This window comes from Falco cherrug, chromosome 6 (genome assembly GCF_023634085.1).
Source record: "Falco cherrug isolate bFalChe1 chromosome 6, bFalChe1.pri, whole genome shotgun sequence".
Lineage (NCBI taxonomy): Eukaryota > Metazoa > Chordata > Aves > Falconiformes > Falconidae > Falco > Falco cherrug.
The window spans coordinates 44,742,187-45,030,544 of NC_073702.1; the positions used below are offsets into that span (position 1 = coordinate 44,742,187).

General features: G+C 41.8%; 2 protein-coding genes across 16 annotated transcripts in view; both read left to right on the forward strand.

The window, feature by feature from the left end:
* Positions 1 to 17,698, forward strand: part of LOC102047883 (SAM and SH3 domain-containing protein 1) — a 570,321-nt gene extending 552,623 nt beyond the window's left edge. For all 15 annotated transcript variants that reach the window (XM_055713587.1, XM_055713585.1, XM_055713586.1 and 12 more), the window contains 6 exons: positions 1,021 to 1,230; positions 1,958 to 2,108; positions 4,794 to 4,907; positions 11,192 to 12,330; positions 12,913 to 13,044; positions 13,866 to 17,698. In XM_055713587.1, the coding sequence (XP_055569562.1) occupies positions 1,021 to 1,230; positions 1,958 to 2,108; positions 4,794 to 4,907; positions 11,192 to 12,330; positions 12,913 to 13,044; positions 13,866 to 14,126 (2,007 nt within the window). In that variant the 3' untranslated portion in view covers positions 14,127 to 17,698. The remainder of the gene's footprint in view (positions 1 to 1,020; positions 1,231 to 1,957; positions 2,109 to 4,793; positions 4,908 to 11,191; positions 12,331 to 12,912; positions 13,045 to 13,865) is intronic.
* A 42,830-nt stretch (positions 17,699 to 60,528) lies between these two features.
* On the forward strand, positions 60,529 to 226,930 carry UST (uronyl 2-sulfotransferase). Its single transcript, XM_055714566.1, has 8 exons — positions 60,529 to 61,178; positions 122,126 to 122,169; positions 139,854 to 140,009; positions 148,284 to 148,363; positions 165,019 to 165,172; positions 192,262 to 192,359; positions 194,585 to 194,742; positions 222,864 to 226,930. Exons 1-8 carry the CDS (start codon positions 60,905 to 60,907, stop codon positions 223,145 to 223,147), a joined length of 1,248 nt encoding a protein of 415 aa, XP_055570541.1. The 5' UTR covers positions 60,529 to 60,904; the 3' UTR covers positions 223,148 to 226,930.
* The last annotated feature ends 61,428 nt before the right edge of the window (positions 226,931 to 288,358 follow it).

Genomic DNA, 288,358 nt, shown 5'->3' on the forward strand with positions numbered 1-288,358 from the left:
CTTTTAATGAGTTTACATTTGTTTTTTGAAGCCCTTTAACCTATCTTATTCTGGCACATTTAAGATTTGCTTGAATTATAGCAAAATATTGTAGAACATAAGTAAGTATTAGTATTTCTCCACATCCAAGGAAAGATGCTTGCGTCTTTTGTTTCTGGAAAAATAAAAATGGGCCACAAATTCCTTTCCATTTTGCAAGGATTTTGTTTTAAAGATTGGAAAAATACTTTGTCTGCCACAGTGAATTAGTCCATCAATGGAAAAATTTTCAAAATCCTTGGAAGAAATGTGGATGTGCCTGCACATAGTGTCTCTTAAAGCCATTTCAGTTAATACAACTTGTTTTGAGCTAATACTGAATTGCTTTGCTAACTGTGCGTTGTCACCCCCCTTTAATCTTTCTGGGTATCAGCGTTTATTATTTTTAGTTGTGCTGTATTTGATTCGAACTATCCGTCTCCTTAGATTCATTACTTGAAATTCTGACAGCAGCTAATTCCTATTAAAGCAAATGTACATGAGGTAATCTCTTCGAGGATACAAAAACAGGTGTGCATCCGTTTCTTAGTTGTAGTTGGGAGCACATTAGGAAGAGCAATAGTGCTGCGCAGTTTCTTCTGCATATGACTCCTTTCCTCAGGAGATGTGATGTGAGATTGTGCCCATATATAGTGGGTATGTTCTTACTTGCCCCAGTTTCAGATAGCTGCATAGCTTAGAGACGTCTGTACAAAACAGCAGTGCTGCACTGCTGGGGTGTAAGCAGGTTTGTGAATCTGGGCAGTTGGGGTCCATTTCAGGTTCTTTTGTTGACTTGCTCTGTGGTCTTAGGCATGTCACTTAATTTCCTTTTCTTCCATTTGTAAAACAAGTACCATCAGACGTTTTTGCAAGAGCTGTAGTTAACCTTTTGAAAACTAAAGAGTGTTGTCCATTCTGTGTATATGAAAATCAAAGGGACTGCTTGAGTATCCATCAGAAATCATGCCTAAATAGCTTTGTTGTTTCTTTGGTCTGCAGAAAGGTGACATCATTGATATAATCAGCAAACCCCCCATGGGCACTTGGATGGGCCTGTTGAACAACAAAGTTGGCACTTTCAAATTTATCTATGTGGATGTGTTAAATGAAGAGGAAGAGAAGCCGAAGCGGCCTACCAGGAGACGCCGGAAAAGCAGACCACCCCAGCCCAAGTCAGTTGAGGATCTCTTGGATCGCATCAACTTAAAGGTCCAGATTCTCTCTTTCTCTTTACACTTCAGTTTTGCTTGTGAGAAGGGGGCCACACCTTTGGAGTTGTTTGTTTTTAAAGCTGCACACCAGATCCGTAATCCTAAGGATCATGACATCACTTAGCAGAATCAGGTCTTAGCTGCAGAGGGAAAATAGCTGAGGCCAGGGAGAAGTGCCTGTCAGGTTTGATGAAGAGCTGTGGGCTGCAAGTTTGTATGCACTCTGAGACTGTAAATCGTTGTATAGTATGGCTGCTAGCTAGCACACTGCAAAAGCAAGGAAAAAGTGTAAAATAACAACAGTTACCTTGTCTTAAAAGATGAAGGCTTTTTCCATATTTCTGTTCAGAAGAGCTAGGGGTAAACTGGTGAGGCTGTCATTCACCCTTTGTACTTCTGGCTTCATGCAGAGCCATGCCATATTGTGTATCCGGGTAGCATGCTACCCAGACCATTTAATACAGTGCATTCCAAACACAGCAATGTGTGCAGCATTCTAGCTCTGGCACAGCTACCTCCCTGAACTCTGAGCAGTCTTTATGCAAGCTATAATCCTATAATTTTGCTGGTTTACACTGGTTTGTATTTGTGAAACTACTGCTTTTTTTTGAAGATTGTGAAAATCTCTTCTAGTATCTTTATTGACAAAAGAAGTTGAATAAATATTTTGTCTTATAGCTTTTTTTTTTTTTCTTCTTCTTCCTTTTTTCTCCCCTTTTATGCAGGAGCACATGCCCACTTTTCTGTTCAATGGTTATGAAGATCTGGATACCTTTAAGCTTCTAGAAGAAGAAGATTTAGATGAACTGAACATCCGAGATCCTGAACACAGAGCAGTTCTCCTCACAGCAGTGGAACTTCTACAGGAGTATGACAGTATGTGGGATTTTTGAGGTTTTCAGTTTTAACTAGAGCTCTGCCAAGAATGTTGTGAACCCCTTAAATCAGAAAAATGGTTCCAGGATTTTGATCTTTTTTTTTTCCTAATCTAGTTATTTCCAGGGTAATCCTGTGTAACAAAATGTAGATTTTTGAGGAGTGACTTAAGACTTGCATTTGTTCTGCCAGAATTCTTTTGTTCATGTAAGCCCTGCTACCCAACTTACTCAAGCAATGTCAAATGTACAACACGCACTCTTTAGAATAGTGATATCTGGGAATAAATCCTAAGATAACCTACTCAAAATAAGAAGTTGAGTCATGGAGAATAGGATAGAAGAAACTTCTGGACTACAGGGAAGAGACTGAGGTTATCAAAGATAAGAAAAAGATCAAAGCCCAGAGGGCTGTGGAGAAGGGTAATGTGAATTAATTTTTTCTCTTATTGTACCTGCACGTGTGTATGATTCTTGGACTGTGAATTGCAGGATTGTACTAGTAGCTTCAGGTTGTACAAATGACAACACAGTGATTTGTAAAGGGAGAAGATATGTCAGTCAAGCGCAAAGAGTGAAAGGCAGTGACTGAATAAGGTGCAGCAGTGCAATTCTGCCCATCGTACAGATGGTCCTAGGCAAGGGGTTGCAAAGATGAGGGAAAGCAGAGCAAGCCATGGCAGTCAAATTCGATGGTGTCTTTGCCACACAGGAGGAAGCGGGACTGCACCATCTGCACGGTAGTCATGGTAGAGCCATGGCAGAGTAGAATCATTTGAATAGCAAATGTCGCTTGAGACAGGAATTTAGATGTGCTCAATACCTAGCTGCAGCAGCCTAAGACAGTACTGAATTTCCCTCTCATCCCTAAGTGTCAGCAGAAGTTTAGTGTCCCACTGAGCAGAATCAGCGGAATGGATTGTGTGAGGGCTTTCTCAGCTGCTTCTCTGCAAAATGTTTTAGCTTACACTGCCATAGCAGCAATTTGAGCAGCTGCTTATTAAGTGGGCAATGCTTAGTTCTGTTACGGGGAGATGTGTGGTTAGTATCTGTAGACAGTACTGTGTGGCCTGAGTTTTCACTGACACATAGCTTTCTTGTTCGTTGCATTTCCCAAAAGGGCATCCACACTTTCTCCACCCTCCTCTACCCCCCAGTAAAACTGCAGTTGCACTTACATCAGAGTAGCTTTTCATCACCTAATATGAGCTTCTCTTCATTAGTTGCAGACCTATTTAGAATGCTCGTTTCCCTGAAGTAACAATTGTTTTTTTAGGGCCCTTCAATTTTAGTTTGAAGACTTGAAGAACTCTGTGATGTGGTGGTTGGAAAGTATAAATTCCATCTCCAAGTCAGGGTGATGAGGAGAAAGAGAAGTGGGGATCAGACAGCTGGAACCTGGGAGGGGCAACAGCAGTTAGTTCCACCCCATAATTACCTTTCATGTGCTGAGAATAGGAATAGCTGTTTCTGACATTTTATTGCAGGGGGAAAAAAAACCCTCAACATAAACTGTATCCTTACATCATGAAGTTAGTTTTCTGTATCTTCAGCTCTAGATTTAGTTTCTTTACAAAATAAGATTTCTGACCAAACATTCTGGCTAAATTCCTGGAATCCAGCCTATATTGCCTGGGTGGACCACACTTGAGCATTGGCTCTTTGCACAGACCAAGGAAGGAAGGAATTTTTACCACTGGTCTCTCCCTTGTTGCTTCCCCTTTCTTAGGGGACAGTATCTAACTTTGCCAGACCCACTCCTGATCCTTCCTCTTGGTCCCTTCTGGAAAGTAGGTCAGGGTTAGGATTTTATTCTGATTCACTTGATTTGGTTCTTTTCAGTGCTTTTTGTTTGGGGTGTTGGGTTTTTTTTTCAGTCTTAGAAAGAACTTTGACACCATCATTTTAAATACATTTCCATGGCTGTAAGTTGCAGGACTTGGCCCCAAGGCAGCTAAGGCGCACATGCAGTCCATTCTGCTTTCATTATGTACCACACTGCTCCCTCACACTCGTGCTGAAGCTGTTGCTTAATCCTTTACCAAACAGGATGAATTTTTCCAAAATTTGTGATGGCTGTTCCTAATGCTCACTCTTTTCTAAAACAGTGATCTGTACAATTAATGCAACAGAAAAGATCACAGAATCATAAAATTGTTTAGGTCAGAAAAGACCTTTAAGATTATCAAGTCCAACCGTCAACCTAGCACTGCCAAGTCCACCACTAAACCATGTCCCTAAGTGACACATCTGCAGGTCTTTTAAATGCCTCCAGGGATGGTGACTCAACCACTTCCCTGGGCAGCCTGTTCCAATGCTTGACCAGCCTTTCAGTGAAGACATTTTTCCTAGCATCCAATCTAAACCTCCCCTGGTGCAATTGGAGGCCATTTCCTCTTGTCCCATCACTTGTTACTAGGGAGAAGAGACTGTTGTCCTGCTGTGCTACAACCTACTTTCAGGTGGTTGTAGAGACTGATAAGGTCCCCCCCTGAGCCTCCTTTTCTTGAGGCTAAACACCCCGAGTTCCCTCAGCCGCTCCCCATCAGACTTGTGCTCCAGACCCTTCCCCAGCTCCGTTGCCCGTCTCTGGACACACAAGATAGTGGTGTTGGAAATGCAAGGTTGAGAAGTTGAGCCAGATTTTCTGTTTGCCTGTTTTTCACTGTGTTCTCGCATCCTCTAGGTAACAGCGACCAGTCAGGATCTCAGGAGAAACTTCTCATTGAAGGCCAAGGCCTAACCGGATGCTCTCCTCGGGATTCTGGCTGCTACGAAAGCAGTGAAAACCTGGAGAATGGTAATGGTGACAGCAATGACCCCTATAATCCCTGCAGCCTTTTTTCAGTAGATGGCTTCATTTACTTCCTGCTCCTATTGCTAGCTAACACAAGCTACTTCACACTTGATTTTCTCCTTTGCTCTGAATGCCTCTTTCCCTCTTGGCTTGAGCCATTGGTTTTCATTGCTACTGTTACTATTTATTTATTTGCATTGCTAGGAAACTGATCACATTTCACAAATCATCTTTCTTTTGTTATCCTAAGGCAGCAGGCGCCCTCACTGCCGTTGCCTGCCTTCTCTGCTCCCTATCATATTCTCATGCAACTGTGCCTCATGAGGTTTGCACGACTTACATTCTGACAGCCAGTGTCTAAGGGACCATTGGCAATAGAGAAGTTGCTGAACTCCGTTGAGATTAGGAGGATTTCTTCTAAATCCATTAAAAAAACTGTTTAGAAAAAATGTTCTCTGTTTTAGGCCATATTTTAGTGTTTGTTTAGGTTGCATGTTGCATTCTGCTCTGATCAGACGCCAGCTGCAGAGAATTAGGACATTTTAGTGTATGAACACTAGCAAGTTAAATTAATGGAGAAGTTGGCAAGGAAATAAACTATGAAAAAAAAGTTTAAGATACCAATTCCGTTACCTTGTCTTGAATCAGTGAAAGGTGATACACGGAAAAATTACCAAGGCAGATGAACAGAGATTGCTCACTCTGTTCTGAAGAAATCAAGTGGTTGTGCTGAGCATGCTTTACTTGAGGATTGGTGTAAACTTGTCATTAGGGATGAAATAATAAAACAGATGAAACTGGTTTGAGTTTGGTATTATCACTCCAAGCATTTGATCCGTGGCTTAGCCTCAGACTACCCGGTTTCATCACATCCAGCATAAACAGGGAGAAAAACAAGAACAGAATAAATAGAGATACTGTATGCCCCTTTGTAGTGGCTGTTTTTCCAATTTAAAATATAAGCTAAAGATTATTCTCTTAGTATATGCATTTTCTGTCAGTCTGCCACTCAGAAGTAACCATTTATTGAAGAAAATTGCAATTTGCTTTGAAGCTGAATGCCTGAAATCAGCAATAGACTAGTTTCCTGAAAGTGGAGAGAATCTTTTTCTTGAATATGATGAATCCCTATACAGTAGGCATACTGGAATATAATCATAGCTAAATATATGGCATATGTGACGATATAGTAACTTTCTTTCCTTTTTATCTCTATGTGCCATCATAATGATAGCTGTAACACTGAGGTTAAATTGCTGCCTGTACATTTTCCTTATTTTAACAATATAATGAAATCTTTAGAAAGCAATTGTCATTGCCTATCTGCTTAGATACTTACTATTACATTTAAACCAATATTTCTGAGTTTTGCAGAATGTGAAGTACCAGTGATGATTTTTATATTGCTTTTTATGTATGCCTTGCTGCATTTTGCATCATTTTTGCTCACAAAGGCATTTAGTGCTTGTTTTGAAAACCATTATAAAAAGAACATTTGGTATGGGATTCATTCAGAGATTTTTTCAAGGCTGGTTAATCTGAAATGTGCTTCACCTTCTTTGCAAAGTTCATGGACCATAGTTGTTTATATGCATATTGTTTTAAAAATACATTGGTTTCTTATCTGTTAAAATAAGGAAAATAATTTGTGTAGTATAAACATCTTAATGTGCAGATCAACAATAATAAACTGCATTTCGTAAAGGGGAAATGCATTCTGAGAAGATCTTGGTCTTCAGATTTTATGGGGAATGGTTATACATAATATTTTGATGACTAGTGTAGTGTCCTGTTTTGGGCTATTGTTGGACCTTTTGGCATCAGTTCAAGATTTCAGAGCCGCTCTTACATTTTGGCTAGAACATGGTTTGCTATGTACTATGGCAGTGGTACAGACGTGTCTTTTATAGGTACTTCTTAAGGTGCCACTGCAGAAATATTTGGGTGTTCTCATAGGTATCCACAATGTACTTACAGCAGCATTGTGATTTTATTCTAATTTACAGAGGGCAAGGACCATACAAGTTTGTGACCTATTCAGTGTTAGACAGGAAGAATGTTAAGAGCAGAAAGCCACTATCCATGGTCAGACCATTAGGCCATATAGTCCAGTCCTCTCGGTCTGAAACAAGGCAGAGGAGGGCAAGCTCTCCTTCAGACTTCTGACAATGGTACAGTTATTGGCCTTGTTTTGTGTGCAAGCATTGCCTGTCTGAGACACATTTGGAAACCGTATTGGAAATCTAGTTCTCACAGGACTGGCAAAAGCACGTAGCTAGAGAACAGTATAGGAACCGAGCAAGCATGTTTGGTGCTTCCCAGGGTACTATGGGGAATGAATCATTGAAGGACTTCAAAAACTGAGTACTGTTTCCTGTCATTCATCCATTTGCCTGAAAGTGTTTCTCTTTATGAACATCCCTGGTCTTCCTTAGAACCTCCATACCTAATGGTGTGTATAGATCTCTGTCATACTCCTTCCCAAGTCATCTCTTTTCTAGTCTGAGAAGGCCCATTCCTTATAGGTCATTTGTGCCCCTAATCATGCCTGGCTTCTTTGAACCTTTTCTTGTTGTGCTGTGTAGCTTTTTTGAGGAGAAGGGGGTGCACATTGCACATGCAAGGCACAGAGCACTGAAGAAGCAGACAAACCATGGCTTTATCAGGTGGGATAAGGATGTGATCTGATCTGTTCAGAAACTGGAGCCCAGATTTCCTTAGTGCCAAGTATGCATCCTAAGCACATAAAAGGAAGCAACAGAACAGGTGGCCACATTGCCAAATGTATTATGCACTTCTACTAGTTTGTGATCAGTAAAAAGAGCAATAACGCTACAATTGTCTACCACGCCATCATCTTTGTTGTGTCAGCAGAGCTGTTTGAAATGCACACAAAATATAGCCACAGAAAGCAGTGCCAAAATGGAGTTAATACAACCTGGGATCTGGACAGGCCACCGAATGTGTTCTGCGTCTGATTTTGAGTAATTAAATTTCTGAAGATGATCTTCCATACAGAGAAAAGTACCAAGAGAAACACTGAAAATTTGTTGTTGTAGCACAGGTGCCTCTGGAAATATTCCCCCAGATAATGCCTTTCTTCTGAGCCAAATGATGACAGGGAAGCAAGAAGTTCCTTCTCTGTATTCTAATAACAAGACATATCATGAGAGGTGAGCAGCGCTTTGTTTAACAAAAACTGCACCGTAACATTAAACAAAGCAGTTGAAGTATGCCTGTAGCTTGACCCGAACCTGGAAACAATAAAAACTTTCCATTTGTTTTGAGTAAGGACCACCTTTGTTATCTTAGTTTTCACACAGACACCTGTGTCCTTCTGTACACATTTAAAGCAGATGCCACTGCAGTTGACGGCACTATGAAAGGCATTAGACTGCTTAACTGTACCAGAGATTCATAAGAATGAATTATTATCAAAAATGTTAACATTAAAAATGTGTTTTAAACTTTACTAACTCTACACTTTTACCCTTGTAGGTTTTTTCTCTTTTTTTTTTCTTTTTTTTTTTCTCTGAGATAGGGAGGGAATGTTACAGTTGTGGACATTGTTTATATAGCTCTCCACTTCATCAAAACAACATAAAATGTATTTAAAAGTCTGTTTTCAGGAAATACTACCTTCCTTTCTTAATGTCTCAGAAGCATAATCAAGTTACATGTGGCAGTCAAGAGAAGGGAAGGAATAGCTAGAAAAAGAGAAAACACAGCTGCCCTGCTGGTATTGATCTTGAATTAAATCTGTGTAAGAGAAATGACATTCTGAACCCATCCTTTACACAAAACAATGGCATTGAACTCAGCACTTTTTAAAAAGCATTTTGAAGCAGACCAAGATTGCGTGTTCAGTTATATATTTTATAAACTAAATGTTTTGAACTTCCATTCTCTCCACATTTGTATTTTGATGCAAAACAGGGCTGGAATGAACTGAAGATTTGATTGTACTTCCCCAAAACTTTTCTCTTCTTCCTTCTGCTAGTCCCCATTTCTTCTTCTTTCCAGTCCCAGACTACTGGCTTTACATAGGCCTATCCCATTTCTGAAGAAATGAAGTGTTGTTTACTAGATACTGAAGCCATGAGGGTAAGAGCTTATGTTGCACAGCAGTGGCATTTCTCACAGCTTCTCTTTCAGTGCTGAGGTTCCTGAATGTGCTTCCTAAAACCAGTATATCCCCTGATCAATATTTCAGATGGAAAAGAAGGTACATGGATTTTGTTATGTGAGCTGTGACAGCAAGCCCCAGACAATGTGGGTGAATTATTGCACAAGTCAGAGATGTACTAGCAAAAAATATGAATAATGAAAAGAGAACGCTCCTTTCCATACTTATTGCATATTAACATTAGTGCCTGAAGGCACTAAAGAAATGAATGTAACATTTCTTACACGTGTCTTTTTAATGTGGTTTTAAGTTATTTTCAGAAGGCAGTGGCCTAGCTCCATGGAAAGGTGCAGACAGAGAAGTCTTTCTGCTACTTCTCTGAGCTACCTGCGCTCAGGGTTGTAGCAAGGGGGCCAACTTAATGCGTGATGTGTCTTTATTAGTGTTTTGGAGAAACGGTAATATTTAGCTTGAGTTGAACTGTGAACCATACAGCTTCTGAGAAAGGAGTTCCTGTGTGCTTGTGTTCATCCTTGTAGGCACACCTTGATTTTAGATAGAATAACCTTGGCTGGCATATCAGAAAATGCAACCAGTTTGTTGAGGTGCATGTTTTCCTTATTTCTCTTTAAATGTAACCTTCATTTTCTTTGCTAGATTTCTGAATACTTAGGCAAGAGAAAGAGAGAAAGCAAGCTATTTCTTTTTTAGGTCAAACAGATTCTTTCATTCATTCTCAAAGCAAGCAGTGTATATTATTTAAAAGCCGAGTATTGAGCGTCTTTCAGGATAAAGCTTTGAAGGCAAGCTGTATGAGACGAAAGCACCTATAGCTTAAAAGTACACCAGATTAATTTAGTTGCAAGGAAGTTAGCAAAACTTCTCAGATCTCTGAAAGGTACTGGTCCTTTAATTGGCAGCTATTGATAGCTGGTTATTACAGACTTTGATACCATTTAGCCGGATCTGTTGGTTTGGGATTTTTGGTTTTTGGGTTTTTTTCGCCATTGGAAAAATAAAATTTCAGGCTTTATCCATCTATCCTGATTTTAGAAAGCCTACTGTACATAGGGGAAAGTATCCCTGTCACCCTGAAAAGAATAACTGTTCAGGATGTGCTGTCATTCTGGGAGGTCATCTGCTTGAGACAAATTTACTTCTGTCTTGTTAAAAAGATAATTTAAAAAAAATCTATGCAGTATTTGAGAAATGACCTTGTATTTCATACTAATGAATAGTCTAATGAGCTCAGTCCCTTTGATCAGGATTTGTCAAGCAAATTTGGTGGACTTCACTGTTTAAAATCAGTGGTGCATATCATAAAAATACAAAGTAAAGCTTGCAAAGACCATGTAGTTCATATTGATTCATATCATCTCGTCTTAAGTGATTATAATAAAATACCACATCTGTAAGACCTTACAGTTTGATAGAACACCATGACATGAGAGTAACACTCCGATTAGTCACACTTGAAAAGGCCTTTTGAAACACTTCTCCATCTCATAGTATAAGGCTTTCTCCACAAAACTCTGCTGTCCCCAAGAGTAACTACAAAAGGACTGGTGCAAAACCATCTTACAACACTTCTTTGCACTCTGGTTTGCCATTACAAATAGTTTGCTGTCATTTAAGAGATTAAATAAGACTATCGGCACGCTTTGTAATGAAAATTAATAAACAGGATCTTTTTTTAAAAAAAAAAACAACTTTCCTGAGCAATCTTGTAAACTTCATTAGAAGGTGAACATAGTTATTGATATACTAAAAAAATTAGAAGAGTAGAAAAAACAGTAGATCTTTTGAGTTATTTCTGTCAAACAAGTTCTTACAATGTGTATAGGTTATCAGTTCTAACTGTAGGGTATTTCTACATTGAAAAGGGTTTACATGAGCTAAACCCCAAATCTCTGCAAATCACAGAGTAGGAAGGATATTAAGTATATGAAATGTATTTTCCTTACGTGGTCACATCTACTAGTTCTTCATGAAGCTCACAAATTCATATGCTTAAAATGGCACTGAGCTGTACATTTAGCATTAACAAGACAAGAGTAAATCATTTTATTTCAAAGGCATTTATAAGTGATCCATTATGTACACTGCACATTGATTGATCGATCGATTTTTTTATGGTGGATTGTGACTTATTTGCTTCTAGGTAAAACTCGAAGGACCTGTCTTCTGCCCTCAAAATCGGCCAGTGAGCATAGCTTTAAGGACTTCAGCAGAAACCAGCTATCAAATTATCCTACACTTCCACTGACCAAGCCAATAGAAACTCTACAGCAAGGGGAAAAAGAAAGCCGGTTCAGCTGCACGCATCGTGCTCTGAAGAGCTCTGTCCAGCCTCCAGCTGTTACGGGTCTGAAGAAGAACCGTAGAAGTTTACCGGTTGCTGTCTGTCGGAGCTATGAAACTCTGGATGGCCCCCAGGGTGTAGATACCTGGCCAAGATCTCACTCGCTGGATGATCTCCAGGGAGAATCCAATACTAACCTACAGGATGTTAGCAAGGAAGTGGGTTCTTTTCCTCAGGATTCACTGGATATAGCGAAAAAGGCACCCGGCTCTGCACTGCTGCCCCAGTCTCATGGAAGCAGCTGTACGGTAGATGACTTGATGGCTAAACAGGGTAAAGGAGCTGCTACTTCTCAGAAGGGAAGAGCAAAGGAATTGGACTGCTCTGTAAGGGAGACTGCAGGTGGAAAGCCTGCTCCGTTCCCCCCGAAATACTGTGAAGCTCAGCCTGCCTTAGTGACACATCCTGCAACAAGGACGCCTCTGGAAATACAGAGTAAAGGTTTTCATGACCTTGCACGGGCTGATTATGCTCCAGTCCTCAAGGGAGGTCTAGAAGCTGAGCAAAAAGGCACAAATGAGGCAAGAATGCAACCAAAAAATCCTTCTCAGCCACCACCTGTCCCTGCCAAAAAATGCCGAGAACGCCTTTCTAATGGGTTATATCATCCTCCCACGACCACAAGTGGGAACTACTCAAGCCTAGAAGCACCATGTTTGCCAGTAAAAAAGGCCACTTCATCCACTCCCATTGATTGTCACGCAGTACCTGCCCATAGGACATCTTCTGAACAGGAGCCCAGTACGCCTCCTAGCCCACTGCCGCCCTGGCTGTCAGAGCTCCCAGAGACTGCTAGTGTTCAGCAGCATGTGATAAAGCTAGGTCCTGCTTCGGCAAGAAAAGTCTCTTGTAGCAGAGGAATGGATCTGGAAATGGTAATAGAAAACAAGTTGCAGTCTGAAGACATTGATCTTACTGAAGAACCATACTCTGACAAGGTAAGTGGAGGACATTGTTTAAGCATTTTTATTCTACTAGCATTCCAAGGGATAGTGTTTCATTTACTGTATCTGTTCTATTTTTGTGATTGACCACCTAGATAAACAATAAATCATTGGGACATTAGACATCCTATAACTATGTTTGTCTTTACTATCACACCTTACACCTAATGTAACTCAGGGCGGGGTGGGGGGAACAGATGGACGGACTGAGAAATCTCAGACTTACTCTGAACTTTCATCTTTTCAGGCCGCTGCTACCTTGGTGGCACTGGGCATGGAAATGTCTCTTTCTCTGCTGGTGTGGGGAATTATTGCTGAAAAAGGAAGTCAGGATTAGATTTTGTGCTTCCAAGGAAGTCTGAATTGGTAGCATAGTAATTAGGAAATCTTTTTGGGAAGGAAGGAGTCCTAAGGTCCAGTCCTTCCTTTAGGGACTGCTTTTTCAGTTTTCGTGGAATCTTGAGGAAAGCTCCTTATTACTCCCATCCTGCATCTCTCTCTGTTTGCACGGATCGGTCTGTATTGATACACTTCTTTCATCTGTTCTCTCTCCTTTTTGTCTGGCTGTGAACACAGCATGGTCGCTGTGGCATTCCTGAGGCTTTGGTACAGAGGTACTCTGAAGACTTGGACCAGCCTGAAAAGGATGTTGCCACAAACATGGACCAAATCCGGGTAAAGCAACTGAGGAAGCAGCATCGCATGGCAGTGAGTATTTTCATAAAGCAAATTTTCTTATTTATGAGCAGACTTTTAAAAAGACTGACTACTGGTGAAGGGAGATACCTGCGAAGTCCTGGGACAAATGTGCTCCCTGTGTTCACCCAGCAGGTACAACATATGTGGGGGTACTACAGGAGCAGGAGGTACATTCCCTTGTCCCAAAGGAGGACAGTTATTAGTTGAACAGAGAGCAGATAACCCTCCCTCTTGACTGAATAATAGCCTTAAAAGTCTAAGCAGACTGCAAGCAGTGGTAACAGAGACTTGCTCGCTAAGGGTGGCATGTATTGAAATCTGAAAGGTTTTACAGTCCTTTTTCATTTCTTAAACTATACTGTTGTCCACTCCTCCTTAGGAAATGCAGGAGGGGGAAACAGTCAAAGCTTTTATGTTTTTTTATAAGAGAACTTGGTCTGTCTGAGGAGGTAATAGGCAAAATTAGCGTGTTCTTGCCTTTCTGAGAAATAAAACGGAACACCCTGGACAGTCTTGTCACTGGGTATTTTTTACTGATCTCAGACTAACTCAGAATGGCCTGTGATGGTTGCCCAAGCAGCTGAATATTGCCCACTGCATCCGCATTGCCAAAATTGTTGCTGTTGCTCCTATGCCAAGTGATCTTAGCCTTACAACCCACACTGCTTTCATACTGACAAATGTGACATGAGAGAAGTTGAAACATCTGCTATGAAATTCTGCCAGTTAGGAAGAAAAAATGAAATAAGACTTATAAGGCTTGCTGTAAAACAAGCAGTTACATTTAACATTAAGGGTTCTTTTTTTTTTTTTTCTTCTTTACTGTACAGATTCCAAGTGGAGGGCTCACTGAAATTTGCCGAAAACCTGTATCCCCAGGACTTATCACCTCTGTATCTGACTGGCTGATTTCCATTGGTCTACCTATGTATTCCAGCCTGCTCACAGAAGCAGGATTCAACACACTGAGCAAAGTGCCTTCTCTGTCACAAACTTGCCTTCAAGAAGCTGGCATCACAGAGGAAAGGCACATAAGCAAGCTCCTGGCAGCGGCAAGACTCTTCAAACCTCTTGATCCAGAGGCAATTTAATGTGCTCCATAATGTAGCATTGCCTGATCGAGAATCCATTGCTTCTTCCTGCACCAATATTGGTCTAATTACTTCACATAGCTAAAGGGATCAAGGAAGTGGCTCCCAAGGACAGGCAGGTATCTTCTTCAAAGGATATGAAATGTTTCTATTGCTGTCTTTGGCAACTGAAGAAGAGAAGCAACCACCAGGTAACACAGATGTGGTACTTCCCTCCCCCTTCACTCCCATAGAATATTCTTATTTCATAAAGTGCATGGGGTTGGCCTGAGAATCAGACAGCTTCACAGAATTAAGGGACCCTTGCACATTTTCCTCAAGTTTGTGAAAGTAATACTACTAATAAGCCCTGTTTCTATGGAGAACTCTTTAGGTCAGGGGTTTTATGTACATCTAAGTTCCAGGTACCTGGAGACAGTCCTAAAGACCAGGCACAAGCCAAGGTGCAAATTCCAGTAGAAGCTGTTTGGCAAATGCCTTTAGTTTACTTTAGCAGTCTAGACCTAAACACAACCCCCTTCCCAGTCATCTTCGCTGTTGCCTCGTATAGGTTCCAATATGCCACAAAGCCTTTAGCTAGGCCAAAGTTAATGGACTGGAATTAGTTTTCAGTATGGTCCATCTCTGTCACTCCAATGCAACTAACCCACGGAGAGTTAGAGAGCTTCTTTTTATTTGTACAGAGCTGAGGTCATTTTTATAACTGCTTCCTAGCAATCAGCTTTTTATTTGCCTTAAAATAAGCTTTTAAACAGTTACCTAGTGTTCACTTATCTGTATTCATGTTTCCCAAATCTTCTTTCAACTTGTCACCCTCAAGCTGCACTTAGGGTGATTTCCGGTTGAAGTAGCTTCTATAAAATGCCTCATTATAACACCTTCTGTGTTGTATAGATGCTTTTACAGATGCAGGGTTATGCTAGGTTTTGGTTGTCAGGCTAACTTTTGTTCACTACAGTCTGCATTTACTGTTGTCACTAAACTGTTCCAAGATATACTGCCTTGTATATATGTAACTGCTTTTCATTTTAATCATATTCTGTGTACTGTGTTATATTGTCAATCATTATGCTGCAGCTTTGACTTGGTATCCTGACCATATCAATTCCAAACAGTGGGTTTCTGCAAATGAAAACTCACTTGTGGGAGATAAAATGCATCAAAAAAGCAAGTTGTGTCCCATAGAAATCATCAGATCCTGTAATTCCATTGCACAGAGGAAAAAAATCCTAGTACTTCATGAATTACACTGTGATTTTACAACAGTTGATATCACTCATGACTGTCTTAATGTTACCTCTCACGGGGAGAGAGCATCGTTCTGGCATATGTGGTGAACCATTTTTCCATGATGTAGTATTTTCCTGCCTAAATCCATGTCAAACGTTCCATTCGCATATGTGGCTAATGACAGATCTTATTTTTCTATATGGGTACACGTTTTATATACCAAATACAGATTATGATGAGTAGCACATAACTAGCTTCTGCTTTGGGGTCAATATATGGTGTGTCCTTCAGCTTCTTGTAGAGCAAACGCCCCGTGGAAGACAAAGCAAGCTTCCTCTGGCAGGTAAAGGGAGAGAGTAAAGAAATCTGGGCACAGGCCAGGATGTGTGGCTGTTTCCAGTATCAGTTCTGACATCAACTAACTGTAAAAAAAACAGACAAGGCACTCACTGTGTGGTGCCTCAGTTATCACAGCCTCATATTGAGATAATGACACTTTTCCTGATAAAATGGTCTCACATTGATGAATGAAAAATTGTGGCTATTCCAGGATTCCTGACTACATATGGTCCTTTCATGATCATGTTTTAAGTCAGATGAACTATGCATTTTACTGCAGATGATAATTAATTTGGCTCCTGGTAGAACTGATAGGTGTTAGGTTTACTTTCCTCATTTCATATTTCACCACTGTCTACTGCACACCATCATGTGAAGGCAACTAATTCACTGGTGTAACTTGAAATTGTTCTCAAAGCTCTTCTGGATCTGTTTCTGTAACGTTCTCCTGGGTATGTGGATAATCAGCACGTTCTTATGTGGCAGCATCAGGAAATATACAGCATAGGTGTTTTGCACAGCTGGTAAAAATCTAAAAAAAAAAAAGTGTACAAAAAATCATGTCTTTTTAATAATGATGATTTGTCTGTTCTTGTTTGTAAGCCTCTCTGAGGCTTACGTGGTGACTATCAGTAAGCAGGAGACGGAAAGAGTATTGAGACTTCCTGGGATTGCTGGCGGAGGCTAGAACTGAGTAGAAGTAAGTAGACAGCAGCTATATTTGAGCAAGGGAAAAGTCCAAGCTGACTATATGCAACAAAAAAGGAAACAAATTTCCTCATGTGGCAGGGAAGGCAAGTCACATAACAAAGTTCTCCCATATTAATTACTTTCCCCTCTCTTAATAACAGAAGGAGAATTATGGGAATAAACTGTACCTGTGTGCCAAACACTCTTTGTAAGGCTGTAATTTTTAAACGATTCTGTAGCCCAGGGAAGCCAAATCACACCCATCAGGACTAGAGTGAGCAGTTTGAGATTGGTGTGTTTTAATCGTTGCTTTGTTGTTCATTTCAGGACTGTACTCTGTGGTCTTACTTGAGTTACAATTTTAGTTTATATTTTAATCTAAAAAAGCCTTAAGCTTCTCTCAGTGTTTGAGCTTCCCAGCTGCAGTTTCCCTAGCAGGTGAGCATTGCAGTATGGGAGCCATAACCTCTTACATCTTCTTGCAACCATTCAGTGCTCTAAACAAAAGTTTGCTCATTAACTCTTGGGAAGCACAGAAGAAACCTGCTGCTGGAATCCTAACCTGCTCTGCTCAGGCTAACAATGTTAAGTATCTATCCATTGTACCATTGTAATTCAAACAGCTATTTAAGAATAGAAGCAGCAAGCCCAAAATATTACTGAATGCCATCATAATCATAAGCTTCGATCAATAACCCGCTGTTACCACCCAGATGGCAAGGTTGCTCGTAGTTGCCTGTGCTCTCTTACGAGCCTGGCTTTCAATGCAAACTGGGAGCATGATCAGAAGCATTAAACATTGCGTTATTCAAACAGGTCATCATCTCTAAGAGCAGCAACAGTGGTCGATTCACCAAGTCACAGCTGTGCAGTTGTACTGTATTATTTTTAGAATAAATAATACTTTTGGTCCAAGATACTTTTATCTTTAATTGACACCCTCTGGGGAATCAAAACTGTCAAGCAAGTTATGTAACAACTAACAAAGGTGCACTTTCTGTATATGAAATCAATATTTAAATAACTTATTTTTCTCCATTTGCTGTTCTTAAATGATGTAAGTAGCTGTAATATACCAGTACTCAATTTGTCCTGCAGTTTGCTTCAACCCAAGAAAGCTGTGTATTGTAAAGAAAAAAAAAAAGAAAAAACAAAATATGAATGTGTAAAGATTATTGTGCTGTTTCATTTAGCAAAAAAAAAAAAAAAAAAAAGGTTGACAAAAGGGTTTTCCTGTGTATCAAAACCTGTCTATAATTATATGTCATACTGTTCATAGATAAAAAGTAAATAAATTTCCTTGGTCTCTCTTTTTTTGGTTGTTTTTAATTCAGCTAACATCTTCTCTTTACTGGTAGCAGCATCCAGCTATTTAATCCCAGGCCCTCTCCCTCCAGTTTACCAAACCTGTAGTTCCTCACCTCGTAAGCACTCTCAACACATCTGCAGCAGGAGAAAAAAAGATTAAAATAAAATTTAAAAAAAATAATTAGAAGCCCTGAAAATCCAGGACTAGAAGGAGCCTTCAAAATGTGATTGCCTGGGATGTGAATCATCACTGTCTAAACATTTGTCTCTTATATCCCATGAATGTCCAGCTGCTGGGCTCAGGGAGATGTGTATGAGAGGTCTCCCTGTCGGGAGCTTTTCCATTTTGGAATGAAACAATTTAAAAATGGTGGAACCAGAGAAAGTATATATAACAACTCTGGAGTTGTAGTTAAAGCTCCTGCCTGCAAGATGGCATTTCAAACCTGGCTTTCAAGCGCAGCTCCTGCTTCACTGGGTTGGCAAGGGGCCTTGTTCTGGAGAGGGCGGGGTGACTCCCGAGCAGTCAGGTAATCTCTGCAGGCTGTAATGAGATGCCAATGTCCAGGTTTTAGGGCAAAGGAACCTTAGGACATATCTCTTGGCATTCCTTCTAGCTCGCTTGAGCGACATCTTGCATAGTGTGTTCCATTTGTTGGTCTAGTTAAGTTTGCTGCATAATTAATGGGTGTGCTTAGCTACCTCACAGAGTGCTGGCACATCCACGCGGCAACAGTGCACCGTAGCTGGAAGTTAATCCTTTGTGGATTTAGCCCTAAGTAACAAGGGTGGACTGTGCCTGCATTAGTTGTCATTAACCAGAAGCTTAACTCTGGAAATGGCATAAAGAGAAAGCAAACAAAAAAAATCTGTCCTTTGGGCTGGATCCAGACAGCTGACTTTTCGGTTCCTCTCAGGCAACACTTGCATCAGAACTGTACAACGTGGCAGAAAGTTCGTGGGAATGAGGTAGCGTGTCAGATGTGAACTTCTAATTTTTCTCCTCTATTAATCTCTCTCGGTTCAGCTGAGGACCAGGCCACCGCTGTGCTCCTGCACCAGAGGGCACTGCTCTGCTGGCGAGGGGGAGGCCAGCCCCTGGGAACTGCCGCCGGCTCAGATGCAGGCTGTTTCCAAGAGTCTCTCAAGTAACAAAACAGAAATAAAAACAAAACAAACACTGTGGAACATGAAAAGCCAGAGCGCTTGCCTTTTCTGCAGCTGGAAGGCGTATTGCTTCCCTTCCAAGACTGCTGTGGTCCAGGATTGCTTTGGGAGCAGCTGAAACACAAAGCCCCTATCCATTGCTCTCAGCATTTTGCTCGTCTGATCCAAATGTGTGCTAACCACCCCGGCCACTGCCAAAAGCAAAAGCACCGCTCCTCGGCACATCCATACCTATCCTCATTCTAGAAGTTCTCCCTCCCCAATGAAGTGTTTGCACAGAAAGAGACATGGAAGAAACATGTTAAAATTCTTACTAATAATACTTACAAAAAAAGAAACTTTTATGTCTGAGCAGGAGGTTCACACGTAAGCCCACGGAGACTAAAAAGCTATGAATGTAATGTTACATATACCACCATATACCTCGTGAGACTACTTAAAGGTTAATCATTTAACATGCAGGAAGTAATATAAATCAAAAGTCTTATTAGCTCTTAAGCTTGCCCTTTTGCAGGTACTACAGTCTTTCATTACATGAACAGACATCATTATTTTTTTCCCTTCAATTCTGCAACGCAGTTTGTTTATGCTGGACTTACCCCTGCATGACTGTACTTAGAGATGTAAGTGTACTGGCGATGTTCAAGCTCTGACCCCAGAACTCTGATACTACTGGGATTCTATGATTTCCAGTGGGTTTGGGCCTGGCTCCATGCAGGAAAAGAATCTTTACACACAAATAAAATATTCTACGCACACACACAAAAAAAAAAAACAAACCAACAACCGGCCACCCAAAAACTTATTTCTTAAAAACTTTTCAGGACATTTATGGAAATAGTACACTGTCAAAAAGAGTGAGACTATAACAAAGCCATAGGTCTTATTTCCAGTGAACCTTGTTGCTTAGGCTGCTGTGGCTGGAGTTCATAAAAACTCTAGATGCCTGAGGTCAAACATTGGGATTAATTGCTTCCAAGACTAGACAGGTTTGAGTAGGAGGGAAAAGTGAGTTGGGATTACAATTTTGCACTTCAAACAGCTTTTTTGTTTATTGAAACTGTCTTTTTAACTTCACCACCTCAGAGACAAGTACTGCCGCATAGGCTTGGAGGTTCTAGACTTGACTCTTCCAAGGCAGATCGTATCCCAGGTAGGCAGGGCGCTTTGTGTCCCTGACAATTTCTACATTCATTACATTGGCATGTGCTACTCTGAACGTCCCACAACTTGTATTTCTCCATGTAGCCACAAAGTGCATATACAGCTGTGCAAGTTTATGAAAACAAGTCTGTATTTACATCCACAAATCCTACCTTAAGGGACATACTTGAGAATTAAACTATCAATCTGCTACTATTTATTTTGCTTTTTGGCTCCACCGACTCCTGTGATACTGAATATATACTCACCAGGTACTAAAACTCTAAGTTAATTTTTTATGTTTTACTGAAGCACAGGTAAGCTGTTACCTAATACTAGCATTCACTTTTAAAGTTCTGATTTAAGTGGCTTGCATTCAGTTAGCCAAACAACCCCCCCTCCACGAGTTCTCTGCCTCGAAGGGTGAAACTGAATTGCCTCTCATGAGTTCTATGTTAATTAAAATACACAATGCATTGCCACCTCAACCATACAACGAGCCATTCGTGTACACTACTAGCAGTGTTACAACAACCCGTCTTTCCCTCTGATGGCCATATGCCGGAGTCCCCACTGGAACTAGCTTGGTACCGAGACCTGAGGTGAGTTCAGCTTCCAGATCTACTCAGGTCTTAGCAGTTCTACAAAGCCAAAAAAAAAGAAAAGAATTGGCAATATTGTGGATCACCTACTACACTCTGAGGTGTGACCAATTTTATATGTTACAGTGGCTATCTGAAATCAAGATCTGTGATGCTGCCGAGTACATTGAAACTATAAGCAAACACTATATATCTTTTTGGGTTTTTTTAGCAGCACTGAATTACCTGCCATGCACAGGAGCTGCTGCATGAGAAGGACCATATTTGCTGATGGTGACAAGCAGGGCTGCTCTCCTCCTGTTTCAGGTCTACTGCTGTTACACAGCGGCACAGGCTGCACTTGCTTATGAGCATCCTAGAAGGTGCTTTGGATTTGCAGCAGTGCAGTTTCTGAAGAGCAGAAGAATGGCTTAGATTAATGCAATTACACAAATAACTCCTTATGTGCTTAATAAAGTCATCTAATGAAAGGAGATGAGAGATGAGAGGCTGTCTCAATTCATTAAGCCTCTTCCCTTTGAGAGAGACTTCTTTTTAGCCCCTGAGGGCTGGATTTAGAATATGCCTTGGGACCAATTGCTGCCTTCTCAGTTTTCTACTCTGCAACCTGATGACAACGAGGGAGAGGGTTTCAGGCTGCTTTCTAATATATGTAAGAGTGCGAGTCAAAAATTTGCCTCTTGGCACATAGCAAAACCTCTGGAAGGTGCTCAAAAACTTACCTTTTTTTTTTTTTCCTTTTGTGTGTATTTTAGCAATTTGGTCAGTTGTGTCTTGCTTCAGGAATATGGGAGGCTTCTACTTGAGTCTGTGAGGATTCATGCGAGTTAACATTAAAGGCAATGGCCCACACTCCCACGCAATACCTGTCAGTGTGTAGAACTGCCTCCCCAGAACAGACAAGTGTCTACAACACAGGGTGATTAACCTTGCAGGCAAAGCTTCCCAGCCATAGGTGTTTCATGCCCAGGAACACATAATACAAACACATTTGTCTGTGCTTGTCTGCATGGATAGCAGGGCAAGATTCAGCCTCACTCCTTGCATCTTTGCAAGTTGCACCCTCCTGCATCCTGCTGTCGTGTTAGTTGTTCAGCCTATGGAAATACCAAAGCTAAGGTTTTGTCAAGTTCTGGTCCCCAGCTCATTATTTGGTGCTCATCTAGGTGTGTGCACAAACAAAAATGGCTCTGTGGTCCCTTGTGCAAGCAGCATCAGAGGTGTAAAGTGTCACAAGGAAAATGCAGCTAATGCAACACTCGTCAGGGCCTCACAAAAATCCCACATTCAAATGGGAAACAGAGGTGAGAACAAAAAACAGCCAGCTGGAGGTCCTCCAAGCTGCTATTTCTGCTCTTTTTTCCAGGTGTATCTACTTTGCTGAGCACTTGTGTAAAGTTCTGTGAAGTTGAGATGCTATTTGGTGAAGAGAAATGCAGTTCAGTCAGGTAACTGAGAGAAGCATCCAGGCCAGATGCACTTTTTAATTCTGAGTAATGTTGTTTCTACTGGGAGCATTGGGTCCTGAGGCACAAGCAATGGGAGGTCCAGGAGAGCAAGGCGGTACAGTGGCTAACAGCAAGATCCCACAGACACTATCTTCTTGATATAAGTGAAGTAAATCTAGATAAATCCGATTTAAAGCAAACTGCAAAGATCTGTCAGGTTGCACCCTGAGGCTTGTACAAGGTTTGCACAGTGCCAGAGTAGGAAACATTTGTTTTCTGTTATTTCCAATATCACCCCTAATGGTGTTCCTTACCTCTGCATTGAGTCCCATGTGTGCTGTGGGAATAACATGTAAGGGCTGTGCCTCTCTTCTTCCTTCATGCCCTCTCAAGGTATGCCTGAGCCACCCGAGCACGACAGCCCTTCTGAGCAGCCCGAGTGAAAAACTGGCTCCAGAGTATTCCTGGCATATCTTTGCTTGGGCTGCATTAGGGCACAGGAGGGAGGAAAACTGATCAACCAACTCATGGAACAGCTGCGACGGTAAGGAGGATAACTGGGAGAGAGAGGAGGGAAAGAAGGAAGGACTGGATGAAAAAACTAGTGGAAAGCTGACGAATGTCATAAAAACAAGAGCAGCATCTCTACCTTCTGGGAACACAGAGGTCTCACATTCTCAGATGTATATTTGGTGTCTATTAGACAAGGTTGTGCCGTGCATTTAATTAATTAGTTTAAGATGATGTTTTTCAAAGAGGAACTACCTAGAAATATATTGAGAAATTTCTCAATTTTCTTCAATTCTCTTTTATTTCTGAACACTTGTGGGAACTACATACTCTTATCCCCTGGAACAGGTGTCTACTGGACAAGGCAAGACGTCAGGCTCTCACTGTGGGCCACTGTTCTCTGTTTCTGTGTTATTCTGAGCAGGCTGTCACTAACTCCGAATCACAACAGTGTCTGATTCATCCTTTCTTACACAGCAGTGGAAACACAAAATAGTTTTCCCAGGCATATAATTTCTGCTCACTGGCTTCACTTAGAAGACAGCAGCTACAAGTTTGTCATCAGTAATGCATTAACTACCTCTAAAACCAAAGGGCTTTTTAAAAACCAACCAAACAAAATCCAAATGATAAAAGTACACAAAATCACAAACCCCACACTTGTTGCTACTGAGCCCATTAGCCAAAAAACAGATGAGCATCTCTGAACCACATTCACATAGAAACTCTGCCACTTGGTGCCATTATCTGCACCCCATGCAAACCGACAATTTGGTCCCAGCTCCCCTTCATTCCAAAGCAGAATCAAACAGTAATTGATGTTGGTACAGGGCTCTGAAAATGTAAACTGTTCTGCAAGTGTTGCTGCTTTCACCTCTGTAATGGAAAGGTCAAATATTTGACAAAAGGCCATTTTTGCCTATACCAATCCATACTTCTAGAAATCGCAGAGCTTCAAAACAAATGTATAAATGAAACTATGAAGAAAACTTATAAGGACTTAGAGATATGAGCAACATACAGTTAAACTTGTATTGATTCACTGCCTTCACTTTGTCGCTTACTGACTTGTCACCCTTTTTCACAGAAGGACATGTCCTACGTCTCTTTAGGTAACCTAGCTGGACTATGGCTCTCCCTGCCTGCAGCCCTGAGGCAGGACACAGCTGTGAGATGAGGAGCACTTCAGCCATCACTGCATCAGGCCACTCACAGCTGGTGCCAACCCCCCTGTTGGCACCATTCTGGTGCCCCTAAATCCATACCTCAGCCAGCTCCCTGCTCTGGAGGGTAATACCCAAACTCTGCTGAAGGTTCTGGTGACCTGTGGAATAGATGAATAGCTAGGCTATCAGCTGAGGCAAGGTCCACACCAAACCTGACATATTCTGCGGGTTTGAATTTACAGTGACAATCCCAGAAATGGCCCTGGAGCAATGTAAACAAGCCAAAGAGGCACAGATGTGTAGGACACACAGCCACAGTCTGGAGAGAAGGTCAAACAGAAGGGAGATAATTTGGGGACTTCTGTGCAATTTTTTCCTTAAACACAAGAAATGGATTTGCACCGCTCCAAGAGCAAGTAAAATTCCAAATGAGTAGACACCAAAATTTACGTTTTTACCTCCCAAGTCTTCTAAAAGCATCAGTGTAAGAAACTGTCATCACTAAAACAACCAGCAGCCTTTAAAGACAGGCACTGCCATTTCCACACACTTTTCAAATCTTATTTGTTCTGGCATTGTCTCATGCTGGCCAGCAGTATAATAAAACACCAGTCAAATGATTCACTTGGATAACATTCACCGTCCGAAGTTGCACTTGGGATATGTAACTAAAGCCCCCATATACGCAACTAAAGACAGAGACATCTCTTCACATTGGCCAAGTACTGCATTGCCATCTACTGGAGAATAAAGAAATAAAATCCAATAAACGGCTGCTGCACAGTAAGGGAACTTCTTCGCCTGCGCATTTTCTGCTTTAACTTTCCCTGCTTCTACACAATTAATACAAGTCTGTGATGGCCTATAAAATTGTTTCTCTGTTACAGTAAACAACTTCTAGTCTTCACTATCTTCAAAGTTAGACCACATATACATAACTTTGAGAGTGAGGCACTTCAAAAAAATTTTTTTAATGTTTCTTCAAAATGAGCGCATAAGGTCCATTTAAAGCTGGAAGTACTAGATAAGCAGCCAGAAAAAAAATGTTGCCAAGGATAAAAGCTTTCTTAGTCCTGAACTTCTGTATATGTGTGACCCTCGTGGTCTACCAGTTTGTAAGAATGGCTACTGGATAGCTAAATAGTATTATTACTGAGAGATAAAATTACTGCTAGTAGAATTTATACCAAAGGCAAATTAAAATGAAATATCTAAAACCTTCTCCCTCTATCTCATTTTGCCTGTATAATGAATCTGTGTATTTAGGCCTGCTAATACACAGTAATCTCTTGCTGCCTTCCAATTATTTTTTTTTTTAAGGCCATGAAGTCAAATTTTCTTAGAAGATAGAGGGAAGAATTAAAATTCATGGTACAGCCTTAGCTCACCCTACCTAGTGCTCTACAACTGCCTCTGATGAACTGATTATGTTTCCTACAGGATGCTCCTCCCAATTGCTGCCAAACCTGACTCCGCACTAAGAGACTGTCCAGGTGGCAGATTTAAAAGAGGAAAAAATGAAAAATCTATAGGACTGTAGACTGCATAACTGAGGAATTTTGGGGCAGATATCAAATAAAGTAGATATGTACAGCAACAGAAAGAATGGGTTTGTGGCTGTGTTAGGTGAGGCTGGTTTGAGTCATGCCTGTGACATAGAAAATACGAAAAAAAACATATACCTTGTTTAAAAAGACAGATTAAGATTATTGAAAGGTCGACTGTGTTTCAAGAAGAACACACTCCAGACAGCACAGCTCTTCGGAATCCTTCTGCCCATTTGCACCTCTGCCTCTTCCCCATCTTTCTTTACATCTGTCCTGTGCCCGTCCTGTATTTTCATTCCTCCTCCTCCCCTCACCACCTCTTCTTGCTTACCTCGTCATTAGATCACCTGTTAAGGTGCTTGTCCAGCCTGTTCCTCTCTGCTGAATACCACAGCTATGAGCATTTCAATCAAGACAACTTAAGTCATTCGTTGCTGCCAAGGCTCGGCTGGTGCAGCAGGAGAAAGGCATTTTGGGGAACATCCCATTCAGATCCTGCAGCCTTACGGCAAATCTGCTGAACAGATTTGCGTGGTGCACAGTGGCTGCAGCCAGCATTAAGACTCACTTTAAACTGGACCATTTTCAGCACAAAATAAAAAAATTCTTCACATCATTTAACTTAGTTCAGGTTAAATTTTAGCAAGTAAATAAAAATCACAGCAGTGATGAGACCCAGAGTTTGCCAATAGCCATGATCCTAAAGCAATGAGGCAGCAAGTGCTCAATGACAAAAGAGGAATAAGTATAGCTGAGGGCTTATTGTTGTTATTACATATTTTTCCTTAAATTTCTTTCTTAAATGGTTGAATTATTTTTCTTAGGGGAGAAAACAGGTCAGTCAGCAGAATAACCAGCGGAGCCCAGCCTCCCAGGGGTGAACACCAATGCTTATTAGAACAGTGGTTTTCACTCTAATTTGAGGGTTTCTTTTTCAGGAGAAAGTACATTTCTGCTAATCTTCTTTCCTTGAAAATAAAGCACGTTGTTGGTTTTATTGTCTGCCTCTCATACAGGGTATGCTGTATCTCTCTAAAGATCACCACACCATCTGACTGATCGTATTCCACTTTGTAGCAACCCTTAAGACAGAGGCAAATCTCAGTGCTAATCACTGTATGACTGGGAGGGGGGGAAAAAATGTATCACTTTGCTATTGGTACAGTTATCCTCCAGGCTCCAAGTCAGGAGATCAGTCTATTGGTTGAATTTTCTGTGCCGCAGTTTGGATATTTTTCCATCTTGATGGGACTGTATTTCTTGAAAACAAAGAGAAAAAGCCAAATAGGGTGGGGAGCTGGGGAATTTTCCAAGCAGAGCTCTGAGAGACAGTGTGCAAGAGAAAGCTCAGAAGTAATAGTGTAAGCCTTTTGTCCAATAAATTTTCTGAGTAGTATCAAAAGAGAAAAGCTCTGCAAATCGCTGTCATTCAATAACATTTCAGGTAGCTCTATGCCATGCCCTTTTACTTGCCTCTTGTAGCTCCTACAAGAACCAATACCACACGTTAGCCAGCCACGCACCTCCCCAGTCCCACCAACTCTGCCATCCGGGTGCCACCACAACCCCCTCCCAGCCAGGTGTCCAGGCGAGGGGTGTGCCACAGCCGGCACCTCTTCCCCTGCCCACTGGTGGTGGCTCAGAGCCCTGTCAGCTGCCTGATGCAAAACTGGGGAAAGTCCGGTGTCTGCTTGAACACTTCCCTGTCTAGAAATCTAGACATTGGATCTAGAAATCTGGACTTAACAGCAAATTATCACCATCTTGCTGCCAGTGGCTACTTTGTATTTGTCTGAAAATGAGCATCCATGTTCCCATCGCCTCATCCCGAGTCAGCTCATACCCCCGCTGTGGTACAGATAGCCAAGCAATTAGCCTGGATAGCCAGCTATGTCTTGTAGAAACCAAAGCCTTTTGCAGAGGGAGTGGGAGAACGAGAAGCCTGTGAACTGTTTTTTGCAAAATCCTTTAATCTTATTCAGACACTACAGGCAAGCTTACACGTTATTTCTTTTAAGTTTTGTTACTTTCCCTTTACAACAACAAAACATAGTGATACTCCGCAATACACTTCCCTGGGCAGCCCTGAACTAAGGCACTTCTGCCCATCTTGATTCATCAAAATGATAAACCAACCTATTGCTGGCCCTGGTGCCATAATGAAGTCTAGCATACAGCTTGATATAATCACCCAAGCGTGGCTCTGTGTATACACTTATTTATTCCGTACAACCTTTGGCTTTAGCGGTGTGTCTTGAGGACAAAAAAGGCAGACTTTTCCAACCCAAACACAGGACTTCCCTGTACGCTGTCCTCTTCTAATTCTTCCAGGAGAGCTCCAATGACCCTAGCGATTTTCTTTCATGCTACTGTTATTACCCTCTCCCTCAGTACTTTCCCTTCACGGGATCAATCCTATTTCAGCCTCCACTCTTCCCACCCCAATGATTGCCCCTCTTCTTCCCCCTTCCGTAGCACTAGTCCTACCAAGCAGTCCAACCACGTGCTGTTGAAGAGGCACCTCTTTAGCGTGGCACATGTTTTGGGCAAACCTCACTCTGTCCTAGGGCAAGTCTCGGAGTGCCTTGGCACAATTGGAAGTGTCCAAGAGGACACTTCTGGACTTGCTGTAAGGCAGACGTGGGTCCCAGCAAAGCAGGGGGGACTGTTCTTTCAGTGCAGTTATCAGAGACAGTAATATTTGATTGAATAACTTTCCTCCTAAATTCATAGCTCTGGAGTTTATGTGTTTACCTGCATCTTGCCTACCAGATGTCATTAAGGTCACTACTGTCTCAGAAAACCGCATTGGAATTATACGCAGTACAGCATGAGGACAGGGATGTTCAGTGCAGCACAGCTTTCAGACGAAGAGAGACTAAATAACTCTGAGGTCTGAAGGGAGAGACTGAGGCAGGATAGTATGAAAGGCAGTGAAATGGTGATGGTGAGGGAAAATGTGAATGGAGAACAGTTTGCTCAGGGTCTTCACAACACAGTGAACCACTGATACTAAATCAGCAAAAGGAAATAATTGTTCATGACCACATAGTTATATTGTGGCATTTCTTATAGCAAGCTGCTTCAGAGACCACAAGAATTAAGGAATTGGAGAAATTGTGGAATATAGCTTCATTTATGGCTGCTAAAGGGATTATGGTGTGAATGTCGGCTTTACATCGGGACACACTTAAACCACGGACAGCTGGGAGAGTGTAAAGGGGAAAAGGTCTCATACTCTTCCCACAAACATAATTCAGGATGCTTCTGAGGGAAAGATTCCGAGTTGAATAGACCCTTAGTCTGACCTAACACAGCTTTCCTATGTTAACGCATTTGGGAGGCTTACTGGTAGACTGGAAGGTGCAGCTTGTGCTTTCCTCCTTGTATCTCATTTTTTCCATAGTCCAGGCTAGCGGTAACAACATGGATTTAGCTACAGTTGTCAAATATGAGATTGCTTTTCTTTTGGCTAAGAACAATCTGCAGTACCTCAGACCCCACTTTAATTGTCCAGAAGCCTGTGAGAAGTGAAATGAGAGTAAAGGACATTTCCATTAAAAACAGCGCAGCTCACTACTGTGTTACTCCATAGGACTTCTCAAACTTCAACTGATGCCAACAGCAGCAGCTGAGGAATGATCTCTCCTGGCTGACACTCCATTTTCATATACAATTTATGAAGCTTAGTGTTAATAAATGACCTTAAACAGATGCTGCTTTTCTCCTTCCATGTGATAATGAAGTTTGTGACAAAGCTAGAAGTACCTGATGAGAAGGAAAGGTAGCAGAAGTGTTTTCATTGCAAGGGTGGCCACGGGAATGCTTTGGTGAATTAAGCAGCTGTGCAGCAGGTGACACAAATGTGACTCAGACCTTTTGCTCTCCTGTCCTTCCCTTCCAGCTTTCTACTAACACCTCGTGAAGCAGCAAGCAGAGAAACTATCCATCCCATTCAGTGCAGACAAATTGCAGACATCTACTTTCTCACTGTTATTCCAATTACTAATTTTTCAGGGCCAAGGTGACTGCACAAATCAGAGAAGCAACTGCGGCAGCCACCACCAGACCTCCAGCACCTATCTCTGGGAGAGGCTGGGGCTGCCATGGCTGCAGTGGGGGTGCCTGGCAGAGTTTTTTTGTTTACTTAACCTAAGTTGTCACACACTTGCTAAACAGAATGCACAGTTCTATTGCTTACAATGCCCAAAATAAATGTAAATGAGTTTGGCATTAGCACCTGAGCTTTACAAACCCATTTATATCACTAAATACACCATGATGAAAATTATTTATTTTGGCAACAGATGTTCCAGTGTATACTGTGAACTTCAGTGACAAAAAGTGTAAAGACATAACAAGAAGCAATAAAGCATGCATGGGAGGTGGAGCTTAGATAAGTCACCTGGGTCATTAATGGAAAATTATCCAAAGTGCCAAGCTACATGTTAGAATGCATACAGTATGTATGTATTCTATATTGGACTAAGCAATGTCCTTTCTAACTAAAAAAGCTGCTAATTACAAAAGCGTGCTAGACCCCTATGCTGGCTTTTTATTTGCATATGTCATTGATTTTTATGTGTTTTTTAATGTCTGTCTCAATTTTTAAATGGCAATGGGAGAAACATTCAGCCACAATAAACCAGAAAGATTATTTTCAGAAAAGATCTAAACATAAACCAGCCAACAGGCAGCAATCACATCAATTCTATTTCTCATCTTACTCCATAGATTTTCTTGAATTGTTTTCCTTAAAGCTAGCACACTGCTACTTATCCTGAACCCTTATCTGCTTTTCCTCTGGGAGAAAAACAAATTCAACAATTAACATTTGTGTTGATTTTACTGAAAGTTTCCTGAAGCTGGCTTTGAATATGGCTTTACTCCTGTACAAAGTACAAAACTCCACAACCTCAGTGGTATTCACCTTAGTTTGACCCAAATGAAATATATTCTGCAGATGTTTTGCCTTTTTACCAGGGCGTGTTTAATCAAAAATATATCTGAGTAGGTTTATTTTCAAATATTAGACATGGTGATCTGGATTTGCATTGCAATATTGCTCCATAATCTCTCTTTATCTAGATACAGCAGTACTGGGGATGAAGGACTTCTTCCTAGGGGACCAGAATATGTGTCTTTCCCTGAGCTGGGAGTCTGTTTCTGCATCTCTTTCAGAGTGTATAAAGCATTTACTCAGGTAAAGGGAAGAGAGGACTGGCCTTCAGCAAATGCTGGATCATGCGGGAGCCCCAAGTGAATTTTTGCAGCATTTACAATGTAGAACTGGTGGCCAAGAAAAGTAAAGATGTACACTTGCAAACATCGATCTGAAAATATCGTGATCGGTGGTTTAGTCTCTATATTTAGGCTCAGGTACACCACATGATAAAGATGGGGACTAAATCTCTTGTTCAGTTTGCTATACTATATGGTATCTTGCGTATGTCATTAACTTGTGAATATGGTTCCCAAAACCCTATTATATACAGCACACAAATACAAGCATTACAGAAACGATGCATTAGATGCACAAATTGAGTAACGTGCAGAGATTTCATAGCTGAGTTCTACCCTCTGAAATCTGGGCAACAGGTCATGACAACACCATTTTATATATATATATATATATATACACACACACGTTGATCTATATATTCAAAAATCATAAATTTCCAGAAGGATTGAGTATGGTATCAAGACGAAAAGTCAGTATGATCATAACAGACAGTTCCTTACTTCTAGAAGAGTATGTCAACACTCTAGAGACCAAATTCCTGTGGTTTTACATATTTAAGTTACAGATGGCATCATTTCCTGCAACTGTCCCACTAACACTGCACTGCTCAGCTTTGGAGATGCCCTTGGCAAGAGTCCTGGGCAAAAAGGTTACCAGCACAACACAGAGACTTGGGAACCTGACACAAAGGCAACCCAGTAGCTCAGGTCAGGACTCAGCTAGGAGCCGAGTCTACTACACCCAGCGAGGAGCCACACCAGAGCCAAAAAGCTTGCCCGGTGCTCTGGAACAGCACAGCACAGAGCAACGTGAGCAGCTCTGCACCCCAGCCACGGGGCCAGGCTAAGCACCAGCTGCCCACTCGTGGGGCTCATCACCTGCAGTTCAGTGCCAGCCATTCTCCTAACAAAGCCTCCTGGATATCTGCCTGTGCAAAATGCTTTCACTATTATCCATGCTTTTGCATCATGCCAGTCTCTCCTACTCTGGGTGGGGCAGAGGAGGCTGTGTACTATGTAGGCATAGTACATATAATGTAAATATGTACTATGTATGTAATAATATATACATAGTATTTCATATTTGACCACTGTAGCTAAATCTGTGTTGTTACCACTCGTCTGGACTATGGAAAAAATGAGTACAAAATAATGTAAATGTGCACAAACACAGCATCTTGCATTCTTCCGTCAGGTCCTAGTGGAAGAAGAGGACCATCAAGCACACCAGAAAACACCTAATTATTCAAATGGCTACGGACTAACTCCTAGATGTTACAGGAGTCTGTCCTCCTTGGTGGTTTTGTTTGTTTAAGTTCAATTTAGTAACAAACAAAAAAAACAACCCCAAACCACCACCAAGCATGAGTCCTATGGTAAGGTTCAATAAATTCCAAGCAAAACCACGTACATTTCATATTTTAGTACTAGAAGAACATTGTACGTCTTCTGTATTCTTGTGAAAGCATTTTTTCACAATACAGAAAATTAATAAAATATTATTTCATAGAAGTAACTAAATGAAAGCTGTTGTGTTTTGGCATGTTTTCTGTGTATGTGCTTGTCTGAAATCTTCAGTGAGTGATATAGAAAATTCACTAGTTCTGTTCCACATTCCATAAAAAGAGGTGCTTGAAATGTCATCAGCTTCATGAAACATGATGATAAGTGACAGATGAATGATTTCGTGGGTTGCCAGTAGAAGATTACACTTTCCTGAAGTGGGAAAGAAACCTTGGATACTTTTGGCTTTTTTGACCAGATTAAATTCTGAACAAATCTCTTAGAGTGGAAAGCAAGGGGAGAAGAGAACATTGTTTTTACAGTTATTTACTCAACATGTCCATATGGGAGAAGAGACTTAAAAAAAACAAAACAGACCAAAAAAAAAAACCCAAACACCCTACACACCACGAAACAAGAAAATCTGCTTTCCTTTCTATTTTTAAAGAACTATCTTCTTAAAACATGTTGAATAGGTTCCCAGCACTAAGGCTGTTGAGCATGTCCTGAAGAGTGCTGGCAGGCAGGATGGGGTGCATGGTACTTACTGTAAGAGAGGGGGAGTATCACTAGAGCAGCAGAAGTGCTGTCTATCCAGGTATTTGGCAGCACTTGTTGGTGGGGGTAGCATCTGTGAGTGCTGGCAGAAGTTGAAGTTGAAGTTGGATGGAGGTTCCTCACCAGGGGACTGTACCCATCTCCAGAGAGCATTCTGGCTCTACCAGCCTGTTCCTTTGATATTCTAGACCAGGTCTCGTCAAACAGCATATTCTGGTTTTAAGCAGACCTTGATAGATGCTTTTGTGAAAAGGTAAACAGATGGCATTGGAGGAGTGTATTTGATGGAGAGCTTTGGAGATCCAGTGTTGCAGAGGGGAACAGAGAGAACATGCAGCACTGATACTTCATCTTCTGCATATCATCACTGATACTGATACTTCTGCATAGGAGAGCGCTACACTTCCCCTCCTTTTCATTCCTTTCTTATGTCCCAGAGCCTCTTGTTTCAGCAAAAGTGGTGTTCAAGCACATCACTGAACGGGCAATACAAACAGCATGTTTACTGTACTAGCCCCAAAGCCACCCCACCAAAAATCAAGCTGTTGCAGGGCAGGAAAAGCAGGATGAAGATTAGTCTCTCTAGTCCCTTTGCTCTCACAGGATTCATGCAGCCACCTGCTACCAGGTAGATATTACCCTCCAACACACGTAGGAGCAATAATTCCCACAGGTAACTCATCATCATCTGCTTACAAGTGCTGTCACTTCTAGGCAGTGACTTAGAGAAATGATGCTCTGGTAAATCTTCCTAAGATAAGGGATGGTAGAATTGACAGCCACCAATAGCTCAGGCTAGGCTGAAGTCAATGGTCTCATGCTCCCTGGAGCTACAACAGCCATAAAACAAAACCAAAGAGTAGTGTAGCCCTCACCCATGTTGTGACACAAGTCTCCTCCTCCCCTTTGAAAGCACCCTCCCTCCAATTACACAACACAGAGAGAAATAACTGCTGGCAGTCGATGGGAACTAAACCTCTTCTCCCCTTGTGCTGTTGGCAAGGGTAAGCAAGAGGCTAGTCCCCCACATCTCACAGCTGCATGCCTTTTCCTAATTAGAAGGCATTACGTTTTATTCAGTGGTGTGAACTATCCTAGTCTCCTTTGCCTTATGCCATAGCTGCAAAAATTATTATTTTTATTGTAAGCACAACCCTGTTTACTGGCATTTAAGTGAACCGGAAACAATATATGTATGTTCCTTAGACCTGTGATAAAGCTTCAGTTGCTTCTTAACCTCCAAATAAAAATGAAATGACTTCCTACAGGTTCAGCATGGTGCAAAAAGTGTTCTTGCATCACCACAGATCATCTTGAACTCTTACACCTTGAAGCTGTAGTGATTGATAAATGACACCTTCCTTCCTAAGGGAGGAGGGAATGGTTTGGTTTATAGCTTAAAGATGATAATGTGGTCATTAATCACACAGTAATTCTTCACATTGGCTTTGCCCCTTATAAACAATTTGTGACAACACTCTGATGGCTTGTACTAGGCAGATTTCACCCACTCCAATAAAAGACCTCACCCCTTTAAAAGCATAACTGCACTGACATTGATTTAATAAATGAAACATCTGCCAACTTTTTTCCTCTTTAAAGTTGACTGCCTGAAAATAGATGGGCACTTACTCAGCAGAATAGTTTCTTACTACTCTGCTGAGTGAAAGCACAGATCAAACCGGTTCAGAACAAGAACATTTATGCGTGTTTGTAATGCAGGGAAAATCACCTTGTGTTGCAAAGCACTGAAACCTACTGTTAGTATATGCAGAGTCACACATACACATATGAGAGAGAAAAACTCCCACCAAAGGGAAAAAACAGATCTAGAAGATAGAAACTTAGTAGGAGAGAGCACAGACAAGAGGAGGAGGTCATTTAAGGAATTACACAAGTGAAATAAAACAGGTTGCAAAGGGAGAGAAAAACTTGCTGAGCTCTCTACCACTTCTTGGACAACCGGAAAGAGTTAAATTGCAATGAAGTCTTTTAGCTTTAGCTGAGTGATAATCCACTAGCTTAAGGAGTCAGAGGACAGGGTGGGAAAGAAACATATAAAAATAAAAAAGGGAGAAAAAGGGAATAATCCATCTGGAGACCCAAGCTGAAAACTCCCCCACAGGGAGGAAGGCCAGCAATCTGTTGCCCCTTGCAGCACATTTTGCATCAAGCACATCAAGACAATAATGACCCATGCACTCCCTCAGCTCCTAACAAAACTTTGCTTCCCAACAAAACACAATTTCATTTTTTCAAGGGCAAAATACAGAAGTTTCCCCAAGAAATACAACTGAACACGGAAAACCATCACTCCTGAAGCCACAGCAGTTGATGAACACCCAGGGAACATTTGGTTTGGGAAAGAAGGTTTAGCATGACCCAGTTAGAGTCACGCCATGCTTACTGGCCCCCCTCAGGGTACTCACGCTGCCTCGAGCAGAGACCCCCGTCCTGCACTGGGTGAGGCTGTGGGTTTGAATACTCATGAAAGATCTTACCTTTGCAAAAGCAGCTCAGAGACCCCTCCCTACTTCAGACAGAGCCTCTGAATTCCCTGCAAGGAAGAGCTAATCAGCACTTATCAGACGAGCCACTCTCCTCCCCCCACCTTTTTTTTTTTTTTTTTTTTTTAATTCTCTTTGGTTTTTTTTTTTACCCGAACCCAGCCTAGCTACAGGTGTGGCTACACTTGTGCCCCTCTGCTTGGCTCCTGGGGCTTGCTCCAGTCTTCACCCTTTCTGCTCCATGCTCCCACACCCAGCACGGCCCTGGCGTTCCCCAGAGATGTTTCAGCGCCTCCCCAGCCCAGGCGTTTCCTGCAGATAGGCCCCAGCAGCTCTCCCCAGGAGCCCGCCGCCTCGCAGGCCCAGGGGCTCTGGAAAGCTGTGAGGAATTTGTCTTCTGAGATGACCTCCAATTATAAGTTTATGAAACCACATTGAAAAAAAAAAAAAGAGTCCCTTAATTTACCCACGCAAGCCATTTCTCCCCTCCTGTAGGACTTTGCAGTTCATGTCACATAACTGCACTGTCCCTCCCGAGAAGCATGTTGGCGAGACAGCCAAGAGCGTTGGGAGGAAGCAAGCCTGCCTCGTCACAGGAGGAACAGCAACCTCTTCCATTAACTACTGATAAGCATGCACAGCCTCTCCCCACAGCTTTCAGGGTATTCAGCACAACCTCAGGTGATTTCTGGAATGTTTCAGCTGACCAGCAGGTTGAATAATTTCAGCTCGTAAGTCAAAAAAGATGTTTTGTAAGGCTGCCAGCCCCACACGCCCTCTCTGGGCTGTGAAAGACAAGCTGTGTTCTTCCTGGCACCGATGGCCTCGTCCATAATCCCGGCCCAGCGCGATGCCTTGCAGGCGCAGTTAAGGTGCAGCTGAAGTCTATGAGGGATGATTTGTGAGCCAGGTGCAGTTTAAGCACTGGCAGCTAGAAAAAACATCTTTTTTTTTTTTCATTTTTAAATGAGCAGATCTGAGGTTTGAGTGACTGAGAACCAATAAATATGGATGTGTGTGGCTTTTTTTACAGAGTATCTTTTCAGAGTAGAGCTGGAGTTGGAGCTCTTAACCTCAAAAGCTGGGATGGAGCCATACCATATATGTTTATGTGGCAGCACAGGAAGAAAGGTTATCATGTTTTAGTTAGCTAAAAGAAGTTTAGTCTGAAACGTTAACTTTCTGCTAAAACTAAGCTTCCACTCCCTTCCCTCCCCTTTGGTTGTAAAGCACTTTCACACCATAAAATTGAATTTTGCAAACACAGCTGCTTGCCCTGACTCCATGGCCAGAGTAAAACTGAGCAAAGATGAATCTGGAGAAATTTAAATTTTGCCTTTCTTCCTATTGAAAATTTTGCTGGATAATCTACCAGCATCCTAACTGACCCACAGAGCCAGGGTCTGCCTGTGGCCATCTGCTTGTTCTGCTCACTCTCTGCGTTACCACAGGCATCATTTTCACATTCATCTCCCTTGGCTCATGGGGATCACTGGCAATGCTGCTCTGGGAACTGCATGTCTCTGACAGCAAATCCACGAATGTCTTTTATCTGTACACAAATGTCTTCCTCCCTAGCTATTTACAGAATCCCAAGAAGCATTAATCAGGAAGTTTCAAATAGTAAAGTATTTCCAGCTAAAAGCAGCCTTCCCCTCAGGGGTAACTATTCTGACTTTGAGAGCATCAACCTGCAAGCTCAGGGTTGGAGTGAGCACAAATAACCCGCTAGCACATTTAGATCATCTTTGTCATCCTTAAAACTCAGTGGCACAGGATCTTTTCAGAATACATTGTAAAATTTTACCCAGATCTTGTGAGCTAAAGATTATTAAAAAAGAGATCTGATTCTTGTGGTAGTTCATACTTGTTACAGTTCAGCTGTTTCGGGCTATCAAGTTTCTGGTTTTTTCTGGATGTCTTTCAAACTCCATAGGGTATGAATTTCCATAATATCAGGTATCATATAATCAATTTGATGTATTCCATCCTTATTTCTGACTTGTCTGTTACAGTTTTACAGATTATTTGGTGCAAAATTCCTTCTAGCTTTTCTCTTCTTTCTGAATCCGCCATGCAGGAGTAATCCAGCTGATGAGAGGAGTCGAAGGCAAGTTGTGTTATGGTTCCTTATGTGCAAATTCTTGCATCAGCTCAGCTTCAACAAGTGATGTCCTGAAAGCTGAAGAGTGCAGGACTCCAAGACATAAATATGTTGTTCAGACAGCAATGAGCGAGTTATCACTGCTACGGAACAAAGTTTGTCTGGCTTCTGTCCTGACACTGGCAATTTGAGCAATAATTTCCTCCCCAGATGCTGTGCAGTTTGAAAGAGTTTGGCTCAAGAGGTTAAAAAAATAATGGTCTGGCAGTAAACAGCTTTATAGAAGTATTATTTGGAGACTTACTTTAACTTGTGCAATGCTTTGTCTACAGTAATAGGAATTGCAGCAAGTAACGGTATTAGATACACAATATGTACTTTAAAATGATCTACCTGAAAGAGAGAGCCCTGGTGGACTTTAAAAACTTTCTCTTAGGACACAACTTCTTCAGCTTCTTCTTTTTTTTTATCCTGCTTGAATCAGTGGGTAACATGAGTTGAACACCCACAAGACTTTGGGAAAACTTGAATCTGGGTCTAAATGTCAGGTTTTGGTTCTGTTCTACAGATCTGTGAATTTATCTGCCTATAAAGAAATCTCACAGCTAATAAATAAAAGAAAGAAATGTTTAATGATCCTCAAAGCAATAAATAGCAACCAGTTCCACTTCCTTCTTTCCCATCAAATCCAGCCACTATATAAAAACTGGTTTCTTTAAAGTCAATCAGTAAGAGGCAGACTTTTCCCCCGTGAAGATGAACTCAGCCTGTGCATCATGATATTTAGCCTAACACTTGGCCCTAGCCGCTCTGTGTTTCAGAGGCGACAGTGGGGGGATGAAGCATTCTTCAGCTCCTCGAGGGGTCCAGATCACCGAAAAGGTCAAACAAACAAAGTTAAAATAACCACGAGACTTGCTGCCCAGCCAGCACTTTGGGTCCAAGATCAGTGGTACTGCTGCTTGGTGACTAATGCAATTAAATCAGCTCTCGGTCCTGTACCGCAGAAACAAATCTTATAGCGTTGTGTACAGCTGCCAGATGGATTGCTCAAGCTTGGAAAGCTCCCTCATGCACACATACTTAATCACGACAGGCCCTATTCGTGGAAAAACATGGCACTGAGGGAGGGATTTTTAGCCACTTTCCTGTAGAAAACAATGGCAGGGAGCGGACTCCAGCGCACAGGCTGCGGGTAGTGAACGTGGGCTTTGTGGGTCACAGAGGGCTGTCTGTTTGTTGGGAACAGCAGTAAAGCAGAGCCCAGAGGAGCATGGGCTGGGAGGACTTGCTGGAGAATGGGCCAGCAGGCTCTGTGGGGTGGCCACTGGTGCCGTGGCCTTTTGCATTCTTTTCTATTAAACCTTCTATGTAGGAAGGAGGCAGCCTGCAGAGAAAGTGTTGGAAACTTATTTCAAAGGCAAGTTATAGATTATTAAGGAAAGACCCAGTAAAATCTGGGATGAATGATCTGTCCCAAAGCCAAAAGAATTTGAAGGGAAAAGCTTAACCACTTGGAAGAAAATGACAGATGATTTTGTCAGCTTGAATCAAGCAGAAGAGTGAAACCCAATTTCCTGGGAATTCATGAAAAGAGGTATTTCAAAAAAAGAAATAAAGTAAGGATGCTGTATCCAGATGGTCAAAATCACACAGTGGAAAACTGTCTTCAGCAGGTGGAGATTGCCAGCCTTTTTAAGTGGTGATGTCAAGTCTCATCAGCTAAAGAACTGCAGATGCGAGCAGTAGCTGGGCAGGAGGCACCAGAAAAAGGTGTAATCACTGTGTTTCTCCCAGTAACTCACTGGATGTCATTTTGCTCTCAGGATAGAGCACATGCTCTGCCTCAGTGCTGAAAGGTGCTGTTTTGAGTGAAATGGTAAAACCGAGTTGCTAACCTCCACAGCAATTCAAGAGAGATCACTGCTATTTTTGCATGACTAAGAGTGATGATTTCCAGCTGGCTTCTCTTTTTTTGGTTGTTTCCTTGCCTTTTTTTTTTTAACTTACATTTCCAGGAAGACAGAGCATCTTGGAAGTTTTGAAAACAATAATATAGATGTAAATGTTGGCACTGAAACTCTGAACTGAAGAGGACAACAGAACTCGCTCAGAAAATCCTGGCTAGAGCTCCTTCAGGTTCTGGATGACCTCTGCAGAAAACTGCATGTGATGCTGCAACTCTTGTGGGATGAAGCGTTAGGAGCCTGGCAGTCAAGGAAGAGGGACTACTGGCCACAAAAGCATGATTGCTGCTGGTTTAAAATTTCAGGTTGAAACTGTTTACTTCTGCACTCTCTCCTTCATCTCCCATCTGGTCCTCTCTTGTATTAATGTTTTTTCGCGTAAATCATAAACATTTACCTAGCATTCTACATTCGTAATTCTGGGTCAACAACAACAACAAAATTTTATGCTTGCATTTGTCTGCCTAGATTGTTGATGTGAAGACTGAAGTACTCTGGATGCAAGTTTTGGTTTGGTGGCCTTTTCTGCTCTTTTCATGGTCAAAGTCTGCTTCCTCTCTACTGTGCATGCCACCATAATTTGGGAAGGAGAAGCCCAACCGAGCCATGGGGGAGCAATGGGTTAGGAGCTATTTTGACTGATATTGACTGTATTGAAAACCATGGACACGCTGATTCACACAAAGTACTGAATAAATAATAATTCACCTTTAAAAAAAAATCTTTCATTTTGGGATAGGTGAATTAATTTTCAGCTCCTGACTCTAGATTTTCTTTTTCTAGGTGGCCTTGAAAAACTGTTGAGCTCATCACAAATATACAGAAAAGAATAATTTATGAACATATTTTTGTGAGATTTACTTCTGTTCAAAAATACGAAGTACAGTTTGATTGTACAATCAAGCTGATTCAGTGGAACATAAACATATTCTTGTCTTTAAGTATATTTTCTGTATTAGCTAACTTTCTACTAAAATGATCAGCAGTAAAACAGTTAATGTTTCAGTTAACAAGATTTCGGAGTCAGTACTGTATTGGGATGAACAGGTCATACCAATTGAAAATTATTCTTTGGATTATCTTTGGTCTTTTGAAGATAAGTCTGCATCAGTTCTGTTTGATTCATGTCTTCAAGGATTTCTTCACAGCCGTGACTCTGAGGAATGTAATTTTATTTTAAATGGGATGTGAGACTTCAGAGTACCAGCTTGATAACAAATTTAATAATGACAAAGTCGTGTGAATGCCACACAAGAAATTTCAGAAGCACAGGAATTTCAATGGAACATGCCCTTCTTCCCTCCATCTTCTAGCTGTCTCCCTGTCATACTTAAGTTCAGGTTTGTATTTGTCTACATAGGAGGCAGTAAGCTAATGTCAGCTATCATCTCTCAACTCCTCCTGCCTGTTTATTTCCACCTCTGCAAAATATTTATTGCTGTTTCTTATATTCTTATGTCCTGAGGGATACAGCTTTTGTTTACATTTTAACGGAATTAAATAGCAGGATGTGTTTGCACAAGCCTTACAGGCATGCTCCTGCTTGGTCTGCTCAGGTATTAATTAAAGCTGCTTGTGAGGGACTTGAAAACCAAAGTTTTGTAAGCAAAGGTTTATGTTTCTGGTAGAACAGAAAGTGTTTTACGTCACATAATGAGAGAAAATATAAAATTTTGGGACCATTCACCCAGCTGAGTTATTTCCCTGCAGTAATAAATGTATTTTGCATCTCTCTACTCTTGATGTGATTCAGAATTCTGTGTGTTTAACTACAACAAGGCATTGATACAACCTAATCATTTGGCAGAAGGTTTGCCAGTTTAAAGTCTGTTCACCTGTCCCTAAATCTACTGCCAAGCAATTAATTTCTCATTTGTAGTTAGATTTATGAAACGATGTAGTGGTCTTAGCACTGCAACACTCGTTTTACAGATGAGCATGTCCCATCCATGCAAGGTGCAGGAGACAAGTGTTGAGTCCTCCTCTTGTCTCAAACAATTTAAACTTAGATCTGCCACTTTTCTGCAAAGCTCTCTCCTTCAGAGGCTGCTGGTCTCTGTTCCTGGGCCCAGGGTTCTTCAAGTATCTATGTAAAGTGGAGCACCTTTAAAGAGGGCCAGCATGGGACTGCCTGCCCCAGCCCAGTAGGTCCCTGGGTAAGACACTCACCCATGGGTGAGTGGCAGCTAGGTCCTCATGTCCCATCTTCTCTGTGCGCTGAACAGGCTGATAGAAATTGTCAGTGAAAACAAAACATCTTTGCATGTCTATCTGGCATCTGAGAGCTCCAAGGAATTTATTGTCATTTGACTTCCGCGGTGAGAAATTGGGTACTTATTACAATCCAGTTTAAAGTGCACCCACAAACTGTGCATACTGTGACATACTTTTCCCCTAGAAGTACTGAGAGGATCACATGTGTGAAATTGTATTTACAATTAAATAACTCTTCTTAGCTGCTTCTGTATGTCTGTACTGCTAAATAAACTGTGGCAGGAAGCAATACATGGCCAAGTGGTGCAAGATGCATCCTGTTCGTCCTCCTGGTGCCTGGCTCCAGGCTCCAGGCTCCAGGCTCCATACATCCTGCACGGTCCTCTGCCCTGCACCTCCCTGGGGCCTCATCTGCTGCCCTGAGACCTTAGGAGGTGACAGTTACATTTTTGGGAGTTTTGGATTTGAGCTTTTTTTCCATTTCAGAGCATCTGGAGCAATCTGGGCTGCATTACAGCCCATAGTATTGATGGTTTTACAGCATGAAACTGAGGTTATCATCACATGTCATGGTGGTGTGTCGGAAACACTGTCGTACAAAATCTGCTGGAATAATGTCAGAAAACTGTGCAGGTCGAGGAAGCCAAACATGAGGCAGCTGTGTCCATGTTGCCCTTTGGGAACAATCTGTGGAGTGAAAAATTTCCCGAACTGCACCCACACACCTCCTGAAGAAGGTTATCAGGTGTAGCCCACAACAGGGAGCTCGCTAGCAACTGAGCAATATACCTCATCCGAGCTGCGGTGCTAATGCTCGCTGCACGGCCATTTATTTTTTAATTTAGCTGTAGGGGTGTGCTCAATGAATCTCAGTGGGGGCCAGGAGCTACAATTTCTGTCCTTAGAGAGGTAGACTATAATAAGGGAAAACAGACTGCAGGAGGTTTTTCTTCCCAGCTTATGTAAAGGCTGTCTCTTTGAACCATAGGATGCTATTGGCTTGGGAAAAGAGAAACAGAGGTGACTTGCAACTTTTTTAAAATATGTACATTTAATATGGCTTTAATGGTCAACAGGAATAAAATATATCTGGGGAACATCTGTCTCTGAAAAAAAATAAAACCAAAGCAAATTGAGACTAGGGCAGGACATGTAAAGAAGGATTAGGAGGAAAACATACATTAAAATATGTAAACATACATCAAACATAATGTAACCATACATTAAAAATAAACCTTTTATTTCAGCTCTTACATTGTCATTTAGGTCTGGGCCATATTTTCAAAAGCATTTCAAAAAACTAATCTAATAACCTTTCATAGATAATTAAGCTCCTAAATCACTCAGATATTGCAGAAAGTAACACTCCCCTCCCATTCTCTAATTAACTAAATAACTTCCTTAGAAAAGAACAGCTTAAGTTAAAGGCTTGCATAGTCTGTCATTTGTTGTAGGGAATAAGAAAGATTCCCCAAGGAGACAGAACTATGATTAATAACCCTGTATCTATAAGAGAAAGAATCTATACTTCTTTTGTTTCATTTCAGGGAAAATGCTATTGGAAGATTATTGGTTGGTGTCTTACTTGATTTCAAAGGTAACTCTCATAATTAGGACTCTCACTTCATTGCTTTGCCATTCCCATCATCTGTGACAATGAGAAGTCTGGGTCCCAGAGAGCAGGCTTCAATGGCGAAAGGTAGAACTGCTTGTCTTGGTAAGAGGTCATCAAACCACAGCGCTGCCCCTGCTTTTCAGCACTGCACATAAGAAAGGTACCTATGAAAAGGGTATTAAACACTGAAAAGTCAGGGGCAGCAACAGCAGTGAGGAAATTTTAGCTTGGGGAAAAGGTGATTTAGAAGTATGGTAATGACAATCCTCAGAAATGCTACAGGCCACCAGAAAAAAAAAACAAACCCAAAACTGTTTTCCTTGGCCTCTGTGAATAGGACAAAAAGTAATGACTTCAAACACATCATGTGAGATGTAGCTGAGACATCACTGATCAGAACAGCAAAGGACTGGAATTGTGTGTCCTGTGACATGGTGGGCTCTTTGTTGTCAGAGGTTTTAAGAACCTCTCTTTGGATGTCTAAGTACAAACGTCTGTTGAGGTAGTCTAGGCAAAGCTGGCATAGCCAGTTCTACCTTGGGAAAGCTGAATGTGCTAAATGACCTACCAAGGTCCCTTGTGGACCGACTTCCATCAGTCTACTACTCTTGAAACAAAACCAAACCCATCACTCTTTAGCTACTATATAGTATTACACTTGTAAAAAAAAAATAAATCTTTTTTTCATTTTCTAATGCTGTTTTCGGCATCACAGAAGGTGTAAGGATCCTCCTGCTGTAAGGCTTCTGAGCAATGGTTTAGCCAAATGTTGTCTGGATGCATAATTTCTACCCCTTCCCACCCTCTACATAGTCCTAGAAAATTGCTTTGCATTTGAGGGGAGGGAAAAAAATGATGCTACATCTTCACCACAGTGGTTTGAAGAGAGAGGTGTTTTACATGAGGAAAAACATGCCTTCCTTTTTGGAAAGTGTTTTTCATGTCTATGATCTTGGCTGCAAAAGCAGAAAGTGAATGATATATAGCTGTACCCATTGCATACAGGGTTTTTTTCACTGAAGGTAATGGCAGAAACCACAACTGCACAGCCTTTTTCTGCTATGTCCTTCAGATTCCATAATTGGATGGGATTGTTCCTGGAGTCAGTCCACACCACTTTTAAGCTTATTCAAAGGGGTGAAAACTTTTCCTACCTCTGTAATTAAAGCCTCTTGGCCTTTCATGTTAAAGTCTATAGCAGAGAAGTTTTTAAAGTAATGAGATAGGTATCTGTTCAGTAAGAACATGTGCATGTGTTTTTTGCAATCTATTTAGTTCTTGATACCTGAAGACACTCAGGAATGAGCCTTGCTGAATCACAACCACAATGCTGTTAGACTTTGCTGGTTTATAATTATGGTGCTGAGAAGTGTAATGCTGCCTGGCAAAATTTGAATACCTCCCAAGTGTAGACAACAATATGAAAATGCACAGTACAGAGAACAGGAGCTTTATTTCCTTCTAATCTACTTATATACCTCCAGTCTGCACTCTTTTCTCTTTCTGGTCCTGCTATGCTTACTGCAGGCTGCCTGGTCCAGCTAACTCAGTCACTATTAATCACTGGTGACTTTCAACTCATCATTCAGCACATCTCCCCTGCAATACTGTGCCTTCTTAATTTCAGTGTCCTTTATTGTCCTCTTTGATTCTTTCTCATTTCAGACCATTTTATATTAAGATCAAAGCTTTTAAATGTCCTCTCTATCTATCTTAGTCCATACCATATTGTATGTCAATTGCATGAGGTTCAACAAGCTGAGTACCGGGTCCTGCACCTGGGTCACACCAGCCCCACACAGCGCTACAGGCTGGGGCAGAGCGGCTGGAAAGGGCCTGGTGGGAAAGGGCCTGGGGGTGCTGGGTGACAGCCAGCTGAGGATGAGCCAGCAGTGTGCCCAGGTGGCCAAGGGGGCCAACAGCGTCCTGGCTGGTGTCAGAAGCAGTGTGGCCAGCAGGACGAGGGCAGTGATCACCCCCCTGTACCCGGCACCGGTGAGGCCGCACCTGGAACCCTGTGTTCAGGTTGGGGCCCCTCACTGCAAGGCAGACACTGAGGTGCTGGAGCGTGTCCAGAGACGGGCAACGGAGCTGGGGAAGGGTCTGGAGCACAAGTCTGATGGGGAGCAGCTGAGGGAACTGAGGGTGTTTAAGTCTGGACAAGAGGAGGCTCATGGGCACCTTGTTACTCTCTACATCTACCTGAAAGGAGGCTGTAGCATGGCAGGGGTCAGTCTCTACTCCCGAGTAACAAGTTAACAGGACAAGAGGAAACAGCCTCAACTTGTGCCAGGGGATGTATAGATTGGACATTAGGAAAAACTTCTTCACTGGAAGGGTGGTCAAGCATTGGAACAGGCTGCCCAGGGAGATGGTGGAATCACCATCCCTGGAGGTATTTAAAAAACACAGATGTGGTGCTTAGCAACATGGTTTAGTGATGGATTTGGCAGTCCTGGGTTAATGGTTGGACTTGATCTCAAAGGTCTTTTCCAACCTAAGTGATTCTATGGTTCTATGATTCTATATCCACAGCTTGCTTCTGTCCCTTGTAATGTCTATTCCTTAGTATGTGCACATACAGACACCCTTTTTACTTTTGTTATTGTTGCTCGTTTTCAATTACACCTTTTCTTGATCAAGTTATTTGCTAATACATATCATATTGAGTCACTTCCTCACAGTTATACTCTCCAGAGGTTTAAATTTCAGGCTTCAGCAGGATCAGAAACTCCACAATGAAGGCAAAAGGACACTTCAAAAAGGACCAACCCAGATTTTGGTCACAGAAAGGCATATATCTCCCAAACAGTATGCTTGGAAGGTGTGACCAGGAAAGATGAACAGCATCATGCACAAGAGCAATGACCAGAGTTAGAACTAGCAATGAAGCTTGTGAGATGACCAAACCGTACTCCACCTGAGCATTTCATTAGGACTGCTGAGCACCTATGGGACCCTGGGTCTTCACGTGGAGCTCTGGCCCACCCAAAGGGAAGTCTCTTGGGGCACAGTCCTGCTTGCCCTATGACTAGAATTAAAAGTTAAAAAAATAGTATTTTGTTTCAACGATTTCATTTTTTTGCCTCCTTTCAAAAAGTTATTTCTTTCCTTATCTCCCACTAGCTTGTATTTCCAAAGGGACAAAAACGGTCTTAACTCCATAGTTAATGCCTCCTTCTGTGTTCATTTTAAGCTGTGATCAGAGAAGGACAGAGAAATAAATATTAACAAAACTGAGATGCAAAATGAGTGCCAGGAGCAGTTTAAGCTGAATGAATGGGTAGGCAGAGTAGGTTACCGTGAATTAGTAATGTTTACATATAGCCTGGTTTGTAGTACGAGGGAGAGGTTCAACTCAGAGGTAACACCCAGATGTCAGGGCTGAGAGACTGTCAGAATGGCTAAATACACAAAGAAGAAAATAGAAAAAGAACACGTAGAGGAAGGTTGAACTAAAGATCCATGAAGTGCAAGGGAGATGGGCTGCAACATTAGTTTGGACAGGAGATGGATCTGAAGTGAATCTGCAAGACAACAAACTGACGATAACTGCATTTCTGCTCTTAGCTCATATCGCCTAGAAATAAGGTGTGGAGGGAAAAGAGAATGATAGTGCCCACAGAAAGCTGGGGAAGACAGCAAGGCTTCTCTGAAGGAGTGGGCAGGAGGGAGAGGAAGGAATCAAAGTCAGTTGTGAGAGCTGGGGAGGACCTGGCTTCAGGCAGTCAGCAGTGCCCACAGCACCTGCCTGATGGCTGGGGAAGAAGTTCTGCACCCAGCTTTGTATTAAGGAGATGGGCATCTGAAACCTTGACCACAGCAGCCTGCTTGTTGTGTAAGAACCTAGGTTTTCTAAACTTTTAACAGAACATTTATTGTTTCCAAATTACTTCTAAAACCCACAGTAAAAGTGCTATGTCAGCTAAGTATTAAATTTTAATCTGCATCCCTGACTAATGTACAAGTTTTGCTTACCATCTATCAATTTATTCATTCTTCCTACGTTCAGAAACCTTTTACATAATAGGTATATCTGTAACATCAAAACAGCAAAGGAATTGTACTCCTGTAATTTGATATATCTTTAATCAGCTAGATTATATTCAACTAAGTATGCATTATCTGAAAGGGAGAATTTATACACTAAAAGGGGATAAACAAGCAACCTTTTTGCACTGGAGATGGAAGTAGAATGAAATGCATAATATTTATATGTCCATCATGTATAAAATCGCTCTGCTTCCAAAACACTAACTCTGCAACTTGAGTTAGAAAAATCCATCCATTCAACTACATGAATATTATTATACACTGAACAGATGACATAAAACGCTATTGTCTTTTTCTGTTACTTTTTTGCTTCTACTATTAAGAATAGTAAGTAAGAAAAACTTGTTATGCAAGATAAGTTATTCAACAAGCTAGTTATAATTCATATGGAAAGAGAATATTGATTTCTTTTGGAAAGGCTGAAATGAAAAGATATAAAGCATCCTTTTGTCTGACAGGTTTCAGGGGCTAACTACTTCAACCACATTCTGAAATGGAAACTGCTCTTCTGAAAAGAGAAATATCTTGATAACCAGACTGCAAGACCATGACACATTTATCTAAGTAATAAAATTCCTCTCATGGAAATGACAATGGATAGAATATGGGAACATTTATAATGGGCAGAATGATCCATTGGAAGAAAATAATAGATGCAAGTTTCAGTCTAACTTCTTTTTTTTCCCATGGAAAAATCAATGACCTATGGTGTATAGTAAATTAGTTAATTATGTAAGATGTCAAACCCTGCAAATGATGTAAGATTTGATTTTACAAATCAGTTCTGCCTGTGAGAAGTTTTGCAATAGTAAGTACTAGTGATGAAAATGTCAGCATGAGGGACTGCTGCAGATTCTACCACTGTAATAGAATGTAATAACTACATGCTTGGAAAGTCCACAAAATAACAAATACAAAGTTCAAATTATTTTAAAGAGTGGTTTCGACAGAAAATTAAAAAGCAATAAGGCACAGCAAGGTGGTCTCCATATGTGGCCCTTTTTTAATCAGAACATACCTTACAGCTGCCTTTGCAGCACATTTACCACCCTGCCAGCCAGAGGACCCATGTTTGGGGACAGTATCAGATTGTCTGTGTCTGGCTTTTGCAAAAATTGCACATATTCTGGACATGATGCATTTGCAATTTCTTAAAATACTCTCCTATGCTCACTTATTTGCATTCTTCATTTCCCAGCCAGCCAAATCCCAACAGGACTTGACAGTTTCAATGACAGCAGTTTCTTCTCACTTTCTAGCTCATAACATTAAGAAAACACAACAGAGTTCCTATAGGCTTTACCTTACTTCTTAATATACCACTTGCTTTCAATATAAGATCCAGTCCTTCGTTTCTGACAAGTCTAGTGCTACTGTTTTTAAGTGCAAAACGAACGTGTTGCATCTCTCTGTAGGCACAGCTCAACACTGAACCCTGCAGTGGCAGTTTAGTTTTATTTGCTAAGCAACATCTTCTTTAAAAGATAAAGTGACATTATGTGTGTATTTCACATTTACCAAAATGTGGATTATTGAAAAATAGTAGCAATGGAAATTTTGGGGGGGGGGGGGGGAATCTGAATTTGGAATTTTCTCTATCGTGTATTTTTTTTCATTCTCTTCCTATTTAGCATCTCCTTCCTATAGTCTGCTTTCATTCAACTGGAACTGCATCTGCTTGCAAGAATACAGCTTATCCTGTTCTGTTGTTTTTACAGGTGTGTTCTGCACCCTTCAAGACTTCTGGTATTTTTTGCATTTTAACTTTCTCAGAAACTTCTTTGAAGCGTTGCTGTCCCTGAAGCAACTTCTTTAACAATTCCTTCTAGCTGGATGCACTGCCAAAGCAGGTATATGATTATTCCTTGCAGAGACTATGTTACAAAGCATGCTCAAAGTGCAAAGATCTGGTAGCTTCTCCAAAGCAAAGAACTGAGTTGTACACAGTATTTTCAGGTTCCCATCTCAGCTTCTCACCACAGACATCCCCAAAGCATTAACATGTTTTCATATACGCTTAGTAAAGGACAGCTAGAGTTTAAATCAGGAGACACTGGACAAACTTTGGCAATTCTCACCTTGCTATCATCAGCTAATCCTTGCCTCTCTGTAAGTTAGCATGCAGTGCCGCAGGAGGGAGTAGATTTCTACTCACAGTAGAAATCACACTATGAGTAATTTCCCTTGAAAAACATAAGACAATGATGTAAATGTTATAAAATGTTTCACAGTCTCTCTGCCAAACTTCTTTGGGATCTTCCAGCCATGCTTTAATTTACCAAAGTCTCAAGCTATGCAGAAAAACAACACGTGGGGTACTCATGTGCCTTCACCAATTCCCATTTAATAAGTCCCACCATTAAGCAATGTTATATCCAACCTCTTCTGAAATTGTATTGATTTGTTTGCTTCTCAGAGTTTTCCCAGCTGTAAAACTCCTCTAAAGTGACTACCATCACCCCCGCCTAGTTTTGGTTGCCTAGTTATAGGTTTGCTGTAGCAAACGTATTCCATCTAATGGATGGAAAAGACCTTTAAAGCAGAGCCAGGGGATGAGAAGTAGAGGCATCCTAGGGGTTGCAAGCAGTGTGGGGAATGATTTGGATTTTCATTTTGCCACCTTTCAGTTATCAAACAAAACCTATTGGAAGGAACATCCGTCTGGTTGGGATATAGGAAATATGTGGGACTGTCTTCAGGTGAGTTGTGACTCTGCCCCAACAGCAAACGGGTTCCCTGAGGAAAGGGAAAGACTTGGGAAAGCAGCCTATAAAGCTCATAAGCCAGGTTTCTATAGACTTGTAGGAAGGGCATATCCTTTCAAATATTTGCAAATAAAGCAAAGATCTGGAGGCTTACACTATGCAGGCATTTGGTAGCTCATTTCTGCAGAGGCTGGAAAGAAATTTACATAAGAAGATTAATTAATCAATTGTGCCACCCAAGATTTTGGCTTTCTGTATACCATCAGACAGGTATGGCTATTAGGAGAGGAAAGTATGTTGTCTTTTTACAACCTGAGGGCAACAGGAGTCCTGACTTTCAGTATGCTGGGCAATAAAACACAGTTTCAGAAGGCAAAACGTACAGGAGCAGAGAGGGAGACTGTAAGCTGGAAATATTGCAGAAAGGACTTTTAAAGAGCATGGAGACCACCAGACCAAGTCTCTCATTTAACTGACGCATGCTGTAGATGGCACACTAAACTCATGCACTGATTCCTCAGTATTCCTGCTTTTAGGTATAGAAGAAGTGATACATAAATAATACAACTTACAGCTTGCCGTGTCAACACTATGGGAAATATTTGGGCTTGTAGTTCTTGTGTATCCAAACCACACGGAAAACGGATTTAGACTTTTGTGTCCACGAGCACAGAGAAGTTGTAATGTCTCAGCTATAATATGAGTTGCAATTAGAAGAACCTCAGCTGCCTATGAGTATTAGAAAATTCAATTGGTAATTAATAGGCAATAAAACTCTCTTACTCATCTTATATTCCCTTAGGAATTCAAAGAACACAAGTGAAAAGCCTTTTTCAAAAGAAAAATTAGAGTGAGATGCAAAAGGGATATAGAAGAGAATGTATCCTCTGTAATAAGAGATTAATGTTTGTTATTAGTTTAATGAAGGGGCCCCAGAAACCTGCTGCAGCCCCCCATTAGTCTAACAATTAGTCCATTGTACACACATATATAATACAGTGTCACTTGTCCTTGTGGGAGATCATGCCTGGGATAAGTCTAAAGGCTAAAAATGAAGCAAATTCCTAACTTCTGAAGCTTAGATTTGAAGTATCAGGAATTTACAAAAGAAAAACAACTTTTGATGTCCCTATTTTTCTAAAATAATATCACTACAGCAAACTTTCTCCTTTGGTTTTGGCTGAGGACTTGGTCTAATCATGATTTATTTCCATCTAATATTTACGTTACTGGTTAAAAGGAGAAGAATTTTCAAAACACTGGTGTTCAGTTTTGCACATACCTCCCCTGGCTTCAGCAAACATACTATATTTGTGAAGACAGAGACATTTTAGCCATTTGTGTGAGCAATACATGCAGTAATGAAGAGTGGGAAAATTTTAGCCTTCTATCTTGAGAAGAGTTAGAGGTGCAAGTCTGTCATTTGGAAGGGAAGCTTGAATGAAGATAAAAAGTGCAGTTTATCCTGTAGCTGTTATGATCCATAACCATATAGATGTTGGTGGTGCAGCACTCAATAACAAATAAAGTAATTATTAAAATATCCTTTTGGGGTGAAATTCAGCTCTTGCAGAGACCAACAAGCCAACCAAATTTCTGAATTCAGCAGGAGAATCACACTTTCGACCATGTATCATAATTTCTTCCACAGCACTTGCATTTCATACATTTGCAGCAGAGTGCTGTAGTTTTTTCCTGACCTGGGATCAGACACAGATGATTGCAGGAGGAATAATTCTTCATCACGCTGTGCTTGGCACAAGGAACATAGGCTGAGGTCCAGAAGAGTGTAGATGCAACTGGTGCAGTGTGCAGATTTTGGAGCAATAGCTTTGTCCTGCCACCCTTCTCTTGTTATCTGTCCTAAAGGAAAGAGGGATTTACACACCACAACACCTCTGTATGTATTTGGGGGTTTCCATTATGCAATTCAGGGTGAGATTTCCTACCCAGCTGCACATCTGTCTTCTCCCATCCTTCGACCAACATAAGAATCCACAAATGTAAGAGGTCTGTAACTCATCTGAGGGTGTAAGCAGGGACTGTCATACACAGTCCTTGCAACAGTCTTCTGTCCATGGATAAATGTGGTTGTGAAATAAAAGGGCAAGGCTGGGGAGAAAGCAATATGACCTTTCTTTTACGGTAAATTACAAACATTTTTCATAAAGTTGCAAACATCTAGCCTTTCCTTTGTATGCTGTCTGAATATGAAAAGGCAACAACATATTAAGCAGATCTTCAAAAGACACAGTGTACTGTTTTCTTAAATGCAAATGTCATATGGTTAGGCCTGCTTGTGTTACTTTGAGATAAATGAAAGGGGGGAAAAGGATCTTTTGATCCTTGAAAAGGGGGGATCTTTTGAAAGAGCCTTCCACAAGGGCAATAGGAGCTGCCTTTACAAGGTGTGATGCTAAAGTCTGGCTTAGCTCAATCAGCAGTGCACACACACGGTCCCACTGAAACAGCTAAGGTTGCTGCAGCAAGGGGCAGGGAAGTAAAATATAACAGAGACAAAATAATATCAGCAGCAACAATAGAGTCAATTTTTATTTCACCAAGCAACAGAAATCAGACCAGTTGATCATAATTGTTGCTCTAGTTTTTAAACTCCAGTCTCTAAATCAGGAGATTACTCAGTTGAAGGCACAGTATAATGAGAATATATGCTTTCTTTTTCCACAAGAATTGGAAATAGTATGATCTAAGACTGACAATCCCAGCATCTGGGAGTGCTTAAAGTAATTCATAGTTTTGCTCCAGTCACATGGCTCTGGACAAAGACTGCAGAAAAATCAAATTGGTCCAGAGGATGCCTTGATGTTGAGAAAAACTCAATAAATTGAGCAAGGAGCCTTTGATTTATTTGCCTTAATTCATTATAAAAGAATGATATTCTTTCTCCTCTTGCAAATGCTTGGCTTGGCTAACGTAGCATTCATGACTACGTTAATTGCATTGCATCTTTTAATGTTCATTTTATAGATTTTATTGCTTTACTTTAGAGGTCCTAAATAATTGATTTATTAGTCTACTTTTTCAGTAGGCATTTTTGTAGGCATTATCTTCCAGACGTATTTTGTATAGGTTTAAAAGAAATGCTTACTGCATTCCAGAAATACTGTTGCCAAAGAATCTAATTTAAAACTGGGGGAAATAATTTATGATATGCAGATCTACTCACTGCTTTGTATATTTCACATTTTAACAAGAACATGAAACTGCAAGAGTAACAAGAATGAGCTATTTACATGAGAGATATTCTTAATGAATTTAAAAAATTAAAAGTTCCATATTTCCCACAGTTATTCTGCAAGCTGACACTGAATAAAACTCCCCATCTGATTGCACAGAATCAAAATGAATTTTTACATACAACTTAAAAACTTTCAGGTTTGAATGTGCATGTGGCAGGGAAAGTATAGGAAGCCAAGGTTATATATGGAACTGTCTGGGAAATGAGTCAAAGCTAAGTTAGAAAAAGAACTCTCTGAGCTGTTGCAATAAGCTGCCTGAACTAGTGTAAGTCAGCATTTTACACCTATAGCTACTTCATATATGTGTGTGTGAATAATTGTATACAGGACAGTGTCTTCACCTTTGGTGCACCACTCTCTTCCAGTCCTGGCAGAATTATCAGGTATTATTCCAGAAGTCTGCGTATTACTCCGTTGGTTTGAGGTTTTTAGATTTTGACCTTCCATTTCAGTTCTCAGTGATATATCACCACTCTACAGTTAAACATTTGCTGATAAAACTCAGTACCTGAAAGGCCAAGTTACCTATTTAGCAAAGGCAAACAGTTCTGAAGGACATTCCCTCCACTGTAGCTCACAAGTAAAGTTTGTATCATCTGAAATACGATGTATTTCTGCTTTGGGGTTGGAAGCGGCAGGGCATTGCTAGCTGAAGGAAGAGCAAAGGCAGCTTCATGCAGCACGTGCTGTGCGGCCACCACTCATGTAGGAGGTTAGAAGATGAGGTGACCTCATTTACAAACATTACAATAAACTTAATCTTATGAGTCGGTCCCTTCTTTGTACATTGCATTTTCCAAAACTTAATCTAACATACGTAATGACATACCTGTGGCAGACTATGCAAAAGCAGCCAATGCATAACTCTGGTTTTGGTGAATACCACTTTACCAAGTGAAGGATCCATGCTAAAGAGCTTGACATTTGCTGGCTTTTTGATATGTGAACAAACAGTTTTTCTGAAATACTTTGATTACATGCAATCTGTCTATGAATAATTCAGTAAAGCAACTTTCAGCTTGGGAATCGTTTCATATATAAAGTCTGAGATAAACTGAAAAAACACAGGGCAAAATTTACTAAGGGATTTAGACCACCAGTTGTTCAGAGAGCTGCCTTCGAAAATCCCACCCAGAATCTGAGATTAAGCATTAAATGCATCATATCAGGTGCTGTTTTCCCCACCCCACTAGGGAAGAATTTCTTTCTTCTCCCCTGTAAAAGTACAAGTCACCTCTCCATCTTGCATGTCACACTAGGTGTAGGATCTTTTCTGTTTCCATCTTTGGTGCACTGTAGAGGAATGCAGGCAGTGGGTTGATTAGCATTGATAATACGCAGCTGTGGCCTTGCCTCAGAGGCAGTGGGTTGATTGACATGGATGCTGTGCAGCTGTAGCTCGTTCCACTAAGTGGTTAAATAGCCCTGAGGATTGGGCAAAGGCAGTTTGATGGAGGAGGAGCAGTGTGATCTGATCTCTGGAGGAAGGAGATACAGCACAGACAGTAGAATCTGACCTATGGTAAAAGCCTCGTTGCAGCCTGCTGGTTTGTTTGTGCTGCAACAGTGCACCACTCTTTCAGGCCCTCATATGAACCTGTTTCCCATTTCTTTCTTTAACTTCTTTTCACTTTGACCTTTCACCTTCCTTCTCCCTTACCTTCCCCAACCCCTTGCCTCCAAACCACTAAAACCAAATGCCAAACCAGTCGGAAAGCCTTCTCACACTGGTTGGAGCCCTCACCTGTGGGAAAGAGAGACCTCATTTGTATGTCTGCCTTATTTTGCAAAACAGCAGTGATGGTGTTACTATTAGGAGCTAGAATATTAATTTCAGGAGTAGTTTCAGCAATGTGGATTGTGGTTTCATATAGACTAGATGGCTGTTTTATCCTCCCACAGTGCTTCCACCTGCGACACCAACGCACCTCAGTGCGTTAGCTTATTTCTCTCCGAAGTTCTCCCCTGTGCTACCAAATGTGGCGTACTATGAAGAGCTGTAAAATGTCTCTGAGGTGGGCTGAGGCAAACCAGTGCCGGGATGGCTCCCTGCCCACCCTGGCTAATCCTGCTGACAGCTCTGTGCTAACCTGGCTCTGCTGCTCCCAGGTATTATAATGGTGTAGTTCTACGTGGGGTCACATGCAAGGCACCAGCTATGTTGGAGGTAACTGCGTGTTTCTAACATATTTTTGCATTTCCTGGATTTAGATATAAGTGCCTAACTATCTACTTTAATTAGTGCCTAATTAGCACCAGTATTGTATTTTCCCCATGTGACTGTCTGCATCTTTACATGTCTAAATCTGTTCAGTACATTGTATGGTGTTACTCTGTTAACTGTCTAAACAAATGTAGCTTTTAATGGGTCTGTTGTGTGAAAATTCCTGTTTACACATTGAAACTTCTGCCCTTCTATTAGTGGTTTCTGCAGGCAAATGCAGGAATTAGACTGTTATTGGAAAATCAATACAAGAAGAACAGAAAGTAAAAGGAAACTCAGTTGGGGAGTTCTGAGTGGATATTTATGAGAGGAAAGGATTGATCATCAAGACTATACATTATACAACATTCTCTTGTACCTCTAGCTTCAACTGCCTCTCCAGAATGATACACATACTGATTAAAAAGGAAAGCATCCTGGGTGAATTCTCATTTCCCATTTTCTGTGAAAATTAAGCAAACAAAAACAGTGGTATCGGGAGTTTGGATAGGCCTGTGAGTAGCCCTTCGCTGGAGATAGCCAGCAATGCCAAGGTATTAATATAAATTCCTTTAGATAAATCCATCACACTCCAAGTGAAGTCAACAGAACATACTCATGTAATTCCAGTACTATTTCAATTACAAATTACAAATACCTCTTCTGAAGTGAACTTGCTCCATCAGAGTGTCGCTAAGTTGTATCCATCTGGTACACAAGCTCATTTCCTTGTTTTCAGATATTCGCTGTCATATTTTTCCCAGAACCTGCCACAAAGGACAGAAATTAATATAACCAGCCAGCACAGGGCTGCAATTCCAGTTCAGTCAAGGCAGATGAAACTTGCAAGCATTCTATAAGCATGAAATTAAAGGGTATGGTGCACCCTTATTGCATCCCCATCAAATTATCAACTATTGCTGAATAAAGGAAAATAAAGCCTGCACAGTTGCCATCAATTACTCTGTTATGCTCTGAACCCTTTCTGAATCACAGAGAGTGCTGGTGGAATCTAAAGCTGTAATCTTTCATGGGTGCTTCTCAGGTGACATTATATTGTTATTCTTTTATACCAGTGAACCTTTACTCAGTGAAACTTTGCATCTAAATTTCCTCTGTCCTTACTGTCTTACGAAAATTAGGTCCCAGGCTGTATCTTATCCCTTTCTAGTTATTTATACCTTTGCAAACTGCCTATTCTGAAATATCCCAGCTGGGGAATTTTGCTTAATGAGAATTTATTTAGATAATTTATTTTAAAAATTTCAACAAAAAATGTTCAGATGTTTCTAAGAATAAGGGACAGATGTTTTGCCTATGTTTCAAAGAAAATCCTACCACTGCAAAAATGGGAAATCATAGTACATCTGTTCCTTGGAGCATTGGTCTTTGGTTTTTAGGCGTATGGTTTTTGCTGTTCCCATGGAAGACTAGAGACCTCTCTGTAGCCTCAGATAATGTGCGCTCAGTAACAGAGAGCTGCAGCACCCCAGTAGCCTGGTGCAGCCATTCACAAGATACTAGTGATGTAGGCTCGTAATCATGAGGGCACAGTCCATTTGGCAAGACGCTATGTTACGTCCAGGCTGGCTGAGTAGCAGAACTGACTAGCCAGTGGGTAACCCATGCTGATGTGTCCAAATGAGCCTCCCTGTTGAGTACTGCCAGCCACACAGCCTCCACATAGGCTCTTTATCTCTCTCATTGAACTTGTTTCTGAATCCATGAATTTGGAGTGACAAATCAGCTCAGGAATCTCTAGCACAGCACCAGTGTGGACCCACTTGGAAATTTTTGGCAGCTATCTTCTCCACTCCTTTGATTGTATGGAGCGTCCTCTTCCAGGAGTGGGGAAATGCCTCTGTGTTTGCGATATCCTTCTTGCTGGAACCGTTGCAGCTGGGAAGGGGGTTCAGTCTGAGCAAAAGCTGGACCTGGACTGGATGAGGTCACGGAAGGAAACAAGATTTGTACAAAGATCCTGGAGCTGAGACTAGATCTAGGAAAGGAGGAAAAAGAAGAGTGGGACAAGGTCAAGGCAGGCAGAGGATAAGGACTGCTGCAGTGAATATTGCTTTGAAAATGATTGATTCTGTGTCTGCTAGCACCAGAGCACTCCTATATGATGTCAGGCGGATTACTTGAACTACAGGTGGCCACTCAGTGCTCTTATTATGCTTGGTGTTGAGTTTGAGAGCCTGGGGTCTGATTTGCAGGAGTAGTTAGCATTCACAGCTGTGTCTGAAGTCAAAGGGAGCTATGCTTCGAACATACAAAGTGCTGCATAATGCTAACTATTTCACCAAGGCAAACCCCTGTCATCTCAAGGCTGGCAACCAAAATTAATAGACACATTTAACCTTAATCTCTCTGTGTCTCATTTCCCAATCAGTAAAATGGTGATATGAGCTACATCTTATGAAAGTAATTCATAAGCATTCATCATGTGCTCAAAGTACTGTAACAATGAATGCTGTAGAAAAGCCTGCTATAACATTAATAATTCCACATTACAAGTAGGATTTAAATAGCTTTAAACAAAGCCTGAGGACATATGTTGAACAAGGAGATTAAAAATAAATTCACACATTCAGTGAACAGTGTCTGTCCTATACACGGTACAAGGCAATGGTCCTCTGAGCAAAACAGTATCATCACACAACAAAAGTCTAAGTTGTAAGTCATATGCTCCACAGGTCAAAACAAGTTTCTCTGAAAAATCTTACCTTTGGATTATCCCAAAGTGTCGACACTTGGCTTTTCAACTGTAATATTCCTTTAATGTGGGGTTTGTGTTTTGGATTCTTAGGGTATTTTTGTGTGAGTGGGAATGTACGAAGTTAAGGGTGTAAGTATGTTTTAATTGCTTTATGCTATGCATGAAAATCATACTGTTTTCATTATATGAGTAACAGGGAAATTAAAAATAGGGAAACAATTGCACTGTATCAAGCCATAGCACAAAGTAAACAGTGTTTATGTTCCTGCTCGTTACTCTTATTTGATTTAGGCATTCTAAATGATAGTATAACATAGGTGTGATAGTTCATGTAAGTGAAAGTAACTAATTTTACAGCTAACTTATCCATTTAAGTATATATTCCAGCAACAAAGATTTCCATGTCTTCTTCCTCCCAAGATAATTTTTTATCTGTTGGTGCTTAGAAACATGGCAAGAACTGTCTCAACAGTACAGTCTTCCCACTTAAATTTTACTCGATTGGTCTGTTTTCCCATTTTATTTTTTTTTAAATCTCTTCCTAGAGATCAAAGACATTCTTTGCAACCAGAAAAATAAAGATTTATTGATTCATCTTACAGGTGGTGTCTGTCTTCTCATCAAAGGCTCCATTTTTCTCAAACATTCAGTGTAAGTCCTTACTTGCTTCTCATCTGCAACAGCAACTAGTACTGCTAAACAAATCTGCAGTCTGGTCATTCAAACAAGCCATTAGATATGGAAGTATTCAAAAGAATATAAAACAATTTTAAATGTCCATGGAAGCAGCACACGTTAAGTAAGCCCCCAATACTCCATAAGTGTTTCAAAGCAGCATTCATGAGAGTTAAGAAGTAGTAGTTTAACTGTGCAACTAGAGTTATGACTTTTATCTGGTGAAAATAGTTGGATATTTATGTTTAAAGTGAACTGCAGTCCTAAAGATTTACCTTTTTCTCTTTCTTTTTTCCTTCCCCCCCCTTTTTTTTTCCCCTGAACACTAGCGCAAAGAGGACTCACTTTTTGCATCGTATTACTTTTCTCTTTTTCAAAAATCAAGTGTCATTCCTAACTTTGTCTTTGCTACAGGTTTTGTGTAAGATTGGGAAGGTTCTGTGCAGTGATGCCATGGAACTGTGTAACTAAAACTGGTAGATTCCTCACCAAACTATCTAAGGTGGTCTGCCGTCTTAGCCAGTATGAGGATATTTTTTATCAGGGAATGCAATGGAATTGATTATTTATTGTCAGATTCTGGGTTCATGCTCTTGTCCATACCAGCAAGATTAATTTCCATATTTCAGCAGATGCCCTTTGCTGCTGGATGCAAGCAACAAAACAAAGCCAGTACTGTAGGTAAGATTCAGGCATTTACCCAAGCATAAGTGGCAAAACCATCTGAATGCAGTCTCCTGAGCAAAATTTCCAGCTGCAAGTGCGCAAAGATTATGAGTCAGGCCCCCTACATCAGGATTTATTTTTTAAGCCTAAAAAGGAAAAGGGTGATTGCCTTTTAATTTCTGACCTGGCGAGTTGCACTTGGGTCATGATTTCCTACTTTTCTCCCAAACCACAGTGGACAGAACTTGCTGTTGCTTAGAAATGAAGAGTCTCGTGTGATCCTGTGAGCAGGATCCTGGGGAAGCCGTCCTGCTGCTTCCAGCCAGGTCCATCACACGGAACGATGAAGTGGCAGCAGCACCCCAAGCCCTCCTCCCTCCACTGCTGTGCTGGCAATGCAGCTGCATGAGGGAATGAAATGTATTTCTACATCAGACAATGCCCAAGGACAAGAATAGCTCCAAATAAGCCATCAGGACATATTGGGGACATATGTTTTATAAAGAGGATGAAGCTATTAAGAGCTCAGTGCTGAGCGAGCGCAGCTCACCCTATGCATGGTGGGAAGTGGTTCTCTAGGAAAAATAGCATTATCAAGTAATTAGAGGCTGTATCATACACCATATGTACAAGGGGGTCAAACTAAGGTTGCATGAGCAATTTTAATTTTGTAATTTCTGTGCTTGCCTAAAGCCATATCCCCAGCAGACAACTACCCCGCTTCAACCGTCCCGGCAAAGCTACAATGAGAAGAGCAGTCCCCCTCTGCCCCCACGGACGATGCTGCACGACTATAAAGGTGCCGGACCTTAATGCCGTGTTACTTGCCCAAGCCACCATAGCTACCACCCCTGCAAGGCCAGCTCGGTGGCCCTCATGTGGGCGAGTGGCCTGGCGAGACCCCGGGCCCGCCCGAGCGGGAGCGGCGCGGCAGGGGGCCGGGGCGCAGTGCAGGGCCCGCCCGCTGCTCCCCGCCGGCCCGGCTGCGAGGGTAGGGCCCTGCGGCCGGGGATAGCGAGGCGCCCCGCGGCAGGACAGCGGGGCGGCAGGACAGCGGGGCGGCGGGGGCGGGCCGGGGCAGGTGGGTCGGGGCGGCCGGGGCGGGCCGGGCCCCGCCGCAGTCAGGCCGGTGGGGCGGCGGCGGCGCCCGCAGGGGTCGCTCGCGCGGAGGCAACGGGCGCGTCGCGGGGAGCGGAGGCCGAGGCGGGCCGGGCCGGGGCCGGGGCCGGGGCGGGCTGGGGTGGGCGGCGCGGCCGGGGGCGGCGGGGCCGGGCGGCACGCACAAGTCGGCCGCGAGTCGCAGGCGGCCGGCGGCGGAGCGCTGGCTGTAACTTGACACCGGAGCGAGAGGCCGAGTGGAGAGAGGGAGCGAGAGCGGCGGCGGAGGAGGAGAGGAGCCCCAGGGAGCGGGATGGTGACCACCTCCTTCCCCTCCCCTTAGCGGCGCTCCGCAGCAGCGACCGCCGCCGCCGCAGCGCCGGGGACTCTCGCCTGCCGCGGGCAGCCGGCGATGGGGACGGGACGGGTCCCCTGAGCTGCCGGGAACTTTCCCCGCCGCGGGCAGCCGGAGCCGAACAGGCGGATGGAGGATGCGCTTTCCCCGGCGGGCTGCGTGACCCGGAGGCGGCGAAGGGGAGGATGAAGAAGAAGCAGCAGCACGGTGGCGGGGACTGCCCGGCGCCCCGGCCCCCCGCGGTGGCGGCGGCGGTGGCGGTGGCGGCGGGAGGGGGCCCGGGCCCGGGCCAGGGCGGGGGCTGGAAGAGGCGGCGGCCCCTCTCGCTGCTGCCCTTCCTCTCGCTGCGCGACTACGGCTTCTGCATGGCCGCCCTGCTGCTCTTCTGCCTGGGCTCCCTCTTCTACCAGCTCAACGGGGGGCCCCCGCACTTTCTGCTGGACCTGCGGCACTATCTGGGTAAGGGCGGCTGGCGGCGGCGGGGACTTGTTGCGGCTCCTCCTCGCCCCCCGCGGCTGCTGGGCTGGGGCCTCCCTCCGGCGGCGGGGGAGGGTGGTCGGCCGCGGAGCCCTCCGGCTTCCCGGGCGGCGGGAGCGGGATGGGGGGCGGCGGGAGGGACGGTGAGGGCTGACCCCGGGGTGGGAAGGGCCGGCGGCGCCCTGGGAGCGGGGTGCGCCCTCTCAGAAGTTAATTTAGGGGAGGGGTAGAGCCCCCTTGAGACCCGTCCTCGGAGCCAAGGAACCTGTGGCCGGGGGGGCTCTTTGTCTGCCCGGTGGCCGTCGCGGAGCGCGGCAGCCCGCCGGCTGCCTCTGCCGTCAGGTCGGCGTGAGGCGCGGCGGAGGCAGCGCTCGCTGCCCGCGGGTCGCGCCGGGGCTCGGGCGTTGCAGCCCGGCCAGCGCCTCCCCGCCCCGCTCAGGTGCGGGCCGGGCCCCGGAGGGGAGGAGCGGCGTTACGGGTGGCTCGGCAGAAGATCCTGCTGGAAAAACAACCAACAGCCAACCCCAAAACCCCAGACGCATGTGCTGTGTGAGCCAAGCATCACCCGTGTGCGGCCGACGCGCTCCTGGAGAGACCGGCGTGCTGGCAGCGCCGGGGCAGCAGCGCTCCGGGCGGGCTCCGGTGCTTTGCCGCAGGAGGTGTCCCGGTGCCGCGGTGCGAGCCCCGCGCTGCGGTCTGCAGGCGACATCCTCATGCTGACCGCGAGTTTGCACGTGGGTTTTGCGTTGTGCCCCGTTTCCACGTCGCTTCCCTGCAGAACTGAGAAGTTGCAAAAACCAGAGTGTGTGGTGCGGTGGTGTAAGTACCACAGGCTGGCAGGGCTAGTTCAAATAGGGAACAAAACCTGAGGGTATCTCTGTGCAGGAGGATTACTGCGGAGTAATTCCCAGTGTGAGTTTTTACCACATTAGCTGATCTGTGTTACTTGTCTGTGAAGGTGAGCCTTTGGCGGTACAGGCTGTAGAAGGGCAAGCCGTAAGAGATGGTGTTAGGTTGCAAACAAAAATACAGTACTTGTATTTCAGAAAAATAAGCTGAAAATCCTTACCTGTGTGTACATATTTTATGAACATCTTGGGAATACAAGTGTGCCTGTGTTGCTTTTCTTTAAGGGAAAACTATCCCGTGTCTTAACTGATGAGGGGGTATGGAGAGGACACAGACAAGCTCTTCTGGGAGGTGGATGGCAGTAGGACAAGGGGCAACAGGCAATAAGTTGCAACAAGGGAAATACCAGTGAGATATTAGGGAAAAGAATTCCAGTGTGAGAGTGGTCAGATGTTGGAACAGGCTACCTAGAGAGGTTGAGATGTCCTTGCAGATATTCAGAACAGAGCTGGACAAGGCCCCAAGCAACCCAAGTCAATTTGTCCCTGTTTTGTTAGAGTAGCACCAGGTGAACAGAAGTCACTTACAGTTCATATTATGCTGTGATTCCACTGTAACTGGAGAAAAAAAAAATCAGTGAAAATTCATGTGAAAGCAGGAGAAGAAACACTTTGAGTATTACTTACCAAACACAACAGAGTGTTGCCTTTTTGGCTTGAGTTTTAATGACTTTTTTTCTTTTCTTCCTTTAATGTGGCAATTAGGAAGAAATTCCTTCACTGGAGAGGAAACAGACAGATTTTCCACCAAGGCAGAAGCAGATTTTGCTTAAAATTGACTTTTTAATGGGATCAAACACCGATCTCTAGTTTTCAGAGGGAAGCTGATAACTAATTTTCTGAATTTTTATCTTCATCAAGGATGACTGTTGTTTGGCTTGTGTGGGAACAGACTGCGAGAGAGACAGGATTACACAGCTTCTCACTTAGTGGCCTCCTGACTGTTTCTGAGGGATCCAGGAAATAAAACTAGGATCTACTACCCTAACCACGCTAGCCAGTAGTTGTGTGGCTGCTGGAAAATCTTCTGAGACTTGAAGATGAAAGGCTTGGAAACCACTGCATTTTGGTGAATGGGTCATGATAATTTTTGTGAGGTGCTCGGCAAGTGCAGAAAAGCCTTTATTGTGAATGTCGGAATGTGAGGAGTCTTTGGGGAAGGAGTGCAGTCTTATTTGAAAATGGTTTGGGGTTTCTTTGAAGTGTCGGATTCTCTCAGGAGAAGGTAGACATCTGTTAATATCTACCTGTTAATGAACTTCTGCACTCATTAGATCAATTAGTATAGGAATATCCTCTCTGTGCCTGGGTGTCCTGGTTTTGTCTGGGATAGTTATATTTTTTTCTTAGTGGCTGGTGAAGTACTGTGTTCTGGACTTTGTCTGAGAGCAATGTTGATGGAACACTGATATTTTTAGTTGTTGCTGGGTAATGCTTATACTAAGTCAAGGACTTTTTCTGTTTCTTGGGCCCTCCAGTGAGAGGGCTGGAGGGGCACAAGAAGCTGGGAGGGGACACAGCCAGGACCGCTAACCCAAACTAGCCAGAGGGATATTCCATACCATGGGATGTCATGCTCGGTATATAAACTGGGGGTGGTGGTGGTGGCTGGGACTGGCTGATCCCTGCTCAGGGACTGGCTGGGCATTGCTGAGTGGGTGGTGGGAAATTGTATTTTGCATCGCTTGTTTTCTTTTCTCCCTTCCCTTGGGATTTCATTCCTCTTCCCTTCTCCCTCCTTTTCATTCTAACTTAGTGGTTTTTGATTTTATTTCAATTATTAAATTGATCTTATCTCAACCCTTGAGTTCTACATTCCTTTCCGATTCTTTTCCCCATCCCTTGGGGGGGTGGGGGAGTGAGCGAGCAGCTGTGTGATACTTAGTTACTGGCTGGGTAAAAGCACAGCACTGGGTCACCTGGGATGCTGGGGAGACAAGGACTTAATCTAACATCCTGCAGCAGACCAGTGGTTGAGAGGGAAGCAGAGACCTTGTGGTTGGAGTCCTAGTACGCACTAAGCAAACTGTGCTGCTGCCTCCACAGAGAAGCGGAACGTACTTTGGATGCTAAGGTGCCTGTTTGCATGCTACTACTTAAAGTAATTTTACATTTCCTTGGTATACAGTTTTACTTGGGTTTTCAAAGTTGATCCGTGTGGATGACATTGCTAAAGATTTTAATTTATTTTCTTTTTGTACTGAGTGTAGATTTTGCAAGAGTGGTGCATACTCCTTGAGCTATCCAGCTGGTAAGGTCTGCAGATTATGAACAGTTTTTTTGTAACCCGTAGTCTCATTGTCTTCCAGGGAACTAACAGAACTGCTTGGAGATGAATAGGTCTTAGACATCCAGTCCTGCTAACTAGCAAAGCCCTACATATGTTTGTTTTATACAACAGTTGGGCTAGTCAAGTCTCATGCCGTTAAAAAAAAATTATCAAACTTTCCCCCTGAAGCCACAGATCCAGTGTACAAGCAACTCTTACCTTCCAGTCCTTCCAACCCACAATTTATGGTGTTAAAATTTAAATCGCCCCCCCAAAAACAACCATGTTTCAGTAAGTAAATTTTGCAGTCACCCTTATTGCATTTTAATCTACAAGAACCAAGAAGGGCTAGCCTAAAAGAAGTGATTTCTCTGTTTAACCGCTTTGTAGCCTCCGCAGTGCGGAGAGGGGTCATCTCGACGGACTTTGGGTTTTTTATTTACGTTGGAGGTTTCAGTGTGTTGCTTGTGGTTAGTTATGTTACTCTGGAGGGCATGCTTGGATTTTTTTTACCTCAGGACTTGAAAAGATGTTCCTAAGTAACAACAGAAAACTTCAGTAGCGATCAGAATAGAAGTCACACCTGCATCAGGCAGGTGTGTGCATAAAAGATCAAGGCAGCATGAAAACACTGGGGTTGGAGAACTCATTTTATTCTTAAGGCCTGCATCATACCCTGTAGAGGAGGAGGAGGTGGTGTAGGTTTCTTTTCAGAGGAATTAAGTGTAAAAATTTGCTAGTTCTATGAAGTTTTATTTGATGGAGATGGGGGATGAGTATATTTTCAGAATATTCAGAGTATTAGTAAATTCTTTTTCTTCCAGAGCAGCTTCTCTGATGTCTTGTCTGCATGCATCTTGCTTTTTGTATATGATAGCTATACTGATCAGGGAGAATCTCGGAAAAAACATCATGGTAGTTTGTATGGGAGAAGGTATTCAGTATTTCCACTTTGCATTGCCATCTCTTCTCATTTATAAGACTTTACCAGAGTCATATGGAGCAAATGAGAGCAGAGTAGTAGATAGGAGACTGTGCTTCATTATTTATCCCATTCTGACTTCAAGCTTATAATAGTTCAGAGGACATAAAGGTCTGCAGAAAGCTCATGGTTTCTGCTGTCTATTCTGGCTCTGGTTTATGATAACACAGCACAAGTTTCACACTGTAGTTATCCCAGCAGGATGGATCTAGAGCCCTGGTTTTCGTCATGTAATCGGTGGGGGCATGGACGTTAGTGGGTTTTTTCTGAAGGATCTGTGGAAGATACTTAAAAGCACATCTGTTGGCAGTAGGCTTAAATTTGCTGTATGGGGGTACACACCAGTCCTGAGCCATCTACGAGCTCCAAAATCCAAGAAAGTATAAAAACTGCCAGGCTTTCCAGTAATAAACTGGAGTATTGGGATTTGCACAAATGAGGTCTTGTTTGTTGATTCTGCCAAGGTAATCCTGGCTCACTAATCAAAAACCAACTCCAGCAGTGGGAGGAAGTGAGAAGAGTCTTCCCTTAGATGAGTAAGACAGAAATCGTAAATCTTGAACAGCTCAGTGGCTTTTGGGGAATGCACTGGGGACTATATTCCCCTGCAACTGTGATGGTTTTGCATTACTTTATTCTTCCCTGCTTTGGCTTGTAACATACACATGCTTCAAAATACAGAAATGAGTATTTCCAAGGGCTGGTATCAACCCTCTAATGGCCAATAAAAAAAAAAAAAAACAAAACGCAAAAACTTTCGATCTTCAGTATTTGCAGTGCAAACTTGTTGTTTCTTTAATTGACATGAACATTTTCCCTGTTGAACTCCCCAGGAGCCAGCCAACAAGTGCACTGATTTGATTGCATGTGGAAGTTGCCTCTGCAGTGGCTTCCTATGCAAGACAAAAGACTTAAGTGGCCAGTTGTGCTCCTCAAACAATCTCTAAATTGCTCCCTACTCTTACTCTTTCTGCCACTGGAAGCTCTCGGGTATTTTGTCCAGATGTGCTCTGTAGGCTTAAAGTTGGCACAACAGTTATGTTTATTTTGGACACCTGGGGGAATATAACCATAATTTTGTCAAACAGAAGAAGCAGAAAGAAATCTGAGTGGGGGCGTTTGTAACAAAAAATCTTCAAAATACATAAAACTAAACACAAAGCAAAACTTTTCTTAATTGAGGTAGTATGAATTTGCTTTATTTTGGTAGGATGTTTTGGGATTGTGTGTGTGTGGGTTTATGTTTTGTGTTTGTTTTTTGTATTTTGTTTTTTTTTTCTGAAGTGTCTGGCTTTTTCCTGTTAATATGTTAAGAGAGGGACAAAAAAGAAAAACTGACTTTTTTCATCTTTTGATCCAAAGCAAACAATAAAAGTGACTGAGAGTGTTACGCATACGAATTTTATTCCTAAACTGTAGAAAGAGGGGACAGACAACAGCTGCGTGTTTTTTTTGGGGTGTGTGTGTGATTTGGCATTTTTATTCTGGTAATACTGCATTGATATTTAAAATGATGGAAAGCACAGAATTCTTCAGGACAAGCTTTTCTAAACAATAAAAGCACCTAGCATGCTGCTTTTTTATGGCCAAAAAGGATTGTCTCATCCAGTTTTGTTTTGCACATGGATCATGAATTGTTTACAGTTTTGAAGGCCCTTCAGGTGTGTGAGTAGGAGAAACACCTAAGGAAAGACAGTCAGGTCTATGAATGAGGTTTACTGAACGGTGACACAATGCCTGCTCCTGAAATGAATATGCTTTTAACAAGGCCCTTATTACGTACTTATTGATAGTTCTTTTCTTACTGTTTTCACGAATGCATAGTGTTTTTAAAAGAGCTTCCATACTTCAAAGCATTTTGATTTTTCTCTGGCTTTTTGGTGGATTGTTTGATTCTGTTGCTCTTGGAATTCATTACATTTTTAAAGTCATTAACATTGTAAGGAACTGAAAGGTCACCTTAGAAGCTGCTTCCTAAAGCCTTGAAAAGATAGTCTGAACCTAAATGACAAGTCTGTAGTGATATATCTTTTCTGCGCTCTTTGGGCTTCCACATTTTGCTGTTTTGAATGTGTTACATATCTTTTAGATTTAGTATGTTTGGACTTCCACTTATGTTGCTAAGGTTTCAAGTTATAAGTGAGTTTTTTTGGAAGGCAAAAGATGTGTCTCATCTCCAAGTAGCTTTTGTTAAAAGGCGGCATGACTTGCTCATCACTCCCAGCTTGTCTGGTGGTAAGTTTAACAAAGCTCTACCTAATGCATGATGCTGTCAAGGAATACTGTGCGGAGAACCAGAATATACCTTGTTTTATTACTGCCTCAAGCCTTTTCCTTTCAAAAAGATGAAGTGGTCACTGGGCTGCGTTAACCTGACTGGTCATAAAACACTGTGTACAGTCATAGCAAAAAATGTTTAAGACTGTGTGAATGTGTTGTGATGATATTCTAAGTATATTTGGAAAATTGGACAGTATTTATTTTTTCTGCTTTCAATATCTGACTCTGGGAATCAGGTATTGCATATATGCAGCATTTATGTGTACTTTTTCTGTTTCATATTGTCAGCTTTGACAAGGGATTTAAAGGATTAATCCAGTTCCTGATGAGAGGGAATATTACTACAGCTTTTTCAAAAATGTGATTGGTTTTGGTTTACTTTCAAGTTATATGACAGTGTGGTATATACACCTGTGAGAGAGCAAGTCTGCTGATTAAATGGAGTGCTCCACTTGGGCTTGGGGGAGATGAGGGAGGCTTCAGTTGCTTGCCCTGACAGACTTAATGTGACATTGAACAAGTTGTGTTTTAATTCTGTCTGCATTTAGTCCCCTTTTGTCCAAAGGACATTTTGAAGCTAAATGTCTAACAGGATGTGATATTCTCGGATATGATAGTGATCATAGCCATAGAAATACTTAAACAAAAAAGACACTTGTGATAAATCCTTTCATGGAGGGATTTTGGCCACATCAAAGAGATGAGGCAAATAGTGTTGGAGGGAAGAGCTCCTGTGGAGGCTGAGGCAAAGTCCAGCTACTACCAGCAAAGTGGTCCAGCTACTTTTCTTTCAAGGGTATTGCCACTGTTCATTAACACAGTCTCTGTGTAGTTCTACTTCAGGAGTTATTGCTTGGTTTCCAGCGTCTCTCCAATTATAATTGGTTTCCAGAGTCTCACCAAAGGGTTTATATGTGTCCTGATACGGAAGACTTAATTTCCAGGAGAATGTAACTGTGTTACTTATCTCTTGTTTCCAGTGGTTCTGCTCAGACTTGGTTTGCAAAAATGGAAGTAAAAATACAGTTTCTTGAAGCTTTGTTCACCTGAAATGAATGGCAAGCACTTTGTGCTCTATCAGAGAATACTTGGCCAAAATGAATCATGGCTGTCATGGGAGGAAAAAAGTGGTTGGTGCAGTGGTTCTCATATTTTCATATGAAATTGGGGAGGAGGAAGATGGCTTTTGCTTAGGGTTTGACAAAGAACAATAAGTATTGAAGGCTGCCAGAAAGGGAGACTTTAGCAAAAGTAACTTGTCCAAACGCTTCAACGCTTAATGCTCTGTGGGGAAAATAAAAAATGACTGGGTTTTTTTTTTCCCCTCTTTAACTCTAGTAAAGGATCTGAGGTTACTATCTGTGCTAGCTCTACTGCACAAATTGCTGGTAAAACTATTTTGAAATCAATAACTCATGTTGAAATCAGCAGTGACGGTAAGTGGAAGTTTTTCACTTGTTATTTAAGTATAGCTCTATATTGTCAAAATCTGTAGAACATGGGATGAAGGTATAACAGAGGGACTTGATTTTGATGTGATTTTTGGTGGGAACACTGTGAAATGGTTGAACAAGTCGAATATGATCCTAGGACTGTTCTGACACAAAAGCTTGAAACAGTAAATATGATGGGATAAGAAGAATCTCATATTTTTCTGGTATCCTTTTCTATTCCCTGTGTCCAGCTGGTAATTGATTCTTACGCCACCCCCCCCACCCCCCCATCCTCTTCTTCTGATCCCATCGTTTAAATCAATGTATTAATAACAAGAGAGTATCTGATGTTTCTTGTGTCTAGCAAGAAACTGCAATTACTGAAATTGTTTGATTGTGTTTTGTATTATAATCACCCCTTTTTTTGGAGATAGAAGCTTGCCCAAAATTTTTCTGGGTTGTTTTAGTCTCATGTGAAAGTACTTGCACATCGTTAGCTTCTAGCTTCTGTAACCCACTCAAAAAGAGCACTGCTTGTTATTTTGGTCTCGTAGCTGTGCTTCTGTGCAAATAAAAGTTTGCAGGTGAGATCTAAGAGTTTGTTTTCATGTTGGGCTGGACAAAAAGGTCTGTTTATAGGTTGGGTTTTTTTGGAAGTGGTGACTTTGCACCTGCTGCTGACCCCCTGCGAGCAGTGTTTTAAATCGCAGCGCTGTGAAAGGAAGCCTTGTGTGCTTCCGCTGGTGCGAGTACAGCCAAGGGGGTGAATAGCCAGTCTGTCTGCTCATGTGAGTGTGTATGAACACACTTACCCAAATAAACTACTGCATTGTTACTCAGGGCAGTTTTTTTTTTAAGGATGTGTTTACAGCCCTTTCTAACAGGATTGTCTTTCCTGAATAACTGGGTGGGTGGAAGAGGTCTCCCTACTCCCCTTCTGTGCTGTTGTGCTTTTGGAGCAGTAAATTTTGGATCCAGTCTTGCAAGAGTTTAGGGGCTGCTCATTCTTACCATGGGAGCAAGAAAAAGACAAGAATCCTTTTGAAATTGGTGAGAATCAGGTTCCTCTTTGGTTCTCGCTGTAAAGATTTATATCACTCTTAGCTATTTATCTGGATTTCTTGTCTTAGAATTGAGGGGAGAGAGCCCCTTCCAGGTCATTACAGTTCATGACAGACATATGATGCAAGTAGGATCAGCCCTTTTCAGAGATGTCAGTTGTCTGTAGCCTGTTGCCATTAAGTTGGAAGGGAACACCAGGCTTGAGCACACTGCTGCTGCCTTTCCCTGAGCAGTAGGGGTGCTTGCCTGTAAGACCTAATCTGACCGGTACAGCAGTGGGTCAAAAACATAAGCTAAAACCTCGTGGTTGGGGTTTTTTTATTGTTATTATTACTTTTTCAGCTTTCAAGTGAAAGCTGTGGAAAATGATGACACACGACTTTTCACCAAGGAAAGTTTCCCCATAGTTATTGGTGAGCAGGCAAGTAGATTTTCAAACATAACTTATGTTTATATAATGAGGCATTTGTTTTTCTTTGTTTTAGAATCTGGGTTAGAGGATGTTTGGAGAGTGGAGGGGTGGATAGGAAGTGGAGAGCAAGTATTTGACTGCAATTTATTTTACTCTCTTGCTCTTTAGAGCTGCAGTGAAGAAAGCAGACCCTCTTGTGTGGAAAATAGATGTTTGGCTTTGTTTGTAAGCTTGGAAGCACAATGATTAGGTTTGTATTACAGTTTCTGAGTACTAATGCTTTAGAAACAGACACTTGGATGCTTGCCAAAGCTTGCTTCTTATCACACTTAATGATTCAGGGTAGAAATCATCAGGAGACTAGGATGGAGATCATGGAGCCCATGGCAGTATGAATAAAGAAGCAGTGCGTCTTTGCCTTATGTAAATAGTATGTTTTAGCACCCTTGAGAATGTTTATTGTAAAAACCTTTACTGGTCAAGGGGATGGTTGGTTCAGTTTAATACATCTGCCCCAGAGAGAGGATGCCAACATAACATTGTACTCATATAAGGTCACCAAACTGCTGGCAAGTGACAAATCTGTCATGAGATGAGCTACCAGTGGCTGGATTAAAAGCATCTAGTCAAGGGGATTTGACTTACTATTTCCCTCTTTTATTTTTTCAGTTTGGAAAGTCCTGGACATTTACAGAGGAGGAGGTGCTCCTTACAACCATCCTTGTAGTTAAACAATAAGTATTTCTAAATTCCTTACAACAAATCTGTAGAAAATAGGTGAATGTTTCATAGCTTTTGCCTCATTACTACTAGGGGCTATTCTCTGTTGTTGCTTGGCTTTTGATCAGAATGACAGGAGGAAACTGATCATCCCAAAGATTTTTACATCATGTTTCAGCCCAGAATTCAAAGCTTGCTCTTGAAATCTAAATTCTGTTGATGTGTCTTTTTACCTTGTAAGGTCTCCTAAACTTTGGGAAGTCTTGTGCAGATTAGAACTTGCATTGTTTTTCTGAATAGATTTTGTGTTTTGTTTTTTTGTTTTTTTAATTGTCTGTTTGGTATATGAAGTTGTACACTTTTGCTCCATGGCAGTGACTTGTGTTGAAATGGACACAAGACCTGAAGGGGTTGGGGCAGATGGGGAGATGAGGGGAAACCAAGCCTTATGGTGTTGTTTCAGAAAGTGTTTGAGAATTATCTCACACATACCAGTTTTGGCTTCAATTTCAGATCACACAGTAATTTTGTGAATGCCTACAGTAATTGATTGGTGGTGTTATGACTTTATCTCATAGCAATTGGCAGGAGATAGCATTAAGTATGGCCATTTTTTTTGTTTGTTTGTACCAGAAAGGAGTTAAATGTGGTGCCAATGTATTCTATTTCTTTGGTCTCATTTTCTCTGTTTTACTGCCTTCCAAGATATGAGCACGTCCTTTTCCTTCCACTCCTCTTGTACTTACAGGTAGTTGCCTGGTCCTCTTGTTGATCTGTTCCTGTACAACACCAGGCCATGTTTAGCAGCTGGTGGTTTCCAAACCATGTCTTGCTGGTGGTCCTGTTTCCTTCAGCCAGGTTCTATTTTCTCAGTGGCTTGCATTATAAAGCAAATACTCCTGCCTCTTTTGTCTCACATGCATCTAGAGAGGAGTAGTCTGAATCTGTGCATTGAAAATCAGAAGTAACTGGGGTCCTAGAAGAAGTGTTCCACGAGTAGCCCATGTCTTTGCATTCTTAAAAGGTAAGGAAAAATGCTGATGAGGTACTTTGAAATACACAGCAAGAACTTGGAGCTGGGATGTTGATGGAGATGTTGATAGACCTCTCTCTGCTGTACAAGTTTGTAGAAAATGCATTCAGATTGGGAAGTACCATGCCAAGAAGATACTTTTTAAAGTGGGAGCTAGTGGAGGGAAGAGGGGGGAAAAACAGGTGTCTAGATGATTTGAGAAAGTTACACAAGATTTAGACTGTGTATGGCTTGTCTGTAAGGCCCTGACTCCTTCCTTCAGGGGTTCCCTGTGGAGTCAGCAGGGAGAGGCAGAGGTTTCTTGAAAGAGCAACTCAGGCTACCTGTGCCTTTATAACAGCAGAGCACCTGACTCATGCACAGAGAAATGCTTGATGTTTGGTGGGAAGAACCTGGGTGGTCATGGTATTTATTCTTAGAAACATTGGTTGATGACCAGTGGAAGGCTTCCAAAGAGGAGGAGGTGGGAGAGGAGCCTGGAAGTTATGCTAGCAAGATTTTTAAATTAATAGGTCACTTCATGTCGGTGGGTCATGGAAACCTGAGTGCTTAGGATGCCTAAAAATAAAGATTCCATAAAGCACTGGAAAAATAGCACTGCAGGGAATATCTATCCCTGCCTGATGGGTGGATTTGATGCCATGTTTATTTCTCCCTAAGTCTTACAGTTCCATGAAAAGGGTATGCAATAGCAGCTTTGATATAATCTGAAATGTTGCAGCAGATATTGTAAGGCAAAATCTGTGAAACTGCTGACTTGTTAGTTCCTTTCATGTCTGCAGCTGATTGTTCTTTCCTAGCAGAACCCCCCATACAAATGTACAGATTTCTTCTGTGTTGCCTGTTGGGAGATATCACAGTAAGTAAATTACAATGAATAACAAAATAGTGTGGCCTAAGCACTACCACCTGTCGTTGGTTGAGGGGTTTTTTGTTCCTTTTTTTCTTTTGGTGGTGTGTGTGGGCTGGTGGTTTTGTTTTTTTTTCCAGTTGTGTCATTTTAGTCATCACTGCATCTGTGCAACAGGCAAATAGACGTAGCTGTATATGTAAGTGAACAATAGCAAACATTTGCTACCATTAGGAACAGGCATGGAGGCAGGAGAAACTGAGAGTTAGCTGCAGTCTGAGGATGTGTGCCGCTTACTGGCTGAGGAAATGTTGAAACTAGGCAATTTGGGAGGGAAGAGAAATCTGATGTTGCATGAAAATCGAGGAGTAGCTGCTATAGATACTCATGCTCTGATTGTTGAGTATTTCCCAACCAATTTGATTTTCTGACAGAACTAACTGATTTTCAGGCACACTCACAGAATGGTTCAGCTTGGCAGGGACCTCTGGAGGTCATCTGGTCCCAACCCCTTGTGCTCAAGCAGGGCCACCTAGGGCTTGTTGCCCAGGACCATGTCCAGGTGGCTTTTGAATATCTCCAAGGGCAGAGACTCCACAAATTCCATGGGCAACCTGTGCCAGCACTTGGTCACCCTCACAGTAAAAAAGTGTTTCCTGATGTTCTCGGGGAACCTCCTGTGTTTCAGTTTGTGCTCGTTGTTTCTGGACCTGTCACTAGGCACCACTGAGAAGAGCTTGGCTCTGGTACCTTCTCCCTTCAGGTATTAGTATCCACTGATAGGATTCCTCTGAGCCTTCTCTTCAGGCTGAACAGTCCCAGCTCTCTCAGCCTTTCCGCATATGTGAGGTGGAGGTGCTCCAGTCCCTGTATCGTCTTTGTTACCCTTCACTGGAGTGTCTTTAGTGTGTCCATGTCTCTTGTACTGAGGAGCCCAGAACTGGACACAGAGTACCCCAGGTGTGGCCTCACCTTCTGGACAAGGGAGCACGATTTGAGAATGTATGAGGGAAGCCCTTTGCAAAGTAGGGGCTTCATAGGGGATCTTTTTCAACACATGTAAGTGGGAAAGAGGAATCTGGGTAGATGCCACGTACTTGCATATTGTCTTTTTATTGCACATTTGTTTCTTAAATAGCTTTTGAGCTGGTGGAAGTTGGTGTTATGAACTGTATAATATTACCACTCTCTTGCATGTGAAGTAGCTGTTATCAGAAGTGTGATTAAATGAAAGCTGAAGTAATAACTGCTTCTTTCTCTAACAGCAAGCTCTCTACATTGCCTCAGTAATAGCGAGCAAAACCAATCACTTAATTTCATCCATTCAATAATATTTTTCTGGGGAGTAGTCAGATTCAGTGAATTATTTAATCTTCTGATAAACAGCCTGACTCTTAATAAGCCTGTTGCATTTTCCTTACTCTAGTTTTGAATCTGATACTTGTCTCATCTAATCAATGAGGCAAAGTTTGGCAAAGCTCTGGGATTCTTTATAGCTCAGTGGTCATCTGTTTTTTGCACTCTGCTACATGGAAACAGCTGACAGTGTCAAGTTTTGTGGGTTTTTTTTTTTTTTTTTCCCCTGGAACATTTTGGTTATGAATGTTAGGAGCTGAAAGATTTTTAAATAGCATGTAGTGTCTTTTGCCTTCTGACTCCAGCTCAAATACAGCTGAGGTCGACAGTAACTGGATTTTTTTGCTGTGCTGAGGTGTTCAGTGAGCTGTGTGCAGCGAGTTCCTTACCTAAATCCTTGTGATAACCATTGCTGGCACTGCCACTCTCCTCTTCCCTCTGCTGGCTCAAGGATATGGCACGTCAGGCCACCGTGGGAGCGTATAGCAGCGGTGGAGGATCCAATGGGTTTTATCGGGTGGAGATCCCAATGGGCTGGTGCGCTTTCCTCCCCCTTTCGTGCTGTGGTTCTGGGCTTGATGCTGTGATAAGTGCTGCCCTTGCTTAGTGCAACAGGGAAGTGAGATCTGGAAAGATGTGACTGAGGGTTGTAAAGCTTGTGGGGAGTACGGACCCAACTGTCCCCAAGGTAAGAGCTGTGCCGGTGTAGTGGATTTCTTTGTACTGTCCTGCTCCACAGTTAGAGATGCTTGCTTGGAGCTATTGTATCAACGATAAATTTATTCCTTACAAAAAAAGAGGCAAGCCTGGAATTTACTGCTTAGGTGTCATAGACCAAGAAATCTTTCCATCTTATGCAAAAGAAGCTGTTAAGCGTCTTACTCGCTTTTCTCTTCTCTCTCTGTCACTACTGGCCGGAGAGTACAACTTTGGTTTTTTAACCTCATACAGCGGTTTCCATCTAGCATGTCAGAGAGGAAGGTAATCGTTAACACTTTTAATCTATTTATTTATTTATTTGAAGGGCACAGAGAGCCATGTACCTTGCTTGGTGTCATCTGGCTGATCAATAGCGGTGTCAAGAATAGGGCCGTGATTCCCTGTACTCTTAGGAGGTTAGAGGTTTGCACGGAAATTCTGATGGGGCTTCTGGAGCACAGGATGGTTCAGGGAGGTGTGAAACCAGGTCTGTTGAACTGTGGGCCATCTTTTACCCAGCAGAGCCTCCATCCAGCACAGGTATGCAAACTCACATTTTCTTGTCTGCAAGCAGGAACTTTTTAGTTTTTCCTTGCCCTGTTCCCATCGGCAGGGAAGCCTGCTACTGCAGAGCTGTACGTTGGGCTCGGGACTCTCAAAATGACAGGAAAGCATGTAGGAGAGAGTGATAGGAGAGGAAAAAAGTGGGGTGAGTGAAGGACAGGTTGCTGGGTAGAACTTTCCCGATTTAAGCTAGAACAGCATACCTTTTAATGTATTCTGCTTAAAATGAACCTGCGAGAGACAGGAATAGTACTAGGGGAGCAGATAAGTGATAAAAGGCATGTTAAGGAGCCTGTTCCCACTGAAAAGTATTTCTTGCTGCTTTCTGCAGCTGTCTTCAACGCCCCTGTGGAATTTGCTCGCCAAAACCTCCACTGTGGGTGTAAAAAGTTGTGTTTGTGGCACAGGTAGATGTTAAAACAGCTGCTTTATGTAGCCAGCACAGCTTAAAAGCTGCATAATCAGCTTCAGAAATGTTTCCATAACTTATTTATTCTGAAGACAGAAATATTTTTAATACAAAGGCCCTCATAATTTGAGGGAGTGGATGAGAGGCTCATGCAAATTTTATCCATCTGTTGGACCCTCTGGCTATTTTTGGCTAAAACTTTACACCCACAGATTACCTTAATTCTGAGATAACAATTGCATTGTATAATGAAAAATGACCACAGAACTTGTTTTCTCATTCTAACAGAACCATTATCATGTCACAAACACAAAAAATTATGAAACTTTAAGGTAGATCAGTTGAATGGTTTATGCTCTAGCTCTTGGCTCTTGCAGCATGATTGTGTTTTGGCTCACAAAGTATGAAAATTTTCTGTTTTCCAGCAGAGTACTCTGGATCCTCATTCAAGCTTGTAATTTTATTTCTGTAAGAAATAAATGTGGTAGTCTTAGACTATTCCTTTGTGAATATGGTCAGCATCAAAGAAAGTAAGAAGCCCACAGTGATTCAATATATAGTTAAGTCCGAGTTAAAAATGACAGGTTTAGCTATTCAGTCATAATATGGCCCTGGTTAAAAATATTTCCTTACTCATACTCCATAAATAACATCATAAGTATGGTTTACACTTTTTTCTCTGAACACCCATGCTTCACTTCTGTTCTAGACTGTTTGTGCTCCTGATCTCTGACTACACCGAGTCCTGCTTAATAGCCAGGCTTCTCTCATATTTTCAGTAAATCTTTTTTATTTGCTTTAGTGGCATACTGGTGCAGGGAATAGTTCATGGATTGCAGAACCAAGGACTTAGTTCCTGATGCCACATGACTAACATTCTTAGTACAAACCCGTATATAGCATTTGGTCGTACTGCATAGAGGCTTCTAATACTGTGCCAGTTACACCTATGGTTTGGCAAATGCTGCTGCTCAACTGGAAAGAAAGTTGGAGGAAGGAACAAGGAAGAGGAAAATTGTAAGCATTCTTTCTTTCCTTCCTTCACTATGTTTTTGGACACTTACAACAAAGTGATGTTAGCACTAATGTGAGACTTAATGTGTTCCTGCAGCTGTACCTCTTTGTGAACCACAAAGAACAGTTTATAGAAAGTATAAACTTGCGAAACGTTCTTTTGTGTGCTTTTGAATGCATTGCCATTTCTTTGACCAAAAAATAAAATAATAAAGAAATTGCTTTGCCAGCCTAAAAAGACTAGAAACAAAAGGAGTTTAGAATTTGGGAAGTTTGTATTAGGCAACTAAAAAGTCAGAGTTTGCGTTAATGGTTCTTATGTGAGTCTTACCAGGTTCAGTCTGTCTGTGACACAAAAGTTAGGTTCCTGCTGAGAATTACAGTTCAGTAGGGCCTGATATTTATTTTCTTTAACTAGAAATAACATAGAGTGTGTGACCAAAGTAGGTTTATTATACTGGCATATATTGAAATGTCTTAGAATTTACGTTTCATTATTTAATATTATTTTATTTATGCAACTCTATCTTCAGTTTGTTTTATTTGGAGTTCGTTCTGTAGTGCCATATTTTCTTTTTTGGGAGAAAGGTCTGCTAGATTTGTTTCTTCAGTAGTAATTTTTTTCCTGCATGCTTTTGAGCATAGAGGTGGTGCAAAGCTTAGATGCTGGGTTATATGACTCTTTCCAGAATAGAAATGAGATATAATCTGCTTCTGGAAAAAAACAAGATCAATAATACATGTGTGTGAGTATATGTATGAAAATAGAAATTGTATTCTTGATTACACACAGTTTAATTGACGCGAAAAGGATGCTGCTGCTCATGCACAACATAAAGCTGAAGCATGTATAATAATATATTGTTTAAACCAGCGCTTTCTGCTTTGCCTTGCTACTTGCCAGTATTTGTGTCCATCCTCTGAGGCAGAAACAAATAAGGAATGAATATAAAGAATTTAAACACTTAACTGTTGGATGTCCTTTATCCATGAGGTCCAGGTGACAAATGTTTGATGTTGTTTCTCCTACATCTCTGGTAATAGATAGCTGTTATTAAGCAAGAATTGAAGTAGTGAGTTTTGTGTATAAGGAGGGTTAAATAATAGAGTAGATTGATCCCAAATATTCTCTGTATTTGTCTGTTTCATACAAATTCTTCTCAAGATGAAAATGGCCAGGGTGTCTGTGAACGTAGATACCGATGTGCCTGCGAAGAAATTGTTCTGAGGTGAAGTAACTTTGGATGCTCCCCTGCTGGAATTCGGGAGGTTAGCAACGAGTGTGTCTTGCCTCTGTAAAAAGTTGCCTTATACTTCAAACTTCTTAAGTATTTTCAGAAGTTACTGCACATGAACTCACTGATGACCTTCTGATAAGATCTATAATGAATTCTTCCTAGGAGGAGTATGAGAAACTGTTTGAGCATGCAGGGATGGAGTTAGGAAAGCCAAGACGCACCTGCAGTTGAATCTAGTGAAGGACATGAAGGGGAACAAGAAGGGCTCCTACGGGCATATCAGCAGCAAAAAGAAGAGCAGGGAAAATGAGGGCCTGCTGCTGAATGGGGACAGAAAAGACTGAAGTACTTGAAGCCGTCTTCACCTTAGCCTTTACTGGTGAGATTTGCCTTCAGGAATCCCAGTCAAGGAAGACTTGCTCTTGGATGTGGAAGACCCGGTTAGGGAGCACTGAACTAAACTGGACATACATGAGTCTGTGGGCCTGTGGGGCATGATGGGATGTACTCATGAGTGAGGAGCGAGCTGGCCAGTGTTGCTGCGAGGCTGCTCCCAGTTGTGTTTTGAAAGGTTGTGGTGACTGGGGGAGGTTCCTGAGGGCTGGGAGAAGCAAAAGTAAATCCTACCTCTAATACAAGTAAGAAGAGTCAGTCAGCCTCACCTTGATCTGTGTGGTGGAGCAAATATTCCTGCAAACCATTTCCAAACATATAAAGGACAAGAAGGTGATTTGGAATAGTCACCTTTTATTTATGAAGGGGAAATCATGCCTGACCAACCTGATGGCTTTCTGGAGAGAGATGAGCCTGTCAGTGGATGAGGGGAGAGCAGTGAACGCTGCTTGTCTCACCGATGGCAAGGCTCTTGACTCTTGTCTCCCCTGGCATCCTGACAGACAAACTGATGAAGTGTGGACAGCAAGACTGACTGGTGGTGATCACCAGCATGAAGTCCAAATAGAGACATTCACTAGCGGTGTATCCTCAGATCACCAGCGGGGACAGCAACATATTCATTAATGACCTGGATGGTGGGAAAAGGGTGCACCTTCAGCGCGTGCAAGTGAGGTCTGGGCTTAGTGGAGTGAGTCCAGTGGAGGGCTGCTGAGAGATCTTGGGACTGGAACATGTGTCACGTGAGGAGGGGCTGAGAGAGCTGGGACTGTTCAGCCTGGAGAAGAACTTAAAATGTGTACAAATACCTTACAGGAGAAGTAGATTGAGCCAGGCTGTTCCCAGTAATACCCAGTGACAAGACAAGAGGCAGTGGCCACAGACTGAAATACAGGAAATTCCATTTAAACATCAGGAAACGCTTTCTTAATGTGAGGGTGATTGAACACTGGCACAGGTTGCCTCGAGATACTTGAAACCCATCCCTGAGCACTCTGCTACAGCTGCCCCACTCTGAGTAGAGGTCCAGAGTGCGTGAGAGGTTCTGCCGAGGTGCCTCCCTGCCCCACTGTGCCATGGGACTGTGCTCCTGGAGTCTAGCGGTATCCTGACTGTCCTTCCAGAAACTTGGTCAGGAGTAGGAGTGACGAGTCAGCTCTAGCTCAGCTTCAGAGGAAGCGGAGAAGATGCTTCCTCTCTGGTGCTAGAAAATGAGAGGATGTAGAAAAAGCATTCATCATACTGCTCTGTATGTCTTGCTGTAGGTGAGACTTTGTAAAACTAAGACTGAACACTGTGAGAAGAGTTCATGTAGCCGATGTTCACTGTTGGTATCGCTGTACTTTTTGTCGAGCTGTTTAGACTGTAACGTATGCATGCATTAAGGAAGATGGACACATGATAGACATGTTGCTGACTAGTGACAGGTTTAGAAACAGAGCTTGGATCCTAGCATTAGCCTTAGCCTAAAGGAGGCTGGTATGTCAAAATTGCATGTCACGTTCAGGAATCACTTTTAAGACTTGAAAATTTTTTTCAGGACTCTGGAAAAATATTTTCTAGGAATTGATTGATTCAACATGGAAGAATGTAATTTTTGTGTTGCAAAGGGGAGGATGGACCACTGCTAAGTACTTTAGACGCTGAATCTTTCTTACTCTTTTGAGCTGGAAGGTGGATATGCTGCTGCAAACTTTTTGATCATGATGTTCCTTGCATAGGTTTCTTCTAGTAGCTGTATGAAATGTGTCATCTTGCATCATGTCATTCTCAAAGAAGGGTATAGCGAGTGATTAAAGAGAGAAGTAGTGACTTGGTAATAAACTTGGGTTTTACACACAGTTAAATATCCAGTTGGACTTCAGCCTAGGAATTGAAATACCGTAATTTAGACCAACAATCTACTGTAGCAGGAAACATTTAGACGTACTGTTTGATTAGCTTCTGTATATACTCTACAAAATCAAGTTTTTCAAAAAAAGTTAGATAATGTGTGTCTGAGTGAGGGAGAAAGAGAATTGATAAGAAATCCAAGAGAGGATGTATATGATCATGTCGGGAAGGGAATGCTCCCTAGTGATTTCAGTTATCGTTTACTACTTTTAGTGCAATCAATTTTTTCTGCTTCTTACTTTGTATGTTTTTCCCCTTGGGTCAGTAGGAGAGCAGTTTCTTAGAACGGGGAAGTAGTACAATAAATCCATTGTGCCTCTAGGATGTATTAACTTCAAAAGATACGATGCTTCAGTTGCCTAGCTCAAGTCAGACAGAATGTAGCCTGCTTGTTTTTGTTTCTCTGACTCCAGTGTGATTCTATCTCTCAAAGGCATGGTCTAATTCTTTCAAGTGAAAAATATTGAAGCAGATTTGTTTCAATGAAATTGATACATCTGGCAAGTTGGATCGAATTCAGATGTCTGTGCCAAGGATGGGAGTCTTGACATTTAAAGGAGACAAAAGAAAACAAAGAATTTTTTCCATTATAGTGTAATTTTAAAGAAGTTATAGCAAGCTTAGGTTAAAATTACATGTGAATTGAGAGCAGAATTGCTATTATGTTAATTAATTTATTGAGATGAGCAGTAATATTCTGAGATTTTCCTTCATACATGTGACATTCATATTTGGCACTGGTAAGCATTCCTATCTGAAGGAATTTTTCTTGGTTTTTTGCATACTTTTTCTGTTTCCTGGAGTGAAGGGAGAGCAATTTGAGTACTGTTGCATCTCTTTTCCTACAGTCCCCCTGTAATTGCTTGTGTTAACTAGATGTAGTAAACTGATGAAGCGATTCTGAGGAAATTTTAGAGGAAACCTTTAAAGTGTCAAGACTTAAAGGAGTGGTGCTGTTTCATCAGGGCAAGCACTGATATCTTTGCAGAGATTCAACAGATGCAGTGATATTGCAAGCTGATGAATTCATTTGAATAATTAAAATGATGGAGTTCAGCTGTATAATTGCATTTAGTTGGCTTGGTTTTTTTTTTTGCCCACTTCTTTTTCCCTCATTTGTCTTAATAGATGTAGGTGTCTTTCTTGCGATGTTATCCATTTAAACAGATAACAAGTACTTTCGTCTTTTAAAAGGCTTTGCTTTCTCTTTTTAGTCTCTGCAGCTCTGCCCAGTGGGTTGCCTACCGATTGCCTAAAACACTCAACATCTGAATGAGAGTAGCAGGAAAAGGACAAACCAGCTAACGGTGACTTCTCAACCTTTGAACGTGGAGTCTGCTAGTGAATCACCATTGGGTGAGAGATGAAGGACACTTCTGAAAAAAACTAACACCTCAAAACTAGGAAACAAAGGAAAATAGAAAGGATTAAATACCTAAAAGATGACTTGTGACCTTCGTGGAAAGGTCCCTCTCCGTTAAAATTTTAATTACTCGAGTACAAGAGAGCAGCGGTTCTCAGATTCTCAGGCCTGTGTAATTGTCCCTTAAAATCTGCAAACGCTTTGTTGCTCTGGAAGTGGGATCGTGTCCTGTTAGTTGCAGGCTGTGCAAAAGATCAGTGTGGTGGTTGGCTCGTTCAAGAAAGAAATGAAGAGCTGTTCTGCTGTGTCGCTATCCCTTCAGCTGACTCTGATGTAGACTGGACTCAGTGATGTTGTTGGACACTAGCACCCAGGCTGCAAGCACAAGCCAGGCGAGAGGGAGGGGGGACTGTGGTACTGCACCACTGCCCAGTAGTCATTTAAAGCTGATCATTCTCAGCTCTGAGAAATGAACAGTGACAATCAAGAGAGTTGGGAATATGGATAAGCATTGATACTGTCAAATGAATATTCAATCCTTCTGTATTATGGTAGACTCGTATGACGTTTCTACAAAGCTACACTTTGTTGCTCTGTGGAACTGTACATGGTGTTGCAAGGAATAGGGGATTTCCTTGAAGTAATCTTTGGGTAACAGTGGTTTTGCAGCCCTTTGTGAGATGGCAGCTTTATGATATGCTGGCAGTGAGCATTCTCCCATCCACTGTGTTTGCACTTCCAGCCTACCTTTTCTTGGAAGGGCAGGAGTGTAAGGAATAGTGCAAAGAATCTTCTTAAGTTACACTGGAAATTAAAATTTGTCACCTTAAAATACATACAGTACCTTACACTGTGACTTAGTTTTACTGTCTGGAAAAATGATTATATAATTTCTTGTCCTTACATGTAGGAGATTCTTATTTTTTAAATTTTTTCTAAAATTTTTTTTTGTAAAGTTGTGTCCCAGTTGGATTGTAATTTCCTTACAGACTGAAGGGAGAAGTTTTGAAGTTAAAAATCTAAAGAATCAGGGCAAGGTTGTAGAAACAGTGCCTATCAGAAACAAACACTGGAAAACTCAGCACAGATATCTTAAAAAGAATGTTTGAGAACAGAAAGAGGAAACTGTCTAGGAGGTAAATGTTCATTATTATTAAATACAAAGTAAACATCATAAAATGCAAACAGTTTTAGATAAGAATTTACAAAAGAAGGAACCTTTTATAGCTATAGGGAGGAATTAGAATCACTTGTGTTTTAAGCTTATTTCTGTCAGTGTGCTATTCTCTGCACCACATGAACAAGTGTCTTGAAACAACCAGGAATCGGGTGGTATTCCAGAAAGTTAACAGTAGTTTAAGCTTCAAGAAAGAATATTTAAGATTGCAGGGATTTCTGAATATCACTTTTGCTGTTCTCTTGAAGAAAGAATTTGGATCTTCATTTGTATCTGGCTTTCTGAAAGTGAATATGGTATATGGTGTATACATATATGATCTTTACATTTTAAAATACATTGTCATCACATAGCTGACGCTTACTATTAACAGTTAAGAAACCCCCATGATCTAAAGAGAACAAATAACCACTGCTTACTGTTGGACTTGCATCAAAATCCTCTCTTTCTCAGAAAAACGCAGCCGGCTGTATCTGCCAGCTAACGTACAAACAGAACCGATAGAAGGAACAGCTGCACTCTGAAAAATAGCATAGCTCAAAGGCAGCAGCGCCCGCCTTGGCTCCTCTGGTGTTTCAGGCTAGAATTATATGTTTTGGGGTAGTTTTACATATGTAAGTAAGCTTTTCTAGGTGATCTGTAGGGTTAAAGATTTCTCAACTGATTAAAAAAAAAAGTAATGATATGTTGGTTTCAAGAGTAACTTTATGCTGTTTTTTCTTACCTCTGTGCTTCTAGTGTTTCTTACACATTTCTGTGACAGTCAGTGTTTCTGGGATACGGATCTAGGTCCAGTACTCTGCAATCAGCATCTCTGAAGCTACTTGGTGAGTTTGTGTGGGCCAAAAAAGCCTTATGCCTGGTTCACCTGGATTATGAGAAATATCATCTAGAAATAGATGGCAGTGGCCTAATAAAATACTTCTGCTTGGTGGGCTTCTGCATTGCGGGAAGTGTGACCTCTTTGTTAAGGAGCAAATGGTGTGTGTCATGTTTCGGTTAAGACTGCAGCTGAATCTGCATGTGGCAGACACAAAATAACAGAGGAAGTTGTGACTAAAATTAGGGAAATTATCAGAAAAAAATTAAGTGGTGAGTATGAAGAGCGAAGTGTGAAGGTGTGCATTCACCCAACTTTTTGTGCATCGTCAAGTGCCAAATATCACTCTATCTCACTGAAGGGTACTTAGAGCTTGTTGTATGGAAGCTTTTTACAAACAAGAAGCTCTTGACTAACCATCTTCTAGCGAATATAAATTCAATATTGGTGTGAGGTTGTGGCTTCCAATGACTACTTTAAGTGACTCGCAAGTTTTTATATTAGTATTATGTCCATCAGTTATTACTGAGAACGGACAGCTTTTTGTCTCCATTGCTGTTGTGTGTTTTGTTCCAGATGCCACAGGATATGGTATCTTATTTTTGAACTCCACAAAAGTAAGCGTAATGCTTTATTTTCTCCAAGCCAAAAGCGCATTTACTTCCTGTTTATTATGTTTTAGCCAGTGTGCTGTATTTTAGAAAGAGTGTAACACTGGCATTTTCTAGGTAGCATGAACATAATTTGTCATGCAGGAAAAAAGTCATGCAGGTTGTCTTAATTTCCGAAGATGTAACTTGTTTCTGGGTTCATGGTACAAAGTTCTGGCTTAGTGAAGGAGTGGGGTTTACTCCTCCCAGCAGCATATGGTGGTTTTGTTTTGCATAAAACCTGGCAATTTTCAAGGGCAAGACAATTGCAACTTGTTTGCTGTTTTTAGAAATTCGGGAGCTGCTGTTGCCAAGCATACAAAGTAATGCTTTACATTGGTTTGCAACAGGGACACTAACATGCAGCCAGGAGCTCTGTGCTCCTTCACTGATGCCTTGCTCCTGGAAAGCTTGTCCTCACTGGGAAGATGGCAGGCAGAATCTGTCCCATGCCCTGCTGCCCGTCACTTTACCTGGCCCTGGGGCAACCTCTGGTCAGAATAGTGGCCCTTATCACCGGGTGTAGTTTTGAACACAGTTTGTCTGATGTACTAACATAAATGTTCCCTAATAGGTGGAGAAATGGTGCTAACGTGACCCTTGGTAACAAATCTTTTAAAGGACATGGCAAAACAGGCATCAGAGTTTAGTAATGGCTTCTGTGAACATTATGACACATTAATATACTTAATTGAAAGTGTATTTCAATTAATAGTGTCCTATGTGGGTTTTGTGGGGTCACATTAGGTAGTTTGGGACAAAATGAATCCTCAGAGTAAACTTAGTTAACGCCATCTTTGGTGGTTGCAATAACATTGGTTTTGCAGCATCTTGGTTTAGGAAGACGGGGAAGAAGACAATTATGGAAGGCAAACTATTTGTTTTTAGTTTTATAGCTTATGAGATTTATTCCATAAATGCAGAAGATATGTTTCTCTGAAGAAGAAAGGTAGAGTCACTCCTTGCTTTTTTGTGGTGTTGTTTTTTGTTGGTTGTTGGTTCTGGTGGTTTTTTTTTTTATTTTAGTCGCTGGGAGTGGGTGGGTGGAAGAGCCTGACACTTAGTGGCCACTTCAGTTTTCTGTGAAAAGCATTTAAAAATATTGTAATGGAAAATGTGGTGGTGTCAGCAGCACACCAGCAAGGTTGAAGAGAAGAGAAAGAGAACATTGGTAGTAGCAAAATAAAACCTTGAAGGTTTTTCAGGAATTGTAGTATTTTAGCTTTATCCATATTTCAGTTTACAGGTGTTTTTTTTTCCTGTTGCTTCAGAGTTCTGGACCCATAGTAATTTGTGCTTTTTTTCTGTACTTGGGTTTTAGCATGCACTCAGTCGGTTTCTTTTGACATTCTGGAAGTCTGATGGGTCCAGGGATAGGCACATCTTTGACAAATTAGAAAGCTCTTTAGTTTTGTGAAATTATATCAAGAATGTAATACAGATTTTTTGTATTAAAGCTTCTAGTAATACTGAACAGCTGGAAAAAATTACCAATGTTTAGAAACCAAAATAAACAGAGCAGATACAGGGGAATATTTTTCTGGACATGCTGTAGCCATGTCTTCTGTAATTTGCAGGCTATGTCCTGGTCATGTTGGCTGGTGAATGTCTCCTGTAGAGCTGGAAGTGGAGTGACAGGCACAAAGGAAAGCCAGCTTCCCTTGCGGGGTACACCAGGGGGTGCATGCTGGGCTGAGAAGGTTGCCCTGCCAGAGCTGTGACTTTCTGCTAGTGCCAATGACTTGGGAACAGTATAGTCAGTATTAGCTGTTAAAATACTGAATTACGTTAGCTGAGTAATACTAGTTGGATGCTGAATCGTCTGTGCTGGCCATTGCAGAATGACAGGAGATGCCTTTCTAGGCTGTGTGTAGCTCTTAGGCTGTTGAATACTGCCATTCAGCTCTGAAACCAGCTTGAAGGTTGCGGGACTCAACACACAAAGGCTTTGTGGCTTACTGACCAGAATGTGTTCACGTAGTCTTAGCAACAGGGGATGTAAACTACGTGGAGAATCCTTGCCTTCCTCCCAAAAGCATGAACCCCACCTCTGCAAGGTTCCCAGTCTGCTGTGGGCTCTGACTGCGAGGCTAGATGGCCAGCCGTTACCTCTCACCATGGCGCTGACTGCATTTGGACCAGTACTCCATAGCTCTCAGTTAGCTTTTTGGGTGTGTGTGTGTTAGAATAAGTTGTCATGTATTGCAGTGAACCTAGAAGCTGTGGACAAAGCTGGGTCGGGGCGAGGTGTGGAGGCTGAAGAGGGTGCCCTTCTTTGCAACACCTGGACGCCTGCACTGGTCCTGAAACACACCCGTAGGTGTGTGTCCTCTCTTCCCATCCAGAGTCATGGAGTTACCAGTGGTGAACTGATAAACCGAACAAATTCAGTGGTTTACTTTGTGAGATAAGGAGATAAACTGTGTATTGACTAAATTAAGAATATGTAAACTATATTTACTCACGTTCATCCTTAACTTTGTCTTTTGATTTAGATGTGAATGTTGGGAGGCTGCGTTTGCAAATTTTCTAAACAGTTAATCTCCTGCCTGTCAAAAGGGACACTCTCTGGCCTTGATTATGATACCAGATCCCATCTGTCCTAGCTGGTTTCATCATGTTGATTCAAATTGTGTTAACACTTGAATGGGAAAGCAAATGTTTGATAGTTTGTTTTGTGTGATGATAATAAAACTGGGAATTTGAAATTCAAGAGATTAGTTATATTAAATGACTGAGGCCATTCTGCAGATCTTGGAGAATGACATTTACAAAATCTGGAGATGATTAACTGAATTAGATTTTGGAGATGCTTTTTAGATCTGTTGAAAACTTCTTGATTTGAACACTGCCAAGTTCCCTGCGAGTGCTGTCTTTGTCTTTTGAACTTCACAGATGTCAGACATTTCTTTAGTGCATTATATGGAAGCATTGAAAATAATTCTCATCAAGTGGTAGTTTTATGGAGGTGTTTGTAGCATAAAGCTAAGAGTGATAACACTGTTCTGTCGTGTGCATCTTCTCCAGATGCCAAGAACCTTTGCAGTACTGTGGTTAAGATGTTTTGGTTCAATCTTTGCCTGTACGTTAGAGCTGTTGATGTTTTGGGAATTTTTGTGGCAACAGTTCAGCAGAGGGAAGCATTATTAGAGGCTTGAGATGGGGGAGGGAACCTACATTCTATATATGCCTCTTCTACTGGATATATTTGGTACGTTGTTTAAAATAGCTTACCTTTATTTTCCCTTTTGATAAGCATATGGGCTAAGCTGTTTGTTTTTGAATAGTAAGCCACACTGGTGGTTCTGGATGTGTAATTACTGGAAAGACTCTGAACATAATCAAACCTACTCTTTTGGCGTTGTCTGAGTTGGACTGAAAAAAGGCAGCTTTTAATAGCACATATCAGCAAACCTGCCTGTTTAGAAGTTGTTGACTTTGTCTCTTAGACTTGAATTTTAAAATTTAACTGAAACTTCAAGACGATGTGGCATAATTTGCTGAAAACATGAGGGTAGTGGGTTTTTTCCTGTCTGTTAGCTCTTCTTGTGTTGTCAAGGGTGGAAAGTTGCAAATAAGCCCCCCCAAAAAAATCCGATGCTGAGCCACTTCGAAATTTGATTTGCATGTTCAGCAGCATAAATGAAGTGCTGTGTTTGAAGACACATTCCACTCCCCTTGTGAGGATGCTGACCATCAGCAACAGAGTGCAGAAGCCACCTTTTACCAGAAGTCTGCAGTGAAGAAATTCAGTTCCCTTATGAGTGTTTGTGGATTAAGCCTGATTGTTAGAAATGGTCTAGTCTGTAATGTGTTCTTATTACAAGTGATTTTTTTTTTTTAATGCAGATCACCATACAAAGTTTTCTACAGATTGAAAAGAATAAAGAGGAAGTGCAAGTTAAAAGAGAGAAAAAATTGGTGGTAAATGTTTTGGAAGTATCTGAAGTAGGTTTTGTTGAAATGGTTAGTGTCTCTAGCTCTTAGATAGCTGTGGCTCCACAGTGCATATTGTACCAGCTGATGCCCCTGTGTGTTGAATGAGCTGTAAGGTGAAGCACTGGTACTGTGAGGGATGACCTTGTGCTGAATCCCTGATCTTGTGCTGAATCCATGCTCTGTCTGTTCAGACATATTGCTGGAGCAGTAATCTGTGAACACAAGTGGCAACAGCAATAGTATTGAAACTTTTGGGTGCAGGTCAGACTCCTACAGTCAGCAGAGGTAACGGCTCCCCCCTCTGTAGCAAATATTTTTTTTCAAACATGGATCACTAATTTTTTAGGTGTCTGAGCTTGCAGATAGGTTTGAAACTGCAAGGGATGTTTTTAAGATAACGTACTGAGGCATCCTTAAAGATCCAGCTCTAGGAACGTGAGCTAAGGGCTGAGCACCATTCTTGGGTATCCTGCTTCGGTGCACTTTCTCCTCCATGTTCTCTCTGCCTCCAGGATAGCTTTGAAAGCCTACCTCCTTAAACTTTGGAGAGTTCCTGATCCCAGTTTGCATACTCTAGTGACAGCATGAGATTATGGAGGGTGTTGCAGGGTGTGGGTGTTGCCCAGTAGCTGAAATCCCTGCCCTTGGATTTTCTTCTAAGAATATGCATGAATCCATAAACAAATAAAGATTACAGGTTTGTTCATAAATGCTGCATTCAAGGACGTTTTTATGAACGCCAGTTTACTGGGGAAAAAATAACCAATAGTATTAGTTGGGTTGTCAGGCTGCCAGACTTCAAGGAGAAAATTGCAAAATGCTACCTGAAGGAATCTTGTGCTCTTTCCTTCCTCTTGAGCAGAGCTAGAGAGTTGTGAGCTATGTAATACAGAAATCAAAGCTAGGAATATGGGAGGGAAGGACCCTACAATCCAATCCCCTGCTAACATAACAACTACCTCCTATAATCCATTTAAAAAACATTTTAAAACTAGTTAAGTTTGTTTACTTATCCATTCCTTTTGTGAAAGCTTGTAACCAAACAGCACTGCTCTGATGTTTAGAGTATTCCTCTCGTTTCCAGCTGAAACTTTTCACTCTGGCATCTTAATTAATCTCTGTTCTTGTGCCACAGTCTTTCTGTGGCTTAAATAGCTCTAGTTCTTCTGAGCTTGTAAAAGCTAATGTAGCAATTCCACGTAAAGAAAACCAACACTTTTGAGTGTCTGGCAGGACTCCCTTCTTCCCTTTGATGGTGCTAGTAACACTTCTTGCACCTGTTACAGGATGAGTTACTCTTTCTGGAACAAAATGGACAAGAATGGTACATGGTATTTTATTTACAGTTTCATGCAAGACTTTGTTCAGTGGTGTTACTACTTCCCTTCCTCCACTGGGCATAAATTTCCTGATGTGAACTATGCTCCTGTTTGGCTTTCTTAGCGTTCATTATAATCTTTTTATAGATATGAACACGTTAATCAATATGCATTGTTTCCATGTGAAAAGCTCCTGTCCTATTAGGGAAGGTTCCTCAGGGTGTCATCTTGTACTATTTAGTTTCACCTAATTTCTGTTTTCTAATCCTCAGCATCACCACAGTTCTCCATAGACCAAGCTGTAATTCTCCTCTGCTGACAGTTCCTTCCAGTTTTGTATTGCCAGGAAGCTTCATTATAGCTGTCCTAACCTTTGTCCCCAAGCAATTACCAAAATTATGCCATTCAGATTATAGACTGCAGCATGTCCAAAGTAAGGTTTATGCAACTTTTGGTTCTTATTATACAGTTCAAAAACGTCTTTTCTGTCTTTCTCAGGCAGAAATGATTTAAGTTCAGAGCAGAGGGCTGGATTCTGTTGTGTTTTGGTTTGGTGTTGATTTGGAGTCATTATGTGAAACTGTAACAATTCTGCATTTCTTCAAGTATTAGACTGAGATCAAACAAGCCCTTCCCTCTGAATTTGATATTTCAGTTCCTTGTAACTTCAAATGTGTTTGTAAACTGTGAACGCGCAATTGGAAATTACGGAAGTCTGAGAGGATGGTAGCAGGGAGCACTGAAGAACTGTTACTTTCCCCCTTTATTTCGTGTATGTTCTGCCCTGTACCTGAAGATACTCTGTGGCAGCTTAGGTGTAAGCCCAGTGCATTCCTCCCACAACCAGAGCAGAGCTTGCCAGAGACCAAATTCAAGATAAAAGGGGGAGGTTCCTGCATGGGTGACTGCTCTGACTGGATCTTAAAAAGACTTGTCAACTTATTAGTTACTTACTTCTTGGGTAGTAGCATGAAATACTTGGAAGTTCCCAACATTGTTATTTTGTACTGGAAAAATCTAATAAATCACTGAATTACCGGTATTTTTTTTTCTAATTTGATTTTTAAAAATATTAAAGTTATATATTTGACAAATCTCTGTTGAAGAGACCTTAGTTTTATAGTCCACGATCGTAAGATCATGATAACAAATAAGATGGCTGGACTAACTTAATATAATTAATACTTTTCTGTCATGGCAGTTTCTATGTATGTAGTTTGGGTTTAGAGATGGGGTTGAAAGGTTTTGTACCACAGTGTGCTGAAAAGTTGTCATGGCAGTGTGGAGTCATTTCAACAGTTGCTATAAGACCTGTGAATGTATTGATTTATTTTATGAATAAATACCACAAGTGAAATCTTAGTGTGTTAGGTGTAAGCTGCTTACCTTTTCCTTTCCATGTGTCAGATATAATGCATCAGACTCTGGATATTGTTGGCTGCCTTCAGAAGACTTTCTTTTCAGGAAAACGTAGAGAGTCATTTATGAGAGATAGCAAAATATCTTTCTTTCCATGATTTAAAAATGAGGCGTACTTCCAACTGTTGACCTCTGTCTCTTCCTATATTTTTGTATGTCTGCTAAAGCAAATGAAACATCTGTCCTCATCGTGACGGTTCTACCTTGTAAAACCTGTAAGAGCTGAGCTATTAAGCAAAAGGACTGCATATCTGCAAGAGAAATTTTGTGTTAGAGCTTTAACTTGTGGGTGGTCTGTTTTCCCTCTTGGAGTTTTCCAAGGTTGCCAAAGTACCCTGAGTGTTTTATTGCAAAGGAAAGCTTTCTGATGTTTTCTTGTGTGGGAAATAGGCAGTGTTTCCCCCTGAATTTAGAGGTAGGGGGAGAACTAGGGTGAGTTTTGTGCTGGGGCAAGAAAGACTTGCAAACAGGTCCTGTGCAAGATTGGCCTAAATCACCCTAATCGAGGTGTAGCCTGGAGTGGCTGTATCAGCTTTTGTTCCTCCTGTTGAATTAAGCAATTGATAACATTGCAATGGGCTTGGAAATGTTACTTGTAAAGTAACATCTACTGTTTGAAAACCTTCTAAAATACCTGAAGTATATTGGTTTTGCTTTCCTGCAGCAATTGTTTCTCTTAAAAGACAAAAAGGTGGTCTAGGTGCTGAGGAGTGAGCAAAGTGTTTTGAAATACCTAAGCAATCTGCTCAGTGCTGCTGAAACTGAGCTGTGGGTTTGTCCGGTCAGTGTCATAGTCCTGAACAGGCGGTTAGAGCAGCCGGTGACTTTGTTAGGAAGTCAGGGTTTTTGTTGGGAAGCCATTTTGAAAGTAGTAGTAGCTTACGTGAACGATTGGTATTTCTAATGTGATCATGGATACATAGGAAAACAAATGTCACACAAATGTGTTTTGGAAGGTACAGAATTCTTTGTGAGAACCTAATTGCAATGGGACCTGTACATACATCCGGTGTGATGGATAGCACTTGGTGTATTTAGCCTCTGGAAATCCAGTCCTCATTTGCCAGGAGTTCCAGTGAGTGGGTTCCCACTTCAGTTTTGTACTTTCCTCCTCCCTCATGAGGGCTGGAGTGGATTTGGGTTTTGTTTTAGTCTGATGCCTTGGGTTTTGATTATTTTTGCCTTCATGTTCTGCTGCTGCAGTGCAGTGGAGCCCCATGCCAGGACTCCCTCTAAGAGGCTGAGGCAGAGTAAAGCCGGTCCACACAGCAGAGAGAGCATAGTGTGTATTATTACCATGGGCACCTTATTCTTACTGGTTGTCGTCTTAACTGTTGCTGTGCACGGATGGCCATCGAGCACCTGCTTCAAACAGAATGGGTGGCGGATTGAGATTCAAAGTGGAATAGAAATCAGAGGCACAATTCTGCCATGCGGTGAGCTTCCTTAGTGCTGGTGAGTTTTGATGACACTCCTGGGCAAATGTATTTCTGTGAAAACTGGCTTAATATGTATAATATGTAGTTGCCCTTGTTAAGCAATGCAGGAGAGGCCAGCCATCTTCTATCTGAAATTCTTAATTTTATTCTAGCCTGAAACTGATAGAGCTAAACAAGCTGTGAAAAATGACAGTGTCATTTTGAAGTTGCGTTGAAGTAGAATTCCACTAACTTTCACGATACTTCTCTAAGTTCAGAGCTGAGGGGAGTAAAGGTGCTACAGTTCCTCCCTAAGTAACCCCACTGACACTCTTCTCACTTGGTACAGCACTGAACGACAAGGGAGCTTCTTGCCTCTTCCCCTAACCTTATGAAAAATATCATTTATTTCCAAATAATGTGTCTTTGCTTTATAATACAGTAGGAAATTTGGTTAATGCTTTAGACGTTAACAGTTCATCCTTTTTGATAGGCCTGAAATTGGCCTGTTAATAATTAAGATGCAGTAGGATATCAAGAAATTGAACAGTGGCAGTCCTTTCTCAGGGAGTGTCATGAGGAAGCATTGCTCAAAATGTGTGGTATGGTTCACGGAAAACAGTAACTGGCAAAATACTTAGTCTAGAGACTTTTTCCTCTGCTAAGTCAGTAGAAACAATGAAGAGCCCTATATTTTTCCCTTGGTTTTGCTTAGAGGGTTTAATGGGGAGTGATATCAACTGATTGTGTTACGTATCAGAACTTCAGGAATACAAGACAGGAGATGGCTCCACAACCTAAACCCTAAGAACCAGGGAGAGTCACTGTTCTACTAATTAACCAATTGGTAGGGCAGACAGAGGAAAACGGTGGGGTTTTTTGATTGCATTTAGTTTCATATCCCAACGCACAAGTTAGAAGGCCAAACTGAAGAAGGTTGCAGAGCAAACAACTCCATCTATATGCATCTTTCAGGGTGCATCTGAATCAAAACCTGTTGCTATCTTTAATGTTTAAGGTTAACAAAAATGACTGAAATAGTAGGAAATTCAGGATAAGATCTGCTGGTTTTTAGATTTTGTGTTGTCATGTGTATGCCATATAACTCTGATGATTGGATACATCTCAAACCCAACACGTATGGGTTTTGAGGAATTGCCAAGATAGACTTCCTTATGGCGTGGTGACTGACTGTGCAGTTTTAGCTCACTAGTTCGGTGAGATCAGGATTTCTTATAAGTTCTGCATGTGTACTCAGTATTTGTCTTCTCCAGGATCTCAGACATCTTGTTTTATTTGCTCTGCAGCTTGTCTGTAACCCCATTATTTAGCCCACAGGGTCATTAGGGTGCTATACTGAATGGTATTTCCTGGCTTGCTCTCATGAAGCACGTGCACGCCTCAGTAAGACTTAAGCCGTCTACCACTGGTAGCTCTTTATGATGAGGTAAACAAGTACTTTATCTCTCAGGTAGTCATTAATTGCTATTACTTGTGTATTTGTTAAGAGAAGACTTGCTTTTTGCATATGTCAGGTGTTACTTCCTGAAAGCCTGCAGCACAGCACAAAGGTTTGATGTGAGAAATGCCGGTCAAAATGGCCAAAGCTCTTTTAGTTTCCAAGCAACTGGAAATGGGACCTTGCAACAGGAGGTGAGTGCTGCCGTTGGTAGCAGGCATAGCTATCACATCTGTCCCCAGCTGCCATTGCTGCAGGGCTGAGAGAGACCAACCAAAGGGCACGTGCCAGCCTCCTCCGCTCAGACACAAGTGGTGGTAGGAGGCCACCACACCTGTAGGTACGTGGAGATAGATGTCAGTGCCTGGTGACAGCAGGCATTCCCTGCATATCAGACCAGGGCAGCAGGAGCGTGTTGCCGGACAAGGCCATCATGTGGCAGTGGAGCATGCCCCGGTACGCTCTGGCTCTGTAGTATTTGAGCCCAGGTTTCTGGCCCACCATCAGGCTCTTTCTGTTTCCAGGCAAGGTTTGCTATCTGCACCACCCACTGTGGGTCACAGAAGTATCCACAGTTCCATGCTTTTGTGTTGTCATCGGTGCATATTTTGTCAAAATCTAGAAATTAGTATGTTTAAGTATTTTCTTGCTTTCCGCAAGCTTTATGGCTAGTTCTGATGATGTTCATCATTTATTACAAGAGGAATTTGTCAACATGAGGGTGGTTCAGCAGATGCATGAAAAAAATGCTGTTTTGAAGAAAGAACTTCTAATGGAAATGGAATGTGAAAAAGAACTACCGGAGACCTCTGGAAAAAACGTTGTTCTTGTTTCTGGTACTAGCAGAGCTTCAGGATTTAAAGGTCTGCCAGCAGATCAGTGAGGAAATGGTGCTTGCAGGGGCATGTACTAACGTTTGGAGAGGTTTGGATGTGAAATTGCTAGTTCAGATTCACTTAATCAGTATTTAAGAATAATATGAAAGATAAAATCTATGATACTTAAATACAAAGGGGGAACTGAAAGACCTAAAAGCCTTCTAAAAACTATCTTTGTTTTTTATGTGTTGAAAGGGCAAATGCTAAGTATTTGTATTTCTTGCATGATTTTGAAAGCTAAGCCCAGGCAAGGGCAGGAGGCACCTCTGCACTTCTGTGTACATCTGTGTAAATCACCATGATAGTGTTGGAAATTGCCTCTACTTACAGAGAGAAAAAAAAGAGGGGGTGTGTGTGTGTAATTAAATACAAAAAATAAGGTTCATTGGGGTTTAGGATGCTAGCCTTTTTGGCTATGTCCAGTCAAATGTTTCCTTCATAAGAAAGACAGACTCTTCAAAACCTGTGAAGATAAATTCTGCAGTTAGATATAGATATATATATGAGGGGAAAGCATATCCAATCCTCCTGTAAGACAGTGTTTTCATACAAAATATGCCCGTATGATGACCAAAGATTATAACAGATTTTGTAAGAAATCACACTTTAACTTCTGCTGCTGTAGACTTTTTTTTTTTAAATAGATGTGCTATTTCATCTCAGAAATACTTAATGACTGTGACTGACATGAGGTATAGTTCAATAGCTATTGACAAAATAGCAGTTTTAAACTATAGCTAATATTAACTTGCTACACAGATAACATTGCTGGTGTCTAGTTAGAATCAGTCGGTACCCGTTGTCTTTTTGACTAAAATATTTAATGTTAAGGACTGTGTCTGTGACCAAATGGAAATTAGTCCCAACCCATGGGTCAAAGGCAAAATTTTTGAAGACTAGTCCTGAAAACGAGTTGGACAAGTAATGCTTGTAAACTCTATTTAATGAAGTGTTGTCCTGTTTAGCTTTTCTTGGCTATTACTGTTGCCAGTATCAAGTATAGTCATTTAAGGAATAAAATTTGTTTTGGTTGTTAAAATCTGAAAAATCTGCTCAAGCTTGAAGAGGTAGACTGGTGTGTTATATGCGTAAATATCTTAATTTTGGCCTAAACAGCAGTCATTACATTGCTAGTATAATGTTTGTGCCATCCAGATTTAGGATCTTTGCAAATACTTAAATACATAAAATTACTCAATTGCATAGGTCAGTATTCGAATTTAAGCTTATGTTCTATATAATTTCCTTTTTCTATGTATCAACATGACCTTTAGACTGATGCTGTGGTAAAAAAGGAACGATTTGCTCCTGGTAACATGAGCAGGAGAACAGTGAGATGACATTTATCTCTGTGCATAGTATAGTTTTGAGCAGCCACATTTTTTAGAGGGAAAAAACAAATTGGAGAGTACTGGGGAGAAAAAAACACAAAAATTGAGGGCTGTAAAAAATACCTTACAATGTAAAAGTTAATATGGGTTTAGCATGAAGAAAACTGGGCCATAATTTGATCACAGTGGTCAAGTACCTTTACAGAGAGAAAATACCAAGGAAATGACAGTACATGAGAAAGTCATAACAGGAAGCAATAGCTGGAAGCTGCAGTCAGATAAATTTGAGTTGGAAACGGCAGTGGTAATGCGATAATGTGGAGAACTGGGGACAACCATAAGACATGTGAAGAGAAAAATCTGTTGTGAAGAATCTGGCTGTAACAAGGTCAGTATCAGTAGCAAGTTCTTCATTGAAATTTGTATTCTGAGAAATATTTTGGCTTTCCTATACTGTTTTTGTAGTCGATATGGAAAAACCCCACATTTTTTAATTAAGGGAGGAGAAAAATGTTCTGGGAGGTAATAAAAAATGTAGGACAAACATTTCTTGTGGCAAGGACTCAGATGTCTTTTCTAAAAAAAAAAAAAATTCTGCTAATTTCTTTGGCGAATGCTAGAGTTGTAATACTCAGCACTCCAAAAATAAGTCAGTATTTTACAACCTCATCATGGTGCTTTCATTTTGAAATAAGTGGCTGTTACAGTCTTTTTTTGGACTTGAGCTGTTTTGAGCAGTATCAACTGTTTCTGTCTTCAAAAATGGCAGCTCTGAAAGCAAGTGGACACTGTAAATACTTTGTAAATAGTCTCCAGGTGGGAGAACTGGGCAGTAATTAAGGGATAAAATTTTCTAACCTGTTGTACAGGACTGTGGTGCAAGAATAACCTCTTCTGGGCTTTGGGAGGGGAGAGAAGGAAGATGCTTTCTGATTTCAGGGAAGAATAGAAACTTTATGCAGCATTTTTGGCCATGTTTGTTCACTCTGTGTACTTTGCCCAGGGGTTAATCTCTGTGCTTGAGCTGAATACTTGTCCCTTTACAAACTATGGGTGCTGTGAGGCTTGGTGTCATGAACACCTGTGGGTAATAGCTTACTCATGACACAGCTTTGAACAAGTAACTTTTGTGGGAGCCAGGGAGAGAATTGCTTCTGGTCTCTAACAGGCTTTGTCTCCAGCAGACCTGCAAAGTTGTCATGGAAAGGAGTTCCCTGTGAGCTCCGGGAACAAGCTGTGTGAATTTTCACTGAGCAAGTTTTTCAACAAGAATGGTTTCCTAGCTGGTGTTTGTCCCACACGATCCCCCTTCAAGATCATGATCCCTTTTGACTGCAAAGGAGGAGGAAAGGTTGCGAGTGTAACATGACAGGAGATACAGAGGCAAGGGAGGATACTTCACTGAGCCCAAACCTGATGGAGCCGGGCTGCGTTTTGCAGATACAGGCAGAGAGAGGAATCCGTCTTGGGGAGGAGGCAGTGAGAGGCAGGGATGCTGGCAGAGGTGCTGTGGAGCACGTCCAGCAAGTGAGGGCTGCTTTTGGCCATGCCAGCCAGCCAGGTCTTGGAGCTGACAGTGGCAGTGAAGTGGGACTGTCCCAGGAGCGGAGCCAAGTGACCAGCGAAATAATCATAGCTATTCCTGGGAAACTTTTGTACATGCCAGGAGAAAGCTTTCCTTGTGCTTTTCTTGGATCTCTGTCTTGAGCTTTTTGTAGAAAACAGCAAGAGGGTTAGCATCAGATTAAATTTGGAGTTTGACCTCCTGAAAAAGTGAAGTTGGAAATCAAAAAGCAAAGCATCTGAGTTCTTGTGGTTTAAGAGCAGATGCCCACTTTAATATTAATGTACATCCCCAAAACACTACCTATTTCCAAACAATTCTAAACCAGTGCCCCATACCAACATCACTGTTGCTGCCCTGTTTCTGTATTGACCTTGCAATACTTGGGCTCTCTTCAAATGGATGGCAATATGTTTTGAACAACAGGACTGAAAATGCTGAGTGATTTTTTGTTTGTCTTATATTCCTTAGTGTAGTATAGCAGAAAAAGTAAATGTAGGAGACTAGCCCTCTGTCCTAACTGAATAATCCCAGCTGCTGCTCTTCAGTATTATGGTTAGTCCTACGCTTTCACGTGTCAGGAGTAACCTGCATTGCTCAGCATTACCAGTGTTAGCTGTGAGCTGGTAATCTGCATGAGGACTAGAAGAGTGCTTTTGCTTGGGTTCACCACCAGAATGTCACTAAACCAGCCAATTTTATATCTAGAATGGTTATAGAAAAACAAACATACTTGTTCTTATCAATGTGTTAAGTCAGATGTGATAGGTAACAATTTGGAAAGGAATGTTTTGTCATTTGAAACTGTGTGACCTGAGGCAAAGAAATTATTTTTCTGAACTTAGAGATGACAGTTGCTTCTCACACAAACACCCCAAAAGAAATGATCTAGTGTCTCTTTGCGGCTTTACATGGGAGAGCTAATGGTGTTCTGTTGTAGTATTTGATCATCTCATTCGAACGCACATGCTTTGGTTACAGAGAACATGGACTAGTTTCTCAAATTTTGCATCTATTTTGAAACTGACATTTGCTGCTTTGGAGAAAAAGTAATTCCTTAAAATTGGAGTTGGATTTACCATGCCTGATAGGTATTGTGATATTGTTGTGTGGTTTTCATATTTTTAATGTGGAATTTGTGACGTATTTACAATTTCACAGAGGACTCGCAGGTCACAAGATGCACATCCCCACCCTTCTAATAACCCAGCCTTTTATTCCCATAAAGCTAGAGATCTAACAGGATGACCAGTTTATTAATCCATGGAAACTTGCCATGTTAAAGCTGGAGGAAAGATAGGCATAAATGCCTGCTTTTAAATAGTGGGACACTACAAAGGAGGCTGGATTTCGTTATTTTTATTGGTCGGTATAGAGACAACAAAAGAAGCTAATGGGCTCAAGCTGTGCTAAGAAAAGTATTCATGTGGACAGTGCTGGAAGGCTCCTTGCTCTCACCCTCTGCTTGCTGAGATCTGTACTTCTGTCTCAACTCTTAGTTTTGAACAAAGACTTCTGGAAAAGTAGGTGGATCTGGTATAAACAAACCTTTTGGTATATTTTTGTCAGATATTAGAAAGGAGAATGGTGATACTTTTTATAAGAAAAGAATAGTCATGGCTCCTGTGCAAGGCACAGCGGCCTGAGACACCTCTGTACATACAGCCTCTGGAAGAGGAAGGATCTCATGATGCAGCATATTATATAGCACGTCAGACAGGGTAGCACCCCTATAAGAGGCTGGGAGAAGAGTCTATTGTGATCTGTTAACAAACTAATCAGTGTCTGAAGATGCCTGAAACTGATGTTTTATGTATATTGAATGGCTTGACTATATCAGCAGCTAAAATCCACATCCCCTCCCCAAACTGCTTCTCTCTTTCATTGGTAGTAGCAGCCTGCCTCCATTTGAATATATTTTAGCAAGACTACTGCGTCTTCCTCCCGTGGTCTGTGCCTAATACTGCTGTGTGTGTGTGTGTTGGTGTGCAGGATTTCATGATTTCCAGTGCATGTTCTTGCAGACCTAATAGACCACTCTGCTCCTCGGTGTCTGGTAACAGTGGCACTCTGTCCCGGGCAGGATTTGGATCATGGCAGGTTTTGAGGGGGCAGTTGTATAAGTTTGGGTGGTCATTCACACCCCTTAAAGGAAAGCAATGGAAGTTTCCTGTAGGTCAAGTCCAGCCTATAGGTTGCCTATGAGACATACTTCGAATAAAAGTTGGAAGGCTGACACCAGGGCTTTGCTTCCAGAGAAACCTAAATTGTCATGAGTGACAGAAAGAAGTTACTATTTCTGTGTTATTGCATCGGAACTTTCTGTGTATCAATCTCTGCATATCAGGTGCAAAACAGTATCTGGAAATATTATGCAAAAGAAGAACTTTTAATTACATGCATTTTTCAAGTTTACTGATTTGTTTGAGTGGCCTTTATATTACCAGGAACGAAAAGAACCTTAATCTGTCTTCTGAAGTCATTAAAATAAGACAGTTGGGAACAAATTAGCACATCATCTATATGCTCAAAACTTTGAAGATAAACAGCTACTGAATTTCAGAATATATGAATTATTAATGGCATGACTGTTGCACATCTCACTGCAGTATTTCAATGTGATCACATTCCATGTTTATTTTGCAGCTTTTCCTAAGGAGCTATTCAAAACTTGGGTTATGCTTTTATTGTCCCGTGATCCTGACATTGAGCAATAATTAGTTCACATAGTTAAATTTTCGGTACTTAAAAATAACAGAACAAAACCACTAAAAAAAAAATAATGCAACCCCCCAAACAAAACTTCTGTTAATTGAATTCAGATGTCTTGTCTGGAGAACATTCAATTAAACACAAAAATAGGATACTGTTCGGTTCAGCAGAAAGGGTTGGGGTTTTTTTGCTTTAATTTCTTTGTTTCTAGTTGTATAATTGTGTTTCTTATGTGTATTGAAAACTGCCTGGATAGTGCAGTATCAAGCTTTTGTCTGAATCTATTGTCTTGCTTTCCTTTTTTCTGCTCAGTAAAAAACAAGTTGTGTTTCCAGCTGTGATTTCTAAGTCTACCTTGAGAGTCTGTTTTGAAAAAGATATTCACTGTTTTTACAGTCTTTATAAGTTGTAAGACTTTAGAAGCAAAGTGCTCAAAATAAAAATTCACTTTAACCTTGTTTCTAACGTGACGATGCAGAAATGATCACATGAAAATAATGGCTTGGCCAGGGGAAGAAGGTGGGTGAAAGTGGGTGTGTTTAGTTGTAATAGTGCTGTGTGTAGCTGCAGATGTCTGATAGTTAAAATATCGGTGGTGTTTCCCTCATTTTCATGAAAATTAGTCACTTTCTTAATTAGTTGTTCTGTTGTCAACCTGGGAGGGTAACGAGAGCAGGAGATCTCCTGTGCCCACCCAGGCAGTCACTGGGCAGGCAGTGTTCTGTGCCATCAGGACCACTGCCAAGGACCAGGGAAGGAAAACCAGGAGACGGCGTATATTGAAAGTGTCAGTGATAGATGCCAACGAGCCAAGAAGAGAAACTGAAGAGTAGGTGCAGCACTCTGTTGCATCAGAGATGCAGAGAGGCAGGCTGCCCTTGTCTTCATCAGGTGCCAGTGTCAGACTGGTCCCAAATGAGGCAGAAGGTGGCAGGGTGGGAGAGGAAGGCCTCCCGCCAGCAGCACCAGTGCCTGCTGTGGACCAGCATTCATTCTTGCCTGTACAGCAGGCGCTCCGGTGGGCAGCTCAGGTCAATGTGCTTGCAGGTGAGATTTGCAAACTGAGCGTTCCTAGTCTTCTGGACACTGAAAGGAAAATGTTTCGGTCAGCTTTCTGGAAGCTTTATAGTGCGCAAATGACACCAGCTGTGGTTCGGGCAGGATGCTTGTCTGCCCTGTGCATGGGGAGACTGTTTTATGGGCTGCTCTGTAACTCCAGCAGCCACATGTGGGTATGTGTGTTGTATGCTTGCTAACGCTCTTCTGTGGCATGTGTACCTTGGCCTGTCCCACTAGCAAGAGGGCTTGTTGCCCTGAAGAGCCTTCCTCAAGATTAATTACTGCTGTGGCTGCCTATGTGGCCACAGCAAACTTACCATGGCCGCAGTTCTGGGATTTGCTGTAGGGCTGCATTGCCTCCGTGTGAGGCAGGGATTGCTGCCGTCTGCCCACAGGCGTGGGGAGCTTTAGGGTTTTCATGGTGGCCTTGCACAAGAGTTCCTTGTGGCCAGGCTTGCAAAATGCTGCTGTGGGGCTGCCAGCCGGGGCCCTGCGGGGTTCAGCTCGTGCAGGAGCCTGCAGGGAAGCTCTAACAGCCCCTTGGGAGAAGAGCGTGGTGGCTCAGCCCAGCCGGGGATTTCAGCCTCTGTGTGGAGCAGAGTAGCAGCTGAAGTGCCGACGGGACCGTAGGGCTGAATCGGTGCCCACCTGGCCCAAGTGGTACACTTGCCATGACCTGCGGCAAGAGGCTGTCAGGAGGTTTAGTTTGGTTTGTATTGCAAGTGCTTGAGCGAAAGCTGTCATCATTAAATATTGCGTGGTTGTGATTGTGGTTCAGGGTGCTTTTTTTGTTGTTATTGCATTAAAATGGCATTCCTAACACTTTAAGAAGGTACAGGATTGTCATGGTTAAAGTGTTCGTAGGAAATGTAAACATATGATGGAGTATACTTGAAGAGCAATTTAGCTGGCCTTCTGTTCAATTTGGCAAAATCTCAAATAGCATTGAGTGGTCGGGGGTTATTCATCTGTCACTTGGAATGTTTTCTCTGTCTGTACTCTTTTCCCCTGTTGTTGCTGATCAGGTGGGTGACCAAACCGGGAGGAGTTTAGGAAGAAGCGGATCAGCAGCAGTAGCATAGTTGTCCTGCTGTTTGGTACTAGATGTTCTCACCATACCAGAAGTAGTATTTTATTTTTTTAAAGTATTTTACAGAATGGGGATTTCTGCTAAAGTAAAAGCAAGAGATGAAATGGAAATGTGAATGTACTTCAGTTTTTCTAAAAGCAGTGGTAGGAAGAGAAAGCAAACAGTTTCAGTTTCCATAGAAACAAAGAGAAAAAATAATTTCTCAAAACATCTTGTAATTCCTGTTTCTCCTTTCTTGCTTTAATACTTAATCAGAAGTCTCCAAAGTAATCAGCTTATCAGAGGGTCCTAATTCCAAAATGCATGGTTTCAATTCAGAGCTACTAGAAATGAAAATACAGTAAAGAATTGTATCTCTGTGAATGATTTCATACATGCCACATTAGTTTTGGAGCATGCAAAGATGCATTTGCTGATTTGGTCATAAATTAATTCAAGCTGAAAAACACCATCGTATTTAGTGTCACAAAGTTTGCTATCACCCATAAAAACATTACTGTTCAAGTGCTTTACACAGGGCATGGAGAAGCCAGAGGGCAACTGCTGCACACTGGCTGCACACTGGGAGCAACACTCTTGCTGCAGTGGTTCAGTGCTCAGAGGTTGTGCTGAAAGCCACTCATGGAGTGGGTGGTGCAACACTTCCCAGTCCTGCTCAGAAGCAAAAGTGGCACTGCTGAGGTACAGCTTGGGTCCAGCTGCTGCAGCTGGGTGAGGTGGAGGGAGGCTGCTGCCAGCGCATCAGCCTGGGCGCTGCAGGGTGACACAGCAGCTCGATGATGCAGGTGCCACATTTGTGCCCAGTTACAGCTCAGGGCAGGTTTGCAGAAGGCAGAGATGACCATGTGTCGGTTGTTGTGATGCTGTCTTGCTGTGGTGAGGATGCTGCTGGTTTGGAATAGGGTCTGGTCGCTGGATGCGATCTTGTGTCATTTAGGGTGTGCTAGAGTGCAACACTGCAATTACAATCAGAAACCTGATGATGTTGTATGGAAGCAAATTTTCTTTGCTTCATTTAACCTGCACTTTCCATTAGCACATATTCTTTATTGATAAGAATAGTAGTAATTAGTATAAAATTTTCCCATATAAAATGGTGCTAAGCTGTAATGGCATATGTACACATTCAGGAAGGTGTCTCAAGGATCAGTACTCTGGTTTCGTGCAATGTCTGCTTTAATGCTTAGAAAGTGGAGAGTGTAGTTTTGATTATATTTGCAGATGATTCTGAAGTAAAGATACTGTAAAAACCAGTAAAGGCAGAGATATATTTCAGAACAATCTAAAAAATTAAGTTGACAGTAAATAATAGATCAGTCATGGGAAAATATGGAACTGACATAATTGCAGAAAAATAGTTAAAATGTCAAAATTGCATAATGTTCTGAAGTACTAAATAGCATACTAACAACGGAAGTCAAGTCAAAAACAGGTTGTGTGCCAGATTGCAAAGAAATAAAAAAGACTATAATTTCAGCTGTGTGAAAACTGTTATGTTAGACGTGAAGATATTCTTCCATTTGTAATGGCAGATATTTTCTAATCACTGAAGACATCATAACTGAGTTTCTGACATTTCTGTGCTGCCTTTTATGAGTTTCCTGAAAAGTTGAGCTGCATTCACTTCTGTACTGAAAACAAATTTTGAAACTAAAGTGCCGGTTTCTCTGTGATAGTTTTAACAGAAACCATAGCTTGGCCAGGATATTGGTCAGCAGCTGGGAGGAGTAAAACTGCTTTCCCTTTTGTGATCTTTGAGTGACTCAATTATTCCTAGATCTTGGTTATACTATGAAATCACATTTCCCAATCTACCCTAACTACTTCTGACATATGTTACTGTCCTATCCTGTCTGGGCAAAGCCATTGCTGACTAGATAGAGTAACATAAACGCGTTAAAGTTCTTGAAGCTTCAGAGTCACTTTTTATTGGGGTGTTGTGCACTTATGGGTGGATGCACGCACGCTTTGGAAAGGGTGCCTTGCCTGTCTGGTATTTTTGTATTAATATTGTCGGAATATTGCACAGAAAGTGAAGAATCAGAAACGGCCACTGTATAACAGCTCGGGTCTGTGCAGAAAATCGCTCTTTCCTTTAGAGGAGAAACTATTCTGCATAACCAAAACTTAAGTTGCTGGAAGTTTCCACTATTTCAGCACTGGCTTCCAGCAGAAATTATTTTAGAAGTTCATTTGGGTTCTCATGACCCAAGTATCTGTTCTATAGAACAGTTGAGAAATTAATATCAAGAACCCTTAGGTAAATGGTGGTTTTGTTTTGTTTTGTCTTTTTGTTAGTGGCTTTTTTCTGTTTTTCTTCTGGTTTGTGGCTAGAACACCATTATCTAATGTGATGATATAACCTATTTGCTTCTTGTGCATCATCTGCCTTAGCTCCAGCAATGGTGCTAATGTCATTCAATGTATTAGATTGGCTCTGTTGAATCCACAAGTTGGAGAAACAACTACAGAAGTCCAAAAATGCTTTCACAACTGTTCAGCTTATTACTATTTGTTTTCCTTTTTGCTTTTGGTAAAAGAGGAGAGGTATCCACCTGATGCTGTAATGTTTTGCTCCACATTCCTTGGGACTCATCTGCACTGCCCTTTTTCTGTGTTAGCTCCCACAGTAACTTTGAAAGTGTTTACATTCAAACATGTCCAAATTAAATGTCCAGAGAAGAACAACAAAACTGGTGAAGGCTCTAGAGCACAAGTCTTACAAGGAGCAGCTGAGGGAACTGGAATGTTTAGCCTGGAGAAAAGGAGGCTCAGGGGTGACCTTGTCGCTCTCTACAACTACCTGGAAGGAGGTTGTAGTGAGGTGGTTGTCAGTCTTTTCTCCCAAGCAACAGGTGATAGGATGAGAGGAAACAGCCTCAAGTTGTGCCAGGGGAGGTTTAGGTTGGATATTAGGAAAAATTTCTTCACCAAGAGTGTTCTCAATCATTGCAGCAGGCTGCCCAAGGAAGCAGTTGAGTCAGCGTCCCTGGAGATATTTAAAAGATGTGTAGACATGACATTTAGGGACATGGTTTAGTGGTGGACTTGGCAGCGTTAGGTTAACGGTTGGACTTGATGATCTTAAAGGTCTTTTCCAGTGTAAATGATTCTATGATTCTGTAGTCTAAGCCAAGGCTTGCAATTCCCAGGAGCAGTGGATGTTGGCAATTGTGAACAGTGTCCGTCAGACTCTGTAGATGTTTAACTTAAAAGAAGTGGTTCCACTGTTGCTGGTAGCACTCCCAGATTCAGCGGAGATGGTGGAAGAGGCTGGGGATGTGGCCCAGCCCCCTGAAGCAAGGCTGGCATTTTGCAAGGGATCTGGGCTTTTCCCTGGGTCCGTGTACCTGTAGCAGCCCAGCTGCCAGAGTGGCCCAGGAGGCTGCAGCGTAGGGCTGAGACTTCGCAATGTCAGTGATGAGGTGCTGATATTCGTGTTTCTGTTTGTTTGGTTTTTCTTCTCCTGGGGAATTCATAAGGAATGACTTCTGTTAGTTAATAGCTTTCAGTCGTGGTACTTAAAATTTGACTAAACATTCAGCAAGTGCCATGAGAATACATGGTGAAAATGTATCCTGTCATTCAGCTGTGTTATAAAAAGGGAGAATATGATCAAAGCTATGGGTTGTTGAGTGCTAGAAAGAAGGCGGCCCTGAAATCTTGCCCTCTTCGCCACCTTCAGTCAAGGATATGCTGAGCCTGCTGGCATCCTTCCCAGTCCAAGCAGAAATATAGTGGCTTAATAGGACATGATAAATCAAGTGCAGAGTGGCTTTTCTTGCCATGGAGATTGTATGTAGAATAATCTATAATTCCATTAGAATATAGACACACTTCTAAAATAGCGGATGAGGGGGAAGGAGAGAAGCAATGAATACATCAAAACAAAAAAGGATGTATGAGGGCAAAGCTGTCCTTCCCAGTTCTGATGCCGAGCTTTAGGCTTTTTGGTTTTATTCTGGGATGTGTGTGTGTGTGTGTGCGCGCGCGCACTGTTTTCCTGCTGCGATTCATGTGCCAGGCCATTTGCTTTAAAAAGAAAACAAAAGCAACCTAACTACCCTGGTTTCCACTCAGGGTGGTATGTGGGAGTTTCTGTCTTGCTGTGAAGTTGTGTAGTTCTATATAAGCCTTGTATGCTGCCTGGGCAAAATCCTGTTCGTGCTCAGTCACTGCATGTTCCAGCTGATGGTACCATAATTATGCCTCTTCCTTTATGTCTCCATGAACTAAAATGGCAGCATATTTCAGGGTTTCTTAGGAGCTAAATGCAATGCTTGTTTACGTCCCAAAGAAAGAATAAAAATTGTAAGAGTATGTTAAGTCCTGGACTTAATGAATAATAAACTCTTTGGGGTAATGGAAACTTGATGTGTTTTATTTGTCAGGTTAGTGAGTGCTGGGCCCTACATGAGCATGTCAGAAGGCTGTGTCTTATTTCCAAAGAGGTGCTAATCTGACAGCTCAATCCTGCAAGCGTTACTGGCATAAAATTTACTCCATCAGCTGCTCTCATGGCTTTCCAATAACAAGCATGCTAAAGGAACCTTTTGCAGGGCTTTTAGATCCGTTTACTTCTGTCAATGATTTGGATTTTATGATGACTCTGAAGAAGAATTGCTGTTAAGAGATGCTTGAGGTGACAGTTTTGCCTTACTTTAGGGAAGGATTGCGAAGAAGGGAGGAAAAATGCCTGGCATGGGAGTAGGAGCTCTGGGCCCAGTTGAGTCATTTGAAGCACTTTATTGCTTGTTCCTTGGCTGTGAACTCACATTTCAGCCTAAGTAAATACACTGGTGTCTTCTGAAATACGAATGTTGGCAATCCCAGTGCCACAGCATTTTGTCAAGGTTTCTATCCCAGTTTTACCTCCTTAGGGTCCCAGTTTTAGCTTCCTAATTTTCAGCAGTTTGGGCTGGTATATTTTCAGTGCCAGAAGTCTGTCTCAAGCCGATGTTTTGGGTTTTTTTTTTCCCTTAACTATTTCTTTTAATTTGAGTAAAAAATAATGTACTATTTTTAAGACAGCAGCTAGGGGAATTACATTGTTTCTTAGTGTTTGACAAAAATAAATTCTGGAAGGTTCTTGGTTGGTAAATAATGTAATACGGTGGAAGCTGCTGTGGGAAACGAGAAGAAAACAGTGGAGACCTCTTAAACAGCTTGTGTAAAGTCGCAGTGGCAGCAGAGAGGAGGTATTTTCACAGCTGTATTTTGTTTGGAGTTTGGGGAGCTGAGTAGCTTAGGCTCTGGCTGACCATAGCATGAGAGGTGCTGATAGTGGATCCATAAGGATGTCAAGACCTGGAACAAAACGACTTGTGGTAGGAAGTCTGAGATGGATTTTTGAGGGCTAGAGAGGAAAGTAATGCCATGTCCTGACACGTGTCCCAAAGTCCAGAGTGTTGTCAGGCCAATGATGCTGAAGCCCTGAGCAATGTGCTACAACCGTTGCCGGTTACATTCGTAACAGGGTAGCAAATAGAGTGTGTCTGCTGCTGTGGCAGTGTGGTTCAGTCGCATGCACTTCTTTAAAGCATGAAGGCTGCATTCAGATTGAGACAAATTTGGTGTTGGCGTTATACTGATTTTTGGGGGTGTTTGAAATAGAATCCCTTTCCTTCAGGAGCTCATTGGAGGAAGAATTCAATATTCATCAGACAGTACCCTCTATCTTTGGATCAGAGGTCAAGACAATTCACAGGAGTGTTAAATTCTCCGTAACTATAGTCAGTGATGCAGGCACCATTCACGTAGTTGTCTGTCTGTCCTGATGATTTTTACACTGCAGACCATTGTTTCTGTGTTTGGAGACACTAGGCTTCTTAATTTTTAGGTACCTGGCTTCAGAAAAATCTGAGCACTTACCTCTGAAAATGGCCTCTTTCAAGATGCAAGTTATCCAGTCTGTTAGACGGCTTCAAAATATAAACTTTCAAAAAAATAAAAAATAAACCAACACAAAACCAAAACCCATGAGCAGCAAATGCTTCAATATGGGGAATGGGATTTGGTTTTGTTTCCATGGTGGTTGTGTGAACACATGTCCATTATACATCTCCTGGGTAAAGACTGCCAGTCATGCTTAATGGGGCTCACTTAGAAGAAGTGAGTTTTGCAGTATGTTGCTGGTTGGGGAACTCAATAATTTAACTTCAGAATTACTGTACTTAGAGAACCTCTGTTGTAAAGGGACAGAAATCCCATGGGAAGAAAGACAAAGCCATAAGAAAATGAATGAGTGAGATCCGGATGATCTTGTTAAGAATGTTTTTACTTAAGGAGACATACAGTGCATAAGAGTAAACTGAGCAATAATTGTAAGTTAGTTAGTATTTAAGCTTCTAATACCCAAAACCCCAGAACTCTATAAACTTCATAATAGGGAAGAAGATGGTACTTACGTCTTACATTTGTATAAGATGGTGGGGGTTTTTGTTCTTGCTTTCTTGGGTAGAAGAAAATGAGAAGAACCCATGTTTAGCAGTTAATGATGAACTTCTCGTAAAATCTTGTTAACAAGTGCTGTTGTTGGCAGTTAGATAACATTAAACAGTGGGCTGATTTAGCTCTAGAGGGTCCTCAGGCTTTCTTTTATGTAAAACAATAGGTAGTTCTCTTGATTAGATTTCTCTAGGTAAATTTCCCTATCGTTATTGGTGACCAATTGTCATCTTTCTGAGAAACGTAGAATCTAATACAGAATAAAGAATGAAGAATTGCATTTTTTCATGTATCTGATTGTTAATTTTCAGTATGCTGTAATTTCTTTACTCTGTATCTCAGCCAAGCTCAATGGAAACTTGTAGAAATGAAATACTGTCGCTGAAATGACCCTGTGAAATGTTTAGAATTGCACCACTCTGCCTGCTGTATGAGTAGAACAAAAAGCCTATTCTCACCTTTCAGCAAAAGTTTAGAAGTATTGCCATAAAGCTCTGGCATTAAAAAAAGCATTATTACTCCTACAAAAAAAGACTGACAGGCATGTCTGAAAACAAACCTAGTAATGTAATGCAATAACACATTTAAGTTATACTGTCCCATAGTATAAGCTGATACAAATACCTTTTGTTTTAACTTTTTTGAACAATTTTTATTGGCTATAACTGTGTATTTATGTGTAGATAGAATTCTCTTAATGCATGTGTACACTGAGAAGCTGAATTTAGATAATGGCTACTATATTGCAATAGTCTACATGGCACAGATGTTTTTGATATATTTTAAGATGTCTCTTGTAAGAAGCATGGTCTACAGGAGGGCTGGTGAGTGGCAATTAGAGATCTATTGAACTACCACATCGTAGTGGTGACATCCTGATGTGGTTCGCCAAGCTAAATAAAACACAGGAAAATGATATAAAAAGAAAGAGCACGCCTAGGTAATTGTTACCAGTAGTGAATGTTTGCATCTCAGAGTTCATAAGCACGGTCAAAGCACCCAAGAGCAGTCCTAAATAAGTGAGTCAAAATGCATTTCAGACCTTCTTAGTACTTTCATTGAGTTGAACTCCTCACCAGTTAAGTTAGTAGTATATATAGAATGTGTAAATCTTTCTGGGGCAGGTGGAGAGCATGAGAGAAATAATGCCAATTTGAAGACTTCTGCTGAGGTTGATGAAATTTTGGATGGCTTGTGTGCTTGTATGACAGTGCATACAGTGTCGTTGCCTTTTTGACATAAGAGTATTAATGCAGAACTCGTTATTGCTGACATCTTTTGCGATGCTGTCTTAGTCATTGGAAAGCTTAAGGCTGGCAGAATTAATAAATAAGTCTGAAAACTCTTCAAGTGTCTGCTGTCTTTCAAATGTTTTCACTCGGACTTCTGAAAATTGAAAGCATACTAAATGCTTGACAATTGATGACCAGATCTTTTCTGTTTACAATCTGGGAAAACCCCTCAGTATATATTTGTATTTACTGCTGGATGTGTGTGTCTCAAACCTGTAAGCCTTGTGTATTCGTTGTGGGTCTTGAGCTTCATTAAAAAAGACAGCATTAGATTTTGAAGAACAAAAGTTATAAAAATACATTCAATTATTTTTTCATAGGGCTTCCTACAGAATGTTTATGAATCAATCTAAGAAATCAAGCACTTGTACAAAAATGGGTACGAATCTTGTTTAAGGTCATGAGAAATGAGGCAGAAGGCAGGGAAAGTAGTCTTTCTAGAAATCACAATGCTTGTGCTGGCCACTTGCGGTGCATTGCAGAAGAAGAAAATTCCTTCAGAAGTATTGAGTTCTGTTATCCATTCAGTGTACTAAAATTACTTATTTTTCAGTGAAAGCTGAAATCTGAGGTAGAGGATATGTATTGCAAGTGGGTAGAAGGACAGGAATGGGGTTAATCCCATCCTTTTACAGTTGCAGGAGACAAGAGGGTGCTGAAACGGAAAGGCAGGTTTAAGCCCAGACCAATGCTCTATGGTTGCTAAACCTTGCCTCCTGTCTTTAAATATGCAATTTCTATGTAGGAGTTCCTAAAATACAAAACCTTTGCACTGAGAAATATTTCCATCACTCAGATGCATCTGTGTGAGACGGGGATAGAAAGAAGTTAAATTGTCTTCATGAACAGGAGCCAGTAGCTGGATAGTGTGAAAATTGAGCAGTTTGGCCAAAGTATTTATAGTAAGGGAAAATATTTCTATTAAATCATATTGAAGTCTAGAAAGCCATCTGAAGCTTTAGTATTTTTTGTAATAGAGATTAATAAAACTTTATGCTAATGTGTCATAAAGAAGAAATAGCTCATTTAGGCACAGTATGTTCCTTATCTGACCTACTTACATATTCTGTTCTGCAGTTACAGGCTTCTAACAGACCTTGGCAAGAAATGCTGCTTCCAGTTTTCTGCCTGTTAAGCCTTTTGAGGATTAGAAGCTAGTAGTGGTTAAACAGTTTGTAATTATTTTTTTTAACTTTATCTTCAGAGAAGAAAGCAATAGAAGGATAGCCACTTCTTAGATGGCATGCTCTTGCTTTTCAAGATGGATGTAAGTATAGAGAAGATTTTTACATGATTTTGTCATGGCACACCAAAAAGAAAAGGTAGGAGGAAAAGGAGACAGACTTGTAAAAAGGCTCTTTTATTATTATCAGACGTACTTTTTGAAATCAGATGGAAAGATAATGTGAACTGTGAAGAAAGTGGAAAACCATACAGACATACAGCTCAGTCCTGCAGGCTACCTCATATGGGAGTCCATTATCCTAAATGCAGCAGCCTCTGTAAAGAAGTGTGACAAAATCATAGCAACTGTATGACTTGACAGATGCTGTGAAAAACATGTGCAAGCAAAACTCATTTGGTTTTATCATGATAAAAATATGACTAATTCTTTAGCACTGTATGTGACCAATTGTCTGTGAAGCGTGTGCGTTTCTTCTCCACTCAAAAGGTTGCCTCTGAGGTCAGACCACAGACCTAGGCAGCTTCTGGGAAATGTGCCTCCAGGGACAGGAACTTCAAACCAAACGCCCAACAAACAACACATTCTGGATAGCATTTGCAGCATAGTACTTAATAATACTAATAGTAGTAATAAAAGTCTTCCTTGAATAACTGGTGACTTGCCAGCTGGATGTTTTCCAAAATGTGCTCGCTGACTTGCTGTTTTCCAAGATTTCCTGTGCAGGAGGAAAAAAGAGAGGTGTATCTGAAAATATCTACGTGAAAGCAGTGGACAAGAATAAAGCTTGCAAGTTGGGTTAAGTTTAAATAATAAAATCCTTGTCTCTGGAAAACTGTCATGCAAAAGACAGAGCTGATGTCTGGTATTGATGTAATGGGAAACTCATGAGACTGGTATCATCTGAGAAGGTGTCTGGTCAGACACACATTCCCTGCAGTTTGCAGCCTGAATGGTAGAGCAAAGTGAGCCTAAGGGACCTCGCACGCGGCAGGGTCTTCATTGAAGCTTCAGCACTATGTCCTCTGTCCAGCCCTCAACCTCACCTTTAAATGACCATCACTTTGCTGGGGAGAGCTTTGTGGAGAGAAGGTTTGTCTATGGAATTACACATGCGAAGCACAGGACTGCAGAGGGAGGTGCAGTGGAAAGCATGTGCGTTGAAAGGGGAAGTGTCCTGGCCCTGCTGCCATCTTTTGTCCCACAGCGTTTCTTCCTACGTGCCTTGTGTTCTGTAGGATAGAGGTAAAAACGTTTTCTCTGATGAAGGTAAATGGCCTGCAAATATTCTCGCACCTATCTAGCACTCAGGAGGAAAAGGGGGAAACAGTAACCCTAAGCCTTCTGAAGTGTCTTCATGTGACAGTCATTTAAAACAGACTTCTTGCCAAGCTAGTGAAACTCTCGCTGAACATTCAGCTGGAGTAGAAAGATCTTCCTGAAAAGTTTTCACAGAGCGCTCAAAGAGGTCCAAAGGCAAGAAGTGGTATTCACCTCCCATCATCTCTCCCTATGCTCTTTTCCTGCAATTTCCCCTTTGTTTCAGTTCTGCTCTTCTGATGATGTCGCCTGTATCGGAGTTAAAAATTTTATGCCTTTTTTTACTGAATTGCATCTTGTGTTTTCAGACTATTTCTTTAACTTGTAAGTATCTTTATCTGTTTGCCCTGGAGTTTCAGCAGATGTCAAATCCCTTTGTTTGGTATTGTTACCAATTTTAATACTAGTGCTCTTTAATGCGTTTTTTCAAGTCGTGAATGAGACTATTGAGTGACAGGACTCAGAACACCCAGGGGAAGTTTACTTGACTAAAAAAATAAAAAAAATTGTTAAAAAGAAATAGGTCTGGAATAGGAGCTAGTTTAATTTGCCTGTTGGTTCTAAAGCAGCATGGCAACACCTGGGTTGTTCTTGGCAGATGCCTGCCTAATCTGCCCTTGGAGATCTCCAGTAGCGGCCAGTCCTCATACCCCTGACGTACTGCAACATTTTTCTGTTTCCAGTTTAAGAGTGTTGGGTTTTGTTATCTACTTTCAGAGTACTCTGATCCTTTTTGTGTTCAGCCATAGTAATTTGACAGTTTCCACTATTCTTTTTATGTTAACCAGTTAGGAAATCAAGTAGGAGACCAGTCTTTATGGTTTCAGTGAGTGGCAGTTTATCTGTCAAACTGTGAGCTCTTCCCAAATTGCCCCTTAAATTTTGAACAGCTTAGTTTGTAGTTGCCTAGGTTTAAGTATTGCTTGATCACACATTTTGGGAGAATATTTCCCAGGAATACCCCAAAAGGCACCAAGAAACATAGTAGTGTGTATTTATAGAACTGACTGCATTTTTGTTAAGGTAAATCTTGCTAAGGAAATTAAGAAAAGAATACAAGTCATTACAAAATATCTGGCACCTTTGTGACAGAAATTAGTAACAAAAATCTTTGGTGAGGGAAGAAGACCCCGTATTTAATCAGTGTCCACTTGCTATGTGATACCAGAAAGCAGAATTTGAGAACCAGCTGAAAAGTTGAGTGAAGGTGAATAACAGCTTAATGGGGCTTTGAAGTGCATTTAGTAAAGAGTTACCTGGCCGCAGAGGTAGATTGCAGTCTGTGTGCTCATAGTGAAAAAACAAAATAGTTTGGCTTAATAGCACTTTTTGTGGGGAGGAGGGGGGAGGGTCATCGGGTATTTTCTGTGCTGTCTTGTTAGAGAACTGCATATCTGCTTTTCCTTTGAGTGCAGGAAAATACCTGTTGGGGCTGGTTTTATTACTTGATTCACTTCCTGACCCTCCCCCCACCCCCAGTAGTAATAAAGCAGTTTATTGACAAAAAAAACCCAAAAAACAAATGATAAAATGAAACACCTGTCTGTACATTTGAAATGCTTGTTACTTTTCTGTATAAGGTGTGTTGAAATAAGGCTTAACCACACAATTTGCAGAGGATCTCTGATTTTGGAGTAGCTTTGCCTTCTGGAATCTCCTGTCTTTGCAGAAGGATAGCCATGCCTAACCCGCACCTTCCCTGTCCTGCCCGCACCGCTCTGCCGCACGTGCTGAAACCAGGAGGGCAGCAAGCAGCGTCTCGCCGGGGTAACTGGGCAGGCGGTGTGCTGCTGTCAGGAGCAGCAAGGATGGCTGAACCTGCAAAGAGCTGACAAGGGCAAGGAGGAAGGATCTCAGAGGAGTGGAAGGGGGCTGAGAACTAGCAATGCAGAGGATAAGGCTGCTGTTTGTAGGTAGGTTGGGCTGGGGCCAGTATATACTAGGCAGTGAAGACTTCTGGGTGCTAAAGGCCAGTACAAGAAAAAAAATTGGTGTCAGCTGGTCTTGGAAGACTTCCGAAGTAAGGATAAGATGCAGGTGTCTGGTAATGAGGGGTTAGGAAAAGTCTCCCAGCATGGAGCAAGAGTCACAGAGCAAAATATTCAACTGCTTGATATGTATGTATATAGGACAAACACACAATGTGGGTGCTTGTAGTAGGAAGATTATGAACTTTCTGATGTCAGACCATCTAGGTATCTCTTTGTGAGTTTGTAAAAAGGAAGATTTTTCTCCTTATTTGGGAGTGGTTTTAGCCAAGTTTTCATTATCAAATGTTCAGATTCGATTTCATCTAACCAAAGTTTCTGAACATTCACTAAAATGGATCTTTCATCTCTTACTTGTGGAGTTATAGGCTGGAAACTCTGTCATTAGAGGGTAGAAGCAAAAGCAGAAAGCACCAGGAGTGTTGCCAATAAACCCAATGTCTGCAATATTTTCATTTTATTGCTTGCTGTAGATCACATAATTTGGAGAGGTGGGTCATATCAGAACCTTGATTTTTTTTATTTTTTTTTTTTATTTGGACTAAACCACTGAAAGTTTTTAACTTTTTGTTTATGAATTACAATGATAAATTTCAGTATGCTTGAATGTAACCAATAATGTGGACGTTTCTCCTAAGAAACTGGTTTATGGAACAAGTTAACACTCTAGTCTTCAGTGTATTAAAATGCAAGTGTATAAATATATGAACACTAATAGATTTGGACAAACTGATAAGTATACAGAAAGTCAGTATTCTTAAATATTTGTTTTCATAGAAGTATTTTTCTTCATTTAGAATCTTTCTGTAACGTATATTCTGTACTGGTTTAGAACCTACTGTTATACAAATCCTCCGTATCTGTATTTCAGTACTACTTTTATATGTATTACATATGCAGGATTGCCAGTAAGTTTTCAAAAACTGTACTTGTGTGCCAGTTTTTCTCCTAATTGTGTTAGAAGTATGAAACTGGTAGATAAACAAATCTGAGTTGTATCTTCCTGAAGTTTCCAGGGTTCAGTTCAGTGGGTAATAAAGCCAAATAGGTATTTTTATCATGTTACAGTTTCTTTGCTTCATTGCGTGCAGTGATGTAGAGTGAATTAAATGTATAGGTTTGGTGTTGGGGTTTTTGGTATTTATGATTTAAACAATGAGGAATAACCAAAATGTTTTGAAAGGCAAGAAAGGAAGCAGAAAAATCCATTTTGGAATATTTTTTTAAAAAACAATGCTTGCTTCATGTTTTTTTTCATGGTCAAATTGAAATTTTGACAGGATGTTAGTTTTGCACAGAGGAAACCAGTTGTAGGTACAGAGCCTTTTACATATGAGGGAAGAAATTGCAGTAAATCACTTTTTATTCCAGTACAGACTGGTTAGTGGGGTTTTGCTGTGTTTTGCTATGTTTAATCTTCTCTGCACACGTCTGAAAAAGTTCCCTCTGTTAAAGCTGGTGTGGCCATGCTGACCTGAGCAGTAGCAGGGGTTTTCTTTTAGGTTGGGTTTGAGCTGGGCAACATCATTCTGCTAAGCTGCTGGTTTTCACATTGTAGTTCCTAGCCCCCTTCCTGTCTTTGGACCACAAAGGGCTCCATGACATGATGACTAAGAACATAGTATTTCAGATGTGCAAAAATCTGTGAAATGTCTAAGGATGTCCGCTCCTCCGCTGGGAGGAAAAAACCATAAAGGTGAAAAAAAAATAGGAAGAGAGACACCTATAAAATGCAGGAGGCTGAGAATAAACTGCAGAAACCACCCCCAATCTATTGTTTCTGACAGTCCTGTCTGGCCTGGGTATGTGCTACCAGCTGTGGGCATCTTATTTGAGTTAAAGGTTCTAGTGGTGGAGCCTCCCCGGTGTTTTCTGTAGTGGGAAATTTTTCATGGTGGAAAGAAGAGAGCGAGGAGATTGCATAGAGCAAAATAACTGGCACTGGGAAGCTATGAACTGATTTTTATTGTAGATGGCTTTCCGGTTTCTTGCTTAAATAATTTCTTGTCTGGAAGCCGAGCAAAACTGATCCTCTTCTGATGACTCACTGGCACTTTTGTTCATTTGAAAGCACAGTTCTTAATGATTAGGGGTGCTTGGTGCGGGAGTCATTCTTCAAAGCCCTGATGTCCAGACCAGAAGACTCATCAGACAACTATTAAAACTGTTGATTTCCTTTAGATGTCAGATGATCTACAGGATGGTGTGCCAGTAGAGGTTGTATCGGCACCTGGAAGTTTGAGACTGTGACCAAATGAAGAGAACAAAGCAGGATTTTCACAAGACACATTAAATTTGGCAGTAGCTGGATCTCAGCTCCCTTAAACTGCTGCTTGTGATTCCCACCAAGGGAAAACCCTGCTCCAGGAAAATAGTCAAAACTCCACATTTTCCATGTTGACTTCCTCCCTTCATGTCTACTCAGTTCTTTCCACGTGATACCTGAATTGTTTAAATGGAGTGACCCCGTTTTCATTGCTATCAAAGGATCTTCAGTTTATACACAAGCCCATTTACCACCTCTTCCCGTACTCCCTGGTCATTTTTTTGGAAAGGCATTTTCCACGATGGCAGTTATTCTTGTTTTCTGTGGTTCTGAAACCGGACACAGTAATATTTGTCGTTAATCCTGGTGACTGACCATCTTTCTCTGTGTAAGCTTGGCTGGCTTCAAGCAAAACCCCCACACTTCAGTGATTCCAAGAAAAAAGGAACATATCCACAAGGTTTCCCCAAAGATTTTGCATACAGCTGATTCATTTAACCTCAAAGACAAAAAATTATGGACAAATTTGGACTGTTTCCACATATTCACCATTTTCTGTAATAAAGCTGAATTATTTTCTTTTTCTTCTTTTTCCAACAGAGGCTGGAGGAAACTGTTCAGTCAGCTCAAGTGCGCTGTTGAGCATGTTTGTGTAATGCATAATACCGTTGTTTTGAGACTTGATTATTCTGTTTGACTTGTTTCTAATGCCTTACACTTTCATGCCCTTACTGTAAGGCAGAATATACTACAAGGGAGAAAATTTCATGCTTAAAGAATAAATACTTCTCTCTAGGAAGAAAATATCTGGAAGTGTCTTGTCAGGCGACAACAATGTCTTTAGTAAAGTTTTTAAAAATTACTTCAGAGAATTTATTTAATAATATTTTAAGAATAATAATTTTTAAAAGTTAAAAATAATTTAATGACATAGGTTGCTCTGGGGCAGTGGGCTAGATTTTTAATGAGGGGAGAAGACCTAATCTATAGCTTTATCATATCCACCAAAGAAAGACTCTTCTCTTCCTTGTGGCACTTAATGATGTCAAACACATGCTGTCTGTGCTAGAGCATATAAAAGCTGTTTAGTAATGTTCTCCATCTTAGATAAGCTTGTTGTGTTGATGCAGTTACAGTAAACACTTGAGCTTATGAACAGTGGTTTCAGTGTTCGTGGTATTTGCTCCTAAGCCCCTGATTTTTACTGTGCAACTCTTCTTTTTGTACTACTTTGTCGCCTGTTAGGGGACAATAGTTCATAGATTGGCTTTACCTTGGTATTTCTCTGTTGTTGCAATATTTATAATGCTGGATTTTTCTTTTGTTTTTAAACCAGCCTAGTTGGATATGTGTTCTCTGGAAAGTGGCCTTATGTGTGAAAGAGGCGCCCTGTCTTAAGTTCATAAAATTTGTAAATACCCAACTTGGGAGTCATGCTTAATAAGTTTCTCATAGCTCTTATTGTGTTAGAAAGTCATCATCTTCCCTGCATGTTTTCTGCAGAAATATTCTGACCTAAAGTGCGCATTTTTCAGGATACTTCTGAATGCATTAAGGCTCCTGTAGTGTGGCCCCTGTTTTGCAAGCACAATGAAAGCCTGATTCTATGACATGATGATCAGTGAGAGCATGTGCAGGGCTTCATGAGATTAAGGAACTGGCTGGTGTACCCCAGAGCTGCCCACTCTACTCCATCGCAGCTGGATTTGTTGAGTTATTTTAGTGCCTTTTACTTAGGGTATGGTACGAATCATACAATAGAAGGTTTCACTTTTATTCTTGAAAAAAAAATACTCGTTTTAAACTTGAACCCAGAAGTATTCAGACTATTGGATTGATGTGGCATGCTGTGGATGCCGAGATCGACTCTGGTTCATATGCCTGAGGAGCAGAAGTAAGAGGCGATCTGGCAGGAGAAGGGAGCTAGCTCAGCACATGGCATGTGGGGCAGTGTAAGGGGATGGGGAATGTCTGCAGCTTTCCTTCCTCTGCTGTTGGTTTGTAAGTTATTCTGACTAGGTTTCAGGTCGCTACTCTTAATTTCCTTGATCACTTTTGTCTGTCTAGCAATTAGTTTGTATCCCTCCTAGTTGCTTCTGGGTTTGAGCAAGTAACTGCTGTGAAGACCTTTATAAAACAGGCTAAAATTGCACTATTGTCTTTCAAGTGGGTACAGTAGTAACTAGACTGTGCTGTAAAAAACGAACATTTTAAGAACAGAAATAAAACCTAGAGGATGCATTTTCAAAGCCAGGAATATTTTGATGTTAATCATTAAAAAATTACAAAGGAATGAAAATGCAGTATGCATGCTAAGTACATAGATTACTTGTACAGAGAGGTGAAATTTGTTATTGGCTTCTAATTTTAAAGAAAATCTCAAAAAGGTTTCTGTAATACAACTCAGACACTTTTGACACTGCTTTATAAGGTACTCTAAACTATGACTAATGATCATTTCTCAAGAGAATGTGGTAATTCAAATCCTCTACAGCAAAACGGTTTGTGATAGGTGATTGCTAAATATATAGCTAGTATATGTGTAGTTTATATTCCTTTTTATTTAGGTAAGCGTAAACTGCCTATGTTTTGCGGAGATGAGAAAAAATACATGACTATTAACGTATCCTTCTTAATACCAATTATAAAATTCAAAGTTTTATTATTCTTTTTAACAAACCAGTAGTTTTTATATAATGTTTATGGCATTTCTGATGTGTTAACTTGTTTAGACAACAAAAATGCTTTTTTAGCAAACATCACTTAAGCATGCTAAAGCATGGAACAAAATGAAACAATTTTCCTGACACAATGAGAAGACCATAAGAGCTATTTTTATCAATGACAGTGTTGGTCTTTCAGCTTGCGTGATTACGAAGAGCAGAAAGTTGCTATGAACTGTGTAGCAACAGCCTGATCCTACAGGAAAGTTAAATCCCAAATGAGTGTGAAAGGAGAGGCACTAACAGAGCTTTCCTTGCTCCTCTCCCAGGTGTAACTCTGGGATTTCCTGAAATGCTTGTTTTTAAGTCCATCTCACTCTGTATGGCGTAGCTACTTTATTGGAAAGCCATATATAACTCTGTTAGCAGTCTAGGAACTGAATTTGAATTACTTCCCTGGCAATTAGAATTGTATCAGAGGAATGGATAAATAGAAATTATCCTGAATATGGAGAATCAGCTGTATTATCCATGGCATTAAATTAATCAACTGGGTTGTTCAGAGGATGGGTATTTGTGTCAAATGTATAGAAAGATGAGTTTCTGGCATGGTTCAGAAGGTGACCGATGATTTCAGATGACCATCGAAAAGTTACCGTTCTGGCTTTAGTAGTTGTGCAAAATTGCAAGATCAGGGTGGGTACATCTGTAAAAGAATGAATTTGAGGTATTGGAACTTAACTTTAGATGAGTTGGAAGACGTGACACAAGTTGCCATAGCTTCATAACCTATGCTAGAAAAGCAGAGAAAAAAACAGAAAGCAAAATACTTCTGCAAACAAATCCTGACTTTTTATTGTACATGGAAATTTATCACACTCACTCACACACAAAATTCTCCTTACTGCCTCCTGGATCCAGAAATCTATGGGGTTTGTGGCACTCCGAAAAACAACGTGACCCAGTGTCCTTTTGGCCAGGTTGGCAAGAGAAGAGCTCTTTGGTGCCAAATGGTTTTATTCCCACTAGCCTGTGTTGCCCTGGAGGCAGTATCTGCTGCCCATGCAACATCCCAGGAACAGAGATGGTCATGAGTGGGTCATGCTTTTTACAGTCTTTCTCCATGTGACTTATGGATATATAGTAGGCACTTGTAAAAATGATTTTCGTACTCTGTACTGATGTAAGATTAGAGCAGAGGTGGCTTTGCTGTCTTTGGTAGGAGGATGACTGAGAGGAGAGGCATCTGTGGCCCGAAGGAAACTTTCAGACTTGCTGCAAGGTTTCATCTTCTGCTGGGACATGTTGGGAAAGCTCCTGATTAATCCTTCAGAAGAAGGGTTCAGGAAGGACAGCTACAGGGAAGACAGCCTATGGGTGTATGTGGGAGGGTGTATTTTATGTGTGTGTTTGTATTGCAAAAAAAAAGTCTGAAATTGTTGCCTTTTTTATTGTAGCTAACTAAGAAGGGAGGATTTAGAAGCTTTTTTTTTCGTTTTTGAACCTTTTCATCTGAATTAATGAAGCGTCTTGAAAGAGCAGGTGTAATTACATCAGAATACAACTCCCATTCAATCAATACGGTTTGGGAACAAAAAAAGTAGCTTGGAGGTTGAGGAAAATCCATCTTAGAAGAGGGATATGTGAATACTTGTCAACTCCATCAGACCAAAATCTAATTAAGGGCTTTGATACTTTATTATTTAAGGAATCTTTTCAAGGTTAACTGTGCTTAAAATGTGCAAGGATGCAACCAACAGTTTTTGTCATGCAAATAATTGAAGGCTGTGATTACTTAATTAAAGCTGCCTTGGCCCATTTAGGTTTTTGCTAAAGAGACAATGTGCATCTAATCTTTTATCACAAATGTAGCCAAAACAAATTAGTTTTGTTTTTCTCTTGTTAATCAAAAATTAAAGCAGAGGATATTTATTTTCCTTGAATTATTTAAAACCACAGAACCAGTGGGATAGAGATACACTGGTTCCACGAATTGGCAAGTTTTGAAGTTGCATTGGATGACTTTTGTTTTATCTTCATCCTTCTTCTTTTTGTAGGAAATTCCACTTACTTGGATGACCACGGACCACCCCCTCAAAAGGTGAGCTGCTGTTATTTTGCGTTTGCTTTCTTCTTGCTTTTTTTTGGTTTCAATTTTTAATTAATAGTATGTTTACTTATGTGCAGAGCAACTCTGATGAGTTTACATCAACAGCACTTTGCCTTTCCAACTCTTGTTCCCCACAGCATTTTCAGGCATTTTTAAGTAACTTGGGTTAAATCTCTGGGTGATTAAACTAATGGAATTTTTGTCATTGAGTCAAGGGGAGCCAGGATTTTAGTGATGTTTTGTCTGTCAGTGTATTCATGCAAAAGCAAGACACTGCCTTTGGAGCTAATAAGGCAAGTGAAGATGGCCCTTTTGCTGGCAGCAGTTCCTAGAACATGGACTCTGCTGCAGGTGCAACACTTTCAAGCAGAGCAATAAGATATATTTAATGAATGTGTGTAATGAGTCCTTTTATAGGGATGGGATACACTGTTCTCATCATGTGTGACTGTGCAGCATCAACCTTTCCCTCACTATCATCATGGTACCTCATGATGTTTTCAGTGAGGACCAGCATTGTGATGGTTTCTTCAAGAGGAAGAAGTGGAAGCAGGCATTTAGGGTCTGTTTGTTGTTTTGGGGTTGGTTTTTTTGGTTTTTTTGTTGTTGTTGTTTTTTTTTACTGTGTGTTGGTTTATTCTCTAAAACACAGTTTGGTACTGTCTTGTGTCTGTCTTCCCAGACAAGAAGGCTGTTTTATAGTAGCCATTTAAAAAGAAAAAAAAAAGAAAAGAAAAAAGAGGCAGACAACAGTTCTCTTGTGACTGTCTTAATTTCTCCAGACTCAATTCATTTCTGTAGGTACAGTGTAGTATCTTACTAAGGTATTTGGGTAGAACTAACTGCAGTTTTGAAGTCTTTGTGCTGTGCAGTTGCAACACTTGAAGGTGCAGCTTTTCTGAAAGTTTCCTTTCCAACTCATGCAGAATTCTCACTGTCACTTGTAAAACACCAAAGCAGAAAGGGAGGCAGAGATATTGTGGTTATGTATATAATAATAATTAGCCATAGACTAATTTATATAATATAGCCTATGGCTTTCTTTAATAAAAAACTTTTCAAGTAGTATTGTTTTAATGAAGCTTAGATGCCTGAACGCTTTTGAAGGCCCTGTTGTTATTAAAGTAGAAATTTTACCTGTTTCAAGAAATTCCTAAGAAAGGGCCAAGATTCCGTGGTCGCTTCTAGCCAAAAAGTGGAGCCTGCTGATGAAAAGGTCCCTTTTTCCTCAGTAGTGCAAGATTGCCACCAGGCTGATATAGGTGAGCTAGAGCAGTTGCCTGAAAATGGGTCTGTATTCTAATCTAGTTTCCAGACATATTGTTTCACTGATGTGGCCCACGGTGAATGCTAGTGCAGCAAGTGGGAGTGGGTAGTTAGAAATGGGGTGGAGGTGAAGAGCCACTATGTGTGATGGTCCTCACTCATCTCTGTTCAAACTGACCATAAAATCACATCCTGAGCCACCAGTCCTCGCATTTAAATGTTCTGTCACATGTGTGTATCAGTGTGTTGAAACAGTTGGCTTTTGATCAGCAGAAGGAGGGTAATGTGGAAAGCAATTCAGTTTAGCTTAGTTACCAGTAAGAGCAAGCTACAGTAATCTGGGTTTCCTCACCTTTTTGCTGCAAAGTCTGTGTGCACAAGACCTGTAATTTTTACTTGACGTGGATATTTGTTATGCTCCTAAAGTTCAGACAACTCACTTAAAGGAATGATGTACGTCTGATTTTCATCCCCTCAACACAAATTACTCACTTTTTCTGAATGCATAGTTACAAAAACAAATTGATGTAGACAAGTGGCAGAATCAACCTAAGTTCATCATTACTAACTGTGGTGGGACAGGGGGAAATCTAAGGCTAAACAAGTGTTTCACACCTAAAATTTCTTCAATACCCTCTTCTGCTCTTAAAAGATTTTTTTTTTTTCCTTTGGGTACTCTGTGCTTCTCCTGCCCAGAAGTATTAACAGCTTGCATGGAGTAAAGCATTATGTTTGTCAGGTCTTCATAGTGAACACTCAGCTCAGAAGACTAAAGCAATGCTTGTGTTGGACCTGTATTTTTCATGCTTGTGTTGGCATTAGCTAGGAATGCCTAGCTGTGCCAATAGGGAAAAGGCTGTAATCTAGATAAGAGTTTTTAACCTTGAAAACTTTCTTCAGATTTTGGTCCTTTTACTTCAGGAATTTTGTGTTACCATTAAATGGTGCTGTGGATGGGAACTATACTCCAGTGGGCAATAGCAGCTGGACAGGTTTACCCAACCCAGACACTTTCCTGTTTACATTATGAAAATTTCTTTTTCCTATCTAAATACTTTATTTTGAGGTGTGTTCACAGCTTCATCCAGCTGCATCTCAGCTGTCTGTAAAAAGGCCAGCTGATTAGATACCTGATTGGTTGTGATTAGCTACTTAGTAAAGTTTTGGGGCTTCCTCTATAATCATCCTCACTTCTGAAAGCTTGGTGAGTAGCTCAGTGCAATGACAGGTGTAACTTCTGTAAGTTACAGGTATTATGCTTTTTGAAGTACACGCCTGTGTTTACAAACATTGATAAAAGATGAATGCACACGTTTTGATCATCCCTTGCACAACATATGGGCAAGCCATCTTGTTCTTGAGTGGATTTTTTTGTTTTGTTTTTCATTCTTCTAATCAAAACACGAGCAGAGATTTGTAAATGAGCAGATAATTCTTAGTATTTCCTTAGGGTCATGTATTGCACAAAGATGCTCTTGCTTCGTAAATCTAATGCATTGCATTAATAGTTATGTGCAGTTTTTTACCTTCCTGCAGCCTCAGCTCTGAACTGTGAACTCTGCCTGTTTGAGTGAAAATAAATTCACTGTAATTGTCATTGTCTTTCAGGTAGCCTCTCTTCATGTGACTAGATAGATAACTTTACATTTAAACTAATAGATGGTTAAGGTCAATAATTGGTTTTATTTGGCATATAAAACGATGCCAGAAGGAATTAATCCTGAATCCAACGCTTAAAATATTTCATTAAAAATAGTATTTTCAGTTGTGATCCTCACAAAGTACAGATGATACGATGCACCTTTCTTCAGTAGCATGTTGCTTCAGTCTTTACTACCAAGGCCAGCCATCAGGAATCCCAGACCCTGGCGGCAAGAGGAGAAGGAGGTCTCCTTGGTCAAGGAGGATCGAGTTAGAGATCACTTAGGTCAGGGGGCCTCAAACTTTTTAGACAGGGGGCCGGCGCACAGATGAAGTGGCAGGAGGTCATCTGCGGCTGCTTGGTTCCAACCCCCCCAACCCCCAGCCGGGGGTTTCTATAAATACCAGGGGCCGGATTGAGAACCCTGGGGGGCTGTATCTGGCCCATGGGCCGTAGTTTGAGGACCCCTGACTTAGGCAAACCTGATACCCTGAAATCCATGGGGCTTGATGGGATGCACCGCATAGTGCTGAGGGAGCTGGCAGATGTTATTGCGAAGCCACTCTCCATCATCTTTGAAAGGTCATGGAGGACAGGAGAGGTGCCTGAGGACTGCACAAAAGCCAATGTCACTCCATCTTCAAAAAGGACAAGAAGAAGGAGGACCCAGGAAACTACAGGCCAGTCAGCCTCCTCTCCAGCCCTGGAAAGGTGATGGAACAGCTCATCCTGGAGGTCATCTCAAAGCATGTGGAGGAAAAGAAGGTTATCAGGAGTAATCAACATGGATTCACCAAGGGGAAATCGTGCCTGACCAACCTAATAGCCTACTATGATGCAGCGACTGGCTGGGTAGGTGAGGAGAGAGCGGAGGATGTTGTGTGCCTTGACCTCAGCAAGGCTTTTGGCACTGTCTGCCATAACATCCTCAGAGGGAAGCCCAGGCAGTGTGGGTTGGATGAGTGGACAGCGAGGTGGGTTGAGAACTGGCCGAACGGCAGAGCTCAGGGGGCTGTGACCAGCGGCGCAGTCAGGCTGGAGGCCTGTGGCCAGCGGTGTGCCCCAGGGGTCAGTGCTGGGTCCAGTCCTGTCCAGCTTATCCACCAGTGCCCTGGGTGCAGGGACAGAGCGCACCCTCCGCAAGGCTGCTGGTGGGACAGACCTGGCAGGAGCGGCTGATACAGCAGAGGCTGCGCGGCCCTTCAGCGAGACCTGGGCAGGCTGGAGAGCTGGGCAGAGAGGAGCCTAATGCAGTTCAACAAGGGCGAGCGTGGGGTCCTGCAGCTGGGGAGGAACAGCCCCCTGCACCAGTACAGGCTGGGGCTGACCTGCTGGAAGGCAGCTCTGTGCAGAAGGACCTGGGAGCCCTGGTGGACAGCAAGTTGCCCACGAGCCAGCACTGTGCCCTGGTGGCCAAGGCCAGTGGGATCCTGGGGGGCGTGAGGAGGAGCATGGCCAGCAGGCCGAGGGAGGTGATCCTCCCCCTCTGCTCTGCCCCGGTGAGGCCCCATCTGGAGTGCTGTGTCCCCTGCTGGGCTGCCCAGTTCAAGAGAGACAGGGAGCTACTGGAGAGGGTCCAGCAGAGGGTCCAGAGGCGGTGAGGGGGCTGGAGCATCTCCCTTGTGAGGAAAGGCTGAGAGAGCTGGGCCTGTTCAGCCTGGAGAAGAGAAGGCTGAGAGGGATCTTATCAATGCGTACAGATCTCTGAAGGACAAGGTGTCAAGAGGATGGGCCAGGCTCTTTTCTGTGGTGCCCAGAAACAGGACAAAGGGCAATGAGCACAAACTGGAACACAGGAATTTCCATCTGAATCTGCAGAAAAACTTCATTCCTTTGAGGTTGAGAGATCACTGGCACAGGCTGCCCAGAGAGGCTGTGGAGTCTCCTTATGTGGAGACATTCCACACCCACCTGAGCATGATCCTGTGCAACCTGCTGTAGGAGAACATGCTTTAGCAGGGGGTTGGACTACATGATCTTTAGAGGTCCCTTCCAACCTGGACCATTCTGTGATTCTGTGTAATGCACAGACGAAAAAGTCCTCCATTTTTTTTCTTTCAGTCCTGGCAGTCACTTACCCTGGAAAGCATACTTGTGCCCTGCTGTATTCAGCTGCAGTCAGTCCTGCGTGGCACTGATATGTGAAGCTCTTCCAGCATTTTCCTAATGCCTGCTGTATTGATCAGAGGGAATTACAGCATGCCCTGAATGAAATGAAAGCACGAGAGGGTAATTTGGTAGATTTGGGAAGTAAGTTTTAGAGCCAAATGGAGTGTAATTAATGCGTCTCCTTAAAAACACTTAAAAAGTAGGAACTGAGATAATGAACAACAATCCCTTGCACAGGGTTGAAATGACTGATAGCTAATATCGATGCTATGGAGTTAGGTGTAATGGAAGGCCACCAACAGGTGATACACATTGGACTGTAGCTGTTTTGCAGAGTACATTCCAGTGTTTTTTTGGAAATTGTATCAGTTTTGGCTTTTCATCATGGCTTGGTGCCAGAACTTTGGGTTTTTTAAATACTATGTGGGTTTTTTCCCCACTGGAAGGACTGAAAATAGCACTTGTTCTCTGAACAAGGAATAGCATCATGACGTTTCAGGAGATCAGGGTACTGGGCTGCTTTTTTTCAAATAAAGGTGGCAGTAGCAATTTTCTCAGTGCAAGTAGAGAAGGAAAGCTTTGCCCACTGCTGTACATGAACGTTGCTGTGTGGTTCTGGTTCTCTCTTGAAGGCCAGCTGAGCAAGCTTTTCAAGTCTTCCCCCAATAAAGGTTTACTTGACTGTTAAAAGATTAGCGTTTGTTGCCCCTGCCAGTGATATAGAGGTTACCATGCCAGTGTTATGAAGGTAGTGTGTCTGCCATAGGCCCTTCTTCTTTGGTCCTTAGGCACCAAGGACAAGGACTTGAGTGAAGATTGACTAATCCTAGATTTTCATGAGTTCTAAGACACAGATCTGTGCATGCTTCTCTGCAGATAGATGAAACCTCCAGTAACCATAGCACACCTCTGGTCTTGCTGGTGTGACAGATAAAAAAGGTGTATAGTTTATCCAAACTGAACCTCCTGTCTGTCATAAAAAATGACTCTTCAAGTTAAAGCACTTGAATTTCCTAGTTCAAATCTGTATCTCACCACCTCCTGCGGGTTTTTCTTATACACGTCTGAAAATATCAATTTTAAAGTTTTTGCAAAGGTGATTTCTTTATTCTTTCTCTGTACATTGAAGTTTAACTGATGGCTGTAGATGCTGCTAGCCTGTTTTTAAAAAACACATGTGAAATTGATGTTCATTAGTGACTGATGGTGTTCGGTTGATATATTTAATGTCTGAGCATCTCAGCAAATAAAAACAGATGTATTTTGTACCAGTATTTGGGCAAGCTATTTCCTTAGCAAAAATTCCTGAGGTTTTTACCTCCATCCAAGATGGTGAAGCTGACCTGTGAGAACAAATGATGAGATCTTTATCAAACCTACTGTTGTTACTGATTGAAAGCTTTTCCCCTGAGAACTTGGCATGAGAATCAGGATACGTCTTTCTTGTGGTGCAGCTGATATATACGTGTAAAGTAGCTGTGCACATCAATGACAGATAAATTACATTCAAGTGGTCTGTTCTTTTCTTGATGTTTTTCCCATGGGATGTCTGTCATGGACCCAGTGTCTTTTGGCAGCTGCTTAGATGTCAGCACAGCCCTATGCTTAGCACATGTGTGACAGTGCTTCAAAGCTTTACATGAATACGAAAATGGATGTGGATCAGGATAAGGTCAAAATGAAAAGAAATGAAATGCATACACACAATAAGTTTGATCTGATTTTATTGTTTTGAAGCCAGAAAGTAAATAAATACCCTTTTCACCATTCTTGCAGTTCTCACCTAGTACTTACATGATAATTGTTCATGTCCTCCCTTGTGGGTTAAGACTATGGGAAAAGATGGCAGAATCCTTGAGTGGGCTTTGGTACATATGTAGTGTATCCAGTCCTTGTCCCCCGAGTTGTCAAGCAGTTAGGATTTTTTATACTTTATTATATTTGAATTTAAATCTTATTAAAAGTTGATGTTAGCATTGCCCCCATTATGTCGTGTTTTTATGTTAATCAAGTTTTTGTCAGCTTTATTTTTTTCTAGTTCTTTTGATAACAGTACTAAGATCACAGCCAAGAACGGTGCATTTTTCTTTTGGTTTTGATTTAGTTTTTTTTTTAAGTGGATACTTCCTTTTTCATTTTAACTTGTGTTTTAGTTCTAGTCATCTTTTTTGAGAACATGATTTTAGCCCTTCAGCGCTCTGCAGTCTAAAGTGGTTGATTTGTTAGGGATGAAGTGCTAGACTTCAGAAAAACACAACCAAAAACCAAGCAGGATTTCTTTCCTTTTAGGTACATACTTACTAGGGATTTTAAGAGCATGAATAGTAGTGTGTGTGTGTTTGAGGGAGTTGAAATTCTCTGTTTAGCTGTTCTAAAACAAATGGTGGATAATCTTTGAAGCAATCCATCCAGGGCAGGGTGGGAGGAGAATTCAATGATTAAAAAAGCCCTATCCAGTGTGAAATGAAGAGTTGTTAATGAGACGGTCATGCAGAGTGAAAGTTTTCAGCTAGCAAAAATTGTCAGAATTTAGAAACACTAAAGTAGAGTAACTTCCTGTGGTTATTAGACTAAATACCTGGCTGATAAAATCAAAATATTAGAAGAATTCAGTAAGTGCCATAACCACAAAGAACCCCTTCATAGTGTGAAGTATTGTTTTACTGTATAACTGAGTTTTTGAGCATACTACAGTCAATAAAATACTGTGATTTTAAAAAGCATAAAATATTTCTCCACTTCCCTCAGTTTATTAAAGGGTGGTGTAAAATAATGGTAGAAATATTGGAATATTTTTTTATGCTCTTTTAAAATTGTGTTCTTCCTTATAAATGACAGTATCTCTAGGGAAGAAAAATATTATTTTTCCAGAATATTTCCCTCTTATCTATTATTTGTAATCAGTTGGAATCCTGCTGAAGCTACAGATGGTGATACAGCACGCTAATATTAGAGATATTGCCAAAAGCTAGAATTGAATCTGTACTATTAAGTGTGAATTGGGTCATAAAAATATTCGAATAGTACTGGAGTACTAATTCCTGTTTGTTTTGTTCATATTAATTTATTGATCAAGAATCTTCAGGACAAGAAATCATTTTACTCTATGATTTACCAAAATAGAGAAGATGATTACTTATTTTTTAATACTTCTGCAGTTTATAGCATATCAGAAAGGTGTTGATACAGGGAGGCTGACTGATGGTTAATGGGCAATACAAAGAGACTTGGGAAATTAAAGCCAGATTGCCTGTCACAAGAAGATAAATCCATGAGGGGATACTGTGCATGCTGGCATCCTGCAAAAGTTTATACAACAGTGAACTGGCTTTTTACTAAGCCTGACATTTTCAGGCTTCTCTATTTTGAAAGACTTTGAGAGACAACAGGGATGTGGGCTTTGTGCATGACAGTAGTCTGTAGTTCTTGTCTGTCGTTCAAGTATTTAATTTTTTTGATTTGTGCTTTAATTGTCAGGCTGTGTGCATAGTTAAAGGTGAATTTTGCTTGCCTCTGGCATTAACACAGAAGCCTACCCACTGCACTGTTACACAAAATACCAAAGTTCTGATGTCACCAATTTTGCAACCTGTAGGTTTGGTTCTAAATCACATATCGTAGCTAAAAAAGTACCCAAGGCATTAGCATCCCCACTTTTGAAGCTAGTAGAGCTCTGTGTTTTCACTGAAATTTAGGACATAATCCATTCTGATTTGGTTTTTGTTTACCTGCAAAGCATCCATGAAGATTATTTCACAGCATGTGAATAGCTCTTACAGGTAACAGTTTTAATTTCCAGCTGTTCAATAGATTCCACTCTTCTTCCCCTTCCTTCCATGAATGGAAGGTATTAATAAATTAACATAGCATAAGAGAAGGTCATAGGTCATACCCACTCAATTGTGGCCGCCTTCATTAACTTTTTATTAGGAAGTGCTGTATTATAATACTGAAATCCAATTACAGCTGGGTCTGGATAATCAAAACCTTCAGTGGAAAACAAAAAATCTGCAATTCTGGATAGGGGGAGCATGTCAGAGTGTCTTGTGTAAGTGATAAACTGATTTGGTTGGTGTTATACAAATGACTCACAAGGCTTAGCAACGCAACTTTACCATGAGTCTCTTACCACGAGTTGATGCTGTTCTTAAATCCTGAACTGTTACCATTGAACAGTTCTGGAAGAATCTCAGTTGACCTGGGGAAAAAAAAAAAAAAAAGCAGCTTGAAGAAAAAACTTGAAAACCCAGAACTTGGGATGCTGTGAAGGCTTGCAAAACTGGGGGAAAAGAAAAAAAAAATAAAAAAAATTGGTATTACTTTGAAAGCCTCATGATTTTGAAGACAAGCTATTGGGTCCTGGCCGTCCTCTACTCAGGCTTTACAAAACTAGGAAGTATGATTTGGAAACAGTGAATAGTGGTGAAGTGCTCTAATAAGGGCTGTGAGCTTTAATCAAAACCAAGATTGTGAACTTGCTTATTAAGTGGTCAACAGTAGAGTCAAAACATCAAGATGTCTTGACTGGGCTTAAGGGGTCTGTGTGAGAGTGGGGGTACTACGGTAATTCAGGGTCTGTGTGAGAGTGGGGGTACCATGGTAATTCAGGGTGAAGGAGGAGTTTGGGCGAGGAACATAAGGATGGGCAGAGCAGCACCGAATAGGTATTTCTCAGGACAGCACCCCTGGCACCACCATGCCCTGGAGAAGCGTGGAGGCCTTTGCTGCTGGCACTGTTAGGGATTGTGAGTAGATGCAGGGAGAAGCTCCCTCCGTTGAAATGGAAAGGAATCCTGCCTTGGTCAGCAGGAATGAGGTTTGGTTTGCCTGAGCCAGCCAGATTGCAGAAGGGTGAAATGGGAGCACTTGATGCTGGGCTTTGTCCGCTGTTGCCCCCACCATGTGACAGGATCCGCCTGTGACTCAGACGTGGACTCTAGTAGAGTCAGGGAAGGTATTTTGGGCCTTTGAGTAATTTTAGATTTAGATACTGGGATTTCTGAACTGGGTTGTTCTGGCTCTGCTGGAAGAGTTGGCCAGCAGCACGTTGTCCTTCCTCTAGGTCCTTCTTGGTGTTACTCCTTCCAGGTGGTGACATACTGTCATAAACTGGATTTGGATCTGTTACGTGCAGAACCTGTAACGGAAATTCAATCCCTTTGAGCTGCTCTGAGCATATGGAGTGAGAGCACCTTGGAGCCAGCTCATCAGTAATGAGTGTGTGGATTGCAATCCAGCAGAACTGGCCTGTTTTACAAATTAAAATCCAGTTATGGCTATACACAACCTTTATTTCATACTGCAATTGACTTATAAAGTGCAGTGCAAAAGACAAGCACGCTGGAGACATTAAAATAAAATATGAAACTACTGAAGGGAGCCCAAAGTAAAGGGCAGGAGGGCAAAGTGAAACATCGTATGACAGATCCTTGGCAATGGTGAAACTATGAGTTGTTGAACTACCTGCAGCCTAATAGATAGTCAACCACAATAGGTACAAAAGGGTTAAGCCTCAATGTGAAGAAAGACAAGTGCATACAGGGGAATAAATTATTTAGTCTACCACTCACCACTCTCAAATCCAATATTATTGGCTCCCAGAGTGAATTCGTGAATATTGCATTGGAAGGATAGAAACTACTGTAAGGTTGTTAGGTTACTTAAGGGAACACCAGTGGTGTGATGTATTATAAAAAGTTTTAAAACCTGGCTTAGCTACTTAATATCTCTCATTTTTTAAGTATCCAACATAAACATGTGGGTTGGATGTGATAGGATTTACCACTTAGAGAGAGAATAACTGTGCCAGTGTGTTCTGAGCACATCACAGAGTACAAAACCCTGGGCTCAGGAGGAAAAGCAGCAGGTTTAAACTTCACAGTTCCAAGATACATATACATATAGTACGAAGCTGCTCTGGAGTTAAAATCTGGCTTGCACAAGTTCTGCTGCTTAAGGGTTTTTTTGATATTACATGGAAAACCTTCCAGTGGAATACTGGGTAATGAAAGTCACACCAAAATTCTTAACCTACCCGAATTCATGCTAGTTCCCTCAATGAATACCAGTGTCAGTGAACTATGACCTTATATCATTTGTGTCCTCTCTCTTGCCTATCTTGATAGGTGCATACCAGTAAGAAGACTTTGACAATGTGATCAACTTTACAAGTAAGAGATGAAAATACTGCTTTTCACAGGAAAACTAATGAAGGTCTTCCTGTTCTTTTTCTATTGTAATCTGCATACACTTACGTAGGGTAAAGAAGAAAAAGAGTGATGGCTTTATGTTCTGCACCCCTCTCTATGACAGTAACAGTCCCAAATGCTTTGATTTTCTAAATGCCGTTCTTAGATGTATTTAAAAGGGGTGTCTGCAAGATGTGAAGGTTAACTGTTCCATTCTCTGACATTAAGGTGATAAGATACAGCACTATATGTAATTTTGGTCCCAGAAGCGGTGAACAAGTCGCAAACTGCAGAAGAAAGCAAGAAGAATGAAGAGGAGGTTGAAAAGCAATCTATGTGAAGAAAGGGTGAAAGGAAAAGATTTGGTTATCTAGCAGGTGTTGGTTGTACTCTCTCCCCAAGCAATCATCTGTTTGATAAGGTGATTCCCTCACACCTGCTTTATCCCTGAGAGGAGTCAGAGCTGCCATTACTTGCACCAGTGAGTGTTGCTGAGTGATGAGAGCCAAGAGTCCTGCTCGCACCTTCAGAGGCTGCCTAACATCAGTGGCCATCTGAAGCTGCTGAGTGAGGACAGCATCTGCTCTTTATCAACCTGTTTGACTCTTTGTATACGTGTGCTGGATTTGAATATTGCTTAACTTCACATACTTGAAATAAACCTAGTTCTGTGCTCTCTTTGGTGGGGAATCTTTTGCAGCAGATCACAGAATTAGAGGTTTTGCTCAGCTGTGAGCTGCTGTTGTAGGAAAGTAAATCAGGTGTAAGGTATAAAAAAAGAATGAAATGTGTTGACAAGGGTGCAGCTAAAACTTTGGAAACCTGATCTTAGACCTATTCTTTGTAATTTTCCTAGGATTCTATTGATATTATCATAGTTTCAATTTGCTGTATCTATAGCCATAGTCTCTTGTAATAGGATGTGATCTGAGACTTAATGGGGAGAGAATTCACTATGATTTGGACAGAACTCTTTTGATGTGTAAGGGTGTAGTACTTCACAGAAAAATTATTGGAAGTTTTGATATTGGCTATACAAATCTGTTTTGTGGGACACATCGTTAGCTTTGGCAGACAGGTCATAGAAGTTTTTTTCTTCAGTCTTAATAGGTTGGAGGACTATGTCTACAACCAGTCTTCTTTTGCTGCTTGTGCTCCATGTGTATGTTTTCAATTTATTTTGGTACTTAGGGATGTTGAATCATTAGAGAACACATTTTAACTTTTTCTTCCAAACAGGTCAGCAGCCAAACAGATGAAATGCATTGTTTGGGGCAGGGCGGGGGGGGGGGGGGGGGGGGGGAAGTCATTCTTTTTTAATTAAATCAGTTGTTTAATGAAAATGCACGAGAAGAATCTTGTCTCTTCTTCTGCCTTATTTTCAGTGTTCCGCTGCAGCTATATGGCTTTCAAACTTTGAAAACAAACAAACTTCACCCTTAACTTTTTTGTGGTTTCTACTGTATTTTCAGTGACCCACAGAGGAGCTCATGCTGTCTGGTGTGCTTTAGAGTTGGTTAATTCCAAAAGTTTGTCTCTGTCCAGTGTCACTATTCTCTACAGGTGGATCTTGACATAACTGGATTGTGTAGTTTAGCTGGGGAAGAAGGAAGCTAACTAGTAATTTATTTTGTTTTCTCTCTTTTTCATCTTTCAGTCGTGTTTTCTGTTGACATCTCTTTGTGTTGGCAGTTCTTCATTGTAACGCTTTAAAAGTGGGTAAGAATAAGTTGATATTTGTTTGGAATAAGATTTTGTGCAGCAATTCTTGAAGTTAGGTTTGGAATATGTTATCTCTTAGTGACTTTAAATCTAGAGTTTGTCTTTAAATGGGCCATGGCAGGCTTGTGGCAAACCTCAGTTAAAGAGAGGCATCCATTGGATCTAAGATGATCTCAAAGCTGGTGACTGAATTATCTGATCTGTCTTCATGGAACCCACAATGTGAGAACAGGTATTCTCTGGAAATCATAGATCAGCTAAAAATGAAATGCATGGTGAGTCACAAAATTCTGGAATTTGTTGGTATAGCAGGTTGTGTAAGAAATTCTTCAGGTAACAGGCAAGGATGTGCCTTCTAACATCCTATGTGCAATCTTTGGGGGCATTGGAGGATGAGAAGACACACTGGAGAGGAGCGGACTGCTGACAGCAGTCAGGTTTGCAGATACCTAACAAGCATCCTCCATCACTCATGAGCCAAATGGGGTATTGCTTTGACCCAGTAAGCCATTTTTTAAGTTCTTATAATTCTGTCTTAGTTGAACAGGAAAAAAAATTGAGAGGTTGTACTGAGAAGGTGTGATGCTATATAGAGATGTGTGATGTCAGCAAATGTTACATTGCTTTCATGATCTTAACCAGTTTTGTCTGTGTTGGCTTCATTCACTTGATAAACATGGAGCACTGTCTGACCACAGGTTAGTGTCTGTTCAGGAAGGAGAAGCCTGTTCTGACACCTACTTCTGGCCCCTCTCATGAGTGAGGGCAGGGCAGGAGTCACTTACATGCAGAAGTTGTGAAGGTAATGGATTGCTTTCTGGGAACATGTAAGGAGTTTTTTATCTGGGAAAATCGTACCTGGGCTGGGAAATTTTTGGTGAGTGAGCAAAAATATATACTGGATCTGGCTCAGTAAAAGTAGAATGATTTAGGCCTTTGGGTGGATCCCTAAATTGTTGAACTGCAAGTAATTATCCAGCCTCATTTTGTTTTTTTAAATGGTGCAAAAGTTTACCTGGAGACAAAGCCACCAATGAAGATGGAAGCTGGGCTTTTGTCAAGGTATCTGAGAAATGGCTCCTCTCCTGAGACTGGCAGACCTACCCTGCAGAGCTGCTTGACAGTCGTCATCTGTAATGGAAATTCATTTTGGGTTAAACTTGCTTTTTCTTCTCCTTGATTTCATTCACAGTGGTTCTTGACATCATCTTTAACTGTGAAACAAAAACCAAAAAAACTCAGTTTGAACTGACAAGTAAATTGTTACATAACTTTCCAAACCCCTGGAGAGAGCTGTTGTAATTACACTGTGGGTTTTACTTTTTTATAGCTGTAAGTACTAATTTATGTAACTACAAAGTGAATTATATGTTTGAATTGTTTATATTATCTCTAGGCTTTGGTGCAGTGCTCAATAAAGTCACTCTAGTTTTAAGTTGTGTATATTACATGACTGTCAGGTTGCCAGAGCATCACCTCAGCAGTTAGTCAGTCTACATCACACATACCCTCATTGTAAAACAAAATGTAATCCAATTAGCATTTTGTAAACCTCCAGCTGCTGTTTTCCATCTTGTTTCTGCTAATACAATAGAAGCCTTCTTTTGAACTGCCTCCTCTGCCACCATCTCTTACATTGTCTGAATCTGTTGCGAGTATTGTGAGGGGGAAAAGAAAGAAGTTCCTCTCTGAAAAAGTTTTAAATTTTTTGCATTTCCAGATCTGCCTGATACAAACTCAGGTTTCTGGAAGAAGTATTTCTTCTTCTAAGAAATTACTTAGCATTTTCTAAACCACAGAAAGCAGATTTGCAGCGTCTGAAGGGAACTGGTCACATTAAACAAATGCTTGCTTACATAAAAAAGCCTGTGTACTGCATGGCTTTGTGTACCAGGCTCACCCTCTGGTGCATTTAGGTGTCCTAAGTAGAATGGTGACGTAAACAGGTGAAACATGAGCAGAACTTCAGCAGTGCACCCCTAAAGCTAGCACATTCAGCAGTGCTACAACTGAAGTTTTGATTACCTTTAATGACTGTGGTGTTCTGAAGTGAGCTTTGAGCTTTAGCATTTATCTTGAATCTTGTCCGATTTTACCAAAGTGTATTCAGATGTTTGCTGAATCAAGGCATTGATATATTGGCCTCCTTCAAGTTAAACAGTTGTCTGAAAATAATAGCCCTTTATTTCAGTTTTCTTTATCTGCAGTGAGTACTTGCTTATGGTTTTTTTGGTGGTTGCCATGGTTATCATCTGTGCACAGAACAGAATTGTGCTACGTAGGAAGGTGAGTTTCAGAAACAAAGGTGAGAACTGGCCAAACTTGGTAGCAGCTGTCATTTTTGTAGCTGGTAAAGTTGTTCGCACTTTACAAAGGCCTGCTTTAATTTTATTACATTTTTAAAGAATGCTATTAATAAGATTCACTCAAAGTTGCTGGCTAATCAAGTGAGGGATTTAATTAGAACTTCATTGTAATCTGGGTGCAGCAAAATTCCCCTTGAAATGAATGAAGTACCAATAAAGAAAAAATTTTCCTCCCTGTATTGCTAAATGCAGCTCTGCTGTGAAAATCAAAACACTTAATTCTGAAGCATTTTAAAATGTTTCTGTAGCCCTTCAAACTCTCAGCATTTATCGCATTTCCAGGATGCTAGGCAAATATATGCTGTATGGGCTCTTGCTCTTTCACTAGCACTTGTCAGCATCTCCTTAGCATTTCTGTTGAAGACTTTCACATATTTGCACAGCAAAGTATGCCAAAAGTGTATGCCTGAGCAGAGAAGAAACTTCCATTCCACAAGTTACGTTGTTGTTGTGTGGGTAGTGCTGCAGGGCTGTGGCAAATATTGGTGCAGGCTTCTGTTATGCAAAGAAATGAAATAAAAAGAGGGCAATCCAGAATATAAGCTGTAGCATAGAGATGTTAAATTCATCACCTTTGGAGTTCTCTAATCATTGAGGCTGGGTTTTAGCATTTCGGAGGAAGCAAGGCTTCTGAAGGAAAGACTGATAAGGAGTAAGGGGGCAAGGTTTCTCATAGGAAACTCTATAAATGAGAATTGGTGTTACGTGGGTTTTGGATGAGCCTTAGGAGGCCCATATTTACTTGCAGAATCAGGAGATGTGTTGTCCTGGAACTGGGAAAGCTTAACCAAGGCCGTGATCAGCAAATACCTATCCCTTCCCCATGTAACTTGGAGAATGACAGCATCCATGTTTATGTTGCAGTGAAGGATTTCTTAAACATTGCAGGCATTACAATAGTAGTATTCTTTTGGTTGTGATAGCAAAATGCTAGTATGTTCCCATTATATGCAAGGGAATCCAGATTTTTCCTTTTTTTTTTTTTTTTTTTTTTTTTTTATTTTATTCTAGTTTGCAGTCCTCTGAAAGTATTCTGACGGGTTGCTTGAGGAATCATTTTGCTTCTCTGATGAAGGTCTGTTAGCTGTTCAATTACCATGAGAAGTGCCAGAAGCCCATATGCCTCATCTGACTGCTTTTATGTTAGAAATCCTTCTGCTGGGAGAACATGATTGCATCAACAGCAGAAGTAACTATACGTTGAGACACACCATTGCTTTGGCACGTGAGCCCTTCCTTGCACTGAACACATTGCATGGAATTTGGATGCAGGCCCAGCATCGGGAAATATTTTGTGCCGTCATGTTATTAGAAAAATGAGCTTTCTGTGAGTGCCATATATGCACCACTGTGGATGAGACTGTGAGCTCCTGACTGTTAGCCAGTTCAAAAGGCTTGACAGCAGATGCCTCTACCTATGTTATCAGATGCTGCTGCTGTATGCTATGCACCAAATGCTTGTCTAATGCAATAGTGTGACTTCAGAATGCCTTTTACTGAAAGAATAACCCATGGGCATCATCCAGGAACAAAACAAGGCTGCATCCAGTATGCTTCAAGACAGTAAACTACTACTCATTTGTTCCGGTTCCCTGGAGAGGAGAGCATGGCGCAAGTGTTAGCGTGGGCTGGAGACCTTCTGAATCGGCACATTGGCTGTGGCTGTCCTGTTTTGAGGTTTAATGAACGTTATCTGTATGAAGATGGAGGTGATCGTTCTGTGCCGGTTAGCCTCCAGGCCACCTGTGGCCCTGGCGTTGTTTGTTCCACACGTAGATACCTAGCTAGTGGTGTGACCTGTTCTCTGAGTCTCTTTGGAAGATTCATGTTTATATTTGAAACTGAAAAAGTTGCTTAATTTTTAGCTCTGTATAGCTGGTGGTTGTTTTGTGTTTTTGGTTTTTTCTTGTTATGCTGAACTTTTGCAGTTCAAGCATTCCTCTTGCATTATGTCAACTTCACTTTGAGTTGCCAAACTCTAGTGCAAATTCACTCCTCTTCATACTTTGTATGGGAGGTGATCGACTAAAGCTGATTGTTTGCATTGAGGTTACAAGTAGCAAGCTTAAGCCCATCATCATCTTCACTAGAAGACATCAGCAGTGGCTTAGTGTTTCTGCAGTAGCTATCAATCTGTGCTGTTACTTTAAACCAGACCATGAGGGCGGTATCTCAGCTTGGCACCTCCTGAGCCAAGTGTTTGTATTCCAAAGAGCATCTAGCTTGCTGGTGGAAGTGAATGCTTCTGACCTGGGCAGGGGCCTAGTAATTCTCCTGTATGTATCTGTCAGTGTATGGTCAAAACATGCTGTGATTCAGAGGTACACAGAAACAAAAATACCTATATACTGACTCCATTTTTTTTTTTCAATCTGTATTTAGGTACTTCCTTTCCCCAGCCAGGTGGTCTACAACAGAGTTGGAAAGTGTGGGAGTCGAACTGTGGTCTTGCTTTTGAGAATTTTATCAGAGAAACATGGATTCAACCTGGTTACATCTGACATCCATAACAAAACAAGACTGACCAAAAATGAACAGGTAAGTTACTCCTTCTCATCTTGGATCCTGTTTTCTTATTATGTTTGTGAAACTGAGAAACAAAGGCATATGCTAGCAGAAATAATACTGAAAAGGTGTACTGCTACTTTGACCTGAGTAATCAGCCAGAATTCTTCATCCTCTAAGTGGCTTCAGTTAATAGGAGAAATGGATGGTGGAGCCAAGAGCAACATGAGGTGGAAGCTAACCAGAAAAACTAACTTCTAGTGAGGCAGTTCTTGAATTTAGTCAGCATAGCAATTAGTCCGGCAGTGAGGCAAGAAGGGTTAGTACGAGTGAGGTTAGGTGCTAACAGCTTCTGGAACCTGTATTAATGTATCTGCAGGGCACTGCCATTTATCATGTAAGCAGGCCAGTTTATTTGGACCTAGCTTGGGTCTCCTTAAGCAAAGCAGTAGTAAATAATAGCCAGCAGGGTGGGGTTTTTTGCTGTCTTAATTCACTTCTAGTAATCGCTTGCTTCAAAATGTTGTTTCCCAGGGCCATGCTAACCTGTGTTGCTATAATTTGACATGTCCTTGATTCTATCTCTGCTTCTTAGTCAACTGCCTTTTTCATGTTATAGCACAGCCCTCACTAAGGCAAATGAAAATGCCACATGAAACCTCTTTACCCAGACACCCCTTTTCATGTTCCCTTGAAGTTGCAGAGGGCAGTATTTTTGCAGCTTCGATTCCACAAAAGATCCAGTTGTTTAAATTCCCTCGGTTTTAGGGTAACTGTACGCCTTCCGTGAGTATCACTGCTGTTAGTTACTGATGCAAAAAGACTTCAAAGAGTATGGATATAGTTGGAAGCCACACACATTGACTAGAGCAGCTATTTTGATCTGCTGATCAGGTAAAGGCTGCAATACCTGCCTGCATCACTCCTAGGAATAGCAACCTGTAAATCACAAAAGGATGTGTGTGATGATCAAAATACAGACATGGGCCTGCCAGTGGCATCATGCTGTGGTTAATGGAGATGATTAATTTGTAACCTGTTTATGAGCATAGGCTTGTTACTTTAGGTATAGCAGTTTATTCCAAATGGAAATTTGGGAGCAGATCTTGTTCCTGCAGGTCCCACATTCCTCCCTTCCAAGGTGGCCATTTAGCTCCCACTGGCAGCTGGCTCATCTGACCCCACACAGCACTCAAGTTCAGCCTGAGGTGGGGACCAGGCGGCCAGGGCTGCCACACCAGCCCGAAGGCTTCTGTGCACAGCTGGGTGCAGCACTGCAGTAAAAGGCTGTGTGGGAGGACAGTGTCCCCCCACCGCCCCTGCTTGTGGCTAAGGAAAGCCCTGGGCTTCTGCAGCATCCCTCTGTGTATCCTACTAGCAGCGTCATGGCGCCTGGGGAGTTCGCAACATGGTCCCATCTCATTGTGGTCAAACTATCGTGTGCTACAGAGCCTGCCTGATTAGTTTTTCTGCTTAACTGTAGGATATAGGATAAGGGATTTCTGTGGTATGACAGCCTTTGCATTTCATGTTGTTTAGGTTTTGTTTCAACTGAAACTCAATGAAAAACATTGTTGATTGGGATATGTATCATGAAACCTAAAAATCTTTCAGGTATTAATAATCATCAGCTTTCACTCTCATCAGCAATTTTGCTTCAGTTCTGTTCTGCCTTTCTCTGGTAGGTGGATTGTCCTTTGTTAAACGTGACACAAGATCACATCTCAACAGTCTTCTGTGCTTTAGTCCAGTATGTGGAGATTCCAGAGAGGCCCAGACTTATTTTTGATGCAGCCAATACACAGAGGATAAATATCTGCATTACCTTTTGCACTCCAGAAGTTGTTTATCCAGTTACTAGACACTGGAGCACAGATGGTGCTGTATGTATCGCTACAGAGCTGATGATTTATTCTGTGTGTGTATATATATATATATGTACATACACACACATACTACTATAACTTAGACCATCATAGAATCATTTAAGTTGGAAAAGGCATGTAAGATCAAGTCCAGTTAACCTAACACTGCCAAGTCCACTACTAAACCATGTCCCGAAGTACCACATCTGCATGTCTTTTAAATGCCTCCAGGGATGGTGACTCAACCACTTCTTGGGCAGCCTGTTCCAATGATTGACAACCATTTCAGTGAAGAAATTTTTTCTAATATCCAATCTAAATGTCCTCTGGCACAACTCGAGGCCGTCTCCTCTTGTCCTGTCACTTGTTACTTGGGAGAAGAGACCCAACACCCACCTCACTACAACTTCTTTTCAGGCAGTAGTAGAGAATGATAAGGTCTCCTTGTTTTAATTTATGGCTTATTTATATGGTTACAATAGGTTGATAATGAGTACTTTTGCTGAAAAGTGCCTATGCTTGCCAGGAAGCATGCCCGGAGACAGTAACTGTTGTGTTATTCAGGGTATTTATAGTTGTCTTCTCATTTCTTATGAGCAGAATATGAAAAAATAAATTATTTCTCCCACCTTTGATGTGGTGTACGCAAGAGGAAGTTAAGAGAATGGATGGTCTCAGGCTCCAGGCATTGGAATGACAGAAAAGAGAGCTGGGTTGGGCTGTAGGCTCCCAGTGTGAGCATGGACTTCTCGCACAAGATATGTCTCTCTCCCTTCAGTCATTTGTCCTGTGTTTAGTTAAAGCCCTGATCCATCCAAGGCTTTTCTGTAAATATTTAGCTTATGCAGTCTGCTGCTGTTAAATAAAGGTAAGGACCTAGGTGTTCTTAATGACTGCGGGGATTGCACATAATAGAATCCATATTCTCATTGCATTTTCCAAGCTCCTTCCTGCTAAGAAATTTTTCCAAATTATGTGTGCCTGTCAGCAATTAGAAGTGCAACCTTTGAACATCTATGGGCATAAGGGAGTGAGTTCTGGGAATAGATGAGTTAATTTTGCCTTAGATTTACTATAATATTTTCAGTTAATTTAAATACAGAAAATAATACGTAATATCCATGTATACAAAGCCAGTCTAATTGATATGGCTTTAAAATGACACACAAACTGTTGCAAAACTAATTCTTCCCCTTCCCTGACCTCCTTCCCCACCCCCATTTTTTTTTTTGCATTCAGAGAAGTAAAAATGAGTATGTTTATAGATACACAAATACCAGTCACATATGGGACTAATTGATAGTTTATCCTCATTTGGTTTCATTCTAGCACCCGTCCTTGTGGCCGTGCAGCCAGCTTTAATACACTAAAAATCCATCACTATTTTTTCTTAAACGCTTATAAAGACAGAAAATTGATCATAGCAGCTTGGGGAGCTGAAGAAGTTCTTGAAACCGTTCCAAGTTTTTGAGAGCTGAAAATGAAGATGTAGTCTCATTCCTGTGAGTTGTTTATAGAAATGAATACCAAGATGAAAGTGATATACCAAATACCTGTAGATACTTGTGCCTCCTGGACCCTACATGTCTTCAGTAGAGACTGAAAACAGTAGAAGAAAGTAAAGAACTCAGAAGATAGACAGACACAGAGATACTTATGTTTTTTCCTATTTGTATCAGTGTTAGTGTAGACCATAGTGTGATCCAGCTGACCTCACTTAAAGAATCCCAGTTGCCTCATTGTTTTTATACGTTTTGACCTCGGATTCTTCCAGTGAAATAAAGCAGCTTTGGCTGATGATACACACAATTTTGGCTGATGTCTGGGTGGGCGTTATTATCCGATTACTAATTTTTGTTCCCAGTAGAATTTACCTATTGCAAATCCTGAACCAAATGGGGCTGCTCTGAGTAGTCAGTGTGGGAGGCTGGCCATTTCCAAAAGAGGGAAAGAAGGTGTCCTCTCTCTGGCAAGCCTGAGTTGAGTTTTTGTGCAGGAACAATGCTGTGGCTGGAGCAAAGCCATCCACGTTTCTCCCCTTTCGGGGAGGGGCCCCATCCAGTCTCTCTCGGAGTCATTTCGCTGTGCCATCTGCTGGATTGTTATTTACAATGCAGCAGCAGCAGAGTACAAATACACGGATGATGCTGAGCCATTAGGGTTTGATTTCTTCAGCATGGCCAGCTGAAGAGATCCTACAGTGGTAGTGTAGGACAGTAGACTAAGGAAACCTCTTTCCCCTTGAGGGTATTGCCTCATGGTGTTCTTGCTCAGGACGGCTTGAAGATTCGGAAGTAGCTTGTGATTTATGGGATTGCCTCTGTTTGCAGAACTGGTTTTCTTTAAATGTCCTGTTCAAAAGCTAATGTAGAAAATGGGTTTTGGAGAAAAAATGAGAGTAAAAACTTAAGCAAGGAATCACTGTGGCAGAAAGATGTTATGCTAGGGAGCAAATCAGCATTTAGGCTAAAGACTGTTCCTTACAAGCAGCGGGTGTTTGAGGGGGAGAGGTGGAATGACAGCAAATGTGTGTTGACCACAGCACAGAGACCTTTGCAACTGCTTGCTGTGTTTCAGCATCTCTGCAGACTCCCCCCTTCCCTCAGGGAGCATAGTGCACCCAGTACTTTTGGTTCGCTTTTGCCCAGCAGTCAAGCTGACGTGGCTGGGCTGTGACATGGGCTCCACTGCTGGATGCGAGCACATGGGTGCAGGGTGTCACTGCCTGTCCCTCCCTGCACACTCTTTATGTCCTGGCATTTCCCTCTCCCTGGATCCTTGTTTAGCAGCATTAACTCTCTAGTGGAATTACTCACTTCAAAAGCAAATTACTATCTTTCTCAGCACTGTTTCACTGAAACAGCCTAACTCCCACAGGAGAGCTCGGGGCAGCAGTGAGAAAGAGGAATGGCTCTTTATGGACCGTTATCCTAGTGGGCATGTGCTCCTTTCAGGATTCCTCAGAATATTCTACAGCTTATCCCACCAAACATGGATGTGATCTGGTTCGTCTCTCTCCTTATGGTGTTTGCCAGGGTAGTTCTTCTGCTGCTTGTGCCTTTTCTTCTCTTCTCCAACTTATGTTGGTTCAAGACTATCTCCTAGATCACCTGTGCTTGTATGTACCTCTCTCTCTCCTTCGTCACTCATCCCATCCAAAGGTTCTTCCTTTCCTTAGCTCTCATCTTCTGCTCGCTGTTACTCTCTGTGGGTCCTCTACGCTGACCATCTTGTTAAAAAATAAAAAATAATAAGCCTCAACAAAACAAACTAACAAAAAAGAAACAAACAAAAAAACCCACTAGAGATCTTACTCTTCTGGGAAACGTTGGAAGATTTTCTTTTTTGTTTTTTTTCCCCCCTTTTAACAACATCTTAAGAGGGTCAGATCCCTAGGTATTCCTGAGCAATACGTTTGGCTTGTTAGACTGAAATTAGTTCAGCATAGTGGGATCAGAGGGAGGCCTCTGGGAAATACGGCCACAATTTCATGTGGCCGTGAGCCATTACAGTTATTTATTTTTCCCTCCTGACATCTGTGTGTTGTTTCTGTTGAGTCTTACTTACCCTTTTGGCAGGATTTTTAAAGAATGTTTTTTGCTTGTTTGTTCATATGCATGTTGTAGCTTTATCCACATCTGCTTACAAGTCCAGTTGATCATTAAGTGTCTAAATATGAAGGTACTTTAAGTTGAAACAAAATTCTGTGTCTGCTTTGGAGTTAGCTATTATCATAGCTCAAGAGATTGGGTTTGATAGCAAGAGATTAAAAAAAGGCAAGAGCCAGATGCTGTCCTGCTCTCTTTGCTCCCGAGGCAGAAGTGCCTGTGCTAGTCTAACAGCAGTTTGACACAAGCCTGACACTGACATCAGGCGCAGTGCAGTGGGAAATGTAGTGGTGGTGTAATGTGAATGTGCCTGGCATTAGCAAATTGGTACCAGCCCCAGGGAGAGCTGAGGGGCCAGGGAGGCATGTGGTACTCTGTAACACTCACATGTACCCATACACACAGGTTTATCTAGCGGTATTACATTAAAGCTGCCTGTCTTTTTAAACTCAGCGGGATTACTTTGAATGGGTATACTAACTTTATGTCTCCATATTTATATTCTAATGATGTTTTCTCATTTATTCCAAAATGGGATTAGAGTGGTGACTGTAGCGGCATGAATAAGAGTTTTTATCCCATATCAATGACTTCCTTCTGCCATCTTCCTCCCTTCCTTCCTTCCTTCCTGCAGATAGAATAACGCAGGTAAAATGCCAATAAAGCTTCATACAGTTCTACATATTTTGCTTCTCCTGTAACTTGTCTGGGTTAAAAAAAAAAAAAAAAGACGACAATTGAGACATCTGATACCCAGCCTCTAGAGTCTCCCCTTGTTTCATTCGCAAGATGAATGAATATAATTTTTTGGCAGAGTTACTAGTCCTAAAGAAATGTCAGCTTGTTTGGTTTGCTAGGAAAACCTTTATCTCTTCAGATCATTAAAAAAAAACCGCTCGATTACTTTGTGCCAATTACTGCAAAGTTTCCTGGACTTTCTAATTCCGGTCTGGGCAAGTTCTGCTCTTCAGGTTTATGAATTTCGTGCTCATAGCATTTATATTGTACTGAAGGAACTGTATAAAGTCCTGTTTGTACTTGAATCTAACAGTCCAGGGTCCATATATGACTAAATCAGGGGGGCCATTTCCTTCCTGTCTCTTTTTTTTTTTTTTTTTAAATCACACATCTCTCTGTTTTCTCTTGGGGATTTTTTTCCTTTCATGTTGCTTTCTTTTGGCAGTCTCCTCTTCTTTATTTTCCATTCCATTGGGTTTACAGCCTTTCTCAGACCTAATAGACCTTAATATACAAGGTCTATACCTAATATGCCTTGATGCACTCCAACTAGTTTGACAGGAGAGGATCCATCCTGAGAAGATGGACAAACTGAACTGTTTGCTTCAGTGGTCATCATACATGTATGTGTATAAAATTATTGAAGGCAGAGGAAAAGTAGAGAAAAGCCCATTAGTATGTGTACTTTTTTATTCGGTCCTAGAATTTAAATGGCAATAGCTTGTGTTGTCTGAAAGAAGGCGGCAGGTTATGTGTCCTATGAAAAAAACCAGAATGAAAGATGGATGAGAAGCAGTAAAATGTGACACACGGTATAAAAAAATGGCAAAATATCAGTATATTGAAACCAGAAAATAGAAGGGGAGGGAAAAAAGACAATTGCTGTCCCTTAAATGTAGTTTATTATTTGTTATGGCACGGACATAATTTTCTACCATGCTCTTCAGGCTTTTAACTTATCACATGCCAGTCCATGACCACATGACAGGCTGGACCCCATGTTTTCCCTTATTTTGTCTACATCAGCTGTAGCATTCAAGTTTTAAGAAATAGATATTTTTTTTAATTAATGTCTCCTTGATTATATTTAAATTTAGTACATGAATTGATATGACTCAAACCAGAATATTTGGTTCACTTTCTCTTATCTCTTTTTTTCCCCCAAGTTTATGAATTTCTGTTACTTTCTGTATTACTTCCTACTACCCAGTTTGTAAAATCAATAAACCTATCATTTCAGTGTCTACAATATAGCCCACAATTGAGCACAGAACAGAAAATCTGAAAGTAAATCTTAGGAAATTAATATTAAGGAAGCAAAATTAACCAGGACACATTGACTCTTTAGTGTGATGTTCCATCAGACACTCCATTAGACTAATTTCTTCTAGCTCATAGCTAAAGCTCGGCTTATGCAACATAGATTTTCATATCCATGCTGCACAGTCTTCAATATATGCTGTTTACATTATTCCATTATAATGGCCTGCAAATTTAAATATTTTTTTTATTTTTTAAAATTAAAATTATGTGAATGCGCCTGAACTAGAACTTAACAACATCTTTTTAAAAATGCCCATTTAATTTGTACTCTTAATTTGCTGTAGTAGTAAAAGGAATGGCAAGTGCTGATCTCTGTATTTAAACAGGCAAATCAATCAGTGTTTTGGCAATTTTTGTTGTTACATGAAACTGGTCATGGACTCAGCTCCCACTTTCTGTCATAGTTTCAGACATTTTACATTTTGACATTCTGGTGAATCAACCAGTGTCATTTGCAAAGCTCTGGTGCAGATTTAGGCAGGGTTTAGATTTTCCCTTTAGTTTATGCCTTTCCTCAAACTGATAGCCACTTCTGAAAGTACATAAGCTCCATGATAGCAGGAGCATGTCTGCAGCTTAACCTTTCATGCTTCAACACGAAATAGTAGTCGTGCCATGTTATTGACAGTGTTTGGGAGGGATAGTGGGGAAGGACTTTCTGAGTAATTCAGACTTGAAAATTATATCATCGTGTGTTGTTTGAGAGTTGTGGTTGTGTCAAAATGTGCATTGATGTAACATGGAAAATAAAATGATTTCTTAATTCTTTTTAGATGGAATTGATTAAAAACATAAGCACTGCTGAGCAGCCCTATTTATTCACCAGACATGTACATTTCCTCAACTTCTCAAGGTAAGGCATTTTTTGAATCAAAAGTATTTTTCATTGTTTTCTAATACTATGTACTTTCCTTCCCCCTTTCTGGCACTGGAAGTCATGTTCAGAAGTTGGAGGTTTTTTTCCCGTGCTCTGTTTGCTATAGGACAGTTATGTACAGCACGTTTGTGAAAAGCCAGGATGCTGTTGCATGCCTTTGCCTCCAAGATGATCTTGGTTTACAACTTTTCCAGCCAACGTCCATGAGATGGTAATTTGGGTCTTTAAACTGTGCACTTGTGTTTTAAAAGTGGCGGCACACTTGTGAATGTTTTATCTCTGTATAGCCAGATACTAATACAAGACTGAAAACTCTACTGAGTTCATTAATATTTTACCTGGAATGACTCTTCACCAATTTAACCAATTTAATTTTGTTCTGACAAAATAGTCCCCATTCCACAGGATATGGAAGTGTTTATAAACCATGCAAATGGATTATGCTCTGTATCATGGGAGTGCAGTCCCTTCTGACAGCTATTTAAAAGTATGTAGCAAGACTCTAGAGACATTTATAGTACAGAATGTGAAGAAAATTGCATTTGGATGAAACTTCTGAGGAATTTTTGGAAGGATGTGAACGAGTGATGCTAGTTAGCATTTAGCCAGGACACAGGGGTTAAAGCTGACTGCAGATGGTTATTGCCCAAGCTGTAAATTTAATTTGGAAATTATATTCAGGAACCATGCCATCCGTGCCACTAGGTTGGACTCCTTATATTTAGATAAAAAATTTTTCTGCAGATCTTTGTAAGAGCTTACCTAACTTCCCAGCATTTTGTTTATGTGGTGATGTCAGTGCACGTCCTTTGAATGTATGGGTCTAGGCATAGGTAGAGAGTGTAGAAGGAAATTATAACACTTGAGGAGGGGGCTGTTGTTTAGTTTTGGATTTTTAGAAAACAAAATATTTTGAGCAGTTGGAAATTCATTGATATATATATATCAATTGATATATAATTTCACTATGGGCATAATTTCATCACATGAAAACAAGAAGAGTTAAACAAAATTCTGATTGTCTGTGTTTTCTGTTCTGATTCCATGAGAGTTCTGTTTCTAATTTATTATCTTTAAAGTATAAAACTCATTAGAATAGGATTTAACACCTTGGGTAAATGATCTCTTCTGTCTGATTAAACAAGTAGCCATACCTGAGGGTCAAAGGGATGTTTCTTGATTAAACTGATTTTTCAGAGATGGTGTGCAACATTAGGTATGTGAGAAAAAGATGAACATGATTAACTCTTGCTCTTCCCAAGATACCATTTTCCATACATATGGTACATCCTAGCCACATAAGTAACATGTTGCTCCTGTTGTGTATCCATGAGATGAAATATCTACTTTTTTTTTCAATACAAATTTCTGAAAATACATTAAAATTATATAAGATGTATAAAAGTTTTTGCAGTATTTTGGCTGTTCCTTGCAAACCCGAAAAACATTTTTTCAGTTTATGTTGGTTTAACTGGTAGCTGTAGAATAGTGAAAAGTCTGATGAGTCTTTTAAATGAGACGTCATTGAAGTGCATCAACACTGCTTACTATTGGTTTAACAATTCCTACTGTTTTCTGAAAAATTAATAATTTTTGAGAGTTTTAGTCTTTAGTTTCAAAATTTGTTGGCAGTTACACCTAACAGTGAAGTACCACGTTGAATATTTACTCTGTTCCTTAATTCTAGGGTGATTATTTTTTTTTAATTGATTTCATTAGGATCTGGAGTGTTAAGTATTGATTTTGCAGAAATTTCAAGAATGTTTTTAAGTACTCATTATAAATATTACAATATTGTGAAAGTGGTTTAGTTATGCTTGATTTTTTGTTTGGGTTTTTTTTGAAATTATTCATTTATAGACCATTTCTAGTGGATAGCTGAATTCAAATTATCTATGGAATACTGGTCTTCCCATTTGCTCCAGCTTTTCTGCCAGCTCAACATAAAAGCCACGCAATACCCCAGAAACCAAAAAGAATATGGGTCAAAGTATCGTAGTATTTTCTGGCTGACAGATGGCAGCTTGCCGTGAGCAGCCATCGCAGATGTTATCTTTGCTACTCTTTTGGTAAGCTCCAAGGTCACTGTTTCGATAAAAAGAACCTCTTCCACTTCTGTGCTTGCGTGCTTTCAAGATCTGTAGGGATTGGGTTAAGCCATTTAGAGTATGTCACCAAGGTGCTAGAGTAGCAGAGAAAATGTAAGCAGAATCATGCAAAGCAAGAGTCTGCTTTGCTTTCACTTGGAATCCTAGAAACACAGAATCATTTACATTGGAAAAGATCTTTCAGATCATCGAGTCCAACTGTTAACCTAACACTGCCAAGTCCCCCACTAAACCATGTCCCTAAGTGCCACATCTACACATCTTTTAAATGCCTCCAGGGATGGTGACTCAACCACTTCCCTGGGCAGCCTGTTCCAATGCTTGACAACCGTTTCGGTGGAGAAACTTTTCCCAATACCCAGTCTAAACCTTCCCTGGCACAACTTGAGGCCATTTCTTCTCATCCTGTCACTTGTTACTTGGGAGAAGAGACCGACACCCACCTCACTACAGCCTCCTTCCAGGTAGTTGTAGAGAGTAACAGGGTGCCCCTGAGCCTCCTCTTGTCTAAGACTTGTGCTCCAGACCCTTCCCCAGCTCCGTTGCCCGTCTCTGGACACGCTCCAGCACCTCAGTGTCTGCCTTGCAGTGAGGGGCCCCAACCTGAACACAGGGTTCCAGGTGCGGCCTCACCGGTGCCGGGTACAGGGGGGTGATCACTGCCCTCGTCCTGCTGGCCACACTGCTTCTGACACCAGCCAGGACGCTGTTGGCCCCCTTGGCCACCTGGGCGCACTGCTGGCTCATGCTCATGGCTGTCACCCAGCACCCCCAGGCCCTTTCCCACCAGGCCCTTTCCAGCCGCTCTGCCCCAGCCTGTAGCGCTGTGTGGGGCTGGTGTGACCCAGGTGCAGGACCCGGCACTGAGCCCTGTTGAACCTCATGCAGTTGGCTGTGCCCATCCAGCCTGTCCAGGTCCCTCTGCAGAGCCCTCCTGCCCTCAAGCAGATCAACGCTCCCACCCAGCTTGTGTCATCTGCAAACTTAGTGAGGGTGCACTCCATCTCCTTGTCCAGATCATGGATAAAGATATCAGACAGAATTGGCCCCAGTACAGAGCCCTGGGGAACACCACTTGTGACCAGCCACCAGCTGGATGTAACTCCATTCACCACCACTCTTTGGGCTCAGCTGTCCAGCCAGTTTTTCACCCAGCACAGAGCATGCCCATCCAAGCCATGAGCAGCCAGTTTCTCCAGGAGAATGTGGTAGCAGACAGTGTCAGAGGCTTTACTAATGTCTGAGTGGACAAAATCCACAGCCTTTCTCTCATCTACTAAGTGGATCACCTTGTTATAGAAAGAGAACAGGTTCTTCAGGCAGGACCTGCCTTTCATAAACCTGTGCTGACCAGGCCTGGTCCCTTGGTTGTCCTGTACATGCTGTGTGGTGGCACTCAGGACAATCTGCTCCATAACCTTCCCTGGCACTGAGGACAGGACAGGCCTGTAGTTCCCCGGATCCTCCTTCCTGTCCTTCTTGTAATGGGCATCACATTTGCTAACTTCCAGTCCACCGGGACCTCCCCAGTTAGCCAGGACTGCAGATAAGTGATTGGAAGTGGCTTGGTGAGCACTTCTGCCAGCTCTCAGTACCCTTGGGTGGATCCCATCACACCTCATAGACTTTTGTGTGTCTCGGTGCTGTAGCAGGTCACTGACCATTTCCCCTTGGATTATGGGGGCTTCATTCTGCTCCCTGTCTTCTAGCTCAGGGGGCTGGGCACCTGGCGAACAACTGATCTTACTATTAAAGACTGAGGCAAAGAAGGCATTAAGTACCTCAGCCTTTTCCTCATACCTGTTGGTGCTTATTGGTGCTTCTCAGCTTCCCAAACAGTAGTAAGAAAAATAAACTCCATTTTTGTTTAACATCACTGATGTGAATAGCAGCAATGACAGATTGCTTGGATTTCCCCGCTTTGCACCCTGCACCTGCTTATAATATAAACCTGTCAGCATTAAACCTCTCAGATTATTCAGCAGAGCATCACAGCATTTACTTATAATTGTCTTGAACTGAAAAAAAAAGGAAGCCTGTCATCTTTCCAGAAAAAACTTTCTAGTGGAAGTGAGCTAAGCCTTTAGTGGTGAATTTGAGCACATGCATGTTTCTGGGGCACCATTAGTTTTGCTGAACAAATTTCGAAGAACTTGATAATCTCTTCCTGACCTGACTGCTTGCCAGGGCTGTTTTTCGTTTGGTTTTGAACAGTGTTTTAAGAGGCCCTGCTGGTTCAGCTGAGTAAATAAATCCTCATTTACTCTCCTTGTCTTCATCTTTTAGTTCAATACTATCTTTTCTCAACTCAAAGTAGTGCAGAGGCAGACAAAAAGATAAATCTTAAAAGGATGCATTGAAGCAAATCTTAAGTGAATTTTCACAGACATTAATTAATTCATTGCAGCTTCAAACAGAAGATAAAAGCATAAGTTTCTTGCTTTTCCTTGATGTGATTGAATTTCTACGTAGCACTTGTTACAGGAACGGCTTTTATTTCCAGGGGTTTGCGGCTTGTGTTCCTAGTCCAGTGCACTAGGGCTAGCTTTAGGAGACAACCCAGTGCCTCGGGAGGGTGGCTACTCAATCCAGTCCATTTCAGGAACGTTTCTTTTAGGGAAGGTGGTGCTGTTTATTGATTATCCTTTACTTGTGATTCCTGGGTCAAGGCTTTTCATTACGGCTCTGTGGTTGTTGTGTCCTACTCATTTCACCCTAAATGCTGGACTGACCTCTCTATACCTGACTTCTTTCTTACAACCCTACTTGAAAATGTTCTTATACACAGAGGTAAGCATTTAGGTGCTTTTTGGTTTCATACTGGCTGTGGCTGCTGAGGCTAGCCCAGCATGGGATTTTCTTGCTCTTGATTGGAAAAGGAGTATATTTCTCAGAAGTCTTCCATGAAATAGTCATCCAGGCTATGTTTGAAGGCATTGTGTTACACCACCTCTGCCACCTCCTTAGGCACTTGGTTCCATTTGTCTGCCAACTTTACTGTCAAATTATTGTGGCTAATTTCTAACATGAATTGCTCTGGCTTTTGCTCTTTATTGACTGGAATGCTTCTTTTGTTCCATGGTACTCTCAAGCCTCTTGCCAGCAGGTGTTTTCCTCATCCATGTAATAACCCTGTGACCCTTCTCTGAAACTTCTCCACTAGTCCCATAGTCTTTATTAAGTGCAAGCATCAAAACCGTGCTCTGGACCTGTATCAGCTTCACTAATGCTGTGTATGGTAGAATGCAGTCACTGTGCTTATACCTTCTAAAGATACAGTTGGGCCACAGCAATCTGGACTTTCAGGGCAAGTTGTTTTTCTCGTGTGTTTCCTAGATCCTTTCCTGATCACTGTTTACCAGGCTGACATTTCCCATTCTGTAGAAATGGCCTTCATTATTCTTCAATGTGTTAACCAAGGGGAAAAAAAAATAATGACATGAAATCTGCAAAATTACAAGCTGCTGTGAGACTGCAGTGGATGTTGTGAAGTAGAAAAATATGGAAAAGAAAATCTCCCTTGGTGTGTGTATTTGTACTCTTGGGGTGCGTTGGTCTATGTTTAAAAAACCACACACACACACACACCAAAAAAACAAAAACCTTTTTTTGTCACATACCTAAGGAGCTGTAGAAGTTGTCAGTCATAACCTGTGCTGTGGTCTGTAGTGCGCAGGGCAGAGACACCCACCTCCACTTGTGCATACTCAGGAATTTAGGAGGTTTGCCTCCATGCAGGGCTGTGTGCCTGAAAAGGGCATGTTGCAGGACCAGGATGACAGCCACCATTTATCTTTGTCATGTTCCAATTCCTTTTCAAAGTCAATGCTGCATGTATTTAAAAAGTGTGAGAGCCATTAAATTAGTGAAAATACTGATATTTTTTTTTCTCTTTCTGAGTTGAAGTTTATATATTAGTGTTGCTTGGAAAAGCATCCAAAATATTAATCAGAAGTGAATATTAAAGAATATCTCTACTCTAAGCTGGTAAAGATATATATGCTGATATATCTGCTGAGATTGCAGTTCTTGTTGGTAGATCCAAGCAGTACAGTGTTAGAGTGCAGAAGCTGTGAAGAACTAGAATAACCTGCAGAGAGACAAAAAGCTATTTCAGGATAGCTGCAGGTTGTTTGCTGTGCTTTATCATAAATGCTGCTTGTCATCTATTTATTTAGCCTGAGAAAAAATGAAGCAGGAAGAATCCTGAAGCTGGAATAGCCCCGCTTGACCTCTTAGTAATCTTCTGCTGAATTAAGTAACTGTAACAGTCTTTGGGCAGCAACTCAAGGTCTTTGGTGTGTCAGAGATTTCAGAGAAGCAGAAAAAACGTTTGCAAGAATGCACAGGGGTTGGTGAGGCCACAATTTTGGGTCAGGGATGGGGATAATTGCACAATTCACGTTTAGGACATGGGAAGGCAGCTTTCCTCCCTCCGACACTGAACTGTTATGGTCCAAGCACGCACTTATGGACTCTGGTTCAGGCAGAGCTGGAAGCTTGGCTGCTCCCTCCTGTGGTGGGGTAAATGAATGTTACAGGGGAACGTGTAAAAACTTACAAACGTGCCTCTGTCAGTGACTGCTGCGTGACTTTTGCTTGTTTAAAGGCTGGCTGATTAGATCAGGGTAAAGTCATAGGAGGGAGAAGCATTAAAAAGACCACCCAAAGAGAGAAACAGGCTTTTTCATGTCTTACTGGAGCTATGATTTCTTTACTTTCTGCAGTAGTTACAGGCCGCTGGGGAGTGATCTCCTTTAAAATTTCCTATGATGTGGTAAGGAGATGCAGAGATAAAGCATGGAGTCAACTTAATCTTACATTTTAATTAGCCCTTGTATTTCAGTTTAGTATATCTTACTTGTTCAAAGCCAGGGTGAATTATTGCCCAGCATTAGTATACGAGGAGCCATCCCTTCTGCGCTGTCAGGCTGCTGCCTTCTTCGGTTCAGCAGCAGTTTAATATCTGCAGCATGTATTTAGCATAGGTGTGCATGTGCTTGAGGGGAGGGGACAACACTTTTAGCATAATTTCCTAAGAAAATAAGACTCATACAACTGTTCCAGCTGCTCTGTGTATCTTTCCAGTTTCCCCCACACCTAATGGCTAAGTAATTTCTGAACCTTTTGGCCAGTTTCAAAGCAAATTTGGAAGGCCAGTAGAAGACTCAGAGACAGCCACACTGCTGCAGGTGCGTCTGCTGAAGGGAAAGCCAAGCAAAACAGTGCTGCTGGACCTTCTGCTGGGCCACAGCCAGCGGCCACCTCGCTGTGCCCTGCTTGGGATGCCAGCCCCAGCTCTGCCTCTTGCTCAGTTCATGAGAGGTTTTGGGGAGGAGAGAAACATCTGTTTTGTCTTTCTGCTTGGGAAGGTACTTGCTTTTTAGTCCCTGGAATAACATGAGAAATATTTTTGGGTTTCTGTTATTCATTAGCAGAGTTATTGTATAAAGTTCTTGTTTTTCTTGAAAAGTGTTTTTTTTGGTAGACAGTCTGTTATCAGCTTTACTGATTTATTTATTTTTTTATATTACTTTTTAAACAGACATAATGGCCAACACTACCTAATAAAAATGAGTACATCAGACTGCTATAGCAGCAGACAGTGTCACCTGCAGCAGTACTGATCAGTTTGGACGCTTTCCTTCAACTCTGACTTGAATTCTGAATTATGGGTAGCAGTGAATCACATGTTGTATGAAGACAGAGATAAACCAAGAGAGTTTCCCATCTGGATAAACCCAAAGCTAAACTTAGTTTCTGAGTATTGTTCATGGTTTTTTGTTACTCATCAGTTTTGTGTTTTTTTCTCATGCAGAAGCAGCTCTAAAAATTGCATTTTAACACAGCACTTTGTCATTACAGCGTTCCTTGTTCTTGGGGTCTGTAAAATGTGTCTGTAGCCAACAAACAAAAAGGAGGTGAATCGGAAGGAATGAACTTGGTTATATGTTGTGTGATGAAGGAGCTGTGTGTTTGAAAGCCGGAGCACACTCTGCTGACAGCATGGTGTTTGGAAGTCTTGCATTTTAGCTTGTTGATCATTTGTAAGGGTTGGATGATATATTCACCATTTTTTAAGGCAAATAAATATCTTGCTTTGCCATAAGTTAGCCTATGTATATGTCTTTGGTCCATTGATTTGGCAATAGAATTTAACTTTTACATTTTTTAATAGACTGGTAAGAGGCTGATAAAATCAGGGTGATTCTGTGATGCTCTTTTCATTGACTTACAACAGTCATGGGATGTTTTTCACAGGTTTATTTCAGGTTTATTAATAACTTCAGTATTCTTGTTTCTGCCTTTTTCTGGAACCGGTAATACCACACAGAGCATAGATGCTTTGCAGAACATGCCTATTATGTGTGTTAACAGTGCTTCACTAGCTTTTGAAAATAGTGTGCTGGGCAAATGTGTGGAGCTAGCATAACAAGATGCTGAATGTCCATGACCCTTCCAGTGCAAATTCAGGCATACTTTGTGTGAATGGCAGTAGTTTAGGCAGCTTGTACTGATTCTGTACAGGTCAGCTGTGGGAAGGAATCGGGCTCTTCAAATTCATCCTTGAGTCAACAACTCCGAACAATGATCGCAGCCTAAGATTATCTACTGAAGTGGTTTCATGTTGAGGATTTTTTTCTCCTTTTAAAAAAAACCATACACACCTAGGAAATGTCATTAAAAACATGGTAACAAAAAATTATTACCCTCTTGGTAAGCTCTTAAAAGTAGGGAAATGTCAGCTAAACTTATGTGCACAGCCTTAACACTGTGTCTTTATGTGTGTTCATTATAATCCACACTTTTTACTAACACATCATGAAACACTTTCTACCGTCATGTGAGGTCTGCCTTGTAAAGTACACATTTCATGAATGGCCACATGGTGCTGTAATCCCTCCTGCATATTTTTTCTTTTTTTTATACTACATTTTTTTTAATGATGTGAGTGTGTAATGATGTTTTTTAACTGTGACTTGATGGAAGGCTAAGCACAAATCTGCTATGCAGTTTGACCTTTGTATGGTCTAAGGGGTTTTTTTGGTCGTGGTGTTTTGGTTTTTTTTTTAAAAAAAACATTGCTCTGTGGTGAGTCCACAGATTTTTAGGTTATCTGATTTAAATTTTATTTCCCTAGATTTCCTGTGTTTTTTGCATAATAGACATTTTAGCTTTCATTCAGCTGGTAATAAAATATTTTCAGAATAGAGATGGTTGCTTGAAATTTAGTTACTTATGGTGGGATCCGGCATAATGCCTAAAGTATCCTTTTTTTTTTTTTTTTTTTTTTTTTTTTTACTGTCGTTTGGTTTCCGTGCTCACATCCACGCTATAGATAATGTTACCAGTTTGGGAGTAATTTAAGAAAGATGTTGATTACTCCAAAGGAGTCCAAAAGAGAGTATAGCAAATGATCAGATATATAAAAAATTTACCTATGAGGAAAGATTGAAAGGGCAGAGAAGAAAAAAATAGAGAAGACTGGGAAAGAGGTGACTATGATAACACTTCTGAATTTTATGTTAAAAAAGTTCTGCAGAGATAAAGGGACTGTACAGTTATTTATGAGTAATGATAGTAGATGTGATGGTCTTAAATTGCATTGAAACTCTAGATCAGACACCTAGGAAAAGGGTTGAACAACAAGGACAGCGAAGCAACAGAATAGATTGTGCTTAAGGGTTTTGGAGCTGATAGTGACAATTGCATAGCTGATCCTGCCAGGCAAAAAGATGGATTGTGGAAGTCCCAAGTAATTAGTAGTCTTTCTCACCCTTGTGTAATGCACAATACAGACTTTTTAGGTTTGAACCTAAAACCTTCGTATTTCAGGAAAGGAAATTCAAGTCTTGATTTGAAATCGTCAGTAATAGAGAACTGCTGCCCTTGGTAAATTCTTCTGATACTAAACTGTTCTCTTGGATTGTAAATTGTTTTTTTCCTCTTAATTTTTCTGAGAAATCCAATTGACTCTTTTTTTTTTTCTTGAACTTCAGAGTACATTTGCCACTATGTAAAGCCTCCTTTTATCAAATGTTTCCCCTATGTAAGCTTTCATGTGTAATTTCTTACATGACATGGTGCAGTGACCTCTCGGCCTTCTCTGTATTTTTCCCCTTCTCATTTTCTTTTCAAGCTGAGTGTTCTCAGTTTCTTAACATTTTTCCATTGCAGGGCATTTTTTTTTCATCCTCCTTGTGAGTCCGCAGTGAACTTTGTGCATTTTTCCTTAAAATGGACTCTCAGTGGTTACATCAATGCTGTGCCAGGTTTCTGCTCCTCTCTGCTGCTGCTTCTCGGAAAAAGGGAAACTAGGAATATTCTGGCCTGTAAGGTCTCACATGCTGCTAATAACCTGTGAAGGCATGCAAGTCCTTGCCAGAACTGTTCCTTCTCTGTGAGTGTCTTCTGCTTCTGGTTCTAGATGTTCTGGGTTTTACTTGCCATAATAGTGTGTGATGTTTGGTTATGTCTTGCTTGCTGTGTGGCTCAGTTGTCCCTTTATCAGCAAACCACTCCTTTCATTATTGTCTCCTTTTGCAACTTTGTTATCTGAAAATATCATCAGTAGATTTGCACTTATCTTCTGAGTCACAGATTATCATGCTGAACTGTGTAGATTCAAAGCCTCAAGCATGATGATATGCACAGATCCCTCTGGTTGATGGTGATTATGTAGAATTTCACATCTGGCAAAAAAAAGCAGCCATGTTTTCAATTCCAGTTACATTGATTTTTATATTCTATACATTGTATACATGATATGTACCACCAAGTTAAATGGGGGGTGGTGGGGGTGGTGTTTATAATTATTTATTATTATGATTATACTCAACTTACTGTATTTCAATTTCCATGTGGTCATTGCAGCATTATCTTGAGTAGCTCTCTGTGACAGCCATTTCCACAGGACAGCTGGAATCACCCATGACACTTGGTAAATGTACTCATATGAGAGGTTTAATGCATGGTGCCGAGTGCGTTGCAGCATCCTTCACGTTATAAACTTCCTAAGAAGTTGAGCCCCAGCCTTTTATGTGAACTTATCTATCTCAGCTAAATCTGTGGCCTCATCCAGTTCTGAAGATGTATCTTTTCTACAACGTTTGTTGATTTAGTACTTTCCAAAAAGCCGTATCAGCTGTTCTCCTGTGTGTTGGAAATTTATTGTGGTAATTTGTAATTATTTTTTTGTTCCTCTGTATAATGTGCAACATTTGCATTTCTGAATTATAATTAAATATTAATCAGAGGTCCGGAGAGATACTGAGCCAGAGCTTTGGAAAGTCCTGATACAAGGTGTCTGGAACTAAGTGATTTTAAATAATGCAGAGTTTGACTATAGCTGCTGTTAGTGTTTTGTGGAGAATTACTCTTCTCTCTCTTGTTTCTAGCTGTAACTTTGCATTACATAAATGAAAACACAATTAGTATTTCCGGCTCAAGTGTTGCCTTTATGTGAGTTGGGGATGCTATACAGACCCAGGCAGGATTTGTATTAGTGTTGGTGTTGTTCACTATGAATTTATATATGAAAGTGCTTTGATATCCTCAGCGTAACGAAAGACGTAGCAAAAAAACCCTCATTGTTTAGCATGCATTAATGTAAAAGACTGAGAGATATATAGCATAAAGTATTCTGGGAGGTTTACAGGATAGTGAAATAGAGAACTATAAGGCTTTATAGTATGATCTTTTAGCTATTCGCTGGTCTGACGCAGTTTACTAAGCAATTCCCAGAGGACTTAGTTGTGAGTTTTACAGCATTACCCAGACACATCACTTCAGAAGCTGAAATTCCTACTATTGAAATCACAGCTCCTGAAAGGGTAATTAATGAGTGGAATGTTGCCAGTTTGCACTGTTGTGCTGTTAACCTTGAACCACTGGGCATTTTGGATCTCCACACGTAACTCCCATTCGAGGCCAGGCCAGCCAAGCAAGCAGTTCAGAAACAAAAAGGTTTATCTCAACTCACTTTCCTTTTTTCCCCCTCTTAATTCCAAAGAAAAGCTGGAGAACGTGACCACAGCATAGGGTGAAGGCACAAAAGCTGGAAGCAAAGCACTTCAGACAAAAGCAAGATAAACTCCTTGACTTTGGAGGCTGGCAATACTGCTGTAGTCCCAGACCTCAGCCCACTCCTCTGGGAGTCTTTGCAGCTCGTCCTTGAGGAGGGTCGCTGGAGCATCCCAGAGGTGCTAGGTGCCTTGTGGGCAGAACAGAGTTGCTTTGCCGCAAGTGCATGCGAATCTGAGATGTTACAAGAACTTCAAGATACCTTTTTCAGAAGAGAAAATTTGATGTAACTGCATCTTATTAGAGTCCTAAAAAGGGGAAAGCTGTACATTAGTGCTTTTACGTGACCTCTCCATGAAGCTGTGCTGCAGAGCAGGTAATGGAGGTGTAACATAATTGATGAGTAACGCTTGCTGGGCAATTGTGCTCTCAGTGTGTGATTCCCAATTGCATGAAGCTGTACAAGGAAATTGTGCTTCCTTTATAGGAAGTACACAGTATGCCTGTCTCTGTTAGTATTAGATGACTGTCAGTTCTTGTTTGCTTCTATTATATTGAATTTCTAGCAACCAACTCATTTGTTTAAGGGGAGACATTATATATTAAAAGAGTAAGAAGCAGCCATAATTCTTACAGAGGATAGATAGGTTGGGAGTCTTCTTTTCCTTGAGATCTGTAGTTTGCCTGCAGGGATGAAGAAGCCTGCTTCTGCTTGTGCAGAGTTTTGTGATGAATGGAAAGGCAGCAGCCTCCTTAAGAGAAATGAAAAATAATAGGAGCTGAGAGATCATCTATTTTTAAGCCAAGCAAATCACTTTTGTTGCATTTTTAAATTATTTATTTTTTAAACTCATCTTATAAAGGGTTTGTAAATGGTTTTGAACAAAGATTTTGCTCACATAAATAATAAAATTAGAATTCATCAGGGGCGTTTTTCAAAGGGACAGACTTGCAGCTTCTGGCATACTTCTCAGGCCTGTTATTTTCCAATTTTATTAAAAAAAAGGATGGGGGAATATGTTATTAATGAGCCTTAAGTATCACTGATTGAAGCCTGCAAATATTCTAGTTATTTTGATGAGGACTCCAAAAATATACCTGTCACAACAGAGCAGTTAAAACTAATGAGTTTAAATACTGTATATATTAAATAAATCAGGAGAAGCTAAGTACAGGAAGAGTACTGCAGAGGATCAGTGTATGCTTTTTCAGTGCTCCAGTGGAGTGGTGGTGTTCTGGCTCGCTTTACCCAGTTGCAGCAATGTGCTGTCAGACATGGGAATGATCAGGTACCTTTAACATGGCAGGATCCAATCTAGATCCCACTCAGAGAAGGTAAGCCTTCTGCTCAGGCCTAGAAAAATATGAGTGTCCCTTTTTGAATGCTTCACGATAGGTATTTGAGTATAAATAAGGTGATGTGCTCTATAATGAGAGCACAATATGTTATTGTTTGCAAGAGCACTTTCATGTGGGTGGTGTTAATTTGAAGAGTTTCACTCTGGAGAGCTAAGTACTATTTAATATGTTGTAGTTGATAGGTACATAAAAATATGCAGAACGTACTTGAACAAATGGAGCATTGATTTGCCCTTTATTTTTATTTCTTTCTAAATAGCTTAAGGTTATTGATTTTTTTAACCAGTATGATTTTTTATGCTATGCAAATACTGCTTAGCTTTCACAACAGGTCCTCAGTACGTTCCATAGAAACAAATGGTTGGAATTTGAAGTATTACAAACAATGTTCAGAAAAAATGCAGATTTGAATAACAGCCAGAACAGACTTAATTTTTCTAAAAATTCCCTGCTTGTTGCCTGGTGGAGCAACTACAGCTGGTTGTATACCAGGCTGGTTATAGTGTACAAGAAATCAGAAATTTGAGCTGTCCTGTGTTTTGGGGGTGTACAGTTTCCATTTCAGAAATGAGAAGTTCCTCTGTAGCTCTTTGTGGAAGAATGGTCTTCCATCTCAGCTGCCTCTCAGGATGGACAGGCTTGTATGTGCCTTTTCTCAGAGCTGTTGGTGCTGGATTTACAGTTCACATGTTCAGGGACACGACCTTACTAGCAGAAGGACACTTCTATGTTGGTTATGCAATCCGATCCCTCCTTTAACTTCAGAAAAGACAGTATGTATTGAATATTTCTATATAGACAACTAATAGCTGCCTGCTTTTCATTCTTTTATCTTCTGAGGAGCACTTAGGCTTAGCATCCCTTATAAATCCTGAGGCAGGATATCCCTGCTCTGTTGCTTCACTGAGTCTTGTAATCATTCTGTCTCTATCTTAAGAGAACTTGCTGTTGTCATCACTTCTTACTGTCTTCACTGTCTCCTCTTTTCTTTGCTTTTCTCCACTCCCTTCTGTCTTCAGATTATTGCTGATATGTATGAAGCAGCAGGAAGGTGATGTGTTCAGCAATTTATGTGCAACCTATTCTTGCCAGCAATTTCACTTGAAACATTTAGTTTTCAGGGCTACCAGCCATGGCATTCACCAAAAACTTTCTATTTGAATAAATACTTTCAAAGCTTTATGCCCTCATTGACCGATGGTGTTTTAAGGAATGCCTTTTTTTTAATGTAGGTTTTATTTCTGTATAAAGACAGCAGCAGAGACAAGCTCAGAGAGGAATGCAGGATACTGGATTCAGGATACTTCCCTTGCACACCCATGTCCCAACTGGGCTCTACGTTAATCAGGAAGCAAGGATTATCTTGCTTTTTTAATTGGATTGTTTTAAAGGTTCATGTAGTCTGTGCAATTTCAAATTATGACAGCCATCCTGCAGCACTGAGGTCAATGAAATTACTGGTATGCATAGTTATTCATGAGACAAGCCTTTGCAGGCTGTCTTTAGCAATCTGGGGGATCATGCAGAATAAAAATCAAGTTGAAACTGTATGGGATTTTTCCCTTTTCTTTCACTGGAATTCATATTTTTAAAAAATTTTGCTGGCTTTTTAATATTTATGAGGAGCCCTGATCTTTTATTATATATATTCAATTATTCATCTGACTTAAAAGATGAAGAGGAGCCCAGAGGGCTTTTTTAATCTAAAGGGTGTCTTCAGTTTTCTCTCTTCTAATCTAATACCTTACATTTTATAGAAAAATATATAAATCATGACTCAGAAAATCATCAGAACAGTATTTAAGTACTTAAATATGGTTATGTACTCAGGCTCCAAAAAATAAAGGATAAGCTAGTGCTTAGCAAGAATTGTTCTCCTAAATTGGGGAAACAGAAGGGAGAAACGTAATTCATGTTCTTAGATCAGGCATATTCCAAGTGGAATTTATCCTGTGAATTTCTCAATCCAAAAAGGTTTTACTTTGTTCTTTATCCAACAGTGTTTGTAGTCCATAAGTCTGTTCTATAGCATAAATGTCCATTCTTCAATTTTGTCCGTGGAAGAGTGTAAGCAATTTCCTTTTTTTCATTCCAGTTAGACCTATTCTCCTGATGCTGTGTATTGATATAAAACATGCAGTCGATATTTTAACACTGTGTAAGTGCAGAATAATCACACACTTTCTCAAGCTCCTTTTTCCTCCTTTCTTCTTTTTGTACCCCACGTATTAAACTGTAGATTTTTGTTGTTAATTACCAGGAGGCGGCATTCAGGAGGGTAAAGTCAAGCTGGTGAGGTTGGTCTGGTTTATTTTCTCATCTCTAAATTGCAGGTACCTATGCTGTATTTTGCTTTTGTGCAGAGCCTGGTCACAGCTGGTTTACCCTTTCCTTTTCCTTGGACTTGTGCGTACCTAAAATTGATAATTACTTTCTTTTTTAGAAATAGGAACTTTCATACTGACTTTTTAAATAAAAAAATCTTCATGAAGTGCAGTACAGGGTTAAGGCATTGCATAACCACAGCATAACCTCAAATCCAGCCAGTGGTGCAGGCTAGGGGCGAGGGGAGGAAGATATGCACAAGTTCCAGCAAATATAAATGGAAATACCATGCATATCTGTCAGCTCATCCAAAGGAAGCCTTTTGAAATAAGCTTGAATATTGCAAAATCCTTTGCACGTTACTACACTTACTGTACAGGTGAACGTGATCCAAGGCTGCCTTATGGCAGTTAGTGTTAGGTGGTGCCTGCTCTGGCATGACTTCCAAGATGGGAAGCGTTGCAAAGAAGAAATGCTCTTCCTCATGGTCAGCTGCAGAAGGTTCTTCATCTGAAAACAGCAAGGAGAAAACTCAAGAAGCAGCACTATTGACACAGTAGCAGAAATGGTCTTAAACTGTTTGTATACACGTGTAGCTTAATGTGATACCATATTTACCGTTCATCCTAAAGAGATCTTAACATCCTTTTATGCAGTTTTGGTAACTAGTTGTAAGCTTCTCAGTTTCCCTCCTAACCTTGTAAAAGCTCTGAATAATCTCTGTAGAGAGACACCTGAAAACATTCAGGTGAAGGATGGATACATGTGCCTCTGTGGAACCTTCTGATGAGATTCACTCATTTTTCTTCCCACCAGGTTTGGAGGAGACCAGCCGGTGTACATCAATATTATTAGAGATCCTGTCAATCGATTTTTATCCAATTATTTTTTTCGACGTTTTGGAGACTGGAGAGGAGAACAGAATCACATGATCCGTACTCCCAGCATGAGGCAGGAGGAAAGATACCTGGTATGTTTAAATAAAGGCTCTGATTACCCATTTCCCAGCATAGTTACACAATGCCAATGTTCAAACTGGATGCTTGAAACGTGGGACACTAAGGCATCGTCTGGCCTGCATTTTTTCCTCTTTGTCCTGCCTCATCCTTAGTTTGGTCAGCTTTACTATGTGAGTGTTGCTGATGAATTCAGTGATCCAGTTTGATCTTGTATAAGCGGACCGCAAGTCCCAGATGCCACCGTTGAATTATGGTCCTTTCACTGAGTTGGGTTTGCACTGTATAGTGGTTAGGCATAATAATTCAGCCAATATTCTGTGAATATTAAGACAGATTTTTAGATGGAAACTATGGCTGTAACTGTGCAGCCTCAGAGGAAAATTGGGAAACAGCAGTTCAGTGAGCCCAAGCCTCTAATGTCCTTGCTGGTAAGTTGTGCATAGCGTTCTTTATACCAGGGCTCTGATGTCCGTTCTTGGTTTGGTTTTGTTGCCTTTTTGGATTAAGGAGGTGGCAATAATGTTGGATGAGCTGTTCATAGTAAGTTCAAGTTTTGTGGAACTGCTGAACTGTTGTAATGCCTGTCAGCCTTTGTCACAGACCAAGGTTCTGTGGCAGTAGGCGTTCTACAAGTGCTGAATGAGAAACACAGAGCCTAGGGAGGTGGTTGGATTGTTTGATATTGATCTCTTTACATGCACACAGACAGACAGCTCCCTAAGATGACCAGATGGTGGAATTAATACTTTCTCTGTAAGGAAGATCCAGTTTGATTAGACTCAGCCTTCATCCACACTTGAACCTGCAGAGGATTCAAATGACACTATGGTGGCAGGACTGTTTGATGGTCCGCTATGAGATATTGGAGGCCAAACAACACCAAAACAAGAGAGGACTGTGGCTTTTGGAAAACAAAAGGAGAGGATGTTTGACAATGTTTTGGAGGAGCAGTAGAGTACAAGATGTGGTGTCGATGAGCTGTAGAGAACACGGCTCTGACTGACTGCCACACAACACATTTTAGTCCTGGCTGAGGTCAGATGGATCCAAGGAGGGCTGGGGTGGTTTTTTCCCCATATGACAGGGCTGTGCTGCTTTCTTTCGTACTTTACTACTGTTGCAAAACCCTGTGAACAGATGAGCTTATAAATTATGAATAATTGAAGGGCAGGGTGGATCAGTGTAACTGTGTATAGCCTTAAACTTAAATGACATCTGCTGTACAGATATAAAATCATTTCAGTAATGTTGCAAAGGGTTTCTCATTTGCTGTATGTCTAGAGATACCAGAGAGGCCCCTGTATCAGCTGAGCAGGTTTTGAATTCTTGCTGTGCAGAGTTGAAAGGCAGTCCCAACAGCATTGTGTGCTGTGTGCGTGGACTTTTGTTTTCTCGTCTGCAAATGGGACAAGGGGGTTGCAGAAATGAATGCAGAGTGGGATTTTTACTACATTATTATTATGTTAGCACTGTCACGTTTCCTTTTTTGAAAATGTTAAAAATGAGCAGTACAGTCTGTACTTCACTCAGAGTGCCTCTACTTCTTATTTGAAGTGGAACATGCAGTGATTGGCATCTCTCACAACTGACTGACTCTGTAAAAGCTGGTATTAATTCAGTACCGCCTGTACAGTTTAAGATGTGATATGTACAACCAGTGAAATTTTACTTCAAGCCAGAACTGAAGTGAGGAGATGTAATTACTCTTGTTTGTGTTGGTTTAAAAGCTAATAGAAAGAAATCACCTTGCATAATTTGTGTTGGGATGTTCTTTAAGAAATTAATTATTTATATGCACACACACACACACTTAGGTACATATACACAGATCAGTAGAAAAGCTGTAATGAAAAGGAAATAGAAAGTGGCCATCGAGGCCAGTAATCCTTTTGTTCAAAAGGTAGTTTGTCAGTCTGAGACACCATCAGCATCCTTTATAAAATTTATTTTTGCTTTTTTGTTTTGATTCTTCTCTGTTGGCAATTCATTATTAGAATCCTGGAAATGCTTTTGGAATCTGCCCTCCATCCCTCCTTGGCAGACTTTAGCTGTCATTTACACTACTCAAAAAGGCCAGTTGCCCCTGTCACAGTAATGTATAGGCCACCCGCCAGTGAAATTCATTTTAACAAAAAACATTCATTCTGGATGTTAAGCATTTGTAAGAAATGTGCTATCCAACCAGGTAATATATTGCATGACTGTATTTTAATCTTTTCCTCAGTGGTGCAAGGAAATCTACTGGCATGAATTTTAAAACTCAGGTAATGGATTTTGCGGAATGGTAGTTTCAGAAGCCTGCTAAATCAATTGCCTGATCTAGTTGTGAAGAAAGTAAGCAGCTAGTTTTACCTCTGAGCATAAGCCAGAGTGGCCCTTTAGCACAGGACTGATGGCTTGCCTGATTGCTGTCCTCATACCTTTTGCAATTCTTCCCTAATTTATTTTTTTTTCAATTGAAAACTCACCGTAAAGCAATGTTGGTTTTTTTTTACAGAGAACTACTTGAAGCATAAGCTTAGAATTAGCTTACTAAATATTTTCTATATTGATCACAGAATTAAACCCAGGTCATTTGGGATGAGGTGTGTCTGACTGTGAGCAGATACATGAAAGTGGGGAGGAGGATTTGAGAAGCTTTTACTTTTCTTCTTCTATCATGCCTTAAATCAACAACTAGGAAAACACAAGACTGCTGATTGCTCCACAGCAGTGAGCTCATTCCTGAAGAGCCTGAGAAGCCTTGTATAGACAGCAGTTACAGACTTGTAAAATGGACTGGAGAAGCTGTAATCGTAACTCCTCTGTTTTACGAGGAGAGAAAGGTTTGCTTGGGTAAAGTTGCACATCTTTTGAAACTGGGGTATTTAGGGTCTAATTGTGCTTTTATCAGCCATGATGTTTCTGGCTTCCCATCTCTTGGCTTGGAAGGTGATGTGGGCAACTGGGAGACCTTTGCAGGCTGTCCTGGCATCTTGGTCAATAGCTGCCAACACTGACCTCCCTTGAAAAGCTGAGGGCAGCATGCATTCCATCTCAGAAACTGCAGTGTGAATGTGTGGGAGCTCAGCACCTTTATCAAGCAGGCTGTTGAGGGAGGAAAAGCATTTTAAGATCAGGTTTTGTGTCGGATGAACTCCTGCTTGGCCATCAGGCTGTGATATCCTTAATGGAGGCATTCCCTCCACTCAATTCTGATCCTTAAGAAAAAAAAGGGATTAGAAAAAAACACCACCTTGAAGTCTTGTAGTACCTTGGGCACTGCTTTTTTAACTTTAAAAATCTGAACTGCTGACATTGCAAAGATCAGAAACGGAGACAGAAATTTCCGCTGTTCACTGATAATCTGAAATTTTCTCTGAATAGAGCTTCGGGCTTTGACTCTGTTCCAGAGAAAACAAGCATTCATTCAGGAGTCAGATAAATTGTTTTAAATGTTTTGGTAAATGTCTGTGTTTACCAAAATTTAATTGAAAGCCAGGGTAGAAAACAGGCCTTTTATTCATGAGTCAGATACAGCAGAGGCAGCTGCTGCAATGTAAGACTTTCCACCCAGATCAGCCAGCTCCATGCCCTGACCCACTGCTTTCTCTGCTCAAGTGAGTTACTGTCAGTCACCTAAAGAGATCACTTCCAAGCTTCCCCAAAGTAAATAGTGGCCATGTGTTAGCCTGCAATATGGCAGAGGTAATGGTCTGAAACAGTGGTGAAAGCCTCAGGTCAAGTCTCAAGCACACTGATGTGAGAGTCGCCCTACGTTATGGTCCTGCAAGATGAGGTAAATTCACAAAAGTTAATTTAAATCCATTGTAATGAATGTGTTGCAGGTTGAACTAGAGTTCTTAGAGTAAATATGCTTCAATATAGCAAGTAACTTATCAGTAGAGCTGTGGGTGCTTGCTGATACTTAGCAAAAGAAAAATGTGCACCAGGTGATACAGTTTAAGGCTTGAAAGTGCAGAAGGCAGGAAGCACTCCTGATGGAGAGGGACTACCATAAATATTTGAAAGCTTTGTATTAAAATTGTCCTTTCCAGAAGGTTTGTTAGTAACTACCTAGTATTTATTATGACTGCAGCCTGAGACATCAAATACAAAAGATATTTATGGAGGTTTTATCTTTCCTTAATACTTGCTAAAACTTCGATCTGAGACAGCTAAGGCTGGATGAGTGTGTGAAGCAGCGTGGGCTGTGTATTGTTGCCTGGATGGCAGGAAATCTGGTTATATGCGATTCTGATCTCTGTTAGGCTCACAAGTAGTATGGCTTCTAACTCACTCAAGTTCAAGATCTAAACATCTTTGAGCTAATTTCTCAGAAGAGAGAGGTTTTATAATAAAAAGATCGTTCAGTACATTAAGAGCATGCTACCTTCCTATATGATGTTTCAGATTTTCATTATAATTACCAGTTCAGTTTACACCGCATCTCCGTTAGGCTCAGCATAGTCTTTCAGCTTCATCTCTGAAAATAAATATGCTTTTCTCAGCTAAAATTAAAAATATTCTAACAATACTCAGCCTCAGTTATGATAAAGATTACTCATGCAACTAATCCCATAAAGGAGCATCTGTCTTTTTGTCTTTTAAATTATGCGTTAAAGTATTTGTTAAAAGTGTGTGAGGAGGGAAGTAAGATTCAAAGAATGTCAGGGAACTTTCAAGTCAGGTGTCGTACAACAGGGATCTCTCCCGTGGCAAAGATCAGCATTCTTGCTAAGTATTTAAACCAAAGTTGTTTAGGTTATTCCGTAAAGTCCAAACAAAATAATAGAAAAAGCTGAACAGTTAAACTCCATATAACATTTTTTTGTATTCCTGAATTTTGAGAATTTCCTTTTATGACTACATTGTTTTTCATTAATATGTTTGCTAAATACATTTAACCAATTCAATTATTCATATCTCCAGATTTCTATCTACAATGAAAAATATTCTTTTACCAATTGTGTTGGTTTTCTGACAGCAGCTGGTTTTCTGAAAGCAGTTCCTGTCTTTATCGGGCTAATAGAAATATTTAACCATGGCTAATTGTGTTGTGAATTGTCATCAGCAGTAACACACTGAGCTTTCTCCTTCATGACTTTAGATGTTTCTTGACGTTTCTAAGTCTGGCAGGGGCATGGCCTCCTGGAGACGCCATGGTATGGAAGCCATGCCTCTGCCTCCTGAATGTCACTCTCATGAGTGTGTTTCTGTTTAAAGAAAGGCAGTCAGAGAGTTGCTTTGCCTGCAGGTTTGGTGGAGGAAGGGATTAGAGGGTTCATTTCTGTATGGGACTTTTCTGCTGAGGACCTCACAAGGGGCTACACGTCTGTTGACTGAACGTTGGAACTTTTGGGGAGGGTCTGGTGAACTTGGTTAACATTGTTAAAATTGGAAATCTGAGGCATGCAGAGGTTAAATTGGTTTGCCTATGTCTACACAGTGCATACCAGATATTGGGGAGTTAAATATATAAATTAAAAAGTACATTTTTCAGTTACTGGGTTCTGAGCTGTAGTTAAGAGACTAAACATTTTATGCACTCTCGGCCTTTTCCCTAACTTACCCCCATTCATACAGTACTAATTTTGCTCCCTGTGTTATTGGTGCTGGGATGGTTTGAATTGGTCACTGGGTGTCCTGCAATGTGTCCTGAGCTGCGGCGCAGCTTTGCAGCTGTAGATGAGCTGTGAGGATCACACAGTAGCATCAATCTCTGTGGCTGGGACTGGGCTGTCAGGAGGGCACTGCTGAAGCACAGCCACCTGTCAGCTGACCCAATTAGAACAGTTTGCTGCTTCTTCCCTCTAATGAGTGCTTTTAATAGTCTCCAGCTGTTCCCTTTTACTGCATTAACTCTTCACAGCAAAATTTCTGGCCCATTTTTGTAACGCTTCATCTGCTGTGTGCACTCCCTCATTCCCTTAGACTCTCCCATTTTGTATTAATAATTTATTGAACAACAAAGTTAATGATAATTCAGACCTCAGCTGGAGGAGGGACTGATTAAACAACTTACGAAATGTAATATTAAAGGAAATGTTTTCATGACTGACATTTACTTTTCAGTGACTGTAATTTATAAACTCAATATTTTTGAATGTTCCCCTGTGGAGTTTTCATTCCAAACATTGAATCTTTCTGCAATTATAGGAGAGCAAGAAAATGTGCCTTCCTAATCTGTTTTCATTTACTAGTCTGAGTCAATTGGACATAGTAAATAAGCAATATACTATTGGTCAAGATTGCAGCACTAAAATCTTCCATGTAATTTATAATAAATATTTACATTAATAGCAAAGGTTAAAAGATCTGGATTTTATTAATACCATGCTTTGCTTTTAATGATACCATTCTACATTGCATTCCTTTTCACGGTGGCAGGATGCAAAATAACCACAATATTTTGCTTCAGAATGTAAAAACATGAGATATTTTTTCATGCAGTATTGTAATGGTCTGAAAACTTCTGGCTATTGCAAATGTTAAGAAAGTACACGAGAAGCCAAGTAAGCAGAAAAGTTCCAAGCACTAAGGGATCCACAATCTTATTTAAATTTATCATTGTTACAGGGTCTTACCACCATCAGTAAGCAATATATGGTATTTAAGACATTTGTGTATATATAGTAATTTATGTTTCTTTATTTAAGGACTTAGCTGTATTAAGTTGAGAATGATGAATCTTCATTTTTATGGTGATCTTGCCAAGTTTGTTTTGCCTTTCTGAGCATGAACACAGGATAGCTCTTTATATTCTCTTTTGCATTCTTTTTTGGTTGTTATGTGTTGTGGTAGCTAGTTTTTTCAAGCTTCTCTATAGGAAGCTATTGTTTGTACAGTGGAAAATCCCAAATGCGGAACAAATAGTGTAATATATTGATGCTGGCCTTCTAAGGCCGTATAAACTGTATAAGAGAAGAAGGTATGTCTGTGTTATGTTTTGGGGAGATATATTTTCAGAGATTGAAACAGGAACGGAAAGGAACGTTCTTGTATAGCCCAGGGATAAAAGCCAGCCTTGCCTTCAGTGAAAGAGGAGGAGGGGAATAAATCCCTATTTCACATAGAAAACGAGTTCTCAGCGAACTGTTACCAGTCTGGAATGAGACTGATGTTGTGTTGTGTGGTGGATGGTTTTACCATAGTATCAGCTTGGTTCTCAGTAGCAGTCAAAAAAAGGCAAATCAGAAGCAATAGAGAACAAAACAGAGAAACCTCATCGTGTATAAATCTGTAGTGTGGCTGCATCTGACTTCCTTCATTTGACATTTGTGACTTCCCATTCTCAAAATGGATTTGGAAGAACTGGAATATACTCAGAAATGGGTAAGAGCAGCAATGAAAGGATGGAATAATTTCCATACAAGGAACGACAAAGGTTAGGATTCTTCAGATGAGGAAGTAAACAAAGGGTAGGATATGAAAAGACAGAATTGCAGGAGGCGTGGGAAAGTTGTATCGAGGATGATTGCTTATGGGTTGTTTCAATGTGAGACCTAGAATATTCTAACTGGAATGGGCAGCTGCCAGATCCAAGAAAGAGCAGAAAGATGCGATGGTTTGGACAACATGTAATTAAGCTGTGGAAGTCTTTGCTGGACATTGTTGTGGATAGCAGTTTGTATGTATTCAGAAAGGAAACATTTATTTACAGAAGGGGTGGTCAAACACTGGGACAGGCTTCCTAGTGAGGTGTTCGATGCCCCAAGCCTGCCAGTGTTTGAGGCATTTATGGCCTTAACATACTTTGACTTTTGGTTAGGTGGGTGAACTAGATGATTGTTGTAGGTCCCTTCCAACTGAAATAATCTTATCTACTCTATTTTAGTCTATTTTAAAAGAGTAAATATGTAGCCCTCAAGGGCTATTAATTACCAAGGTAAGGTCTCTTCCTCAGAAAATCTCTGGTAAGCACATAGCCCAGAGCCTCAGGGGTACCCAGAAGAGGGCCCTTGTACATACAGCAGATGTTCCTCATAGCCCATACTGATTTTCTGAAATTAGTGACTCTCTGGGTAACTCAGAAGCAAACTTTGTGGTGACATGCTTGCAAATAAATTCTACTACTAGGCAGTTTATATAAGATAGTTACCATCATGGGCATCTCCAGTTGAACATATTGTATCTTGACTTTAAAGTGATTGAGTGTTCTTGGGTTTATGCCATAGTGGCTAAGGTTTTGTTATCTTACAGCTCTGCCAATCAATGAATCTTCAAACTGACACTGAAGCTTTTAATTGTTAACGCTGTCATGACTATTCTCAAATGTATCTTAAAAAGCTAAGATACAAATACATTTAAAGTGTGACGTGCATCCACAAGTTTACATTATGCATGGCTAATAGTAAAGGTACCAAAACAGAAGATTTGAAAATCATGACAGTAGTGGGTTTAAACATTTTTTTTCAGTGCCTTTTCTCCAGAAAGTAGAAGTCTCTTGGTTTTGATGTACAATAGTTCAGTATGGATGAGTTTTGGGTGTTTTGATGATTTTTCTAAGTCTCGATTTGAGTATTCAGTTTTCAGTTCTCATATATTTGTTAACGTGAAAACAGCAGGAAGACACGTCTGAGACAACACTTAAATATTTCCCAGTAAGTGATGACTTAGCAATAATTAGCTGGCAAATAACTATTGTAGGTGAATGGAAACAAGAGAATCTGTCTGTGATGTGTTATCTTCAGTGCATAGTCCAACATTTGGTGCATTGTGAAGCTGTAAAGTAGTCTTCAGTAGTCATCGAGTAAAATTAAATATTGTTTGATGTTTTGTTTGTTTAAAGTTGGAATAGAATGGCTTTTAGAACTGCAATGTTTTATCATCCAGAAGAAAAGAATGCCTCCAATTTCCATTTCTGTTCTTATAAATTTTAAAATTAATAATTCTAAAGTTACATTTTATGCGTGGCCTAGATAACAGAGATGTGGCATTGCCCAGCTAATAGTCATATATATATGTGTGTGTGCATATATTTAGAAGTCTGACTTTTTGAAATGTTTAGTACTGTATTCATGTTTAATTAAAAATATTTTGAAATCTTGTCTAACAAAATCATGGTAGCCTTTCCTAGAAAACCCTGCTAAATGCCCTCCTAAGTATACTCTTTGCTAGGAGCAGACCTGTTTCCTTTTCCTGGTTGCTTTATGCTCTAACCACTTTAAATGAAAACTTTTATTGGCAGTTTGATGGGGAAGGAAAATGCAGGACCTTTTAGTCCTCTTGATAGAGGAAGGGCAGAGAGGGGCAGCCCTCCCCTTACTGCCAATATATTGAACATATTCAGGCTCTGGCATGATAATGAAATTTCAAGCAGTCAGATATTCACTTCACTCTGTAGGTGTCAAAACCTGCAAGAACTGACAACCCATGAGAACAAAACTGAATTTATTAGCCCATTTTATTCCTTGTCTGTCATCCTCTTTCCTCTTTCCTTTTTGTGGTTTGTACATAAGTTTTCTGGCTGTCAGCTCTGCCAGCGAAGTGTAATAAACTGAAATCCCAATCTCTAAAATTTATTATCTAAAGCAAAGCTGAAGCTCTGAGGTAGTGGATGACTAGGAGAGTCCAGGGTGGTGGGATGAGAACTGCCTGCCCGTGGTGCATAGCTGACATCATGAGGGATAGCTGTGTTTTTATAAAAGCATCCAAGGTTGTCCTGTGCTTTAGGTGTTTGTCAGCAACAAAATATTTTCCTGTTGTGCAATTTTTTTGGTGGTGATGTGGACTCTTCTGTTGGCTGCAGAATGACTGGGTCACACTTGCGATCCGTGTATTTTTAAGGCTCTGAAAGAGTTTATGTTGAAACCACATGGAAGCAGAGGTGGCGTGTTGCAGAAAAAAAGGGACATTCAGTGCCCAGGCATATTTAAGACTTAGTTTGTTCTAGTTCTTCCGAAGTATCTAGGGTTTATTCTAGGCTACAGAGTAAAATCCAGTGCCTGGTCCTGGCCCCAGCTTGCATAGACCCTGGGGCCTGTTGGAGCACAGGATGCTCCTTTCTGTTCAGCACCCAGGCTCATGCCCCTGGAGCCAAGATGCAAATCAGGTGCCTGAATGTCTCATGGGACACAGCTGGGGTGCATGTCCACGCTGGGGAGGTGGGAGACACTTCCCAACCAGCCCACCTGGCAGAGCCTGGTGAGCTTCCACAGCTTCTTGCCTTGCTGCCTTTCCCAGCGACTGCACAGTGTCTCAGCTGCCTTCACGTGCACCCTCCCAGCAGGTACTGGTGCTGAAGGGGCACTGCCCAGGTTTCTTTCAGATGCTAAAGCTGATATATTGTTGTTTGCCCAGGCTATAAATAGAACTACTACTGCCTGTGACCAGTAGGTCTTCTGCTAGCGCAACCTCTATCCAGTACTGTCTGGACAATGTCAGACCATGGCTTTAAGGTTTGGCTTCTCTATAAAGAACAGCCTGGAGCACCATGGTAAAGATGCCAGCCTTGCTTAGTTTGATGGTGTAATCTTTCAAGTTAGGTTATCATGTGAACTTAGGACCAGGAAGAACCAGAAGGAGCTGGAAGAGTGGATGGAGAAGAGGGGGAGCTGCTTAGTGGAAACAGGAGGACAAGTCTCAAATCCATGTCCTCAGTGCAGGGATCATAGTTTTTCTGAGGAGGGTGTTGCATTTTTAGTTAAATAGAGGAAGGAAAAAATAAATAGGCTACTTGAATTAAAAGGACTAATGACAACAATCACAGCAGGAATGTCTAATTCAACAATTAAAATCTTACCATGTGAGATTTGAGGGCTCTTGTAGCCACTATTCAGACTGGCTTGTCCACTCAGAGAAATACTTATTACTTTAGAGTACACAGTCCTTACCCTGAGTATCACACTAGAAACTGTCAGGACAAGGGAGTGTTTCCCTGTGCGAGATACACCTCTTTGTGCACTGCTGCGATCAGCCCTCTCTTTCTCTCTCACGAGTAGAGGACAGGCATGGGTATCTTTGCAGCATCAGGTATCAGCATCCTGCTTTGTTCAGTGAAGACTATGTAGTGTTAGTGGTAAGTAACTGTAATAAAAAGTATTTATTCTAAGGGTCTTCTATTCACAAGTTTGTGAACACAATGTATTGCATGGTGAGTAGTGTCTCTTTTTTTCTTTTCATTTAAAAATGTCTGTAGTTCTTCACTGACTAAACACACACAAATAAAGGAAAGAACCCCTTTTACAATAGTGAAAATGAAACTAAATCCACACCTCTGTGCTTCTGTTTCAGTCTTATTACAGAATGAACGGATCTGAACTGGGGAATAGTTTTCCAAAAAAACAGGTGCTGACTGTCTAGTCTTGCTCTGTTTGCTTCAATATGCTCTTATGATGTAGAAACGTGCATTTGTGTTTCTACAAAATAACCAAGTCCCACAGATTTGTGTTGGCAACTGGATTGGGATGTTCTCTCTGTTTGTTTGGCTCTGCTGGGCAAGTGCCTGGTTTGCTTTCCCACAGGAGTGCTCTTCAGGTGTCAGATATTCCAGAAATCATATTTGTCCATCTTGACATAAAGGGTATTGCTACAGATGTTTTTCTTTTTTGTTTTCTTAAGAGGTTTGGTTTGTTGGGGTTTTTTTGCAAGAGTTTGATTTGTGTTATGGGGTTATCAGCATACCAATAGCTTCACATACGTGAACTTTTTTATTATGAAGGGTCCAGACTCATATTAGGTGTCCTCCCTTCTCAGGTTTTGTTTTGGTTTTTTTTTTCCTGAAGGGATATGAAAGGATGAGGGACTTCAGACAGTGCGGTGGTGGGCTGGCTTCTTTGCCAGACTGACAAGCAGTTGCAATCAAAAGAGCAATTGGCAAGTTTTACTGCATAGTAAAGTAGCTTTGAGCGGACTAATGGCTTCTGTACCCTGAGATGAGGATGGATTCAAACCACATGCTCTGAGATGTCTCGGCACTTTAATGAAATGAAAACCCAATAGAAATAAGCCCAGGGATGCTGAACGGTCACAGAGAGTCCTTCAGAAAGCTGTGCACAGCCCAATTCCCTCAGCCTTTTTGTGGTAGATTTTACTTTTAATTAAAAAGAAAAAATAAAAGCAGTTTTTTTTAACTTGGTGAGATGATGTTGCCAGAAGAAAATGTGGGAGAACAGACTGTGATAAACTGCAAACCTGTATTTGTTTACATTGAGTTGGAGTCTGGGGCATTTGGACACTGTTTCCTTATAGCCAGTCAAGTAAGGAAGAGTTTTGCTGCTAGGAGCTTCAGGGTTTTGTCTTTCTTGTAATTCCACCTTATATAAAGAAAGATATAAGAGAAAAAAAGAAACATGCATCAGCTGTTTCAAATGCTCCTTCCCACCCCCCCTTAAGATGACTATGTAAAGTCAAATAACCGTATTCAAAAATACACTTGTCCCTCACCAGTTGGCTGATGATGTTGCATGGTCATGAGCTATCATGGGGGCAGTGGGGGCCTCTGTTGAATGAAAAGGTAATTCCATCTTTCAGAACAAGCAGTGGACCTTCCGTGGCAGCTGAGAACATAGGCTGCCTGTGAACAAGGTAGGGAAATTCTCCTTTGAAGTAAAAGTAATGCTCACTTTAAAAAATCCCCACAACAAAAAAACCAAACCAGTAAAGGGTGTTCAGCTGGTTATTTGTTGTTCCAGACTCTGGAAAATGGACTGCTGTTGTTTCAGCAAAGCTGCCTACTGCTTAGTGAATTATTGAAACACAGTTTAGTCAGGTTAACTTGAACACAACTTTTTCCTATGAACTCTGATCCAAGTGAAGCCAGCCTTCTGTTCATAACTGAGCTTTGTCAAGAGTAATTTCCTCTATCTTGGGGAAAAAACCAGTAACCAGTGGCAAATAGGAAACTTTCCCTTTTTTTAGAAATTAATTTGCTGGTTTGTTTAAAAGCAAAAAACAAAACTGAAGTGCTCATCAGTGGTTGAAGGAAAAAAAAAACAAAAAAAAAGTTCCCCAAAGAATGTAATCCAAAGAGATGATGTCTCTGATAAACAGGAAGAAAAAAATGCAGATTTTACACTTTTCCTCTCTTTCTAGCAGAGTTATTAACCTCTGTGATTTCATCATTGATCTTGTTACTTGCTGTGCTTTTTAAAGCCACAGCACCTGAGATGAGGGGATTGAGAGTTTCTGGGTTTCCATGTGGGGAGGAGAGGCATGGTTTTATTTGTCATAGTTGTAGAAAGAAACTTCAGCAGATGACTCAAGTTTAAAAAATGGGAACATTAATTATGCCTCTGAACCTTGTAATTTTAGGAGTTTTTAAGTACTTGGAGTTGTCAATACAGTGATAGTCTTGTCAAACCAAAAAGTGAAATCGATAACGTTTGTTCCATTTTGTGGCTGCTATTTAGAATGGCAGTGCTACGAATGATGCAAAGTATTAATCATTTTCCAGAAGAGCATTAGAGCTGTTCAGCAGGGGGAAAGATTATAACTAGGGAAATTAGATAGGGGCAGCAGAGCAGAAACCATCCCCAGCTGCAGCAGCAGGGAAGCCACACACAGTAGCAGTGTGGTTTCTTCTCTGCTCTGCAGCTCCTTTTGCATTTCCACCCTGAGAGAGGGAGAGGTTCAAAGTCAGTTGACACCAGGCAGAAGGCTGATAAGAAGCAGAATTAGCACACAACTCGCACTTCTAGCTCTTTTCTCACCATTCAAGAGACTTGTGGTAAAGTGCCACCACAAATGTGGTAGGTTGAGGGGACATAAAAGGTTCAGACCTTGTTGCTATGAGGAAACTGGTTATTTTTTCTTAAAAGTCAATACTGTGTTTTTAAGATTTGTCATCTAACTTTAAAAAAATGGGCAAAACCAAAGAAATACGTGACCTGTATACTGTATGACGATCATCCTGCATTTTCTCTTTTTTAATGAAGAGGTCAGCAGTGGGTTTCTTTTTCTGGGTTTTTTTGCTGAAAGTGTCCTTGGTATGACTGGGTTATTTCAGGTGCACATCACAATCTGTTGGATGCAATCCCTTTCCCTTTAGCATCAGTGAAAGGGAATTGTATCACTGGAATTCATGACAGCAGATAGTCTAAGCTATAACTGATCAGTATGTTGAAGTAAAACTTGTAACATGTATTAGCTAGCGAGTGTTCATTTTCTTTAGTGAAAATTTTGCTGCATCTGCAGATGAGAGCAGCTTTAATAATTAAAAGAAATACTGCTTTCCTGAAGCCTGCAATAATTTCTTTAGATTTATTGTGGCATATCTTCCCTTCTCCATGTATATACTCTTCTGTTTTGAAGATTTATATTGAAGAAAGTAAGCATTTTCTTCTCTATTTCTTGTTATGTGAAGTTCTGTAAAAATACATGCAAATGGAATGAATGATCTCTCTAGTTTGTTTTGCCTCTGTCTTGATGAGATGTATGAGAGCAATAATATTTAATGCTAATTGCCAGTGAAATTAATTTCCTTTTGGCTCGTGGATTCCTTCTCTGTTGACGTCTTTAACATTCAGAACTCTGGTAGTAAGCCTCTCTTAAACTTTTGTATTATAAAAACTGAAAACAGTGTAATGCCAGCTTCAAGATGTCATGGCACTTATAGAAGTTAAACACGTTTCCATTAGTATATGTGTTTTTGAGGTTTGGGCTAAAAGCTGCTGAGCATCATTTCTGTGCATGCAGTCAAGCTTTAAAATTTGACCTGGGGAAGAAAATGTGAGAAAAATGAGAACTATAGAAACCCCTTGTTATTAAAATAGGCTTTCCTTGCATTGCAGCAATGAAGCAATATTCTGAACATTTATATCTCATGATATCCCATCTGTGCAAATGACATTGTGTTGTATGTGACGGTGTGAACTTTCTATACTAAGCCCTTCTTGAGATACATGAGTACCATCCAGCCCAACTGGGCAGACAGTACAAGCTGGGGACAGACTGAAGAGTTGCTTCCCCTCCAGTGTCCTGCCAGCTTCTGATGTTCTTCAGCTGACCAGTTTCCTGAGCCAGATGTTGCTTCCATATCTGTATTTAATAGCCCTTGATAGACCTTTCTACAATGAATATATCTGGTTTTATTTTCTTTTTTTAATTATTCTTTTGGTGTATTTTTTTTTTTAAACCCAGTTGCACCTTTGTCATCTGGAGTATCCTGTTGCAAGAACCCATGCATTTACCAGCACTGAATTTCTTCCAGCATTTTATTGCCTAATCAGCATTGCAGGGCCCTTCTGTAACTCCTTGAGGTCAGATTTCATATCTACTCTCATTAATATTCCCTGAAAAATTTGCTACTTCACTGTTGACGGTTCTTTATTGTGCACCAGAGATGTCTCGGCAGAAATGCTGTGCGACCCTACTCAGTGTCTCATTTCACTAAGAAAACTAGCCATTTTATTCCTGTCCTTAGCTTCCTATCCTTTATCAGCCTCTCTGTTCTTTCTTTTTTTACCCTGAGAATGTAGGAACAAGGGACTGCATTATCACATCTTTAGTGACTAAATCAAAGAGCCATTGGAAGTTGGAGAAGCAAAATTTTCTCTGCTGAGGCTGATTCTTCCCCTTGCTAGTTGTGTTCTTCATTATAGTGCCATCTAATACTAGCAGGTTCTGGCAATCTTCTGTTCGTTTTATCGATTTTTTCCTAAAGAATCTTTGTCGCTTCAGTTCGAGACTGGTTTGTTCCTGACTTATGCTCTGTACGTCCCAGATCTGTTACGGTATTTTTCATTACATGATTTTTCATTCTGAGCAATCTGCAATGCATATCACTGCTCAGTTGTGAGTAGATCTTGAGCTCAGTCCAGGACACACTCTTAGTATTGTGTTTGGCTGGACAGCGAGGCTTTTAACATTAATGGAGTGATGTATTAGAGAGGTGATGACCTACAGTGTTATACAATGATTTCTTCTGTATCTTCTCCAATTTGGTTTTTAAAAAATGTGTAGCACAAATTTTTCTGAGATCCAGCATTTCAAATCAAACAGAAGATGCTGGGTTAAAGGAGCCAGACACATGAAATTATTCTTTAATTCAGTCCATGGCACGCTCTTGTTCAGATGAGAACTTATGTAAGGCACCAGCAGGGTCTTCTCTGCTTTACTTGGAGCTGAAAAAGCCCATGTTAAAAAGTGTTCTGTTTTAGGACTTCTATGAAATTGAAGAGAGTCCAGAAGATGGTCTTAAAAAGGAAATACTGTAGGGAAATTTAGATCTTCAGATGAATAAAAATGTGCTGTGAAGCAGATGTCCTGCAGTTATTCCTTGTGTTCATCAAGATTAAGACAAAAAGGAGTTTCCTTAAGTTACATTAAGGTATTTTCATATCAGATGCTAGTGAAGGTTTTCTGACGGTAGGAGCAGTAAAGCACTGATATGAATTAGAGCAGATATGAACGTTTGTATGAACAGATTGGACAAATGGTAACCCTAGATTAGATAAACTTGGTCTCCTTTAGCAAAGGACGAACGATGCCTTGAGTCTTCTACAGCAGACTTACTTGCTGGGACAGGAGCAGCCAGGACTATTATGCTACATTGTCAGGTGTGGTGGGACCATCCTATCATAAGAAACCTCTCCCACCAGCTGCATCTCTGTCCACTTCCAGCCCACTGACTTCAGCCTTGTAGTCAGCTCCAGGCTGAGCCTGTCATTTGTCAGAGAATAACTTCATCTGTGCTCCAGAACTACCTTTTGTGAGCATAAAACTGCTGGATATATCTGTTGACTCACTGCTTTTCTCACAGGCATCTCTTGGCTAGGTGCCAGCAGCGCTGCATTAGGGAAGGCTGAAGAGTCCTTGAGGTGGGGGGTACTTCCTGCTCAGCACTTGCAGAATTGAATGTATGCTGCCCCTAATTGACTTTATTAAGGGTCTTCACCCGAGCAGACTAATTTTCCAGGTTCTTTTGTGAAGAGGTGTTAGCAAACAGAATTGACAGATGTACTGTCTCCCTGCTGTTGGTTGCTGCTGGGATTCATGATGGCAGTATAATGGTCTGTATTTTTGGTCTTCCCTGGATCTGTGCCCTCTGTAACATGGTGATTATTTAATGCTTATGCACTTCTTCCAGCTGGCAGGCACTTCCCCTTTTTTGGCATAATTTCTTTCTATTTTTTTCATATATTTCCTATACCATACCAAGATGGTTCAAGGTGAAAAACACAAAAACAATGAAATAGAAAGATGTGAGAAAGTGCCTACTTACAACTATGAAGTGATTCCATTCTAATTGTTAAAATTCATCTTTGACAAATTACCAATATGATTTCTGATGACAGAGAAGACAGAAATATATCTGCCTATGTATTTTCTCAATGTGGTACATCACTACAAGTTAGAAAAATTGTGATCTGCAAATTTCACGTTTGTTACATCTAAATAGTAGCATTGTGGGCATAGTTCATCACCTCTGCTAGGTTAATGCCAGAAAAAGTTTGTATATGAATGAATAATTTATGCCTCCACTAAATCAAAATGTAGACAGTTAGCAGAAGACATTGTTTGGTTAGCTGCTGCTTCACTTGCTAAAGTGCCAGGAAGAAGAGCTAAATACATTGTTGGAAGAAAAGCCAGGCAAATTAGCCTAGCCAAAAGAGTCTGTCAAAAAGAAAAAAAGTGGGAATTAAACTTGGCAGCCTATTTGCTTATGTGGTCTGAGGGAAAAAATGAAAAACACGTATTTTGCCAGAAAAAAGTGGAAAGTAAATTCAAAGAAACCCCAGAATTATTCTCTAGAAAAATGTATTTGGTTTGCATGGCAAGGTTTTTGGTAGCAGGGGGCTACAGGGGTGGCTGCTGTGAGAAGCTGCTAGAAGCTTCCCCCAGGCCTGATGGAGCCCATGCCAGCCGGCTCCACAGCGGACCCACTGCTGGCCAAGGCTGAGCCCATCAGTGATAGTGGCAGTGCCTCTGGGGTAATGGATTTAAGGAGGGGGGGAATGGGGGGAAGGGAAGTTGGGGGAACCCTGTACAGTGGCATCTGGAGAGAGACATGGGAATATGTGAGAGCAACAGCCCTGCAGACACCAAAGTCATTGAAGAACGAGGGGGAAGCGGTGCTCCAGGTGCCAGAGCAGAGACTCTCCTGCAGCCCGCAGTGAAGCCCAGGCTGCGGCAGGCTGTCCCCTCAGCCCCGGGAGCCCACGGTGGAGCAGATCCCCCCCACAGCCCGTGGGGACCCCACGCCGGAGCAGGGGGATGCCCGCAGGAGGCTGTGACCCCGTGGGCAGCCCGCGCTGGAGCCGGCTCCTGGCAGGGCCTGTGGCCCCGCGGAGGGGTGAGCCCAGGCCGGGGCAGGGCTGCTGGCCGGGCTGTGACCCCGCGGGGACACACGCTGGGGCAGCCCGTTCCTGAAGGATGGCACCCTGTGGGAGGGACCCACGCTGGACATGGAGAACTGTAGACTGTGGGAAGCGCTCGTGTTGGAGAAGTTCATGGAGGACTGTCTCCCATGGGAAGGACCCCACACTGGAGCAGAGCAGAGTGTGAGGACCCTCACCCTGAGGGGGCAGGAGTAGCAGACAGTGTGTGATGAACTGACACCACCCGCATTCCCCATCCCCCTGTGCTGCCGGGAAGAGGTGGTCAAGAATTTGGGAGTAAAGTTAAGCCTGGAAAGAAGGGAGAGGTAGGGTGAAGGTGTTTTTAACATTTGCTTTTATTTCTCATTATCCTACTCTGATTGGTAATAAATTACATTAATTTTTTCCCCAGTTCAAGTCCGTTTTGCCCATGATGGTAATTGGTGAATGATCTCTCTCTCTCTCTCTCTCTCTCCTTATCTGAACCCACAAGCTTTTCGTCCAGCAGAGGAAGGGGGGTGATAGGGCAGCTTTGGTGAGACCAATGTAAAGACAGCACAAACTGAATCTGAGCAAGCCGTAGGCTGCTCCAGGCTAGCTGTAAAAATTCGAGTTTCCTCATTAGAGCACAGTTAAAAGAACACTTAACTGAACAAATCTTCATATCCTAACATCTGAAAATACTTCTGTCTTTTTCTCCAGACTTCTGTAATAGAATTTTCTCCTGAATAATTGTACTCTCACAGTACAGACTTTTTTAATTAAAGAAAAAATATCTCATACTATGAAACAAAATGCAGTTTCATTAACTTGCAGTAAATGTCCGGCCTGCCAATGTGGTTACTCAGGAAAAGTATCAAGCTTTGAGGAGAGAAACAGAAGATGTATATATTCATTATTAGGCTATCTATGCTGATATTTAGGGTTGATCTCAAGTCATCAATAGTTGCCAAGGATTCTGTAAGCTTCCCATCTCCTCTCTCAAATGCAGCATTAATGTGCTACCCTGGAGCATGTGAAATAGAAATATTTAGTGTAAGTCTATAAGCTATCCTTGTACCCATAGGTGAAGTTTAGCAGAAGACTCGGGAGTTACCATGTTGCAGCTGCTCAGTGGTGCAGTGTTGTGTGCTTTGCATACCACAAAGAAATTGGACAGCAAGGAAGTAACCATACATGTTGTCTAAATTAAAGCCAATTTTTATCTGTGAGAACAACAGTTGTATTACACCTAGGTAACAGCAGACTTATCTGCTCAAACCTTTAAGTTTGGATGCTGGTTTGGGTACAGAGGTAAGTTCAGTTTCAATCTAAACATGTTAATTGGTGAAAACTCATTCCCTGGAGATGAAACTGGAAAAAAAAAAATATTTCCAGGGTTTCCGAGGTTTTATCACAAGTACCAGAAATACTTTAAAATTTTATTTCTTGAAGTCAACTAAGCGCTTGCAGGCAGCCCCCACCACTCTTTCTCAGGATGGCTGCTGGACTTCCCCGTGCCTGGAGGGAAGGAGAGCTGTCCAACCTGTCTTCTCCATCCATCAGGCCTCTGAGCTGGAGACTCGGAAGAGGAGAGTGTAGCATTCCTGCTCATGAGAGAAAGTGCCATGCTAGAGAATGAACAAAAAAGCTTATTTTCCTTTCATTTTATTTAGATTAAACATTGGGGAACTGGAGGATTTTTCAGGTTTCTAAAGTGTGGGTTTTTTGAAAGAAAGATTTTTTTGAAGCAGACACTTTTATGTTCCTCACCTTTAATTTATAGGGTGTTTTTTTTTCTTACATGTTGACTGGCTTCAAGCTAACATGTGGGTGTGACTTGCTACCCAGACCAGTAGTGACAGAGAGGGAGCTTGCTCTCCAGGGGGACATAGCAGGGTCCAGTCCTCCTCGTTACCCTCATAGTTTCCCAGGGACTCTGGAGGATTTCTGCAAGATGTCAGGGTGGCCTTTGTAGCCCCTGGCTACTGACCACATGCTGCCACCACCGCTCCATCCCCAGGACTTCTGTTCACCTGCAGGAAAGCCAGTCATCCACAAGAGACACTTTATTGTAGCTTGTAGGTAAACACCCCCACATCTCAAAGTGAGTGACAATGATTTGCTGACAGAAGTGGTCATTGTAGGAAGCATCTGAAAAATCAGAAAAGAGGAGAAGGGAAGAGAGTCTGTTTCCAGATAATAAGTGAAAAATTATTTGGAGAGGAAAAAACCCAACACATTTATAAAGACCACATTGCTCTGTTTTACAGGACAGCTTCTGTTTTGAGCTAACCTTTAAATAAGATGGCTGGAGGACAGCAGCTTGGATCAAATGAGCTTGCTCTATGGGGTGCTTTTGCTTGTCCAATGTGGTGCTGCTAGGAGTCCCTGAAACTTTCTAAAGAATATTCTGGTATCTTCTGATCTGCGTATGCTGTTACATTGTCTCCTCTAGCAGTGCAGTGGGGCCTACAGAAGTGTGGGTGATGAGAGGGCTCTTCTCTTCATCCTCCAGTTGCTTTTTCATGCTGCTTTTTATCAAATACATGATTTAGCTGAAGGCAAAGAGCAGTTCATTGAAGAAATGGTAATGAAGGTTTTCTGGGAATTAAAGAGATCAAGGACTTTTTTTTTATTACTTTTGAAGCATATTTCAGTATGTGGGGAGAATGAACTTGAATATCTGCAAAGGTGTGAAATGTCTGTGCGGCCTTTCAAGAGCTGTACAAAAATGTTCAGAAGTGTATTTCTTCAAAAACAGACACACCATGCAAGAAAGACTTGAAAGGAGTATTATCTGTGACTGAAAGCTAGTTTTAAAATGCAGACCTTAGCTCAGCTTTCAGACATACTGTTTGTTGAAGGTAAAGTGACATACCGCTTGACATTTAAGCCGGAAAGCAATGGTTAAAGCCAACTAGAAGAGGTTGTCTTTGGGGAGCACGGGCCCAAGCTGTTTTGTGTCCCAGGCACTTCACTGTTCCGTGCTCCAGTTTCCAAAATCCTGTCACAGGCTTCCATCTGCTGCAGCATCTGTCTTCACAGGGCAAACCTACATCTGTTGCATGGACCCACCAGAGGATTAGCCTTACAGGATGTCTCTCATAGCTGTAGTCTTCTCTTTCACAGCAATTGAGATCCTCATCAGGACAAAACGCGAGGCCCACCTCTGCTGTCTCATCAGTAACTATGCGAGACCTGCCAGGGAGCTAAAAAGAGAGGAGAAATCCTTGGCATCCATGAATTTCATGGTGCCACAGAAGACGATGCTGGGAACTTGGGTGGCTCTTGCAGCAGTGGCAGTATTTGGACATAGGAGGACAGTCAGTGCTGGGGTGACACGACTATGCACTCTAGTGACTGTTTCCCAGTCATTGCAATGATCACATTGGCAAAATGACTGAAAGAAATGAACGTGGCAACCGAAGTAATTAAGTATGGCCTGCATTGCTCCAAGGGGGACGTGCCCTGCACAGCTGGTGTGTGGTGGTGCCATGGTGGCATCCCAGCCTTTCCCACGTTATTCACTCTTACAGTAGATGACCAGAAGGCAACAGAAGCAACAAAGAGGGTTTCTGCTGCTTTTTTAGCTGCTAGAGCCTGCCCAGGAGTGAAGGTGCAATCACAACTGGTGCAGGAGGGCATGTGGGGACAGGAACCCGCATTTGGGTTAGCTGGATCATTCTGCCATCTCGTGGAGCTTCTCCCCATAGTGCCCACTGCTCACTCTGCAGCCTGCCACTGGTGTCCTAATAGAATTGTCCAGCTTGCCCTCATCTCCAGAGGACCATCATTCCACCCAGCAGCCCTCCCTGGAGGGACTTGGTACCACAGTGACACAGACTGGGAAACCTTTGGCTTCGGCTGTGTTGGCAGTGCTGGTCTGGGAGGCGATGCCCAGCACCTCTCCACCCCACAGCAGTCTGCTGCCAGTGCTGTTAGCATAGATGCACAAAACAGGTGCCAGATGCCTCCAGAATTTGAAAGCAGCAGGTCATCTTGCAGCTGTGTGGCTCAAGTTATTTGATTGAGATAGAATAGAAACAGTAAATATCACTTGATGAAGTAAAAACCTCTCTATTTAGGGTTAAAAATATGTTGCATTGTAGTTTATTTTCCATAAAAATATGTAAATAATTTGTGCTCCCTAAATAAGATTTAGTAAGTCATGTTATATTTATATTTGAAAACCTTCATGCCAACTATACTTTGACTTTTTAGTGTCTTTCTACAGCCTTACATAGTAGGAAGTTGTTCTTTGCCTTCTTTCATTTCATATTTACATTCATGAGCCCTTTTCTGAACCATCGTGTTTACATCATCTTCCCCATCGCTCTGTGGCCTCCCAGAGCTCCCAAGCTGGGGTCAGAGAAAGTGGTGGATTTTTTATTTTTTTTTTTATTTTTTTTTTTTTTTTAGCATGGCTGTATTTAGTTCATATGATGCAACATTGTTCTTAGGATGTAACGGTCAGTTTGACCTCTTTACAAACACCAAGCAAGTATGTGAGAAAACATTTTACGAGTCACAAGGGAATTCTTGGGGGCTCTCAGCAGAGTAGAATAATTTTCCTTGGCTGGCAACAGTGAGGACTAGACTGCACCGCTGACTTTAGCAGCATATGAAGAACAGCCTTGTAATGGGAGAGGTCACTATAGACTGGGCTCACTTACTGGTTTTCCATATAATTTTATTTCATTTCCTTTTATAGAGACTTGAAAGGTATTTATTTAGTTCGTTGCTTCCTCTGTAACCTTCAGGACACACCTGAACTTCACATCTGCAACCATCAGACCTAAGTAAGGAGTTATGCACCGTGGCGGGGCTGTAGGCAAGGTCTCACAGAAGTTGCAGTATCCCAAAAGGACAGGGCATGGAAAGGCAATGTGCATGTTGTATTTTTCATTTTGATTGTGAGAGACCAGTTTTTATGGCTTCCGATAGATCAGTGGATGATTAATGGGAAAACATTGGCAAGGTGTGTGTATTTGAGTTACAGTTCCTCATTTTAGATTATTAGGGATACTAAGAACTGATGTACATCTGTGGAAGACTCTGGTGTTTCTGTAATTTTTGGTTAAGATCCTGAGGATCAAGAAGTAGGGAATGCCTTGAAGCCCATGAATTACTTCCTTTTTGAAAAAACTTAAGTGTACCTTGTGCTGGACCAAAGAAAGTTCTTATTTCCCCCAGTACTCTTAGGATTTTGTATTAGGAGGGGAAATAAAATCAAAATCTAATCTAAGGTCACATCTTTTTGTATATGGTACAGTATTTGCCATGAGTTAAAGACATTAATTTAAGTAAAGTGTTCATAATTCTACAAAAAATTTGAAGTTTTGTCTTTTTGTGATAGCATTAAAACTCCCAAAGGAATTTCAGAATTTAGAATTAGGAGATCAGGAATTAGAAATACTTCTAATCATGTGCTGACTTCCTCTTATGATATATATGAACTCGCTATGACAAATAGAACAGTTCTTTTGTTATTAACTTAAAAAAAATATAGTAAAAACACACCTTTGATGTATTTCTGATAGATCAATAGCCTGGCTCCTTGACAGATTAATAGATCAGGGCACATTATGATTTTTATTCGAAAGGCAATTTTACAGAAGAAGGAAGTGGACATTACCAATTTACCATTTCAGCTGAAATTGTAACAGTAGAAAAACAAAGTACTATTAAAGAGAGATGGTTTCTGTTGTTACTTGCAGCCCCAGGCTGATTCCTGGGCATCCCTCTACCTTATTGGAGACAGCAGCCCAGCGGGATGTGAGCAGCGTGGATTGTAACCAGGAGCTGAGGAATAAAACAAAATTCCTCTTTCTTTATTGTGGAGGGGTATGATCAAAGTAGCTGTGTGTGTTTCTTTCTGTATCTTTCCTGGCTGTGTGAGAATCGTTTTTTGACAAGGCTCCTCAGTGATTTAAATGAGCAAGGCTGTCATCTGTCACCTGACAATTTTTTGTCTCGCATAAAAACCTTTCTGCCCTGATAGATCTATGTCCTGCTGGGAAAACATGCTCTTACTAGGAAATGTGGCATTAATGTTGCTTAGGATAACAGAGTAATGCTGCCTAGAATAATGTCATTGTACCTTAGCTTTCTGTGCTCAGAAAAAAAAATCCAACAGAAATTCCTGTAAGTCCTGCTAGCAAATGAAGAGCAGCTTCCTGTAGGGGCGTTTAGGTTTTTTGATGACTAGCACACCTCAGGCCAACCTTTCTCATGGTTAAAAACTGTGATTTCACATTTCATGGAGCTGCATAATTGCCATCAAGTAAAAATCTCTGAGGGGATGGATGGTGGCTGGTGATTTATTTCACAGATTATGAATACAGTAAGATTGGAAAGGTGAGCAGGTACTGCAAATGCACCAGGACCCTTCAGCAGCTGTAATACGGGTCACAGCAGTGGTGGTAAACAGAGACTGGAAAGGGGCAACGCTTTTACCCTGAAGAAAACCTGGTGCTTCTGATGTCAGGAATGTGAAACGTGTGCCACTGCATGGTGAAAAATTGTAGGTTTGTATGAAAACGTATGTGGTCTTTATCTTAAACCCTGAGTCCATCAAAGAGGAGGGGGGAAGATGTTTCTCTCTCATCCTTTTCCACTCCTTCCACAAATCAAATTCAAAGGGAATTGCCACTCGGTAGTTTAGATAAATGCACTCCTGCTGGATTCAGTGACCCTGCAGCAGTTTACCCTAAAAAAGGAGTACTAAAAAATCTCTTTTTGACTAAATATAAGCTGTTTACATGTTAAATCTGCAGGATTTTCCACATGAATTTATGTTACTTTTATTGTATGGATGTTTCTCTGGCCATATTAATCAGATACTGTTCTCACAGTGACAGGAAGGTTCCTGTTACACTTTTGTGTTGGATGTCAATACTTTTCTCAAAGTATTTTCTGACTCACTGTATTCATTATTCTTGCAAAGAAACAGTATGTTGCTTTGTTGTGAGTTAATGCCGTTCACCTTTGTATGGGAGTAAGAAAAGAGGAATGGTTCTCGGCTGGGTGTTTAACTAATGATTTTCAAATCTTATGTAGGTGTTTCTACCTTTCAGTTAATCCATCAATCAAGTGCAAGCTAGCTTGGGCGTAATTTAAAGTATTGTCAGGACAATATTTCAGATTTTTTAAAATCCAAGCAATGTATTATTTCACTGCAGGTCTCCGCAGGTTCTTATGGAAACTGAAAATATGTATCCCTGAAGACATCTCTGGTGGCATCTATAGTAAAAGCACAATAAACCTTTAAAGAACCACAATTTTTAATTCATGTTAAAAAAAAAAACTGTTGGGATGATAGGAGGGACACATTGCCTGTGCCGCCTTACTGTGCCATCAGTAGATTTCTTAGAGCATTGAGAATGCGGGGCTGGTTAGCTTCAGCTAAGAGCTTTGAGTGTCAAAATTCAGGTCTTGACCATAAACCTTCTGGTATGTATTTAAGGCAAGCCCTTCTCAGAATGCTTGAATACGCTGGAGGGAGCATTGGAGACGGGTTGTTTATATCCCAGCTGGCAATTCTTATGTTGTTTTCTTTGATGGTTCCTCACCATGTGATTTACTTCTCAGCCCAGGATCTTCTAATGTGCTTATAGAATCTCATTTACACGGTGTAAAAGAGGAGGAAACAGGAACATAATTTAAGGCTTACAAACCCAAATGTGACACTAATGAAGAGAGGCACGAGGGCTGAAGCTCTGGGAAGAGCTTATCTGTGCTGAGGTCTCAGGAGTGGATGCTGAGCTGAAGGCCTGTACCCGCCACCGCCCGGGAGAGCAGGGGATGCTCACCATGTCTCCCGTGCTGCCCAGCACTCCGTTTGGTGGGGGACATGTTGCCCACTGAATTGTTCTCTGTCACGTTTTATTTGCTTGGTGAAGTATAGATTTGATTAGTCATTGGTTTGATACATTGCGTTATAAAAATACGCATCTTTAAATAAGAATGGTTTTGCAAAGATGAGATCATTTCCTCTTTGCTTATGTTGTCTTGCACTTTTTTTTTTCCCTCTGCACGTCTCTTTGGAGTCAGTGGGTCTGCTTGCGGAGTAAGGGTCTGTTAGACTAGATAAGGATAGTGGAATTCAGTCCCACTTGCAGGTACATTTATTATTGCACTAGAGTAAAGCTAGAAATGGAATACGGTTCCTCAGGGTTCAGTAGCTATGCCTAGTCTTTGTAAAATTATAAATAGCTCCTAATTAGATGAACGATAAATCAGGAAAATGATAAATACTTTCTAATAAGTCCTTTTCTCAGTGGGGGTTTACACAATAGGCTTAATTCTGAACATCTTAGGAATGTACAAAATCGTAATCAAAAGTGATGTATGTTTTTAAATCAAGAGTAAGCTGTGCAAATTACAGCTTACATTTGTTCATTGCAGTCATTGAATGAAGCAGAATAAAAAATAATAATTCTTGTTTCAATTTAATTTGTTCTGGCTACTTCAGGTTTCCCCCAGGGTGTATTTAGAAGAGGGAAGAGTCTGAAAATAATCTCCTGAATATTTTAAATATAATTCATTATGAAAGTTTATCCATGTGACACACTACATTCAGTAGTCTTGATGTAATAATTGTGTTGTTTGCAGCAAGAAAAAAAAAGTTTTTTGCATTCTAAGACAACATCACCTTTTTTTCTCCCCCCACCCCCCAAAACTTTCTGAGGATATTTAGAAGTAAATAAATTGATCAGCAAATGACTTTCAAGGTGTTTGATATAGCCTCAGCAAAATTATTTGACTCTGAGGTGGCTGTATAAAGTATGAGATAAACAAAATATTTCTTAATATAGAGTCAAGAAAGTGCAGCATTCAGCCTCTTTATTTTGTATTGGTTTTTCTTTCCTCTCTTATAGGACATTAATGTATGTATCCTTGAAAACTACCCTGAATGTTCCAATCCCAGGTTATTTTACATCATACCTTATTTCTGTGGACAGCATCCAAGATGCAGGTAAATATATACAAGGTATCCCAATTTGTTCAGCAATAGCTGTTGCCAACATTTTGTTAGAAAATGGTAATAAAGAGGCAACGATTACTTGAAGTGCAAGAGAAAAGCACTGTACGGTACAACACAAGTACATAGTAGCGCTGTATGTGGTAACTATGTGCCTGTATTTTGCAGCAAGGAGGGTAATGCAAATATAGTGCTATTGTTTTTTCTTGATCTAATACTTGGATATTTCATCAAATTTGGATGTATTTATGTGGATTTTTTTTCTGTGTTGCCAGGGTGAGAATGGCAATGACCGTATGTGCTCGCTACTCATTTTACCTGCACTGTAATTTTGTAATACATGTTTTAGCTCTGCTCAGATCCTCATATCAGGTCTATATATGAGGTATTGCAGGTTTATATGTCCATATAAGAAATAGTAATCAAGTTTAAAACTGTGTGAAGTGCAGCCTTCTGTTGCTGTAATTGAGCTAGCTCATTTTTAGTATGTCTATTTACACCATTCTCATATTGCTGTATTACTGATACTGCATAGTAAATTTTTCTGCAATAATATGCGAATAATTTAAAATACCTTCTTGTTTTCAAATACTTCTGTGTTGTTGGTCACAGCATGTTCTTTATTAGGTTTGTTCAACTTTAAGGCATTCTATTTATTTGTTCTTACCACTTCTCCATAGTGGAACAACTGCACATGTTTTCAAAAATTTCTTTCAAAAGCCATACTTTTTTGTAGCAGTAATAACAAGTGAAAATGTGTTCCTTGTTACTTCTCAGTTTCGAAGTATCTTTGTTGTAAAATCCTGCTTTAATTGTTTGGCATAAGTGAAGCTATGATTAAGAAACAAAACAGATTCATGGCCTCATTTTCATTACACGTTTTTTTTCTTAATATATTTTGGCCTGATTTGCAAATGCTTACGGTTGCACATTTAACTTGTGTGCATGAGTAATCCCATTAGCCGCAGTCGCATACCTGAATAATTTCACAGCATATCTATGAGGTTCCCAAGCAGTATATTGCAGTACTGTTTTGTAGCTTGTTAAAGATCTGTCTCCTACCATGCCCTTGCACTTCCTTCAGCTACTTCTTAGTCTCACAAGGAGCTGCAAGAAGAAGGCTCATAGGAGTTGTTAGGACACTCTGCTCTTCCAGAAAAGCGTACAGAAAGTGGTAGGGAATGAAAAACCTGCTCCAAGTCTGCTCTAGTAGGAGTGTAAAGCAATGAGCTTTTCCACATGTCGTCAAAAGAACTTCTGACAAATGTTGCATAGCTTGCAATAGCTTAATGGGGTCAGAGAAGAGGTGTGATCTCCAGCCACGCTTAGGTATCATATGTGATGCAGATGTTCATCATACCAGCTGGACCCTGTGAAAGAGTTGATTTCCTTTAGTTTGGGATACTGGGTTTATACCCCTAATCAATATGAATGCTGACTGATGCTCCCAGGACATAACTGATATGAGTTAGTCTAAGGAATTTAGGATTCATATGCTTGTCTAACCAAATTGTGCTTCCAGGAAACTGTGAGAGAAGCATAAAGATGTACTGGTGTCCTGCCAGCTTCTCCCACTGGGGGAAAGGAGAGAATAACCTTTCTTCAAATTTCTTCAAAACCAGTATCAGTCAGAGCAAACAAATGTGAATCCTGTATCAGAGCCGCAGGGCCATCAGGGGTGATGGCAGGGAAAGGGAAGCTCACAGAGACTTCGGCAGAAGTTAGAATGAAGGACAAGATGGGAAACAGGCTGGTAGCCTCCTGTGGGGTATTCACTGGGTAACAGCAGACAGTGGTTGCTTGCAGTAGTTCTGATGTGGTTCAGGGACACCTCCACCCCTTAGAACCCTTCATCACCCAGGGCAGTTGTTCCTCTCATGAGACAAGTTGTGTTTCCCAGTTGAAATACAGGAGTTCACAAGTTTGAGCTTATAAATAGCTTGGCAAAAGACAACTTCAGAACAGACGGCTTCCACACAGTGATTAACCTGCTTTTAATGCAGTCATGTTGTTACATGCCAAACCAATCTAGGTGTTGTGCAGAAAAGCTCAGTAAGCCACTCAGGTTTGGTGGGGGCGGTTTCTGTCCTGTTGGAAGTATAGCACTGAATATTTGTTGATTCACTTGTCTGCTTGTATTGAATGTATGAAGTAAATGCATATTCAAACTTCTCTTTTTTTCCCTCTTCTCCCTCTCTCCTTCCATTAATTTCATACAGGGAGCCTGGTGAATGGGCCCTTGAAAGAGCAAAGCTGAACGTTAATGAAAATTTTCTGCTTGTGGGCATTCTGGAGGAGTTGGAGGATGTGCTGCTTTTATTAGAAAGATTCTTACCTCATTATTTCAAGGATGTGCTTAGCATCTACAAAAATCCAGGTAACTTTTTCCATTAAAAAGCTACTCTTACAGGAACTTTGGCAAAATCTGCACAGCTGCTGAAAGGTAGGTGTTTATGTCTTGTTTATTCAATGAAGATATTGATCTCCCTTTTAGGGAGCAGATTTGATTGATGGGGAAGGGTACATATTCTGTTTTTATTCTTAATGTTACCGCGTGGTTTTCATGCCTGGGCAAGCACTTCGTGTTCCGGTGATCTTGCCGCATGCCAGAAAGCTTCTTGTTTACCACTGGAGTGGCTTTTTCTTTTAGTGCTGTCGTAACTCAGCTCTCAAACAATACTGTCAAAATACTCTTCAAATGGTGTCAGCAATAAGTAAACCTTCAAGAAGTGGTTTGGGGAGCTGGACACTTTGGAGGTTCTCTAGTTCCAGGATATATATTTTCTCTCAACCTTGACTAAGATTTGAAATTAAATGAACCTTCCATTAAACTGAGTTTGGGTAAAGTACAAATAAGAACATGTATTTACAGCACTTTTAAGTACAAAGCATACTAAGGAAAAAGACTTAAGAGACTGCAGTAGAGAAATGAAAACAGAGAGCACTTAATCTACCCCTTAATTTGCACCCTACCATCAGTCTGAAAGGGTTCTCTCTTCTCTGCATCAGTCTATCCCTCCCAAACCCATTTATTGCTAACTTCTTTAGAAGGCAGCCTTGTGTCCTATGCCTAAACCAAGAAATACGATGCTTCTGTGGGGCTGTGCATGTCATTCTGGCAGAACTGATTTCCTGCTTACATTTGGCTGGGCCATCAACATCGTATGAACCAGGGAGGGATACAGCTTTCCTTCTTGCTTCGTGACCCACATTCATGTCAATGTGACTTGCCTACAGCCGGTGAAGTGTGTGTTTTCTACAAAGTGTGTATTAAAAACCCTTGGATCAAAGATTGCATTTTGTTTGTAGTGCAGCCGATGGCTGGCTTTTGACTGAGAGCATCTATCACACTAATCAGTCACTTCGTAGAAATTATGGGTTTCTGTCCGTAACTAGGAGTTATGGGTGACTGCACCAAACCCTGCTTCCAGGATTCATCTTTGAAAATTTTATATTTAGGAATTATGTTTACATTCCAGGGAAACTGTGGCATTCCTCCTCTGACATGACTTCACTGGGTCGTTATCTGCTATATCCAGCCATAGAGCTAATTTGCTCAATAACAGATGTAAGGAAAGCATGGTATGGTATTGACATGAGAGCAGTGCCCAGTTTAGAATCAGTTATTTCTCTTTTCTTTGTAAAGTAAAAAATGAGAGAACTTATGGTTGTGTTAGGTGGAAGTCTTCCTAAGAGTTTGCATAATTTAGTCTCCAAGATTTTCTCATGGAGATGTTAGATGAGAGGGAGGCAGGGTGTCAATAGAAGGATGCTGTCTTGGCAATGAGCAGACTTTTCTTTGGGAATTTATAGGACTTCCTCAGCTGTTCTGTGTACCATAGATTTTCACTTCTCTAACACTGGGGGAAGCTAACAAACAGCACGCAGCATCTCAATTTTCATCAAGGTTCCCTACAAATGGCCAGTTGTAAAATAAGCGATCTCCCAGAAGTGCCGCATAATCTTTCTCTTCTCTGTGTATATTCTAGTACCTGGGAGATTTGATCCCCTGTTTCAGGACAGTGGTTTCATCTTGGATTTCATATATAAAACTGGTCTTGTGTCATGTCTTTCCTTCAGTATTTCCCATGTGGGTTAAACTTCTGTTTTATTTTTCCCATTCAGTTATTGACAAGGAAGGGCAGAAAGGAAACAGTTTCCTTATGTTAACTCTCTTCTCCGCTTCTTCATACGTTTGGAGATTTTTCCAATCATAATTATTTTCCGGTTATTTCTGAGTTGGTGCTAATGCTTACAAAAACTTGACGGAATCAGCCAAAAAGAAGATAAAATCCAAGTACTGTGTAAGAAATCCTATATTGTTCTACTCAAGGCACCTTAGACCTGATCTGCAACACCCTCTGCTGTTGCATCATGAAGTACTGGGAAGAGGAGAGATTATTGTGCCCAGCTGCGTGGTGATCCCACAAAGCAGCAGATACTTGGGGACAAAACCGACCTTTTGTTGCAACTAATACTTGCAGATTAAATCTATACAATTTACAGTTTTGTCTGCTGACCCGCTGCTCCACTCGAGATACTCTTACAGCAGTCTTTCCTCTTTTTGTGTAAAGTAGATAAAGCTTTGCCAGAACTTATCTTTTGTCAGTTGAAGATACTGAGATGGGAAAAACACAGTGAAGGACTGTGTGCAGAAAGGTGATTTGCTTCCAGGTCAGTGAACTTCTGCACCAGGGTCCACTGCAATAAGCAATTCTGGATTAGCCACAGTTCACAAACTGTATTTATAGAGCTGCTTTGAAGCAGAAAGTAACTGAAGGCAATTTCCATCCACTGATGCTTTAGTGGATTACGTAGATGAGAAAGCAGAGTAGGAAACTGGTGATTGCTGTCCCACCAACCTCATAATCTAAACCAAATTAAAAGCACCTACATCTTGCTATAGGGAACAAACTGCTGGATGTTATTAAACCCATAAAATCACGTGCACATTTAAGATATGTCTGCAGGACTTTGGGAATAAACCCCTTCTTCTTCACAAAGTTGGGACCCTCCTCCTCCCTCATTACAGGTTCTTTGGGTGGTCACCAGATCACTACAGCTCCCATCCAATCAAACTTGTTATTATTGGGAGCTTTCTGTATAGGTCGATACTAACAGAAGTCAGAATATCTGGAAACTTTTTCTCATCTCTTTTTCTTTTAACCATGCAAGCCATATTCAAGCTTCTTTGTTTTTTCTATATCTGTAGTGAAATTTCTCACCTGACACAGCATGTAACAACATTTATTAAGGAAGACTTGCTCAGCGTCCTCCTAGCTGGAAAACAAAAGACTGTAGCCTTTTTACCTTCAAAAATACTTTGCTGCTACTGTTCTGAAGCAAAAAGACAGTAAAACTGTGGCTGTTTTGATCAGATAAATAGTGGGTGTTTACGTCAGAGAACAGAGAAATGTGAATACAGGTGTCTGTATATGTAAGGACACAGATAACTGCTTAATGCAATAGGACTTGAGTGCTTTTGTTGGTGATGCTACTGATTTGTTTTACATAAGCTGGCAGAAAGAAACTGTGAAGAAAAGGTAAAATATAAAAAAATTAAGAGAGTGAAATGCAGTTGACTTGTTCAGACATTATCACTAACAGCTGGGTTTTGAGATTTTTTAATATATTTTCCTTGCCAGCTGCTGTGTATTTGTTCCGTACTGGCTCTTTTTTTTTCTTTTTGGTAGTGTCACATTTTGAAATGCACCCAGTTTTCTCAAATTTTGTGAGTTTAAAAATGCTGATAGTTCTGTATGACAGGAAAGTTTAGTGTCAAAGGAGACTAGGAGGATAATTTTCTTCATTGCATTAACAAAAATGTTGCCTTCAGCTATTCCATATGCCAAATATTTTGACTTGTGCATTTTATAACAGTGAACAACAAAATGTGAAAGCTCTTTGTTGTTCTAAAGTTTTCATTGGAACCAATCTGGTTTTATCTCATAGAATACTTTAGAGCTACAGGCTTCCTGCTTTTCTCCTTTTCCACTCTCCCTTGAAAATAAGTATTTTCTCTAATGTTAATACCAAGTCAAGAATTGCAAAAGGACTCTTTTTCGATATCTGTCTTGTCCAAAGTGACAAACTGTTCCTGCCCTGACAGCTATAACTGCCTTTGACAAGGGATCAAAAGGAGTGGGGGTGGAGGGTGGCAGACAGATTATGGAATAGATAGATGGATTGATAGATGGGTAGAATATTTAAAAAAATAAAATAAAGTATTACTAGAATTCTTTGCTAACACATTAAAATTTGCTTGAAGTTTTGTCTCATTAGGTTTTTCCACAGCATTAAAGCAAATTGCAGAGCCCCAAGTTACCAACATTTTTAAGTATTCCTTAACTCTTTGAAAGGCCTGAAATAGTTATAGCATAACTTTACATGTAAAATCTCTCCTCCTTCTCAGGAGTACAACTGAAGGAAAAATAATTGGTCAGTCCTGTTCATTTTTCCTGGCTATAGCTCACTTCCGTAGCCTGGCTGGTAGCCAGAACACGGGGAATACTTACACAATTTCTTTTGAAATGGGCACGTGTGGGTTTTTTATCTTTGGTGGGTTTAAGAGGCAGAAAATGCACACTGTAAACAGCAAAACATAGAATTTTCTTCTGCCTTGTCAGCTTCTGTGGCATGGGGTAAAAGTTAACAGCATCTGGTGTAAAAGAATAAGTAATAAATTGTTTTTTATCACCTCAGAAATAGCCCATATCCTCTTGCCTTTCTGCAGGAGTTCATAAATTTTCTTGGCACCAGAAACCCTATAAAAACACTTCTTCCCAATACCAGGAAAAAAAAATATCTTTGTTTCCTGAAAGTTACATTTTGCGTCGATCTTACTCTAAAGCAAGAAGACTGACTTTAAGCTTTTCAAACAGTGAATTTTACTGAGTGCAATGAAACTACTCATGCTGTCAGCTGGAAGAAAATGTATTGTTCAGATAAACTGTAAAATGTGCTTTTTCTGAAAATGCAACAAAAATGTGATTCTCCTTAGGAATCATGTTTACAGGGAATATTTTATACTGTAGTAGTAATATTATCCCGGGTAATATAAACCTGCTGATTTTTTAAATCCATTCTATTCATGAATGCTAGCGACACAGTCTTGACACTTTCTATTTATAAGCTTTCCCTTCTCTTTAAACCCAGTAAGGAGGGAGGTGCTGCCGTTTGTCCTTACTGCAAGGCTGAGGTCCTGTGAGGCAGATGATGAAGCCTTTTTTGGTAGAGTTAGGAAAATGGTGGGATCAGCCGCAGAAGTCTGTGCACCGTGCTGCAGACCACTCCTGTGCCGGGGCAGCGCTGACAGTGGGGCATGCCTACACATCGTTCCTGTGCTAGAAGTGGAGAAAAGCACTTTCCCCCTCCATGTCAAAATAAAACTCTTTGCAAGTGGATAAGGCTAAGAGGGGCTTTCCTTTCTTTCTTTTCTTTTCTCTTCCAGGCCATCACTTTGTTAGCAGTGCTCCCTATAGTCTGATACCTTTAGTAACAAGTTCTTGTGGCAGCTTTTCTGCCAACCCTGTTCTTGGGCTGCTCTGGCAAGATGTGGATGCTGTGCATTTGGAAATGTTCAAGAACTGAGGGTCATTGCTGGAAAAGTTGCTGTGGTATGAAGAAAGCAAAGGGAGGGCTGGAAGATCCCACTGCCCTTTTTTTCCATCTGAGAAACTGGAATAGAGGATATCTTTGCAGGCACAACCTCCAAGAGCAAAAACTCTGGGTAGGAAATTTTGAAAGAAGTCTGATCGAAGGAGGCAGTGCATTTTGTGCAGTGTCCTTAAATCATGATCATCTTATATTCTGCCTTTGTTCAGCACAAAATGAAAGGAATGAAAAAAACAGGGTGAGTGATCTGCAGTTTCTAATACTCTGCCTGCTTCTCGTGAGCTGTACTTCCTGGAGAGAGTTGGGACTGGTATGTGGAAAGGGAATATATTGGCTCATCTCTTGTGCACAAATGAACAACCCTTCTCTGTCCTACAAGCATCTGTATTCTTGATGCGCAAATAAAAGCTGCTTGGATTAGACTCTGTTCAAATGCTGAGATTTTTGTTTTGCATCACTTCTTTGCATCTGCTACTTGCTTAAAACAGAAATTGGGAAAACTTTGACCATGTTCAAATGGTCAAAAACTTTGGAGACTCCAAATATGCAGTCTTTTCTTTTGCCTCACGCTGTAAAACAGCTATGTGCTTTCCCTAAATAATACTCTCAAGAGGAATCACTGTGTGAAAGTTTTCTACAGAAGAGGAAAATACTAAATTTTGTGTGGAGTTAAAACGTGAGGTTGGACTTAAATGTGTGACTTAAAAATTTTTGTCCAGAAGGTGGTGTAATCTCCCTGTTTGTTCAGGACCTTCAGGGGACTTGAACATCATGCCGGTGGTAATAGCACATGTGAATTTACATTCTGCCTGGGTGGCGTTCTCTTTTTTTTATCACCCAACATCCGGTTCTGAAACTAGAAAATAAAAATAGGAAATGTGAACAAACCATTCCTTTCTTCTCCCTCTGAAGTCTGAACTTTCAAAACTACATAGAACACTCTAAAACAATGTGTATGTTAAAGCAGGCGGTTCAAGCTCTATAAAGAGTGCTTAATTGCATTTTTCTTTCTTGTAAAACAAATTCCCAGTTCTCTGTGTGCAAGAGAGGCAGGGAAGGAGGAAAAGTCACAGTGCATATCCCCAAGGATGTTTGTTCCCAGTTAGGTTGATAGCATCTAGGACATTCTGCACAACTAACCTGCTCTTTGGTTTCTTTTGTAAACCTGAATGTAGTATCAAAAGTTGTAGATAAATTATTTAGCTCGTTAGCCATGAAAATACAAGGTTTGGAGAGCAGGGTCCAAAACAGACTGCCTGATCTGGGATGCCTTGAAGTTAGTGGATGCACCAGTCAGTGATAAGCACAAACAGTGGAAATATCCTTTCTTTTCCCAATTCCATAAAAGGAAAATATGATGTTTTCTATCTTTCAGAGGTTTCAAATCCCATTGTGAATAAAGTAAACAGTTTTAAGAATAGGAGCTCTTGCAAGGATTTGAGCACTTCTGGCTTTCTAATGACTGTGTTTTTCAAAAGATCCATTTTGGAAGATTTGTTTCAGAAGCTAAACTTCTCTGTGGCAAGTTCTGCAGCAAAGATTGGCAGCTTATAACAGCTGTGGTTCTTGTCCTGCTTAGGAGGGTGAAGCCACTCCAGGCTATGTGTGTGTTGCATGAGAGGCGTAACTGTGGCACCGAAAGACTCATCCAAGATAGTATCAGTGTCATTGCTAAAATACGAGCAACAGTAAAGGTGCGGCAAGAGTTTGGCATGGCTTTCCAGGCCCACATGGAGCTTGTGTGCATCCAGGCTCAACTCCACCATATTTACTGTTCCCTGCTAGTGTATACTTGTTAGCTTGGAGTTAGTTCATATGTGCATGGTAATGCAGCAGAGCATTTGCCTATAAATACATCGTGGCCCAAAATGAATGGTACATTTTGAGACAAAAAGTGAGTTAGCTGACAGCCCGACATGACAGTGACGCTCACTGCAGATACATCTGCTCCCTGAGCTTACAGTGCAGGGAAGTACAATTTACAGGGCCATCTGCCAAACATACTACTGTGGCTCTGCTTTCTCCTAGAGTCCAGAGGAGTGGCTGACTTTGTAAGTACGGCAGCACCAACTTAAATCAGGTGAGAAACGGACATATTTCATATCGACAGGTTGGGATGGTGGGCATGGTTCATGAACTGGAGGAATGAGGAGGGCTGGTATTGATCCACAGTACCCCTGCCAAGGGCTTCTGGCATTGGAGGAGGTTGGCCTCCTTCCAGGTCTCACCACTGAATACAGCATAGAATGATATGGTTTCTCTGCTTGCCAGTTGCCATGCAAATTTTTGAGTCCTTATTTTAGGCTTAGATTTTCACAGGAGTTGAATTTGTAAAGGCTCTGCTCAGAATGAGCTGTAGTGGAAGGTGAAGGCCATGTTCCCTTAAATCATCCTTTGAAAAACCTAGATGAAATGTTTCTCTTCTACTGAAGCTTCTGGACACATGAGCTCGTAGACTGGCTCTGACAGCCGACAATGTAGTGTAGAGATAGGCCAGTAAGACAGACTTACTGAATCTTCCCTTTCTTTGTGCTATAATACATGTTGTATGTATAGAGCTTGTGCTCTGCAGTCTGCTACCTTTTTCCTATTCCTCTTCACCACCTTTTTCTCATTGCTCTTTCCCGTCAGCTGGCAGGGTCTTTACCTGAAGCCAAGCACGCTTTTTTACATGCTCTTGTCTGAGCTGGTCCGTCATAAGCAGTTTCCCCTCTCTGAACTTCCGACATAATGCATTTATACCTGTAGGGTTATGAAGGCTGAGACCACCTACGGCATCATCTTCATCTTGTAGTTCAATTCCAAAAGACTTCAGCCTCCAGATTTTACATTTCATCCCACATCTTCATGATGCTTGCATTGTTTCAATTTCCTTGTATTAGATCTATTGATGGGCAGTCTGGTTTTGGACTAAACCACACAGATGTAATTTCATACTTCGTTGCTGTAAAAACAAAACTTATTTGTGGTCTAAATCCCAAGAGGCCAGTCAGCCAAACCCTTGCATCCCACATATCTAGAGTTCATCTGGATCTTTCTTTGTGTCAGGGTATCATTTTGAAGGGTTGGTGCTGGTATCTTTCAAGCAAATGTTATGTTTATCTAATGAGCATATCAGTCATTAAAGGTGTTATGGTTTATAACAGTGCTGCTGCTGTTCATCTGGGGTTGATTCCCTGATGCATCTTTTTAATGTTTCCTGTTCCTAGTATGACAAAATAAAAAACGCATGGACAAGCAGCTTTGCTAAAGGTCTAGCACAGAGGGAAAGCTGCATTCAGATACAGCATTAGTTGTATCTCGTAAATAATCCAGGGTCACTGATGACAAAACACCACAAACATTTTAATGACAGACAATTAAAGCTTGCAATGACAGTTCATTCCTTCTTGACCAACTTATTAAATAAAATCATAATGCTATTTTAATCAGTATCATTCCGGCTAAACCTCTGTTAACTGCTTCTGCTTTAAAAATAGCATTTCAATAAAAATTATAACAGATTATGCAAACTGCTTCTTTGACCTCTGTTCAGGCAACAGAAGGCATAGAGGAGGAGGCAGACAGCCATTAAATCCCAGGTAATAAGCCTACTTCTGTTCCCAGCTGCAGTTCCAGTACATTTGCACAGGTCTTCATTTCACCTACATGGAAACTAGCAAGTTGCACAAGGTGTCTGAGGCTGGAATCTGAAAAAATTTTGTCAATCATGGGACCAAAGCAACTGAGAATTTAGCTCGATTATCATTGTGTCCCACAGTCTGTTTTCAGGGTTAGTGTTTGGGCAAAAGCATCTTTTAACTGAAAACCGAGCACATTTGGCATTGAAGACACAGGAGCAGTGTGAAGCAGATCACAGAGCTGACTATTCACTTTGCTTTTAGGAGCATAATAATATTTTCAGTCTTCAGAGAAAGCTATTGTATCTTTCCCTCAGACAAATTGTTAAGTCCTGCCCATTGTATCAGTGATAGAATAGGCTACAGGTCAAACTGATTATTCTTATCCCTGAGGCATCTTGCAAGAGCAATGCGAGTACTGTGAGACAGTATCTTTGATGGTTCAGAAATGTTTTGAAAAATATTCAAGTTAAAGTAACTACAGAAAAGAGATGGAATTATAAAACCACTTTTACCTGTAATTTTTTGTACACTAGAGACAAGCAGCCATTCCTAAGGAACTACTTGGGGGTTCACATAAACATTGCAATTTAAAATCAAGTTTTTACAGTGATACAAGTGAGCTGCTGTAAAATAATTAAATGCTGTAATAATTAAAATGAGGAAAACATGAAAGAGCATAAATTCTGACAAGTTAGGTGTGAAATTATAACAAGGCACTTTCTGGCATTCAGCTTGCTGAAGGCATTAAAGCTAATACCAAAAGGTTTTTTTCAACCACATCAGAACTTGGTGGCCCACCAGAGAGCTGGAAAGAGGGAGACAGTAGGTAGCTGGGAGGAGTGACAGGGAAGCGTCCCCAGGGAAGCGACATACCCAGAGTACATCTGTAAAGAGGCCAGTTTCTCCCAGAGAGCACAGTGCGTTGCACTCCAGGTCATCTTAAGACCACTAGTATTACTATTAGAAAAGAAGGGAAGGTATTACTAGAATAAATTCCAGCAAAGTGCAAAAGTTGGCCCTTGATTACGAAGTTATAAGAATTAAAATGAAGGAAATATATTAGCAATGTAGCTCTCAGCTGCTACACAGGAGTCCTTTTGGTATGTCTCCCAGCCATCACTCCTGAGGGGGTAATGTGCTCACTTGAGCATAGCTTCACACCATGCCTGTGCTCCTTCCTCCGAGCCCATTTGCTTTACCTGCCTTGGAGGCAGCTTGTGGTGCTGAAGAGCCAACCCCTCGCTCTTCCAAGAGTGAGTCTTTCTTGGAGTTTATGCTCCCTACTTCCTTTCCCATTTGGAATTTCCCAGCCTTTTTGATCTGTCCCTCTTGAAAACTTGCTCTCCCAAGAAGTTACAGCAAGAGAAGAGGGTTTTACTTAATATGGCTAGGAAGATTCCTTTTTTCTTCTTTTTCTCTGTTCTTGGAGTAGAATCACAGATTTACAGATGCAGTAAGAAACAGCATCCTCCCCTCTGCTGCTCATCTTCCCTGTCTCCTCCCTTTCTTCCAAATTGCATTCCCATTGTGTTCCTTAATTAGTATCTTTCCAGTTACGCTGCTTTTTCGATCTCCAACATTTGCACAGTTGTTACTGTGCTTTGTAAATCTCACCTTTTGAGCTGACTCATTCTGAATAACTTCAGTTACTTGCAGATGCCATCTATAATACAGGTAACAGATTTTCTGTTAGGGTGGCATATTTTTCTCCTCAGCTGTCTTTACTCCTTGGCAGCATCAGGAGTTCTGCTGCCAGAGCTAGTACTCACCAAGGATCTCTTTACTGAAACTGCCAACTCTGCGGTGCGTCCTGTCATTCAGTCAGCAGCTATATTGGAAGAATGGAAGGCAGTTAACATGGCTTCAAGCTTTTAAAGGGTTCCAATGGTCACCTGGACAGCAACGGATGAAATAATCCAATTTCTGTACTGGTAGGGACTGTAATGAAGAATGGCATTAATGGACAGTTGGGAAAAGTCAGTATGGCGTTTTTAGAGCCCCACAAATCAACTAGTTCCTTGAAGGAGTTGACAGGTACAGGTGTGATTTTCAGCAGGATCTCTGTCCCAAAGCTCTTAAAAGGTGTCAGGCTATGAGAAAGAATGTTCTCCCACGGGATTAAATTGGTTAAGGAGGTAGGCATTAATTGTTCCATAGTCTTCCCTTACTTTAAACAAGGAGGGGAGTCCTGCTCGGGGCTGTGCTCCAGCCTGGGATAAATGTTCTTTTAAAAAGATGAGACTGAGGCGAGAGAGGTCACTGTCAGTATGGAATTACCGGTAAGCAACAAGAGCAACGCTGAAGTGTTTTAGTAATCGTAACAAAGCAGTGTATTAAAATTCAGCTTGTGTGCAGTTGATAAGGTCTGTCCTCAGCACTCAGGACTGCAGCCTGCTGATGCTCTGGGTCCTGGTCTGTGTCCAGGTCGGTAGGAAGGTGCACAGATTTGTCAGATGGGTGCGTATTTTTTTATGCACAGGGAAGCAGTCCTCCACAGAAGAAATTCTTATGTGAAGCTAGATCAAGCCATGGCTGTTTTTTCCAGATGGCAGAAAATGATGACGCAGGATAGAAAAGCTAAATCCCAGCTAAATCTCAAGAGCAGCTGAAGGAAAGACGTTCACGTTTGAGGTGCTGCCCTAGCTGCAAAGCGGGGAGCTCATACAGCTGTGGTTCTGATCTACATTAAATCGTAGGTGATTCAGGAGCATCAGTACGTACTTGCTTTTGCTCCAATTTATCCATTCTCTTTCAAGTCCACGTTCTGGGTAGGCAAAAGGCATCAAGGATGACAGTGAAGCCAAACAAAGTAATTTTCTGTAGAAAGACCAGGCCTCATTTGCCAGCTAGACTTACCAGAAAAAAGAATGAAACTGTTGAGTTGGTCTCTGGTTTTCTAGCAGTGAGCAGCAGCTGTTTTGGTAGCAGTAGCAGCAGCTCATATAACAAATGTTTCATGATGAATGCAAACAAAAGCCAGCCCTGAAATTCCAGCTCCACTATGTACGCATAAAATATAAAACCAGTTCAAAATAACATAATACTCAACTTAAGGGATTTTTCTCCCCCTCTAAATAAATTCCATATGAGCATTAGTGTTTAGTCTGCTTGGTTCTCCGGGGCTCACCCAGAAAACATTTTTATTATACAGGCTGAGGGCAAAAAGTGAGCATAAAAACAGACCAAGAAAAAAATACTTTTAAAAGAAGTGCACGTGCAAAGAGGTGTGTGGTTTGGGGGAAGGTTTTGAGAATACCAAACATGCTTACTGGATTGAAATTACTGCTGATGTTTGTGAGTTGGCTGAATTCACTTGCCTCCAAAATAGGTCTTGGAGGAATTCTTCATGCACCTCCACGCAATTTGGTTTCTGGAGATGGCTTGTGGTTTTAAAGACATCTACATGTGAGAAGACTGTTATGCCCTCTAGCATGAATGGCTTTCCAGATAGCTAGTGGGAGGATTTCTGGGGAATGCAAGCTGCTGATGAGTGCATACTCAGGGGAAATGAGGGTATTGGAGAGAAAGGAAAATATAATAATTGGAGACTCAGGAGAAAAAGAGCTATCCAGGGGGCAGTGCCTTAAATTGTTATCTTCCTCCAGTTGTTCAAGTTAAACAAGTGAAGCAGGGAGCATTTACCCATCCCTCCCTGCTTTGCTGCTTGCTGAAAGTCTGGAGCAGCATCTGTTGCCTGCCCACACAAGCACTCCCACTCTGTTCTCAGGCCCTGAAATACTCTCTCTTCACAATCAATTTTCTTTCCCCATGGCTTTCTTAGACTCCTCTGGTCAGACTTCTCTGCAACTATGGGTTTAAACAGCTCTGTGCATCCACCATTGGAAGAAACTTTATTTCTTGTGTTCTACCAGATCAGCGATAAAACAATATACCCTATTCCTGTGCCTGTTGCAGTGTGATTCCATCTAATACTTTTTGTGTAGTGAAAATCTGAAACCAGGTAATTGTAGCAGTCTGTCTTCTTCCATAGTGTTTCTTTCAATTGAGTTTTGGTGGGTCTGTGAAGTGGTGTTCCTGTGTGATGCATTGCTGGCCTTAGGCTACGTGTGTGTACCTGTGAGGCGTTATGAGTATCATATCTTTGGTATTACCAAGCATGCAAATGCAGGGCTCAGAACAAAATCTGTATGCTCGTCTTGGTCTTTGCTCCTCTTGCTGCTTGTCTGCTTTGATGAATTACCAAACAAATAGCTACGCGATTTGATTTCTTGCTTTTTGTGGAGTGGAAGGGGTAAAAAGAGATGCATAAAGAGCACTGTTGAACCTAGCAAAAAAAAAAAAAAAAAAGAGGAGAGAGGGGCTGGGTTTTTCTGTTGTTTACTTGTTTCTAGCCACAAAGAAGCACAACACAAGTTACTGGGAGAGCCCAGTGCCTGGTTGTGTTGGGCCTGTGTTGAGGGAAGACGTGGAGCACGCTGGTGTCGCTGCAGCAGAGTATCTGGTGTGTGCCTGCCTTGCAAGAAGCACATGTGTGCACAGTCTGGCCGGAGCCCCCGGTGCTTTGCAGAGCTGCACTCTCAGGGCTTGCGGGATGTTAGGAAGTTTGGAGGTTTATGGCTTGGGCAAGAGCATGTGCTTTTTCTGTTACATAAAATGAGAGTGCAGGGTTAATGTGTGGCTGATGTATAATATACATCTCCTGAAAGCTAGTGGAAATTGGATGTGACAGGAATGAGAGTGTAGCCAAAGCAAATTTATTTAAAATGTTGAATGAAAATATTCGTAGAAAACTCCATTTTAACCTAAATACCACTAAATATTTTGCTGGACGTTGAAGTCTTATTTTTATTTTTTAAGTTTTTTTCCGCTCTCCGCTGTCCCTGTAAGTGCTCTGCCAATTTCACAGTAGCTGTGACTGATCTTTGAAGGGTCTTCAGGCAGCTGACAAACCTGATTTACTTCACTGGGTATTGACACTACTTAATGTCAGATGCTTAAATTATGTACCAGGGAAACTGAACTCTCTGCATGATCAGTGAAGAGAAGTAAATGGCTGTTTATCTCTCTGGGGGATTGTTTGATGCCCTGAGTGGCTGCCTGGAGTTCAGCGGAGTATTTCTCACTCGTGCTCTGTACCAGTGTACAGTTGGGTAGAGACGGATGCTGCCAAGGAGCTGGTATGCAGTAATTGTTTGTAGGAGCAAGGATGAAGTATGCATATAAAACCAAAATTTATATCATGCCGCCTTAGTGCCCTCCTTGTCTATCCAACAGATAGATCTGTGCATCGAGTGCTATTAGAGCCAAGCTTTTGGTGGAATTTTGGGGGGCTTTTTTGTGGGCTTTGTTTGGAGCTTTTTTAGCACCCTTGGTAGTTTCTTCTCTTGCAGTGTTTCCGAGAGCAAAGTCTATGACCTAGTTCCCTGTGGGGCAGAGAAACGCAGAAGCCCAGGACTTCCTTGCCAAGAGCAAAGAAGACAAATGAAGAGGAAGATCTATTCTGGTAAACTCTGAAGAAACCTCTGTGTGGTGACCAAAGCAGCTGCTAGAACAGTGCTTAGCATAAATGAACTGCAGAAGGCAGGAAACCGGGAGAAGGAGTTGGATAGTAAAACTATGAAGGGTTCTTGAATAGGGTGAAGCATAGCAGGACCAGCTGGGGCGGGGATGATGGTCAAACCAACCTGCTCAGGTGTTCGGCAGCAAGGTAATTTCACCAGTTGCTTCCTCCATGTTCTCTCCAAGGTTTTTTGGATATAGCACATGAGATGCGTCTCTGGTCTTGCGCTGTCCGCAGCTTCTGTTGCAGTTGGAGGAGTCCTCAATCTGTTTTTCTGCACTGAATCCTAGTTCATAGGGACTAGCGTCTGTCCAGTTTCACCATAAAGGTATCAGGTAATAGAGTTTTCCGCGTCTTCCTTAGGGTCATTATTTCAGGAATTGTTGATCTCTCAGGTGTGGAGGTTTTATTCCCCTCTAGATTCTTATCCTATCCGTTCCCATTCTTAATTTACTTAAGTGGTAAATTCAGTGGTAAATTTTGAGTGCTTGTGATGGCAATCAAAAGCCATTAAAAGACAGGGTATAATCTGGGAATCCTGGATGCCAAACAGCATTTTGAAGAGGTCATGATCTTCCCTGGTTACAGGTACTTGGTTTAGCCCATGATTTTGTGTGTTAAACCAATTGATTTTCTTCAATGGCCAGGTGAGGTGCTTAGTATGAAGGATGTACACTCATTTCGAGCACAATGAAACAGATTTCTCTTGTTAAGATTATTTTGTTTTGTTTGCAAATGACAAATTGTTCTTTCCAGTCAGCATTGTGAAAAAGGGTGAGATGAGTGCTGCTGGTGCCCAAGCCCTGGAAAGAAAGGCATTATCCTGATAGATGTGTATATATATATGCACACACACATATATAAAAACATCCTGATATACATATATATATGTCTTGATATACCAAGAACAGCAAGAAGGCACTGCAAGCCCTTTTTGTAGTCAACAGTTTTCACCTCTTATTAGCAGAAAATAACAGGGACAAATTGCAGCTTGTACAGCTTTGCTGGTTTGGTGCAGATATGCCAGTGCAGGTGGCTGATTACAAGAAACCTCAGTCTGTCGTCTTATACTTCAGCAAACAGCTTACCAAAAATGTTAACCCAGTTCATCCAGAATTTTCACTAGCAGAAGAGCAGTGAAATTGCAAAGCACATTTATCTGTATAATGAAATTGAACATTTGCTTGGCATTGTCTTCTGCTGCTGGTAGAATATGGTCTGAGGTCCCTGGCAGGCTCCAATACTTTGCAAAACACATTATTTAGCCTATTTTAAGGGCAGACTCACCACTTAGCTAAAGGTTCTGCTTTGAATCGCTGAAAATTATTTTCCTTGGTGGATGTTTTTGCAAGCTACTTGTAGAAATCAATGGTTTGAGCTCCTGCTTAATTCAGCTATTCAGTTCACAGGCTGCTTCTGTTATCCTTCCAGACCACATCTTGGTGTACATCCCACTTGTGCTACAGGTTTTGTTTTTAACAGAAATAGAAAGTTAGCGCATAGACACTTTGTATCTCATGTGCAGCAAGGGAAATTCTCCAAGTCCCAACACATCTTTTCATATTGTATACACATGTGTGAATAATTTTGTGAAGAAATGGCACATGATACATTGGTATATTTTATTAGCAATTGGCAATGCCAGACCAACATTTTGATTTCAAAGTGATGGCAGAACTTACACAGATTGCCACTGAAATCAAAGGACAAATCTAGCACCACATCCCTGTTTCTAAGTCTTAGCAGACAGACTGGTTAATTGAAGGAAAAAGAGATACAACAAAAGTATTTTGATAAACAGATGTCACCCACTTTAAAGTGTGGAATCTCAGTTTAATCTTTCCCATGCTACATAAATAGTCCCTTCACTTCCTTCAGCCTTGTGGTTTTTCATCCTGCTGTTATTCAGACCAAATGAAGAAAAAAGAAAAAAAAAAAAAAAGTAGTTATATTTATGAGGATTCTATATTTGCTCAGTTTAAGGGTTTTCATTTCTTCAATAAATGCTCTGGGAATATGCCAGAAATGCTGTCAACCACTGTGGCAAGCAGATGGATGAAGTTTCAGCTGAATGTGAGGTGCCCAGGTTACCGTGTTTAGAAACTGTTGACTGTAGTCACTGGCCACATCAGAGTAGCCTGTGAGGAATGTATTTTTAAAGAGCTTGGAGTCAGAATTTCATATCTCTAGTACCCACAGTTTTACATGAGAACTTGGACTCCATCTAGATCTGTATATTTAGCACTAAGACAAAACCTGATTGCATGCATTGGTCTCCCAGCGAGTGCTAAGCCTAGGTCAGAACATGCACCTTAGGGCTCTTCTGCCATGGGTAAGTCCATATACACATCCAGCGCGATAGGTGTCCCTTCTACATATGCCAGGCCTCCCAGAGATTAATTTTCATTTTTTGGACAGGCCTTTACAAAGCTCCCTTGATTATTTTTTTTGCATTGTTTTCTGTTACTGTGGAAACCCTGAATATGTACCATTCTCTCAGATAGCTTCTTCATCATGTTTTTAATCATGTTTTCCACAGAATTTTATTAAAATATTCTGGGTTTTTTAGAAAAAATAATATATTCAGTGGTGTCTGCAGATTTTAAAAAGCCGATCATTTATGGTTTCAGGATTTCTTTGAACCATTAGGCAGGAGTGAAATTTAGGCATATATTCTTCTGGTAAACTTAGCAAATGGAATAGTATTTCATAGATTCAGAATCAGGTTTGTTGTTTTGAGGACTATCTGTTGAAATTGGGCACTGAAATGTTAACTCTTGGTTCTTAATGGTATTTTCTGTGTTACGTTACCAGGTAAGTTAAATTTACTTATAGGTTTCCCTCTTCCTTTTAGAATTAGACTGTAAAGTTGAAAAAAAGTCTTGCGCTGAATTGCCTTTTTTGTTAAAGTAAAAGAAACAGTCTCAGTGTGTGCTTTGACACAAGCAACAGTTCAAATCTGTGGTAAAGGCACATGGGTTGTCATTTACTTCTGATTCTTAAATATTAAAAAAGTTAAAATTAGTTACATTGTATGGCTTTTTAACCACAAATTACAGCATTTTCCATTAATTATTTGCAGCTCTAATCATACCATCTCAAAAAGCATCTGACGGAATTAGAAAAAGTGCGAAGCTGGGGTCAGCCCACCACAACAGGGTTTCTCTCTTTATCTTGATGAAATTCAGTGTTGCATGTTTTCTGAATAATGTCAGGGGCCTTTCTTTTGCCACTCCTGAAGATCACAATGTAAAAAATCACAATGTTCTTCAACAAAAGCCTGGTTTTTTGCAGGTTTAGTGCTCGTTTTAATATCCTCACTTCCTCCCAAAATTTGTTTTCTTGGAGAGCTCTTCCTAATTGCTATCGCATCCTTCCAGGTTTCTATCCCATTTTATCCTTCTTCAGAGGTATTAATGTTGATGTATGCCCATAAATACTGAAATGGAAAGAGGGAGGGGTTTGTGCGGTATAACCTGGAAGCATGATAGTCATTATGCTAGGGCTAGTATTGTCATTAAATCAAAACAATGCAGTTATCCTGGAAGCTTTGATACTAGCCAGTCTCTCTAACACTGGAATGAAACTACTAATTGAAACACTGCAGACATAAGACAATTTGCAGGACTAAGTGCAGGAGCAGTGGCTTTTTATACCCTGTAAATCTCCCATTCTGATCCAAGGGTGTTTTCACAGTACTCAGCTAATTCCTTTAATGTGCAATAGAGTTAAGGCTACTAAGAATATACTTCCTGTAAACAAGGTGATAGATGGCAGAACGATGTGCCTACATATCTCTTCCCTGTCAGCACAGTAATACTAAATGTGAGTTGAGTTAAAAAGGATCATTGACCAAACTCTTGTTTCCTCAATGGATTGCTTTTGGTGCTGACACACGAGCAAGAACGGTCAAGGTGTGCTGGAGCTGATCACAGAAGTCACTGAAGGCAGGTGAGGGAGGCTGGCTGCTGCTGGCTGGTGCAGATGCATGGGGTGCATTGGGAGGTCGTCTTCTGCAAAGATCTTGGTCTCATAAGTATGTGTCAGAAATGACATTTCCCCCTTGATTCAGGAGGAAAATCTGTTGCCCGGAATACAAAGCAAGTACGTGCATGTGTAAATTTCAATGGTGTTTGAACAGCATCTAAGCACCAAAAAATGTCCTGTACTCACTTATATTAACCTAAGCAGATTAAGATCACACTTCTCCTTGAATTGGGGCCTGCTTCTGAAAACTGTCAGGCATAAAAATAATTGCTGTGGGAAGCCTCCTGCCACAGCTCACTGAGACACAATCTTGTGACACAGCCTCTGAGGCAGTTCACCTCACCCAGGCACTTCAGTGCTCGGAGTCAAACAGGTCACGCCAGACCCAGGGATTTTCTTCTACCTTTTCAAGTCCTTTTCATCCCTTGCCTGTGCTGCTGCAGTGCTGAGGTTGGACGAAGAGCCACTGCATCTCTGTATAACCTCTGCAACAGCATCTGCCTCTGAGGTTGCAGGGAGGCGCACAACCTCTCGACTTGCAGTGAACCCCACGTGTCCCAAGCTCCCCATCGCAAACCAGGGCTGCAGGCTCTGCTACAGCGACACCAAAAAGCCCAGGTGTGAATCCACCTTGGCTTGGGTTTAATGACTCTGTGGAAATGCAGCAGGAACCTCGGTCACTGTGAAGTCCTGAGAGAGCTAGATGTTTGACTTACCTATCTGTGGGACTCTTCAAGGTCTGCTTAGGTGCATAGAAATGTCTGCCTTTTTGTGAGTGAAGACGCTCACCCTTCACATGAGCTTGTTAATGCAGGCATGGAAGGGTTGCCTGGGCCTTCCTGGAAGGAGGAAAGACACTTTCTTGTTTCTGTTTCATAGTAACTTTGAGAGGCATGAAGACCCTGGCCGCCTTAGGGCTTAGCCCTGTTGAGACATTATACTTTGTCTTCCAGCATGAGCAGTAGAGAATCAAGACATTCCCTCTCCAGGAAAAGCATGGGGTGAGAATTGCATTAGCCACACTAGAAGATTACTCTCCTCTCCCAGGACTTCCAGTTAATATAATTGCCCTTCTTTTTAGTTTTTTCTCTTGCTGAAACAAGCCTGCCTGTGTTAAACAACAGACCCTTTTCCTCGGTTTTGGCCAGAGGAGGAGGCCTTTGTCCCAATAGCCTGGCAGCTGGCCAAGGCAGTCGGGCTGTGGGCCAGGAGGGGGTGAACTTGAAAGGAACAGTGTGTTGTTTCTGCTCTGGTAGCATTCTTCCTTCTTCACCAGTGCCTCAGCCCCTGGCCGCCTTCAGTCGCTCATTATACACAAAAGAACCTAAGGGCAAAAAGAGAGAATTTTCTCTGGACTGCCTGTAACTTGCAATAATAAGAAATAAAGCCATTTCAAGGCTTTCAGTTGTCTCTGTGCAGACGGAGTTGGGAGAAAATCTTAGAACTGGCAAACTTTCTCACAAGGGAGAAGAGAACTTACAGGGGTTTTTTTCCTCCATTTTAATAGCAGCTTTTGTACAGTAATGTACATCATCCTGTCTACTGGAAGTGGTTTGTACCAGAACTGGTTTTACCTTGGCAGCGTATAAATTTTGTTATTGGCCGTTACTTTAGTCCTAGTTAGTATTTTTGCTTTTGTTTCTCATTTCAGTAGTTATTCTTATATAAAGCAGTAAGCAGTCATACGCATGCTCTAGGAAGACAGGAAGAGACAGCGCTTGGGGTTAATAATTATTTAAGGCTGTGTTCTCAAATTTCTTTTGAAAAAATGTAGTGTTACTTCACATTCCTGCAGGGACCGATACTGCAGAGTGGTGACCACTAGTTTGGAACAGCCAACAACTGGGAAAGGTAGCAAACTAGGTGTTCAGACATCTTCCAAAAATGACATTCACACTGAGGTACCGCAAAGACACTGACAAAAAGGTTTTCACAAGTGGAGCTTCCGACTTGGAAGCTGACACATGCAAGACATTTGGAACTTCATCTATGAAAGACTTGGATGGATCATTGTGTCATTCAACTTGGCTCCTTGTGTGCTACAGGCACCACACAGTTTCTCTTACTTCTGCACAGACATCAGTAACTGGAGTTGGTTAAGTTATCCAGTGTTGATGCAGAACTATCAAGTGATAGCAAATCAACTCTTCTTTTTTTTGTCTTTTGTCTTTTGTTTTGTTCTAGTGATTAGTCACCTTCACCACTTTAAAAAGCTGTGCCTTACTTGCAGTCCGCGTTTCTCTGGTTTCTGCTTCCAACCCTTCAGCATCCATAGTTGTCTCACCATGAAAATATGCAGATTCTGTAAATAAGTCACCTCTCAATCTTCTTTTTTTTTTTTTGTAAGCTGACCAAAATGAACTTATCATCTTTCTCTGAAGTGTCCCTTCCAACCCCAGTGTTCATTCTGAGGCTGTTTTCATACCCTGTCTAATTTAGGATGTGGTTACAAAACTGGATACTCTGTGCCAGTGTTGCACTCATCAGTACTATATATGGAAATAAAGACACCTCCACCTCGCTCCATCCCTCTTACACATCTGAAGAATGCTTTTTCCATTGCTTCCTTTCTGTGGACAAAAATCATAAACAGCAGTCTCCTGTGATTCAAAACACAAAGCAAGATGCCTGCTCTAGGTTCTCAAGTCCCTGGCTGTATCTCTGCAGATTTTCCGCGTAACATACCTGTGGTGAAGCTTTTCCTGCTCGTGAGCATGGCTGAAATTTGTCTCGATCACTGCAACTTTATCTTCTCTCTGTAAAAAAGTAATAATGCTAGTATCTGCGTAACCTACTATGCAACACTGTTCACAAGCAATGTGTAAGAACCTGTTTTTGAAGTCAGATCCAGATTTGACTGGATCTGTTCAATAATACTTGTACAGCTATAAAAGATACATTAGAAATTGCATACAAACTGCGACCATAGTAATTCTTTCGGCAACTCAAACTAGACAATCCTGGCATTTCCTCTGCAGATAACTTTGGTTTTGGCACCTCCAACTCTGTCTAGTTCAACTTAGAAGTTGCTTAACAGCAATAAAAGTACCTGACCACATTTTCATAAGAATCTGCCTTTTCGCTCTACCAATGTGGGTTAATTTTCAGCTTTTGTTTTTTTCCTTCTGTGTTAGCTTACCTTAGCTGGGAATGCAACATTAAAGTACACCAAGTAAAGGAGTCTCTTAGAAGATCCTGTTGAGATTTGCTACTTGACCACATGTAAGATACAGCATGTTTCCAGACTGAGGCAGCAGCAGAGGCAGTGTGTGGGACAGGAGGGTTGGCTGAGGTATCCCTTGCAGCTGGAAATCCACGTTGTTGGATCCACAGCTCGGAACTGGTAGGAGCAAAGGCATAACACTGTGAAGTTTCCAAGAGGAGAGCTGGACATTTAATGATAAATACTTACCGGCTGGAGAAGAGACCTCAGAGAGTGGTAGATGTTTACAGAGTATGGAGAAAGTTATATATTTGCTTTGCTGAGTGTGTTGTAAGGCAAGTGTTTCATAATAGTGATATAATTCCTTTAATAGCTGGAGTAGTATTTCAGAGCTCTATTGAACGCGTATCACTGTTACATTGTCCAGCTGACAGCCAGACCAGTGCAGTGTTGACCTCTGCAATATATTCCCAAAATATGTTACTTTCATACTGTAGGAAGATGTTTATTTTCAGCCTTATTGGCCCAAAGTACTTCTAACATGAGTACTTTGTGTGCCACAGACCTAATATTATTCTTTTTTTTTTTCTTTCATGTTTCTTCCTTGTTCTGGTTTTGTGCCATACCTCCTTGGTGTTTACATCCTTGAGCATTAGTAGTTGTTTGATGATGTGTTTTTCAGATTATCTCTGTGAGATCTTCCTGTCTAATCTCTGTTTTGGCATCCCTTCATTTTTCTCTGCCAGGTTATCATTCTTTGAGCTCCCTGCATTTTGTCCATGTTAATGTTAATAATGGAATTATATGAGGTTAACAGTGACATTCTTCCCTCTGGTTTCCTTAATCATTGTAGTGTAAGAAAGAAGAAAGAGCATTGTTGTAACTGTCTCATCTAGTTCAGTCTCTGTCACTGGTGGCCATCATTTTGCAGCATCTGTGCTAATTACAGTCTGGTGTATTTGCTTCCAAGATTCCTGTTTGATAAATAGGATGTCTGATTTGCCTAGGATTGCAGTCTCTGGAGTTCTAGGTGTTTCCATGACCCCTGGAGTGCTGTCCTCTCGGAGGGTTCCGTATCTGACCTTTAGGGGACAGGTCATTGCTATGTGCCAGTGGGCTACAGTTCTCCTAATCCCCATTGTGCTTTCAATGTCATTCCATGTTATCAAAGTGGCACAATGATTTGAGACAGAAACGCTAAAAGAAAGAAAGCATTGCAAGTGAGCCTAGCATAACTGTCCTCCATATGCACAGAAGTGTATAATCTTTATCTACACATTGTTAAAACTTACACCTTATTTTGTTGATGTGAATAACTGAGAAGAGAGTAAACTAGCAAGTAAGGAGGTTAGTAACTGGGACTCACGGTGTTTCAGACAGACAAAGCAAGTAGGTGCTGTGGGACAAATTACCGCTTACTTTTTCATCAACTTTTGGTTTTAATACACTCCTTCCCAGTCAGCAGCTGTAAGGTTTTCTTTACTGTCTGTGCTTTCCTTTCGCAAAGTGAGCCTAGGCGAGGCGCTCAGTCGTGCAGCCCAGCCACAGTGCACCGTCCCTTCTCCCACCTGGGACCTGCCCCAGGCTCAGCGCACTCCTAAGCAGTAGCAGCCCAGTGATTATTGGAAAGACGGCACGCAAGCCAAACACATCGACGTCTAATCTGTTCTCCCAAAACCATCCTTTCCCAGAAATCCTTCAAAAGCCTAGCTAGAAATTTCAAGTTTGGAAAGCAGACCAATTGTGCCAGAAAATTCTCTGCTGAGCTGCGGTTAGATATTCTGGGGGGAGAGCATTTCTAACATAGCCATCAGAACCCTGTTTTAGCACCGCAGCAACTGCTTGAATGGCATATCAAGCAGAGGCCCTCACCAATTCATACGTCACATTTAACCACAGTGACATACATTTACTTCCATTTAAAACTGCGGAGAAGTAGGTATGTGCTGCAGCTCAGCTGCATGCGATTGAAACGCAGGGCCTCCCCGCGTAGTTCCAGGAAATGAGTTTGCTGTATCTGTGACAGCCATCGTGTTCACACAGCCCTAGAGCAGCAGAACTCGGTGTGGGGTTTTTCCACTGCAAGCATTAGCTGGGCAAGGCCACGGTTACACTTGCCTGCAGCAGTCCTGCGCTGGCTCCACTGGGTCACCTCTCCCTGCCAGTTCCCTGAGGGTGCTGGGCTCCCGGCAGTTTCATCCAGCAGCAGTGGAGCAGTGATGGGGAGCAAGCCTCTGCATCGCACCCACCAAAATGGCAGGGCACTGGAGAGAGCATCAGTCCAAAAATCTCTTCTGAGGTGGAGAATGCCTTTAGGATCATTTTGTCTAAATATGGCAATCCAAGGGGTTTTGAGCCACAAAGTATAAAAACCACTTTTCCCTATGGTTTGGATTGCTGCAATGAGTAATGCTGGTTTCTTAGTTTGGGGGAAAAAAAAAAAAAGTGAGAGTGCAGAAAGTAATAGTAAATATTCATCACCTGGTAACCCAAAAATTTAATTTTATTCATCCATATCTGCGTACCAATTTAGTCTTAACTCAAGGCATGAGCAGGCAGCACTGGGAGGTTGGGTTACTGTATAGTACGTTCTTTTTCGTAATTTAAAAGAATGCCAAAGCAAACACAGTTTAAAAAAAAATAACCCTAAAAAGTAAATGGTGTAGTTTGTTGCCCTCCATATGGTTAGCTGTCTCAAAGGTCATAAAACGGGGGTCCTTTGGTGGGACAGCTGGGTTTATGTAGCATATGCAGATTGTTATTTTGGCTTTAAGCCAGATCTACCTAATTTTTCCACTTTGCTTCTATGATGAGGAGAGGTGGTTAAGGTGACTTCAAGGGGCAGTTCTGTGATTTCATTCATATTCATATTAAAGAGCCTTTTAAAAGTATTTAAGATTTTAAACCAGTCTAAATAAAATTCAAGTGCCAAAAAAGCAAAGTTCACTTGTTTTATCGAAAGGCTGAGCCTGCAGCCAGGCTCAGCCCCTGTTTGCACCATCTGACAACCAGCACCTCACAACTATTCATGCACTGCACTTGCAGATGATGATACTGTGAAGCAAACCAAGAGAAGCCAGAAAATCTACATTGCTCCTGTAGCCTTCCAGATTGTGGCTGCTTCTGTCTGTTTGTATGCATACATCTATAGATGTAGGTGTGTGCATAGAGCAAAGAATTGCACACATCCAGGAATACCCTGTGCCATGACTGCTGCAAATTCAGAGAAGTGTATTTTGCTGCTTTCTGGCTGCCCACCGTGAGGCTGGCATGCAGCACCTGGCTGCTTTGGCAGATGGGGTGCCAGCAGGCTGCTCCCTGCCTGGCACACCACCCCTCTGGCTGGTCCTGCCCCACACTGACCACCAACCCCCCAGGAAAACAGTCCAGTGCTTTTCACCTTGTCATCCTTGGCAGCACTCCTGGGCTGAACACAAGTGCCTCTCTCTGCTGGGAGGAGCAGCCACCGAAGAGAGCTGGAGCTGTAAGAAGTGGCTTTTCCTGCTTAAAGTCCTGGAGGGATCATATAAGTAAAGAGCTTTTTCCAGCGACGTAAATGGAGTTTTCTGTAACAGAAATAACCTATGTAAAATAAAAATGAAGTTGGCAAGCAGTATAAAGGCTTAAGCTTAATAAGTGCAATATTTAGTAGTGTATATTTGCTGCTGAGTTTGTAAAGAAAACCAGACTGCAGAGCTGGCGGGAGCTACCAGCTAAGTGCCAGAAAGAGGAATGTCTTGAAGTGTTCAATAATCATAAGGGAGCGTTTGCCTTCTCACCCGCGGACAGACTGAGTACAGTGTCCTTCCTGGAGTGTAGTCATCTAATACCCACCAACGGCAACTTGAACAACTGACTGGGAATCTTTAAAAAGATGAGACATTTCTTAGTCTATTCCAGTCTATGGGTATAGAGAGAGAGTAAGCTCTTGGGGAGCCCAAATATTTTCAGCAAAAATATTTCACGCCCTTCACTAGCTACAGGTAGTGCTTTCTATGCTAATATCTATTTTAAATGCAAGCGTTTCATGATCCTTCCTCTGTACCTTTTCTTAGCTAGACAGCACATTAAAGATTGCTTCTTTAATTCAGTTTTTTATATTATAATCATTTTACTCCTATCTAAATAGAACTATGCAAATTGATAAACTGTGAATAGTCAGTAACTATAGAGCATACATCACCATACATCAGTGTAATTAACAAAGAACTCTATGAAGTTGTTGAATTACTTATATATATATATGAGTAGAGACAAGACTTCAGTGTAAAGAATTATGAAGTTTGGTGTAAAAGCTCTATTTCATTACAGAACAGCATATTTTAATTGTTACCAGCTAATGAAAACCATTCTTTCTACGTTTCAAATTACCCTGCTGTAACTGGTAAGCAAAACTGAGAGGGAGAATACCTCTTTCAGATACAACTTTTTTCTCCTGTACCAGATGTGCGTGATGCAATGTAGTCAAATGAATATGAGAATGTCCAGCTCAGCAGCAGCACTTGCTGTCTCATGTAGTATTATTAAAATGAATAGTTCTCGGCTGTTTTTCTTTAATTCCTTTACTCTGAAGTAGGAAAATGTGCGTCCATTGTCTGAAAATTAGTATCTGTTTATTTGTCTGGATATCATAAGCTATATGAACATTAATCTTTTAGAATTTATAGAAGGCAGTTCATGTTCACATAGCTGTGCTCTGCCCTTCTGTTGTACTTTTCAAGATGTAAAATCTTGCAAATACCAACTTTTTGTCTAAAGATCATTGCTGGTGTGTTTGCTAGCTGGACTTACTAATCTTTTATTACCTCTTGAAATAAATGGGTTTGCCTTTGCTTAAAATTCCTCTCTGCTCTAAAAACTTTCTCTTCGTTACTTCTTTTGGGTGAGCATATTGCTTGTGGAATACTAGGAACCATCAATCCATTGCTTAGTCTTACCTGTAAGCGATTGTGAAGCCCTGTTTATCTGTAGAGCTGTGAAGCATGTGTTTAGCTTTGCTGGCAAGTGCTTCAGAAGACCCCAGTTAGGACTGCTCATGTGAGCAAAACTCTGCCCTTGATAAAATCCTATTTTGATTTAGGATCTCCATCTGGAAGTAAGAGTGGTCACTGCCACTGGGACGCAATTAGAAACATGAAATGTTCTTTGTTGTCTGCTTCCTTCTTGTAAGGTTTTTCTTTGCTGTGCTTCATAGCCTGACCCTTTAGAATTCCTCCAACCTGAAGCAATGTCTGACAATAAGAATTAGGTTTCCATATCAAAATCCAGCTCTTCTTCACTGCAACAGTTCATGTATGTAGTCAAGTGGAATATAGGGATTTCTGTTTGGCATTTGAGGCAATGCAAATAAAGGATATAAATACTAAGGAAAGAATGAGCAGCAGAAGCCAAGACATTATCCTGGAACAAAAACAAACAAACCAACCAGTTCTCATGCAGACCTTGCTGTTGTAGCAAAGAGCAAGGAAGTGAGGTAAGGACTGACAAGATTAAAATTAGTCTGTTGGCTTTATAGTCATGGAAAATGGCCTTCAGATGTCCCCTAGTCAAATGGCTTCCCTCAGGAGAGAATCAATTAATCTGCTCTTAAAATCCTCCAGAGATACAGGTTTTGTAACTTGTGTGCTGTACTGCAGTGCCTAACCATCCTTGGAATTAAACAGGTTTTTTGCTATTGTCTAACGGGCATCTCCTTGCTTTTATGCAAGACGGTTCATCTTGCCATGTCTGGACCCAGGTGTACTCTGAGGCTATTACAGTCATGTCCATGGGCACCACGCTCTCTCAGAGTAACACCTAAGGCTTACTGGATTGGAGCCCTAGCTTTCAGAAAACTTGATTATAGAAGCTACTAGTTCATCAGTGTAACATTCATCACTACTTCTAAAGAAAGTTGCGGTTGTTAGGGGGGTTGCAGTGATGCTACAGGTCAGTACTTTCAGCTTTTTCTGTTCTGTTTTTCACAGCTCATTTTCAGTTACATTTCTGTCTTGGAGAAGAAGAAAATACTTAGGATGCTTTGACAGCCAGTTGCCATCTGGTAGAAAACAGCAAAATGATTGCCTTGAGTGTTTGCTTTATGCCTTGTTCAAATACATTAATCTCCGGTGGTACAATAATCTGTTGAGAGAGGAGACAAAGAGGCAATTCAATATTTTTGTTAGTAGCTCTAATTTTTTATCAACAATAAAGGTGATTCTATTTCAGTTTACCAAAGCAAAAGTTGTAAAAAAGTCAGGTGAAGAAAAGCATACTGAAATCTTCCAATTCCAGGGCACAACAGGAAGATGAATCTATAATTAACAGGTATAACAGGATGAGAGAGTCAGCAGGCACAGTCAGTCTTGGGGTGTCATGTGGTGATGCCAACAATGCTCCATTGTTAGCATGAGATGGATTCAGCTCGTTAAGTACCTGTTTAGATTTGAACAATAATAAAGCACAACTGGGACGTGATGTAGTATGCCACATAGGAAATTACATAGGTAAGGCCATGCCTTAATCTTTTTTTTTAAAAAAAAAAGAAAGTTTAGGTCTGATCTCATTAACGAGCACCCACCATGTTGCTTGTTTTTGGTGTTTCTTTACAGAACATAGGAAACTTGGCAATCTGACTGTGACAGTGAAAAAGACCGTCCCCTCTCCAGAAGCAATACAGATCCTCTACCAGCGCATGAGATATGAATATGAGTTTTATTACTATGTCAAAGAACAGTTCCACCTGCTAAAGCGCAAGTTTGGACTGAAGTCTCCTATCAGGAAACCACGTCCCAGACCCGAGTTCTTTATTCCTTCTCCCCTGGAAACAGAGGAACCGATAGACGATGAGGAAGAAGATGACGAAAAGTGGCTAGAGGATATCTATAAAAGGTGATGGATGGAAGAGCTATCCTTTCTCTTCTGGTGACCCCTGCAGCTTTCTTAAGATTTTTTTAATTATTATTAAAAGTATTTCCTTAAGGAACTATGTTATGCGCAGCAGCATTTGAAACGGAACAGAAGAAACCATTCCCACATGCTGAGGCCATCAGGAGATACCTGGTTTTGCAGGTTTGATTCATTATACGATGTTGACTCTATAGCGTCCTTGCTATAGCATAGTTCAAGAGAGAAGTATCTACTGTCTATCACAAAATAACTTTTGGAGTAAAAAATAGTCCTCTGGGAACCTGCAAAACATAGAAGAATAGATTAGACAGTCTTGAAAAGTAAATTTTACAGACTCTCATCTCTTTTTCTCCAGAAACAAGTGTTTATTGCATAACACTGTGGCACTAACTACGGCAGTGTGAACTACAGACGGTGAGCCATTTGGGAAAGGTGCCTCTTTCTGCCCAGAGCACACCAGTATCCTGCTGGTACTGTCAGAGCCATCGCCGTGTCTGTGCACATCCAAGGATAGCAGGCTCAGAAAGGGGCTCATAATGGCTTCTGAATTATCGTGTGTGGGAGGAGTGAGGCTGCTATTCTAGCAAATTAATATTAGTGGACTTAAGGCAAGTTATAGGAACAAGATGTTTGCGGTAAACCCTTCTAGAGTGGAAAAAGTTACCAGGTCAGTGAATGGCAACAACAGATGAAAAGTGCAAGGCAGGGTTACCTCAATGGTAAGAGTTTTGCTTATGCAGTTGAGTATGTTTCTATTAAACACTGAAGGAAAAAGTGCAGCATGCAGTTTTTATGTTCAGGAAGGTTGTTTTTAGATTTTTATTCTTATAGGTCACAAATCCAAAGAGATACAGAAAAAGTTACTCGTTAAACTTCCATGATCGGGAACTCCTATGAAGCATGATCAGTATTTCTGCAATTGCAGAATTTAGTTGTTCACATCTGAAGCTGAATGCAGCTGCCCTACTAATGCAAACAGCAGACACCCGCTTCTAGCGTGGCTAAAAGTAAAATTAACAATATGGACATACACGACTTCTTTAGTTGAAATATTTTTGAATGATTAAACAAAGAGAAGCAGGTATGCTCTGTGAAACCAAAGCTGATTCAGTGATGCATTGTTAAGAGAGTCACTGTGAAAGTTGCCCTTGTTAATCACTACATTCTCAGCAAACACTAGAAAGGGGATGGGTGGAGGCTGGGAGGGGAAAGGAATAGCTCCAGCTCATGACATGGTGTGTCTGCAAGGTGTGTGTCCCCAGGGTTCCCTGTGACATGCAGGCTTGCCAGCTATTCAACAGCCTGCCGGGACTGGTGGTGCGGAAGTGACAGACCTGCAGGCAGCGATGGGCAGAGCTATTTGGCCATCTGCTCCGTAGCAGATTAAGGGTGATCTGGGGGGTCTTGATGAGGCCTTGGCCTCTTGCACACTGTTGTTGCCAGAGCAAGGTGGACTACTGGAGGATAATAGCAATTAATTCCTGTCCTAGAGCACAGGAAAGAAGCAGGGCCAAGGAGCTGCAGCTCCTTGCCAGGATGAGTCCCAGCAACACTTTAGCGGCAATGCACCTCTGTCCAACTCACGTCATTTCTCAAATACCTACCGGGCAATTTTTCTTCCTATTCTATGGCTGCCTCAGCAGTGTGTCTGCTGTCTGCAAGGTCATACTTCAGTTTGCAATAACAAGCAAAAGTTATTTTGTGATGGACAAGGCATATAAACTCGGACTAAGCTCGAATTTGCTTTCCAAGGGTTTCCTCTTCCACGAGCCTGCTGAGAGCCAGTAAACATTATGGCCCATCTCCATCACCAGTCAGTCTTTACTGTACCTACACGCAGAAAACAAAAATAAAGGAGTGCACTCATGTTAAGACAAGATGCTTGTAAATTACAGAAAATAATACATAGAAGATTCTGTTCTCGTTATTAACGTCCCAGGTTAGTGGTAGCAATGCGCTGCCACGAGGGATCATGTTAAAGAAAGCTGAAAATGGCACAGATAACAACTAACATATTAGCTAAAATATGAATCTGCTGCATTGTATATTTTAAGTGGTTTCTATGAAATTACATTGAAAGAGTAATGATTAGTTTACACACTGTGGAGTTGTTATATATTGGAAAGAAAACTAATATTCTCGCTTTCCTGAAATTCTGTTTGAATCCTTTTTGCCAGTGTTGTAACAGAATAATCAGTCACGTAACACATTCACCCTTCCTGCAAGTTCACTGCCGCTTACCATAAAGTCTATTTTTATCTGTTTATTTAATGGTATCTTCAGCCATCACTACTTATAACCTAAATACAAAACCTGTTTAATGATTTACGCGCTAGGTTTTAATGTTGTATTTTTTGTAACAATCAACCTGGCCTCTCTTCCTTGAATGGTACTTCATACATTTATCTGCCACATAGCATCTAAGATTCCTGGTCCTATGGCCTGTTTGTCTGTCATGAAATATATTTTACTTAATTGTTAAAAGGTACATTTTAAGCCGGTTAATCTTTGACTTATTTATTGAAACTTTTCAGCACATTCCAAATTCTAAGTTGCTCAGGAAGAAATTGATTTAAGTGGTTATATTTTGATCTGATGAATATTTCTTATTCCAAAAAGAAAATCATTGTTTGTAAGCCTTTAGCCCACGACAGCTTTGTAGGAAGTGCCATGCATGTGCTTGTAAATCTTTGTGGGGGGAAAAAGGCGGGTGCTTGACATGTATGAAAATAAGAAAACATATGTGTACATTAGCTTAGCTATAAATGAAAGCAACGTATGTTTTGGGATGAAATATTCTTTAACTTATTCGCTACCATCTCCTGAAATAGAAATAAGCCATATGACTCTTTATTTTTCAGTCCAGTGATGTTTAAAAATAAAACTTGTGCATTTCTTCCTAGCACCATAGCCCGCTTGCTTACGCTAGTTTTCTTGCCTGGGTACAGTGGCTGTAGGTAAGAGGACGGAGTTGCACCTAGCAGAGCAGGGCTGGATATGGCACAGCTTATCACCTGCTACTCATACTTGAGCAGCGAGGTGGGGGCAGGTTGTTCCTGGGTTATTCTATGTCCTGAACGGTCTGGAGGTGTGAGAGTCAAGTCAGAATTATTTTACTCACCTGAGATGTGCAGTAAGTACCCTGAAGTACCTTGTCTCGTGTGCTTTGTGGCTGCGAAGTAAAAAGAAGTTTTATCCAGGAGAAAAACAGCTTGGTCCCCATACGCTGCATTTTACTAGACGTGGTATTCGATGGCCAGGCGTAAAAGCTCCAGTAGTCCAGAGTGATGCTGTAATGCAAGTGAAACATCAGTGCTTTAACACTAAAGAGAGAATCAACCATTGTTAAAATGCAGGATTCTGGAAAAAAATAAATTTTAGTCTTAAGTTCCAAGTGACAGTGACAAATGGTGCGGGGTTTTGTTCCTGTTTAATTTACTTCTTTTCCACATAAACTGCGCTGATGATACAAGGCTAAGTCTGAGTATCTGAAGTGTTCTCTACTTAAATGTGGAGAAGTAGCTCGGCAGAACTGAAGGTATGTAAAATTGATGGTGTATTTGAAGCATTTCAGTTCCTTTGCAATTCTTTATCATTGGACCTTTGATGAATTGTTTGAATGTTATAATATAGAATGGTATGTAGTATCATAAAGATACAAACAAAATCACAAATTTTAAACACTGGAGAACAGATCTGTGCATTCCAGACAATGAATTCTTCCTCCTTTCAATACTTGATGTAATAAAAATATTTCATGTAAAGTGGATTTTTTGGCTTACAAACTGCATGCCAACTTGGGTCCTCTTATCAAACAAAAAAACATAGTCCACCAAAGAATAAAACTCTACGTCATCTAAAAAAAATAAAGGTCTGTGATTCCCAGTTAAGGGTAATGGTTCTCTGATCTTTCCTTCCATTTTAAGAAAGGGAACATCTGTGACATTAGACCGTGGCCTAAAACAACACAGCAACATTTTTGAGAGCTGGAATACTGTAATACAATACCACAGCATTCCTTCTGTTTTATTTTTAAGGAATCGGCCTTTATTGCAGAGTTCAGCAAACATGTAAAACACTGTTGATCAATCTGCTTGCATAAGCCAGGACCAGAGAAAAGAACTGAGCGTTGTTACATGTAGACCTCTATACACAGACTCCACGGGAAAAACAAGAAGGGTGTTACCAAGCCTTGGAAGTGCCTGTCCGGTGGTGTTGGGATCACCACGACCACTTTTTGCAGCCTGTCCCAAGAGAGTGTTTGCAAAGCCAGGCTCTGCTTAGGTGCCCGCAGGTACGGTGTGAAGGGTGCTCGAGGGCAGTTCCGTGAGAAATGGCTATTGGAGGGCGAAAAAATCCCCTGCAACATGTTCAAGTGGATGGAAAGGATCTTATTTTGAAGGTCAGAAGTTAAATCTCAACCAGCATAAATCAGTTGCTGATGTCTCACAACTGAAAAACTGTCATACTTTTTTTTTCAGTTTGCGCAGAAGTGGAATTGCATGCCAAGCTACAGCGTGAAGGGAGTGTCAAAGCTCAGTTGTAAGCTTTAGAAAATAGGTGTGTGTAATGGAAGCACCGGCACACCGTAATAGTTGTGTCCCAGCACCAGCGTCTGATGCTGTCATACTGGAAGAGCCAGGAGGTGGAGTGGAAGGTTGTTCTGGGGATGGGGGAAGGGGGAAGGTTTTCTGCACGTACACATTGAGCCTTTCAGATATCGTAAGATGGTAAGATTTGACCAGCGGTATACTTGGATGTGGATTTTGAATATGACCATGGGGATTTCCTTTTCTCAGTATGTAAAGGAAGAGTGCAAGGCTTGTTTTGTGCTTAACTGGTTGTGGCTGAAGGGGTAGGTTAATAACACTGCTGTCAGCCAGGGCTGGTAGGAGTGTGCTTTATGCAAACCTTTGCTATCCTTCTGTTCCGTTCTTCAGATCCAATGGGCAAAAAGGCTGATGGCAAAGAATCCTGCTACACCGCAGGGGAACTGATGCTGTGAACAGTAGAGATTAATGTGAATACATGGAGGCAATGCTGTTCAGGGTTAAGCATAATGGTCTGAACACTAGGATCATACAGAGCACCTAGCAGAAATGTTACACAAACTGCTCACTCTCTTTAGGGCTTTGGCTCATCTGCAAAACTTGAGACCATGCTTCAAAAACAAATGCTGCTTCACGTTTGTGATTTGTATTAAGGCAGCAAATTTTTGTCTTTCTCTATACACTTCCAAATTGCCACTCTACCTCAGAAACCTGGGAGAGTATAAGCACACAGCCTATACCTATGTCTGATGTGCAGGAGCTGATCTGAGACATAGACTTGATCCTTCAGCAAACCTCTCTCCAGGAGGAGTGCAAGTAATGACCTGAGTGAAATTAATCCATCTCGGTGCAGTGGATCTGCTAACAAGCAGAGTAATATTTAGTTACTGTGCCACAAGTGAAAATATTCCTGGAGTTTACCAGGCCAGGATGGTACAGGAGACTTTAGATCTCGGGGCTCACAGAAGTGTTGTCAGGTAGCAAAGGCCAGTTGCATCTCCCAGTTTTGAATTCATGATCGTCTCCAGTTTGGGTGCAGGAAAGAAAGGAAGGTGGTTACAGCCCGTGGCAGGCACAACAGACATCCAGGGTATGGCTTCACAAAGCACACAGGAGTTCCTCTTCTTGAAGTCTCTGATCTAGTTTGTGTGGTGGTGAGCTCAGGGAGGGGAAGTCAACTATAGTCGTTAGTCTGATTCCCCCCAAAAAAGATTCCCAAGATCATTCTGAAGAGATGTGCTAGATGAAGCAGCAATGAGGCACCTGTGCTTCACTGAAGAGCTGTGAGCTTTTTCCATCTTCATTTTTTCCATTTGTTGGTGTTTGAACAAACCATAGGCCGTATTTTGTGTATTTCCCAAGGTCAATCTGTGTAGGGTATTTCTTCACTAACCATCTTGTCTGAACATCTTGGAAAATTATTAATATCTTTATCCTTTTGATCCACAGTGGAGGTAAAGAAGTGCTGTTATCCCCATTTCATACACTGGGAATGGATACAGCAAGTGGGTAAGTGATATTCCCAATGTCACACTGGAAGGTTGTGAAAAAACACTGATTATAATTTAGCCAAGTGTCTTAATCCTTGAACTTTCTTTCCTGCTTTAAAATCAGTCCTAGATTTTAGAAGGCAGAACAAGTACCATGGAAAATTTCAGTTACGTGGAGTTCTCTCCCCTTATCTTTTCTTTAAATCTGCAGACTTCTCGGGTAACTGTCTAAATACAAATGAATTTTTAGCCCTTGAGTGGACCATTTATGTCCTTTTGGGACAAAGATTAATTCCTAGTCTTACGTGTTTAGTTGCATGACAAACACCAGAAATGCTGTAGCTGTAAGGTAACTTTGTGGTTGGGAAAAGTGGTCCTGTAGCAGTAAGAACAGATAAGCAGATGGATGGGTATCTGAAGTCACATCTTGTAAATTAAGCTGTTCACAAGAGTATGGTCACGTTATCTCGTGCAATGTGTGGCGCTTGTAGCCTACCTGAAAAGTCATCAAACCTGTGTTCATGTATGTAGGCTAAGCTGTGTTTTCCTTTGGTTTCCCACAGTGCTTAGAAAACCAGAACATGAAGTGGTGCCTTACTGTTCAGCAGCCAACACCAACACAGAGTGAAAAGACAGTTCTCGCTCAGTTCACCAAGTAGTTGGTTTTGTCTGGCGTATCCATAAACCAGAAAGCTTCTCTGGCTATCAGACAGGGCTATACGCCTCTCGGCTGAGAGATCTGGCGCTTTCCCCTCATCTCCTTGCAGTCCCTCCCTTACCTGGACAGTACATGTTGCTAAAGCTTTTGCCTACGGCTTCTGGGGAGCATCTTGAGGAAGACTGAGCAAATGCGGACATAATCCAAACTCCTCAGTCCAAGTGTCTGTGCTTTGTGGAGGATCGAGAGCTGCTGAGCCTTGCTGTCGGCTTTGATACTGGGGGAAGGCTCTTGAGACCCACCTTGCGGGTGTCAGCTTCGTTCCTGCTTCAGATCTAGTTTCTGCTCTGGGTATTAGGGCGAGTCCCAGCCTGTCTCTGTTGAAGTAACTGAGGCTTAGCGATGCCAAATCCGTCCCCTTTGGCTTCGGGCCGGGAGGCTGAAATGCGCTGGCAGGTGAGCACATCAGGGTGCAAAGCAGTCTCTGCAGTGTCAGTCCTCCGACATGGCAGGGACGCTCGGTGTAGCAGCAGCCCTGGAGGCCGGTGTCTGAGCGCAGCGAGGGGAACGAAGCTGGTTTCTCAGTTGTAGCTAGCTGGTGGGCACTTCTGCCAAATCTCCCTTGGACAAGTTTGTGCTGGTCCTGTCAGCACTTGCTGTGGGAAAAACCTTTCTTCCAAGCTGGCGAGGAGAGCCCGGCAGCGCCTCTTTTCCAAGGAAGCAGAGGGATCCAGGGCAGATGTCAGGGTGCAGGGGAGGGAGGGAGGCAGCCTCCCGCCTGCCCCGTGGGGGGCTGAGCTCCAGGCTGTTTCTCACCAGACCCAGGCGGGACCATGCTGATACAGCATAGTGTTGCTCCTCGGAGCATGAAAATCCAGCTCCTCACAAAGGGATTTCTTGTCAGAAACTCTGCTGTGCAAACTCCCTGGAGTCTCCGCATAACTGTAGCTTTCCAGCAGGTTTTGCCCCAAAGAACAAGATTTGGCCCATCAGTGTTGGCTGGAAACTGAGCTTTCTAGTGATTTCACAATCCAGCTCTTGTCAGTCACGCCACTTGGGTCCATGCATGGGGCTCTTTGTGATAAACCTCACTGGAATTTGGAAAACGTTCAGCAAATTTGACCTCTACTTTGTCTTATAAATATCACAGTGTCAAGCAACATCACGCATGTCTTATCACTCCAAAACTGGGAGAAGGAGATGGAATTACAATGTGGTCAGCTCTGCTTTTCCAAAACAGTATCTTTTGAATCAAAGGAAGAAAGTTTTTGCTTCTCAGAAAGAAAAAGAGAATGTCCTCTTTTTGTCTGGGGGAAGGGAGCTTTTCTCCAACTTATTCTGATCCCTCATGGGCATGTACCAGTCACCCCAAAGGAGCCTAAAGCATTTTCATCTTTTGTAGGTAGAGCACCATGGCAGCCGGCTCCTGCAAGGAAAGTGAGATGAGACCCATCCCATTTCTCTGTTCTCACCGTGGGAAAGGGAACAGAGGCGTCGGCAAAACCTTGGCCAAGAACAGATCTGACCAAAGTTAAGAGCTTCTGACTTCTCTGCAAAATAGATAGAAAAGTGCAAAACAGATAGCAAGGCTTACTGGAGCAATCCAGGGAAAACACATCTAGCCACAGGTCAGCAGCTTCTAAGAAAGCTGCTGCTCCTTGCTAACATGAGGAAGGTCAGGCCCTGTCTTGCCTTAAAAAATGTATGTGGTCCCACAGCGTTTCCTCGCCGGCCTCCCTCGGGGCTGCTGCCCGGGCTGCGGAGCCGTGCCGGTGCTGTCACAGGCAGCAGAAGAGGACGCAGAGGCACTGCTGCCCTGGGAGCCCCGCACAGCTGGCGGCCCAGCTTGCTGCCGAATCGCTGTGTGGCCCAGCCTAATTGCTTAAAGCTTTCCTTCTCCCCTCGCCGCGAAGGCTGGAGTGTAGTATTTATCTACTCTGCAAAACTTTTATGAGAATTGGTATGGTTTTGTAGAATTCCTAAATAACAGGGATCACAATAGCTGCGGAGGAGCCAGACTTCACAGACCCGAACGCCTGCGCCGTTTGCCTTATTTATGTGCGGGCTCTGCAGGCAGGAATTGTGCTCCTCTGCCTCCCACCGATCCCAGCAGCAAGTGCCCCAGCCCGCTCAAAATCCAGCTGAGGTGCAACTGCCCGGCACACCCAGGCACTTCAGCCTCCACCTCCCTCCTCCTGTGTCAGTCCCAGGCTCAGAAAGGAGCCCGGGTGCCACTGGAAGGCAGCTGAATGTCACTCTCCAAACTACTCGGGGACTTTGTACTAGTTTATATTCCTCTGTAAATGCAAAGCAGTCACTGAGAACTTCCCTGGGGAAATTTTCCGTGGGGAAAACCTTATTTTCCTGCCAGGTAGTGAGCTGGGAAGACTAACTGGAAACAGGACAGGTAGTCCTCACCTTCCCCAAAATATCCCTTCAGGTTTTGGCCAGCCCTTATGTTCTGTGAAGCCAGCAGTGTCCCATCTTATACTTGGAAGACTCCTGTTACAGACAATATTTAGGACAAACAGTAATGATAATAATATTTACCTTACAGTGTTAATGTTCACTGTACAGTGTACACCGTACAGCTGAACAGTAGGTGCTGCAGTTGAAAACAACCGAAAATAAGCTTCGTATGCAGAGGAAACCTTATGCAAGAGGGGGATGAGTAGAGGTTGGACTGCAGGAGCCTCTTGCTGAGGAGGCCTAGACTGCAGTGCCTGGTGCCTGGGCATAGCTAGCTTTTCCTTCTCCCCACCCCCTCCAGCGCATGCCAGTCATTTCAGTTTAGATGAAACAACCTTTTAGAAAAAAACCAGCAAGCCAAGCCAAGGCCAGGCATCCATTGCTTTCTCCAGCCTGTCCCTCCAAAAGCAGTTTGCTTTAGCTCAGTGAGTCAAAAGGTATTGCTGCCTTACTCATCATTGCCATTTGCATTGCTCAGGAGGAGAGCTGGCAGAGGAATGGTGTGGACGAGCCCTGAAGCTTGCACTGAGACTCAGTAGCTCATTCTCAGGGAAGCGCCGCGTTAGCTGTTGGGACTTCAGGCTTGGAGGCCGTCTAAATGTTGGTGGTTGTTATTTGCTCAGGGCCAATGGAGCCTGTGTGAAAGTGTCACCCTAAAGGGAGTTGCAATCTGAAATAACCAAGTTATAACCCGGAGCAAAACCGGGCTGGCTCACGCAGCAGTGCCGAGTTCTCACTGTAGCACTGGTAGGTTTCTGCAGGAACATAAGCAGGTATATATGTGTAGCCTCAAAACACTAGCTGCAGCCCTGTGGAGTTCCACAGGGGTTTTAGATGTGAAAGGCAGAAGGATTTCCCTTGTCTAAAGTTTGGAGAGCAGAGCAGAGAAACCAGAAAAGAGGTGAAATGCATGGCAAGGTGTAAGGTCAGAACCCTGTACAAGGGGAGGCAAGGAAAGCTACTTCTGGTGCAGGCATTAAGCAGCTGGATATCCGTAAGGGAGCTGGCGGGAAAGCCAGTCGCAGCCCCTCTGGCTCCACTCTCCCTGCCCCTGCTGCTGAGGACATGCTTCGTGAAAAGCCCACGCCTGATACAAGACAGGAGCACAGAGCAACAGCAAAAGAATTCAGCCTGGGTGCAGATGTAGTGAGGGGTCCAGGTGGAACTGTTTAATAACCCTGGAAGTCACAGGCTTTCAGGTGTTGGAGCCAATCTGAGGGGAGGCGAGCAGAGATGGGATCCTCTCTTCCTTCTGGTTCCCATCAGCGAAGGCCACTGCTGGTGCAGATTAACAAATCCTGCACGGTTTTAAAAGGAAGCAAGGCTGCTATAATATTGTTTCAAACTTTCTTCTAGCAACTGGCCAATATCAGCTCTTGTTAAAAGGTTTTCCTCACTTCTTAATCACAGCTTGGTGCCCTCTGCATGTCCAAAAAGAAAGGCGAAAGGCAGGGGAGCTTCTGGGCTGACTCACTTTTGTCAGAGGAAGGGTTTTTCCTCTTGCTGCTGCGGTCCCTTGTTCCCACACCTCGTGGGTCGCAGCATTTCAGTGCAGAGCCTGCGCTCCGCAAAAATGCGCTGCAGGCTTTCAAGGAATGCGCCTGTTTATATTACCTCTCCCCAGCCCAGCATCCTGTTTTGGGAAAAACAGCTTCTGTGATGGGAAGCGGGGGAAAGCAGACAAATGATTCTTCGTGCAGGAGGCGAAGGTCTTCCTTTCCCCCGAAGCTTCTTTGCTTGGGGCCGCCGCCGCTCTGTTTTCCCGGAATTGCCGCCGGGAGGAAGCAGTGGATGAAGCCGGGAATGCCGCGGGCCCGGGGATGCGCGGTGCCCGCCGCCTGCCCAGCCGCAGCCCGGCGGGGTGGCAGCGCCCCAGCCCCGCGGGGCTCGCCGGGCGGCCGCTAGGGGGCGCCGCGGCCGCGCCATAGCCGCCCGGCCCTGGCCCCGGCCCCGGCCCCGGGCAGGGGGAGCGGCACCGGGGATGGCTCCCGGTCGCCAAACAACCCCGGGAACCCGCTGTGGGAGCCGGCTGTGGGAACACGCTGTGGGAGCCTTGAGGCGGCTGCGGCTCGACGACGCTGGCTTCGCTGCCTCCCGTCTGCATCCGCCGGGCCCGGGTACATGCGGCAAGCCCGGGGCAGCTGGCGAGGAGGAGGGGGAGGAGGGCTGGCCTGCGGGCAGAAGAAGGGAGCTGCCCGAGAGAGCCCGGTCGGAGCCAGGGCCGCCAAACTAACGGTCCTGGAAGGCAGCGAGCGTCCAGGCACCGGGGAGAGCGAGAGATGCCAGGCGGGAGCCACGTGAAAAGCGGCAGGATGCTCCAAGAGGAACGCGCCTCTGGAGATCCCGCAGGGACAGCGCGCTCGGGCAGGGGCAGGGAGGAAGGTGCTGCAGGGATCACACACGGATTGCTTTCAAGAGCCAGCCAAAGGAACGAGGATGTGAAAAGCCCTTCCCAGGCTGGGGCTGTAACCGTCTTCGATGAGCCGCTGACTTTTGGCAGCGGGAGGAGCGAATTAAACTTCTGCACGGATGGCACCTTTCTTCTGGCGACATCAAAGCCCAGGGAAGATGAATAGCCTCAACCTTATTGCTCTCTTGAGAGATCATTCACTGTTACAATCCCAGTGTTGCCCACCACATTTACGTGGCTTCACCCAGCACCCAGTCTCACAGTTCAGGAGCGGGAGCCTAGGTGTCCTCCAAGCACCCCACTTTAAACAGGAGCCTTCCCCCCCACGCCTTCCCCCTTCCCATTGCCTCTCCCCTGGCAACACCGCATGGGGCACAGGCAATTATCGTTAGGTGAACTCGCCTGTGGTTCCTTGTTCGCTATTTTGGTCCGGACAGAACATAGAACCTGGGACACGGGCACAGAGAGAGATTAGGTGGTTTAAATCTTGTGCCTCGGGCCCCTCTCCAAGGAAAAGCTGTTGCTAACTTACAGCTGTCTCGTGCTCTCTGTGGAATGAGAGGGAAGTCCATTCAGTCTGGTGAAAATAAACCCACCATCATAGCTGGCATTCTCGTTGGTAGTCTCAGTGCAGAGGCCAAGGATTTGAGGGCTGTGACACATGAGGCAGCTCGCTCCTAAAGAGCTTGATCTGGGTTGAAACGTGTCATCAGAAAAGCATGAGGCGCCTTGTGCTCCTGCTGTCAATACAGTACTTGCCCTCTTCACGCGGACCAGCTTTCCTTTTCTGTCCTGCCAGTCTGGCACATGGCATGGGGACTCTGTACTGTACATTCACGTTAAAGGAGAAGGACACCCAGTTTCCTCTCACTGAGCCCAAGAGCTCAACCATCCATCCTGCAGCTGCCATCTTGCCATCACCATTTGTCCTTCTCCTGAATAAAAGTTTGTCCCCTATCCTGCCTGCTACCTGGCAGACACTGTCATCTCCTCTCCTCTCTTGTTCCCCAGCTTCTCCTGGCCGTGGAGCTGAGTGCCCATGCAGCACCTGGGTCCAGTGACATGCAGCTGGACAGACTGTCAAGTGGATGAGCAGTGAGAAATGGGCTGTTGCACAAACATTTTTCTCGTAACGGCCTGGTGAGGAACTGCAGGCACAACTGCACCACACGCAGCCATGAGTTTTGTTGACCTGATGGCAGCTGTCAAGGGACCTGAGAAACTCCTCTTGGTTTTGCCAGCTCCACACCACCAGCTGTTTGAGCATCCTTTAGCAGACAGACTTCCACAAAAAAAAAGTGTTTCTTTTTTATGAAGCATTGTTGGCTGGAGGGCCACAAAAATAGTGCTCACATGTTTTATTGTCACTCTTCATATCACTTAAAATGAAGCTACTACAAGACATTGCAAAGGGGGATGTTAAACAGAGGAATTAAATCTTGTCAGAGAATTGTTTGGCTCACTGACTTGCCACAGGTGCAGCTCTAAGAATAAAGCAGTTGTCAGGAGCATGGCAGCAACGTAGCTGTGTACATGCTCTGCTGTTGTCAGCCTTCTCCTCCGGTTTAGGATCAAGAGCGAGTCTAGGGCTGTGCAAGAGGCTATCACAGGCAAGAAGCGTTGACTATAATAAGGCTATTTATCATATGATATGAGAAAGCAGAAGCTTTCATCATAGAGGCCTGGAGGTTTTTCTCTTTACTGTTTTATCAACAGGTCTGAGAGTTTATACAGGCTCTTCATAAGGGGTGAAATCTCTGTTGAAGTGGGCTTCATAATCTTCCTGACTTAATTCATTTAATATGGTAAACATAAGTATACAGCAAATAGGCCAGAACACCTCTCTGAGGTGAGAAGATACAGTGAGTGAGAGGGACAGACGTGGTGAGGGGGGGGGTGGGGGGTGGTGCACCACCAGCAGAGAACGAAACACAAAGCAAGGCCTTCTAGAAGAGTTGTCATCCGTCAACTGATTTGCCACCTTCCATTGCCACTGTAACAATCTCACTTTGCACAAGCTTTTTCTCATGAAGCCTAATCCAATAGCCACTGTCCCTGTGGGTGAAATTAAGGAGGTGAATCACCCTGGAGATGACTTATCCTTTCAAGGGAAAGAACAACTATTTTTTTTTATAAAAAAAAAAGGCTGAAAAAAAAATCAATCTTTAGTCTTCAAGGTTTCCCAGGCAATTCTGGGTGGCCTGGTTTGATCTCACCCCACACCCCCACACCCCCTGTATTCACTGACATAGGTGTTTTCTTGATACAACTGCCACACACTCACTGTCAGTCCTCCTCAGGGCTGAGCGTGCTATGTGCTCATTCTCCAACTTAAGAAAAAAACCCAAACACACACACACACATAAAAGCTGGAAAAATGTAAGCAAAGGGTGCTCCAGTGAGGCTGTGCGGACAGATCCACAGCCTCTGCAGTGCCTGGCTCCTGCACACCTTCCTCTGAAGGCTATGGAAAGGGGTTTAAATTATATGCTGCCAAGAGAAGGGGAAGCCTGCAGCTGGTTTTAGTCCTGGGTTGAGAAAGTTAAAAGAATAAAAGAATTAGAGGCAGCTCTTTCACATAGGTGATTAGTGCAAAGGAATGTCAGATTCGGCAAAGAAAGTTTGCTTATCAAGCTGCAGATTTATTAAATGCGTTCCAGACTTGCATTGCTTCATTCAAGTTTAACAGGGCTGTAATACTTAATATGCCCTTTAGCAATTTAATACTCTCTTGTAGAAATCATTGGAAAATTTAAAATAGAAAAATATGTCCAGGCTTAACTGTAAGAAGAAGGGAAACTCTACAAAAACAGAGGAGAAAGAATGCATTGGTAAAGCTGAATATTACTGAATATCTTACCACATGTATTATTCTGCTGAGTTATTAGTACATGCACTCTCATCTGCAGGCTAAAGGAGGAACTAGCAGTAATAACTTACAGAACAACAATTTTCAGCATCAGGGCTCAAAGACTGGCATCACATCATGCCCAGAAATTACTCCTCAGGAAACAGGTTTTATGCTTTCTTTTTTTGCCTTCAGAGAGCACAAATGTGGGGTTCTTCTTTAAGGAAATGAAAATCAGTTGTCGGTGCTGCTTATAACAGACAGGAAATATTGCTGTCAAACATCATACAATTGCTTTTGCAACGAAAAGTGATGTAAACATTGAATTGGTACATCACTGAGACATTAAAGGCAATCTTTATGGGAGACAGAGAGGACAAGCCTGTAAAATGCCTCACTGCTGCATAATTACATGTGAATATAAACACACCCATATAAACACATTTCTGCATAAATATTTTGGGTCTAATACCCTGTGTAAGAAAGTTCCTTCGAGGCTCCATGTGCCCAAGGTCTGCAGGGATCTGCCCCAGTTTGGACAAGAGGGTCCTATTTAATATCGGACATTCACGTGGGAAGGAAAGGGCGGGCTTTATTTTGTGGCAGTCAGTTAGACTGCTTGACTTTTCGTTTTTTAAAGAAGCAGAGGCTCTTAAAGCAACTTTCCCAGCCAGTTAGCTACATTCTAAAAACATGATCCTGAATCTGTCACTGGCCTGCAGAGGGCTGGACCAGAAGGTACAAGGGTGCCTGTTGCATCCTACAAGGGGACATTCCCAGGACAGAACCGGAGTGCAGGAAAGGCAGTTACATACGTGACAAGTAATCTCGATCCAGGTGCTACTGATACAAAACTGTATATAGTACAACACTGTATATACTGGCCACTGCTGATGACACTGAATCATTCTGTCAATCCGTAATTGCTGCTGACCCAGACTCGCCGCCAGTAGCCAGCATGAGTCAATGATACACATAGATCACAGGGTCTTACAGAGGCTGGGAAGAGCCATTGCTCCCAGGGAAAAAACTTACTTGGAGCATAAAGGACAGCAAGATTAAAGATTTGCCAAAACTCATGAACTGAGTTTAGCAAGAGCTGGGACCAGAATCTCCCCTCTCCTGCCCTAGTCACACACTACCAGGCCCTGAGCCATTTTTAACAATTATCGTTGCCTTCTACTGGCAACCTCAGACTAACTCTTTCCATACTATTTAAGGGCTGCAGGGCTGGAAGTTACCTCCTGAATCACTGATCCCAGTCCCTCCTAATTGGAGGCAACCACATCATATGAGCCTAGTCAGAAATGCCTCAAAGTGAGCGGGTGGTGGGATGTGTGATGATTTCATCCTTCCAAATTCCAGAGGCAACACCCAAGCAGTTGTGGCAGTGATTGTCTCGTGCTCAGACATTACGGGAAGACTACAGTCGCCTGTTAACGAAAGGAATTTGTGCTGAAAGGTGTTTTGTTTTGCTTGTAATTTTCGTGACATAGCTATGGAAAGGCAAATGAGGTGGGATCTGGGTAGAGCAGCCACTCATATCTCCCACCGTGCTAAGCAGCAATGGCACCAAGTACCAAAAAGCAGCTTGCCAGCATCTGGGACCTTAGAAAGCCATACTAAAGCAGAAGCTGATAGAATATATCATATATCAGAAAGACCTGGTATAAGGTAATGGGGCCTAATTTAGGCATGAATACATTAGCAATGTCTGCCTTTGAAAGGCACATACTTCATGGCCTCTGGGATACACAGAATTTGTTTCCGGAGCAGGGGGACAGGGCCTTGATTCTCCTCCTCCATTAGCCTCTATCTTCCACTTCTCTATGTGGCAGCCTGTCTCCATGCCCTCAGGAACGACAGGAGAGGGGACCTGGGCAGTCAGTGGTTCTGTCTCTGAGGGGTGCAGGTCTTAGCGAGAATTATTTTTTTTTTTTCTTTCTTGTCATCTGATCTACTTGGTGGCAGGGATGCCGTGTGGGATCAGCTGTCAGGTTTGCTGGGGAGCACACCCTGCAATGCACTTCTGCTACCAGTCCTTCCAGAGGCCACAAGCTAAGGAGCAGCATGGAGGCAGCACAATATGCCTGAGGTGGGAATAGGTGACCACAAGAAAGAGAAAGGTAAGCAGAATTGCGTGGATTTTGAAGGTGGGATAGAGAAACAACTAAAACAAGAGGTATAGGGCTGTCACACTAGACCTTAGAGGCAGCTGGGGGTCTGGGTCACCTGGATGCTGCTTAAAAAGTGCTCTTGGACATAGACAGTATATGAGGGACTAAATATGGGCCAGAAGCACAGGAGGAAAAGGAGTAGAAACAACTTTGGAAAGAAGGGCATGGATGCTTGCAGCAGCTAGAAAGCCAGAGCTCCTAGCAAGTGTTGGATTCACCTGGGCATGGCAAGGCCCAACAGCATCGTCCACCGTGGCACAGCAGAAACAAGCAGCAGGAGTCTGGGGCTTCAGGCCTTCCACAGAATCAACCTTCTTGTGCTGGTGTCCAAAGAAGCTGCCAAAGTACAATGGCAAACAGCTATGTGTTAAAGAACAAAGGCCCCTTAAATATCAAATAGTGTTTTAACTTGCTCCAAAACACAGGAATGAAACTGAGTTTCATGTCACCACTGAATTGTGACAAGGTACCAACAAAACCTACTTTGGCGAAGCTGACATGTTTTCCATAGTTGATAGCCAAAAGCTACATAGGTTTATCTGTGACAACAAAGTGAGGGTAACAAACAGAAGAGATTCTGTTGTCAGGAGCAGGAAAGGGGAATCACATAGCTCAGATGTACTGAGGCAGATGATCCAAATAGTTCGGGGGGTGGGTGGGTGTGTAAGTCTCATCTTCAACAAACACCTAACAGAAGAACATACTAAAGCTGCTTTCTCAGGAAGAAGGAGGCAGATTACTTGTATGCATTGCCTGGATCTCATTCACGTAGCGTTAATACACTGCTAGTATTGCTGTAGCTCATGTAGGCATTTCACTTACATTTAAGTTTAAATTTAAAAGTAACACTCTTGTGAGTCCTGTTATTTAAGTTACTATAAATTAATGTAGGCTAGGAGTCACGGTTTGGAATGTGGGGTGGGCAACAGGAGCAGTGCTGACCCTTGCAGGAAAACAGTGCAGCCCTGCACCTAATAGCTCAAGAGGTTGGTCATTCACAGCAAGTGGGACATAATTGATGAGTACAGAGAAATTCATCCCATTCCCAAGCAGTTAAAGCTGGCATTTGCTGCGAGGAGCTGCAGTGGTCAGAGGCTTGGGCATGCTCCATGCATCACGGTGTGCCCATGAGCAACCAACATGTTGTGAGCTTTCCTCTCTTTTCATAAGATACTGGCGTACCTGTGGGTGTTAAGGTCAGAGAGAACCTTTCAGGCCACCAAGAAGTACACAGAATGTTTTGTCCAATTCTGCTGGAGATTTATCTAGTTATTTCTACATGTGGTTGTGTGAAATTTCTTGGCAAAGTTCAGCTTTTAGGAAGGATATTATAGAATAACAATTGTGCTGCATCAGCAATGTGTGAAGAAATATTAAAAATAGATGTAAGTAGGAATGGCAGGTGTTGGTAGCATCAGTCTTTAAGTCAATTGCATGTGGTTTCCATAAAGTCCTTTCCTTATGAAAATCAGTGCAAAGAAAATATGATGACTTCCGCACCTACTCTGGAAACAAAGAGATCACTGTGCAGGACCTGAGGAAGAGACCTCCTCTGCTGAAAACAGTGCAGCATGCTGGTGGCTTCCACTGCTCTCCCCTGTGCCCTCAGCCTGCTGCTCTCCCTAGTGCAGGCGCAGCGGTGGAATAGCATTGCCTCTCACCTGAGCACTTCGCCACTTGCAGCTACAGTGTGCTTCAGGAGGCAGAAAGGTAAAATTCTGGCCTCATCAAAGTGATCCGTAATTACCCCTTCAGAAAAGGTAGGATTTTTGCCTAGTTAGAAGGAAGACACAAAGTCCTTCCTTGCAGCAGACTGCACACTTCAGGTGATCCAGGAACCAGGATGTCGGCTCCTGCTGATCTTCCTTAACTTGCCATGTTTTCTCCCAAAGCTGATGACAAAGGTCATGGCATGATCACAGGCTTGGTTGGGGGTGAAAAGGAGGAATTAAAGAGAAAAATTTTCACATCAGAAACAATGTGACATGTGCCCAGCTGGGGGAGTGATGGCTGGCAGTGGAGTGACGACACTAATGCATCTGGCAGGTCAGTTTGAAAGCCCATAAGGTGCTGTGGTGAATGGCCAGCTTCTCCTAGTAGTTCATGTTGCTGCGTAGATAAATCAAAGCTACCTCTGCAGCTCAGAACATCAGCACTCGTTGCAGGTTGGCAGACCCAGGTGTCTCTCTCAGGCTTCAGGTTCACAGGCACATCTCTCTGACAAGAACAGTAGGTTTGAAGCACTGCAGGCTTCTCCTTCCTCCCCGTGTCTCTCCAGGACAAACAGCTTGCTAGCACTGGGACAAGATGAGATTTCACCTGTTCCTGGGAAACTCTGGTCAGATGGTGGCACTTCACCTGACTGTGAAAAGGCCATTTGAGGTAAAGGTGGATTACAGCAGTCCAGCCCCCAAGGTGTTAGAGAGAGCAGACTTTCCAAATCATTAACAGGGAATTCCTCACTACCATAAGGAAAATATTGAGCCTATATCTCCAAGGAAGTACTGGCAGTCCAGACAGATCTTCATTGTCACAATGGATCTATTACAGCTCTGGAAAAGGGTCTCCCCATCCAAATCAGAGACTCACTAAGCCTGCCCACTCTGAGACTACTGTCAGAGATAGCAGAAGGTGACCGTGGACTGCCAGTTTCCTAATGAATAGTTTCATTTATTACAGTATTTGAAATGTGAGATCCTGAGATAATGACTCAAGAGTTGCTCAAGAGGACAGCATGCAACCTCACTGAAAAGCCTCTTTCTGCTCTTTTGCTGGTAAGATAGCGAATAAATGTCTTCTGGAACGGGGCTCTGGTGCACATTGCCAAAATTCAGTTTGTGCATTTGTTCTTCTGAGGCAAAAATGTTGAGTGATGAAAACCAAATTGCCAGTGTCAGCTGGGTAAAACCGGTTAATATTTTGCAGCCTGGAATAAAGCTCCCATACCTGCATTCCTCCTAGGTGCAGCTCACTTAGGCATTTCAAATATCCATTGAGTGAATACTTTGGGGCTTGGAGGTCAGCAGTGGTTAAAACAGAAGTGCTCGGAGGCTAGTTTGCAGAACAAGCTCTTTGACTGGAGAAAATGAGATATAAAGCAGCACTTTTTCCTGGGGCACAAAAGAGAGAGGATAACTCAAGAGCTTGAACAGTTTGCCTTCTGTTAAAATACATGTAGTTCTGTTAGGTGGTTTAGTAGCCAGAGCTCAGCAGTGTGCTTGCAAGTGAGATCCCAAGAACAACAGCACATCTACAATTTACAGCAGCATAGAAGAGGTCTTCACCTATTGCACTGTGCATCTCGCTGGCAGCGGTGGTGCCACTGCTACAATGTAGACATAGCCAGTGACAGGATAACTGACACTGAACAGTACATTAGTTCTGTTAAAACTGTTAAGTCCTTTAGGAAATTTTTAACATTCTGAGCCTAAGCATAATGAAAGGGTGCTTCTTCAGTTTAGTGTTTTATATGAGAACTAATGATGTTTTATTAGCAGCATGTGGATGCATGCACATGTGAGTGCATGGATGTGTCCACTGAACATAAAGGTTTGACCTGGACAGTCCATATTTTGAGGTTGCTTTGGGTTAGACTACATACCCCATCTGAATATGAGGCGCTGTACCCATGGCTTTGTCTCTAGGACCACGAAACGTTTCCATTTAGGTGCTGCGTGTCAGTAGTTCCCCTTGGTATTTCCAGCTGGCACTGACACAGTCATCTCTAGCTGCAAAGGCAGAGGAGATGGAGGCTATATTAGCATCCTCTCCCACTAATAGCTGCCCTTGGATTTTGCTGACATGGACAAGACCTCATTCCTCAAACGAGACCTTGTCCCTCAGACCAGTATACTCCCCAGCCTCCTGAGTTGAGTGCAGGCAAACCCACTTGGATTGTTGGTCTGTGCCATGCATTGGTCAAAATCCTTTCACGTCTGCTTTTAACAAAAAGCTACTTGAGATAGGTGGCAAAAAAATTGGAGAGGAGCAGACACTCACGTTTGCAAAGCTCGCTGTTTTAGCTCAGAGGTAACAGTGAACTAACATGACTTGTGGGTTTCTTCTCTTTGTAAGGAGTTGGCTTCTGGGCATCTTTTTGATGGGACATTCAGATCCATCACAAACCATCCAGATAGATGTGTTTGCTACAGAACTTCTTCAAGGAAGATAGGAGGAAGGTTGAGAGGATGCAGACAGCAGATTGCTGACCTACTCTTGCCTTGATCCGGTGTGGTTTTCTCTGCTGAAAATGAAAGCATTTCTCTTCTGGATTCCAGAACATTACAACCAAGGAGACAGTAACTACTGAGATGAGGACCACCATTATAAACTATCCAGAGGAAGGACCTAATGCTGCCAGGACACCTGCCTGTTTGTGACCATCACTTTCAGTAAGCAGCCTCTGGCCTGGCAGCTGAAGGAAGATGGAGACTCATTCATACCAGGGCCTGGCAGTCATCCGTGCTGCTCTGTGCAGTCCCTGGCATTACAAACTGTCCACATTTGTGCCAGCAGAAGCGGTCCCAGTCCCATGCTTTCTTGTACTAAAATCTTGAGAAGAGGAGGTCCACAACAGACAGGCTAAGGGGAATCAACATAGGTCAGGTAGACCAGGGGGTCTTTCCACAGGAAAGGTCCTCGTCAAAAGCCACAAGAAAGCTGTAGCAGCTGGATGAAACAGGTATCTTAGAGAACAAAAGACAACTTTTAGCCTATGAACTTGACAGCCCAAGCTGATGTGAGGTGCTATGAAAGGCACATGTCAGCTTTAACTAGTTCAGGGTTAGCAGGCTGAAACCCTGCCTATCCATCTGCATGTTTCCACTTCAAGTTCCCTTGCACAGCACAGCAGCAAGGGGAGAGACACGTTACTGACCAAACCCAGTGAAAATAAGAGCGTTTGGCCTGCAGTATACAGATGCTGGCTTCATTAAGCTCTCTCCCTGCTCTCTAAATTAGTTTTGAACTCAGGAGAGGCTTGATAAGTGACACAGAAGTGGCAAGGGAAGTTGAAGCGTTTGAAAACAAAAGGAAATAATGCACAGTAAGTACCCCCCCTGCAAACCTTGTCTGGCTTTTATCCTTGCCCCATCACTGCTAGAGCTACTCCAAGTGCTTCCTCCCTCTTCTTTCAAATGATTAAACCCTGACCACGCTCAGGGAAGGAAAGTGTTGTTCAAACCATAAATAAAAATGCTAGTGTAATGGTAGGGTAAGCCAAACTGATTTTCAGCTCCCAGTTCATATGGGGCTGTACACTCAGTTGGACTCTGCATCCAGTAGTTATCCACAAAAATTTACCTCAATTAGTACGTCTAGCTCCTTTCTCACTTCCCAGCGTACAACACTAGAAGTTGTTACCTCAGGTGTGGCTGCTGTATTGACAGCATCAGGCGCGCACACACACACACACACACATGCATGCAGACCCCAGTGAGACAGCTCAGTCTCCCTAGCCCTGCTTTGTAGCTGGGCTTCCTACTCAAGATGGGGTGCCAGGATTAACTCGGGTAAGAGTTAACCCTCCAACCCACGGCACAGCGATCTCCAGTTTATCAGAGACCTGGGACCACTGTGGAAGGTGGCAGCAAGGTTATGATGGGCAAACGTGGAATCAAATGAAAGGCTTTTGTTTCCTTAACTCATGGTCAGCCCTCCAATGATCCCTGGAAATGGGAGGGGGTAAATGCAGTTGCAGAAACTGAAGTATTTGCAATTTTGTCCTGAAGCAAGTTTGTAGCTTTGTGGTTTATTTTCAAGGGTAGGCATTACACTCACTGGGTTGAGCAAAAAGTATCTCTAGGTTTGAATCTGTCCTGTGGGATTAGAGTCACTGGATTTGGAGCCAACCAGCCTGTTATTTGGGGAGGGTGAGGAGGCGGCTGTGTCTGAACTGCCCACCCGATCTTGCCAACATTTCAGTGACCTTTCTCTAGAATGGAGAGCTGGAGTCCAGTGAGAGCACAAACATTGCTTTAGAGAGGAAAGAAGTGGAGGCAGCTTCTGATTTTGGCGGTGTAAGCCCACTTGTTTCAGGGATGCAGCAGCCTCAGACCTCACACCAGTGAGACTGAGCCTGGAATGTGGTTTCCCCTTCTCAGCGAAACCAAATTTGAGCCCTATCAATAAGTATCTAAGGAGATATGTATGTATGTATGTCTTTAATTGCTGGAGAGCTATGGCCTAGAATGCCAACGTGCTCAAGCACCCTGCTCCCTTAATCATTTAAAGTGCTGTGCATGCTGCTTGGATACCTCCTAACACTGTTTGCTAGATCAGATATCAAACAGGAATGTTAAACTTTGAAAGCGGGGCAGCAGTATGCCTTAGTAATTGCCCTTCTCACTGAATAATGGAAGCCCACTGGACAGGACAATGATTTGCTAGTACTACTTCTCCTGCCTTCCCCCTTCTCCATGTGCCATCTCAAGCAATTCAGTCAGTAATTTTTAATGGCTGTATTTTATTGTGGCATACTTATCCTAGAGAACTAAAAAATTTATGCCTCTAGAAAGCTCATACTCTCATAGTTGTTGCTGGAATCCAAAATATTTTTCTACAATTGTTGTGTGAACATTTTTCTCATTCTCAGAGCCACAATGGTTTGTATTGCTGCTCTGACCCCTATTCCCTTTACTTCCATCAATAACAATAAATTGCTGAAAGTTAGAAACAGTCCTGGGCCTGGGGTCTGACCTGTGAGCTCTTCACTGCTGTGATGCTTAGGACATCTCGGACATGCCAGTAAACTCAGGTGTAACAGAGCAGTGTTTGGACTGGGGCCCCCCAGATGCTAATCAGATTGCAGAGGCTGCTACCAGAGAGCTGCTTCGTACCCCACAGACACTGCTGTTTGTGTTTCGTTTCTAGCTAGTCTAGGAAATCCATCATATTTCATCTGCTCATTGGCTTTATGTTTGCTGAGTTGTCAAAATAGTATCAGGAAAAAAAATCTCACTGTGCACAACGGTTGAAAACCAACTTCTAACATCCAGCAAAACTTTTCCCTCCATTGCTCCAGGGACTCTATTTGCCTGCCAGCACCATTTTTAGCTCAGAAAAACCCAGTTAGCAGAGGAGGCAGACTAATACTCGTGGTCATCTGCAGCTGATCTCTCTGCTGAGCAGGTGGAGGTGTGTGTCGGTCCTGGTGTGGGTGGTACACCCTTTTCTCGCTCATGCACTAGTGCCTGCACCCCCTCGCCTGGAGGCATGGCTGCATGTGGTCTGCGCTATGTGCCCAACCTATGTTGCTCCCACCGCGTGCTGCTGAGTGATGCTCCAGGCCAGCAGGCACTTGCTGTCTCCTCAAAGCTATTATCTCAGAATCTGAAAATAATAGCCCAGTAGGGCTTCTTGGACATGCCTGCCAGACTAAGCGACAGATCTACTCCTGAGAATCATGAAAACTGCTGCTCTTTGTAACAGGGCAAATTTAGCCCCTTCTGTGCTGCCAAGGGGACTTAAGGCCTTATTCACACAACTGCCACTCTTCTCAAGAGAGTGCAATAAAACCTCCAAGACTGGAATGGAAGCAATCAATGTTTGCCAAGTTCATGTGAGAAAGATCACTTTTTGTAGTGAGCCAAATAAGCCACTGGAGCAAGCTATCCAAAGAAAGTTTTCAGAAATAGCTGACTCCTGATGAAGCAGATCAAATTGAACTATCTCTTTCAATTTGAAGTTATGGTGAAACACAGCAAAGCACTCAAATAACTCTTCTTTCACTGCAAACAAGATACATGACCACAGTCAGTCTTTCTGTTAGTATATGCCAGTTAAATCTCCCATCTCCTTAAAGCTTTCCCCTTGTTGCTTCTCTGATGGACATCATGACTACACTAATCTTGAAAAGAGATTTTTAGGGTTTTTTTCCAAGTGATGACTGAATTGTGGGAAGCAAACTGTGTCAGAACCAACCTCTATGCTGGATAGATACACTTTTAACAACTTACTGAAAATGATATATGTGCCCCAAATGGATCCTTTGAAAATTGTTACCAAGAGAAACTCAGTTCATGTTTTGCAAAGCAGTGACCCTTGCTGTGATCAAAACATAATCTTTTTACAGATACTTTGCTAATAAGAGTCAGTATTTTATCCTTACAGGGGAAGAAAACATATTTTTCACTCCTTTACAGTGCAAGTGTCTTTCCCTCCCTGTGAATGATAACTTGCAGGTGGACCATGTTCCCATGGGAATGGCTGGATTTGGCCCATGAACCAGGGGATTCGTAGGCGCTTTGGGATTCAGCCATGACAGACATGAGAGGAGGCATATGTGGTGCTTGTGGGGCAGTCTCACCCACAGCGTGGGTCCCATCCATGTGCCCAGTGTGGGACTGTCTCTACAAGCATAGCCGGGGCTCGCCGCTCACCCACACAAGATGGAAATAAACAAGTCTGATACTGAAAGTGGTCACATACCTCCCTTTACAGGCAGCCTAGGTATAGCCATGTGCCCATTAGCATGTTTCTTTTCCGTGCTTATCTTGGCCAGCAATAGTTTACATTCATCTGAGGGACTGGCTGAATTAAAACACCGTGCAAAAGTGTGCCTGTGTGCCTGCCCATTCTTTTCCCTCCTTATTCAGTGGGCCAAATTGTGGCCAAAGTGCAGCACGGTGAGGTCTTCTCACTAGGATCTTGCTAGGACCACCCTGTGCCTGGCATGTAGCTCAGCGATCACCTTCCTGTGAAACGAGGAGAAAGCATCATCGTTCCCACATCAGCTTCGCTTTGGGATGCGATGAAGAGGTTTATATTGAGAAAAACGTATCAACACAGCTCAGAAACACTCATGGCACCAGGCTTCCCAGTGATGCTTATGCTTACTGCGCCTTCATAAATATTTTTAAAGAGCAGCCTGTGTCAATAGAAAACAGGTCCCTTGTATCAGGAGGCCCGGTCTCACTCGTTTTCATGGAGCTACGCATTCAGTCCAGTCACTAGTCAGAACAACTCCGCAGAAAATACGGTATCACGTCAAAAAGTAATTTCCTGGTAACGTGGCATCTTCTTTGGCAAAAAACTTCCTAAAACAAATAAAAAAAGCACAATAGATAGATTTCTCAATTCCAGGCTTGTTTTAGACTAGATCTGCCAGACAGCAAGCACTGTTGGTCCCACAATAAGTGACTTTCCCTTCCTTCCCTGTTCCTGCTCCAAGGCTGTGCACACACTCTATATGTGTTTACAGATACAGCTCTGTTATTACTTTGGAAGTGCAAAATACTTGGCGTAAAGGATTGTGACAGAGTTTCCTTGGCTCTGACAAGTCTCCTCAGTGCCTTCAGTTTTGGCTAGCCCAAAGCAAAACCTTTGCTTCAAAATACCGTTCAGTTTTTCAGCAATAAAACAACCACCTCGGGTGGAGCTCTCTGGTGTCACCTGACCATCCGCATGCTGCCTTCAGGATTTAGGAAGGAGCCTGGAAGAAGAATGAAAATGTACATCTGCAACTGGCATTGGGCTTCCTGGCTTTGATTCCTTCTTTGTGGAGTCCTGTCAACCAGCCTGTTGTCTGGGTGTGAGTGTTTGAGTGGTCTTCCCTGGCCATTTTAGTGTGAACTGGTAATCAGCAAGTGGGGGGGGGTGCAGTCCTCTCCTTTGGAGATGACCTTGCACTGGAATATAAAGTTATTTGTTGCTTTGGGTTTGCTACAAGCTCTTTACTCTCAGCTACCTCGTACCTGAAATGTATGTTTTGTACTATCTCGCTTCCCTTTTCTACTACCTACCCATTCCTGCTTCTCCTAAATCCAGCTAAATCTGCATCAGGTGACTCACGCTTATGCTTGTTAGTGCGCTCAGGACTTTTGCAAGAGCTCCACACGATGTGTGCATGGCATTGGCGAAGGAAGGGTTCGGTATTAGAACATCAATTACAAGGGCCTGGCCCAGAACAGGAAATACAAGTCCTTTCCTTACATAAACATTTTCGGTTTGGGTTGGCTGAATACCTGGCTATCAATTCTCTGTGGGTTGGGATCCCTTAGGTTTATTTATCCAGTTATGTTCCTGTTTTCAAATTTAACAACTCCCAATCATCACCATGGTAGAAGAAAATATTGATATGCAAGGTACAGGAGACAATTTTATCTTCAATTTCAACAGAAACTAAGAAAAGTATTCAGCCAGAGGCATTGCTGAACAGCTCTGCCTATTCACACAGAAAAATGGATGAACTGCACCTGTCATTTCTTGCCATCAAACAGCATTTTCTATTTCTTCTGCTTTCCAGAATGGGGAGTTAAAATTCAGACACAAGTAAACAGCAACTTTTTTTTAAGCTCTCCCCATTCTAATTAGAATATTTTGTAACAGGGGGGGGGGAAATCAAAACCCTTACACACAGAGAAATTAAGGGGGGTATAATCAGAATACTGCATCCCATGTGGTGTCTAATTGCACCAGTATCAGAGATTTGTACACTGGAAGAAATACTGTCAACACTTAAAATGGTCTAAGCAATACTGCTTTGAGGTTTTAATAACACAGAGTGTCAAATAAACAGGGTTTGGAGTAAATGCAAGTATTGGTTAATTATGTATCATTAAGTAGAAAAGAGGCAGAGGCATTCCAGAGGTCAAAAAATGGTATATCACTTAAAATAGTGGAAACAGATTAGGGTTGAGAAGAGTGTCCATGAAGTTCACTGATTTTTCTGCCTCTCAGTTAACCTTACTCTGGCTGGCTGGCTCTACTTCTCCCATTTTGCTCTTGTTTCCAGCACCAGGCCACAGACAGAGACTTTAAGAGTGCTGGGGAGGAGCAGATATGACTAACTGCTTTATTCTTTAAAAAAAAATCTGGAAAAGTGAGATTCCCTTTCAAGATAATCCTGGTCTGAAAAGCATTTCTAACAAAAGGGTATTGTGCCCATAGAGGTAAATTGTTTGGTTTTCTTTATACTACATAAAGATAATTAGTCACTGGACTGAAACTTGACAGTAGCCTGTCGGTAGCAGCATGACAGTCAGTAGGGGCAAATGGAAGACACTGCGGACAAGTCCTAGACATATTTTCGTAAAAAACGGTTTCCTGGAACTGAGAGGAGTTGGGAGAAAAGAATTAGGTAGAAGTCTAAATAATTATTAACTTAGAGACAAATGTATTCAACAGTCATATAAAACTGATCTCATCATTTGGTAAAACCGAAGAGGGAAGGAAAGCTTGGGCTGAAAGGAAGTAAACTAGGACCAAAAGCTGAAGTAATTCACACAGTTGCAACAGTCACTCTCATTCAAGTTTTCAAACTTTAGTGACATTCAGAGCACATAAAAAAAAAAGCCTTAATTCCCTACTGAAGGAGGCAAATTCTTCTAGAGAATGACCAAGACACCAAAACTTCAGACCATACGAATATTTTAGTCTCTTAGAAAATCATCTCCAGTCATCAGGAGCAATATTCAAGTGAAATTAACTATGCATTAATAAAAGAGAGAGAAAATGTTGGAGCTTTAGTAACATGGAAGATGTAAAAAGCAGCTGAAGACAGGTAAGAATGGTTTGGCCATATTTGTGTCACAAGCAACAAATTACTAGTTCGACACCAGGAATACTCCAAGAGAGAAATGGCCCCTGGATAGGTAAAAATGATAAAATGATCAACGGTCATGTAGAAAAGATAGACTTAATCCATTCTTATATGTATTTGGAAGACAGAAGACTAATGTGCATAAATGCCTTCTTTCCACTCATGAAAGAGAACTATATTAAACATCTCTGACACAGAATGAATATTTTGAAAATCACCAGACCTAGAAAACTTGCAGTCAAGAGACCTACAGAGATGATGGAGATGATCCTGGCCTAGAAATACTCATTTTTAGTGAATCTTGAAACACCAGAAGGACACCAGAACAATGCAGAGTGTTCAGCCAACGTCACAGTAGGTTACCAGCACACTTGAAAACACTGCAGCTTAGTTTGCCTGACAAGGGATCCTATGCAGCAGAAAAATGAATTGTTAGTGAAATTAGATGGGAACACAGTCACTAGAAGTCTACACTGGTTTACAACATAACATTCTTGTAAGAAACTAATGATATACAATGTCTGTGTGGTTTCTTCCAAAGGGATTAACACAGGGCTTGAAGCCACTCCAAAGAGTTCATTAGCTGGTTCCCTTCAGACAGCCATCCATATGCAGCAGGTTATTCAGTGCTGCTTAGGTATGACCAGCCTGAACCCACAAGCAGTTAGATTGCAGTTTGACTACAGCATCTCAGTCATCAGCTGGGGGTCACAGGTAAGACCAAAGCAGAATCAATCTTGCCACATTAGCACGGAACTGTTCAGGTTCAAGAGGCATGACTGATCTCTGCTATAAAAAGAGATGAAAACTTCACAAGGGCCCTTGAGGATTTGATCTTTCAGAGCCAAGTCAGATGATCAGTGTGACTTTGAGCATGTGAGCAAGAGACACCAGCAAAGCCACTAAGGGAGTGGGACGTCATTAGTGACTGGAATCCAGGTCAGCATCTAATAGCGACTGAAAAAGATCACCTCAGAGTAAAACCAGAAAATTTTTCTACCCCAATCTAGTTTGAGCAGGGATGTGCTTTTATCCCTGTGTACAGTATTAGGGAGACTGCTTCAATGCCCACAGTTTTAGAAGGTTGTTGAAATACTGGAGTGGGTGCAGAAAACAGCCACAAAAATTATGCAAGGTCTAGAGAAAAAGGCCACAGCAAAGACTTGGAGAACTCAGTCTGTTGAGTTTAAGAAAGACTTGTAAAAAATGAGAAATGACTCGATTACAGAGGATGTTTCCCTCCTGGCAGAAAATGTCATGGACTAAAGAGCTCTTAATCTAGCAGAGTAATGCGCAACAAAAGCCAACAGCTGAAAGCGGAAGCCTGGCAAATTCAAATGAGAAAATAATCAGAAATGTTTAACAGTGAGAGTAAGCATTAAAACAAATTGCCAAAGAAAGTGGTCGGATCCTCATGTCAAGCTATCGTCACATCAAAGCTCCAGGCCTTTCTAAAATACGAGCTTCTGTTAGACAAGTCGTTGGGCTCCTTAAGAGAATGACTGTCCAAAATGCAATGGCCCATCCCAAGGACTGAAACTTAACTGGCGTTGGGAGGCTCAGACCAGATGGGTTATTGACCTCTCTAGCCATCATTTTGTGGGCCTAAGACGCTGGTACAGATTAGTTTAAATTTTTAAATTCTTATCTACCAGCCTTATTTGTCATCTCTCTTGTAAACAAAGACTTCCTGCAGCTTTCGTCTGTCTGGACTCTACGGGTGGGCAAAGAACTGTCTCTGCATCTCTGGAGATGCAAACCTTCTGCTGAGTAAATCTCTCCTTGTAGCTAAGTACCCTGCAATAGCAGGGGCTTTTCTTTTCTCAGACTTTTACATTTTTCCTGGAAAAAGGGCAGTTTCTCTCTATCCATCTTTCTTTCTCTCTTTCTCCATCTCAAGCCACAATTGCCAAGTCTCCTGGAAAATATTTTCTAGCTTCTGGAACGGATTATTATCCCTGCTCGGTGCAGATCTTCTGTACTGTATTTCTCTGGGTGGTTTTCAGAGCCTCTCGGGGCCCACTACTTCCCATGGTCTGGCAAAATCCCTGACCACCACTTGGGACCTTGGTTTGTTTATTTTAACATTTATAGTGCAAAAAAACCTGAAACTAATCGATGCCAACCATTGGTACAAAACAAAAAATTAATATAGACCAAACACATTTCTATCCACTAAAGAAAGATTTAGAATAAAGGCCTCACCCAGCATCAAATTAAATAAAGGCCAGAGTTAAAAGTTTTGTCTTGCGACACATTCTACCACTGTCCAAAATGCATGGCAAGAAGCAATAAATACTGGAGCCAAGGGCTTGAGGGGATGAGTCCTGCCTGGTCCCAGCAGCTCAGGCCCAGAGATAGACAGCAGGAGCATTCTGGTTCACTTCAACTACTGTAAAAATTTAAGAGCCCCAGGGCAAATACCAGCTCCTGTTGGAGAGGAAGGGTCTGACATGGTGCGCAGCTCTAGGAACACTGGTGTCTTAAATAAGCACACGTGGCACAAGCCACAGAGGAGCCCTTGCCTCTCACCTTGGGCCATACTTTTCTGACAGTGCTGGTTTTTATTCTTCTCTGTGTGGGAGGTGGGCTGTGGGACTGACCAACTCCATGGTCTTTACTTTGATCTTTGCACCTCTCTCTGCAGTCTTCCCAGTTTGGGGGGCTTCTCTGCTCTGTTGAAAAACAGGACGTGAAGGAATTAAGTGTCACTGAGGCATCTGGGAAGAGCTGTCTTACATGTCTTCATGGCATGCATGCCCAGGTTGAAAATGGCGATCTGCCTCAGCTCCCTTTCCTCGGTCCCTGGTGTTGCTGCTGGCCCCAGTAGGGCTCCTGGGTTTCCAGCCCATAGTTCTTTGGCTCAGACAGTGCCAAAGCCATTGTTTTTTGTGCTAGAGCTATGTGGTTTCTGTGCCAGAATTATAAGTAAACCGTGAAAAAATATTAACATTTTTTTGTAGACTTATGCAACTTTTTCCATGAAGACCCTCAAAAATGGCAAAAGTCTTGCCTTGCCATTAACTGTAGGGAAGTGTGTGGTACATGTCTTTCTTCTTAAAGCAGCAGATATTTGTCTAGAAAGAGCATGGTTACAGACTAGAGATGATCTGAAGGACATCACGTATACGACTCCCACAAAAGACCTCTGCAAAGGCCTGGCTAAGCAGATGGATATGAAATCTGCTTTCCTGGCAAACTTTGGTCTACAAACACAGCTGCTACGGCTCTTGAGCAGTCACAAAGCATGGTTACAATGTCAATTAGGTTGGGGGCAAAGTCCCACTTTTTGTAGGCCTAGGTTCCAACATGGCACCACATTTCACCAGGAGTGGTTACCTTTTCCGTCCTGGGGCAAGGACAATGGTCATCGCCAGCCAGGCATCCATACTTTGGGGCCTGCTGGCTACACTGCTGCCTCTCACCAAGGGTCCCAGCAATGCTCCCTGTGCTCTCCAACCAGGAAACATGACTGTATATGAGATCCCAAACACTTTATAAAGTGCTTTCAGCCTTAACATGCGTATCAGCACTTTGTAAAACACACGGGGATGGAAACACACATGCCAAATTCTTTGAGCAGTGAGACTGATTGGTGGTTCAAGGTTTGTCCTGAGGAAATGCTTGCTTTTCTAAAATAGTGGGCTGCTGTCACTTGTGTTTGAGCAGCCTTCACCGCTCAGGAGCTCAGATATATCCAGATATTCACAGATGTATGTGAAATCTGCGTGGACCACCATGTGTTTTTGAAGTTGGTGGGTGGACATATGCCCATTACAGAGACTAGCTATACAGATGCTCAACAATTAAGCTGTTAGTGGACTCCTACATGCTTTTAAGGTACACAGGGCTCATGGAGTGCCTGCCAAGTTCCTCAAGTAGTAACAGTTCATGACACTCTTGAGATATCTGCCAGATGCCGACCCAGTGTTCTGAAGTTCCTATTTCAGGACATAATTTTAAAAATACTTCTAGCTCAGGATTTAGATGCCAAAAAGCATTTGTGTATGAATTGTAATGTAAACCATAAATGCAACAGGAAACATCAGAGCCTTCTCCTTTTGTAGATACGATGTGACTAAGGAGCATTAGGAAAATGTTCCTTTATTGGCAAGAAAACAAATACATTTTACTGTCCCATATGTGCAAAATGAAACAACCAATTAACATATATCTGGCAAAGAAAGAATATTTTTACCTTCCAGCATTGCCCACACATCCCAAATTGTATATTGATTGCAACATTTATGAGTATTGCACAAGGGGCAGATGGTGAACACTCTGCTAAGCACTGAGTTTGGCTGACAAGGAGGCACTGCAGTTTTAATAACAGAATCAGCAATTCAGCTCAGCCTGAATTTTCTCATGTTTCTGGAGCTCACACTGGGACTGCTCAGTAGCCTAGCAAAAGCTTTAACATAGTTGCTTTCACATCATCAACTGGCTGGCATAATCACTCTCATAGTACTAAAATAATTCTTACCCTTTCAGTAGATGCCAAAATTAATTGCAATAGAAAAGCAGTTCTAAGAAGAGACACTTGTCTGCTTTGCCTAATGTAAGATCTACATTTGTAGTGTGTTTTAGTACAGTTGCACAAAGTGAGCGTGTGTGTATGTTGTATGTATGTTTTCAGCACATTGGCCCTTTGAAACAGACTTTTTTTTTTTTTTTTTCCCCCTCAATTAAGATTCAGGTGGGTATGAGGAAGTCTTAGAGCTAACAAGACACTAGCCCTGTTTTTCCCAGTATGGTTTTAGAGGAAAATGCAAAAACAAATACAACAGCGTGAGCAAGAGAATGCAAGTCCCACCCCTGTGGTGAGCCATCCTCAGTGCATGTTTTCAGCCTAGCCACACCAGCCTCTAGACCAGAATAAAGTACGTATTTGTTGTTTCTGGGATATTGTCACAGGCTCTTCATAACTGCTGAATAGATTCAAACACTCCATACCACCCTTTCCAGCCACCCCCATCTTCTTTATTAAGTTTGTGTATGTCAGGCCTCTGAGTACACTAATAAGCCTTAACGACCTTGGTCAGCCTCCTCTGGGGCTCCCGCCCACACCCATGGGCCCAGAAGGCCCATTTATGCTGAGCCCATGGCTGGCAGTTCCTGCCTGAGCTGCACTGGAGGGGTCCTGCTCTCTGGCTTGGCTGCATCTCTGTTTCACTAGAGGCTGTGTTGGTCTAAACTTTAACCTGCAGATTGGCATCCTGGCTAGACCTCAGCCCAGCCTTGTTGTGATGGACCTTCCCAGCTATCATTGGACCTGATGTTAATCTGACCTCCGGATGGAATTTCCAGCTTTACCTCAGACCTGTCTCATTGCCTTATATCTGGACTGTTGGCTGGTTCTGGATATTATCTTCAGCTTTGTCCTGCTCACCTCATTCAGATACTGTGGATGGTCTCTGGGGAGGCTGGGTCCTGCTGGCCCTGGGTTCCTATCACCTCTCAGCTCACCTTGCTTCAGGAAGCAGCTGGTCTGTGTGGTGCCATGGCAGTGGGACCTGCGTTTAGTTTATAGGAGCATAAAAATGGCCAAGAGGGTCTGAATGAGGGTCCCCAAGTGCAGCATCCTCATCACACTGTAGCTGGTAGGCAATGCTTGCAGAAGACTGTAAGTGGCCTATGCTGCCAAATACCATCAGCTGGTGCCTGAGGAACCTCGTGAGCTAAAGGTGATAACTTTATGCTAAAGCTTAAAGTCCAGGTAAGCCAGTCCATGCTACTGTTGATGCTTATGGTCAACTTATGTCTGACACTTATGTGGGTTGGTGACCAACTCTGCCAGCATTCCCCGGACTTGCCACTGGTGGTAACCCAGGTCACCTGGGAAGGTCCCTGGTTTTCTCACATTGTCACTCAAACTTACTTCCCAGCTTGTGTCCACTGAAAACTGCTGGCCTTGAACAGAAATTGTCAGCAGCCGTCCCTTTCTATTGCCTTCTTGTTCCTTTTCACTGCTCTACTTCCTTCAGAGGCCCACTGCTGAATAAAAACCCCTCAGGAAGGGCAATTAACTTTAAATATATTTCTAGAGAGTTTCTGGTTTGCAAATGAGGCCCACCATGTGGATAGTTCAGGGTGAACAATGCGGTGTGATGGGGTGGAGAATTTCAGCTTAGGTTGTTTGGGCTGGTTAAAAGTAGTATCAAGGCCAAGCCTCTGTATCGGTGTAGTTATACATTTAGGTCTTGCTTTGGAAATCAGTCCCTTTGTGAGATATTGAAGTGCCATAGGTGATAGCTTTGAATCCTTTCTAGTCAAAGCTTTGGACCTCATAGAAGTAATCTCCAGACTCATGTAGCATGTTAGTACGCGCCACACTGACCAATAAAAGGCAAAAATAGGGATCTCTGGTTTCCCATGTATCTGCACCCCCTGTCTCTTATGGTCTTCACCTAAAACAAATCCATCTTCTTGGTCTCTTAAGGTTTCCTCATAACAATATCCCTAGGCTCTTCTCATGCCACCAGAATAATGATTCCTTCCCTGGTTCCCTTAAGCCTCTGCTTCATCCCATGTCCTTGGCATTTTCCCTTATGGTGATAACTCCACTTCATCCTGCTCTTCAACTCAAATATTTCCTTGTGTTTTCAGCATCTACCATTTTTGCCTGGTAGATGAGCAAGAGGCTGTGTGTGCAAGGACAAGGCATGCCTACAAAGCCACAGGTGATGGCTGGTTTCTACTTGTCTTTCCTTTGGGGAGGGCACTAGTTTGGGTGTCTCTTTTCCCCACTTCCTCATCCCTCCTGGATTTCTCTGAAATGTGAAATTAGTTTTTCAGAGCCTCCTGCTCTCAAACATGATTGAAACTGGCCACTGGGTTCAAGAGTACCTGAGGAAAAGGTTGATAGACAGATGGGCTTTGTATAAACCCTTGTTCCTCTGAACTCTTGCACTATTAAGTGAGGTTAAAGTGCACAGGGGTAGACTTATTTTGCCTCCTTCATTGTTTACTTTGAATTGATCCAAGAACAACTGTAATAGTTTATTAAGTGTATTTAAAGAATATTTTAAGACAACAGCTTTCTACCTTCTGTTTTCAGAACTGCTGTGCAAGATCAGCATTTTACACTGGGTTGTGATAAGAAAGAGCTTTTGAACAGCCGTTACACTGCACAAATATGCAGGGAACTGCTCATCATTAATTTAGAACAGAGAGCATTTTGCAGTTCTGGAAGAAATACTAGTAAGTGTAACTTAAATGTACCTCTCCTTTTCTCTTTTCACTGTTTCCACACCAGCGTGATGTGTAACCAGATAGTTTTCCGAGACCTCTGTTAGTGAGCAGTTTAGTGTGCAGGCACCAATCCTAATATTATGGGAGCTTAGAGGCCTTTGAGTTCAGAACAAATTGGGTTTAAAAGCAATAGCAATTGCTAAAAGGTTCATATTACAATAATTGATTTGAAAGCTTACACTGTGAGCAATGCAGCAGGCAAGAGCCGATGATACAGATGAAGTATTTTGTGAGCTGCTGGGAGCAAAGCAGGTCCTGATAATTGCATTGACAGAGGTGGGTTGTGGGGGGCAGCTGACACCTCGTTAAAGTCATGGCTTTCAATCCACCCATGACTACCGTGGGACTTAAGAAGGATGCAGGATCAGCACTATCAGTCATGGGCTGGATGAGGGAAGAAGGTGAGCCTGGTTCTGTATATTTGGGAGAGCTCTGCACTGACTAACCTAAATGCTGCTGTGGTAAACTTAGGAGTAATTAACTGTAATAGGAAATGAAGAAATAAAAAAAAAAAGGGGGTGGTAGGGGAGAAGGGGGATCCCCAAGTAAAAGGAACTCTAAAGAGATCTATCTGCAAGTCCCTGAGAGAAGACACCGATGCCCAGACCCCCAGAGCTGTTTGGATGAGTCAGGTGGCTGAATAACTTTTTAAGATCTTGGCCGCAGTTGGGGAGACAGAAAAGGAGCTGACAGTCTACTAAGCTGCTTCTTGACAGACTGCTTTTCATCCTTTTTGAGAGGAAGCATGAAAGGCTTAGCTGTCAGTATTTTTCAGGATGTTCCCACTATTGGGAATTTCTCATGCATTTATTTACTCTATCATAATATTTGCATTCTGGTTTACGTGTGGTATATGCATTGGAAGTAACTTGAAATTCTAGAGGTTTCTTTGACTGGCTGCCTAAATACAGTGACATCTTGTTTGAAAGACTGAAGAAAAGATTAAAAGCATTTTGGCTGTAACTCCCTGCCATGGTCAAATTAAAACTTTGATTTCCTCAAACACAAACTCCTTGTTAGAATGACACTTCAGCAGCAATGGTTTATATCTGTACAACAGAACAGTTATTATTAGCTAAAGCCAAAACTTATTCAGTCAATCAGATTCTGGTTTGGGGATGTTATGGATGGCATGTAAAATGAAGTACTAATGACTGACAAAATAGCACAGCAATGAAATTCTATTCATAAATCCATGCTCACTAGTTTCCAAACCATTGTTAATGGCAACCTCTTTCTGGATGTTAACAAGGCAGGAATGGAAAGGCAGAAAAACAAAAACCACTAAACTAAACTTTAGTATGCACATTCATATACATACACACATGTGTTTATTTTTACAAGTGAGATAATGCCATGTCCATTCTGAGTGTCGCTTTTCTGCTGTTCCAACTGTACAAAGGGTTCTTAAAGCAATTATAAAAAGATACAGAAAACGAAGGGAGGACCAAGGGAGTATATGACCCAAGAAAAGCATACAAATCATGTGGACACATGCTGTGTGGGCAGTTTGAGCTGGCTCACAGGCAGCACAAGATGAGCCTGGCTCACAGAGGATGCCACTTTGTGCTCTATCCTCTGGCTTTAATATTCTACAGACATCCTGCTGGCCCTCAAATGGCTGTAAGGATGGTTTTGAAAGTGTAAGCTAAAGATAAGCAAGATAAAGGTGTCCACAGGCAGTCGGAGCAAGATCTTCAAAGATCTGAACTTTTGTCATTAATCTTAATGTCATGTTATTGCTTAAGTCATGCAGCAATACATGGTTTAGTATTGTTAACAATTCCATTGCTGGGTGAAACTTGCAAGGAAAAAAAATAGAATGATGAGTAATAGGAGGATACACACTAGTCACTCTCACTGGCATCTCACTTAGGCCTCACACCAGAATAGCATTTTTACTTGAACTTCATATTTGCATTATAAAGGATTGTCTTGAAACTATTTGCTGTTAAATGAGCTGATATTCTGACTGTTCTGCTGTTTACCTGACAACCTGCCTTTACATCACAATTTGACGCTACTGTGACCATGAAATGATAAAATTTAAGTTCCCAAGAAAAGAATGGAAGGCAGGGTGATAACACTGGACTTCATGAGAGCAGATTCCGTCTTCTTCAGGATACCGCAGCAGGCTGCCGCAGAGCAGTGTGAAGGAGGTTCGCATTTGTTTGATCTTCAAGAAGTGTCTTCTTGGAGCACCAGAATGCTCCATTCCAGTGGGACGGAAATGAGCAGTCCTGGCAGGGGACTGGCTTGAGAACAGGGAACTCCCGACTGAAATAAAATGTATCCTTTGAGGTTTTCCATACTTAACTGGATGAAGCTTTGAAGAACCTGAAAGTTTCTGCTGCTTTGCACAGCAGAGGTGGCTTGGTCCAGAGGTTCCTTCCAACCTAAATTACACTGCTTTTTATGTTTATGCTGTGCCTTATTGGGTATGTACTAAAAAGGTATATTCTTTTCAGTTAACAAATGGAAGACTGCTGGCCACTGTTTGCACTGGATATGCTACTGCCAATTAAAAAAAGTTTATCTGACACTCAAATATGACAGCAATGAGCCCAGTACTCCATGTCTGCAAACCCGGGAATTGTATAGTGTATTGGGTAACAGTAATCATTTTTTTGCCTTTCTGTGCAAAATGGTATTGCAAGACCCAGTCCCTTCCATTTTCTTTAACTGTTTGAACAAGCAATTTGATTCATCTGTTCATTCTTCCAATGATCTTTTTTCCTATGCAGCTTATTCTGATTCCCCACTGTAATACAATCAAGATGTAAATCATATATGACAACAAAGATCTGCCAGAATCGTGCAAGTAAATGCAGACAAAAAGTTGATGTGTACTTTGTACAGTGTTGTATCTTAGTTACTCCAAAAGTTTTGAGATAGATTCCGTGTTCTGTTTCACTAAAGGAAGCACGTGTCTCTTCCCCAAGTAAAAATAATGTGCAGATCTTTGAAGGCAGGACTTAAGTATATGTCACAATATTGCAGGGCAATTTGACAAAGCATGGCATTTCAAAATGCTTATTTTTTGTTACTCCCTACTGAAATGGGTGTGTTCTTCACAACCTATGCTGGTGTGATGGGACTCCAAACTGACTAAAATGTTGAGGCAGATCTGCCAAACTTTCTTCTTAAGTTGGGCACTCCCAAGACTGCAAAAGATCTTTTGAACTCAAACCCAAGTTTTATTTTAACAGAAACTAGATCCCATAGCTTTTAAAACAGATAAAACTTGGAGACAAAACAGAAATGAAAGCATTTGGAAACTGAATTCCTTCTGGCCTCCTATGTCCTGGCAAGAAGGGTCCTTTTTTTCAGACTGCTTCTCCATTCAGCAGCTCAGGAGCTTTCAGTATTGCAACAAAAACTCCTCTGAAAAGATCTTGTTTGAAACTCTAGGGAGTATCTTTCACCCCATCACTGAGACCTGGTGTGTCTGCTTTTCTGAACAGTTTGCTAGTCTCTGCTTTATGTGTGCTGGGTTGTCCTCACACCCTTAACATAGGTTCTTACACATTTTACTCAGTGATGAAGTATTTTAATTTGATTGCTATTTAATTGGATTCTTAGATTATACAGTATCTAAAAAAACTCACCAGAAAAATGAAAGAGGCTGATAAGAGGGGAACTATCTGGTGAGGATGGGGGAGAGGCTGGAGGATATAAACTGATGAAGGAAGCTGATTTTAAGACCAGCTTGTCACTGAATGTATGTGGTGAAAGAACACCATGTAAAGAGAAGTCTCTGGCGAAGTTTTTAAGGTTTGTTTCTTTGTTGTTTTTTTTTTCTTCAGCTGTAATGCTTAATACCATATAAATTGCACATGGCATGACTGCAAGAACCGTCCCATAGAGGAGATTGCTGTAGTTGTCAGAGGACAGAATAATAAAGATCTTCAGAAAGGACTATAGGAGACAAGGTAAGAAAAGCTACAAGAGGAGGAGAAGCATCAAGCACTGACAGAAAAAGAAACTGAAATGGAAAGATCATTTTACTATATGATAAGATGTTTTGTAGTAATACTGCAAAGACCATGAGAAGTTTCAATTGATATTGTACATAGACACTTCTAGAAAGGTAAGTTGTGTGTAGGAAAGAAACTATCTGGTAAATATCTGTTAACATAAGAAAGTAGCCTTGCTTACAGGCACATTTTCTTTTTCATGGAAAACTGCAAAAGGCATACAGATGTATTTCAAAGACTTAGTTCATCCAGTTTAATACCATGTAATGCCACTGGCTGTTATAAGGCAGTTCTAGCCCCCAGTTTTGGCTCTTACCTATTTTTAATCTGGAATTCTGAAACTAAACTATCAAAGAGTCTAACACTACATATTTAAAGCAATGGTTCCCAGATGGCAGGGAGAGAAAACTATATGAATACCTTTCTTTTCTTTTGCTTTTAAAAGTACTGTGTACGTAGAAAACAGTGCAAATAGTTTGGTCGTTGCACTCTATGCCACAGGTACCCAAATGTGCAAAGGAGAATCTGGGCCCATCTCTGAGTCCACTAGCAATAACAGACCTGCAGCTGTACAGCTCGCCAGCAGAGATGCCACACCACCAGCGGCTGTGGTGGCAGGACAAAATCCTGGTCAGGCCAGGGAGGTGGTGGGTGCCTGGCAGCTTGTACCAGAAGGAAGATCTGTGTGTGAGGGGAAAGTATGGTACCCAGCCGCTAGTCCCAGCGGCAAGTTGGACTTGCAGAAAGGGCAGCGTCACACAGCAAGTATGCGAGCAGGAAGCTCAGAGAGCTATTCCTTAACAAGTCTGCAGCGTGCCAGTCTTTAGATTGGCATGAGTCAACCATTTGGTTTTTAATCTCTTCCTCTGCATGCATAGTGACTATTCATAAGAGGATTACTATGAAGTGCCCTGAAACTAGATGGCATGTTTAGGATCTCATGGCTACATGAATAAAAGTCACAGGCAAGCTTGGATAGTGCAAGCAAGATGCAGCCTTGTTCACGTTTTCCAAAAGGAAACTTAAAAGATCAAATACTCAGTGTAACACTCTTACTCACATTTATCCAAACTCAAAATGCAGCATCAGCTCTAAAAGTCCACTTGTTGTTGCCAGCATGTAAGCGGAATACCTCACATGGGTGTCACCTCCTCAGAATCACCTTGTTCTTGCAGCTGCAGAAGTCAAGCAATGGGAACAGCTGATCACATCAGCTGAGAAAGTAGACAGCCAGTATCTTCTGCAGATCTAATTTTTTTTACTGTTCTAACATTAAAAAATTAGAACATTAATTTTTTTTTAATGTTCTAACAAGCATGTGCCTGTCTGGATTTACCCTGTGAGACAATATAATACTCAAGATGTGTAACTACAGCGTTACTGCTTGCCAAAGAGTCTTGTAAAGCTGAAGTTTTATGTAGATCCACGTACTTCAGGCTCACCTTCATCTCCAGAGCTCATTGTGCAATAGTCCAGTTAGTTACACACATATGCTCAGCAAAACAAGATCCCTTCCTCTGGGGATGAGGGGAACGGGGGCACAGCAGCTAACTACCAGCCTAAAGAAAGAGGAAAATGAGTCACAGTCATTAAATAGGTCACTTCCACTTTGCGTAAAAGTGCTCTTCTAGTAGTCAGGTTAACCTCTGAAATAAAGAACTGTCTGGGCTCAAGTTTCTTTCTGTGCTTGCTGTTTCAGCTCCAGATAAACAGTAAAAAGTAAGGAAAGAAAACCCTTTATAAAAGTTGGTGTTTTCAGCTAATGAATGTATGATTGTCGATTCTAGAGAAATTATTCTAACTCCTACTGACTGATCATGTGGTTTAGTTTTGTTTCATGCATCTATGTAGCTTCTTTAACAAAAAAAAAAAAGCCCCAAACCAAACCTCTGTAGCAGCTGCATTGGCTTCTGCTAGTATTTGCTTCCCTTACAGAAAAACCTAAGCAGTTCAGCAAAAGTTGGAAACAGTTTCTTTATTTCAAATCATGTCTTCAAAACATTAGTTTCTGCTGGAAGACAGAACACAGGCTTATCTGTATGAGTGGGAGGTTGGAGCATTAGATCTTCTTTCAGGAAGACTCTGACCCCAAACAGAGGGTCAAAGCATTTTGGCCATCAAACCCCCCAAACAAGGGGGTTTGCAGCATTTGAAGATTCAGAGATAACAATGTTTTTTCCAAGCAATTTTTCAAAGAAGAGGGAGGGGTATTATTACTGTTTTGTTGTAGCAGATCGTCTACTGTCTGGAGACACTCAGCTTACTGGAAAATTGATTGGGGTTCAGTTTTGAAAAGCGGGTGTTTCCTCTGCTTTTAGTTACCAAATTAGGTTTCCATAAGAAAAAAAATTCTCGTTTCCCATGTTCCTGTTGCTTCCCTGAAAACTCTGTGTCACAATGACTTACTGAATGTGAAGCAAGCTGCTTTTTTTCCCCTCCCCTTCCAGGGAACAGTGCTTTAGCACTGATTCTGGTAACCTGATACCACTTCATGTATTTTTGCTGGAATATGGAGCCTACATAAATTGCACCATAAGCAAATTTCTTTATAATGGAAGGATCGGGAAGCTGCAGCTTGGCAGGCCATTTCATTAGTGTGGCTTTTTTAAGGTGGATTTTCCAGATGCTTTTTAACACATGATATTGGAGACTTTTGCAAAAGGTGTTAGGAATACGCAGTTGTCACTGTTTGTGGAGCATTACACCTGTAGACAAAATGCTGTACATTAAGAAAAGATCCTATCTGCCTGACAGATACCACTCTACAACTTGAAAAAAAACCTACTGCTGTTTTCCCTTGCCAATGTGCCTAATTTGTTATTATCAGTGTTACATGAGCCCATAGGCTCTTGCTGAAATCAAGTCTGATCTTTGCAGTCTCAAATACAGATGAAAATTTATTCACACACACCCCCTTCCCACAGAGATGAACTCACAAAAAATCCACAGAGAGTAGTAAAATTTACGCATTCATTAAACCAGAACATCATTCCTTTCTGACTGGCACACAGTAGTCAATACAGGGACTCATTTAGATACAGGGTGGGCAGATGTGACTCTGCAGTGTGGCGTGATGCAGGCAGGGGCTCTTCCAGTGCTGGTCCTGAAAAGGAGCTGGAACAGAGCTTCAAGCATGAGAATTTCCTTCCAGCTGAGCAAAAGCACTTATAGATTATGGCTAGCATGAGATCAACCAAACCAGCTGGATCCACTGCATGCAGAGTGCATCCCAGGACTCCCCTTCCATTTGAGCATGTTGCTGCCCCACAGTAAGCTGAGCCTTCGCTCCAGAAATTTGCCCATTACAATGTTGTATTGGAAGTAATGTTTATTAAAGGAGCCAGAGGGAGAATGAATTCTCCAGGTCATATATAGCAAGCCTAACTATGAGAGAAGCTCCCCAGGCTACCTGCCAGTGGATATTTGGCTCTTGCAGGGCTTCACCTCGGAGGGAAAAGGAGAAGTAAAGCTTCAAGGCACCTTTACTTCCTTATTCCCCCTCGGGACACTGTCAACAAGGGTGCCAGATGAACCAGACAGGAGCTGATAATTAGGACCTAATCCCACAAACTCACCCAGGTGACAAGGCAGTGTGTAGGTGCAGCAGTCCTGGCTGCAGGTCCCCATGGCCACAGGCTGTGCTTCAGCTGGTGAGAGCCTTCCTGTCCTCTTGCTGCTGTGCCGAGACACTCCGCACCCAGCACCTCCTGCACTGCGAGGGGCTGGCACTGTCTGTCCAACACGCTAGTGGCAGTGTGTCCTTTGCCTCAGGCCTTTCCAAGGTGCCACGCTGCTAATGCCTTTGCTAAGATTTCCTGACAGCTCTGAGAAAAAAACTCTCATAAGGCCAGGACTTATTCCTGCTATCAGCAGGGGCTGCCATCCCTTCCCACATTCAGACAACAGAGGAGGAAACCCTGGCCAGTGACTTTGACATGGGAAGCACTTTCCAGAGAGTTTAAAACTTGTGTTGTTTGCCTGGCACAGGCTGAGGTACTGGGGAGAGCTCTCAACTATGCAGACCATGCAACCTCTGTCACCACATCATCCCAACGGGAGAGCTCCATTACAGCTCACTAAAGCTCCCAGACCATTCAGACTTGATCGTGTTGTCATTACAGTATTATCTGTCCCCAGGATGTTGCAGGGTAGTGCACCTTCCCCCAGCTCTTCCCCTCGCCGTGGTGCGCGAATGCACGTTGCGCACGGCTGAGCTGTTGGTCAGGCTGTGCCACACGGGAATTTCTCCTGATAAGGAAAACCGTCACGTTCTGCCCAGAAATGGAGCCTAGTCTTTCAGAAGGAAAGAAAGAAGAAGATTCCCACTTTATTCCTTCCACTGAAAAGAATGCTGCTCAGTGATCAGACTGAGGTAAACACAAGATAGGAGGAGGCTGGAATGCAGCTCTTGGCTTATCGGCTCCTGGACCCTGCCTCAGGAACCCTCTGTCATCTCATAACATTTATTACAGGCTTACCAAGCATCAGAATGGCTTCTGTGTTTTGGGCTTCTGCTGCTAAATAACTTGTGTGATGATGAATGAGTACTTTAAACTTACAGCACATTGCTTCGTTCTTCTCCAAAACTCTTAACAGGAATTTCACTGGGCTCCCTGGAAACTCAATGTTCATAAATCGCTTTAAGAGTCTTTCCTGAAAGGCTGTAAAGATACAAAACATATCTTTTTGTTATGCACAAATAACCTTAACTCCAGATTATAATTCCACAGCCATGTAGTAAAGACTGGCTCAAATTCACACTGCTTGGGGTTTGCCTGCCCTGCAGCGGGGTGGCTGCATCCCTGCTGCACTGCTGCCCTTGGCCTGCATTTCCTTTAGGTCCCATGTATCGTAATTGTGACTGTGAAGCTTGGTTTTTCTTTTAGGGGTAGCTTTCTTGAGTTCACAGTCTCTCTAAAATAACCTGATCTCCTGATAAATTACCCAATGAGGAAGTCCTTCAAAAACAGTCTCAGAGGCTCCTGTTAAAAGAAATGGTTACAAGAAACTAAGCTATGCATTGTCACATAATAATTATGATAATTAGGTCCTATCCCTTCATCTTACACTTTAACTATTCAAAAATGAGGGTATAACCTTAAAAAGCCCTTTTAAAAATATGTTTAGAATACGTGGCAACCTGGTTTCCCAAGGCAAAATACCATCTCTGCTGCTCGCTAACTGCTAAGGAGGAGTTGGTCTGTGCCTGCAGGAGGGATTTCCCCAAAACTCAGCTCCTGGGGATCCCAGCCCGCAGACGCTGACACTTGGCATACACCTCCAGCTCTGGAGGTTGTCCCAGGTCATCTCATCTTGCAGGTATCCGTAGCCACTAGTTCTGGGATTATGGTTTTTGTATTTCATTTGTATTTTCATAGTGTGTTACAGAGGGGGGGGTGTTTTTTGAAACAAATTTTCCAGATCGTGTTGATTTGTCTCCTAAATTCTTAAGTAGTGGCTGCTGAGATCACACTTTCCTCACAGATGCCTTACCCTCTACAAAGGCCAAAACTTAGATGTGAGGCAAGAGGCATAACTGAGGGGTGAAATGTGTCATTTCACTGCAGCTGGGCAGAAAATGGTCAGGTGCTGCAAATGAGTGTTAGGGAAGCGGCACAGCTCTGAAGGGGTATGTGGCGAAGGAGCCAGGGGGGTAACACACCCGGCACAGAGATACAAGCTTATGCCAGGAAAGTCCTTCAGAGACCAATTCCTAACAATCCCTCAAACTTGAAGATCTGTTGCATTTGTTTTACAATAAACAAAGGAAATTAATTAGGAAGCAGTTTGCTTAGCTGAATTTTATTCTTTACTAGAATTTTACTTGTAATTTTGGTTGGGATTTTGGTTTTACTGCCTTGGTCTATGTCCTTTTGTTACAAATTCACTCTTGTTACAAATTTACTTCCGTAATTTCTTTTTTTTTGGTGTGCAGAGTTCTGAATAAGAGTTAAGTTATCCCATAGGGACACACAAAGAAAAGACAAGCTAGAATAAATCTAGGAAGAGAGCTTCCATACAAAACATGATATATCTAACAATGTATAACTGGCAACAGAAAATTGGTTATGGGGGGGTTTCTAAAGACCTTTCAAACAAGGCTTGGACACAAGCTGAAGTAGTCACCTAAGGATGCTTTGAGATTTATGTGCTGATGATAGCTTCCAGGGAAAGCATTCACACAGGGTGAAGTTCATGCCCACTAGTTCAACTGGTCAATTCCCAATGAATAAATTATCCTGTTCTTGTTTGACATTGCATGGAACAGATATCCAACACTAAATTTTAAAAATGTGGGGAAAAAAAGCAGATCATCATGATATAGATCTCATAACTCTAAGATGATGCTAAAAATTGTACATTATTTGGCTATGATAACATGCCTAACTCTTACCTGTTTCTGATGGAAAACTGAGCAATGCTAATCAGAATGTTCTAGACATTTTCTGTCCTATCAATAAAATATAAGTACAGATATTCAAACAATAGGTTACTTCCCAGACAGAATAAAGAGCAAGGCATTCATAGTAGAGTTTGTAATATGCTGTGCAGTCTATGCTGCTACAAAACAAAACAATTCCTTCTGATTTGTGGATGGCAGTGAGAGATCAGCCTAACTTTGTTAGCGAGGGGAAAGTATGTTCATACAGTGTGAGAGATAATCAAAATAACAAGACACATGCGCATACATCAGAAATGCATGTAATATTTGTCTTTTCCCATTCCATGTATTCAGGATTAACTCTTTCATATACAGAGTGCACATATACAGAGATGGGGGTAAAGTGGCAGATGAAATTCAGCAATGAGAAATACAAACCAGGGGATGCAGGGAACAAGGAATTTTGCTACCTGTGCAGAATGCTGGGTACTGAATTACTTTGCTGCTGCTTAGGAAGGGGACCTTGGGGTCACCGTGGCTAATTCCTGAAAATGGTTGCATTAGAGCAGGGGTCCTCAAACTTTTTAAACAGGGGGCCAGCACACGGATGAAGTGGCAGGAGGTCAACTGTGGCTGCTTGGTTTCCCCCCCCAACCCCCGGCGGGGGGGGGGGGTGTTCTGTAAATACCGGGGGCCGGGCTGAGGACCCTGGGGGGCCATATCTGGCCTGCGGGCCGTAGTTTGAGGACCCCTGCATTAGAGTCAGAGTCAAAAGTAAGAAAAGATTTCTATTTCACTCTAAGAAAGTAGAGTGAAATAGAAAACATCATTGTTACACTATGTAAATTTATTGTCCATCTACACTGTGATTACTGGTAGCATTCTGTTCCCCTGTCTCAGAAAGAGCTGGTTAAATGAGAGAAAGGTCAGGAAAGAGGGATGGGATGCTCAGAGGTATGGAATGGGAGGGGAAACTAAAGAGGTTGCCATTTTTTAGCCTGAAAAAAAGAGATAATTGTGAGGAGATATGATAGCTGTAAAACAAACAAGGCAGGGAAGAAGATACATAGGAAACACTTTTTTCATTATGGCTTATATCAGAAAAACTAGGTGTCATCTGAATGATCAGGCATCAGGTTTAAGTCAATACACACAGAGCACAATTATGCTGTGGAATTCATTTCCACACGATGCCACGGCAGCCAAAAGAATAAATTAATTCATAAGAAATTATTGGACAATTTATAGGGATTAGATCAATCAAGGCCTGTTAGTGCAACAATCCAGATGCCATCTCCTGCTCCAGAAACCCCCTACCTACTGATTGCTGGAAGCTGGAAAGGTGCTACCTGTCCATACTACTTCTGCTCTGTCTCTAGTTGTCTGCGATGGTCCATGATAAGAAATAGGGTACTGGATTAGACCGACTGGTACAGATTCTCATACTGCCCCTGCGGGGGACCCTTGGGGGTCCAAGCTTGCACTGATTATGTGAGCTAAGTAACATTCCACAATGTAATCAGAAAGCAAACATTATTTATAAGAACTAAGTTTTCCAAAGAATCAGCAGGCCTTAACATTGCATGAAGTTGACCAGAAGTGTCAGGAACAATAAAATTAAACACAGAAGCAGAGGTCATGGTTTTTAAAGTCTTTAGAAATAATAGTAACCTCATTCAATCAACAGAAGAGTGATTCATTGGACACCTGTTTTCCTTACCAGGTTCTTTTTTTCCTTTGGGGATGCAGAACAAATACTAGAAACTAATCATTAGGGTCCTTAATTTACACCCAAATTACAATGACATTATTTATAACAAGGAAAAGTTATGGCACTGAAGGTGGGAATGTGAAACCTTTTAAAGCTGGTGATCTATTGCACTGCAGGAGCAAAAGCACCACTCTAACAGAGCCCAGGCTGGCTGCTGGGTGGCCCTCACAGGGTTTTGCTGCAAGAAAAGGTCCTCTGCAAAGACGACTGAGGCACTGAGTGAAAAAACAGTAGCTTTTGTTTCAACGTAGCAAATCACTTCCTATTTCTACTTCAAGACAGATGAACTTTCGACAAATAAAACCCAGTTTGGGCTCTGTACACCCCTTGACAGCCATAGTGTAAGTGACTGGCAGATAACGTCTTTCCAGAAACTTTGCTTCAGAGCAAGGGCAGTGAATTCTGGCACCTGAGAGGGTCACATCATTTTTCTAAGGCCATGAAACAGTTAAGCTCATATAGGTATTTGTATGTATTTATACACATAGAAGACTACAGGCACACATACTTCTGTATTCAATATATTCAAATAGGTTGCAAATTTTTTAGCTGAAATTGTGCAATGGGATCTGTGACAATATTCAGAATTATTCATTTTTGAGGTTTCTTCAGCATTTCCATCATTTTTATTAAACATTTTTAGAGAGTTCTCTTTGAATTCCTATCAAATGTTTGCATTTGCCTTTTTTTGTTTCAGTAAATGGACATGTCTGTGGATTGAGTAAATTCGACTATGGCATTGTAGAAACTTTTGTGTTTCTGTTGGTGAGTTTTCACTCTGGGGAAAAAAAAAGAGGCATTTTCTGCTGGAAAAGACTTCTCATATACAAATTTTTTACTAACTTTAATAAAAAGTCAAAGAAAAGAAAACATTCGAGTCTCTTGGTTCTTGCCAGCTCCTGCTGCTGCTATTTGTTTTTAGTTTATTCCTTTATTTTTGTTATTACCGACCATTTATTAGTACTGTAGTGGTGCCCAGAGCTTCCCCACAATGCTCATAACTACACTTTGCAGCATGATTTACAGACAGATGAGTTGATACCATTTCTCTCACCAAGACTTTACACTCCCAGGATACAGTCAACTGACCTGGAACCAGGAAGTGGCATAGAATAAATTAGTGTCCAGGCTTTACCCCAGAGTGTTGTGAGCAGACACAACCAGGGAGGATTTTGAACTGCAGGCAAAAAACAGTTTGGGGCACTCAGCTCTGCATGTTGTGGACACTGGTACATCCGTTCTTCTTAGAAGAGGAAGGGGCATTCCTCAGACAAAATAAAAACTTTTGTTCATCCTCCAGAAACAGCCAGTCACTGGATTCTGGAGAAGGCTGCAGGTCTGGGGGGTGTCAGCCGTTCCCCAGCAGCCCAGCTGGGCACACAGTTTGGGGCCTGGCAGCACCTGGCAGGTGCTGAGTTTGGTGGCCACCCCACAGCATGTCACCCCCTTAGGGCCAGGGCCACAGCCAGGGCTGGTCAGATGAGGTACAGCCACCACGCTGGGAGCCTGGGTGCATTTCTTCCCTACTGAGGGTGTCAGTACAAGTCACCAAATGGGGAGCGCAGGGCCCTCGATAAGGGAGAGGGCTCGAGAAGGCAAGAACTCCTCTGGGTTTGAAGCCTGAATGAAAAAAATAAAAGAGGAGTTAGATAACCAGTTACAGCAGTGGATAAAGTTTGGGAGGGTTTGGGAGGACTTTGAGGAGAGAAGCATGTGGCCTTGTACTATTTTAAAAGTGCAGAGGGATTAAGAGAGGACTGATGAAATTTAGCGAAAGGAGGGAAGATATCAGTCCGCTGAGGCTGGGAAAAGGTATTTCCTCACCTACCAGCTCCTTCTGTGTTAGATAGTCTAGTCACTTGGAGGGAAAGTAATCTCAGATAGCACACCAGAAATTAAATCCATGGTTTTTATAAATGCACAGAGGTTGGGAGGAAGGTATTAAGAGACTGCAGGCACCCTCTATTAGAAGACAGTGGCCAAAAACGTTACAAAGCTGCCACACGGAAGGACTGCAGGTGGAAACGTTCAGGGTGAGTAACACAGAGGGGATCAATGGCTTTGCAGTAAAAGAAGCGCTGGGCAGACTGAGAGGGCTCAGCTGGCAGCACCTGAATCAACAAGGGGAGAAGCCAGCAGTAAGCCTAAAGTAGGAGAAAATGAAGGAATAAAGAAACTAAGGCTGCTAGGGCACTGCAGTGAGATGTGTCTGTTGGGATGTGGCAGCAGGGTAGAGCTCGCTAAGTCCGTCTGTCTCTTGCTATAAATAAAAGTAATTCCTTTGAAGCTAATGTCTCCGTTTGACATTCATTAGGTGAGGACAGCGAGGGGATGAAAGAAAATGATGATGATGCAAAAGACAGCCCTGGAACATAATCCATCTCTAAACCTGCTGGATAATGTCTGGCTTGGGCAGGGCCGTGCAGCCAGGGATACCAACAGTGGGAGAATAACTCCGTGCCTGCCATGGTGGTGAGGCTGAAGGGAATGAAGTGAATTATTAGCTGTAGTTTTATGTCAGCAATGGCATAGCATTAATCCTGTAACGAGCTAAACTGATAATAACTAGTAAGAACTGTTTATGGCTTATTCAACATAAGTTAAGCCAACAATGAGTAAAAATGTAATCAGATATGCAATAAATGTTAATTAGCAAATTAGAGACATGGAGACAATCATTAGAAAACATGATTATAAATGTTTAAACAATGTAGTAGTTGCAGAGCAAGATGTAAGTTAAGTTAAATGGACAGTCTCAGTGACAGAGAAGATACATTTGACAGGTAGTAAAATCAGCAAGCAAAAACATATTTGGAGGGGACCCAGACAATAATACAGGGACTAGGAGAGCTGTATTGCATTGTCATATATCAGATATTTTGTTTATAATATACCCATTATTTCAGCCTCTTTATGAGAGAAATGAAAAACAAAACATCCACGTTCAGTCCATGAAAGAAACCGTATCTGCAAAATTCACCAAGGCAAGTCTGAAAGAGCATGGAAAGTTGTCATGCTTTTTGACTCAACAATCTGGAGGTACTTCCCTTGGGAAGTACACATTATTTGCAGCAACTATTAATTCCATATTAAGGATGAAATCCACATAAGTTCAGCAACATACTGCAAGCCAGGGTAAATTGGTATGTTAAACCTACAGTTTGCTTACAGTGTTCCTATTAGCAGCCTCATACCATGAAAAATGTAATCTGTTGGAATACATTTTGTTATGGTGTGTTTCTTTTGGCTGTTGGAAATTGTCCTGTAAACCAGATCATGCCAATAAAGAAAGGCAGACTCTACCTGAAATATTGCTGTTGTCACATATTTGTGTTGCTGATAAACCGGAAAATGTTTGCTCAGCATCTTGTTGTAAGGCCATTGTGAAGCAGTAAGTTGCTTCTGAAACGGAACTAAGTTACTGTAGCCTGTATTTTAAGGCTAAAATCTGAAAAATTATGTGGGATATAGGAGTCTTTTTGTTCTTTAAATGTGTTCACTCTCTTATCCCCTCCTGGCAGAGCCACACTCTGTGTGGGAGCTACAACGCTGAAGTCTGGAGCTTCCTACTTATCCGAGTCTTCTAGCTGGGGGGAGCTGTGCCCTCTCACCATCCAACTGAGTCAGGTTCTCATGTGGCCCCTGCAAAGCTATTGTCTTCCTGCTTTCTCCCATACCCAAATATTTAATTCCTAGATTGTACACTCAAGGAGCATCAGTCAGGGTCTTCTTTAAAAACTCCGTTGGGAAAGGAGAAAGAGTTCTCTTCCTTCCATACAGCAAAGAATATTCATCTTCTAGAATAAGCTCTTTCTGTGCATAATTTGGTTAAAAATAAAAATTTAAAAAAAAAATCCCTTGTGAAGACAGAATGAGTGAAGGATCCTGGTTTGAAAAATGCATTTTGTATCCTGTTTTTTTGGAAGGGATTTTTACTGCACTTTTTTCTGTTTGATTGTTTTGTTTTTGTTAGCAGAGAGGAATTCAAAGGAATGAAATTAAGCCTATGAACTAGTACCCGTAATCACATTAAACATGGGAGAATTGAACTAGCAATTTCCCCCAGCTGGAGGCAGTTTGTGAACTGCCAGGCAGTAAATCCACTGCCATCTACCACAGAAAGTACTGTTGCCTGGTTTCCCTTCCCTCTGCCTTGGGATTTGCTTTGCATTCAGCAGATTGTTTCAGATCCTTGCCTGCATTCAGTAGGAAGGCCGCAGTCCAAGAGCAGCTGAGGGTTTCCTCCTTTGCAATCACTGACCAGGGCCAGGCCTTTCAGTACTAAACATGCTTCAGGGGACAGGCACAAAGAAGTGATCAGGTGCTGGAGAGCCTCCTGTGTTGCTGAACTCAGAAAATAGGTCAGCTGTCCTTCAGCTGCCTCGAAAAAAAAAAGGGGGGGGGGGAGGAGAATAAACTTGGTTTTCTTTCCTTCCTAACAACATTGTTCCAAAGACAGAGGGGGGGAAATATCCATCTCCTAAAAGCTGCACAGATACTGGTGTTCAGATTATTGATTATCCTTTCCCCTGCTGCGTGCCCTCTGCTCCTTGAGGAGGGTCCCTTGTTGTGGGATGTGGGTGCCTTGGGGCAGGCGGGAAGGCTCCCAAGGCAGAGCTGCTCCAGTTAATCCCTTGGAGCACGATGGTGCCTGGGCACTGCACTGCCCTGCTCCTAGCGCCTTTCTAAGCCAAATCATAGCTCTGTAGAAAGAGCTCCTTTCTCTACCCTGGCTTTAATTTCCTTACTAATCCTGCAAACGGGGAGGAGGGGGGTGGGGGTGGGGGGTGTGTGTCTTTTCTTTTTTTCCACCTCCGTACAAAGAAAAACCTCTATGAAAAAGGGGGCTTGTACTTGGCATGTAGCATAGTAACGTGAGCATAATAAACAAGAGTGGCTGTCCCCATAAATAATAAAAGGAATGTTTCTTCTCACATGGCAGCTTTTCAGAGGAGAAAAGGCAGGGAATAGGTAGTCCTGCTCTAATGCGCACGTCGCAAACCCTAATCCCCGCTTCTGCTGTTTTCTTTGGCAAGCCACCAGCTAGTGAAGCAGGGGGTACCTCTCTGCTCTGCGTTCCCTTGTAACTTTTATTCTGTTTCTTATCTCTTGTGCTTTGTGCTTTCTCTGTCTGTGTGTAGTTTTATATTCTCAGAACAACAGAGCCATGCTCCGCTGGCAGTGAACTTCGACTCGTAATACCAGCTCGGAGCTGAAAACAGACCATTCTCAGCTTAACGTCCTCCTGATTTATGTTACTGAAGCAAAGGTGATGAGCTCTTGATACAAGTGAATAACTGTATCATTGGAAAATGTTTCTGATGTTGTTTCAGCTGCTTATGTAAAAATGTTAAGCTTTCTCACCATTAGGGACATGATTTACTGGCAGGTCAGAATTTCCCTTTTCTGGCCACTCAGTTCAAACTTTGAATACATTGTAGTTGGCTTCAGTCTTCAGAGCCATTTGTGAGCTACTGCAGTAGCTGAAAATGCATGCAAATTATCCTTTTATTCTGGCTGAGATTACAACATTAAAACAACAACAACAGAGAAAGGCCTGTGCAGAGAGTATCATAAATAATTTAGCTTAAGTGAATGCTGAAATTAGTCAAGGCACCGCATTGCTTGGCTCCAAGCAGTCTATTTGCAGCCAGATATGTAGAGTACCCTCTGGCCAAAGCCTAGCCTTTCAAAGATGGAAAGCAGGAAAAACAATATGATCTTCTTTTAAAGAAGCATGTTGGAATGATCCACAAGGTATATTTAACAGTCCTCCGTGCCACAGCTCCAGTGATCTCGGGAGAAAACAGACCATTTATAAAGAGCCCCGAGCTAGGCAAGGAGATAATAAATTGTGCTCATGTATTATTGGCAAGTGCTCTGAATGGTAGAGACAAGCTAAGTACATACAGTATTATCTTGCATAATTATTGGGTCACCGTACTGTAAACTAAGCGGTTACTATACTTAGCCATACTACTGTGCTCACTGCCTGATTAAGGACTAGATCCAGCTCTCACTCAGACCAGGCTGTATTTACACTGAGTTCAAAGGATTGAATCAGGGCCTAGCGATTCTTCTTGGGTTGGCCTTCATTTCTGAATAGCTGAGATGAACGTGGTGACAAAATAGTGACAGGCATTTCTAATGATAGCAGTAGGGATGCTCCCACTGCAGGGGTGTCTGGGGAGCCCCTGGGGGTTGGGAGCTGGTTGTGGCCAGGCACCACAAAGCCTTTCCCAGTGAGTCCAGGGCTTGAAGGCACAGCAAGGCAGCAGGTGGGCAAACCCAAATAGATGACTTGGAGGATTTCAGAGAGAGAGAGAGAGAGAGAGAGAAACTAATGTGAAGTACAAACCAGACTGTTTTGAAGCTACTGCTTAGTCTGCATGGATCAGAAACCCCAGATAAACCCCACTGGCGAGCAAGTGTGCATTTCTCCCACGTGCCTTTAAACGTGGCTATCATGTGCAGGTAGCATCTAAGGACAGGCTTCTACCAGCACAGTCCAGGAGAACAAGGAGCAGGCGGCTCTGACAGGCAGAAATGGCATTCTGCAGAAGGGGAAAAGCTGGAGGAGTTTTTTATTATGGCCACTTTCAGAACCAGCTTCCTAAGCACATTTAAGAGTCCCAAAGTGACTGTGCAGTTGAATTAGTCATGGAGAATGGGAGAGACCCCTAAGACAGCCCAAGGCAATGAGTCGAGCAGCAGTGTGTGTCTGTGTCTGTGTGCCTATGTGTATCCTCATGCAAAACCACACAGCTACTCAGAGTTTAGCAAGCTATTTGTAGTGACACAGGACTGCACTAATGTCAAGAAGAAAGGCTGTGAAAGCAAGAGGTGAGAGAAGGAAAAGAAGCCAAGGTTACAGATGGAGATGAGTTGGAAATGAAGGCCAGCAACTGAGATACAAACATGGGAATTAGAAAACACAGCAGCGAGAAATGAAGTTGTAAACAGAAGACAAATGGAGAGAGAATGGAAAATGAAAACAATATTGGTTGAAGAAAGAAGAAACAGCTTGAGCCTTAGGAAATATACAAGGTGAGAGAATAAATGAAACAGAAAACTTATGTAAAGAAAATAGCATGAGAAATCACTGAACAAGACTAATGAGGCAAAGGAGATGAGAAATCTGTCCCAAGATGCTAGTGGCAGTGTTTTCTCTTAGCTGACAGGTGAAAAATAGGTTAGATTTTATATCCTTATTGCCCTTTACCAATGCTACTGCTTTTTCTAAATGGCTGTGCTGAACTGTGGCAGGCCCCTACCAGTCCTTACTCTGAGAAATTTGCAGTAGAAGAGTGAATATAGAAATAAGTGTAGGTTTTGTTTGTATACCTGAATCGCCTGATATATTACTTAACGCTTTTCAAGTCCCAGAGAAATACTCTGAATTACTAGATCATAAGGTCAACTTCAAAAAATTCCCGATAACTGGGGCTTTTTTCAGTTCTGTTTTCATGGGAAAATGTAATGACAAACCCTAAACACTAAGGATTTCCTGTGCATACAGCCACCCTCCCCAAGGCAATCACTGGGTGTATTGCATTGGGTGACTGTTGTAACAGAGAATTTCCTCTGCTGGTAATGCCTGCTCTGCCAGTGATGTCCACCATCCAAAGCAGTGGACAGGGCAGGGAACGGTGCTGCCCTCCCTGGAGAAAAAGGAGATGGTGAATCTGCTTTAGCTGGTAGATAATGGATCTTTAACACCTCTTCATATCTAATGCATCCCTAACGCCACTTTCACAGAGGGAAGAAAAAGCAAAAAGAATCTGTTTTTATCAGTTCTCCACAGTTCCACATGAAACATTAAATTCTGGGTCAGAATCTTGTAACCATGTGTGTTTTAAGCTCTATAAAAATATTTTTTTCCAAAGATTTAATTCTGTTTGTAAACAAGGTAAAAAAGAAGCCGAGATCTGACATAAAACCTTAGAAAAACTTTGTTAAGACATTCAGCCTTCATATGACCTGAAGAGTAGCAGTGACAATAGAGGCTTAACCCATTCCCCTCCCTTCCTACGCAAGCTGGGACAGGGCTTGCCACAGGAGAAGCATCTGGCCTGGCTGTGGGCATGCACATGGGGAAGTGGCCTTTGCTGCATGATGATGCAGAGCACACTACACCTCATCCCTTATCATTGGACTTGGAGTGGCTATGTACCTTGTGTACAGATACAGTGTTTTTTAAATACTATAATAAGGGTGCTTCTATTTCTTCCTTTCTCTCTCTGTCTTTTATTTTATTTTATTTTTTACGCTGAAGACTGTTGGTGTAGTCCTTGGGAGCCCAAAAATATATATTTTTTATGGCACAAAAATTCATCTTTTGACTAGACTGAACCAGTCCACTTACGGTAACTGGCAGGTGGTTTTAATTCCTTAGATTTGCTTACCTGCTACAGATATGGCTAGTTATGAAAAAGGTAGCTTGGTTTTTGAGACCAAGAGGTGCAGCTTCGTAACGCTGTAAGTGAAGTCTGAGGTATGCTAGCAAAAAGTATTTCCAAAGCAGCTCTTTAATGAGAGCTGGTTTGGGTTTTTTTCATTTTTAAAGACATGAAGTCTGCCTTATGTATTTAGTATTAGGAAAGAAACTTACTTATTGCACAGAACTATTTGTCTTATTAAGTCACGTTGACCCCATGTTACGACCAGAGCCCTGAACAAGATGCCATTAGGGCTAGGTACGGTTATTAGGAACTTGTTACAAGTCAGAAAATCTCAGAAGAAGATGAATTTGGTGTTTCTTATCAACAGTCTTCACATCTTTCCTTTGGAGGGGTCAGGATGCACAGGAGCCCCTCATGAATGTTGAGGTGGGGTCTAAACAAATGTTTCAACAAACAGATATTATGTTTTGAGGGTGTTGATCTTCAGTAAGTTCACACATGAAGCAAGTTGCCATGACTCAATAATCTTTTTTTCTGAATCCTTACAGGGTTTGTTTTGTTTTGAGGGAATTAAATTATGCTTGCAATTTAAACCTGCAGTGTGTGCATGCAAGGTAGGAGGTTACTTGGAGGGAAAGGGTTATACATTCAGTAGCCTTTGTATATTTATTTGTTCAGCATGCTAGCTCTTGTGCTATTTGCTGGGAAGGAATGCCTGCACAAAAAGCTACGAGGTGGCTCAAATAAAAAAGCCTAGAATGTTTTGAAAGCCTCCCCCTTGACTTCTGATTGAAGGGATATTTAGAGTTTTTGGCACATTGTAAATCTGTGTTTACTGAAAAGAGAAAAAAAACCCAAAAACCAACAACCCAAAAGCCCCACTCTGATTCTGGTTTTATGTCTATGAAAGTCTATACCAGCCCCAGTTTATAGAATGTTGAGTGGTAATAATTCACAATAGATCCAAGACAAAAGAAGACTTTAACTACATTTTGAGTCTAAACACGTACAGTATTAAAGTCTAAAAATACTATGCAATTCGATCTTAAGAGATTGAAAGGATCCAAGCTTAGTCCACATTGTTCCAACTCTTCTCCTAGAAACTTGAATGTAAACTTTGTGTTTAAATATAAACCCACCTCTGGGGTTGGCCTATTCTCTTTATTTATTTTATTTGCCATGCTGCTGAAAAGGTCATGTGCACAAAAAATATGCCACTCTCCTAATCTTTTTAATCTATTGACTGGGTAGCTCACGCAAAGCATAGTTTCATTGTGCCTTTAGAAGTGGAAAGCAAGCTCTCTTTCTGATTCCTCAGTCCCTCTTTTCACGCTGCTGCATTATGTTTTTCTCTCTTAGATACTTGTTCTGGCCTTTGGTTACAGGCACACACTTCACAGTTTAGATGTAACCTAGGCATAAAACTCTTCTTCTAACAAGATAAAATCTTTCTTTATGAAGTCCTTGCTAATACCAACAGAAGAAGTTGGCATTTCATTATTTATAACTTGTTTCAATCCTATCTGCCAGTTGTTCATACGCTTCCTGAGAACTGGGGCAGAAGAACTTTGGGAATACAAGATTGTGTGGTTACCTAGAGTATTACCAACCTCATAACCTAAATAAGAGCTCTGAAGATGAAATCCAGCACTTGGGTACGTGAGTTTGTGTCATTTTCTGAATGGTGCCTTCTCATTTTTCCTGAACTTCCATCTTCTGAATTTTCCTGGATGTTTTCACACCTCACCTTGTATATGCATCCCTCATCACTTGCACACTGGAAAAGGTAGAGCTAGCAGCATAAAATGGAGATGGTTGGCTACGCTGTGGTGAACATCTTTGTGAGGCTCTGGATAAATCAAGTTCAACCCTTTGCTTTCACTCCCCTTCCCCAAATTTTAAAAACTCATGTTTGATCGCTCAAGAGTGAAAATGTACCAACCAGATGCTTTATTATATTATGTAAGTATAGGAGCCAGATAAAGCTTTAGAGCTAGTTTCTTTCACAATTTGAGGAAGGTTTCTTTTGCAAAGGGAGAGATTTTCCACCAAATACCAGCACCAGAATAGAGCTACTGTGATGGAGTCAGAAGCTACTTTAGAGTCAGAAGATACGTCTTGAGACAGAGAGGTTTATTTGCATTACAAATGATGACAATTTCTTGCAGTGACACCCAGAAGCTTATAAGCACTTGGTGATAAGCAGAGGCGCTGTGTCCAAGACATCCAAGCTCATGTTGTTGTTCAATCTCAGTGTGTTCTGCTCACATTGAAGCCTCTATGGCAATGATTACACCAAAGTCCCAGGGACAGGCTTAAAACCACGTGCAAGTTTTCTCCACTTGTTGTTGTTGCTGGTTATTAATTTAGCTGTGGGTTTGAACTGAAGCATGCAGTTGCTCTTTGGAAGAGCTGAGTTTAGAGTACCCATGGGGGACTGGACAGCTGCACTTGTGGCACCACCTGTGGCTAAAATCTCCCTTGAGTGCATGGCAGTAAATGACCTGCAAGGCAGAAGCCAGAGTGATGCTACCATGTTCTACCTCACCTCTCTTCCACAGTTCCCGGACTAGGTAAAAACTGTTGCTCCTTTGGAACAATGCCATATTCAAAAAGAAAAATCTAAAACATTACTGAAGTGGAATTTAATGAGCCATCCACAAAACGCACCTTGCTTTTTAGCACCTGAGGTGCCCTAGGCATTTTTAGTTTTCTGTATACCCTCAAGTTCTGCTGCCACCTGCTAAGGGCAGCTGTTCCTTGGTGCAGCTGAACATCTGCACTGCTGCTTCCACCTAACCCAAATCTGAATTCACCAAGTAGGTATCCCTGGTCATCCAAGGGCCCTGTTTTCTTAAGGATATGCTGAATTCAGCACACCAGTGCTGCAGTCAGCTTTTCTTGTGGATCTTCTGGTCTGTGGGCAGAAATGTGTCTAGTACGCAGGTCAGCTAAAACTGACCTCTACCAGCAATGAAATAATGTGAAATCCTTCACCAACACAACAGGCCTGGAAATGTTTCTCCTGGACGTTATAGCATCTCTGCCCTGCCAACACTGTATTTACATCCCAGAATCATAGAATAGTTTGGGATAGAAAGGACCTGTAAAGGTCATCAAGTCCAACACCCCCTGCAATGAGCAGTGACATCTTTAACTAGATCAGGTTGCTCAGAGCCCCATCCAACCTGAGCTTGAATGTCTCCAGGGATGGGGAGCCTACAACCTCTCTGCACAACATGTTCCAGTGTTTCACCACCCTCATTGTAAAAAAATTCATCCTCATATCGAATGTAAATCTACCCTCTTTTTGTTTAAAACCATTACCCTTTGTCCTATTGCAACAGGCCCTGCTAAAAAGTCTGTCCCCATCTTTCTTACAAGCCCCATTTAAGTACTGGAAGGCTGCTATAAGGTGACCCTGGAGCCTTTTTTTCTCCAGGCTGAACAGCTCCAACTCTCTCAACCTTCCAGCCACCTGAAAATTTTTGTGGCCCTCCTCTGGGCCCACTCCAATGGTCTTTCCTGTGCTGAGGACCCTAGAGCTGGACACAGTACTGCAGGTGGGGTCTCACAAGTGGAGCAGAGGGGCAGAATCACCTTTCTTGCCCAGCTGGCCACGCTTCTTTTGATAGAGACCAGGATTCAGTTGGTCTTCTGGGCTGTGAGTGCATATCATAGGCTCATGTCCAACTTTCATCCAGCAGTATCCCCAAGTCCTTCTCCTCAGGGATGCTCTCAATCCCTTCATCTCCCAGCCTGTACACATGCAGAGGTTTCCCCAACTTAGGTGCAGGACCTTGCACTTGGCCTTGTTGAACCTTATGAGTTTCACACAGGCCCACTTCTCAAGCTTGTCCAGGTTCCTCCAGATGGCATCCTGTGCCTCAGGCATGTCAACCACACCACCCACCTTGGTGTTCCCTGCAAGCTTGCTGAGGGTGCACTCAATCCCATTGTCTGTGTCATTGATTGAGATATTAAACAGTGCTGGTCCCAATCAGATCCCTGAAGTACACCACTTGTCACCGATCTCCATCCTTTGACCTCATCCCCTGTTCTAATGTGACCAGACAACTGGGAAAAGAAGGGGACCATAAAGCCTACAGTATCTCAGGGAATTTAGGGAAGGGAATGCCCAGGTGGTTCATTACATTGCCTTCCCTGAGCATTATGGAGAGGGAGCAAGTACTGCCCTCTAGCAAAGTGAATGGAGCTCTTTCTCTTCATTTCTCTTTAGATGCAAATAGTTTTGGAGCAAATGGAACTGTTTACAGGTGGTATGTTGTGAGGAAACATCCAGAAAACTGATTCTGCATACAGCAGCAGGAACAGGGCATGCATTAAGTGAGTAGAATTGGAGACCGGAGACCTGTAAATAAGCATAAAGATAGTAACAAAAATTGCCAGGTTTGGAACCCTCACTGATAACCAGAGCTTTATGAATTTGCTTAAACAGAAGATCTATGAGCTGCTTTATTGTGCTTTAGTGGAATACAGAGGCTTATTTTGTACTTGCTGGCCTTTCTTACATGTCTTTTGTGTGGATCAGGCAAAGAAAATGCTCCAATGAAGAGCAGGAGTGCATCTTTAAAGCATGCTACAATGTTTTGTTTATTCCTGCACTTTATCACTGCAAACTCAATCATCTTTGCTGGCATTTTAGAGACTCCACAGTTGCTCTACTCTCAGCACTGCCTGATAGCAGAAGATTTGTGAAAATGCCTCTGTGCAAAGAAGAAGGGGGTGGACAGAAACAAACTTTTCACAGTAACTCAGAATTATCTTAGTAGTAAGTTTAGAGAGAAACAGCTTTTTAAAAGCTCCTGCTGCCTTTGGAACAAATTGGGAGGGGGAAGAAACAGTATTCATTTACACTGTAAAGTATTTGTTTTTAAACAGAGAGAAAGAGATATTGGGGGGGGGGGGGGGGGAGGCTCTACAATTTCCATTAGACAGAAAAACAAATAACAAGGCTGATAACCACAGAGATGAAAGAAGCAGATAATGGAGAGAAACAGATTTTTACAAATAGTACAGCGATGACAAAATACCAAGGCTCATTGACAGCATTGTCAAAGCTTAAAATTATAGTTAATGATACAGTAGTGGCTCTCTGACATTTTAAAACACCATAGCACATGGATTTCTCACTGTATCTGTGGTTTTCTTCTTCTCTAGAGAGCAACAAACTGATCCTGCTGCTAGGTGGTAACAGACAGTGTAAAGCAATTGTCATCTCAAGCTATAGCATAAATTGGACCATGTGCTCCTCCATACACGTTGTTATCATCCTGCTGGGAGCAAATATAGCACTGTAGTATCAGGAGTTGTTAGTTCAAGTCAGGACTTGGGTGACAGAGCAGGTGGAAGTTTTACATGTCAGATGGAGGAAGCTTAATGCAATATTGGGTAGCCGTTACATAAACTCTGCTAGGGTGTTACTGCTCCTTTACAGACAGGCAAGCTGCAGAGGTTAGAGAGTTTGAAGTGATTAGAAAAGTCAGCCATAAAGCTTCTCTTTAATTTTTGTTGGACTCAGGTTTTATCGGTAAATTGTTGATAGCAAAGTAACTTTGTAATTACTGAAATGCTTACACTTGGTTTAAAGTAGAATGTAGTGCTAACTGTCACCATGCAGCCTGCAAAATACCCAGTGTGCTTCCTTACCTGCCTCTACATCTGAAGGCACGCTGATTCGCACCACAGCAGCAGGTTTCCCTCTCCCACGCTGTCAGTAGGCACTGAAATGTGAAGGAGACACAGGATTTCCCATTCACTCAAGGGTGGTTTTGCTCAGTCTCATCTTGGAGCACCCACCTCTCTGCATCTGGTCCACAGAGACCTGGTCCAGCCAGCCAGTGCTGTGCACTACACCACCTCCGGGTGAAGTGCACTAACAGCCTGAGAACTATACCTCGGGCATCACGTCTGCCCAAAACCCTGACAGTGGGCTGTAGACACAAGTTCTCTCTTCTTCCTTCCACTTTTGGCCCCAAGAAGGGTTTGGGTTTTTTTATTATTATGCAGTAACTCCAGCTAACAGGTGGGACATGGGAGGCCCTACATGGGAATTGTTGGTACTGGGGTAGGTGAGCAGAGCATGCGTGTAGGAACGACCTGGACCCTCTCTGCTCAAGGAGGACTCCACATCCTAGTTGCCTCTTTTCTGGTGAGTGCTGTAGGCTACCACGCAAAATGTAGCTGGGGAGAATATTGACTGGTATTCTCTGGTTTAAGTAAGTGCTAATAAACAACCATTTGAGGAAAGAGCATGGAAATAAGTAAAGGGAGTGAAACTATAGCTAAAAAAAAATGGTATAGCCTTTAAGTTACTGAGGAATACACAGTTTCAGGAGAAGGGTGTTTAACACCAAGGAATGGAATTAAGCACACATGAGGTGGCAGGGAAGCTGAAAGACCTGAACATGCTCATTTGAAGGGTGGGACAAGGGCTATATATTAGGATAACTGATATATTGGAAGAACTAGTATGTGAAATCTAGAAGTAAAGATATTTTAATAAATAGCTGAGATTTAGTCAGAGAGTGAGAAAAGGACAAAAATAGCAAATACTGTGCCTATGATTAGGATGAAGCAAAACTACGACATAAGCAGCTGGATCCATTGATCATATCTCAGCCCTATGCAAGGCTTGTAAATATTGAAGAAAATACAACTGAAGATAAAGAGAAAAAATAAAAATAAGATAAACCACAACATATACTTTAGGAGTAGATTATGCTGTACTGATGAAGTACTAACTTCTCTTATCTTAACAAGGAAAGCATTGGATTCAATCCATCTGGATGTCAGAGAAACACACCAAGGAAAACAGGAGTTAATGTAGCAAAGATGAAAATTAGTAGGAGAAAATGAAAGGTGGCTGAAGACGAGGCAAAACTAATTTAACCTATAAACCAAGAGAGGACAGGATTGCTGCCACTGGAGGAAAGAAAGGAAATTATTTAAGGTAAAAATCAGTGCTGGCACAAAAGTGAAGTAGTATAAACTGCCCTAACTAAATTTACATTGAAAACTTAAGAAGCTTTGAAACATCAGAGGAGAGAGGTCTGGAAGAGCCGCTCAGTCAGTATAATGTAAGCAGTGTTTTAAGGCAGAACTTTGCAATCGGATTTAAGCTTGATAAATTATAGACTGCAGGGCTGACTGATAACAGGGACCTGGGCTTGATGACCCAGGAGATCCTTTCCAATCCTTTGTATATAAGTTGGAATACAGGAGCTGGAATACTCGAGGACCAGTCTTCTTACTGATAATGCACAAGATGATAATTTGAATACGAAATAGCATTAAAGAATAAAGTGCCTTGTTCCTTTATTACCTGTTTGTCTGAGGGAAGATGTAAAGAAGTATAGCCTTTGGTGAACTGTAAGACTTTGTAAAAGCACAAATCTTTTTTCCGTTTACATTGAACAATAGGTTTTTTGCATGTATCTAACATGGTAGTGTTTTACATTGATAAAGGAGTTGATCACAACAGTAAAAAAATGTGATAACCTAACAAAAATGTTTGCATCTTAATTGCAAATTTTTATTGTATAACCAGAATCATGTATAATAGAAATAGGCCTGGGCAGGGCCTTAAAGAAGTAATTTATTCCATCTCCTGTGGGATGAACTATATCCTACAGCATTCCTGAGAGATGTTTATACATTAACCTGTTCATAGAAATCTCCAGACATGGAACTGTGTGAACTCCCCTAGCTATTGCAATGCCTTTGTTGCACTCACAGTTTAGAAAGGTTCACTTAAGGTCCAGCCACAAACCTTGCAGCAATTGAAACTTTTTTTTTTAAGCACCTGTTCCATATTTGAAGATTGTTATTTTATCTGCCTTCAGCCTTTTCTTCTCTTGATCAAACAGCCCCAGTTCTTTCAATCTTTTCCTCATAGGTTGCATTTTTCTGACTTCTAATCCTTCCTTGTTACTCTTCTTTGGTTTCAGTAAAACTGATCTAAAGTTGTACTGAACTCTGAAAGCCAGTGCTGAATAGGGCAAGATTACTTTCTGTGTTTTGCTGACTTTACTCTTCTTTATAAAGCCTAATATGACACTGTTTACTCGGAAGTGCTTCCTGTTTTAAAAAAGGATCATTTCATAAAGGTGAGAACATGTCAGCCAGGCACTTTCGAAAAAAAGAACTGAAACAATTTAATGTGAATGACAACCAAGTACTGGCTCTTAGGAGAAATGTTTTTAATAAGCTGTGAATAAGAAAAAAAATCCACACAACTAAAAGGCATAGGTTTTCAGTTTTAAAAGAAAACAGAGGCACAAATAACAAGGAGGGTTGCTTGTTCGTAAGTTTAAGAATTGTAGAACTTTGCCAAGGGAGAGTACACTTCTAGAAGTGAAACAGTAAACATCAGTAGAAATTTTAATTTCTTTTGTTTTAAGCATATTGGAAACTAAAGGAATTCTAATAATAGCTAGAATTTTATCTAATACAAGGCAGAAATGTGATGTTGAGAGTATCATGGAAGAGAAAAAAATGTTCATATAATGGAATTGTTCTCTATTTTGAAACAATTCAGTGACGTGTTTGATCTATTTCCCAGCTTTTGCTGTTGTCGGGATGAGGGGGTCCTGTGTTTTCGGGTTGTTTTGTGTTGTTGCATGCCAAATGCCAATGGCCCCATGCTCCCTGTGGGCCTCCGTTCAGCCTGGGATTCCTTCACGTGTGCCAAGGAACTTGTTCTGCACTAGGGGGAAGGACCCATCCTTTGCCCAGGTAATTCTGCTATTCTTTGTGGGTTTGGAGAGGTCATTCTAGAAGTAGATTTGTTTGTTACTGTGCTGTACTACACGCTTGCTTTCTAATTAAGACTCTAACTAATGTCTCTAAGTAATGTCTCCAGAGTTAGGTGGATAACACATGGTTTATTTTTTTTCTTATCACAAAAGGAAATACATATTTTACCGGTGAGCATCTTCCTACAGAATTAAAATGTTAGGAATTATAGCGCTCAACAAATGTCTTTATTAACAGTGGTTCAGGCATTACTCCTGACAGGAACCTCTTGCTCGCTTCTTATTAACTCTTTTTCCCATAAAATAAGATGACAGCATTACTTCTTCCCCCTGCTCTCCCCACCCCTTTACTTCGCCAGGGTAGCAATACAAACACTCCTTACTTCAGAGCACATGCAAACAACTGCTCTGCATCATGCCATGTGATTAAAAGATACATCATACTGCTTTCAGTATCTGTTTATTACCCACTCTTAAGCAGGGTGACTTTAAGGCA

Excerpts from the sequence above, each read along its gene's own strand:
- UST (XM_055714566.1), top strand. The coding sequence starts at position 60,905 with ATGAAGAAGAAGCAGCAGCACGGTGGCGGGGACTGCCCGGCGCCCCGG. Across the intron at positions 192,360-194,584 it reads GGACAGCATCCAAGATGCAG|GGAGCCTGGTGAATGGGCCC; the intron begins GTAAATATATAC and ends AATTTCATACAG. Across the intron at positions 194,743-222,863 it reads TAGCATCTACAAAAATCCAG|AACATAGGAAACTTGGCAAT; the intron begins GTAACTTTTTCC and ends GTTTCTTTACAG.